The sequence below is a fragment of the Vulpes lagopus genome, chromosome X (genome assembly GCF_018345385.1).
Source record: "Vulpes lagopus strain Blue_001 chromosome X, ASM1834538v1, whole genome shotgun sequence".
In the NCBI taxonomy this organism is placed as follows: Eukaryota; Metazoa; Chordata; class Mammalia; order Carnivora; family Canidae; genus Vulpes; species Vulpes lagopus.
Genome location: NC_054848.1, coordinates 87,694,688 through 87,983,045, shown reverse-complemented (window position 1 = coordinate 87,983,045; position 288,358 = coordinate 87,694,688). Strand labels below are relative to the sequence as shown.

The 288,358-nt window shown below is 38.2% G+C and overlaps 2 protein-coding genes, 2 non-coding genes and 2 pseudogenes across 16 annotated transcripts; 3 read left to right on the top strand and 3 right to left on the bottom strand.

The window, feature by feature from the left end:
• Positions 1-16,974: 16,974 nt before the first annotated feature.
• Positions 16,975-18,495, bottom strand: LOC121482624 (annotated as a pseudogene).
• A 35,551-nt stretch (positions 18,496-54,046) lies between these two features.
• LRCH2 (leucine rich repeats and calponin homology domain containing 2) lies at positions 54,047-157,555 on the top strand. Of its 4 annotated transcripts, XR_005985590.1 has the most exons (23): positions 54,047-54,398; positions 84,667-84,811; positions 89,212-89,338; positions 94,487-94,592; positions 94,676-94,812; positions 98,647-98,780; positions 103,250-103,337; positions 103,834-103,945; positions 104,122-104,219; positions 104,338-104,396; positions 107,368-107,475; positions 114,313-114,378; positions 123,036-123,084; positions 123,166-123,282; positions 130,344-130,388; positions 132,471-132,521; positions 135,545-135,602; positions 136,373-136,485; positions 136,667-136,804; positions 136,997-137,074; positions 153,654-155,504; positions 156,463-156,526; positions 157,514-157,555. XR_005985590.1 is itself a non-coding variant. In XM_041740196.1 (21 exons), the coding sequence occupies exons 1-21, from the start codon at positions 54,050-54,052 to the stop codon at positions 153,771-153,773; spliced, it is 2,298 nt and encodes a 765-aa protein (XP_041596130.1). In that variant the 5' UTR covers positions 54,047-54,049; the 3' UTR covers positions 153,774-156,397. The 4 variants fall into 4 exon arrangements, 3 of the variants coding, with proteins under 3 accessions (XP_041596130.1, XP_041596132.1, XP_041596131.1); XM_041740196.1 differs by lacking the exons at positions 156,463-156,526; positions 157,514-157,555 and having other exon boundaries at positions 153,654-156,397; XM_041740198.1 differs by lacking the exons at positions 114,313-114,378; positions 156,463-156,526; positions 157,514-157,555 and having other exon boundaries at positions 153,654-156,397.
• Positions 132,860-132,988, top strand: LOC121483721. The gene has a single exon (XR_005985830.1). It is a non-coding gene; the product is annotated as a small nucleolar RNA SNORA35 (small nucleolar RNA).
• Positions 151,046-151,775, bottom strand: LOC121482316 (annotated as a pseudogene).
• A 39,558-nt stretch (positions 157,556-197,113) lies between the features above and the next one.
• IL13RA2 (interleukin 13 receptor subunit alpha 2) lies at positions 197,114-283,885 on the top strand. 10 transcript variants are annotated; one of them, XM_041741377.1, is made up of 11 exons: positions 197,114-197,132; positions 254,923-255,054; positions 258,463-258,586; positions 260,615-260,766; positions 261,952-262,105; positions 262,621-262,741; positions 265,969-266,153; positions 267,451-267,596; positions 268,940-269,084; positions 282,842-282,957; positions 283,739-283,885. In XM_041741377.1, exons 3-11 carry the CDS (start codon positions 258,496-258,498, stop codon positions 283,787-283,789), a joined length of 1,161 nt encoding a protein of 386 aa, XP_041597311.1. In that variant the 5' UTR covers positions 197,114-197,132; positions 254,923-255,054; positions 258,463-258,495; the 3' UTR covers positions 283,790-283,885. The 10 variants fall into 10 exon arrangements, with proteins under 10 accessions (XP_041597311.1, XP_041597316.1, XP_041597307.1 ...); XM_041741373.1 differs by lacking the exon at positions 197,114-197,132 and adding an exon at positions 234,968-235,033; XM_041741375.1 differs by lacking the exon at positions 197,114-197,132 and adding an exon at positions 235,621-235,682.
• Positions 243,985-244,088, bottom strand: LOC121483635. The gene has a single exon (XR_005985766.1). It is a non-coding gene; the product is annotated as a U6 spliceosomal RNA (small nuclear RNA).
• Positions 283,886-288,358: the final 4,473 nt, after the last annotated feature.

The window sequence follows — 288,358 nt, the reverse complement described above, 5'->3', positions numbered from 1 at the left end:
TTTTATAGCTATCTATAGCTTCTGGAACCATAGCTCTTAGATATATTTTATGTCTAGGAACTATGCTGATGGCCTTCAGGAGGCATGCTGGAAGGTTGTGTACTTAATTCTTTCTAAAATCTCGTTTTTTTGGCTAAGCTTTTGGGTCTCTTGGAGCCAAACTAGTACCCAAGAGGGATGTGCCACTGGGTTGGGAATTGTATGGTATTTTACAATGTACCACTGTTGTATGGAAATTCTCTCGTTTGGCAGGTGACCTACTGTCCACCTAACCTGTTTTGTAATCAACTTACCCCAACATGGGAGTCTTCAAGTTAGGTGGCAGGCAAGTGCTCTATCAGCTTATAAGTGCTCGATCCATGCTCACCAATTGTATGGCTTTTTTTTTTTTTTTCCTCCAAGTTTCCCATTAGCAATAGCCTTTACTTAAAACAAGCTGGTATTCACCTGTGGCCTCTCACTAGACTCTGTCTAGTTTAAATTGAACCTAGTCTTATCCAAACCCATTCTGTTTTTTTTTTTAATTTTTTAAAAAAGATTTTATTTATTTATTCATGAGAGACACAGAGCACGAGAGAGAGGCAGAGACACAGTCAGAGGGAAAAGCAGGCTCCATGCAGGGAACCCGATGTAGGACTTGATCCTGGGTCTTCAGGATCACGCCCTGGGCTGAAGGCGGTGCTAAACCTCTGAGCCCCCCGGGCTGCTCTCCCATTCTGGTTTTTAAGTTGGACCCAGTCTGATCCTGAACAAAATCCAGGTTTTAAGTTGGGCCTAGTTCAACTCAAGACCTGATCTGGGGGATGCCTGGGTGGCTCAGCAATTGAACGTCTGCCTTTGGTTCAGGGTGTGATCCCCAGATCCTGGTATCGAGGCCCACATCGGGCTCCCTGCATGGAGCCTGCTTTTCCCTCCGCCTATGTCTCTGCCTCTCTGTGTGTGTGTCTATCATGATAAATAAATAAAAATCTTAAAAAAAAAAAAAAAGACCTGATCTGGTAACCACCATCAGTTTCCAGTGTGAAATTTGGGAGATTGGGGAGAGAATTCAGGGAGGGATTCCAATCAAATAAGGAACTGTGGAAAGTCACTTAGATCGGGAGCTCCAAGCAAAGAGAACTGAGCTCAGAACTGAGAGGAACTTACCTATCTATGGCCCTTAGAAATAGCAAGAAAGAGAACCCAAAAGGGTGTTTTTTTTTTAAAGATTTTATTTATTTATGTATTTTTAAAGATTTTATTTATTTATTCATAGAGACACAGAGAGAGGCAGAGACACAGGCAGAGGGAAAAGCAGGCACCATGCAGGGAGCCCGATGTGGGACTCAATCCAGGGTCTCCAGGATCATGCCCTGGGCTGTGGGCGGCGCTAAACCGCTGCCCACCAGGGCTGCCCAAGATTTTATTAATTTATTCATGAGAGACACACACATACACACACACACACATACAGAGGCAGAGACACAGGCAAAAGGAGAAGCAGGCTCCCCACGGGGAGCCCAATGTGGGACTCCATCCCAGGACCCTGGGATCACAACCTGGACTGAAGGCAGACGTTCAACCACCGAGCCATCCAGGCACCCCTCAAAAGGGTTTTTGGGTGCCATACCTGTGATTCTCTTGTCCCTGAAGCTGTTAGAAATCTCCTTCAGGTCTACACTGCCACCAGATCTATTAAACAGCAAAAGTTAACTAAGTAAATCTAAGGATTAAATGTGCTATATTCAACAACTCATGAATCAGGCAGTATCCACCTAGCAAGTAGGAGCTCTGAAGAGCTATAGGAAACAAGGTTTCTAAAGACAGAAAGGGGAAAACAATGGAAGTTTATTGGCAACAAGTGCATTGTTTCAGGCAAGGTTGCCTTCCAAAGAGTGATGGAAAGGTTCTATCAGGCAGATTTATTCACTAGCACTCACTAGTAATTGCAGACTGATTGGTTAAAGATTATATTACCAAGAGAGGCTGAAGCTGTAATTCGATTAGGTATTACGTTTTGGTTTGCTGACATGAGGCTTAGCATCAGTGACTATGTTTTGGATTGGTTATCTTGTAGCCAGGACACAGAGGTGCAAGAGCACCTGTCTTCGGGGACCCTAAACAGACTGACTTTGGCCACTTGCCACTGACAAAATCCAGAGGCAGAGACGAGTGGTGCTGAAACAAGAAAGGAATTTATTTTAGAGAGGCCAACTCTGGGAAGATAGTGGACTAACCTCTCAAAGACTGTCTCCTAAGTGCTGAAAATGCTTTTAGGTTTATATAAAGAAAATGTGGGACAACGGGGCACCTGGATGGCTTAGTTGTTTAAACGGTTGCCTTTGGCTGGGGTCTTGATATTGGGGTCCTGGCATTGAGCCCCGTGTGGGGTTCCCTGTTCAGCAGGGAGCCTGCTTCTCCCTCTCCCTCTGCCTGCCACTGTCCCTACTTGTGTTTTTTTTTTTTTCTCTCTCAAATAAATAAATAAATAAAATCTTTAAAAAGAAAAGAAAAAAATGCGGGACAAAGGCTGGTGGGTAATTGAAGGTGGGCATTAAAGGTCAGGTCAGTCATTGTATTGGGGTCAATCATGGGTGGGATCTTGCTAGCTCAGGGCAGTCCTTATTGCTTAAAGGGTTAGTTTTCATTCCTATCATGGGATGCATTACCAGCAGGGTCTTTTGTGTGCATTAGAGATAAGCCAGAAAGAAGAACCTAATCAGAAAGTTTGAGGAGGAAATGGAGGTAATCCTCTGTCAATCCTTTTTTTAACACTAGGTTTTATCTTTTCGAATATAGTGTAATTTTTTGTTTGGTAGGTAATTAGTTGATCCTTGAGTAACTGAATATATGTTCCAGAAAAATGGCAGGGTTAAGTTTCTCCTTTTTAAAAAAACTAACTTTTTTTTTTTTAAGAGTTTATTTATTCATGAGAGACACACACAGAAAGGTAGAGACATAGGCAGAGGCAGAAGACATAGAGAAGCAGGCTCCCTGCAGAGATCCCAATGCAAGATTCCATCCCAGGACCCTGGGATCATGCTCTGAACTGAAGGCAGATGCTCAACCACTGAACCACCCAGGGGCTCCTGAAAAAACAAAGTTTAAAAATTGTTCATTTAGGGGGACGCCTGGGTGGCTCAGTGGCTGAGCGTCTGCCTTCTGCTCAGGACACGTTCCCGGTCCGGGGATCTAGTCCCTCATTGGGCTCCCTGTGAGGAGCCTGCTTCTCCCTCTGCCTATGTCTCTACCTTCTCTCTGTGTCTCTCTTGAATATATAAATCTTTTAAAAAAAAATTGTTCATTTAGGAGCACCTGGCTGGCTCTGTTCGTAAAACATGAGACTTGATCTCAGGGACGTGAGTTCAAGTCCCATGTTGGGTGTAGAGATTACTTGAAAAAATAAAATCTTAAAAAATTTTGTTCATTTAAATTATCAATTTCATTCATATATTTGTACTGTTGTGCTCAAGATTGCAAATCCGAGAAACCACCAAGGAGCCAACACCCGATGCAAACACACGAGGGTTTATTTACAAGCTCGAGCTTGGGCTCTGTTCTCATTCTAATATGGGGTTATCTAGGGTGTTAAACTGTAAACTGGTGGGGTTTTTTTGTGTTTTGTTTTTGTTTTTGTTTTTGTTTTTTTGTAACTGAAGTAATGTAAATTTCAGCTCTTATTCACAGGGGCCTGGGATGGCTGTAACTTGTGCTAATGCTGAACTTAAAGTGGAATGGCCTTAATTTTCTCGGCTCCACATTTCCCCCTCTCAGAGGAACCTAAGGAAGGACCCAATCATGAGTCCAGGTTGCTCTCAGAGTAAGCCAGGGGGAATGATTAAACCAGGATTCGAACCAACCTTGTTGCTGTTCTTGCTCCTGTTTACATCCCAGGGAAGAAGCAACATCCTACCTTTAAGGCAGGACATAACCCCCCATACATATACCCTTTGTTGTAAGAAGACTGTCTAATCTCCTTCTATTTAGAAGGACAACCTCAGACTAGGGAGTCTTGGAGGTGGGAAATAAGTGAGAACAGCGCAGTCTTAGCTTAGGGGATTGTCCTTGTCTGGTTGGTCTTTCCATTCTGGAACAAAGTCCCTGAGAACGGCATGTGGGTCAGCTGGCTGGACGTGGGTGTAGTGGACCCAGGGAGTAATCCCGTCGACCTTGAGAGCGGTGGGAGTGGTCAGGATCACGATGTAGGGTCCCTTCCAGCGAGGCTGAAGTGTCTGGTGTTGGTATCTCCGCACGTACACCCAGTCACCTGGCCGGTATCGATGGGGGTCCGGGGGTGGCCCAGTCTCAGAGGGCCCTCAGCTTAGGCCACACCTGTTCATGGGTTCGTTGTAACATTTGGAGGGAGAAAAGGAGTTGGTGATCATCAAATTCAGCAGCACCTCAGGTTTTAAATTGGGGATAATAGGTGGAGGAAGACCGAACATGATCTCGTAGGGGGTCAGTCCCATCTTATATGGGGAGGTCCTCACCCTATATAGGGCGAAGAGGAGGAGAGTCACCCAGTCCCCGCCAGTCTCCAGGGCTAATTTAGTTAAGGTCTCCTTTAATGTTCTGTTCATCCTCTCTACCTGTCCTGAGCTCTGGGGCCTATATGCACAATGTAATTTCCAATCTGCCCCAAGTACTAGTGCTACTCCCTGTGTGACCTTAGAGATAAATCCTGGTCCATTGTCTGACCCAATCTTAACAGGAAAACCATGCCTCGGTAAGATGTCTTCCAGCAGTTTCTGTGTCATGGTCTGTGCTGTTTCATGTTTGGTGGGAAATGCCTCTGTCCATCCTGAAAAGGTATCTACAAACACTAGTAAATACTTGTACCCGTATTTCCCAGGTTTTACCTCAGTGGGCTCCTGGGCGGTCCCCTTGGAGCCGGGTGCCCGGGTTAGATCCATGGACGGTGGCATTAGTTAACTGGCATGCGTGGCAGCCTGCCACAATCTGCTCCATCTTTGCTCGAGAGTCTTTAATAGTGATCTTTGCATGTCGTCTGAGGTCTTCCATCTTCCTTGTTCCCATGTGAGTGCTCCGACGCATTGGACAGACAGGCCACGCCGTCCTAGTTCCTCTGGCAGGATGATGCTGGAGTCTGCGGCCCTCCACCAGCCACGCAAGCACTGGGTCAGAGGCAAGCGTTTGATCCAGTGTAAGTCAGTGTCAGTATAGTCGGGGGTGTCGGGCAGGGTTGGTGCCCCCGGATCAGGCAGTGTGGTTGTTAAAGCCTGGGTCACCGTAAGGGCCGCCTCCTTAGCTTCTGAGTCGGCTCGCCAGGTTCCCCCGCTACTGGTGTGTCTGCTCTCTGGTGCCCGGACAGTGGATGATGGCTAGGGCCTTGGGCAGCCAGAGGGCCCTCAGGAGTTCAAGGATCTGTTTTGCTTTTAACAGTCTTTCCCTCTGCTGTCAGGAGCCCTGTCTCCCTGTAAAGGGCTCCGTGGATGCGAGCGGTGGCGAAGGCGCACCTGCTGTCGGCGTAGATGTTGATTCGTTCACCTTCCCCCATGGTCAGCGCCTTGGTCAGGGCATCAGTTCTGCCCTTTGAGCCGCCGGTCCAGCTGCCAATGGCCCTGCCCAGACGGTCCACGTCTCCGTGGTTACGGCTGCCCCCGCGTACCTGACTCCTTCTTGGACAAAACTGCTGCTCTTATCAAGAGCAAACCAACAAATCAAGGAAACTTTTGAACAGAAAGTAGACTTTTAATTTTATACTCTTGTACTTTAAAATCCATTTACTTTGATCTTAGTCTGTCCTGAACACATCTAAAATTCCTTTCCAAGGATTTCCCTTCACAACCCTTTTACACCTTCCTCTGCATTCAGAATTTGTCCCAAGCCATTTCTTTCCAGTCAGTCTCCTCTGGGACAAAATTACTTTCTTTTACCTTGAACAAAAATATATTCCCATTCCTTACATTTTTCTTACATATCTCCTTTTCTACATACAGAGTTGCTTTCTTTATCAGTCATCAGTCTTATTTTAGCAGAGTTTTTCCATTCTTAGGAACCTTAGTCTCCAGTGAAAACTAAGGAGTAACCGATTTTTGAACACCAGAACTCTTTAGACAGCAAATTTATGAAACAGTTAAGTACAAAGCATGTTCACCAACAGATTCAAATCAGCGTTTCAGCACTTTTTCCCGTTTGGAAAATACCTAGATGTCTGATGAATTTAATTCCATTTATCATCAAAGTGTAACTAAGATTTCAGGTTACCAAGGACTTTGAAAGGTATCTTAATAATTACTTACGAAAACTTGGAAACAGACAATTAACCATCAATTTAGCCAATTTTTTACTAACAAATTGCAGAAAGATAACAGAACTTATGTGACCTTCAGGAAACCTCAATAGAATAAAAGTTTCAGGCTTAGTAGTGATAATTTTCAAGACCTATTTGCTATGTCCCATCTGGATCCATTTAAAGTCAATCAATTTGCTCCCCATCGTCAATTTTTATCTGAGACACTGGTGGGGGAATCTGGAGGGGGCAGTGTTAAGTAATTGGTGGTCTTCTTGCTATTCGTCTTCTAAACTCAGGACAAGCACCTGAATTGGGTGCCCTTCCTTGTTTAGGACTTTTGCCCCTTCGGGGTGGAAGCAAATTTGTGCCCCCATCTTGGTGAGCAAGTCCCGACCTAACAACGGGTAGGGACACTCAGGGATGACCATGAAGGAATGGGATACCCGGCCCATGCCAAGATCCACAGTTCTTCGGGTAGTCCATGAGTACTGTCTGGTGCCCGTGGCCCCTTGCACCCATGAAGTCTTGCTTGCCAATTTCCTTTGGGTCTGTAATAAAACCGAGTGTTGTGCCCCAGTGTCCACTAGGAATTCAACAGGTTGCTCCTCCACTCTGAGAGTTACCCTGGGCTCGGGGAGGGGTGCCGAACCCCGACTCCCCTAGTCATCCAGGTCCTCCATCTCTAAGATCTTGGCAGGGGCCTTAGGTCTTTTGTCTTTCACCCAGTGGCCCTCTTCCTTGCAATGGCACATTGGTTTTTGTTCAGTTTAGGGCGCTCCCGATGGGGACCAGGGCCACCCTCCTTACCTGTCCCTGAAGCCAGCTTCTTGAGGTGCCTCCGTCTTTCCCGTGGGTCGTCCATGATTATGGCCAGCAGGATCTTGGCCAGGTTTCGGGTCTGCTGGTCACTTAGTTTGGTTTGTTGTTCTTCCGGACTTTCTCTATTATTATAGACTTGTTCTGCTACTATTACTAAGTCCTGCAAGCTCTTCTCTCCTAGTCTCTCTACTCTTTGCGATTTCTTTTTAATGTCCAGAGCGGCCCCGTTAACAAAAGCCATGATAATTGCGGCCTTTGTTTCCGCAGCTTCTGGGTTCATAGGGTGTACTGCCTAAAAGCCCCCATGATTCTCTCTAAGAAGGCCACTGGACTCTCATCCTTACCCTGTCTCACACCATAGACCTTGGCCAGATTGGGAGGCTTGCCTGCAGGAGCCTGGAGACCTGCCACTAGAGTCTGGTGGTGGACCCGGAGTCTCTCCTTACCTTCAGCCGAGTTGTGCACTTTGAGGGGTAAAAATGGTTTTAGCCAAGGAGGGGAATTCTTGGTCATGTCCTGCCAGACCAGGATGTAGGGTGGCCATCCGGTTTGTCCCTGAAGATCACGGCCTTAACCTGTAAGATAATAGGTAGGTGGAAAGTTCCTTCTCGGGGCCATCCCACATCAAAGGTCGGCCATTCTGATATGCAATAAATTTGAAATCTCTCTCTCTGTATGTCTGTGCTCAGATTACGAGCTCTTTCCCTAACATCCGAGAAGAGACATAAGAGACAGGGGAGTGTTTTGTGTCTCCCCCATTATGTCCCCAATCCACACCAAGACACAGACAGTAAAGACAAATAACAAGGACCCAACAATACAGAAAAACATTCCAATGCGGCCACAGAGACAAAACAGAAAGTAACCGGAAGGGCTGGCAGTCAGCCCTCCTTACAGACTCCTGTCCTCCTTACAGATGAGGACCCTGTCCTCCTGGCGGGGGCAAGGGATGTCTCCTCAAGACACCCCCAGTCGACGGCCCACCAGTGCATCTGCCTAAGCCGATGTTGACCCAATCCAGATTGGAATTCCTACAGGTAAAAGTACGGTTTAGAGCTCTCAGAGAATATGCGCGCAAAAGGTGGAAAAAGTTGAGTGCACTCACTACACGTGGGACCCTCCGGATGGGGTATGGGGGTCTCTCGGATCCTGGACGAGCCCCCAATGTTGTGCCCAAGATTGCGAATCCGAGAAACCACCAAGGAGCCGACACTGATGCAAGTACACGAGGGTTTATTTACAAGCTCAAGCTTGGGCTCTGTTCTCATTCTAATATGGGGCTTTCTAGGGCGTTAAACTGTAAGCTGTTTTTGTTTTGTTTTGTTTTGTTTTTTTCCTGTAACTGAAGTAATGTAAATTTCAGCTCTTACTCACAGGGGCCTGGGATGGTTGCAACTTGTGCTAACGCTGAACTTAAAGTGGAATGGCCTTAATTTTCTCGGCCTCCACAGTACACAATTTGGAAAACACAGAAAAGGAAAGAAAAGGGAAGGAGAAGAAAAATAACCAAATATTTAAAAATCACTTTAAACATTTTGTATACTTTTTCAAGCTATATTTTCTATGTGAAATTATTTATTTTTTTAAAAGATTTTATTTATTTGTTCATGAGCAACAGAGAGAGAGAGAGAGAGAGAGAGAGAGAGAGAGAGAGAGGCAGAGACACAGGCAGAGGGAGAAGCAGGCCCCACGCAGGGAGCCTGATGTGGGACTTGATCCCTTGATCCCGGACTCCAGGATCATGCCCTGGGCCCAAGGCAGGCACCAAACCGCTGTGCCACCCAGGGATCCCTGTAAAAACTTTTATGTAGTTAAAAGTTACATATAGTGTGTAGGGCCAAGGGCAGGCAACCTAAAAATGGGCTACTTTGGCATGAAGATTATTTTGAGTTAAGAGCAATCAAAACCCAGCAGATTCAGGAAAAGCTCTTTACCACCCCCTCAACTGCCTAAATTTACACGGGAAAGGAGAGTGGGTTACAGGAAGAGAGCTATTAACAGAGATTCATCTTTACCTAAGGCACTTATTTGCATAAAAGAGCATTCTTTGTTTTTCAAAGATCTCCTCTCACCTTACTGCTAAGGTCTACTTCCCTTTTGTATCCCCAGGCCCCCAACCCTCATCTTAGCTCAGGATGTCATATAAGTCTCATGTTGTCTGACAGTCTTTGGAATTTCATGTTCATATGGGTACCCTGTACATATAAAACGAAATTTGATTTTCTTCTATTAATCTGCCTCATGTCAACTGAATTCTTAGTCCAGCTACAAGGATCTTGAGCAGAGAAATTTTTTCTCCCTAACAATAGTTATATTTCTATAATATATATAATTATATATATAATTATCAGGTGCATATGATTATTATCATAGTTATATATATAATTATATACTACATGGTTGTTATATATAAAATTATCATTTATGTTTATTATATTTTATCATGTACATAAGTGTCAAAAGTAAGGTTTCAGAGGAGACTTTCTTTTTTAAAACCATTTATTTATTTATTTTAAGTAACCTCTATGCCAAGCATGGGGCTTGAACTCACGACCCTGAGATCAAGAGCTGCTTGCTCTACCAACTGAGCCAGCCTCTCTGAGGAGACTTTCATTAAAAGTTAATATTACTAACATTATTACTAATTACACTGTTATATTATTTTAAAAACACTTTCTCTTAAGTACTTTTTTGCATGGCTTAGGTAGCCAAATACATTTCCAAATGTTTAGCAGTGTGACTATACAATCATATAAGGAGTAGATTAGTTAACTTTTAAATAAAATAATAGCATTTTTACAACAAACTGAACTTTCATCCAAGCTTATGTTCACATTTTTCAAAATTGCTCCGTGAGTATTTTTATAGAAAGTAAATAATCTAGTATTTCCTGCTATGTGGCAGTTCCAGGCTATAAACCAGGTTAATGGAAGATAGCAAATAGAATAGCAATAATTGAGGAAAACATTTAATACCCTGTACTTTGTTTTTTTTCTGTTCCAGTTTCTTACTTTTTCTAACATCCCCCTAATGGCATTAATGGTGGGGAAATTTATTTATTTATTTTTAAAGATTTTATTTATTTATTCTTGAGAGACACACACAGAGAGAGGCAGAGACATAGGCAGAGAGAAGCAGGCTCCATGCAGGGAGACCGATGGGGGACTCAATCCCAGGACTCCTGGATCATGCCCTGGGCCAAAGGCAGAGGCTCAATCGCTGAGTCACCCAGGTGTCCCAATAGTGGGGAAATTTAAACTCTAAAATACAAGAGAAAAATGAAGCAATATATATAAAAGTGCTGTAAATATATATTAGTAGATGTTACAAAGGTACAGAACTCATCCTTTGCAGCTAGGCTAATTTTTTCACACAATTAAGTTGAATATAACATATTCTGAAATTTGCAAAGGAAATTGGGATGGGGGATTTTATCCAAATTCAGCTTGACATTTTCAAATGTCAGTTGAACTTTTTGGAACTGCATTTGAGGATGTTGTGTATCACTATCTAGAAGCAAAAATAATTAAGGATGGCAGGAATGTCTTTGAGGCTAAATACAAAACAAGGGATTCATTCATTCATTCATTCATTCATTTAACATTTACTAGCTATTCTTATGTCCCTTGTACTTGATTAGATTCTGTTGTGCAGGAGATTCCTGGGTGGCTCAACGGTTTAGGGCTTGCCTTCGGTCCCACATTGGGCTCCCTGCATGGAGCCTGCTTCTCCCTCTGCCTGTGTTTCTGCCTATGTCTCTCTCTGTGTCTCATGAATAAATAAATAAAATCTTAAAAAAAAATTCCGCTGTGCAAAGATAATTGAGGCACAGTAGGGCAAGAGACAGGTACAAAATCATAAAAATGACAGTGAATTGTGAAACAAGATGTAATATACTAATGAACAATGCGCTGTGCCATCACGGAGGATAGAATAATAATTCTCTCTTATGGTATAACAGTGTAAAGAAACAGGTAGAAACACAGTAACGTAACAACAGAGCCCCCAATTGCATGAAACAAAATCTGATGGAACTGAAATAAGAAATAGACAATTCAACAATAATAGTTGGAGACTTCATCTTTTTTGTTGTTGTTGTTAAAGATTTTATTTATTTATTCATGAGAGACACAGAGAGAGAGAGAGAGAGAGAGAGAGAGACAGGCAGAAGGAGAAGCAGGGTCCCTGCAGGGACCCTGATGTGGGACTGGATCTAGTACTCTGGGATCACGCCCTGAGCAGAAGCCAGACACTCAACCACTGAGCCACCCAGGCATCCCAGTTGGAGATGTCAATATCATGCTTTCAATAATCAATATAATGTGTACTTTAAATGAATGAGTTGTATGGTATGTTAATTATATCTTAACATATCTGTTGTTTTTTTTTTTTTTACAAAAATAGAAGAGCTTTGGTAATAAGTCTTCATAGGGCAAATGGGCATCTAAAAATAACTCAGCTTTTCTGATTTCCTAAAGGATTATTATCCCCCCAATTTAAAAATGACAAAAGTAACATATATTTATATGAGAGCAGTGTATTATATATAATTTTTTAAAACCATCCCTTCTACCACCTAATGATATATATATTTTTAGCACTTGTTAACATTTAACATTCTTTGTCTTTCCATGCACATATTATATTTTTGTTTTAAAATAGATAATGCTTTAAAGTAGCATTAAATATATAATTTGCATCCTTTCTAAATCTAAACATCTTGATAATTTCTTAAGCTATTACAATTCTTTTAAAGCTGTGTAGCATTTCATTGTATATTATTTAGTCATTCCTTTTTTATGGAACATTTAGGTTCATTCCAATTTTATGCTACACAAGATGTAATGCTGTGATGAATGCAAGTATGCAAGAATTTTTTGCACTTCTAAAAATTGGGGCAACCAGCTCAAAAGATATACAATATTGTTAAGGTCCTTCAGAATACTTTTACCAAAATAGAATAAATTTTTTTTTAAAAAAGATTTTATTTGGGATGCCTAGATGGCTCAGAAGTTAAGCTCTGCTTTCTGCTCAGGGCCTGATTCTGGAGTTCAGGGACTGAGTCTCACATAGGGCTCCCTGAGGGGAGCCTGCTTCTCCCTCTGCCTGTGTCTCTGCCTCTCTCTCTCTCTCTGTGTCTCTTATGAATAAATAAATAAATAAAATTTAAAAAAAATTATTTATTTATTTGAGAGAGAGAGAGAGCATGAGTGGGGGAAGGGGCAGTGGGAAAGGGAGAGATAATCACAAGCAGATCCTCCATCTTGCCTAGCTGAGCATGAGGCAGACATTGGGTTCAATCTCACAACCCTAAGATCATGACCTAAGCCAAAATGAAGCAGGCCCCTTAACAGACTGAGCTATATAGGTACTCCAAGAGGAAGAATTTTATAGTAAATTTCAGTTAACATGACAAATAAAGCTGAAGTAATATTTGCATAAAATCATATTTTATTTTGGGGGCACCTGGCTGGCTCATTCAGTAAAGCATGGGACTCTTGATCTCAGGGCTATGAGTTCAAGCCCCACATTGGGCATAGGGACTACTTAAAAAAATCATTTTATTTTCCAATTGCTATTGAGGCTAACTTTTCAGTTCATGTCTACTGATTATTTGCTACTTTTCCTTTGCAAAGTACATTTCGTTGGCCATGCCTGTTTTTCAATGGGGATGTTTATATATTTTTGACTGAGTAGCTCTCTAAATGTTACGGATATTGACATTTGGTCTATCATACTACTGAGATCCTTTTATATTCACTTACTTGCCTCTAAATCTCTGGAAACTAATATGTTTGTTATTCCTTATCCATTTCCTTCAGTATCCCCTTCTTACATAAATACCTATTAACCTGTGAAGTGGTGAAAATATGGATAATCTATGATTTTTCTGATACACATTAGAAATTACTTGGATTTGGGCAGCCCAGGTGGCTAAGCGGTTTAGCGCTGCCTTTGGCCCAGGGCCTGATTCTGGAGACCCGGGATCGAGTCCCACATCAGGCTCCCTGCGGAGCCTGCTTCTGTCTCTGCCTCTCTCTCTCTCTCATGAATGAATAAAAAAATCTTAAAAAAAAAGAAATTACTTGGATTTAAATTAATCTTTACCTTTATTACATCATCTTTTACAGTATCCAAAGTGAAAATCACAGCTATTGTCCTACCAAATCATCAGATCTTTATCAATTTTCACTTGTTTATCTTCCAAAAGGCAACATTATTGTGTTTATATGTCTTCAGGGGAATATACTCATCAATTTAAATGTGTGATGTTTTCTTCTTAAGTAGAATAATTGTTTAAATATTGACATAATGGCATATTCTTTAGACAGAAAAACAATGATTTTAGTGATCATCTTGCATTTCATTTTTTTAATAAAAAAGGTTATAAAAACATTAATTGACTTAGAAATGTAAATGATCTATCTTGTAGAAAAACACTTAACATAAAATTTACCATCTTAATCATTTATAGTATTCAGTTGAGCAGTGTTAAGCATATTCACATTGTTGTGCAAGAAATCTCCATAAGTTTTTCATCTTGGAAATATGAAACACAATGCCTGTTTAAAGACTCCTCTTTTCCCTCTACCCCTCCTTATCGCCATTCCACTTTCTCTATGAATTTGACTCATATGAGTGGAATCATACATTATTTGTCTTTTTGTGATTGGTTTATTTCCTTTGGTATAATGTCCTTAAGTTTCATCCATGTTGTAGCATGTGGCAGGATCTCCTTTCTGTGGGATGCCTGGGTGGCTCAGTGGTTGAGTGTCTGCCTTGGGCTTAGGGCTGGATCCCAGGATCTGGGATAGAGTCCCACATCGGTCTCCCTGCAGGGAGCCTTCTTCTCTCTCTGCCTATATCTCTGCTTCTCTCTCTCTCTGTGTGTCTCATAAATAAGTAAATAAATCTTTAAAAAGGAAAAAAAAAAGATTTCCTTTCTATTTAAGACAGAATGATATTCTATTGCATGTACATACTACATTTTTAAAATCCATTTATCCATTGACTAAGATTTGGGTTGCATTCACCTCTCAGCTCTTACAAATCATGCTGCTAGAACATGGGTATGCAAATATTTCTTTGAGACTTCATTTTTAATTATTTTGGATATATACCCTTAAGTAGGATTGCTAGATCATATGATCGTTCTATTTTTAATTTTTTGAGGAGGGACGCCTGGGTGGCTTAGCGGTTGAGTGCCTGCCTTCTGCCCAGGGAGTGATCCTGGAGTCCCAGGATTGAGTCTCACATAGGGCTCCCTGCATGGAGCCTGCTTCTCTCTGCCTATGTCTCTGCCTTTCTCTCTCTCTGTGTCTGTCGTGAATAAATAAATAAAATCTTTTTTAAAAACTTTAAAAAAATAAATAAAAAATATTTTTAAAATACTTTTTTAAAAAAAGATTTTATTTATTTATTCACAAGAGACAGAGAGAGAGAGAGAGAGGCAGAGACATAGGCAGAGGGAGAAGCAGGCTCCATGCAGGGAGCCCTATGCAGGACCCCATCCAAGAACTCTGGGATCACGCCTTGAGCCAAGGCAGCTGCTTAACCACTGATCTACCAGGCATCCCCATTTTTAAAAAAATATTTTATTCATTTATTTGAGAGAAAGAGAGAGAGAGAGAATGAGTAGGGCAGGGGAGGGGCAGGGGGATAGGGGGAGAAGGGAGAGGGAGAAGCAGGACTCCCATTGAGCACTGAGCCCAAAACAGGTCTTGATCCCAGGACCCCAAGATCATAACCTGAGCAGAAGTGTCAGACACTTAACCAACCAAGTCGCTCAGGCAATCTTCAGCCCCTTTATTTTTAACTCCTCATTTTCCAATCCAATAGGGTTATTTTAATTTAATGTCTTTGGCAAAACAATTAATGGCTTTTTTTTTTTTTTAATGCAGTAGAACTGCAAGGTTCTTTACTGGTATGCACATTTCAGTAGTTCATTTAAAGATGGAATATTTGGAGGCACCTGGGTGGCTCAGCCAGTTAAGCATCTACTCAGGTCATGATCCCAGGGTCCTAGAATCAAGCCCCATGCCAGCCCCATGCAGGGCTCCACACTCATGGGACAGCCTATGTCTCCCTCCCCCTCTGCCCCTCCCCCCACTCATGCTCTCTCTCTCAAATGAATAAATAAAATATTTTAAAAAATAAATAAAGATTGGAAATCCCTGGGTGGCTCAGTGGTTCAGCGCCTGCCTTCGGCCCAGGGCATGATCCTGGAGTCCCGGGATCGAGTCCTGCATCAGGCTCCCTCCATGGAGTCTGCTTCTCTCTCTGCTTCTCTCCCTGCCTCTCTCTTTCTCTCTACATCTCTCATGAATAAATAAATTTAAAAAAATAATAAAAATTAAAAAAATAAATAAATAAAGATTGGGATCTCTGGGTGGCTCAGCAGTTTAGTGCCTGCCTTCAGCCAGGGGCGTGATCCTGGGGTCCCAGGATCGAGTCCTGCATCGGGCTCAGTGCATGGAGCCTGCTTCTTCCTCTGCCTGTGTCTCTGCCTTTCTCTCTCTCTGTGTCTCTCATGAATAAATAAAATCTTAAAAAAAAAAGATGAAATATTTTTTGCATATCTAGTTTTAAAATTTATTTTGTTTAACCTAAAAATTTTGATTGTTATCAAAATATAAATCCTTTAGAAGTAAACAATCTTTCACACTAGAAAATACATGTAAAATATATGGCATATTGTCTAGCATATAAAAGAAATGCAATAAAAATTATTTCCTACTAATTAATATTTAAAATTTCTCTTATTCTTAGACAATTTAAAAAAATATAACTAATTTGCCAGTGAGTATTTTCCATGGTTGAAAACTTAAAACAGAAAAAGAAAGATTCTTTTTTTTGTTTGTTTGTTTTCACCACAGCTTTACTGAGAAAAGGAAGTATTGAGCACCTACTCTGTGCCAGGCATTCTTCACTCATGATATTTAAACACTGAACTTTAATCCCCATGACAACCCCTAGAAAGAATACAGCTTCACTTTTTAAAAAAGATTGATTGATTGATTGATTGATTGATTTTAGAGAGATTGAGAGAGTCTGAGCTCACAAGCACGTGCATGAGGGGAGGGAGGGGCAGAGGGAAAGGATCTGAATCCAACTCCCTGCTAAGTGGGGAGCCCAAGGCAGGGTTGCATCTCAGGACCCCGAGATCATGAATTCAGCCAAATCAAGAGTCCAAATCAAGTGACTGAGCCACCTAGGTGCCCCCACAGCCTCACTTTTAAGTTGAATGCAGGCACAGAACTGTTGAGCCATTTGCTAGAAGTCACACAGTCTTTAGAAAGCATTTGAGGGTCGCATGGGTGGCTCAGTGGTTGAGCATCTGCCTTTGGCTCAGGTCATGATCCTGGAGTACTGGGATTGAGTCCCCCATCCGGCTCAAGGCAGGGAGCCTGCTTCTCCCTCTGCTTATGTCTCTGCCTCTCTGTCTTTAATGAATAAATAAAATCTTTTTTAAAAAAGAAGAAGAAGAAGAAGAAGAAGAAGAAGAAGAAGAAGAAGAAGAAGAAGAAGAAGAAGAAGAAGAAGAAAGAAGAAGAAGAAGAAGAAGAAGAAACATTTGAACTCTGGCTTCTGAGTAAGAGATCTGCAAGTTCTCTTTCCATTAAAAGCCTTATATTCACCATTTGTAGGATATGTTTGGGGAGGTTGGGTCAGGTAGGACATCCAGAGTCTCTAGAAACCTGGATATCCTAATGTGGGGGAGGAAGCCATCCCTCACCCAAAGATCCACGTACATTTTTAGGGAGCAGGATGGGGTTTTGCAAATCTGCTCCCCCTTTTGTGGGGCAGAATGTGGGTTCCCACCTCGATTGGCTGTGTGAGCAGCGCAGGGCGACTTCCTTGGTGTCAGCTGGGTTTGCCAAAGCTTGGGTGTTGTAGTATGAAAAAGAAGGTCTGTACTTTCAATCCTCTGTCTCCAGGCACTGTGAAAGGACGCTGAGGACGCGCTGGAACTCCTCAAGAGGTGCAGCTTGTGGCGCCCCCACACCTCAGCTTCCCCAGAGCAGCCTTTCTCAGGAGCCCCGACGCTGCTTCGCGGAACTTGGGTGCACAGCGGCTCCTCGTGACTCCGACTAGCGGCCCAGAAGTTCCCTGCTCAACAGCAGGGCACCGCGGGCACCACATGCGGCAGCGCCCCCTCGCTGGGCTCACAGGGTCAGCTGCCCACGTCCAGCTTCCGCCTCAGCGGCTTCAGCTCCTGCTCCAAGGCCAGCGCAGCCTCTGTGGCTCCTTCGGAGCTGGCACCAGGTGCATCCCAGCCGGGACACTGGGGACGTGAGCAGAGCGCTCTTGACCGATGTCTATCCAGGCAGATCCCCTGCTGCCCCTGCCTGCAGCACCAGTGCCAGCGCCACCAGGCTCCTCAAGGTGCCCGCGGGCTCCTCCAGCTGCCCCGTGCAGCCCAGCACTGCCGGCACCAGCACCTCGTGTGTCTCCAGAAGTTTCCACCTTAAGCGATGCCTATGGGGAAGCGTGAGTAGCTCCAGGCCAGAGGCGACCCCCATGGCACACCTATGAGTCTTGGTCACTCTTAGAAGGAGTGTAGCTTGACAGCCCACCAGTAATAGGTGTAGGTCGGTGCTCTCCAGGGTACTCCAGGAACAGGTCTTTGGGTTCAGCCTATTCTGGGAGCCCAGCAGACAAAAGGAGCTGTTAGGGGGGCAGAAAGAGACTTCAGCCTGTGGTTCTGCAAAACGTCTGTATTCCTTTTCCTCTTTTCCATAGACTTCCCACCATTAAGCCTCTGTTTCTGGGCTACTGTGGCCAGGGGGCATTACTTGGGCATTGGGCAATCTGGACTTTGGCCACCAGCTGATAGTAGGTTGGGGGTGTCCTAATGCATTACATAGCACCACTGAGTGGGATCTCCAACAATATGGGATCACTACCCATTCCAGGGAAGGCATATGTGGGCACATCTGGGACTCCTGGTCCACAGTGGTCTTCTGTTGATTACCCCCATGTGCTTCAAACCTGAGGGCTACCTGCCACTCCACTTCCTAGTCCTGGGCAACTCTATCTGAGCTGAGCTGTCTGGGAGGGTGTCCTCACTAAAGCTGGGTCAAACAGGTCCTTGCTGTATCTCGGGCCTGGAGGCCACAGCCCCTCTGCCTAGGACAGTGGATGCTGCCTGGCCACATAGCTGGGAGCCAGGAGGGCAGACTTGGGAAACACTCATCCTCTAGCTGAAAGAGGGCTGTGGGCTGGCTTGTTCAGGGATGCAGGGCCATATATGGAGCATGTTAAAGTGTAGGACTGAGGCCTGCCAGCAGCAGGAGATCACTGGGTGGCCCCCATGGGACCAGGGGTACAACCACGAAGTCCTCATCTTGCTGAAGGAAGACCTCAGCCTTCTGACGGGACAGGGGGCACTGGTACCAAGTTTGGCTGGTAAAATTCTCTCCATCCTGTGGCATCTGCATGGAGTTCTTGGGCCTAGAGGGTCCAAGGTTTGAATTCTGTACTTTCAACAGTCCTAAGTCTTCCACATCTGGGCTAGGACCCACGGAGCTGCCAAGAGGCTGCCCCCTCCCCCCAGCCCGCCACCCCTAGTTGGACTCCAAGCTAAGTCAGAGTTGGCTTGAGATTCTCTCCTTCTCCCTCTGCCCCTCTTCCCACTCTCTTGCTCTTTCTCTCTCAAAGAAATAAATAAGATCTTTAAAAAAATAATATTTTAATAACTGGGTGGCGACAGATGGTAACTACACTTATCATAATGTACATGTCAAATCACTATGTTGTACTTCTGAAACTAATATATGTCAAGTATATTTCAATTAAAAAGTAAAACAAATTAAAAAAAAGACAAATTTTTTAAGTTTAATTTTTATTATTTATTTTTTAAAAGCTTAATTTTTAGAAAATGACACTCCCTAAGGAGATACTTACAAGTTGTTTTTCTTAAAAATTCATTAAAATCGGGATACCTGGGTGGCTCAGTGGTTGGGCATCTGCCTTCACCTCAGGACATGTTCCCAGTCTGGGGATTGAGTCCTGCATTGCGCTCCTTGCAAGGAGCCTGCTTCTCTCTCTTCCTATGTCTCTGCCTCTCTCTCTGTATCTCATGAATAAATAAATAAAATCTTTTTAAAAAATTCATTAAAATCTTGAAGACAATTTAATTAAGTTACCATTATTTCAAACAGATGTTATTATCTTCGATCTTGTGTTAGAAAAAATAATTTAGGGATCCCTGGGTGGCGCAGCGGTTTGGCGCCTGCCTTTGGCCCAGGGCACGATCCTGGAGACCCGGGATTGAATCCCATATCAGGCTCCCGGTGCATGGAGCCTGCTTCTCCCTCCGCCTGTGTCTCTGCCTCTCTCTCTCTCTCTCTGTGACTATCATAAATAAATAAAAAATTAAAAAATAAATAAAAAATAATTTATTCAATTTATTGCTTTTGACATTACCATTTTTATAAATGTAAAAGAGTGTTTACTTTTAAACCCTGGAATTCAAGTGACATAAAGCATCAACTTGTCTTTAGATGTCATAATGTCTTTTATACTGAGACACTAAAAAAAATGTGTCCCATGAGGGCATCTGGGTGGCTCAGTCTGTTGAGTGTCTGTCTGTAGCTCAGGTTGTTGTCTGGAGGTCCTGTGATCAAGCCCCATGTTGGGCTCTCTGCTCATGGGGGAGTCTGCATCTCCCTCTCCCTCTGTGCTCATGCTCTCTTTCACTCTCTCAAATAAATAAATAAAATCTTTAAAACAAGCAAACAAAAAAATGTACTCCATGATAATAACTAGATATCAAAACTGAAGAGTTTGAAGCTTTCTTTTCTCTTTAACAACTTATTTATTTAGAGAGAGCACAAGTGTGTGGGAGAGAGGCAGAGGGAGAGGGAGAGAGTCTTAAGCTGACTCTGAGCTGATCTTGGAGCCTGACTTGGCTGGATCTCATGCCCCTGAGATCAGGACCTGGGCCAAAATCAAGAGTTGGATACTTAGTTGACTGCACGGCCCAGTATGAAATTTTCTTAACATGTGACCTCAAAAAAAAATGTGACCTCAAAAATGCCCTTTTGCTAGTGTAACTTAATTAGCCGTTGAGTTCACTTCTTGATGAGTCACAGATAGAAACTACACCAGGTGAGATGTCACACAAAGGAAACTTTATTTGCAGCAAATAAGGAGATCACAGGGAATAACTTCCAAAGCTGTGGCTTCCTACACAAAAGTGTTTAAGTTCCTTCTATTTAGGATAAGGATGATTATTTTTAAAAAGAAATCCTTGAGAGCAACTGTCTGGCTCAGTTGGTAGAGTATGCAACTCTTGATCTTGAGGTGCAAGTTCAAGCCCCACATTCAGTGTAGAGCTTACCTAAAAAAGGGGGATCCTCATATGATATGAGGCACGGGCATAAGGTCACACATGCTCCTTAAGGAAATGTGCCTACCCATACATTGTATGTTACATAAACGAAGCTTGTGCTCCTCCTTGGGTGGATTTTGGTCATTCTAGAGGTCACTTCATGGTCCATCTGTGCAGGCTCAAGTCACGGGGGTTGGGGGACTTATGTTCATACTGGTCTGGGCCAGCTAGAGTTCTGGTCGGGGCAGTTGCTATGTTTGAGATTGGGTTTAGATTTCCGTTTGTCTGAGTTAAGAGATAAACTGACAAGAAGATCTTAAGAAAAATGTGGGACAAAGGTCAGTGAGTCCAAACAGGTGGGCAGTAAAAGTTAGGTCTTGGGGTCTGGCTGGTGACACTAGGGACATGGAAAAGCAATTCTGCCTCAAGTGTTGCCACTGATAAGCATCACATTTGCCATCCAAGTGTTTTAAACAGTGTTTTGTGCTTGTAGAAGAAGTAAAAAAAAAAAAATAATAATCTTCCTCAAAATGGAGGCATTCTGAATATTATTAATTACATTCCAAAATAATGTTACCATACACTACAAAGTGAAGGGAAGTTTAAGAAATTATGTCTTTTGTGTGTATTTGTATTTGGATAATTCAAGACTGACATTTTTTTTCTTGGCCTAAATTGTTGATTTTTAACTCTTTTTTCTTCTGGATCTCTCTTTTGCTCTACACTAAGCAGGCCCAGCTCAAAATGAGAAATAATAGGGCACCTGGGTGGCTCAGTGGTTGAGTGTCTGCCTTTGGCTTAGGTGGTGATCCCAGAGTCCTGGGCTGGAGTCCCACATCAGGCTCCCTGCAGGCAGCCTGCTTCTCCCTCTGCCTGTGTCTCTGCTTCTCTCATGAGTAAATAAATAAAATCTTAAAAAACAGAAATAATTCTTAACAGGAATAGAATTTTACAGTGGAAAAAGAGCCCTGAGTATGGCCCAGTCCAATCCTGTTATTTCTGAGATAAAGACACTTAGCTCCAGTGAGGCTAGCTTTTTTTCCTCACAACACACAGCTAGGAGTTGGCAGAGGAAAACTAGAGAATTAGTTTTCTGAGTCACATTACATTGCCTATCAGGGAAATCATGGCAGAAGAAGGTGGTAGGATATTTTATTTTTAGTTTTTTTTTTTTTCTACTTTATTTATGATAGTCATAGAGAGAGAGAGAGAGAGAGGCAGAGACACAGGCGGAGGGAGAAGCAGGATCCATGCACCGGGAGCCCGACGTGGGATTCGATCCCGGGTCTCCAGGATCGCGCCCTGGGCCAAAGGCAGGCGCCAAACCGCTGCGCCACCCAGGGATCCCTATTTTTAGTTTTTAATTGTAAAGACCAACCTAGAACATCTTAAAACTTAGTTAAGAAGCTTAGTTAAGAGGTTTAAACTGGGGATAATTCTGCTACCATTTCGAAATACCTACCCTCCTATAAATGGGAGGTGAAGAGAAATGTATCCAAAAAGTGAAATTGGGCAAATAACCAACTAAGCTTGTTGTTTATCTTCTCCCTCATATTTTATTCTGTGGCATTAAAAATATACTTCTCATAATTATATTTGCTAGATCAATTCACAAAGTCATGATAAGGTTTTCCATGAGCAGCATGTTTCCCGTGTTCTCATCTGTTTAAACCTATTGTCTTTGCTTCTTTTCTCTTTCTACTATGTTGGACATGGTGCCTCTCCCCTCCCCCCCACCAGCTTTTTTTTCTCATTAGGATTGCAGGTTTGCGAGTTCCATTATTGAAGCTCATAAGGAGAGAAGAGATGTAATTTAGGTCTTTCTTAGAGTGGAGCCCAGAAAAATATGCCTTCCTTTTTTTGGCCCCTTATCCTTCCCATGCAATGAATAGGAATAGTTTATGGCAGATCCCCTTGCACTCACACATTCTGATACACAGCTGGTGAATTGTTTAGCACTCTGCATGTAGCCTGACCTACACCAACAACCAAAGCTGGGGCCAGGGCACATAGCTTCTGTCATAGCTGCATGCAGAAAATGCACAAAGCTGAGTTTGGAAAGTGAGAAAAAGGATAAAAATGTTTAAGTACCCAATATTCAAACTCTTCTGTGTCAATCCACTTTGTATGGGGAAACTCTTAACGTTTCCTGTTAAGAAAATTGGATTTTCTAAAAATGGATTGATCCATTAGAGACAACTTCCAATTGATTAATCAGGGGATCTTGCTGTCTTCCATTCAGAATAAAAAAAATGAACCGCCACAATAAGCCTGTTATCAGAGATTTTTATTTCTGTTTATTATCAATACAAGTAAGCATTAATTCATCTTCTGTACCTGGACTACTGGAGAGTGATTGTTGTTCAAAATGATAATCCAAAAATGTACCGCATGTTCAAGCATGACAAAAGCTCTTTTTGTTTTTTATTAATCTAATGCAATTGAATTTGGTTTTACTAATTAAACAAAGAGAAACAATACTCTTTAGAATGTTTTCATTAGCAAAGACTTGAGCAAAAATAAATTCACCTGCATTTCATCAGAAAATTGATTTGGTCGGGATCCCGGGTGGCTCAGCGGTTTAGTGCCTGCCTGCATTCAGCCCAGGGCGTGATCCTGGAGACCCGGGATCAAGTCCCACATCAGGCTCCCTGCATGGGGCCTGCTTCTCCCTCTGCCTGTATCTCTGCCTCTCTCTCTCTCTCTCTCTCTCTCTCTCTCTCTCTCTCTGTGTGCCATGAATAAATAAATAAAATCTTAAAAAAAAAAAAAGAAAATTGATTTGGTCAAGACATCCTATTTCCTGAACATTTTGGTTCAGGCCTCATAATTTAGTACCTATCCCTGAAGCCACTTTTGAGACACAGTATTTTAAAAATATTGTTCCCCCCAAATTAATTTTTTTTAATTAATTTTTATTGGTGTTCAATTTACCAACATACAGAAAAACACCCAGTGCTCATCCCGTCAAGTGTCCACCTCAGTGCCCGTCATCCATTCCCCTCCAACACCCACCCTCCTCCCCTTCCACCACCCCTAGTTCGTTTCCCCGAGTTAGGAGTCTTTATGTTCTGTCTCCCTTCCTGATATTTCCCAACATTTCTTTTTCCTTCCTTTATATTCCCTTTCACTATTATTCACATTCCCCAAATGAATGAGAACATACACTGTTTGTCCTTCTCCGATTGACTTATTTCACTCAGCATAATACCCTCCAGTTCCATCCACGTTGAAGCAAATGGTGGGTATTTGTCGTTTCTAATTGCTGAGTAATATTCCATTGTATACATAAACCACATCTTCTTTATCCATTCATCTTTCCATGGACACCGAGGCTCCTTCCACAGTTTGGCTATTGTGGCCATTGCTGCTAGAAACATCGGGGCGCAGGTGTCCCGACATTTCATTGCATCTGAATCTTTGGGGTAAATCCCCAACAGTGCAATTGCTGGGTCGTAGGGCAGGTCTATTTTTAACTCTTTGAGGAACCTCCACACAGTTTTCCAGAGTGGCTGCACCAGTTCACATTCCCACCAACAGTGTCAGAGGGTTCCCTTTTCTCCGCATCCTCTCCAACATTTGTTGTTTCCTGCCTTGTTAATTTTCCCCATTCTCACTGGTGTGAGGTGGTATCTCATTGTGGTTTTGATTTGTATTTCCCTGATGGCAAGTGATGCAGAGCATTTTCTCATGTGCTTGTTGGCCATGTCCATGTCTTCCTCTGTGAGATTTCTCTTCATGTCTTTTGCCCATTTCAGGATTGGATTGTTTGTTTCTTTGGTGTTGAGTTTAATAAGTTCTTTATAGATTTTGGAAACTAGCCCTTTATCTGATACGTCATTTGCAAATATCTTCTCCCATTCTGTAGGTTGTCTTTTAGTTTTGTTGACTGTATCCTTTGCTGTGCAAAAGCTTCTTATCTTGATGAAGTCCCAATAGTTCATTTTTGCTTTTGTTTCTTTTGCCTTTGTGGATGTATCTTGCAAGAAGTTACTGTGGCCGAGTTCAAAGAGGGTGTTGCCTGTGTTCTCTTCTATGATTTTGATGGACTCTTGTCTCACATTTAGATCTCTCATCCATTTTGAGTTTATCTTTGTGTATGGTGAAAGAGAGTGGTCCAGTTTCATTCTTCTGCATGTGGATGTCCAATTTCACCAGCACCATTTATTGAAGAGACTGTCTTTCTTCCAATGGATAGTCTTTCCTCCTTTATCGAATATTAGATGACCATACATTTCAGGATCCACTTCTTCCCCCCAAATTCAAAGAAACATACATATATTTTTTAAACATATATTTTTTTAATAGGGAAAACATTTTTCAATTCTGCCATTTTTTTTGGCTGTGATATCAAATACCTTGTTTTTTTGGACAAAATAATGCATTCTGTAAGAGATCCACACCCCTCATTAAGGACCACTTCATTTTCTGGCCTGAATTCCGTTTGTTGCTTCCCTGCATTCAGATATTCAGATAAATTATCTACTTTCACTGAAGCATTACTAGCTATATACTTAGGCATAATTAAAAACTGAAGTTTTCTTAGGAATACATGAGTTCTTTGTTAAGAACCTTCCACAAATGAATAGAAGGGAACATTTTGTAGTCTTTCTACTATTATACAAAATACCCCAGAATAATGATCACAATTATCTTTTCTTTCATTAAATATTCCACTGAAAATCTATTCATGTTAAGTAACATTCACCATTTGTTCTCATTTTTAACGCAAAAAGGGTTTGCCATAATTGCAGCCTTGCATACCAAACTTGTGTTTTTAAAAAGATGCAGCATCTTCTGGTTTTCATATTTTGGAACATGGGACAAGTTAAAAATTAAGGGAACTGCAATGCCTTTAAAAAAATCAAATCAACACCTTCACCTCCAGCTTTTGAGTATAGCTTTAAGGTCCCCTGGGCTTATTACTTTGGTTTTGATAAAAGCTACTGCTTGCTTTTCAGATGCAGCTATTGCTTAACTTTGGTGACTCACTGTTCTGCAGGAGCAAGTATAAGGCTCTTTGTGTACATGCTTTGGTAACAGTACTTCTTAGCTGGTAAGTGACGATATTGTCACTAGAACATAGCAAAATATCAGCAACTCCTCTCACCTGCAAAGACTTCAGACAGGCTTCCCCTTTTCCCTAAAAATTGGTGGATTATTTACAGCTACTGTAGGGGGAGGACAAAGAATTTTCCCTTCACCCTTCTAAGTTCTTGGCTGAAACACTCTGTAATAAAAGACGGATAAACATGAAAAAAACGGGGACGCCTGGGTGGCTCAGTGGTTGGTTGGGCATCTGCCTTCGCATGGGCATGATCCTGGGGGGAGTTGGTCCCGCATCACGGTCCTTGTAGGGAGCCTGCTTCTCTGCCTGTGTCTCTGCCTGCGTCTCTTTCTCTCTCTCTCTCTGTCTCTCATGAATAAATAAATAAAATCTCTTTAAAAAAAATGAAAAAAAAAACCGAGCAGAACTTTATCAACATGTATACTTCATGTACACCTGGATATACCCAGAAAAACTGAGCAACTTCATAAAGTGGTTCAAGTCACCACCTTAAATACCCTTGTCAGAGACAGACAAAAGAAAAATGTTGGGGGTGGGGAGGAACCAGTTATGGGAGGTTACCACGGAAAAAAACCCCAGTAAACAAAGGTAGATTTTATTATGCAGATTTAAGTCAGAGCCCTCTCCACTACTAGATTCTCTTGTGACTTAGTCATTCTTCACTTCCTGGTACAGAGAGGAAGACACCCTTGCCAATGGAGATTTTCTTTAAAAGTGTAAATTTCCCAGGGCAACCCGGGTGGCTCAGCGGTTTAGCGCTTGCCTTCAGCCCAGGGCGTGATTGGGGAGATCCGGGATTGAGTCCCATGTTGGGCTCCCTGCATGGAGCCCCTTCTCCCCTCTGCCTGTGTGTGTCTCTGCCTCACTCTGTGTGTGTCTCTCATGAAAAAATAAAGTCTTTTAAAAAAATGTAAATTTCCCTTACAAAAAGGCAACTTCTACTCTGCTTTTGGAGTTTCTCCTGTGTCAGCTCTTTCTCAAAGTAATCAGGTCAAAATAATCCTTAGGCCAAAAAGAGGCAGATTTTGGGGCGATATATTCTGCAATGCTTCACCTCTTTAGTTCAATTTGTGTGGGAGAATGTGGAGTACTAAGTAGGGGATTATGTATGGCTGTGAAAGAGCCATCATAACATTTTTGTTTTGTTTATGTGACTAGGTTGGGAAATCATTTGTAGGGTTTTGAATGAAGAGTGAGGTGGGGATTTGACTTTTTTTTTTTTTTTAAAGATTTATTTATTTATTCATGAGAGACACAGACTGAGAGAGAGAGGCAGAGACACAGGCAGAGGGAGAAGCAGGCTCCGTGCAGGGAGCCCGACATGGGACTCGATCGATCCTTCGTCTCCAGGATCACGCCCTGGGCTGCAGGCGGCCCTAAACCGCTGAGCTACCCAGGCTGCCCAGATTTGTATCTTAAACAGACCTCGCGTGAGTACTGAGCTCGACATGGGACTCCATCTCAGGGCCCTGAGATCACTACCTGAACTACCTAAATAGAAATCATGAGTCAGATGCTTAACAGACTGTGCCACCCAGGTACCCCCCAAAAAGACTTTAAATAATTTATTCATTCCTTAATTTCTGTTTTTGGTGTTATTGTTTATATATGTCATTGAGGAGGCTCCTGTCTGGCTCAGTCAGTGGAGCTTGTGCTTCACGATCTCAGGGTTGTGAGTTTGAGTCTCACCTTGGGAGTAGAGGTTAGTTACTAAAAAGAAAAAGAAGATAGATAGATAGATAGATAGATAGATAGATAGATAGATAGATATGTATGTCATTGAGTTTTCTAAAATCAGGATACTCCTGATTTTTCATGAAGTGTAAATTCCATTTTTTAATTTCATTTTTTCTAGCTTAATTGAGGTATTATTGACAAAAATTGTATACATTTAGGTTGTACAATATGATTTTTAAAAAGATATACAACATAATAATTTAATATACATATACATTGTGAAACGATTACCAAAATGATGTTAATTGATACATCCATCACCTCATATGGTTATCATTTTTTTTTGTCTGTGGGATGAGAATACTTATTTAAGATCTATTTGCTTATCAGATTTCCAGTATATAATGTAATATAATTAACTATAGTCACCATACTGTACATTAGATCTCAAAGTTACTCATCTCATAATTGGAAATCTTCCTATATCCCCTAGCCCCCAGACTCTGGCAACCACTGTTTAAATCTCTGGTACTATGAGTTGAGTTTTTAAGAATTCCACATATAAGATCATAAAGTATTTACTTTCTGTGTCCCTTATTTCACTTAGCATACTATGTCCTACAGGTTCATCCATGTGGTCACAAATGCCAGAATTTCCTTTTTTTATGGTTGACACATTACATACATAATACATGCACATTATATACATATAGTATGATATATATAATCACATTTTCTTTATGTATTCATCCATTGACAGACATTTAGGTTCTTTCCATGTATTTGCTATTGTGAATAATTCCTCAATGAACATGGGTGTGTAAGATATTTAGATGATGATTTCATTTCCTTTTTAAAAAATGATTTATTTATTTATTTATTTATTTGAGAGAGGGGGGAGAGAGCCAGGGAGTGGGAGTGGGGGAGGGACAGAAGGAGAGTAAGAGAATCCTCAAGCAGACTCCCTGCTGAACGCAGAGCCTGATTGCAGGGCTCACTTCCAGGACCCTAATATCATGACCTAAGCAGAAACCAAGAGCTCGACACTCAACCAAGTGAACCACCTCATGCCCCCCATTTCCTTTGGATATCAACCAACCCAGATGGGAGATTGCTGGATCATATGGTCATTTTATTTTCTGGTTTTTGAGGAACTTCCTTACTGCTTTCATAATGGCTGTACCAATCAATGTAAGATACTTTTAATTTCTTCAATAATTTTTGAAAACAAGGAATACTTTTCTTGAATAGAGTTGATAGAAGTATATTCTCAACAGCAGAGCATCAATTCAAGCACATCTATGTTTTATATAAGATGGCACAGAAAGAGTCTAGCTGTCTGCTTAAGCTGTATCTTATAGCATGTCTATATATTTTGTGGGGAGGAGAGAGAATCACAATACATTACAAAATCTACTTAGTAGGGGCTTGAGAGGCAAGGTTCACAATGAAATATATGGTAGATAAAAGTCTCTTTTGGTATAAAGGAAGCATAAAGGATTGAATTATCTTAATGGCTAGTGTAATCCAGTTATGATAATCAGATGCATCCATTACTTTTATAGGAATAGAGCTGTAAAGAAAAGTTCAATCCTCCTATGGCACTGCAGAAATGGACAAATTGCTATACCTTGAATCTCTTGTTTTATTATATTTCTTTATCAATCATCAAAATGTTTTTTCATTTAAATTTTCCTCCTGAGGGATGCCTGGGTAGCTTTGTGGTGGAGCGTCTGCCTTTGGCTCAAGGCGTGATCCGGGAATTCTGGGATCAAGTCCCACATCGGGCTCCCCACAGGGAGCCTGCTTCTCCCTCTGCCTATGTCTCTTCCTTCTCTGTGTCTCTCATAATAAATAAATAAAATCTTAAAAATAAATAAATACATAAATTTTCCTCATGAAATAGTATTTACATGGTCTTGATTATAGTTCATTGTTTTATTTTATTTTTATTTTTAAAAAAGATTTATTTATATTAGAAAGAGAGGGGGCAGGAGGAGGGGGCAGAAGGAGAGGGAGAGAGAGGGAGAGAAGCAGACTCCCTACAGAGTGTGGAGCCTGATGTAGGGCTCCATCTCATGACCCTGAGGTGAGGGCCTGAGCCAAAATCAAGATGCTCAACCAACTGAGCTACCTGGTGCCCTTGTTATATTTTAAATCAACACCTTTTTTTTAAAAGATTTTATTTATTTATTCATGAGAGACACAGAGAGAGAGAGAGAGAGGCAGAGACACAGGCAGAGGGAGAAGCAGGCTCCATGCAGGGGGCCTGATGTGGACTCGATCCCGGGTCTCCAGGATCAGGCCCTGGGCTGAAGGCGGCGCTAAACCGCTGAGCCACCAGGGTGGCCCCAACACTTTTTTTTTTTTTTTTTAATGGGCTGCTCCTAACTTAAGAAATCCCTAGTCTAATTGTCATCATACTCAGAAATCACCTCTTACATGGGTTATTTTCCTGAAAATATTTTTTCTGGGTGATTAATTTCATCCATTTGATTTTGAGTCTTTTAGTTTTTGCATTCAAACCACAACATTCCTGACCTCATCTAAAAATTCTGGAGGTGAATGTTTATAGCAGCAATGTCCACAATAGCCAAACTGTGGAAGGAGCCTCGGTGTCCATGGAAAGATGAATGGATAAAGAAGATGTGGTCTATATATACAATGGAATATTACTCAGCCATTAGAAACCACAAATACCCACCATTTGCTTCAACATGGATGGAACTGGAAGGTATTATGCTGAGTGAAGTAAGTCAATCGGAGGACAAACATTATATGGTCTCATTCATTTGGGGAATATAAAAAATAGTGAGGGACGCCTGGGTGGCTCAGCGGTTTAGCGCCTGCTTTCAGCCCAGGGCCATGATCCTGGAGACCCGGGATCAAGTCCCACATCAGGCTTCCTGCATGGAGCCTGCTTCTCCCTCTGCCTATGTCTCTGCCTCTCTCTCTCTTTCTCTGTGTTCTCTCATGAATAAATAAATAAAATCTTTAAAAAAATAGTGAAAGGGAATAAAGGAGAAAGGAGAGAAAATGAGTGGGAAATACCATGAGGGTGACAGAGCATGAGAGACACCTAACTCTGGGAAAGAACAAGGAGTGGTGGAGGGGGAGGTGGGTAGGGGTCTGGGGTGACTGGGTGACAGGCACTGAGGGGGGCACCTGATAGGATGAGCACTGGGTGTTATGTTATATGTTGGCAAATCAAACTCCAATAAAAAATATACAAAAAAAATTCTAGAGGTGTATTGTATTTGGAGCCTATAGTTTTGTTGACTGAGGACTTTCACATGGAGATAATCTATTTTTTAAAAATATATATAATGCATTTCAAACCACTGAAAAATTAACATTTTTATATTTGTAATTTCAGCTGAATACATACATCCCAAGTTTCTGCCAGGTCTTACACACACTAAGGTATAGTCAAAAGCTGTTTTTCTAGGGTTAGTCACATCTCACTGACTTCACTCACTGATTAACAAGCCAAGTAAAGTTCAATTGTTTTCAAGCAGGCAAATGAAGTATTTCCATGCATTTAACCAATTTCTCAAATTGTAGTATGAAACCTGTCAAGGAAGGATTATACGTGGGAACTGAGACAGATTTATTTAGTTTCAACACACTACATTAAATTTTGCCTTACCTTAAATTTGTTAGCTTCTTAATGTTGAAAGGATAACCAAAAAATGTTAGGATTTTTGAAGTTAAAAATATAGCCACTTTAGAGGTAGACTGGCTGGTTCAATCGATACAGCATGTGACTCTTGATCTTGGGGTTGGGAGTTCGAGCCCCACCTTGGGTGTAGAGATCACTTTAAGGAAAAATTAAAAATTAAAAAAAATACAGCCACTTTATATTCCTCTAAAATAAAGAACACCAAACAAAAAGCCAACTGAAGACATCAATAGAAGTGCTCATATTTGTTTTAACATTTCTATGATTACAACTTGTATATACTAGTTATATTTTGTGAGACTACTTTAGATTTTCAAATACTCTCATGTTTTTACCCTTTCTATACTATAACCACAAACTAATACTTTGTATTTGTACTACTTGAAAAATCACATTGCTGTGGATGAAAAAATTGGCTAGTTGTTATATATGGATTTCTCTGGTAATATGTTCCTAAAGCTATTAGAACGGTTTAAACTTGTTTTAAGACCAGAAACCAAAAGTTACCGAGGTACTGTGGCTGACCCATTTTATATATATTTAAAGATTTTATTTATTTATTCATGAGACACAGAGAGAGAAAGAGAGAGAGAGAGAGAGAGAGAGAGAGAGAGGCAGAGACACAGGCAGAGGGAGAAGCAGGCTCCATGCAGGGAGCCCAACGTGGGACTCAATCCGGGTCTCCAGGACCATGCCCTGGGCTGAAGGAGGTGCTAAACCACTGAGCCACCCGGGCTGCCCTAACCCATTATATTTTAATGTACAAGCATTTAATGATGAATTTCCAAACCACTCTGTGGAGTTTCTATGGACACTAAGAGGCATTCCACTGCCAAATCAGATGGATAGGAAAATGGTTCTTTTAATACATTTCAGGTATCTGTAGATTTCCAGAACTGGTTCTGTCACAAACAAATGGGACTTTGCCTTAATTTATCAGAGATTTTCTGACGGCATTTCAGCTATACATTTTTGTTTCATTTTCTTCTGCCCTCTGCCTCAGTCTGTATTTTATCTTTGTGAAAGACCTTACAGTGAAGACACAAGATAATTTCCTAAATGTTATTTGGCTTTGACAATAAGGCCTGTTGTTCAGGGTTGGACTGGCAGATAAGAAAAGGAGAGATTTGCTTAGCATGTCTCCTCCACATTTGGTAGCATGACACCAACCAAATCTTAGGGAGACTTACATGCATTCTTGTTGTATTTTTGTGATTGTTGCTATACATGCCCTAAAATAATGAATTTAAAATCTCTTTATGTTTTTGGGAGGATCTTCTTTGATAGGGATTCATTATGTAATCCAGTTGATAGACCTATGAAGCCTATTCTACTAGGGAAGGGTTTGCTATATTGAGGGAATATCATTATGCTATTATTTTTACCATAATATGTATTTTGCTTCCTAAAAATATCTTTTAATTAAATGTTTGGGGCAAAATAGGGTTGGCTTTCTCCTTCTTACACAATATTTAGACCTTTTTATATATCATCAAATATTTCTCAAATATTTAAATAAATTTACATTCGTGTATTACAGTTTTGCTTCTTTAATAGTGTTCTAAAGCTGATCTATGATGTTGAGCTAACCAAGGTACTGTCAAAACTTCATGTGTTTTCCTCATCCTAGTCATCTATTTTTACCTTTATACAAACTAAATTTTTTCTTAATTTTTATTATTATTAGGCCTACACAAATTTAAATCCATTTCTATAAACTGCTCTATGTCTCTTTTTAGAGATTAAGCCATTAAATATGCTTAATTCAGCAAAGTGTTATACAACATTATTCTTTGTCTTACTATATTAATTACCTTTATTTAGGCCACTTGTTCAGAATCTCACCTATATTGGCAAGACTTTTGTTGTTTTCATCTCTACAGCAAATGCCCAACAGATACATTAGGAAAGTAGGCAGACAGCTGGTAAACAGACCCAATCCCTGCCTCAGGGCTGATGAAGCAATTTGCCAAATCTATCTTTCCCTAGTTTGTTTCACATCATCACTATTTCCAAATTTTCTGCTTTTGTTCTCTAAGGATTTGAGCATGTCTAGTACATATAAGTAGCTGAAATCAAATTTGTACTTCACCAGTTTTGATTAGTTGACAGGGCTTTCTTTTACTAAATTCTGTAGCATGTGTTCTTGTTTTTGGTTGGTTCATCTTCCTTTAATTTTATTAATTTTATTTATTTTTTAGAGGGAGAGAGAAGGGGGAGGGGCAGAGGAAGAGGGAGAGAATCTTTTTTTTTTTTAAAAAGATTTTATTTATTTATTCATGACAGACACACAGAGAGAGGCAGAGACATAGGCAGAGGGAGGGAGAAACAAATTCCTCGCAGGGGGTCCCATGTGGGACTTGATCCCAGATCCCAGGATCACACCCTGAGCAGAAGGCTGATGCTCAACCACTAAGCCACCCAGATGTCCCCCTAGTTATCCTTTTTAATACTAACAACAAAAATACAAGTAGCTGAAACCAGTGGGGCAGGTATGTGCCAAAATCCACATTTTATTGATTTATTATTCAATCAACAAATATTATCTGAGTAATAATAATGTACCAGGCCCTAGAGATAGCATAGTAAACAAGACTCTTGTCCTCATGGAGCTTATGATCTAGTGGCCATAAGCCACTAAACTGAGTCTAGGAAACTCAAGATCAGTCTTAGTGGATCCCCAGCCACATAGTTAGCTTCTACTTCACATTAATGAGGGTTGTGAGGTAGTAATCAGAAAGCAGGTAATATTTACAGGAAAAATTGTGCCAGAAATCACAGCCAGTTGGACACTAGGTAAGCTAGTAGGGTTCCAGAATATTGTTAATGAAAGTCAGAGCAAGAGACTGTTCTGTGTACCAAGGAAATTATCAGAAAACCAAGTAGTGAAATGGGCCAATGAATACATTTTAATGTATACTCTGCCATTATTAGAGTTCAGCGATTCATGATAGGAGATATAAAACATCACAAACACATGAATAAAAAAATCTGGACATTGTCAGTGTTCCTTGTAGGTTCTTCTTTCTCTTCTGGTAGCTTAGTAGTTTTCACAGAGATTTCTCTTAGATCCTCTTCTCACTTAATATACTTTCCTTGGATGATTCTGTCTATTTACGTAGTTTCAAAAGCTGATGACTTTCAAATCTAATCTCTGGCTTAACTCCTTCTCCTGCTACAACATATCCAACTGCCTATTGTTTATCTTTATGTGGATACTTCATAGGCTTCTCAAATTCCCCAAGTTCCAAGTTGACCTCATCATGTCCATCTTCTCTGCATAAAAGCTACAGCCTCTGTTTTCCCTGTCCCAGGCCATAAACCTGAGAATTGTCCTGGGTTCCCGCCCCTCTTGAACTCTTTCATCCAATCTATCATCAACTCCTATCAATGAATTTGAAATTATTTCTCAAATAATTTATTTCTCTTCATCTTCAATACCCTTTCACTAGTCTAAGCAATGCTGTCTTTCTTCTGAACTACTGAAGGAAGCCTTTTGTACCTGGTCTCTCGGTCTTCAGTCTTGACTCCTTTCCAATATTTTCCATGCACTAAAAAAATGTTTTGTAGTAGACTGAAAATTTGACCATCTCATTTTCCTTCTTAAAACCCTTCAGTGGTTCCACGTTGCCTTTGGATAAAATCCAAAGTCTTTATTATGATCTATGGCCCAGAGAGATGTGGACCCCATACACCATTTCATTCTCACTTTGGGTCTCCTGGCACTTCTGCTCTAAGCCATTCTGAACTGCCTTCATTTCCTTGAATGAACATGCTATCCTCTTGCCTCCTGCCCTTTGCACAAGCTCTCCTCTGTCTCTTTGCCTTGCTAACTCCTCCCAACTGTTGAGTTTTCAGCTTAGGTATTATCTCCTCCAGAAAGCGTTCCTGACTCCCAAATCCAGTTAGGTGCACCTTCTTTATGTTCCCTCAGCACCTTCTATTTCCTTCAACCACAGCACTTACCATTCTATAATTGTACCTCTACCCTTTTCTCTCACTACACTATACATTCCATGAAGACAGGAACACTGCTGCCTATTGACCATTGTATCCCTACAAACTAACACAGTGTTCAGTACATAGTAGTTGCTCACAAGCAAATGTTAAATAAAGGAAAGATCAAAGAAATCAGGATGACCAACTTTGGAGGCCATGGCATAATCTTATTAGTTTGAAGCTTTTTGCATAAACTTATCAAATGTGTGAGCTAGAAGGGATTCAAGAAATCATTGTGTTTAACTTCCCACCCAATGTAAAAACCCTACTCCATCATGCTTTAAAGACAGTCCTTTATCCTCTCTACATGAACACTTCCAGAGGTGGAGAATACACTGATCTGCAAGAAGGTTACCTTTACTGATGGCTATGTCTAATTTTTAAGATATTTTATTTATTTATTTTAGAGAGAGCACAAGCAAAGGGAGGGGAGAGGAAGAGAGAGAATCCCAAGCAGACTGCCCACCAAGCACAGAGCTCAACTTGGGGCTGGATTCCTCGACACCAAGATCATGACCTCAGCTGAAACCAGGAGTTGGATGCTTAACTGACTGAGCCACCCAATAGCCCCTATGTCTAATTGTTTTCTTAAGAATCTTCCACATTTTGAACACTTTCCTTTTATAGCTTTTATCCATAGTTTAAGGTCTGCCTTCTTGAGCAGCACAAAACTAATCTTTTCCTTTCTTGAGCAACTCAAAATTAATCTTTTCCTTTTTCCATTTAAGAACCTTTCCAAATAGCTGAAGGTCATTAGTATGTGCTTTCTAAACCATTAATTCTCAAAGTTTAATGTGCAACAGAATTGCCTAGGGAGCATATTAAAAATGTAGATCTTCTGGTCCTAGCTCCAGAGACTGATTCAATAGGTCTGGGATTGAACTCAGGAACCTAAAATTTTAATAAGCATACCAGATAACTTTGATATGGGTAGTCCATAGACTACTTGTTAAGAAACCCTGCCTGGGGATATATATTTTAAAGATTTTATTTATTTATCCATGAGAGACACACAGAGAGAAAGGCAGAAACACAGGCAGAAGGAGAAATAGACTCCATGTAGGGAGCCCAATGTGGGACTCGATCCCGGGACCCCAGGATCACGCCCCGGGCCGAAGGCAGGAGCTAAACCGCTGAGCCACCCAGGTGTCCAAGAGATATATTTTTTAAATTTCCCAATAAATGATGTTTATATAAGACTTGATCTTCAAAGTCACTAGCTATTTGTGTCTATTCTCTTCCAGTGTAGTCCCTATGCTGGAACCAAATATTCAGGTATATTCTGACTAATAAAAAATAGAGTGAAGATATTATCTCCTTTAACCTGATTTATATACTTATCTTGAAACTGTATCCAGTTGTGTCACCAATTTTAGTAGATGTGTCACATTATTGACTGTGATTTTGTTTTTAGCTAACACTTGTTAGGTCAGTAATGAATTACAGGGCATGAATGACCCATAAGTCACAGATAAGAAAGAAAGAAGGAATAGAGATGCCTGGGTGGCTCAGTGGTTGAGCGTCTGTCTTTGGCTCAGGGCATGATGCCGGGGTCCCTGGATCGAACCCCACATTGGGCTACCTGCATGGAGCCTGCTTCTCCCTCTGCCTGTGTCTGTCTCTCTCTATATCTCTTGTGAATAAATAAAATCTTTAAAAGAAAGAAAGAAAGAAAGAAGGAATAGGATGACAGTAGATAAAGGCATCTCCTGAAGAGGGGTAGCAATATACAGTATTCCCATTAAAGATGGCACACGCACTTCTCAATAACTCCAGTTGCCCTCTCCCACAGCCCCTGCGATTTCCCACTGCCAGCCACTTGCAAGAACTGCTGCTCCTGTCATCTACTGATCCTCTCTCCGTAGTCAGCAGATTAACAATCTGCTTTGCCTCTTATTAGAAAGCTGGTAGACCTGCTGCCCATCCTCTTAACCCACAGTAAGAATCAGCATTTTGTAATCAGCCCTGCCACATCAGAAGGAGTTGGAACCTTGGCACACTTCTTTGGAAACATTTTTGATCTCTAACAGACTACTGAGGGTACCTTGGCATATTTGTAAAAGATGATCTAAAACTCTAAAAATAGCTATGAGCATAATTCTCCCACATGCATACAATTTGAATAGGTCTGGCAAGATGCTTTTAAACTCATAAAAATGTCATAGAATGTTATGAATTGGCTTTACATGCTTCAATACACCCGGTGTACAGATTAGCACTTTCTGTTATGACACCCAGGCTCTATGCCCTCTACTCCAAACAGCAGGAAAAATTTATGAGCCAGAAAACCTTTCTTGGATTTGGCCTTAGGGCAGTAAGCAGTGGAATTTAGTTGCTCACAAGGCTGGAGTCTGAGGCTCTCAGAAATCAGGGGGGAACAGTCACATTGAGTGAAATTAGTTGCTAGTGTTTTCAGAGGGAACAGTAAGTCTGAAGGGGATTTAGGGTTGCAAGTATCAAAACTTTGAAACATGGCTATTTTGTGTTGAATGCAAGGATAGAGAGGATCCCAACTGTGATGTGGAGAGAGCAAGTTTAGAATGTGAGCCTGAGGAAAAAAGGATCATTCTGTTGCAGATGTTAGGATTAAATGATTTCAATTCTCACCAGGCCTATATGTATATCTCAAAAGGGGTTGGGACCAGACTTTTTAAAGTGGTACCCAGGAGCCAAATGTAAGGTGGTGATCATGAGGCTTCTGTGATAGTCGCCTTTGTATTCCTTTATTCATGAAACAAATATTTTTGAGCATATACTATGTGCCAAAACACAAATATGAATTTGACATGGTCCCTGCCTTTTAGGAGTTCACATCTGAAGGAGAGGTCACAAGACAAAAAGGTGATAATATATTGTAACAACTAATATAATAGAGATCATAGAGTGTTCTGAGAACAAAGTGAACTGGAGGGAAGCCAGGTGATGAGAAGTTGAAGAAAGGTTTTGTGGAAAAGTGATGCCTGAATTGAATCCTAAAAGATGAGTAAGAGTGGGGATCCCTGGGTGGCTCAGTGGTTTAGTGCCTGCCTTTAGCCCACTGCGTGGTCCCGGAGTCTCGGGATCGAGTCCCACATCGGGCTCCCTGCATGGAGCCTGCTTCTTCCTCTGCCTGTGTCTCTGCCTTTCTCTCTCTCTCTCTGTGTCTCTCATGAATAAATAAATAAAATCTTAAGAAAAAAGATGAGTAGGAGTTACCCAGAGGAGAGTTTGGGGAGTTCATTTTGGTCATGAAGAACAGCATGGTATGGGGAGGGAAATGTAAGTGATTTAGAATGACTAGAATAGAGCGTCCAAAGCATGTGAGGGATGAGAAACAAAACTGGAGAAAAAGGTAGGATTCAAATCATGAAAGGTGTTGTATGCTATGCTAAGGCCGCTGTACTTTTTTATGTAAGCAACAGGAGAGCTGGTAAGTGGCCATTTTCTCTGCTGCTCTGGCAGCAGCATGGAGAATAGAAAGGATTAGAGAGAGGTAAGACTGAAAGGAGGGGAACTAGGCCGCTGTCCAGGAGATGACTAGGGTCTGAATAAAGAGGACACACTGGGGATGGTAGGAAGGGAATGGGTTTGAGTTTGAGACTGTTGAGGTAGAGTTTTGTTGTTCTTGTTTCATTTTGTTTTGATACAAGACTTAGTTTGACCCTGAGGTCAAAGTGGTTGATGTGGTGGCAGTAGAGAGAGGGTAATGTGATGGTGTGCAGCAACATCATAAAAGCTTATATTAGATATTTGTATAAAAATCATTCTAAAAATGCTTTTTAAAAAATACTATTTTCTCCTCAGCTTGCAAGAGTAACCATTTGCTGGAGATTGGTTGCTTAGCCTATTGTTGAAGGGTAAATAACTAATGTTCAGGCTGCTCTGGGCAATTGTACAATGGGAATGAAGCAAGCTACAGTCAGAGCAAAGGAGAAAGGCTCCGTCAGCTGTCTCCTTTCCTCTCTCCAAAAGCACAAATACCCTCTAAGCAATCCCACACACACAAAAAACTTTCTGTGCCAGAAATCTGCTTATTTTACAAAGGAAGAGTCCAGAAGATCATGTGGAACGCAATTGGCAATGATACTCACTTCAGAATATACAAGACCAGTAAGAAAAAATAACTAGAATAAATGTTAAATTATTAGGACTTAATGCTGAATCATAGAAATTAAGTTTAAAATACTAAAGAAAAGGATGCCTGGGTGGCTCAGCGGTTGAGTGTCTGCCTTTGGCTCAGCGTGATCCCGGAGTCCCACATTGGGCTTCTGGCATGGAGCCTGCTTCTCCCTCTGCCTGTGTCTCTGCCTCTCTTTCTGTGTCTTTCATGAATAAATAAATAAAATCCTAAAAAAAAAAAAAAAAACTAAAAGTTTTATGGGTGCCTGGCTGGCTCAGTCGGTAGAGCATGTGACTCTTGATCTCAAGGTTGTGAGTTCAAGCCCCATGTTGTGTGTGGAGCCTACTTTAAAAAAAAATACTACAAGAAAGTTTTATTTTTTTAAAGATTTTATTTATTTATTTGACAGAGAGATAGAGTCAGAGAGCACTAATGGGGGAAATGGCAGAGGGAGAGGGAGAAGCAGGCTTCCTGTCAAGCAGGGAGCCCGATGCACGGCTCAATCCCAGGACTTCAGGATCATGACTGGAGTCATGCCCCATGAAAGAAAGTTTTAAAAATTATAGTTCAATATATTCATTTAAAAATGAATCTTGGGATGCCCGGGTGACTCAGCAGTTGGATGCCTGCCTTCAGCTCAGGTGGTGATCCTAGGATCCGGGATCAAGTCCCACATCAGGCTCCCTACAAGGAACCTGCTTCTCCCTCTGCCTGTGTCTCTGCCTCTCTCTCTCTCAGTCTGTGGCTCTCATGAATAAATAAATCTTAAGAAAAAAAATGAATCTTGCGGGGATCCCTGGGTGACTCAGTGGTTTAGTGCCTGCCTTCAGCCCAGGACATGATCCCGGAGTCCTGGGATGGAATCCCACATCAGGCTCCCTGCATGGAGCCTGCTTCTCCCTCTGCCTGTGACTCTGCCTCTCTCTCTTTGTGTCTCTCATGAATAAATAAATAAAATCTTAAAAAAATGAATCTTGGGGTGCCTGGGTGGCTCAGTGGGTTAAGTGTCTGCGTTGTAATCTCAGGGTCCTGAAATTGAGCCCCATGTCTGGCTCCCTGCTCCACGGAGAGCCTGCTTCTCCCTCACCTCCCCTTTCATGTTATTTCTGTGCCTCTCAAATAAATAAATAAAATCTTTAAAAATTAAAAAATAAAAATGAATCTTGTGGGATGCCTACCTGGCTTAGTTGGTAGAGCATATGACTGTTGATCTCTGGAGTACAAAGTTTGAGCTCCATGTTGGATGTAGAACTTACTTTAAAAATAAAGAAATAAGAAAATAAAAATGAATGTTGTGTAAAAAACAGAATAACCAGTGTATCAGATTATGAAACGAGGTTATAATAAAACAATTATACCAAAGATGTTAATGAAAGTGAACTCAGAATGCTTCATACTGAATAAATTAATCAGGAGGAATTAGGACATATTATGTTTGAATAACAATAGAAAAGATCCCAGGCTTAGAGTATATAACTGTGACTATGTAATTCTTCTTAAATATGGATGTGAAAGGAGACTTAAATGTGAAATTAACACTAGGTATCAATCAAATATCAAGGAAACAAGGAATAGAACTTATGATGTTATGGAAATAAATGTCTAATTTGTCTCTAAATCTTGTTGTGTCCTCCTATAAAATCTCTTAAATTTATCTCCTAAACATTTCTAAACTACTAACTCAGTCTTCCATAATAGTGAATCTCCCCACTCCAGTATTTCCCTGCTTAAACTCATCAAGTATAATGATATCATATCCTCTCTGAGAAATCTGTCTAATGAATCCAATCAAAATATTTCTTTCTAACCTGAAGACCTTTTATTTTATTTTTTTTAAAGATTTTATTTATTCATGAGAGAGAGAGAGAGAGAGAGAGAGAGGCAGAGAGACACAGGTAGAGGAAGAAGCAGGCTCCATGCAGGGAGCCCAATGTGGGACTCGATCCCGGGACTCCAGGATCACGCCCTGGGCCAAAGGCGGGCACTAAACTGCTGAACCACCCAGGGATTCCCCCCTGAAGACCTTTTATAATCTAGTTCCATCCTACCTCTGTAAGCTTATCTTTCTTTCCTTCCAATGTGCCCCCTATGCTCTGGTCAGGCCATGGTGCATACTGTCCCTAAAACATTACATGTTCATTTCTGTCTCTGTTCCTTCTTGAGGTGTAATATTCTATCTGCTCTGTCTGTCTCATTGTCCTTTGAGGCTCAGATCAAATTCCAACCCTGCCATGAAGATTTCCTTAACCTTCTTAGTTCTTTGATTTCCCATTACAATTATAAATGGAAACATACACCCTATAGATAATTTAACTATTATTTAATTGTTTATTATATGCAAGTCTTACTTCTCCAACTGCATTGTAAATTCATCAAGGGGGATATAATTTTTTTTAAAAGACTTTATTTATTCATGAGAGAGTCCCCCTGCGGGACTCCATCCCAGAACCCTGGAATCACAACCTGAGCCAAAGGCAGACGCTCAATCACTTAGCCATTCAGGTGTCCCAAGGGGGATATAATTCAGTATTACTTCAATTATCCCAATTGGGTCTAGGACATTTTTACTCTAACATTTTGACCCATGTTGATAAAGTATATATTTGAACTCCAAGAGCCTATTGATGTCTTTCTCTCTCTGTTTTTTTAAAGATTTTATTTATTTATTCATGAGAGGCACAAAGAGAGAGAGGCAGAGACAGAGGCAGAGGGAGAAGCAAGCTCCATGCAGGGAGCCTGATGCGGGACTCGATCCTGAGACTGTGAGATCACATCCTGAGCTAAAGGTGGACGCTCAACTGCTGAGCCACCCAGGGGTCCCCCCCCCCCCGCCTCTCTCTCTCTCTCTCTCTCTTTTTGGTTAAGCAGGCTCTAGGCCCAACATGGGGCTTGAACTCATGAGCCAGCCAGGTGTCCTGAACATGTTGATTTCTCACTTATATGTACAAACATTTGATTCAGAATGACATTTCACTGACTCTTTCATTGAGAAAGCATATTAAGAGTGAATTCAATTTAAATCTTTGATCAACTTTCTATTACATGGTCTTAAAACATTTTAATATTTTTTATATTTTTATTTTACTGAAATTTTAATCCTAATCTTTTCCATGTTCATTTTATAATGAATATTTACCAATTTTAACCTTGTTATGGAGGTATAATTGACATACAATGAACTACACATATTGAAAGAACAATTTGATAAGTTTGAGCATATGGTATACACCCACGCAACCATCACCATGATTAACATAGTGAATATACCAATCTCTCATTCTGTGGTTTGTCTTTTCATTTCCTTAACAACAAGAAGAAGAAATCTCTGTCTTTCAAAGAGCAGAGATTTATAATTTTGATAAAGCCAAATTTATCAATTTTTTTATGTGTTGTGTTGTTGATATCACATTTAAGAAATCTTTGACTAAAATCAAGGCCACAAACATTTCTTCCTATGTTTTTATTTAAGGGTTTAGGTTTTACATTTAGGTCTATGATACACTGTTGGTTTGTGTTTGTATGTGACATGAGGTATGGATCTATTTTGTCCTTTTTAAATATGAAAATTTACTTATTTATTTAGAAGATTCTATTTATTTATTTCATAGAGAGAGAGAGGAAGAGAGCACAAGCAGTGGGGAGCAGCAGAGGGAGAGGGAGAAGTAGGCTTCTCACAGAGCAGGGAGCCTGACATGGGGCTTGGTCCTAGGACCTTGAGATCATGACCTGAGCTAAAGGCAGGCACTTAACCCACTGAGCCACCCAGGCGCCCCTGCATATATTTAATTGTGCTAGCAGCAGCATTTATTGAAACTTTTTTCTACTTATTTGCCTTTATTTTTCCTTTTTAAAAAAGATTTATTTATTTATTTTTACAGAGAAAGAGACAGTTCGAGAGCACAGCAGGGAGGGGCAGAGGGAAAGGGAGAGAGAGAATCTTGAGCAGATTTCCCGCCGAGTGTGGAGCTCAACATGGGGCTCCATTTCATGACCCTGAGATCATGGCCTGAGCTGAGATCATGACTTGAGTCAAAATCAAGAGTCAAACACCTAACTGACTGAGCCACCCAGGTGCCCCTTATTTGCCTTTATACATTTGTCAAATGTCATTTGTCCATATGTATGGGTTTATTTCTAGACTTTCTATTCTGTGCTATTGATCTATTTCTCTATTTTTAAACTAGTATTGTTTTGGTTAGTGTAGCTTTGTCTTGAATTTCAGTAATCTTAGTCTTACAACTTTTTTTTAAAGATTTTATTTATTTAGTCATGAGAGACAGAGAGAGAGAGAGAGGCAGAGACATAGGCAGGCAGAGAAGCAGGCTTTCCTCAGGGAGCCCAATGTGGGACTTGATATCAGGACCCTGGGATCATGACCTGAGCCAAAGACAGATGCTGAACCACTGAGCCATCCAGATGCCCCTAGTCTTACAACTTTGTTCTTCTTTTTCTGAATTGTGTTCACTATTCTAGATACTTTGCATTTTCATATGAATTTGAGAATTAGCTTGCCATTTTCTTTCTTCTTCTTCTTCTTCTTTTTTTAGATTTTAAAAATTGATTTATTCGTGAGAGACAGGGAGAGAGAGAGAGAGGCAGAGGGAGAAGCAGGCTCCATGCAGGGAGCCCAATGCAGGACTCGATCCTGGGTCTCCAGATCAGGCCCTGGGCTGAAGGCGGCACTAAACCGCTGAGCCACCCGGGCTGCCCTTTCTGGAAACTTTAGGACAGGGGCACCTGGGTGGCTTAGTGGTTAAGCATCTGCCTTTGGCTCAGGTCAGGATCCTGGGGTCCCGGGATCGAGTTTCATGTCAGGCTCTCTGCAGGGAGCCTGCTTCTCCCTCTGTCTGTGTCTCTGCTTCTCTCTGTGTGTCTCTCATGAATAAATAAATAAAATCTTTAAAAAAAAGAAAAAAGAAAAGAAACTTTAGTATAATGTTCAACGAGTTGGTGAGAGTGGGCATCCTTGTCTGGCTCCTGGTCTTAGAGAGAAAGCAGTCTTTCTTTTTCTTTTTCTTTTTTTTAATATTTTAAAAAAGATTTTATTTATTTATTCATGAGAGACAGAGAGAGAGAGAGAGAGAGGCAGAGACACAGGCAGAGGGAGAAGCAGGCTCCATGCAGGGATCCTGACGTGGGACTCGATCCCAGGTCTTCAGGATCATGCCCTGGGCCAAAGGCAGCACTAAACCACTGAGCCACCCGGGCTGCCTGAAAACAGTCTTTCATCATCAAGTTTATCAAGTCTACATCAAGTTGTACATATTTCATAGATCTTCTTTATTCCAGTTGAGGAAGTTTCTGGAAATTCTCTCAGAGCAATAAAAATGAGCATTTGCAGGTCTCACTTCATTTGTGTCTCATACGTCATGTATTACTATTTTGTTGACTGATATTCAGTGTCTTGAAAACCATAGTTTCATATACATTGTCCAAGTTTTTGGTTATTTCAGGTAGGACAATAAATCTGGTCCCCTTAGGGTATGTTGGCCTAAAGCAGAATAACTAACTCTCTCTCTCTCTCTTTTTCCCATATATAATAAAGATGTTTAAAATCTGAACATTCCCAGTACTAGGAAAATATTCTTACTTATGTTGTTATTGACAATGTAAATAGGTTAAAATCTTTTGGGAAACAACTTAGCAATATTTATTAAGAGACTTAAAATATTTCTACCTTATGATTGAGTAACTGAATTTCTTGAGATTTAGTGTAAGGAAACAATAAATAAGAAAAGTGTTTGGGGTGCCTGGGTGGCTCAGTCAGTTAAGTGAATGCTTTCGGCTCAGGTTGTGATCTCAGGGTCCTGAGATCAAGCGCCCTGTCAGGCTCCCTGCTCAGCAGGAAGTCTGCTTTTCCCTCGCCCTTGTCCCTCTTCCCTGCTTATGCTCTCTCTCTTTCTCAAAAATAAATAAATAAAATATTTTTAAAAAGGGCTCTATTAATAATAATCTTAAAAGCAAGATTATGCATAATAAAGGAATATTGCTAAGAACCTAAATATGCAACAACAGATGTACAGATCAAGTAGTATACGGTTATTTAACACAGAGAAATATATGCTATGCAGTATATAGTTATAACATCCTTTTTTAAAAAAAGATTTTATTTATTCATTCATGAGAGACACACACTGAGAGAGAGAGAGAGAGAGAGGCAGAGACACAGGCAGAGGGAGAAGCAGGCTCCATGCAGGGAGTCTGATGTGGGACTCAATGCCCCGTTTCCAGGAGGCCCTGGGCTGAAGGGGGCGCTAAACCACTGAGCCACCCAGGCTGCTCAGTTACAATACCCTTCAAGAGGGTCAGTCTCTGGCTGGATCAGTCAGAAGAGCATGCAAGTCTCAATTTCAAGGTCATGAGTTTTCAGCCCCACAGTGGGTGTGGAGATTACTTAAAAAAATAAATAAGTAAACTTTAAAAATTGTAAAAAGTATGTAATAAAGAAAAAAGCTTATATGAATTTATAAAATAAATTATAAATATTTATATATATCATAAAAATAAAACAAAATAAAACTTTATGCCACAGGAAAACCTGGAAGCAAATCTATAAAAATATTATCACCAAATACACTCCTTTGGTTGTCTTTGTGAACTCTGACTATGGGTAAATTTTCACAATAATAATAATAAAACCCTTATGAAAGCCATTGTGATAATCTTGGGTTTATGGTATATCAAAAAAGAAACAAGTCAATATTATGTCCATATAAAAAAGTAGGTTGATTTGAAATATGATGGAAGCTGTTAATGAGTAAACTTAATGATTTTTTAAAAAGATTTTATTTGTTGTGATGCCTGCGTGCCTCAGTGGTTGAGTGCCTGCCTTCTACCCAGGGCATGATTCTGGAGTCCCAGGATCGAGTCCCACATTGGGCTCCCTGCTTCTTTCTCTGCCTGTCTCTGTCTCTCTCTCTGTGTCTGTCATGAATGAATAAATAATATCTTTAAAAAATATAAAGATTTTATTTGAGAGAGAAAGAGCATGAGAGAGAGAGCATGAACAAGGGATTAGGTCGGGGAGGCAAAGGGAGAGGCAGACTCCATGCAGGGAGCCTGATGTGGAACTCGATCCTGGGACTCCAGGATCACGCCCTGAGCCAAAGGTTCAACCGCTGAGCCACCCAGGCATCCCAACCATGCTTCTGCTCAAATTTTTGCTTTTCCACTTTTCAACTGAGACCTTGGACAAGTTCTTAAATCTAAGTAGAGATATTTAAGGTGAAGATTTTATTAAGGAGTGTTTAAGATGTAAAAAATGGAAGAAGTCGATGAAGTCATCAAGGATAACCTAGTTGTTTAGTAATTAATACCTTAGAATTACCTACTCCATTAATGAATGAATGTTTAGCTATTTCAACAAAGAGACTTTTAGAGACGCTTGGTTGGCTCAGCGGTTGGGTGCCTGCTTTCGGCTCAGGTTGTGATCCTGGGGTCTGGGATCAAGTCCCAGATCAGGCTCCCTGGAAGGGGCCTGCTTCTCCCTCTGCCTATGTCTCTGCCTCTCTCTCTCAGTTTATGTCTCTCATGAATAAATCAATAAATCTTTTTTAAAAAAAGAGTTTTAAAACCACAAAAGTGGGAAAGTATGTTAGTTTCCTACATTAACGGCATATGTTAAAGCCAGGAAGTGTAAATATGAGGTCATCGCAACCAATATATTTTCTCCTACTTTGTGGAATCATATCATAATTGTAGACAAAGTACTTAAGCAGGAATAAATTGCTTTTAAGGGTTAGCATTGCTAAACTGAAACCTATAATGTAAGTGAAAACTAAAATTTCTGACTGCCTCACCAAAACAGAACACATCTCAAATACCCTGCAAAGTTGATCACATACTCTCTTGTTTTTTTTTTTTTTTTAAAGATTTTATTTATTTATTCGTGAGAGACACAGAGAGAGGGGCAGAGACACAGGCAGAGGAAGAAGCAGGCTCCATGCAGGGAGCCTGATGTGGGACTCGATCCCGGGTCTCCAGGATCACACCCTGGGCCAAAGGTGGCACCAAACCGCTGAGCCACCGGGCTGCCCCAACCTTCTATTTTTTTTTTTTAATAGTCTCCATGCTCAATGTGGTGCTCAAACTCACAACCCAGAGATCAAGAGTCACATGCTCCACCGCCTGAGTCAGACAGGCACCCCACAACCTTCATTTTATACACAGATTTTGAGCCATGTGTTTCTATCTCATTCTATGAAAGTGAATAAAGAATCTAAACCCTTCTGGGATTTATATTTTCTCCTGAGGTTTTAGTCTGGCTTGATATCATAATTCTTTTAATGTGTTTTACTGAAATGCCAGTAATGTCTGTTTTTTTCTATCAGAGGTATAGCCTGCTTATAGGTGTATAATTGTTGCCTAAGTTTTCCTATTAGGAATTTGGATTTTGCTTAAAAAGGCCCTACTTCATCATTCTCTCTCACATTCTGCAAGAAGAGGAAGATAATTTTACAAGACAAGATTTCCCAAAAGGCATTTGGCATGTTTTTGTGTTTAATATATAAAAAGGAGACTTTCCAATGTAATACTAAAGAAGACTAAAAAAAAATCTTCCTCAACCTCATGTTTTCTGATTGGACATTACAGTTTTCATAGTCTAATGTGATGTTTTATTTACTTTCTTTTGGCCAAGCTAAACTAGCAAAATTCTGCACTCTGTATCTTTTATGTGCTTCTCTAATAAGAGAGTTCTTCAGGATGTTTAACAGACTTGTGTCACTTACATGAAATAATATATATATTGTTTTTAAGTAAACTCTACCCCCCATGTGGGGCTCAAACTCACAACCTCAGGATCAAGATCAAGAGTCACATTTTCTACTCACTGAGCCAGCCAGGTGCTCCATTTTAAGATATATATATATATATATATATATATATATATATATATATATATATATAAAATTTTTATTTATTTATGATAGTCACACACAGAGAGAGAGAGAGGCAGAGACACAGGCAGAGGGAGAAACAGGCTCCATGCACCGGGAGCCTGACGTGGGATTCGATCCTGGGTCTCCAGGATCGCGCCCTGGGCCAAAGGCAGGCGCCAAACCGCTGCGCCACCCAGGGATCCCTTAAGATATATTTTTAAGGAGGATTTGGAACAGATATTTAAATGGATTTCATGATATCAGGTTAACATATGAGAAACACAAAGGTCAAAATCTGGAATTGCATTAGAGACATTAAAGAGGAATTGGAATCAGGTTATGGAATCATAGGGATAACACAAAAGTTAGGAGAGGTGGAAGTTTGAGGTGAGTTAACAAGGATGTAACTTCAACAGCAGCAGAAGGAAAATGTTTTGTTAGCACTGGTGGCACAATAGTACAAAAGAATTTAAGAAGTGCCATGCTGATAATTCATGGTTCACTCAGATCAGTGTTCTCCTGACAAAGTGAACCTAGAAAAACAATAATAATAACCTTTATAATATGGTAGGTGTTTTATGTAATTATCTCATGTAATCCTCACTACAATCCTATGAAATGGCTAATAATGTTATGATTTCTAGTCTAAAGGTGAGGAATCGAAACTTTGAGAGGTAAAACTTGTCTATCTCACATCTTGTAAGTGTCATAGCAGGGATTCTAACCAAGATGGAATCAAATAGTGCTTACTGGCATCAACAATTAAGATTAGGTATGTAATCACTTCTTTTAAGTAATAGTGATCATTGATACATTTGTCCAAATCTCTCTCTCTTTTAAGGATTTTATTTATTTATTCATGAGAGATACAGAGAGGCTGAGACATAGGCAGAGAGAGAAGTGGGCTTCTCACCGGGAGCCTGATGTGGGACTTGATTCCAGGATCCAGGGGTCACGCCTTGAGCTGAAGGCAGAGACTCAACCACTGAGCCACTCAGGCGTCCCTGTCCAAATCTCTTTTGAGTTAATAATTATTAACTTTGAGATTAGTGAATTTGTTAAGATTGGTTAAAGCAGTCCAAGGGGTTATCTGCAAGGGTAGAAGCAAAGAGAGACAGGCAAAGGAGGATTCAGGGATGTTGTAAATAGTGTGCCATAAATTATGCTAAAATAAGTTAATGTATCGTCCTCTGTAGTTCCCATACCAGAACAGGGATTTTAGAAGGGACTGAAGATCAAGTTACTAGAGAGAGGAGGGCCAAGTGAGTTTTCTCTTTCCTCACTTCTCTTATCATTTAGGTGGACTTCTCAGGGGTTTATCTAATTCAGGAGTTGTGCTGAGATTGGAGCAAACAGAACTACACATCTCATTCTAGCTGCAGCTGTGAAATAGTTCAGTATGGAGTTACATGAGTAGGTTTTGCAGGGGCGCCTGGCTAGTTTAGTCAGTAGAGCATGTGACTTGATCTTGGGGCTATAAGTTCAAGCCCCATGTTGGGTGTAGAGATTACTTAAAAATAAAATTTTTAAAATATTTTATTTATTTATTTGAAGGGGGGTAGTGAGAGAGAGCACAAGCAGGGGGCAGAGGGACAAGGAGAAGCATGCTTCCTGCTGAGCAGAGAACCCAACTCAGGGCTCAATCCCAGGACACTGGAATCACAACCCAAGTGGAAGGCAGATGCCCAATTGACTGAGCCATCCAGGTGCCCCCAACATAAAAAAAATATCCTTGTTGATTTAAAAAATAGTTTTTTTAGGGTTTCTGATACACATCTTGATGATACCCACCATTTCTTATTTTTCCCCCTGAACTCACGACTCTGAGATCAAGAGTAGCATGATCTACTGACTGAACTCCCTGCCCCCAACCCTGGACTTAGTATTTAATTGAGCTGACAGGGACGCCTGGGTGGCTCAGTGGTTGAGTGTCTGTCTTTAGCTCAGGGTGTGATCCCGGGGTTCCAGGATCGAGTTCTGCATCAGGCTCCGTGTGATGAGCCTGCTTTTCCTTCTGCCTATGTCTCTGCTTCTCTCTGTCTATCATGAATAAATAAATACAATCTTAAAAAAATGGAGCTGATGTTTTCAGGGAACAAACTGCAGAGACTCCCATGGCTCTTTCCTGGATTCTGATCAAGATGAAAAAAAAAATCAAACTATAGTTTGATCTATTTAATCCTCAGGTTCATTGACTTGTTCTAGATCCTGAGATAAAACATATTTCACTTTTGATTTATTTACAGACTGGTAAGAACATCCTGCAGTCTATCCCAATAATCTTGCTGTCTAATAGAAGATTTTGGAACTTTGGATCGTGCCTTTCCTCCTCTATATTATTTAGAAATGTTGGTTGACTATGAATTTGCTTGGAAGAGCAGTGACTATAAACTGGCCTGGAATTTCAGAAGTCCCCTACAGAATTTTTTTAAAAAAGATTTTATTTATTTATTCATGAGAGACACAGAGAGAGAGGCAGAGACACAGGCAGAGGGAGAAGCAGGCTCCATGCAGGGAGCCCAACGTGGGACTCGATCCTGGGTCTCCAGGATCATGCTCTGGGCTGAAGGCAGCGCTAAACCGCTGGGCCACCAGGGCTGCCCCAGAATTCTTTTGAGTACAAATCACCTTTGTCATTTGTCAGTGCTTTATTTAATGCAGGCTCCATAATTTCAAAACCCCTTGTTTTCCTTCTGTAATCTTTGATATATGTCATTTAGTCCTGATGATTTATCAACATTTGTTTTCTAAATTTGGCCTGGATAATGCTGAGTATTGACTAATTTAACCAATTACCAAATGTCCAGATCAGAAATACTATTGAAATGTTAATCATTGTAAAATATTCTCTAGTATAAACTGATGCAAAAAATTCATGCAATTTATCAAATACCTCTTTGCCCACAATTATCAAGAAATTAACTGATTAAAAAAAAAAAGAAATTAACTGATTTCTCCCTTGATTTCCTCTATTTGTATATTTCTTATTATTTAGTTTTCTTTCATGAGAGGGGAAAGGGTATAATAAAGAGACTAACATTTATTGAGTACCTAATGCTATACTATTACTTGGAGACAATAGTTCTTGGCACACAATAATAGCTCATATGTGATCTTATTTATTCTTAGAACAATCTTATGTGAATTATATACTATTTTTCCTCATCTATAAATGGAAGAATAGGACTTATTTTACAGGATTGTTATGAGGATTGAATGATTTAGTATATATAAAGCAATTAGAACAGTTCCTGGTAAAGAGTAAACACTATTTAAAATATTCTCCTTCTTCTTGTTATTTTCTTTTTCTTTTTTTAAAATATTTTATTTATTTATTCCTGAGAGACACAGAGAGAGAGAGAGAGAGAGGCAGAGACACAGGCAGAGGTAGAAGCAAGCTCCACGCAGGGAGCCGGACATGGGATTCGATCCCGGGTCTCCAGGATCAGGCCCCAGGCTGAAGGCGGCACTAAATCGCTGAGCCACTTGGGCTGCCCCTTCTTGTTATTTTCTAGTATTACTTCTGATGAGACTGAAATAGATATATATTTTTTTAAGATTTTATTTATTTATTCATGAGAGACACAGAGAGACAGAGGCAGAGACACAGGCAGAGGGAGAAGCAGGCTCCCTGCAGGGAGCGCCACCTGGGACTCCATCCCAGGTCTCCAGGATCACACCTTGGGCCGAAGGTGGCACTAAACCGCTGGGCCACCGGGGCTGCCCCAGAGATTTTAAGTAACCTGAGTATTACACAGGCAGTTAAGTGGTTGGAACAAATTTCTGAATTTCATATTGCTTCTTTTAAACCTTTTACCTCCTGTTAAATTAGTGAAACCAAGGAGGCCATCAGGCTGAGGTGGCTTTATTGCTAAGGCAACTTGCTTAAGCAAAACAAAATCTAAAACTATAAATGCCTCAAGGTTATAAAATCAAAATGCTAAGGACAACCAATCATAAACAGGTAACCAGGTTTTAAGTTATAGCCAGTTAGATAATTTCCTTCCTTTGCTGCCTCATTTTTTGTATATGTCTTTCCTTTGGTTCCTGTTGGCAGAGCACTCCTAGCCACATCTAGTTTGGCACTGCCTAAATTAAAATCAATAAATGCTCAAATTAACTCTTATATTTTTAAAATATGCCTCAGTTTATCTTTTATTTGTTTATTTATTTTTTAGATTTATTTGAGAGAGAGAGAAAATGACTAGTGGGGAGGAGCAGAGGGAGAGGAGAAGCAGGCTCCCTGCTGAGCAAGGAGCCCAAGGAGCCCCACGTGGGGCTCCATTCCAGGACCCTGAGATCATGACCTGAGCCAAAGGAAAACACTTAACCAACTGAGCCACCCAGGCGCTCCTCAGGGTATCTTTTAATACTCCTTAAGGCTTTGGTGTTTTGTGAAAGAGCTAGAATGTGTTATTCTGTCTGATTTTCATGTATACTTAGGCTACTTTGCAAGGTTTCTGTTTTTTGCATTAGATTATCTTTTAATTCTTTGAAAGATTACTTCTTAAATTTGGTTATACATGGCCTTTTTTACTTGTTTTAAATAATGTCAAAATTCATATTGGCTAATTATTAAAATAGTTCCATTCCTAATCTTTTCTCTAATGAATTTATTTATTTATTTACTTACTTATGAGAGACACAGAGAGAGAGGCAGAGACATAGACAAGAGAGAGAAGCAGGATCCATATAGGAAGTCCAATGTGGGACTCGATCCCAGGACTCAGGGATCAGTCCCTGAGCCAAAGGCAGACGCTCAACCGCTGAGCCATCCAGGCTTCCCTCTAACTAATGAATTTAGTTTCTCTTCTCACCCTTCTTGCCTTCTTGGTTCTGGAAGTTCTCAATTCTTGATTTGATTTGTGATATAAAGATGAGATATAAGTTACAGCATTTCTTTTTAACACCAGTGGGCTTAAATAATTTGATTTCACTAATTCATTGTAGAGTCTGATTCTCAGTTCTGTTCCTTCTGTGGGGCATACATATAGCAAATGTAATTTCTTGCAATATAATCATTTTAATTAACCTGTATGGATGGCCACAAAGCAATTTAGACAAGTTGTTAATTTTTTCCTGCATTTTTTCCTAAAGTAGAGCCAATGGCAGACAAACTTTTCTGGAGATTGTCTAAGAAAATGAGACTGTTGGCAGATTGCTCAAATTGAAATGGATGTAAAAGAGATATATTGGATATTCAAATTAATGATAACTGAATATGCCCAAACATTTTGATAGTTTTTCGGGGGAGGGTCAGTGATTCTACTGTCAGTGAAAAAGTTTTGAATATTGAGTGGCAGTAGGAGGGTAACAGCGGCCTGAATAGTTTAGTTGGGTTCAGGTTCTAAAAACGACCTCCTAAAAATCCAAGATTGATTAGTTTATTATCCCCAGTGTTAAACCTGCAGAATTCCACCTGAAACGCAAACCTCTATTTCAAAAATAAACTTTAAGGTTGTTTAATGATCAGAGTTTTCCATCAGCCATACTGACATGATGAAAAGAAACCTGAGATATTTTGGAGATCTTGGCACAACTTCAAAGAGTGACAGAACAGAATGTAGATAACTTTTCCAAGTTTTGGAAGGCAGCAGTTTGGCTGAGACCCACACATACTGAAACGAAAGGCTTCCTTGAAAACATTTAAAAAGTCTTTTCCTATTTTGGAACTCTAAACTATGGCAAAATTCATATATGCTTAAAACTCAATTCTGCACTAGTTTCCCTCCCCAAATGACCCTCCACTGTTTCTCTCCGCGGCAACCCTGGTAAACAATTCCTGAGGCATTGGCGGTAAGCGTTTCAATGAGGTGGTAGTCCTTATTGAAAGTCCTGATAGTCCTTCTAAATGCCGTTTCAATATATTCTGGAACGAACCCCTTTTACCCCTACCTAATATATTTGTCTTTGTTTTGCAGAGCGGAGAAAGGTGAAGCAATTTACAGATCTGGGGACCTACCGCTAAATGACCTGTAGTTAAGCTGGCGTCGCTTCGGAGGATTTTGGTACCCAAAGCAGCGGAACCGAGATTTAGCATCCTTCCTCTGACCACACATTTCTGAAAGCGAGCGTTCTGCACGTTTGAACACCGTCTCTTCCCTACCAACACCTCCTCCCAGCCCGTCCCCGGTTCCTTCCCACCATCTACCTCGCCCCCCTCCGCCCCCCAGTCTGCGCATGCGTCCTGAGAAACCCCTACACTCGCGGCACAAGCTGAGAGTATTGTCGGGGGCTATTCTCTCTCCCAGGAACATGGCGGCGAGTCAGGGAGGTGGTGTTAACAGTGGGGGTGGCGGTTGTGGTGGAGGTGGAAGTAGCAGTGGCGGTAGCGCAGCCGGAGGGGGAGGTGGCGGAGCCGGAGGGGGAGGCGGCGGCGGCGGCGGGACCCTGGTGGTGCCCATCCCGGTACCGACTCTTTTCGGTCAGCCGTTCCCCAACGGGCCGCAGTGGAACCCGGCGAGCCTGCAGCCTCAACACACGGTGAGGAGCCTGGACCGGGCCCTGGAGGAGGCGGGCAACTCTGGCATCCTGAGCCTCAGCGGTAGGAAACTCCGAGACTTCCCCGGCAGCGGCTACGACCTGACGGACACCACCCAAGCAGGTGACAGGACGGGGTTGGGGTGGAGGGGAAGCTGGGCTCCGAAGGAGGAGGTGGGGGGTGTGGGTGGCTGCGTGGCTGCGTTGTTGGACTCCGCTGGTCTGGGCGGGTTCGCGGGGGCGGCGAGACCGACAAAGTCGGAGCAGCCTGTTCTCGTGAATGTGAGGGGGAGGGAAGGGAATGGTGGTGGTGGTGGTGGTGGTGGTGGTGGTGGTGGGAGCGGGGGGGGGGGGGGGTGGGGGGGTGGGGTGGCGGGTTGCCGACCGAAGGATGTATGGAAACCCGGCGGGATGTGAGGGTGAAAGAGCATTATTGTTAAAGGGAGTTTCCCCAGTAAGGAATAGGGAGGGAGGTATTGACACCTTCCTTAACGCACTTCTTCCAACTCTCCTGGATGTTCTCCTCTTTCCGAGAGGGAGGGAAAAAAAAAAAAAAAAGACAATACCTAAAATCACAATCTACACATATTCTTTAAAGACATACGTGGCTCTAAGAATGGCATATTCCTTTTTCATCGTATAGCAGCAGCATTGCCACGGTTTTTATGTGTTCTTATTTTGTGTGTGTGTGTTTTCATCATCCTAGAATATTCCTGCCTTCTTGTCACGTATGCCTTTAGAGGCTGAAATTTTTCATTTTCCTGGTGTTGAGAAGGTAGTGGTGGTTAAATTAGTATTTGCTGTAGTGGCAAATGAAATCATCAATCACTAACATGTCTGGTTGCCAGGGGAAAGGATCCTTGTTTTGAGTTAGGTTAGACTCTTAATTTTTATACCAGAAACAGCCAAAAAATTTGAGGGCATTTCTGAGAAGCAGAATTAGCCCTATTCTTTAGGGAGTTGTGGGCTAATGGCTTATCATTTTGGTTAAAAAATTGGCTATTGTAGTGTTCTTCATATATTCTCTGATACTCTTTGTTGTGGATGGCATTTTTTTTGTTATGAACATACTCCCTTTCCCCTCTGCCTTATAAACCAGTGCTGATTATTTTAAATATGTTTTGGTTTGATGAAATGATTTTTTGCTTTTCATAATCTTTGCATTTGTTATCTTTTTTATTTGCTTTGCTGAAAGAAATCATGGACAAAATTATTTTGATAGGTGTAGTAATTTTGAAACAGTACAGTAAGTAAATTCACCCATAATGAGAAGTAATAAAAGGCCTCTTATTTTCAGAATGACACTATTTCAGTGTATTCAGTTTCTGGATATTAAATTTAGGTATGTGTTTGGAGGAGAGTGGGGTGAGGAGGAAAACCTAAAATTGAAGCAGTCTATCCAATTATTCTCTTAGGAATTATCCTAAGAACTATGAATGCGTAATCGATCACTGGTTTTGTATTTTGGAAAGCATGTTTGAGTATTTACTCCTTCACTCTGAACAGATTTCCTAAACAATATGTTCACATATTTATGAATATATTGGCAAAATATTATAGGACTTGGTATGTTCTTCAGAGGCTTCAAGAAAAATGGTTTCAGACTGCATCATTATGGGATATATTGTTTTGCTTTTTGTGCTTTATGACCTGTAAAGGATCTGTCTGTAGCACAGAGTTTGAGCATCCTGGCTTGGCATTCAGGGCTTTCACTGTCCAGCTCCAATTTATTATTGCAACCTCACTGCCCCAGACACTCCTACATAGAACCTTCTGTTCCAACTAGGTCAACTCCCTGTCCCTCAAATATATTTAATGAATTTCTGCCTCATCTGTATAGAAGCTCACTCACATGCTTGGGATTTTTTTTCTTTACTCCACCTATTTAATTTTGTTCAAGCCCTAGCTTTTCCAGGAAGCTGTGTCTGACTCCCTTAGTCCATAGCAGTCTCCTGTTTTTCAGTTCTTTTTTTTTTTTAATATTTTATTTATTTATTCATGAGAAACAGAGAGAGGCGAGACACAGGCAGAAGGAGAAGCAGGCTCCATGCAGGGAGCCTGACCTGGGGACTTGATCCCAGGTCTCCAGGATCATGCCCTGGCCAAAGGCGACGCTAAACCACTGAGCCACCCAGGCTGCCCTGTTTTTGAGTTCTTATGGTACTATCTTGATCACTTACTTGCTAGTGCTGGCTTTATTTTCTTTTTACGTTTGTGTCATGCTGTTCCTGAGAAGCTGGAGAGCTCCTTAAGGGTAGGGGATAAGTCATATACTTGTTCAGTCTTTTCATTATATATTACTTGTATTATACTTGATAATATTTTTCATAAACATAAATATCATCTTATATGGTTATAACCTTTGGCTTTTAAGCCTTCAGTTGGTTTTCTGAGGCAAGCTTTAACATAAAGCATAGCCATATTTGTTCTTGATAAGCATTCATTTGTCATAAACTTTATCAGTATCTGTGGTAACACAGGATTTTTGAGGTAATTCCACCTCATTTTACTTTCTTTTTTTCTCAGTTTAATGTGTGTCCCTTGTGAAAACCCTTCAAAATTTAAATGACAGATTTGTTTTTTAAAATATTTTGTTTATTTATTCAGAGAAACAGAGAGAGAGGAGGGAGGCAGAGACATAGGCAGAGGGAGAAGCAGGCTCCTCACAGGGAGCCCTAATGTGGGTCTTTCGATCCCGGGACTCCGACCTGAGCCGAAGGCAGGTGCCCAACCGCTAAGCCACCCAGACTTCCTTAAGTGACAGATTTGTGAGTGACTCATTTGCCATTCTTTTTTTTTTTGTATATTTTTTTATTGGAGTTCGATTTGCCAACATATAGCATAACACGCAGTGCTCATCCTGTCACGTGCCCCCCTCAGAGCCTGTCACCTGCCATTCATTTTTGACAAAATTCAGTCATGAACTATTCAGGGACAATATTTTTATATGTAAAGATACTAGTATTTATTATGTATAAATAGAGGTGGGTACACTTGAGCTGAAGAAAAATAGGGCATATTTGAGATCATACACACATGTACACACACACACACATACATACATATCTGTGTACATACAGTATCCTGTGATGAAAACAGTTCTGTTTGTTGGTATTGTTATACTTAACATGACTCTCAGTTGGATAATGTTTCAGAACCAAACTGATTAGTTAGGGAAGCATGTAATGGTTTATTGGATTGGGAAGAGACTGGTGGAAGTGAAAATAGGAAGGTATTCTGTTAATCTAGGTGTGAGATGGTGAGAACCTGGGGTAAACCTAAGGTTAAGAAGGGAAAGTTGATAAATTTGAATGGAAGCAGGGAGGGCTTTTTGCATTATTTTGCTGTTCTTCACATATGCATGAAACAGAATAGACCTGTGGTTTTTTCACCTGGGCTGCACATTAAAATTGCAAGGGAATGTTTTTAAAAAACCTATGCTTGGGCCCCACCTCAGACCAATTAAATCTGAATCTCAGGGGTGGAGAGACTTTTTTTTTTAAAGCCTTCCCAGGTGATTCTAAAGTGCAGCCAGGGCTGAGAAACTCTAAAACCGCTCAATTTTTTTGGTGCTCTGTGAGTCTATCATGAATAATTTATTATTATTTATTATTATTATTTATTTATTAATTCACGAGAGACACAGAGAGAGAGAGGCAGAGACACAGGCAGAGGGAGAAGCAGGCTCCATGCAGGGGGCCCAACCTGGGACTCGATCCCGGGTCTCCAGAATCAGGCCCTGGGCCAAAGGCAGTCGCGGTTAACCACTGAGCCACCCGGGCTGCCCAAATAAACAAAATCTTAAAAAAAAATTTAGTGACTGGACTAAAGTCACTTGTCAAGAGGGTCAAAACCAAAACTAGGAACTATGTATTTAAGATCTAGTTCAATATTCTTTTTAATAGACTTGGTGAAGCAGAAGCTCATTTTTTTTTTCATTATATCATGTCTGTAGAGAATAGAAAATTGCCAGGAAGCTATAGTTTCCTCAGTTACCATGAGTAACCCTTGTTTACATTTAATACTGTTGGATAACTGCACTAAGAAAATAGTGCCCTCCCAAAAAAATGTAGCAGCAAAATCTTGTTTTCTTCATTAGTAGTCTTGTTCTGAGGGAAGATGGATAGTTGGTAGCTGTTGGCAAAGTGTATTTTTTTACCTTTTTTTTTTGCATTTTTGGTATGTGATCTTCACCTGCCCTTGTCCTCCTGCTCTCTTCATTTCTTTCCCCCTCTTCAGCTCACTCTCCTTCTTTTGTAGCTCAAAGCTAACTAATTATGGCAGCCTTTTGAGGAGATTAATATTGAAAAGGGAGCGTTTGCTAATTTATTTGAATCTTCAGTTGGTGGTTTTTGCTCATGACCTTTTTGAATATATCTGCCTTCCAGATTTTTCTTGATTAAAATCCTCATCTGTATAAAGACACAAAAGCAGGGACGGATCTGCTTCTTCTTCTCCCTCAGACCCTCCCCTGCCCTCCCTGTTCATGCTCTGTCCTTCATTTTCTCTCTCTCTCTCTTTCTCTCTCAAATAAATAAAATCTGAAAAAACAAAACAAGGATGAGAAAGTTCATAATCCATTTCAGGAAAGTAGCTGACTCTTGTAATGTCGTCTTAGATGGTCTATAGGTAGACTTGGCAGGGCAAAGGGAAATTGCCTAGAGCTTTTTAGTCTTTCTGATACTGTGATAATTTGTTGACCTTAAGAGAGCTTGAAAATGATTTTAATAGCTGCCCAAACAAATCCTGAAACTTTTCACATTTGACTTTGTCACCATTGCTACAAATCAGTCTCAGCCTACTTGCAGCTGCTCCCTCTGTGTCTTTGTACCTCTTTATATCCATAAACAATGGGTCTGTGAAACAGATTTAGGAATTCTTACATGCATCAGATGGTGTCCTGGTTAATCACATATTTTCCTGTAAACCTGAAGTCAACTTTAGTATTTCCTACATGTGCTGGTTCACCCCTTCAACTGTGGGACATGGTGCATTTTATCAGATTGTAAAATGGAGCCACATATACTTTGCAGACTCTGTGTTGTGTAGGTGAAGGCCCTCTTAGTGCATACAATGGAATGAACTTGTGATTGTGATTTTGTGGACGGATTCAAATATCTACCTTGCTTTGTCTAATAAATGTCTTCCTAAAAAATTGAATGTGAAACACATTTTTTACAGTTGATGCATATTATAATTGCTCTAGATTGAATTTGAGTTGCTGGACCTTGCAGTGATTTATTTTATACTCAGTGATGAATTCTTCTACAGCATAAGTAGTTGCCCCTTAATTTCTTCTTTTTTTTTTGTAAGTTCACATTTTAAAATAGAATGTTATCTTAAATTGGAGGGTATGGTCATCATTAAAATATTACCATTTATATAGCTCTTTATAAATTTCTAAGCACTTTCATGTATATTATGTTATTGTATCCTAAGAATAACCCTTGTGAGCTTGGCACAGTACATAGTAATTGCTCATTGTTGTGAGAGGTTAAGTGATTTGCCCAAAGTTAAATGGCTAGCGTATGACAGAGTGTGGGTCAGAGCCTAGGTTTTCCAGCTCTTAGCACTCACTATTCCAGTGTTATTTCCATTCTAATTCAATCTAAATAATAAAGCTATTATTAAACTATACACTATGCTAATATATTATTTATTCTGAAAACGAAATGCTTATTTAGCTTCATATGTTATATATTTTTTGTGTGCAGTGTGTTTTGTTTTGTGTATAGTAGTTGCATGGCTTGTCTTCATGCCTGTCTTTCTGATGGTTTTTAGAATAGATTCATTAAGCAAGCATTTATTGAATTCCAACTTTGGAAACATGATTATAGCCAATATAAAATAAGAGAAATGGTTATTGTCCTTGAAGAGTTTTTAAAATAGTTGAATGTGTACAGGAATATGTGTAACAATTAGAAAAGAATTATAGGGGTGCCTGACTGGTTCAGTTGGAAAGAGCATGTGACTCTTTTTTTTTTTTCAGCTCAAAAGTGAGCAGTGGGGAGGGGCAGAGGGAGAGAGAGAATCTCAAGCAGACTCCTTACTGAGCATGGTTTTGGGGCCGGGTTGGGTCAGAACCCAATCTAGGGTTAGTGTTAGAGCCAGGAGCTTGGATGATTGGCACATCACTAGAGTAGGAGAAATCTGAGCGACCTCCTGAGACAAGCCCCACGTTCATTGGCCCTGTGAACACCAACCCAGCTTGATCCCATGACCCTGAGATCATGACCTGAGCCTAAATCAGGAGCCTGATGCTTAATGGACTGAGCTACCCAGGTACCCCAAGAGCATGCGACTCGATCTCGAGGTCATGAGTTTGAGCCCCATGTTGAGTGTAGAGATTACTAAAAAAATAAATAATTATTTATTATCTAAAAAATTACTAAAACAATTCATAAAAAGAATTATATATTCAAAATTGTATACATTTATAAAATGTACAAATAAGTGATGTGAAACTATGGCATAAGGCTTAATTTTATTGGGGGTTAAGTTAGTTTGAGAAAGCTTCCTTTAAAATTAGATATTTGCTGAATCTTGAGGTAAACAATCAGTATGGGATCAAGTTATGATTATGCAGGAGAGACAGTTGCAGAATTTCAGGGGAGAAATTGTTTGAATACAGAGTTGAGAATGATACTGTGTGTTAAGAGTGGTTGTTAACCGAAGCTTTACTGTGTTTTCGGAAACATACTAAGAGACTGAGAGAAGGGAACCAGTGGAGAGCTCAGTGTTCAAATGCAAGAGGAAGAGGAGAGGGAACCTTTCTTGAAGGCATGGGAAGTGAGGACAGGGTGGGAGCTGTTCGCCATGGAAGGGAAAAGTAACCTGCCTTACATTAAGGTGAAAGTGAAGGTAGATATCTGGGAAACATTAATGTCTTACATTTTAATCTTAAAAAAATGCAGCAGTGTCATCAGGGAAAAGGTGATGAACATAGAAAAAGGTACTCAAAAGAGCATAATGCTTTAAGGAATCAATTTGAAGAATAAGCTACAGTTCAGAATTAGGACTGTGTGGTTAGCAGCTGAATTAGTAGCTTTTGGAAAATATGAGCTTATCATCTTTTATGAAAAAAAATTATATATACTACATGATGGGTAAAAAACCAGAGGTGGTTGATTGGGATATTTTAGAATTGAGCTTATAGGGACACTTTGCTTAAAGCCTAAAATTTAATATTTTGATTTAGATTATTTGTAATTCAAACTCTGAAGCATTTGTCATCAAAAGTATAAAGTTGGACAAGATCCAGATCCTCATTGACAAAATAAGAAATGATGCTAGGAACACTTTTCACAAATAAAAATATTTCTCACAAATATAAATAATTGAAGACTTGCAGCTTATTGATTCCCTGGAAGGTCGTATTTGTTTAATTTCCAAAGCACTCTGTGACACTTTGCAGAGGGGTATGTTATTCTACTAGCCCATCCCAGCAGCCCCACTCTAAGGCATGCTTAAACTGTGTAATGCATGCTTAAACTGTGTAATGCCCACCCTCATTCTATAGAGCTTTTCATCATGACCTAAAGGGGAAATCTTGGTTTCCTTTTCTCTTTCTCAGTGTACTTTGGGTGTTTTGGGAGTACTTCTTGAAGTACTGTAATACTGTGAAAAGTTTCAGAAAGTTTTGTCTCCTTCCCTTTTATAGAAAGGGACACCTTCCACTCCAAGGAGCTATTTAATGTAATAAGAGGAAACTGTACAAGTAAGTTTTATAACAAAAATTTAAGTTTATGTTCAGTCTCACTTAAAGCTAGTACACTCAAGTCTGCTAAAGGTCAAGTTTGAAATTTTAATCTTTACATTTCTCTTGTTTCAAGTCAATTATAAATTGATAGCATTCCACTTATGGAATATCAGTGAATGTACTGTAATGGATAATTAAACAATGGCTGTTTTCTAATGTATTTGATATGAAAAATTCTATTTTATTTTATTTTTTAAAGATTTTATTTATTTATTTATGAGAGACGCAGAGACAGAGAGAGGCAGAAAGAGATACAGGCGGAGGGGGAAGCGAGCTCCCCGGGAGCCCGAAGCGGGACTCGATCCCAGACCGTGGGATCCCAGGATCGCATCCTGAGCTGAAGGCAGACACTCAACCACTGAGCCACCCAGGCGTACCAATATGAAAAATTTTAAAGAAAAGTTGTTTATTCCAAATGGGGTAGAAAGTCTTTTCCTATTTGTGTACATTGCTAATTCTGTGTACTCTTTTATGATTTGTGACAGAGATTGTTGTCACTTTACTTTTAAATTAATTACTTTAATCTTTTTCAGTATGATTTTATGTATAATATTAGGGATTTAAGGTGACAAAAGACAGAAATAAAATAATTGCAGCATAAACTTTTATTTGAACCCTACAGAGACTAACCAGTTTTAGAACTTTTGTGAATTTGGATTTCATCCAAATATCATTTCGTTAAATGATTATGCCCCAAAGAGACTCTAGAATGTGCAGCCTAGAATTCTTCCTCTCTTAAAAATGGTAATTACAATAAGTAGATCCTTAATGCTTTGCACGTACAATATGTCTGCTGGCCATAGGTGTTTTTTCTTTTTTTTTCAAGATTTTATTTATTGATTCATGAAAGACACACACACACACACGCAGAGACATAGGCAGAAGGAGAAGCAGACTCCATGCAGGAAGCCCGATGTGTGGGACTCCATCCCTTATGCCCTGAGCCAAACGCAGACGCTCAACTGCTGAGCCACCCAGGTGTTTTTTTCGTGTACTGTGAAACTTTTCATTTGTTTTGGCCAAATTCTGTTGGTTGTTTGTCCTTTTCTTATAGAATTCTGTGAGTTAAAAAAGTATTCCTTACAGTACTCATTTGTCAGTTTTGTATACTGTGAATATTTTCTCCTAATTTATCTTTTTTTTGCTTTTTAAGAAGTCTTTCAATGAGCAAATGTTCAAAATTTTAATACAGTCAGATTTGTCAGTGCTTTATAGTTACTGCTTTTTGTGTCTTGTTTAAGAATACGCAAAATACATTCACCTACTTAAAAAAATATTTTATTTATTCGTGAGAGACACAGAAACAGGCAGAGGAAGAAGCAGGCTCCACATAGGGAGCCTGACATGGGACTTGATCCCCGGTCTCCAGGATCACGCCCTGGGCCAAAGGCAGCGCTAAACCACTGAGCCACCCAGGCTGCCCACCTACATTTTTTACTAAGAATTTTAAAGGTCTGTTTGGGGTGTTTTTAAGTTCCTAATCAATATGGAATTGATTTTTATATAATAGTCTGGGGTCCAGTTTCGTATTTTAAGACCCAGATCATCTTTTTCCAGATCTATCCCTGCCTATTCCTTTTCTTTTTAACATTTTATTGAGATTATAATTCAGATACCAAAAATTCACCCATTTAGAGTGTTTATTGGTTGTTAGTTTTGTATATATCACTCCAGTGTAATTTTGGAATGTTTTCATCATCGCCCCCCTCCGAAACCCCATACTTATTAGTAGTCCCTCCCCATTCCCCTTTATTCCCCACCCCCACCCCTGTCTTGACTCTGTCTCTATACAATTTGCCTATTATGGACATTTCATTTGGCCTTTTGTGACAGGTTTCCTTTACCATAATGTTTTCAAAGTTCATTTATGTTGTAGCATGTATCATTACTTCATTCCTTTTTATATCTGAATGATATTGTACATTTTGTTTATCCATTCATCAGTTAATGGAAAATTGGGTTTCCACTCTAGCTATTATTAAATAATATCACTATGAACATTGATGGATAAGTTTTTGTGTAGATGTATGTTTTCATTTGTCTTGTGTGTATTTGTAAGAGTGGAATTGCTGAATCACATGCTAGTTCTGTGTTTAACAATTTGAGGAAATGTTAAATTGTTTCCAAAGTGGTTGCACTATCTTACATTCTCAGTAGCAATGTATGAAGATTCCAATTTCTCCATATCCTGGACAACTCTTGTTGTTATCTGTATTTTTGTTTATAGTCATCTTAGTGTGTGAAGTGTAATCTCATTATGGTTTTGATTTGCGTTTCCCTAATAACTAATGATGTTAAGCATCTTTTCATGTGTGTATCTTCCTAATTGAAATATCTGTTCAGACTCTTTGGCCATTTTCTAATAGGGTTGTCTTTTCATTAGTGAGTTAGAAGAGTTTTTAGTTTTTAAATTCTGTATGTAAATCCCTTATCAGATACATGGTTTGCAAACATTTCTTTTCTATTCTGTGGGTTCTCTACTTTGAAACACAAAATTTTGAAATTTTCATAGAGCCCATTTTATCTATTTTCTCTTATGTTGCTTGTGGTTTTTGTGCCTTATCTAAGAAATTGTTGCCTAACCCAGGGTTATGAAGATTTACCTTTATGTTTTGGGTTTGAATTTTACAGTTTTAGCTTTTACATTTAGGTGTATTGTCCATTTTTAGTTTAGATCAGGGTCCCACTTTATCCTTTTGCGTGTGGATATTCACTTGTCTCAGTGCCATTTCTTGAAAATATCATTTCTTTCCTCATCCACTTGTGACCCTTGTCGAAAATCACTTGACCATAAACATAAATGTTTATTTCTGGACTTTCAGTTCTGTTTCATTGATCTATATTTTATCATATATATATTTCTATTCTTATGCTAGTACCATTCTCTTGATTTCTGTAGCCGTGTAGTAAGCTGTGTATAAAGTTTTACAGCCAGGAGATGTGACTCTTTTAACATTGGTCTTTTTCGAGATTGCTTTGGCTATTCTGATACCCTTGCATTCTTGTATGAAATTTAAGATGAGCCTGTCAATTTCTTTTCTTTTTCTTTTTTTTAAGATTTTTTTAAAAAAGATTTTATTTATTTATTCATGAGAGACAGAAAGAGAGAGAGAGAGGGAGAGAGGCAGAGACACAGGCAGAGGGAGAAGCAGGCTCCGTGCAGGGAACTTGATGTGGGACTCGATCCTGGGACTCCAGGATCACGCCCTGGGCTGAAGGCAGGCGCCAAACCGCTGAGCCACCCATCATAAATAATTTTTTTTTTAAAGATTTTATTTATTTATTCAAGAGAGACACAGAGAGAGGCAGAGACACAGGCAGAGGGAGAAGCAGGCTCCATATAGGGAGCCCAATGTGGGACTCGATCCCGGGACTCCAGGATCATGCCCTGGGCCGAAGGCAGGCGCTAAACCGCTGGGCCACCCAGGGATCCTCCAGCCTGTCAATTTCTTCAGAAGATGCAAATTGCTAGGGATTTTGCTAGGGATTTTGTTGAATTTGTATATCAGTTTGGGGAAGTTTTACCATTTTAACAATATTAAGTTGTTCAACCTATGACTATGGATGTCTTTTGTTTTTGTTTTTGTTTTTTTTTTTTAAGATTTTTAATTTTTTTATTCATGAAAGACACAGAGAGAAAGGCAGAGACGTAGGCAGAGGGAGAAGCAGGCTCCAGGCAGGGAGCCCAATGTGGGACTCGATCCTGAGACCATGGATCACGCCCTGAGCCAGGGGCAGGTGCTCAACCACTGAGCCACCCAGCCGTCCCTATGGATGTCTTTTGATTTGTTTATAGCTTTAATTTCTTTTAACATTTTGTAGTTTTCCTAAATTTTAATTTTTGATAGTATTGTAAGTGGAATTTTTCTTTTTTAAAGTATAGTAAATGTACAATATTAGTTTCAATTGTATAGTGTACTATTTGACATTCATATACATTACAAAATGATTACCATGATGTCTAGTTATCATCTGTCAGCAAAGTTATCACAGTACTATTGACTGTATTCCCTATGCTATACTTTACATCCCTGTGACTTACATATTTTATAACTGGAAGTTTGTACCTCATAATCCTCTTCACCTATTTTGCACATCCCTCTCCAAACCACCAGTTTGTTCTCTGTATTTATGAATCTGTTTGTTTTCTTTGTTCCTTTGTTTTTTAGATTCCAAATATAAGTGAAATCACAAGATATTTATTTTTTTTTTCTGATTTATTTCACTTAGCATAATACCTTCTAGGCCCATCCATATTATTTCATTTTTTTTAAAGATTTTATTTATTTATTCATGAGAGACACACACAGAGAGAGGCAGAGACACAGGCAGAGAGAGAAGCAGGCTCCATGCAGGGAGCCCGACGTGGGACTTGATCCTGGGACTCCAGAACCATGCCCTGGGCCAAAGGCAGGTGCCAAACCGCTGAGCCACCCTCATCCATATTATTTCAAATGGCAAGATACTTTTTTTAAATAGCTGAGTAATATGGGAATATTTTCTGAATTTTATTTTAGGAATGTTTATTACTAGTGTGTAGAATTGTAGTTGATTTTTTTTTTTTATATCGACCTTTTTATCTTGCAACTTTGCCTGAACTAGTGTCTTCCTTCTTTTTTTTTTTTTTAATTTTTATTTATTTATGATAGGAACACAGTGAGAGAGAGAGGCAGAGACACAGGCAGAGGGAGAAGCAGGCTCCATGCACCGGGAGCCCGACGTGGGATTCGATCCCGGATCTCCAGGATCGCCCCCTGGGCCAAAGGCAGCCGCCAAACCGCTGCGCCACCCAGGGATCCCTAGTGTCTTCCTTCTAATAGTTTTTTAACCATTCATTAGGATTTTCTGCATGTAAGATCATGTCATCCTCAAATAAGATGCTTTGCTTCTTTCTTTTGAATGGATGCCTTTCTTTTTAAAAATATTTTATTTATTTATTCATGAGAGACCCAGAGAGAGAGAGAGAGAGAGAGAGGTAGAGACACAGGCAGAGGAAGAAGCAGGCTCCATGCAGGGAGCCCGATGTGGGACTAGATCCCGGACTCCAGGATCATGCCCTGGGCTGAAGGCAGGTGCTCAACCACTGAGCCACCCAGGCATCCCATGAAAAATTCTTTTGTCACAGGTGGGTGTTGGATTTTGTCAGATGCTTTTTCTGGTTGTTGAGATGGTCACATGGGTTTTGTCCTTTATTGCATTAATATGGTACATTTACATCGATTGTTGTTTCAGTATTATATCCCCCTTGCATTCCTGGCCTATACGCTCTTCAAATTAGGTTTATACTCCCTCCAAACTCTACATTCCAGCCTACCAAACTGCATGCTGTTCCTTGATCTATCATGTGCTTCCTTGTCTCCATGTTCTTACCCCCAACTGTTAATGTCCTTCTCTTTCTTTTCTGCCTTGTAAATTCCTATTCGTCTTTTGTATACCAGATCAGGTCTTTGTTTCCCTGTCCTCTTATTTACACATATAGTGATTACTCTGTATTGCTATTTTGGCAGGTGTGATTCTTTATTGCAATTAATATATTTCCTCTGTTGTAGCATTCACCATCAATTTAATAACTTTTATGGAAAAAATACACAAGAAGCACATACATGGATTTCAGGAATGTTAACATTAGAATAAAATGTGCATTGTAAAATCAAAGAAATATGGTATTTGTTCGCCTTCCACATTTTATAAATTTTGGGGTTATTTGAATGTAGTTACTTTGTTCCCACTCCAGCACTTAGTAGAGAGTGGTAGGTGTTTTACACATTTGTTCACTTAAGCCTGCTTCTTATCCTGGGGACATTTTCAGGTCTCTCCACAATTTGTCTCTTTCCTTTTCCTGTGTATTACCCACTACTCACTTATGTACCCTGTTCTCCAGTCAGATTGGACTTCTCATTGTCTCCCTGATTTTGTCTTTATTGCTGTATTATTTTTAAAAAGGAAAAGCTATTAGAAAAAAGAAATGTTTATTGCTTCATAAGCAGAGGTATGATTATTGAACTGTTTGCAGATTAGCAATAGTTTTTAAGTTTATTTATCTTTTTAAAAATAGTAATCTCTATATCCAATGTGGGGCTTGAACTCATAACCCTGCAATCAAGAGTCATGCTCTTCTGACTGAGCCAACCAGGCACCCACCCCTCCCTTTTTTAAAGCTTTTTTTTTTTTTTATAAGACTTTATTTATTTATTCATGAGGGATACAGAGAGACAGAGAGGCAAAGACCCAGGCAGAGGAAGAAGCAGGCCCCATTGCAGGGAGCCTGATGTGGGACTCGATCCCAGGATTCCATGATTACACCCTGGGCCAAAGGCAGGTGTTAAACCGCTGAGCCACCTAGGGATCCACTAAAGCATTTTTTTTCCCACTAAAGCATTTTTTAAAAAACGATTTATTTACTTATTCATGAAAGACACAGAGAGAGAGGCAGAGACATAGGCAGAGGGAGAATCAGGCTCCCTGCGTGGAGCCCGATGTGGGGCTTGATCTGGGTCTCCAGGATCACATCCTGGGCTGAAGGTGTCGCTAATCTGCCGAGCTACCTGGGCTGCCCCTTAAAGCATTTTTTTAAAAGATTTTATTTATTTATTTATTTATTTATTTATTTATTTATTTATTTGAGACACAGAGAGAGAGAGAGGCAGAGACACAGGCAGAAGGAGAAGCAGGCTTCCTGCGGGGAGCCCCATGTGGAACTTGATCCCTGGATCCCGGAATCAGTACCTGAGCCACTGCTGAGTCACCCAAGCATCCTTAAAGCATTTTTATTTTTATTTTTTTTTGAGATTTTATTTATTTATTCATGAGAGACACACACACAGAGAGAGAGAGAGAGAGAGAGGCAGGGACACAGGCAGAGGGAGAAGCAGGCTCCATGCAGGGAGCTGGATGTGGGACTTGATCTGGGTCTCCAGGATCACACCCTGGGCTGAAGGCAGCGCTAATCTGCTGAGCCACCTGGGCTGCCCCTTAAAGCATTTTTTAAAAAAGATTTTATTTATTTATTCATGAGACACACACACACACACACACACACAGAGAGAGAGAGAGAGAGAGAGAGAGAAACAGAGACACAGGCAGAGGGAGCCTGATGCGGGACTCGATCCCGAGACTCCAGGATCATGCTCCGAGCCAATGGCAGGCGCTAAACTGCTGAGCCACCCAGGGATCCCCCCGCTTAAAGCATTTTTATTTATTTATTTATTTATTTTATTATTTTTTTTAAAGTGTTACTTCCTGAAAGTATATGATAGTTTATTTATTTTTTTTTTAATTTATGATAGTCACACACACACACAGAGAGAGAGAGAGAGAGACAGGCAGAGACACAGGCAGAGGGAGAAGCAGGCTCCATGCACCGGGAGCCCGACGTGGGACTCGATCCCGGGTCTCCAGGATCGCGCCCTGGGCCAAAGGCAGGCGCCAAACCGCTGCGCCACCCAGGGATCCCCCCGCTTAAAGCATTTTTAAAGAAGATTTTATTTATTTGAGAGAGAGAAAGAGAGCATGAGTAGGGGGAGGGGCAGAGGGAGAGGGAGAAGCAGACTCCCCACTGAACAGGGAATCAGATGCAGGACTCTCCATCTCAGGACCCTGAGATCATGACCTTAGTTAAAGGCAGTTGCTTAACTGACTGAGCCACCCAGGCATCCACCCACCCACCTTTTTAAAGTTTATTTACTTGGGCAGCCCAGGTGGCTCAGTGGTTTAGCGCCACCTTCAGCCCAGGGCCTGATCCTGGAGACCCAGAATCAAGTCCCACATCGGGCTTCCTGCATGGAGCCTGCTTCACCCTCTGCCTGTGTCTCTGCCTCTCTCTCTGTTTCTTTCATGAATAAATAAGTAAAATCTTTTAAAAAGTTTACTTTATTTTTTATTTTAATTTTTTAAAGATTTTATTTATTTATTTGACGGGGTGAGAAAGAGTGCAGTAGCACTAGCAGAGAGGCTAGGGAGAGCAGGCTTCCTCCTGAGCAGAGAGGCTGATACAGCTTGATCCTAGGACCCTGGGATCATGACCTGAGCCGAAAGCAGGGCTTAGCCTACTGAACCACCCAGGAGTCCTAAAGTTTATTTATTTTAGCTATGGTTTTTGTATACTGTTATATTGTACCATAGGATATGTTTTTATTTTAGAGTAGTTAACTGCTTTTATTTATTTATTTATTTATTTTGTAGGCTACATGCCCAACACAGGGCTTGAACTCACAACTCTGAGATCAGAAGTTTCATGTTCTACTGACTGAGCAGCCAGGTGCCCTGCAGAATAGTTGACTGCTTTTAAATATTTAGGTTAACTAATAAAATTGAGTTTTGAGTCATGTTTATAACATTAAATAATATTTTTGGCATTGAAAATATTAAATTATAAAATGTTTTGAGGATTAGTACGTTCAGTTAACAAGTTCTATTTTGCAAATTATATTTGGAAGTCCAAGAAAAATTGGGAGATAAATGTACATTTTGTGATTAGGTTTAGCAGTTTTCTTGGTAGTATAGCTCTAAATTGTTTAAAATTGTATTTTTGCATTTCTTGTCTAGTTTTCTCTTTTTGTATTAGTTTGCTATCTTCCATTTGCTTTAGGCAGATCTAAGATCTACTTCTGAGTTGCAAAGTTTGTCATCCTCAGTAGATCAGAACTTAAAGGTCCTCATAAACAACTCTTTATATGTTCACTGCTTCTCTTATATAAAAGCCTCATCTCCTCATGGCTGAGTTTTCTCAACATTTATCTGTTTAATGTTGCCATAAAAGTCTTCCCATTATAGTCTATTATATAGCCTTCTTCCAAATTGTAATTCCTTTTTTTAAAAAGATTTTATTTATCTATTCATGACATATTGAGAGAGAGAGAGAGAGAGAGAGAGAGAGAGAGAAGCAGAGACATAGGCAGAGGGAAAAGCAGGCTCCACACGATGAGCCTGATGGGGACTCGATCCCAGATTCCGGGATCACACCCTGAGCCAAAGGCAGACGTTCAACCACTGAGCCACCCAAGCCTCCCACCAAATTGTTCTTCCTGTGTCTTCCTTATGCCACTGTTCCATTGAAGAAAAATATTTTATAACATGGTTTTTTAGGATTGCCTAATAGTCTATTATATAAATGAACCATATTTTATTTAACCATTCTATTGTTAGCTATTTACATTACTGTTTAATGAGTATACAGCCAGGTGCAATTGTATTTTTGGCTTTAAATTGATTTCCCCCTTAAATTGATTCCCCAGGGCTCTTGGGTGACTCAGTCAGTTAAGCCTTGACTCTTGATTTCAGCTCAGGCCATGGTCTTAGAATCGCGAGAGTGAGCCCCGTGTTGGGCTTTGAGCTAGGTGTGGAGGCTGCTTCATATTCTCTCTCTCCTGCTCCCACCCATAAGCACTCTCTCTTTCTCTCAATAAAACAAAAACAAAAACAAAAACAAAAACAAAAACAAAAACAAAATGCTTCTCTCAAGAGGAATTTAAACTCTTTGAGGGCAGATAAAAAAATTCCCTGTAATATTTGCTTCAATGTTGTGCCTCTCTGTCATGGTTGATAGTGAATGCTTGTTAAATTTCTGAACTTAAAATTATGGGAAGAAGCATGGCATGGTATATTCTTTTATACACTGACTTTTTGTTCTTTTTGACTATAAACTAGTGGAATAGCTCTGCCATGGTATCTTGGTGATCTTGCACATTTCCACATAGTATGCATAGGTCAGGCTTAACCACAATCTGACCCAAATCTTGGGGGAAGACTCTATGATCCTCCCTGATACATGGTAAAATAGATAGATGACATGAGTTTATTTCTTACCTACCTTCCTATCTTGTGGGAGGCTGATGCAAGACAGTTTATTACTTTATTCTTTCATCTTGGGAAGACATGGAACATTCAAATTTAGCTGTGAGTATAAAATTGCAAAGCTGCAATTTAGATTTGACTCCTCAAAAACAGAGCAATGCATGGTGCATGTCATCTTCATTTGGTCCCTCCCTCCAGTTTGATTCTGTCCTGTAGGATTGGAGACACAGGGAACTGATACCATACTAATCATGCTTTCTTTGTTAGTAATGAACTGTCTGAATCCGTTTGGTCTTACTGGTAGCTGCCAGTGTGCTGCTCTACAGGGGCTGCTTAACACAAATTGATGGAGTTTTCTTTGGCCTGATTTGTGGAATTTGTCATTACTTTGTAATTAGTTTACTATAACTTGCTTTTAATTTCAGCATGTAACATTTAGTGCTTTGTTGTTAAACAGCTCAAATAAGGATGATCCTTGCTCTCTAAATAACAGTTTTTTTAAGGAGCACAGTTTTTTTAAGGAGCACAATTCATCATGATCTGGATTTATCAAAGATGAAGCATTAATTTTATTTAGCATGGTAGCTTGCTCTCAGGTTTTTTTAACCCTCCTCAAAGACAACTTTTTTAGAGTAAGCTCTGTGCCCAATGTGGGGCTCAAACTCAAGACCCCAAGGTCGAGAGTTGCATGTTCTACCTACTGAGCCAGCCAGGCAGCCCCCCCCCCCTGCCTTTTTAAGGACTACTTTTGTTTTGGAGTTCACTGCCTACTAGAATTATGCTGGGCAGTCAATTTGATGCAGAGTCTTCTCATACTACATCAGATTTTCTTTTCTCATGCAATAGGAAGCTACTAAGGTATCTTAATGAAGGCAAATAAAAAGTATACTGTATAAAGAGATCCACTTGATTTTCAGTTGCTAGTTGATCTTGACCTAGGCAGGGAGCATCAATGTCATATTAATTTCATATTAATTATGTATCAGTTCATATGTCTTGGAGATGGTGAAGATGATATTTTTCCATTACTGACTTCACTAATCAGACTTAAAACAATTCAGATTTTATAGTTTTTGGGTTTTGCTTTAAGGGAATAATTTACATAAAAGCATGACTTTGACATTAAAAGTTGCATACTTTCCTGGTAATTTACATTTAAAAAATTATGATATGTAAGTTGAGTGTCAATATAACATGGCTCAGTGTGTTAATAGATGCTTAGTAGCAGACTGTGGTAGCAGGACCAAGTTGTGCCCCTTGAAACAGAAAATGATTATGTTTAATACCAACTTACCAAGCCAGTAATTGTCTGCACATACCGTTTTTATGAGTGGAATGTATATGGTTAGAATTCAGTTTACCTTGTGAAATGAAATATAATACCTTTAAAATAGTATATAGTATTGTGTTTTTCTTATAACAGAAGCAATGCTTGCTATTGTAAAAAATTTGGAAATAAAAGCATACAGAAGAAAATACAAAAATATTCCTCATTCTACAACCTTGAATAAATAATAACATTTTGGTATATTTCCTTCATACTCTCATACTCATCACCTTCATATATGTGTATGGTTGAATGTATAAATAAAGTGTACTTTCTAAAAATTTACATTTTAAACGGAAACAGTTGGTTCATACCATGTATATAGTTTGACATTTAAAATGTTGTAGTTGGGACGCCTGGGTGGCTCATCAGTTGAGCGTCTGCCTTTGGCTCAGGGCATGATCCCTGGATTCCGGGATCGAGTCCCACATCGGGCTTCCTGCATGGAGCCTGCTTCTCCCTCTGCCTCTGTCTCTGCCTCTCTCTCTGTGTCTCTCATGAATAAATAAATAACATCTTTAAAAAAAATAAAAAAAAATGTTCTAGTTATTTTGGGACAGTTGGTTGAGTGTCTAATTCTTGATTTCACCTCAGGTCTTGACCTCAGGGTCGTGAGGTCAAGCCCTGTGTTGGACTCTGTGCTGGGTGTGTAGCCTCCTTAAAAAAAAGTTGTAGTTATTATCCTGTGAGCATTCTGATTTTCATATTAAGGATTCAAATCTATAATAACATTTTTTTTTTAAAGGCTGCAAGATACTCCATTTTAAAGATATACCATATTTAGCCTTTATCTGTTGTTGGGCATTTAAATTGTTTCTAATTTTATACTGTTTTAAATAATCCTGAAATGCACATAATTTCTTCTGTATCTTTATTTGGTTTCAAAAATTGCTAGAGATTGATTTCTTGAATCAGTGGGTATGAACATTTTTCAGGAGCTTGATTCCTATTGTCAAATTGCTTTCTAGACAGATTACCTCATTTTGAAATCCCATCAGTGTATATAGAAGTGTCTTGCCAACACTGAACAATATCTTTAGAAACCTTTGGGTTTAATGAGCAAGTTGTGGGATCTTATTCTTTGCATGTCTTCTGATGGACAGTGAGGTAGAACGTATTTTCATGTGCATATTGATCATTGATAATTTTCATTTTTGAATCTGTTTATGTCCTTGGCCCAGGTTTTACCTATGAGCTATTGATATCACTTTTGCTTTTTGACAGACTATAGTTTTCCTTTCTTTTTATGTTGCTAAATCTAGAAATTTTCATTGGTGAATTATTTCTTTATTGACTGCTTTGAAAGTCCTTCCCCATTCTAATATTAAGTGGCTATTCACTAAAATATTTTTCTAGCTTTTTTATGTTTCATTTTTATCATTTTCCTCCATCTGGAATTTATTTTAGTAGAAGTTATGTGATGAGGCTATCACATTTGCCTTTTGAAAATAAAAGTTTTCCAAGAACCATGTAATAAATAATACTGCATGGATTCATAATGCCAAATTTACAGTATAATAAGTCTTATACGAGTTGAAGGATAGTGTCATTACTTCAATGTTTGAATGTCATTGCACGGTTAATTAGTCATTATTTCTTGGTGAAACTAAAATACTTTGCAGAATTTCCTACAGATAACTGCATAAAGCCACTCCTTCCTTTTTTTTTAAATTTTTATTTATTTATGATAGTCACACACACAGAGAGAGAGAGGCAGAGACATAGGCAGAGGGAGAAGCAGGCTCCATGCACCGGGAGCCCGACGTGGGATTCGATACCCGGTCTCCAGGATCGTGCCCTGGGCCAAAGGCAGGCGCCAAACTGCTGCGCCACCCAGGGATCCCATCTTTTTTTTTTTTTTTTTTTAAATAAAGTCCTATCCTTCCACGTGGCTTATAGTTGTTATGACTCACAGTCCTTTTCTCACTGAGCATGCATGTAATCTGCCCTCTGGTTAGCAGCTGTGGTTTCTTTCTCCTTTCAGTATCTGTTTTTGTTTGCACCCTTGCTTCTCAAAGTGCCTGCGCTCAAAAAGAGCTTTCCAGTATTGGTTGCTGTAGGCCAGTGAAGTCTGCTTGTTATTGTATCTCATAATAGTTGGCTTTGAAGTATTTTTCCTTCATTTTTTTTTCAAATATCTATCGACCCTTTTTTCATTCCACTGTACTTATGATTAATATTTTATTTTATTTTTATTTTTTTATTTTTTATTTTTTTATTTTTTATTTTTTTATGATTAATATTTTAACTCACCATGGCATAGCTCAGAAATTCTCTCACCCTTACATCTTATTCATGCAAAAAGGCTTCAGAGTTGTACATGGACTTTTCATTATCTTGTCCGGAATGACAGCATAATACCCTTCTAGGGAATACCGAATCAAGAAATCACCTGTCTTTGTAGAGGGCATCTGTTGAAAGCAGATGCCAGAGCCATGAGGTTGTCATTTCCCATCAGGCTCCAACATCAGAGTCTCTGATACTTCAAAGACACTCTCCATTCTTGTATCAACAAACAGCTGTGGTGCCTCCTGTTTTCTTGTTTTTGTTTCTAGTCGTGACATTTCTTTTAGATGGAAAAATAGATAAGGAAGCATTTATATTTGAGAGCATATTAATGAGATCTTACATACTGTAAATGCTTACATTTGAGTAATATCAGTTACTAAAGAGCATAGAAAATTTAATTTTTAAAATTTTAATATTAGGAAATATGATTTTGAGTTGGTTGATTTTATCCACTCTCTAAAGACATATAATTCTGGTATATATTTTCCATGTCATGAGAGCTGAATATAATAATCAATTTCTATCATTTTATTTTATATCTTTGTGAACATATTATATTAATGTGCAAGTTGGTAATTTTCCCTTCATTTCTATTGCTTACTTTTAGGGATTTGAGGTTGTAGTAGAATATTTACTCATTCCTAAAAGCTCTGAGAGTGAGGAATAGTAATTGATTCTGGTAGTGTTTCATAGGTAGTAATCAGTAGAATCAGAATACAGTTCAGATGGGCAGCCCAGGTGGCTCAGTGGTTTGGCACCGCCTTTAACCCAGGGTGTGATCCTGGAGACCTGGGATCGAGTCCCGCGTCGGGCTCCCTGCGTGGAGCGTGCTTCTCCCTCTGCCTGTGTCTGTTCCTCTCTTTCTCTCTGTGTCTCTCATGAATAAATAAACAAAATCTTTAAAAAAAAAAGAATACAGTTCAGATCTAGTTTAATGCTCATCTGGTAAAGAACAGTTACCCTTCCTTTTTTATTCCATCAGTCTTTGTGTGAACTTTGAGCTATACCCCAAGGATAATGCAGCATTGGTCCCACCACAACAGCTTTGTAATAATTTTAGTAGAACTAAGTGGGGGTGATTCTATTTGCATAGTTTCTTTTGCTGAAGTGTTACTATCTAAGCAGATTGTATTTGGTGTGAGATTGAAACAATAATTAGGATTGCTTAGGGTTGGTGTCTCAGTGGGCTTTTTATCTACCTTAATACCTACTACCTACTTCATAGTGCTTTATAGAATTTTGTTTGAATAAATGAGTCCAGTCAGAATGCTGCCCAGAAAACAAGGAGAATGGGGCTTGGAAGGTGAAGATCAGGATTTGCCTGTCTCTATCACAGGCAATAAGTGCAGGACTACAGAGAAGTAGGTAATTATTTTATCTGTGTATTCTCTGTGGTAAGGCTGCAACTTCTAATCCCTGCTTGGTAAGGAATGTACATGGTACTATTGGTAGATAATTTTTCATAGGCTTCATGTTTCTACACATCTTGTGAATGAGGCACTAACTGCTCTTTGTTCAGGACTGAATTTTGGAAGAATGAAAGTTACTCTCTGTAGAGCAAAGGACAGTAGAATACAGATAATGTTTTCCTTTGAATGAAGTACATGCTGGCTTATTGTCCATTATAAAAGATTTGGGTTCCCCTAGCTTAGAGTTTGTGTCCTATGCAGTGTACTATGTGGGTAAGCTTTCATCTGTACTCATGTATGTTGCCTCTGTGGGATTTGGGAGGCAAGAGGAAGTGATAAAAATATGCTGCTTATGCCACTCCCTATGCTATAAGTAAAAAAGTCCTTTGTCTCTCACACAGGAGTCTCATGCCTTCTGCCAGCATCCATATAAGTATGTTAGGCTAACTTGTTGGCTTAGAAGTAGGAAAGTCTCAGATATTTCAGAGTTTTTGACGGGTACTCAGGATAGTGGTTTTGCCTAGAAGATGTTACTTCCCTTTTGAAGAAACTTGTTTAGTTTTCTTTAATCCTTATTTATTGAATTGATTAAAAATACTGAAAAATTAATAATGGTCCACTCTTTTAAAGATTTTTTACTTATTGAATTGATTAAAAATACTGAAAAATTAATAATGGTCCACTCTTTTAAAGATTTTTTACTTATTTATTTATTCATGAGAGACACACAGAGACAGAGACAGAGACAGAGGTAGAAGCAGGCTCCTCCCAGGGAATCCGATGTTGGACTCTGTCTTGGACCCTGGGATCAGAAGGCAGATGCTCAGCTGCTGAGCCACCCAGACATCCCAATGGTCCACTCTCTAGGGAGCCAAGAAAGCTATGTGTTGGCCCAGACCAGTTCTGAATTAGTAAATTAGGAACAGCTGAGAGCTTTATAATGGAGTTCATTATTTTCTTAATTAAAAATTGGACTTGGAGTGAAATTTATGTTGTTTCTTATTGCAAGAAGCAACTTAAGTTATTATTATTATTATTTTTTTAGCAACTTAAGTTATGAATGTGGCTAGGAGATTAAGAATCTCTCTGACCCTGATTTGTGATTCCAGTGGAACAGAATATTTGAAATCTGGGACAGAGGTCACAGTAGCGTGTTGCGGGAGTGGAAAAGCACACATAGAACATGGGCTTTGAAATAACATCTCAGTTTGGAACCCTTGTGCTGTCAGTTATTACTAGTTTTTAAACATTGGGCATGCTCTTCAATCTGTCTTTGATTCATGTATATAATGTGGAATAATAGCTACTTTATAAGGCTGTTATGAGGATTAGATATAATTATGCAAAGTCTATAGCATTGTGATCTAACATATGTGGGGTGTGTGTGTGTGTGTGAGAGAGAGAGAGAGGCAGAGAGAGAGAGAAATGTAAATAGTCATCCCAGTTCAACTTAGGTTATTGTTGGTGTGAATTTAGAGTTCTCATTTCAGATTATGCACTTAACCCTCATGTTTCTTAAAAAAAATTTTTTTATTAAGTAAACTCTGCCCCCAACGTGGAGCTCGAACTCATGACTCTGAGATGAAGAGCCCTATGCTCTACAGACTGAACCTTCCATCTGCCACCCTCCCTCATGTTTCCTTAAGCAGAAATTCTATGACAATATCTGTTACTGATGAGGATGTGTTCCAGTAACACACTTCATTATTAGAAATTTTTCCAGAGGTAGTAGAAATGTGTCAGAATTTCAAACATTAGCTAGGATTTTCTTTAGTAAGAGGGACTATAGCAACCTACATCATTAAATATCACCTAAAGAAGACCCATGCATCTTAGTTTAAGTTTCAACAATTTGTAACAAAAACTGAATGCTGTTTTGTATGTGGAATAAGATAAAACCATAATTAGTATAATTTTTAAAAAAGATTTTATTTATTTATTCATGATAGACACACAGAGAGATGTGGGGGGGCAGTGGGAGAAGCAGGCTCCATGCAGGGAGCCTGACACGGGACTCGATCCCGGGACTCCAGGATCATGCCCTGGGCCAAAGGCAGGTGCTAAACTGCTGAGCCATCCAGGGATCCCCAGTAATTAGTATAATTAATATAATGTAATAGTGTAATTTCTGAAAGTCATTTTCTATATCTACCTTGGCAGAAATGTTAGCCAGTGGGCCAGGAATTGCACTGGGTGGCATATGGACCCGTTTGTGGCTCTTGTGGCTGCAGCTTGGGAGGCAGCAACATTTCCATTCCATCTGACTCCTCTCTTTCCTTCCCCTGGCTTTCCTTGACCTCTGAAGCTCACGAACGTAATTTAGAGCAGATTATTTAAAGTGATCTATTAACATCTTTAAAAGGCTTCTAGCAGTTTCACAAGGAGAGTTTTGAAGGAAGGCAGGAAACAGCATACAGCAATCTGTCTGCTGTTGAGTTGTTGTCAATACTGCTTGATATGATTTTTGATTAAAACCAAGACAAGAGAGGACAGCCCGGATGGCTCAGTGGTTTAGCGCCATCTTCAGTCCAGGGCCTGATCCTGGAGACCTGGGGTCGAGTCCCACGTCGGGTTCCCTGCATGCAGCCTGCTTCTCCCTCTGCCTGTGTCTCTGTCTCTCTCTCTCTCTGTGTCTCTCATGAATAAATAAATAAATCTAAAAAAAAAAAAACCAAGACAAAAGAAGGATAATTCAGTGGTATAAAGGTGCTTATCGTCAAGGATGCTAATTAACTGAGATATAACCTTACTGCTTAAGAGAAAAAATAGATAGCAATACAATTTAAAAAAATTTGCAGGCATTCTCTCGTTAATTCTGATAAACTATTTTTATGAGAAGTGTGTTAGTTTCCTGTGTCTGCTGTAACAAATTACCACAAACTTGGTGGTTTAAAACAACAGTTCATTTTTTTTATAGTTCTGGAGACAGAATATGAAAGGAGTCTTATGGAGCTAAAATCCAGTTTCAGCAGTGCTGTTTGCCCTACAGAGTCTCTACAGGAGAATTCTTTCCTTGCCTCTTGTGACTACTGGCATTCTTGGCTACATCACACTCCAGTGTCTCCTTCCTCTTCACCATGGCTTTCTCAGGGCATCTGTCTAATCTCCCCCTGACTTCCTCTTGTAAAGATACATGTGATAGCAGTTAGGGCCCACCTGGGTCATCCAGGATAATCTCCTCAGTGCAACATTTTTAGTTATATTTGTACAGTTTTACAGTATAAACCAACATTCATGTAATTAGGACCTGATATCTTTGAGGGCCACCATTCAACTCACTTCAAAAAGATAAGCAACAAATTTTAGTTTTCTTTTTTTGTGGGTGTGTCTGTGTGGGAAAGGTGAAGAAACATCTTTATAATTAATTGTCTTTTCCCAAGTCCTACTTGTCCCCAGAGAAGACAGGCTTTAAGACTGTTGTGAAATGAATGCTCCAATAAGGAATAAATTAACAGTTTGTTTTCTCATCTTTAGATGGAACTGTATTAAATACAGTACCAATTTTGCATGTTTTTCTTGAGAATGTTTGTTACCAAATTATTCTAGTTACCCTAGTGAACATATTAGTTACATGATTTTTAATATTATAAAAATTCCTTTATGGTTTAATTGTACATCACAAGATAAAAATTTAAAAGTTTAATTTGTATCCATTATATCTATATAGAAGTTAATTTTCACTTTTTTTGAAGGAAAATATTAGATGTTGTTAATGTGAGATACTTCAGGAAATTAAGATACATGTTGTTCTGTGTTATTCCCTTTCTTTCTTTCCATGGTTGTATTTTTCTTTTGGCATTGTTATTCTGTTTACCCAATTCTTAGAAAGGATATTTATACAGATTTAAAATCTGAAAAACCCTAGAACAAACTTTCCTTAATCAAGGGCTTTATAAATAGCTTGAGTTTTAATTTTGAGTTTATTATGCTTTATTTTATTTTACTCAATTAAATTAGAATAATAATTGTACTTTAAAAAAATATTTTATTTATTTATTCATGAGAGACACAGAGAGAGAGAGGCAGAAACACAGGCAGAGGGAGAAGCAGGTTCCATGCAGGGAGCCTGATGTGGGACTCGATCCCTGGTCTCCAGGATCAGGCCCTGGGCTGAAGGCAGCACTAAACCGCTGAGCCACCCGGGCTGCCCAATTAATTGTAATTTTAAGTGATGTTTACTAAGTAAATATATTAGATCATCCAGAAAATAGTTTATTATTGCAAATTTAATTAAATTCCTTAAGGAAACTTATAATATTACTTGGTAATTTACTAAATAATCTTTTATTTAGAGGGGAAAGAACATAAAGCCTCACACAATAACATGTAAGTCATTAATATAATGTGTCATAGTATTTAAGTTATTTTACTAAAATCACTGTTATTAATACTGATATTTTGGCTTTTTCTGGATTGTCCAGAAATAAATTGTACACTCATTTTATTTTTGTTGGGCTGTGGTTATGCATCAGACCAACAATGAGCTTGTCTGCTGATACAACAAATCAGGAATAGGATTATGATTGCTTTTACCTCGTAGCTGAGGTAATATTGATTTTTTTTTTCCTGTCACTGTTTTAAACATTCTTTATATGGTTATTGTGCTTTCTCTTGACCATTATTTTCAGTCTTCTCTGCTTGCTTTTTTCCCCCCTCTATTCAGCTTGTAAAAATAGGCTGTCCTGATAGCCCATTCTCGAACTCTTTCCAACTCCATACTCTGATGTTAGGTGATGTCTTCCATTTCTATGATTTTATATTACTAACCATATTCCCACAACTTTCAGTTTTATATATCTATCCCAGATCTCATTTTGAGGTCTATAATCATCTGACTAAACCCCCTCCATTGGATCTCTTTCAGATATCTCACATTATACAAATATAAAATTGAATCTTTGATTCTAACCTCTGCTTCAAAAAACAAAACCCCCACGAGCAACAGCAACAAAAATCCCGTTATACCCTCAATCTTTTTTTAAGAATTTATTTATTTATTCATGAGAGACAGGGGGGGGGGGGGAGAGAGAGAGAGAGAGAGAGAGAGAGAGAGAGAGAGAGAGAGAGAGAGAGAAGGCAGAGATACAGACAAAGGGAGAAAGAAGCAGGCTCCATGCAGGAAACCCGATGTGGGACTCCATCCCGGACCTCTGGGATCCCGCCCAGAGCCAAAGGCAGATGCTCAACTGCTGAGCCACCCAGGCATCCCAATACCCTCACATCTTTTTAATTAAATAGCCTTTTACTTATCCCACAGTCACTTGCCCAATCCCTAAGTATTAATACCAAAATATATTTCAAACTCTATCTAAATTTCTTATCCTTATTCTTGCAATCTTAATTTAAGCTACCATCATTTATCTCTAGGACCACTATATTATTTATGGGTGTATAATACTAGGTATTATACAGAATAATGAACTGGGCATAATTTTGATTTTAGAATTTCAGATTTTTTTTTTTAGAAAGTTTTTTTTTTATATATATATTTATTTATGATAGTCACAGAGAGAGAGAGAGAGGCAGAGACACAGGCGGAGGGAGAAGCAGGCTCCATACACCGGGAGCCCGATGTGGGATTCGATCCCGGGTCTCCAGGATCGTGCCCTGGGCCAAAGGCAGGCGCCAAACCGCTGCGCCACCCAGGGATCCCTAGAATTTCAGATTAATTGTAAACAGTAATTTTCAACTTCTAGGATTCTGAAATTACAAGAGTAAGATAATGTAAAAGAAACATCCTAAACTTAAAAAAATAATGATTTAAATTTTCCTCCTCAATAGAACTGAATGATGCTTGGGTGTCAGAGGAAGCAAGCCAGGATATAGAGAAACTTCTGTTTCAAGCTCAGATTTTGATTTCTAGTAACTCTGTCTATCCTTTTATTTAGTCATTCAGAATCTTATGGTGGTAGGAAGAAGAATCCAAATTAATTCCCAAATAATTATAACTAATGATTTCTTTTGCCTATCATGCAATTTTACATTAGGTTAGTGTGTGTTTGCAGACACAAAAACATATTAATATGTATATTAATATTCTGAAAAGGGAATTTACTGTATTGCTAAGTACATAGGTCTCATTCCTCAGGGTGAGAAAGTTAAGCATTGGTAGGAGACTGTTCTTATGAGGGAAGATCACATGCTGAATGATGTATGGTGAGTTAAAGTACACCATAGATGTTCTGCCTGACAGAGATAAATAATATTCTTATTTTTTTAACCAAATAAGTATAATGAATTAATGTAAGCAAAGTTATATTTCTATGATGATGTAGCAGTGATTCTCAACAGGTGTAGGGGGGTTTGAGCCCCAGGGGACCTTTTTTGGCTGCCATTATTAGAGGGTTTTAATGGCATTTGGTGGGTAAATGCCAGGGATGCTTCTAAATATCAATAAATGGGAGTATATTTGTGTGTGTTTGGAATAATTTAGGAGAGGAAGGAATAAAGAATAAATGCCAGGTTTCTGGCTTGCACAACTCAACAGGAGGATGTTGCTGACATTATTTGAAATACAAGAAACATGTGTGTGAGATGATCTTCAGTTCAGATTTTACAGAATTTGTATAGATTTTGTAGAATTTGACGTGCCTGAGAAGTATCAAGAAAGTTCTGAAGATCAGAATGTAGGTGTTCAGACATAGCTTTAGTTTGAAATCTGTCAGTATATAAATATAATTTAGCCCTGGGATTGGATGAAATCACCCACTAAAGTGTATATCTTAAGAAGGAAAGAGTACTTGGTCACAGCTTTTTGGAACATCGACAGTCACAATACAGGTAGGGGAAAATCTAGCAAGAGACTAAGAAGTAGCAAGAGAGATGATAAGAAGTGATGCATAAGTGTAGTCTTTCAAACCAAGAGAAGGGAAATGTTTCAATGTAGCTGAGTTGTTATCGACATGGAGGCTGTTAGTGACTTTGGTGGGCATGAAAGTGAATAGAAACCAAGGGTGGGTTGAGAAGTCCATGGTAAGAGATTTAGTTGTGTTGTAGATTTATGTAAGTTTGGCTGTGAAGGAGGAAGAGGTAGTGGGGGATGTGGGATCTGGGGAGGATTTTTTGAAAAAAAAGATTAAATTAGAAAAGATTAGAGAGAATTCCTCATTGATGTTTTAAAAGATAAATTTTAAAGATATCAAGTACAATTTAATAAACAGGCTTTAAATGAATATATTTCAATATGATTAATTTTGCCTTTGTGGTGGATAATATTTTATAATATATATTTTTTAAAAGATTTTATTTGGGGGCACCTGGGTGGCTCAGTGGTTGAGTGTCTGCTTTTGGCTCAGGTTGTGATCCTGGGGTCCTGGGATCAAGTCTCTCCACAGGAAGCCTGCTTTTCCCTCTGCCTATGTCTCTGCCCTCTCTGTCTCTCATGAATAAATAAATAAAATCTTTAAAAAAAATAAAAGATTTTATTTGTTAGAGAGAGAGAGAGAGAAAGAGCAGGAGAAGGAGCAGAGGGAGGATAAGCAGATTCTGGCCATATCTCAGGACCCTGAGAATATGACATGAGGCAAAGTTAAGAGTCAGATGCTTAACCGGCTGAGCCACCCAGGTGCCCCCATGTTTTATAATATTTTATGTATATTTGTATGTAAGCTTTGTGCCCAATGTGGGGCTTGAACTCACAATCCTGAGATGAAGAGTCCTGTGCTCTACCAACTAAGCCTGCCAGGTGCCCCATATTTTATAATATTTTAAGTAGTTGCTTAGATTCTAAGTGATTCAGCAAACATGAAAATAGTTCTGTTGATTATAATAGATGCAGGTGTATGTTTGGCACTCAAATATTACTTTTCTTTTTCAGATCTTTCAAGAAATCGTTTTACAGAAATTCCTTCTGATGTCTGGTTATTTGCACCTCTTGAGACATTAAATTTATATCATAATTGCATCAAAACCATTCCTGAAGCCATTAAAAACCTGCAGATGTTAACATATCTTAACATTAGGTAAGGAAAAATTTTTTTGGTAGATTTTGTTTTTTATTATAGTTCTAATCCTTTTTAGTAACAAAGGAATGTGTTTGGTTTGGCTATGTAACCTATATTTATCTCAAAAGTATCTTATTTGGGTATTTGTTATATGTTCACATTACTTTATAGGTGTTTGGTCTTGTTCTTGACAGCAGTGCTTCTCATCTCAGCCTTTAATCTGCAGAAGATTCACATGGGGATTAAAACATCTGATTACATAGGTCTGCAGTGGGGTCTGCATTTCTAAGAAGCCCCCTGGTAATGCCAGTACTTATTTGTCCTTATCACTTTAAGTAGCAAGGCTTTATTTAGAATAGAAATATTTCCCTGAAATCATAGCACCACAATGCCAATTTATTTATTTTAAAGATTTTTAATTTTATTAGAGACACACACACACAGAAAGAGAGAGAGAGAGAGAGAGAGAGGCAGAGGGAGAAGCAGGCTCCGTGCTGGGAGCCTGACATGGGACTTGATATCGTGTCTTCAGGATCACACCCTTGGCTGAAGGCAGCGCTAAACCACTAAGCCACCGGGGCTGCCCAATGCCAATTTATTTATATGCATTCTTGGTTAAAGTGAAACTTTATGAAGAAACACTTGAGCTATATTGTTCACTCTTGTGAGTTCTCCTTGCTACTCTAAGGATGGATAGATTGGGATGGGAGTGTTGGTGTGTTAAGAAGTAGATGTGACAGTTGAGGTCAATACTTAATAGATGCTTACTGGGCAGCCCGGGTGGCTCAGTGGTTTAGGGCCGCCTTCAGCCCAGGGCATGATCCTGGAGACCCAGGATCGAGTTCCACATCAGGCTCCCTGCATGGAGCCTGCTTCTCCCTCTGCCTGTGTCTCTGCCTCTCTCTCTCTCTCTCTCTGTGTCTCTCATGAATAAATAAAATCTTAAAAAAAATAGATGCCTACTTACTACGTGCCAGACAATGTTACAAATATGAAGTAATCCATATTACTTCATCTCCTCTTCACAACAGCATTTTGAGAGAGGCACTGTTGTTTTGTTTTAAAGATTTTATTTATTTGAGAGAGAGAGAGCGCATGCCTGTGAGCATGAGCAAGGGGAGGGGCAGAGGGAGAGGAGAAGCAGATTCCCCACTGAGCAGGGATCTTGATACATGGCTCAGATCCCAGGACCCTGGGATCAGGACCTGAGCTGAAGGCAGATGCTTAGGTGACTGAGCCACCCAGGTGCCCTGAGAGAGGTACTGTTATTAACCTTGAATTACAAATGAGGAAACAGTGAAGCATAAATATATATATGGCCAAAGTCATATGCATGTGTGTACACACACACACACACACACAATCAAGTGGTAGAGCCAAGATTCAGATCAAAGCAGTATTAGAACTCTCATTCTTAGCTATTACTCTCTATTTATAATAGAGTCAACATTTGATAAGTATAAGAGAAAGATGGTTCTGTCAGATGACTGACATTGAATGGAAATTGGTAAATTGTGACTTACTTAGAATCATTTTCAGGGCATCTGGTTGACTCAGTTGGTGGAATGTGTGATTCTTGATCTCCGGGTTGTGGGTTTGAGCCCCACATTGGGTGTAGAGTCCTTAAAAAATGTTAAAAAAAAGAATCATTTTTTAAAAAGATTTTTATTTATTTATTCATGAGAGACAGAGACAGAGAGAGAGGCAGAGACACAGGCAGAGGGAGAAGTAGGCTCCATGCAGGGAGCCTGATGTGGGACCCAATCCCAGGACTCCAGGATCATGCCCTGAGTCGAAGGTAGACACCCAAATGCTGAGCCACCCGGGCGTCCCAGTTTGTTTTATTTTGTTTTTAAAATATTTTATTTATTTATTCATGAGAGACACACAGAGAGAGGCAGAGACATAGGCAGAGCGGGAAGCAGGCTCCTTGCAGGGAGCCTGATGCGGAACTCGATTCCAGGACTCCAGGACTCTAGGATCACACCCTGGGCTGAAAGCAGGCTCTAAACCGCTGAGTCACCCAGGTGCCCCCCCTACCCCAGCTTTTTAAAAATTTTTTTAATTTTTAAATTTTTAAAAAAATTTTTAAAAATTTATTTATGATAGTCACAGAGAGAGAGAGAGAGAGAGAGAGAGGCAGAGACACAGGCAGAGGGAGAAGCAGGCTCCATGCACCGGAAGCCCGACGTGGGATTCGATCCTGGGTCTCCAGGATCGCGCCCTGGGCCAAAAGCAGGTGCTAAACCGCTGCGCCACCCAGGGATCCCACCGGCTTTTTTTTTAAAAGTAAACTCTAGGCTCAACGTGGACTTGAACTCACAACCCCCAGATCAAAAGTCACATGCTCTACTAACTGAGCTAGCTATGTGCCCCTCAAAATAGGCCAATTTTTATACGTTTATTTGTCTGAGAGAGATTAGAAAGAGTTTGAATGTGCCATATTTTTCCCACTTACGTTGTTTTTTATTTTGGTGAAAAAATTTTGAGAAACTTGTAAGATGGTTTTTCAGTTCTCTTTTCCTACATAACACTCCTTTTTTCAGTAGAATTCTGCAGGAAGATCCTTGTGTGCTCCATACTGGCCCCTTTTCCAAGGAATCTGTTTGATCCTAAAAGTGTCAAGAGTTATAACAAGGCCCTGGCATATTTGACATTCCAGCAGCCTGGCCATGATTGCTGGTCTAGGGGCATTTTTTTTTTTTAAGTGTGTGCCTTATGAATAAAGCCCATCTAGTGTTTCTGGATGTCCTCTGCAGGCATAACTTCGGGAGTTGAAAGGTCTTCATGTTCTTCCTTGGGGCAACACTAGGTTTTTGTGGCTGTGCATGTTACTCAAAATGCTAGCTAGATACAGGTCTATAAATGCCTCTTTGAAAAATAGGAAAAATAATAACTTATTTTTATGAATACTTGGCAGTATGTTAAGTGTAATGGTATACTTTATATTTTTTGGTAGAGGGGTTGTCTTAGTCTGTTTGGGCTACTATGATAGAATACCATGTATTGGGTGCCTTATAAATAACAGAAACTTATTTTTCACATTTCTGGCGGCTGAGAAATCCGAGATCAAGTCACTGGAAGATTTGGTGGTTTGTAGGCAGCCATCTTCTAGCTGTCCTCACTTGGTAGAGGGAGGAAGGCAGGTCTCTAAGGTTTTTTTTTTTTTTTTAAAAATAAGGGGTCTAAACCCGTTCATGAGGGCTTCTCTCTTATGACCTAATCATCTCTCAAAGGCCCCACTTCCAAATATCATCACATTGGGGATTAGGTTCCAGCATTATAATTTTGTGGGGGACACAAACATTGTGTCTACAGCGGGGATCATTTGGATCAGTCTAAATTGGTATATAAATTTGATCCTCAGTAGGTTGAGGTTACCCCAGAGCCATATTGCCCAGATTTGAATCCTGGCATTCTCTCTCTCTCTCTCTCTCTCCATGAGAGACACACAGATAGAGAGGCAGAGACATAGGCAGAGGGAGAAGCAGGCTTCCTGTGGGGAGCCTGATGTGAGTCTCGTTCCTGGGACCCTGGGATCATGCCCTGAGCTGAAGATAGACCATCAACTTCTGAGCCACCAGGCGTCCCTGAATCCTGTGTCTCTTACCAGCTATGTGACTTTGAGCAGTTTGCTTAATATCTTTTTGACTGATTCTTTCTCTGTAAAATGGGCAGCATGAGATGCTCTATTTTCCCAGTCAGTTGTTATGACGTTAGTGAAGTTAATTCATGTGAGGTACTCTGAACATGGCCTGACACACAGTAAGCACTCAATAAATGTTAATTGTTGTTATATTTAAGTTTATCCACAGAGATAGGAGTGTTTTATCAACTTTGAACTGAGATGAAGGTGTTAGTGGGCTGTTCTGCTGTAAACCCATAAGAAAAGGGAATGGGTTAGGGTTACTACATGTTTTTGAAGATGTAATTCTATTAATTCTTTCATAAATTTGAATTTAGTGCATGCAAACTTATCCATGGAACCTGTCCTTTGTTAGAGGCATGGAAGTATTGAGTGCAGTGAAATAATACTAGAGAACAAGGTTCTGGCATTTTCTAGTTGAGAAGAATGATTCTGGGTTTTGAAAACTGATGATATGTAAGACAATATCATAGGTAACAACACAGGCTTTACGATCTTTTGTGACTGGGCAAGTCACTTAGCCAGTTTTAACCTTTGTTTTCTAATTCATGTAATGGAGATAAATAGTACTACCTGTCTCATGGGTTAATGTGAGTATTAAATGACATAGTGCATTTAAGGATTTTAGTGTGATACAAAGTAAGCACTCATTAAATGATAATCATAATTTGATGAAAGCTTTTTATTTACTTTTGAGGTGATTTGTTCTTTTTCAACATAACGTGAGAGATTTCAGACTTATCCCGTAATGAGACTTTCTTATTCTTTTCAGTCGAAATCTTTTATCAACTTTGCCAAAATACCTATTTGATCTTCCCCTTAAAGTTTTGGTCGTCAGTAATAATAAACTAGTGTCCATCCCAGAAGAAATTGGGAAGTTAAAAGATTTAATGGAATTGGTGAGTAAAATAGTTGCATTGACTGTGTATGATATATAATGTACATAACACATAACCTTTATATTTTGGACGATTGTTCTTTATGAAATTTCAGTATAATTTTTTTAAAAGAATAATTTGGTATATGCTTATGTTCACCTTAGTAAAATTTCAGATACTGTTGCTTATGTCTAATTTTAGCTCACAGCCACAATAAAAACCTGGTTGGTCCTTAGTCCTAGTGAAGTCAGAAGGTTTGTTTATATGTCTTAAGAAATGCTTTTCAAACCAATAAGCATTTATCTGTTCATTTTGGGGACAGTAAAGTTCGTAGACTAGGAAAAGATACCTTTTTTTAAAAGGTTTTACATGGCTACTATGAAAGCCTTGGAGAAAGGGGATAAGAGGAAGAGAGTACAATGCCTGCAAACAATAGAATGAACAAAATAACTCTGCTTATCCTATATTCCCATGTGATTTTATAACACTTTTGGGACCGAGATGGAGAGGTCATTATATACAATTGGCTGTGGAAATATAGGAATGATTTAATTACCTTGAACAGAACATTTTAGGTATTAAAGGACATTGAACTTTGAGGGGAACATAGGTATATCCTTAAAGTATTGACCTATTTTCTCATTTTTCTGTTACTTCTGTAGGGGGCTAAGGGCAGGTGGTCTCAAGGTGGGTTACTTTGGCATGATTATTTTGAGTTGAAAGTAATAAAAAAATTGGTTTAAGAAAATCTCTTTACCTCCCCCTCAACATCCTAAATTTACATTGGAAAGAAGAGCCTATTAAAAGAGATTCATCTTCACCTAAGGCACTTACTTGAATCAAGGAGCACTTTGTTTTCCAAACATCTCTCACTGTCCTGCTAATGATGGTCTTCCTCCCCTTTGTGTCTCCAGACTCCTACCTCTCTGCTTAGCTTTGGATGTCACATAGGCCTCTTGCTGCCTGTCTTTGGAATTTCATGTTTATATGGATTCTCCATATTTATGAATCTAAATGTGATTTTCTCTTGTTAATTTGTTTCATGTTAATTTGATTCTTAGTCCAGCTTGAAGGACTTGGAAGGCAGAAGACATTTCTTTCTTCCCAGCACTTCCATGTCCTACAATGTGCCTTGCTCTTTATTTTTTGTTTTATCTTGAGTAATGTATTCTTAAGTATGACTTTATTACGTGTGGAAGGCCAAAAGTTTTCTTGGGAATTTATCCATGATTATTTATAGTGGCAAATTAATGTGCAAATAGGATGTAATGAACAGAAATTTCAGGAATGTCATCTTTTTACTTCTTTTATTCATTAATGCATGTGCAATTACAATACAAGGAGACTACCTTGAACTTAGTCTTACACTGTTTTAGAATCATAGGATTTTAGCCACTTGCTAATACAGGATCCCTGACACATCTAGTTATATAGCTTCAGTGGTGGATAAATCTCTTTGTGTGTGTCACTGAGGCATACCTTACTCTTTTGCAAAGCTCTGTTATCTTTATTATTTTGAACAAAAATACATGCCCCTATCACTTTTATCTATTGGTCCTGGGACTGCCATGTGAAAAAGTATAGATAATGACAACTTTTCTTCCCTTCAGATATTTGTAATCTGTTATATATTTACTCTCCATTTTACCAAACTCTAAGGTCTGTTTTTCTGTAGCTTAAACATAATTGTTACTTTTATTCCTTTCTATATTTTCTGTATTTCTATTCTTTGTTACTTTTTATTTTTAGCTTTTTGTTTATTTATTTTTATTTTATTTAAATCCAATTTGCCAACATATAGTATAACACCCAGTGCTCATCCCATCACCGTGCCCTCCTTAGTATCCATCACCCAGTCACCCCATCCCCCAATCTCCTCCCTTTCCACATATTTTTAGCTATTTCTATCCTGAAAATGTTTCTTTTTATTAAAGTCCTTTTTAACATTATATTTACAAATGAACAGAAGATTCTGGAGGTGATTTAACAAATTCATAATAAAAGGGGACCGATATCTTCTTTGACTTGGACACTGTTACACTTTATTCTATGGCTGTAAAAGTTCTTTTTCTTTTATTTCATTCAGTTTTTGGCCCTGTGTTCTAAATTGCATTACAAGAGATAGTTTTTAAATAAAATTTAAAAAATATTTAGGACTTTTAGATTTATTCTAGTATTTTTAGCTACATAGAATGTTTTTAAACTATTAAATACCATATTTCACTAGGCACTATAAAATTATTGTGCTTTTATTTAAATTTTTGAAATAAGTAACAGTGGATAGATAGCATTAGGATGGCTAATTGACCGTTGTAAAGCACATAAGGAATTTATGGGTATTACCTGTTGACAGTCTTCCACAAGAATGTGGTAGCCAACTACAGTGAAATTCTGTCATTAGAAACCTAGGAAATATACTTAGGTTCCAATATCCAGTAGAGTATTTTGTAGAGTATCCATTGGTGAGTAGGCCAGTTTTTTTGTGCTTGGGTTTATTTCTTCTGGGCAGCTATCAAATTTCTATGAATTTTTTGTATGGAAATCTCCAGTATTAGAAACTTTTTTTTTTTAAGATTTTATTTATTTATTCACAAGAGACACACACACACACAGAGGCAGAGACAACAGGCAGAGGGAGAAGCAGGCTCCATGCAGGGAGCCCCACGTGGGACTCTATCCCGGGTCTCCAGGATCACACCCTGGGCTGATGGCGGCTCTAAACCTCTGAGCCACCCGGGCTGCCCATAGAAACTTTTTTTTTTTTTAAATTTTTATTTATTTATGATAGTCACAGAGAGAGAGAGAGAGAGAGAGAGAGAGGCAGAGACACAGGCAGAGGGAGAAGCAGGCTCCATGCACCGGGAGCCCGACGTGGGATTCAATCCCGGGTCTCCAGGATTGCGCCCTGGGCCAAAGGCAGGTGCCAAACCGCTGGGCCACCCAGGGATCCCCCCATAGAAACTTTTTTATAGGAAGAGGTCGTTTTAATTTTTTAAAAGATTTTATTTATTCATTTGACAGAGAGAGAGAGCGCAACAGGGGGTAGCAGCAGGCAGAAGGAGAGGGAGAGCAGGAGAAGCCTGATGTGGGGCTCCATCTCAGGACCCCAGGATCATGACCTGAGCCTAAGGCAGGCTTTACTGACTAAGTCACCCAGGTACCTTGCAGTAGTAGTAATTTAAAGGCCATTTTCCCCAAATTTTATTATCTTTCATTTGGATAATAGTCTATTCTCAACATGGCAGTTAAGGTGATCCTGTCAAAACATAAATCAGATCATGTCATATCTCTGTTTAAAAGTTTTTGGTTCCTGGACACCTGGGTTGCTGAGCGGTTGGGCGTTTGCCTTCGGCTCAGGGCATGATCCTGGAGTTCCAGCATCCAGTCCTGCATTGGGCTCCTGGCAGGGAGCCTTCTTCTCCCTCTGCCTATGTCTCTGCCTCTCTCTCCGTGTCTCTCATGAATAATTAAATAAAGTCTTAAAAAGTTTCTGGTTCCTGTTCAGATCTCTCCGAGTAAAAGCCTAAGTTGTACCCCTCTCCCCAGTTTAGTCTCCTTCCTTGCCCACTTCCTTCTAGTTACACTGGATTTCTTGCTGTTCTTTAGTTCATGTCAGGCATGTTTTGCCTAAGAGTCTTTTTACAGTTATTGTTCCTTATGTTCCTTTCTTAAATATTGGCATGGCTCTGTTAATACTGCTCAAACATCAGCTTCTCCATGAGGCAATCTTTAAAAAATTTTTTTAAAAAAAGATTTTATTTATTTGAGAGAGAGAGAGAATGAGGAAAAAAGCACAAGCAGGGAAGGGGCAGAGGGAGAGGGAGAAACAGTCACCCGGCAGGGAGCCCAACATAGGGCTTGATCCCAGGACTCCCAAGATCAGGATCCTAGCCAATCAGAGCAGATGCTTAACCTACCAAACCACCGAGGCACCCCTCTGTGAGGCAATCTAAATTGCTAATATCCCTCCTCATTGCTATTAGACTGCCATTTTCCTTTATCTTGCTGTTTTTCTTATTCACAGCACTTATCATGTTATATAATATATAATAATGGCAGCACTTGTCATATTATATAATCTACTCTCTTTGCTAGAATATAAGCTCCACAAAGAGCTGTGAGGGTAGGAATTTTGGTTGGCTTTATTTCTTGGTGTGTCCCCAGCACCTAAAACTGGGCCTAGCAAATAATTGGTATTTGATGATAAGTGTTTGTCACTGAATGAAGATGCCTTAGATACAATTTGAAAGAAGTATGTAGGATACATTTTCTTATCATCTTAGTTGTATTGGATTTTCCCTACACGGCTTTAATATTCTTTTGAATTTACCCTCCTGCTTTTTTTATTTTTGGTAAAACTGAATGTATGTGCCACTCTTCTCCCTCCACGCTAACTAATATCATTTCCAGTGAAAGTTGGAAATTAAGGGCAGTTGCAGTCGAATGTGAATTTCATTTGCAATGTGTCTGGAATGACTGCCCTATGAGATCTTGTTGCCGATTATTCTTCAAGGGAAGGAAGAGGAGAGCACAATTAAGCTGTTTCTTATTACGGAAAACTGGTGTCATTTACCTTTGAATCAGGACGTGGATTTTCATTTAACCTTGAGATATTTCAGATTCGGTGCTAGAAAGTCATTGGGTTATGATGTGAACCACAGAATTTTGAGATTGTAACTCCTCATATTTTGTATCCCTTTGAGAAAGAGGTCCATACATAGTCTTTGATTCTCTAGCTCAAGTCTGTAAATCCTTGACTCTCAGTTTCTGCCCAACAGAGTAACTCAAAACTACTGTAATTGACAGATTATCATAGTGATTGATAGTTGTTTTTTATTTTACCTCTGAATGAAGAGTACCTGGATTATCCTTATTTCTGGTTTTGGTTGGTGAGAACGGTCTTCAGTTGAGATTTCCAAAAGGCTGAATCATGTAGTACTAAATTATAACTTCACAATGTTGCACAGAAACATTTGTTAACTGTGCTAGATTGACTTCATGATGTAATATAAATAGAAATCTGCCAGATAATCCATTTTTAGAGAAACAATATTTGAGGTAACTTTGCACTGTAGGTAATAGGTAACAGCTATTAGCTGTGTGCTTTAATTTTAAAATGGAAATAGGTCTGTATTTCTCAGTTTGTTATAATTTTCTTATTTTCCTTAGGATATTAGCTGCAATGAGATTCAAGTCCTTCCCCAACAAATGGGAAAATTACATTCACTTAGAGAGCTAAATATAAGAAGAAATAATCTTCATGTGTTGCCAGATGGTAAGATGCTCATTATTTTTACTGAAATGAATAAGAGAGGAACTGTGTCAAATTTAACTTAATTATTTTTCATTTCTAAACAGAATTAGGAGATCTTCCCTTAGTCAAGTTGGATTTCTCTTGTAATAAAGTGACCGAAATCCCAGTTTGTTACAGGAAGCTGCATCATTTACAAGTAATGATTTTGGATAACAATCCATTGCAAGTACCACCAGCACAGGTTTGTAATAAAAATATGATACTTATTTCTTCTATTTTTATTCATAATTATACATCAAATTGATAAATCAAAAAACATCAGAATTAGGAGTCACTTTGTTGTTGAGGCTTTATTGTCTAAAGGAGTTTTTCTGAGAAGTAACTTTTGCACTTTGGTAGGAATTTTAGCTTAGCTTCTAGAGAAGAGGATTTAGAAAACCCATATCTGTAATTCTGTTTGTCAGTGTTCTTTTAAAAACATAGACTGTGGAGTCTTTTTGCATCTCTCCTACTCAAGTATGTATCTACTTGACATTTGTTGTATGATTGATTGGAACAGATTCTTAGCACTGATAGATGGAATCCTAACGGAAAGTACAAGATACGAGTGGAAAAGTAATGATTCAGCCTTTTAGTTGGAGGATTAAATCCACATGGAATCTACTGAAATGATAGTAAAGGATCATACTAAGATATAAACCCATAAAGCCAAAGAATGAGAGAGAAGAGGGTAGTAGAGGAGAGATGGCAACAGAATTTTGGAAAATGGAGGATGGATGAAATAGCAGAAACTAGGGTCTTTACTTACACTGGCATGAGAGAATCTGGCCAAGGAGGCACATGGCAGTGAAATGCCAATCCCTAATCTACTTCCAAGCTATGGTCCCTGGATCATGGTTTGCATCCATCCAGCAGAAGGGTTGCCTTTTTCTTGCTGCTTGCCACTTGTGGCTATTGAGTAGTTGAATTATGGTTGGCTCGACTAAAGAACCCAAATTTAAATGTAATCTTATTTTGATTAATTAAAATTTTGATTAAAGTTAAATAGCTTTATGTGACTAGTGGCCACTGTATTGGACACCACAGGACTAAGACTTACACTCTCAGATTCTTATCCTTAGCTTTGCAGCTAAGTGATAGGCCCTCACTTGCCTTAGCAGAAGCCTGGGTTTTTTTCAGTAGTAGAATATGTAGGTAGATTCTCTCAGATTCTCTACCTTGTGTCAGTGGCCAGATGTCTATTGTTCCTGGACTCAGCAGAATGTTTTCTTGCTCATAATACTGTAAATACTAGATTTTGATTTAATGAGAAATTGTGATATAGTTATAAAATAGCAGAGATATACCTAGTGCCTACTGTGTTCCAGGTACTTTACATGCATTAATTTATTTAATTCTTGTAGTAACCCTATAGAACAGGTATTGTCATTATACCTCATTTTATATATGAGGAGGCAAAGACATAGAATTTAAGGAATTTATTCAGTGCCACATAGCTAGCATGAGGTATAGCTGGTTTCAAACCTAGGCAGTCTGACTCGAGTCCATGGTCTAACCAGTATGCTATGCTTCTGAAGAAGGAGGAAGTAAGGTGAGTGTGGTGAGTTAGGTATGGTGGTGTTGATGATATTTGATAGTGGTGGGTAGTGGTAGTGTAAGAAATCTAAGTCCTTGTTTTCCATAGGAAAACCTCAATAAATAAGATCTATAAGTAGAAAATAAAATAGTAGAACCATGTTACTGATAAATATAAAAATAAATAGCAGAAAACCAACTAAGAGTTGATATGTGGGGACTAGGTTTTAGAGACTGAAAGGAGTGGAATGGGGGTTTAATGTTTTGTTATCAGTTTTATAATTCTCTTTGATTTTAAAACTATGTACACGAATTACTACAATAAAAAATTTATGGGGGATCCCTGGGTGGCTCAGCGGTTTAGCGCCTGCCTTCGGCCCAGGGCGTGATCTTGGAGTCCCGGGATCTAGTCCCACATCAGGCTCCCTGCATGGGGCCTGCTTCTCTCTCTGCCTGTGTCTCTGCCTCTCTCTCTCTCTCTCTCTCTGTCTGTCTCTCATGAATAAATAGATAGAATCTTTAAAAAAAAATTTATGAAAGGTGGTGCCTGGGTGGCTCAGTCGGTTAAGCATGTGACTTCAGCTCAGGTCATGATCTCAGGGTCCTGGGATTGAGCTCTGTATAGAGCTCCTTGCTCAGCGAGGAGTCTGCTTGTCCCTCTCCCTTGGACCCTCTCCCTGCTCATGCTCTCTTTCTCAGATAAATCAATCAATCAATCAATAAAATCTTTTAAAAAATTTATGAAACAAAATAATTCACCAGTATTTAATTTGGTAATGAAAGATAATTAGGTTTTGGTTTATCCAGATGATGTTTTAATTGGTAATGTATTTGTATTCTAATAGCTCAGCAGTTTTTCCTTTTTTTTTTTTTAAGATTTTATTTATTTATTCATGAGAGAGAGAGAGAGAGAGAGAGAGAGAGAGAGAGGCAGAGACACAGAGTTGGAGAAGCGGGCTCCAAGCAGGAAGCCCGACATGGGACTCGATCCCAGGTCTCCAGGATCACACCCTGGGCCGAAGGCAGTGCCAAACCACTGAGACACCTGGGCTGCCCAGTTTTTCCTTTGAAATGAAATTTTTCAGTGGTCAGGTCAGATTTGGTATCTGTTATCTAAGAAACATTCTTCCTTTATCCCAGGGATGATAATTACTTTAAATGTACTTTTCTTACTCTTTTGTTTCTTACTGTTTTCTTTGTTGATTATTTTTGCATATATTTATAGGTTATGTGGGCCCATAAAACATTATTGATTATAGTTTTCTTAACTTTTTTCTTTAAAGTACTACACCGAGGGTGGGGCTTGAACTCTTGACCTCACAAAATCAAGAGTTGTATGTTCTTCCAACTGAGCCAGCCAGGTGCCCCTTGATTATAGTTTTTCAGAAATACTTATTTGATATTACTTACGGTGACTGAAGTTAACATTTGTAAAACTGACTTAGTGTTTTCTTACTGTTCATTGTCTTTTTTATATAGAATACTTTCTTTCACATAGTATTTTATCCCTTATTATTCTTTTTCTTCATCTCCGATGAAAATAACTTTTCACAATATTATCTTAGTTGAATTGGCCATTTAAAAATTTAGTTTATTCTAATTGGCCTACTAATGCACCTTTCAACAAATTCATTTTTCCTATATTTACATTCTTTAGATTTTACCTTTCTTCCAGTGTTTAGGCCAAACAATTTAGTGGTTCTGATAAGAATTTAAAGAATTTAAAGAATTACATGGTTATTTTTTTTTCTGTTCTCATCACTGCAATGAATATATTTCTTTTCATTTTTTCCTAATAAAAACAACTTTCATGAATTGTTGATTTTATATATTTAGTAGTTTGTATTTTGTACTTTTAACGAGAAAACTTTAGTGATATACAGAAAAAATAACTTTTTTCTAGTAAGAATAGAAAGCAATAGAATTTTAGTTGGTATCATTGTCAGATGTTTTCATAAAATGTAAGCAGTACAAATTATTAAAATATGTAAAGTACCTATTATGATTGTGATGTCTTAGCATAATTTAAGATTATTAAAATATATAAATAGCTAGGTGACATTTATTTTTGTGTTTTTTATTTAAAATTTTTTTTTAAAGATCTTACTTATTTATTCATGAGAGAGAGAGAGAGAGGCAGAGACACAGGCAGAGGGAGAAGCAGGCTCCATGCACAGAGCCTGACGTGGGACTCCATCCCGGGTCTCTAGGATCACACCCTGGGCTGATGGCGGCGCTAAACCGCTGAGCCACCCAATCTGCCCTGTTTTTTTTTTTTAAAGGTTTTATTTATTTATTTGTGAGAGACACACAGAGAGAGGCAGAAACATAGGCAGATGGAGAAGCAAGCTCCCTGCAGGGAGCCTGATGTCGGACTTGATCCCAGGACCCTGGGATCCTGACCTGAGCCATAGGCAGATGCTCAACCACTGAGCCCCCCGGGCGCCTCTATATTTGGACGTACATAATTAAATCTACTTTCTCAATTATTTATTGACAGATATGTTTAAAGGGTAAAGTACACATATTTAAATACTTAAATATCCAAGCATGTTGCAGAATGGATAAGAAGCCAGATTCTCTGGATCTTCCATCACTGAGTAAAAGAATGCCATCCCAGCCTCTCACAGACAGGTAATGTAATATTATTATAGACTCATTTCATGATTGGTGTCTTCTCCATATGTAAAAGATATTTATTCATCTTGAGAGTACTGAATATACTTAGGTTGATTGGCCCAGTGTTAAAATCAATAATTGACTGAAGTGAATATCACCATCATAGAAGGAACCTCTGTGATACTAGAATAAATTTGGGATTTTCTCAGAATACTATTACTAATATTTTAGTAGTAAAATGTAAATGTTTGATATTACAGAACAGAAACACTAATTTCTCAGCACTTGACAACTGTTAACTTACTACTATAATCACTCTTGTACTAACCAGCATTGTAATAAGTAGTAGAATTTGACTTTGAACTGGTTAGTGGAAGAACAAGACATTTTGAGGTACCTTTCTTCTTTTCTTCATATACTTTATTCTTTATGTCTGGATCAGAGATGATTTATCATTGATATTCTGTATGATATTGGTCTTTTTCTCCTCATGAGATTTTGAAATGTAGATTTGATTATCTTTTTAATTCATCCTTTTGGGATGTAGGTTGGTCTGAAAGATTTTGTGAAAACAATTCCATCCAGTAGTATGGAAAATAATTTGGAATGGGGTAAGACTACAGAAAGGGAGACTATATTCTTTTTTTTGTTTAAAAGATTTTATTTATTTATTCATGAGAGACACAGAGAGAGGCAGAGACACAGGCAGAGGGAGAAGTAGGCTCCATGCAGGTAGCCTGACATAGGACTCGATCCCAGGTCTCCAGGATCAGGCCCTGGGCTGAAGGTGGCGCTAAACCATTGAGCCACCCTGGGAGACTACATTCTTGCCTGAAATGTTAAACGTTTGTCATTTTATTTGTGAAGTTTAGACTGATTGAAATGGCAGTATTTTAAGTATCATTCTTGAATGCCCAAATGGGGCATTTTCTTGAATATTTCTGTTGCCTAAGTAGAATTAAGTATGTAAACATTATATTCAATTCCTAAGGATTATTTTGTTTCATATTATGGATGATAATAGTCCAAACAATTCTATAAAAATTACACCTTATTCATACTTTAATCTCTATCAGTTTGCTTTATATTTATTTAAAAATGAATTTACTTTAGTAATGGCATACATTATACTAGTCATTTATTTATTTTACAAATATCAGTTGAAAAAAACCCCAAGTATCAGTTGAATTCATGTTGTCAGATTCAGGGTATGTTTTGTTGAATGATACATACCTTGGTGTTGGCCCTCATGGAGTCTACAGTATAGTGGAGGAGATAGCAAACAAAGGAAAGAAATAGAATACACATACACGCATGCCATTTCAAACTGTGGCAAGTACTATGAAGAACATATTTCAGGAGTGTGGTCAGGAAATGTCACTTTGAGAAGGTGAGGTTTTAAGTCAAGACCTGAAAGGAGAAAAGCTACCTGTGTAAAGACCAGGAGGAAGAGCATTCCAAACAAAAAGAATGACATGTGATAAGGCCTTAAGTTAGGAAGAAACTTGGTGTGTTAATGAAACTGAAAGGCTAGCATGATTGGAGCAGAGAGGCTGAAGGGTACAGATGTACAAGTTGATTTTGGAGAAGTAGCCAGGGCTCAAGTCATGTGGGTGCTTTGAAGGCTGTGATAAGGAGTTTGAATTTTACTTACAGTTCAGTGGGAAGTCAGTGGACAGTTACAAGCAGGGGGTAGCATGATCTGATTTATGTTAAAAAAAAAGAAAAGCTATTTTGGCTCTTCTAAGGAGAATAGATTGGAAATAAAAGCAGAATCACAGGGACTAGTTAGGTTGTTGAAGTACTTCCAAGAGATCAAAAGGTCTTGAATAGGGTGATTGCAGTAGAATTAAAAAGGAGTGAAAAAAAATAAAAAGAAAAATAAAAAGAAAAAAAGGAAAAGGAGTGGACAGAATTGAGATATATTTGGAGATGGTCTCTAGCAATGATGTCCAATAGAAATGTAATATGAGCTACATACATAGTTTTGCATTTTCTTGTAATCCATTAAAAAAATTAAAAATGAAACAGGTGAAATTAATTTTAATAATGTTACTTTACCCAGTATATCTAAAATATAATTTCAACATGTATTTCATGTGAAAATGTTAGTAAGATATTTCATGTTCTTTTTCTTTATATTACATCATTTAAATCTGGTGTGCATTTTTCATTTATAGCACATTTCAATTTAGACTACCCACATTTCAAGTGCTCAATAGCCATATAATGGCTAGTGGCTACTATACAGGATAGTGCAGGTTAATAGAGTTTACTTAATGAGGTGACTCTTAGGTGTGCAATTTCTTACTCACAGCCTGTATTGAACTATGTGGAAAATTCTTGTATGCACTTTCTACTTTTACACTCATGCCTTTGACTCTGTGGTTCTTACTACCTAGAATAATAACCTTCCATGCCTTGACTATTTTTTAAACTCTTAATTCTACATAGATAAGCATTATTGTAGTTAAGTATATCAGCTTTTGGAGTCAGACATATATGCTCATGAAGCCCTTCTCCGACTCTTGATAACTTTATGTCCTTGTGTCGTAACATCTCTAGTCCTTAGTTTTCTTATATATAAAAGGAAAATAATTATACAGATGCTGTCAGGATTAGATTAAATAATGTATGTAGAGTAGTTAACATAGTGCCTTACCCAAACAATTCTTCAACAATTAGCTTATTACTATCATTGTCAACTATTACAAATACACATATATTTTAGTAGAGTCCACGTGTATAATACTGTGCAGTGGTGTCAGATGGATTTTGCTTCTAATCATGGTTTAACCTCTTAATTCCTCTGTAGCCTGTGTAAGCTATTTAATCTCTCTGAGCCTGTTTATTTAAAATGTTAGTAATACCCATTTCATAAGCTTGTTGTGAGAATTAAATAAGTACTTGGCAACTAGTTCAAGAAATGATAATTAGTAAATTTACATTTTCCCCCCAGGAAGTTAACTTTTCTAAGCTTTATTATCCTAATTTTTAGAAAGAAATAATGTGTAAATTGCAGAATGTAAGGATTATAAAGAAAATATGATGAGTACCTGGCACAGTAGCTAATACAGTGTAGACACCCAATAAATGCTAGCAAGTATTGCCTCTCTTCATCCTTCATGACTAAGCTCAAATGCCAGTTTTTTGGCTGAGGCCTTTCCTAACCTTACCAAGAATTAATTGATTTCTCTTTTCTCATAGTACCTTGTATTTACCTTTCTCATAGTTTTCAAAATATATAAACATATTTTCCCTCTGGCTGGAAGGTTTTGAAGCCAAACATTTTTTAATTCATCTCATTTCATTTCAATCATTCAGCATAGTGTCTGCCACTTACTTGTAATTGCTTACCTAAGTTTATTGATACACTCATGAAAAGCATACAAATAAGTATTTAAGAAAGAAATATAGCATGGTGATTAAGATCAGGGACTTTAGTATTAGATAATTTGGGATCAAATTTAAACTGCCATTTGCAAGTTGCATGTCATTGGGTAACTTGTTCAATCTGTTCTGGCCTGTTTCCTCATCTGCAAAATCAGAAAATACTACCAACCTGCTAGAATTTTCATAAGGCTTGTTTGAGTTATCATCTTTAAAGCACTTAGCATAATTCCTGGCACATAAAAATTGGTCTGTATAGAGCAATGCAAATTTGCATATATGTAAATTTGGAAATTAAAGTGAAAAATATTTTGCAACCTGGGTGGCATACTGGTGGGTAATTCAGAAATTTGTAAGGACAGCTCTATCCTCATACTAAAACAATTACTTATTTAATGCTTTGCACACTTTTTTTTTGCATTTTTCCTTAATTTTCATATGGGTGTTATTTATAAAGCTAAAGCATATTCTTAGAGCTAATGAAGAAACTGAATTGAAGTTAAAAAATTTTTCAATGTTCTATGATGAAATTTGTTAAACCAGAAAAATAGAAAGTTCTTTCATAAGGGTTATTTTCTAGCAGGACTCTCTGCTTTTTTGAATCTCTCAGGAGAAGTAATAGGTTAACAATGGACACTTTAAAGATTTTATTTATTTACTTTTTAGAGATAGAGCAAGAGAGAGTGCACATGTGCACAGGAGCTGGTGAGGGGAAGGAACAGAGAGAGAGGGGAAGGGAGGGCAAAAGAATCTTAAGCAGACTCTGTGCTGAGTGTGGTACCCAACCTGGGGCTTGATCCCACAACGCTGAGATCATAACCTGAATGGAAACCAAGAGTTTGATGCCTAATTGACTGAGCCACCCAGGTGCCCCAACAGTTGACACTTTACAACAGTAAATGCATGGAAAATATTACATGAGGGATATTAGTAAAATATTTATAGGAAGATTTCTGATATTTTCCCTTCATGTCTTTAAGGATCTTAGACATCAGGAGTATATGTTCTGTATTATCTAGGGAAATTTTATTTATGTATTTATTTATGTATTAAGAAGGAAACCCTAATTGCCCTTAGAATTTCTATTTTCATAGTATGGAAGATTTTTATCCAAATAAAAATCATGGCCCTGACTCTGGAATTGGAAGTGATAATGGAGAGAAACGATTATCTACAACAGAAGTGAGTCTTTTCTTTTGTTGATCTATTTTATTTTAAGAAATAAAATACCTATTTTGAAATAGGTAGACACTTGCACACACTTGATTAATTTTACTTAAAAAATGATCATTATTGGATTTTATGACTTCAGATGACAAAGGACATGTACATTTTTAGAAGCAGAACAGTAAATTTTAGCATATTAATTTTTGGTTTGAGAACTGGAGCTATAAAGCAGATATTCTACATATCCCATGTGAAATTAAAGCAACTTAATTATTGTTTTTTAAAAGATATATTTATTTATTCATGAGAGACACAGAGAGAGAGAGGCAGAGACATAGGCGGAGGGAGAAGCAGGCTCCCTATGGGGAACCTGATGTGGGACTTGATCCCAGGACCCCCGGATCATGCTCTGAGCCGAAGGCAGACGCTCAACCACTGAGCCACCCAAAGCAACTTAATTTTATTCTATGTTTCAAATGCCTCATTTGTGCTTTGTATTTACTCCTTTCAGCCATCAGATGATGACACAATCAGCCTTCACTCTCAAGTCTCAGAATCAAATAGAGAGCAGACATCAAGAAATGACAGTCACTCAATAGGAAGTAAACCTGATTCTCAGAAAGGTAATTCATGTGGTGCCTATTTGTATTTCATGTATATTGCCCTTATTAAAAATGCATTTTCAAAAATACAGTATCTTTGACCAGTTCTTTTATTGAGAAAATCTATTGTTCTAAACACTTATGAAAGCACACTGTTTACAATTTATATTTTCTAATAAATACCTTTCTATACTTAGACCAGGAGGGGTATGATTTTATTGACCCCAACACAGAAGATGTAGCAGTTCCTGAACAAGGAGATGCACATATTGGTTCATATGTCTCTTTCCTTAAGGTAAAGAAAACTTTGAACAAATATTAATAACATAATAACATATTTTCCTTGATCTCACAGAAGTACACCACACAGATTTAAAATTTAACTTTCTTTTATTTTTCCAATATTATATAAGGGGAAAGAAAAAGGTCCTGAGAAATCTCAGAAAAATGAAGAATTGGGAGATGAAAAAAGGTAAATACACATGAATTCTCAAATTGAAATGTTACTTAAAATTAAATATTTGTTAGATATTCCTATTCAAAAGAGTACTTTGAAAGAATATGATTTTTGGTTCATTTACCTGTTATGTTCAGATAGTTAATTTGTAAGTACTTCATTTATCTGCTCAATTAAGCTGACAATTATAGTAAGCAATTAAGCTGAGTGTAGTATATACATTTCCCCTACCCCCTAGAAGTATAATTCTATTATTATTACTGAGGAGAGCTGTACCTTCACATACATTGCTTCATTTGAGCTCTTTAGCAACTCTTTAAAATAGATGATTTTTTGCATCATTTGGCCAATAAGGAGCAGACCTGGAGTTTCAAATGTCTGGAACTCAGGTGTTCCAGCACTTGGTTTAATGCATTTCCATTTCATCAGGTTGGTTATAGTAATTTTAAGGGCATTTATTTCTGTATTTTATTAAAATCATTGCACTTTAAATCTTTTCTCTATCATTTATCTTATGAAATGATGGAATATGACTTGCCGTGTTCAGTTACACCTTAAAGTTGCTTTGTAGCTACAGGATGGAAGGAAGGAAGGAATATTTGTTGAATACCTACCATGTGCTAGAATCTGTGCTATGTGCTTTCCCATGTTTCTTATTTATTTATCTTTATTAAATTTTTTTTTTCAGTTTAAAATTTTTTTCGCAGCCTCTACACTCAACATGGGGCTGCAACTCATGACCCCAAGATCAAGAGTAGCATGCTTTTCCAAATGAGACAGCCAGGTGCCCCAAAGATTTTTTTTTTAAATAAATTAATTTTTTATTGGTGTTCAATTTACCAACATACAGAATAACATCCAGTGCTCATCCCGTCAAGTGTCCCCCTCAGTGCCCGTCACCCATTCACCCCCACCCCCCGCCCTCCTCCCCTTCCACCACCCCTAGTTCGTTTCTCCGAGTTAGGAGTCTTTTTCTTCTCCTTTCCCTTATATTCCCTTTCACTGTTATTTATATTCCCCAAATGAATGAGAACATACACTGTTTGTCCTTCTCCGATTGACTTACTTCACTCAGCATAATAACCTCCAGTTCCATCCACGTTGAAGCAAATGGTGGGTATTTGTCATTTCTAATGGCTGAGTAATATTCCATTTTATACATAAACCACATCTTCTTTATCCATTCATCTTTCGATGGACACCAAGGCTCCTTCCACAGTTTGGCTATTGTGGACATTGCTGCTAGAAACATCGGGGTGCAGGTGTCCCGGCGTTTCATTGCATCTGAATCTTTGGGGTAAATCCCCAACAATGCAATTGCTGGGTCGTAGGGTAGGTCTATTTTTAACTCTTTGAGGAACCTCCACACAGTTTTGCAGAGTGGCTGCACCAGTTCACATTCCCACCAACAGTGTAAGAGGGTTCCCTTTTCTCTGCATCCTCTCCAACATTTGTTGTTTCCTGCCTCCAAAGATTTTTTTAAAAATTTTATTTACGTAATCTCTGCACCCAATATGGGGCCCGAACTCATGACCCCACGATCAAGAGTCATGTGCTCTTCTGGTTGAGCCAGCCAGGTGCCTTTCATGTTTCTTATTTAATCTTCATTAAATCCTGTAGCATTGATACCATCCCTATTATTACAGATGAGGAAGGGGAAGCTTGGAGACTCAGCAGTTTCTTGCCTAGAATCACTTTGTGTCTACTAGAATCTAGGGTGTAAACCTCGCTCTCTGTGATCCCTAGGTTTTTCTCTTTTCTCTACATTGTGCTTCCTACAAATGACCTAATTTGTAACTTTTTAATCAGTTATGAATTAGTCATGTCTGGTTCCCCATAAGGAGGTACATTGCTTTGTCTTGTACTCTTTATATTTCATTGTTCTCTTACTTTCTCACATTATGTCATGAAGATAGTTGTATAAACTTGAATGTCACAGTGGCATACAAGATAGAGTCAAGATACAAAGTCTTAGGATTTTTTAAAAAAGATTTATTTATTTATTCATGAGAGACACAGAAAGAGAGAGGCAGAGACATAGGCGGAGGGAGAAGCAGGCTCCCCGCAGGGAGCCAGATGTGAGACTCCATCCTGGATCATGCCTTGAGCTGAAGGCAGATGCTTAACCGCTTTGCCACCCAAGGGTCCCAAAGCCTTAGGATTTGATACTGTGTTTTATTTTTTTCCAATTTATTTATTTATTTTTAAAGATTTTATTTATTTAATCATGCGAGACACAGAGAGAGAGATGGAGGCAGAGACACAGGTAGAGGGAGAGGCAGGCTCCATACAGGGAGCCCGATGTGGGATTTGATCCTGGAACTCCAGGATCATGCCCTGAGCCAAAGGCAGACTCTCAACTGCTGAGCCACCCAGGCGTCTCTGATACTGTGTTTTAAATGAAATACCTTTGGATAAAGTTACTAGAGTTTGGAGAACAACTTATTTAAAAATTCTTTTGCTCTCTTTGAATGATTAAAAATTATGTATTTTAATGAACATTTTCCTGCAAATTGCCAATCTTACTTGGACCTATTTTACATTTCTTCTACTTAAACATTTTACATGGAGATTTTTAGTATCATGATGAATAAACTGATTAAAGGAGGGTGGTTTAGTAACATTTTCATAACATTTGATATTTGTAAAGACAGGCATACAGAACTTTGCAGTTCTTATTACACTCAGGACTGGGAAGTATGGCATTGTTAAATGACACATTTCAGAAATTATAAAATGGTAATACAATTCACTTTGTTAACCATTAGTTATATTAATATAACCAGTATGATACTATTTCCTATTGAATAGAAGATAGATATGTTTTTATATTCCTTACATACTCCTTATTTTAATGTTTGATTACAAGGACATTAGGATTTTAGCTTTTACATGATATTAAAAATGAACAAATGGTTTGTTTCTGGAAGCTGGCATAAAATATCTGCCTTACCTTTTGGATAACCGTGTTTGTGTCGCCTTTCAGACTTGGGAAAGAACAGTTACTTGCAGAGGAAGAGGATGATGATTTGAAGGAAGTAACTGATTTGAGGAAAATAGCCGCTCAATTATTGCAGCAAGAGCAGAAGAACAGGTATTTTTTCAGTAATGAGATTTAAATAGGCAGACTTTATAATCATTAAATGATCATTTAAAACTTATCAAAGGAAGATTCCAGTAAACAATAGGACCATCTTAAGATCTATGCCAAGGAACTAACTACTAAAAGATAATAGGAAATACTTAGGAGAGAAATGTAAAGTTATATACCCAATTGACAAATACTTCATACTCACATAGTCATTTTATTTAATTATTGTGTAGGTGGGTGTCTCCTTTTTATTCCTGTGTGCTAAATAATAATAACTGATTTGTTTTTTGATACTCATTTTAGCTCACAATAGCATTAGATACATTATAAGTGTTTTCCCCCAAGTACATGTCATGTGTCTGTAGTGCACTTTTTTATTATATTCCAGATTACTTGGGATATGTGTAAACTCCTTAGAATTTAATGGAATTACATAATGGTTGATGAAATCAACATGATGATTTGAAGGTCACAGGTTCACTTTGGTCTGTTACTTGGTCAATGACGATTTCTCCCTCTGGCTGGGCTTTCTCCAAATATATAGCATTGGCAATAAGGAAGACATTGTATGAATGAGTATAAAATCAATGCATTTTAATTATTTTATTTTATTATTATTATTTATTTTATTTTATTTTTGAGCTTTTATTTATTTATTCATGAGAGACACAGAGAGAGAGGCAGAGACACAGGCAGAGGGAGAAGCAGGCTCCATGCAGGGAGCCCAACGTGGGATTCGATCCTGGGTCTCCAGGATTGCGCCCTGGGCCAAAGGCAGGCGCCAAACCGCTGCGCCACCCAGGGATCCCAGTATTTTACTTTTTTTTAAGATTTTATTTATTCATTCATGAGAGGCACAGACAGAAAGAGAGAGGCAGAGACACAGGCAGAGGGAGAAGCAGGCTCCATGCAGGGAGCTTGATGTGGGACTCTATCCCGGGACTGCAGGACCACGCCCTGGGCCAAAGGCAGGTGCCAAACTGCTGAGCCACCCAGGGATCCCCGTATTTTAGTTTCCTTAACCAAAACAATAAATGTTTGTGGGTCACATGACCATCTTTTGTAACATTTAACATTTAAGTACACTGGCATTTGCTTTTATTTATTTTTTTTAAAAAGGTTTTATTTATTTTTTCATGAGAGACATAGAGAGTGGCAGAGACATAGGCAGAGGGAGAAGCAGGCTTTATGCAGGGACCCTGATGCAGGACTCAATCCCAGGATCCCAGGATCATGACCTGAGCCAAAGGCAGATGCTCAACCACTGAGCCATCCAGGTGTTCCTGGCATTTGCTTTTATATATGGTTCGAAAAATAATTACTATTGAAACTCATCAGATTGCAAGTGTCTGGTTTTAAGGGCCACTATTTTTAAAAAATAATTACTAAACATCCTTTTTGGTGAAGCTACTGCATTTATAGAATGAAAAACCATACTAGAAAATAGCAATCTTTTTTATCCTTTCTATATCTGATGTATCCTCATAACCAGCTTATGGTTTTCTTCTGTTATTGTCACCCTTTTCTGTGAAATTTATTTTCTAATCTTTTCCTGTGATTCATTTCTAATGGGCTTTTTAAAATATTGGTTACTTGTGGGGTTATGAATGTTTTCCCCCCTCCAATATAATCAAGGTATTGATCACCCCCATAGTTTAAGTAAGAGGTTTGATGAAGCAAGCCACCACCTACTCTTTGTAGCTTACAAAATAGTTGAGTTTGTCTCTTCTACCCAACAGGTGAAATAATTGTATTTATCATTATGAGCAGAGAATACTGATTTTAAAAGAACCCACAACATTATTTATTTCTCTGATTCTGTTAAGAATAGCATTTGAGTGCATAATTATAGATTTTAATGATGTCATATATATCATTTCTATATATTTTTCTACTATTCATCTATTTCTGTAACTGGAATTATTCTTTTAGCTTAGAAACAATATCAAATGATATTTCATAGGTTATATTTTTGTGATGGTATTATAATCTTTACAAAATAGTGCCTAGCATTCTGCCTTGTACATGGTAGGTTCTCAGTAATACTCAGTGAATTGATTGCTTGAAAGTGAGATTAACAAATTTAAAACTAATAGGAACCATTAATTTAGTTGTGTTCTTTCTAAATAACTTATTTTTTTAGATGTATGAAAGAGTCATTTCTTTAACTCTGATGTTTCTCTTCATCTGCCTTTTCAGATGTTAGCACAGACGAATATGAAAATTTATTTATTTATTTATTTTTAAAGATTTTATTTATTTATTCATAGACACAGAGAGAGAGAGGCAGAGACACAGGCAGAGGGAGAGGGAGAAGCAGGCTCCATGCAGGGAGCCCGACGTGGGACCCGATCCTGGGTCTCCAGGATCACACCCCAGGCTGTAGGCGGCGCCAAGCCGCTGCGCCACCGGGGCTGCCCCGAATATGAAATTTTTAAGATAAATATTAATATGCAGTGATATTAATGTAATAATTTTGTCTTATTTTGGAAGGCATTAAAATATTTATATGTGGTCATACTATAAAGAGCACATTTAACTTTCAAAATCAATAATTTATAGACAATTTAAATAAGATACTTGGCCTCTTTTGTTAATGGCTGACTTAAACTGATCTTAGAATTTTTTAATGCTAAATCTAGTATTTTCTTCACTGAATAATCTCTCATTTCTTCTAAAATATGTTACTGTCGCTCACATCTCTCAGAAGTAGATAATTAAAATTCTTGTTTGCTATTACAGTTCTTGATTTGAGTAAAAAAAAATCAAAAGTAATCTTCCATCCCTTAGAGGATTTGATGTTAATTATACCTTCTCTGGTTGTAGATTTTCTCTTTCACACTGTATTGTGTTTTAGATTTCCACTTTATTAATGAAGAGTCTGAAATGCTATTTAAAATGCAAGTCAGGGATGCCTGGGTGGCTCAGGCAGTTAAGCACTTGACTCTCGACTTCGGCTTAGATCATGATCGAGCCCTCCGTCAGGCTCTGTGCTCATTGCAGAGTCTGCTCGAGATTCTTTTTCCCTCTCCCTCTGCCCCTCTTGCTGCTTGCTTGTGTTTTTTGTCCTCTCTCTCTAAATAATAAATCAATAAAATCTTAAACAAGATAAAATAAAATTGTAAGTCAATCAGGAGTTACATTTCATTTTAGGCTTTAACACAGTCTTGTAATGCTTTTGTTGTTGTTTGTCTTGATTTAAAATGATTTATGTGGAGTAAGATTACCCTCGCATATCAGAAAGTACCACCTAGAACTCCTACACCATATGCTACTTAACTCTTTTTTAGCTAGCTACTAGTTGAAGGTAAATGTAGTGTTAGTTCTCTGCGAAAAGAAGCCATGCATGTACTCTCAAATTAAAGGCAATTAAAAAACTGCTTAGGTTGACTTCAGTGGTGATTTTCTGAAAGCAACTTTGCCAATTGTTTAGTTCATACTGTTCTTAAAAGTGTCTTTTATTCTTTATGCAAGTTTATACTAGTACCTGGTTGATGAAACTACTCTAGGAAAATTAACGAGGATAATGCACAGAATTAATAGTGAAAAAGAACAGGAAAGGAGATGAAATAAACTATCAAGTAGATTATTTTATCATAAGTGTTCAAAGTCTGAAGGCTAGTTTTTAGAAGACTGCTCCCTTGTTGAGATGCATAGATTAAGCTACTTTGTTTTGACAGTTTATTGTTGGTTTTTTTAGAAGCTAATCTTTATTCCTCTTATTAAAATACTGAATTTTTTCTACTTGTATTTGAGTGTATTGAAGTCCCTCTGAATCAGTGAAGCTCCCTATATTAAAATAGCTATTCTGGGACAGCCTCGGTGGCCCAGCAGTTTAGTGCTGCCTTCAGCCCGGGGTGTGATTCTGGAGACCCGGGATTGAGTCCCACGTCAGGCTCCCTGCATGGAGCCTGCTTCTCCCTCTGCCTGTGTCTCTGCCTCTCTCTCTCTCTCTCTCTGTCTGTCATGAATAAATAAATAAAATCTTAAAAAAAATAGCTATTCTGTAAGTTTTTAATCTTCACTATAATTTGGGGAATTAAAAAAAACTATCATCTTAAAAAATTATTGTAATGTTCTTCTCTAAATTATTTAGCTAACTCTTCAAATTTCCACCAACCCTCTTATCTATTTTATCGTTAGAGAAATAGTTACTATTCTCTATTTTTTTAAAAAGATTTTATTTATTTTGGGGGATTGAGGGGCTGAGGGGGGGGGAGAGAGAGAGAGAGTGAGTGTGTCTCAAGTAGACTCTGTGCTGAGCATGGAGCCCAACATGGGGCTCAATCTCATGACCCTGAGATCATGACCTGAGCCAAAATCAAGAGTTGGACGCTTAACTGACTGAGCCACCCAGATGCCCCCTGTTCATTTTCTTATATAGATATTCTTATTATGTGGCTGAATAAGTTGATGTTTAGCTGGCTTCTTAAAATTTGTGTGGTTATCACCATAAAGAAAGGATTACTATATGTGGGCTTTTGCAGTGAATAGCTTTAATTGAATGATTCCCATTGCATGTTCATTCCTGGTAACTTGTATAGTATTTTCTTTTATGTCTTTCTTTTTAATAATTATTTTATTTACAGCTAAGTGTGTCCTGAGAGTTTTCACATATTGTGGAAAGATGTGCTTCTTAGTACTATGTAATATGGCTAAATAAAAAAAAGTAGTTTTGAAAAGTTATATTGAAGTATAATTAAGGATAATGGAAAAGGAAAATCACATTTTGAGAAGTTTCTTATTTTGGTTTAGAATTAGAGAAATTATAAACATAACTTATTTCATGTGATTTTTTTTTCCTGATCATATATATGAATATTCCAGTTCAAGGAGCATCACGTTGACCTCTAGCTTGTTATTACTAATTAGGTCGTTTTCTCAACCCTTGAAATCTATCCATTTTTTCTTTTCTGCTTGCTTTACTAATGACTTCCCTGTCCTCTCCCATAACATCTTACTTCTCCCACCTCTTGGTTTGGTTCATGTACGGGAAATGTCAATACAGATGGAGGCCTTTGTGTAATAGAGCATCATTCAGTGAAAAACTCTTCCAGAGGACCAGAGCAGCAGGACATGCATCAAGGTATCTAGAGTTTGTGGAAGCCTTAAGTATTAAGGGGCCAGGTTGGTGCAGCTGAATTTTATAGTCATTTACTTAAAATACAGTACTAGTGACTGGATTAAGGAAATGTGTTTATTATCTAGAACAGATATTTAGATACAACACATGTTTATTTTGACTTTGAGTATCAGAGTAAAACATTAAATATCCACATACAAACAAACAGACTTTTACATAGGAAAATTCTCATGTATATTTTATTGGTAAATGGGTCTCAACTTTTTTTCATCTTTCTGCTTCAGTATGACTCCTATACATCAGTAATCACAATGCTAGTGTGGTTTGAGGAGAATTCAGAATTTACTACAGTAAGGGCACTGTAGTTTGATCCTTCTACCTCCCTCTACTGCAATAATTCTGACATTCACTCCTCAGGACAATTCTCACTGTTATATCTCGTTTTTAAAAATCACTCTTTAAAGATGTATTTCTTAATAGTCCTAGATATTTTTTACCTTAATTCTTTTGCATTTCAGGATTAAGTGCAATTTTAGTATATGTCCATACTAAGCAAAATAAAGGTGTTATTAATCTCAAAGTTGTTCGGTGCAAAGCTACATTGCATTGCCTGTGATACTTGTCCTTTGCTCCTCACTGTGATTTCCTCCTAAAGAGGCTTTAATCCATCCAAGCTAGTGAGGAAGCTGGGGTAATGAAAATTGGTTTCTTTATGTTAACCATCTTTCTGTAATTACCAACTTATCTTTAGGTTATGATATCTTTTAGTAGTAAATATGTAGTTTTATTTTTATTTTTTTAAAAGATTTTATTTATTTATTTATGAGAGACAGAGAGAGAGGCAGAGACATAGGCAGAGGGAGAAGCAGGCTCTTTGCAGGGAGCCCGATGTGGGACTTGATCCCAGGACTCCAGGATCATGCCCCAAGCCAAAGGCAGTTGCTCAACTGCTGAGCCACCCAGGCATCCCTGTAGTTTAATTTTAAATTATTTTCTCCTTTTTATTTTGATAGTTGACATCCAAAGTTTCTTGAATAAGACATATTTTATTCCTTATAAGACTAAACTTTAAAATTGAAAAGCAAGTTACATTTAAATCTATAGTAAATAGATAAATATTAAGAACTCTTAAATATGTTAGTGACTTATGCTAAAGGAAGTTATTCATTACTTTGGACTTTGAGATTAATACTTAGAATTCTATAAAATTATGGACAAATAGTTCTCTCATGATCCTTTATCGTTTTTTTCTTTTTTGTTTTCTTCAAATATCATCTTATTTGGGTATTAAAAGTTTAATAAACTTGTGAGATTTTTTTAAAGAATTGAACTTTAATATTGGCTTTACATTTAGAATTAAGATTTGTTATTTGGCTCTTGGCAAAATGATCATCTGTTACGTCAGCATAACTTGTGTTATTTGCTGTGTTGGGAAAATGAAATCAGTCATGATGGCACCTAAACAATCTGCATCTATTTATCTTCTGTCTCAGCCAAAAGTTAGATACACACAGGGCAATAGCATGCTTAGAAGATACCCAGACCTCAAGAAAAGGTTTATAGAAGAAGATGTGTGGAAAAGTTGGTGGGCTTCGTTCCTTCATGATAGCCATAGGAATTATATCTAAATGATATTTAAACATTGTTTTCTAGCAGAGATCTTCATGGACCAGATGCAGTTTATTATGGAGATCTTTTATATCATGCGTTAACACTTTTTAATGTATTTTGGAATTAATGTGCTAATTTACTTCTAGGATTCTTAATCATTCAACTTCTGTCCCAAGAAACAAGCCAAAACAAACTGTGGAATGCGAAAAGAGGTATAAAAATATCTTAGTCCTTATGTTTAATATTTTAAAATGAAGCTTGATTCTCTAACAGTGATGTTCCCATATGTGGGCTTTAATTGAATAAATGATACAGATTTACTACTATAATTTAATTTAATGAAGAAATGTGTTATAGCACCAGATAAATTTACTTTTGATATAAACAGATCCAAAAATACTGATTTTGATCTTTTTGTGCTCATACCTGCATTTTTTCTTAATGACAGAATCATTTGTTCATTTATTAACTCAGTAAACCATTTATTGTAGGAGTATTACTGCCAGAATGTGTTTCTTCATCATTGTGTTTTCTTATCGTTCACTTTTTAATTTCATTTCAATTGGGTTTTACTAAGTTTTTCTATGTGAATACAGGGTCTAAGTTAATATGTATGAATTCCAGAGAACTAGAAGACCTTGAAAGTTTCTATTTATCTTTTTGGCAGTTTGAAAATTTGCATCAGGTTCAACTCCTGGGTCATTTCTACGGGAGTATAAAGGTCCAAGGCTGGAGGTAGGGTGGCTGTAGAAGTAAACACAGAGAGAATTAACATTTCTTAAATGCTTGTTATATGCAAACTGTTCTCAATGGGTTAGATGTCTTGTCCTCATAACAACTATGAAGTTGTTACTGTTACCCCATTTTGTTAGGGAAAAAACAGAGGTTCAGAAATTACCATAATTTGCTCAAGGTCACACAGCTTATAAGTGATACAGTGAAGATTCAAGCCCAGGTTGTCTGGTTCCAGAACCTCATGTCTTAACATATGGAAAAAAGAACGTTTTGCTTCCTTGAGATTCACACATACCACTGATATCTTTTCCTGAGTAACTCAGTCTAAACTGAACTTATGTTTTTCCAAACTTACTTCTTCTCCTATATAGTTTGCCTGAGTGAATGTCCCACTACTCAGTCACCTGTCAGCAACTTTGAAATCATAGGAAACTTCTCTCTCTCTCTCTCTTTTTTTTTAAGATTGTATTTATTTATTCATGAGAGACAGAGAGAGAGAGGCAGAGACATAGTCAGAGGGAGAAGCAGACTTCATGCAGGAAGCCTGATGTGGGACTCAATCCCTGCACTCAGGGATCACACCCTGAGCCAAAGGCAGGCGCTTATCAGCTGAGCCACCCAAGCGGCCCAGAAACTTCTCTTATGCACCCTTCCCAATCTAGTCAATAACAGAAAATTACAGCTTCTTTTTTCTTGAAATATTTATTATTTTTTAAAGATTTTATTTATTTATTCATGAGAGACACACACAGAGAGAGAGAGAGAGAGAGAGGCAGAGACACAGGCAGAGGGAGAAGCAGGCTCCATGCAGGGAGCCCGATGTGGGACTCGATCCCAGGTCTCCAGGATCATGCCCCCTGGTGAAGGTGACGCTAAACCGCTGGGCCACCGGGGCTGCCCAGAAAATTACAGCTTCTTAACATTACTTACATCTGTCTCAACCTCTCCATTCCTAGCACAATCGTATTGGCATAGGCCCCATCCTTTTCCTCCTGGATTATTGTAACAGTCCCTAGATGTATCTCCTTTCTTCACTTTTGCTTACCTTTAAACTTGTCTTCTGCACTGTTATAAGAGTGATGGTTCTAAAATAGTCTGTTTGACTTCCATTTATTATCTTCTACTGGTTCTTTATCACTTTCAGGATAAAGCTGAAAATGTTTGACTTAACTGTAAGATTGAAGTGAATTTCTGCCTATCTTAAGCCTTATGTGCTCTTCCAGTGGCAATTTTTGCTGTTAGGAACAGTACTTTTTCCCTTATTCTAGCATGGTTTCCCATCTCTGTGTTCTGTATATCCTGATTTCTCTCCTGGGACTGCCCTTTCTTCTTTTTTTCCACTTTGGCGTTCAGAATTGAGTTCAAGTATAAAGATGAGTTTTTATACTCAAGTCTAGAAACATTACTCAAATTTCAGTAATTGAATTTAATCCACTCCCTCCATTTTTGAATACTGATTCTGTTATCTTGTATGTTCTCTTTCCTTAAAGTTTGTGTTATTACTTCCCCCCTACCTTCTTTCATTCCCATGCTAAGCTTCCTCCCCAGGTTCCTAATATTCTCTTGAGAAAATCCCAATTGCCCAAACCTCAACACTGTGATATCTAATCCTGGCCTCTCCTTCATATAACTATTACTTCTACTTTTCTCATTTTCAAAATAGTCACTCAATTTTTTCTTAAAAACAAAATAAAAAATTTCCTAGTATAAGATTAATGTAGCTTTATTCTTGAAAAATTGTAAGATTTAGCAAACACAAAGAAAAAAACCCAAATAAATATCAACTATTATCCCACTCTTCAGAGATGACAAGTCATAGTATTTTGGTATTTTTCTCTTTAGACCCTTTTTCTATCTGTGTGCATGAATATTTGCATGTTCGTGTGTGTACACACACGCGCACGCACCACAGAGTTGTATAACCTGTTGCCTATTTAACATCTCCACTTGGATGTATAATAGTCACGAAACTTAACTTTCCAAAACTATACTCTTGTTTTTTTTAAGATTTTATTTATTTATTTGAGAGAGAGCACTAGCAGGGGACAGAGGCAGAAGGAGAGGGAGAAAAAGACTCCCAGCTGAAGAGGGTGCCCCATGTGGGGCTCTATCCCTGGACACTGGGACCATGACCTGAGCTGAGGGTAGATGTTTAACCCATTGAGCCACCTAGGTGCCCCTCTAAAACTATAGTCTTAATCCCTCCTCGTACCTCTTGAACTTGTTTTTCCTGTATTTTTTCCCATTTCAGAAAATGTAAACTCATCCTTCTAGTTGCTCAGCTCAAAAGCCTCAGTCAACCTTAACATGTCACTTTACTTTCAAGTGCCATATCTAATCCACTAGCAGATCTCGTTGACTCTGCCTTCAAAATATAACCTGAATCTGATCACATCTTACCACCTCCACACCTACCACCCTAGCTTTAGCCATATCTTTTAAAAATTTTATTTTATTTTTATTTATTTTATTTATTAATTTATCTTTATGATTTTTATGTTTTTTCTTTCAAGTTTTTCTTTAAATTCAAGTTACTTAACATATAGTGTAGTATTGATTTCAGGAGCGATTCATCAACACCCAGTGCTCAACACAAGTGCCCTCCTTAATACCCAACACGCAGTTACCCCTTCCCCCAATCCACCTCCCCTCCAGCAACCCTCAGTTTGGTCTCCGTAGTTAACAGTTCTTATGGTTGCCTCCCTCTCTCTGATTCCTCTTACTTTATTTTTCCTTTCCTTCGCCTATGTTCATCTGTTTTGTTTCTTAAATTCCACTGTGAGTGAAATCATATATTTGTCTTTCCCTGACTGATGTATTTCCACCCTAGCCATCTCTTAGTTCAGTTATTAAAATAGCCTTTTTTTTTTAAAGATTTTATTTATTCATTCATGAGGGACAGAGAGAATGAGAGGCAGAGACACAGGCAGAGAGAGAAGCAGGCTCCACGCAGGGAGCCGGACGTGGAACTCGATCCTGGGTCTCCAGGATTACACCCTGGGCTGAAGGCTAAACTGCTGAGCCACCCGGGCTGCCCTAAAATAGCCTTCTGGCCCGTTTCCTGCCCTTGGTTTCCTTTAGTCTGTTTTTCAAAAAAGCATCAGATTGGTATTTTTTTGTGATGTAAGTCAGATCGTGTCACTCTTCAGAATTCTCTAATGACTTCCCATCTCATTTGGAATAAAAGCTAGAGTCCTTTAGGGACTTAGAAACCTCTGCATTATTTGGCGCCCTCCTGCCTTGCTCTCTTGCCTGGGTCTTCCTGGTTGGTTAGCTCCTCTCTAGATATACTGACCTCCTTGTTGAGTCTTAATTCACCAGGCATTTCCTGGTCCCTCAAGGCTTTTGCCTCTGCTTAGGATGATTCCCCCCAGATAACCATAAAGTTTATTCCCTTGGTGTCAGGTTTCTGCTCAAATTTCACGTCATCAGCAAGGAGTTCCCTGGATAACTTCTATAAAAGAGAATGCCTCCCCCCCCCCAACTTCCTTGTCCCTTTTCCCATACCTTTTTTTATTTTTCTCCAAAGATCTTAATACCCTCTGACATTCTAAATTTATACTTTTTTTTTTTTACCATCTGACATTCTGAATATATACTTCTTTATTTGTTTACTGTTTGTCTTTATCACCACATCACTCCCTTGGCACACTACAATGTCAGTTTTATCAGTTATTAAGAGAAGACTGTTGAAATCTCCAGCACTAATTGGGGATTTCTTTGAAGTTCTATCATTTTTCCTTCATGTATTCTGAAGCTGTTATTAAATACATAAATGTTTAGGATTGTCGTGTCCTCTTGGTGAATTTATACCTTTGTTGTTATGAAATAATATTTTTTATATTTCTGGTAATATTCTTTGCTCTGAAGTCTACTTTTCTGATATTGTATAGTCATCTCAGCTTTCTTTTGATTATTGTTAACATGATACATCTTTCTCCATCCTTTTATTTTTAATCTACTTGTGTTTTTGTGGAGAAAGTTTGTTTCTTATATTTAGAATATAGTAGCACCTTTTTTATTTAATCTGACAATCTTTTAATGGCAGTGTTAATATTGTTTATATTTAATGGAATTATTGCTATTAATAGATGTAAATCTATCATCTTCTTGTGTGTTTGTGTCTTATCTATTCTTTATAGCCATCATCCTTCTTTTTAAATTTTTTTTTAAAGATTTTATTTATGAGAGAGAGAGAGAGAGAGAGAGAGAGGCAGAGACACAGGCAGAGGGAGAAGCAAGCTCCATGCAGAGAGCCCGACGTGGGACTCGATCCCGGGTCTTCAGGATCATGCCCTGGGCTGAAGGCAGTGCTAAACCGCTGAGCTACCCGGGCTGCCCCCTCTTTTTAATTTTATTTTAAGACTCTTATTTATCTCCTTCATGGACTTATTAGCTGTAATTTTTTGTTACTAATTATTTTAGGGTTTAAAGTATAGTGTTTAACTTATCACAGTCTACCTTCAAGTGTTGGTATGCCATTTCATATATAACTCTACCACAGTATACATCTGTTTCTTCCCTTCTGGCCTCTGTGGTGTTGTTGCTATACATTTTACTTATATATATATTAAAACCTCGTAATACATTGTTATTATTTTTGCTTTAAATAGTTGATTATTTCTTTACAGAGATTAAAATAATCAGAATAATGTCTTTAATCTTTACTCCCTTAGTTACCATCTCTAATAGCTCTGAATTCCTTTGTGTAGCTCTATATTTCCATGTAGTATAATTTTCTTCCTACCTGAAAGGAACTTTAATGCTGCTGGTGCTGAATCCTTTCAGCTTCTGTATGACAGAGTCTTTGTTTCACCTTCATTTTTCAATCTTTGCTGGTACAAAATTTTAGGTTGACATTTTTGTTTTCTTTCAGTACCTTAAAGAGTTTTCTACTGTCCTCTGGATTGTGTTGTTTCCTATGAAAATTCTGTTGTCAGCATTTGTTTCATAGAACCTAATGTGTCTTTTTTCTCTGGCTGCTGTTTCCATTTTCTATTTATCATTTATTTGTTTTTAAGTAATTTGATTACGATGTATCTTGTAGTTCTCTTCATTTTTCTTTTGTTTGGAGTTCTTTGAGCTTCTCAAATTTATGGGTTTATTGTTTTCATGAAATGTGAAAATTGGGCCCTTATTTCTTCAAATATCCTTTCTGTCCCCTGACCTATTCTGGAATTCCAGTTATATGTATATTAGGCTACTTGGGGTTTCCCACTGATTGCTGAGGTTCTGATCAGCCCTGTTCAGTATTTTTCTTTCTTTGTTTGATTTTTGATAGTTCTTTTACTAAGTCTTTATGTTCACCAATCATTTCTTCTTTAAAGATTTTATTTTTAAGTAATCATCATACCCAGCATGGTGCTCAGACTTACAGCCCTGAGATCATGAGTTTTATGCTGTCCCAGCTAAGCTAGCCGGGCACCCCTCTAATCATTTCTTATTAAATGTCCAGTCTACAGTTAATCCCATCCAGTTTATTTTCCATTTCGGATGTTGTACTTTTCATCTCTTGAACTTTGATTTTTATCTATTTTATGTCTATTGTGTCTGTACTTAACATGCTTAGTCTTTTTCTCTAGCTTCCTCAACATTCCTGATTGAATTGTTAAAAAAGATTTTATTTATTTGAGAGACAGAGAGAGCTAGCAAGCAAGCGCACAAGCAGGGAGAGCAGTAGAGGGAGAGAGAGGAGCAGGCTCCCCGCTGAACAGGGAGCAGTACTCTGTTGAAAATTTGAAGAATGCTTCTGTAGAGTAAAAGCTCTTCAAATCCTTTCTCTGTGCATTGCTTAATCTCTATTACTTTGTCCTGTTAATTCCATCTACCTTTTTTACTCTGGCTCCCAGCTCTGTCTCTTCAATTCAGGGAGCCCCCTGGGCCTTACTTTGGTTCCTCCTCTCTGGGCTAGGAGCCTGGAAACTCTCTTTCTGCAGCAACCTGATGCAATTATGGGGTTTGCCTTCTTTGTTACCCATCTGTAAGGGATAAATGTCTTTTTTTCTTTCTTTCTTGCCTGATACTCAGTGTCTTGGAAAGCAGAATTTAATATATTTTGTCTGTTCTTTTAGTGTTTTTAGTCAGGGTATAAATCTGATCACTGTTACTCTATCTTGGCCAGATACAGAGTCTAATTCTTACATTTTGTGTGTTTTGTCAGTATTTAGTTTGTTTCTTCCATATACTCCCTCTGCCTCAACATTTAAAAGCTTACTGCCCGTATTTTTCATATACTTATGCAATTTCTTTTTTTTTTTTTTGCAATTTCATCTTTATTTATATTTGAATCTTTTAGTCATGAATTTTGGTTTTTGATATGAGGTGAGGTATTTAATTTTTTCTTCTTTTCTTGCTCCCTCTCTCCTTTTTCGTATCCAACTCCCCGTTTTTCTTTCTTTCTGTATTTTGTAATTGGTTAACCAGTTGTCTCAACACTATTTGCTGCATAACCTATCATTTCTATAACAATTGTAAATTTCATTTTTTAAATCACAAGTTGTTATATTTGTGGTTCTGTACTTGTCTTCCACTGGAAAATCTATAAATTCTGGGTCTAATGGTATTTAATTAATTTAGTAGAATATATGTAATTTCCTAGCAAGGAAGTCCCCTTTATTATAGAACTTTTCTTTATCATCTCTACTTCCAAATCAACTTTGAAATTCTTTTATCAAATTTCTAATACATTCTTTCTGTTTTTTATTATAGTTTATTTCAGCTGCCAATTAATTTGAAGAAGTTATAATATTTTGTCTTTCTAAGAACTTTCCAGTTATTCAATTTTCTTACTAGACATTTGTAGTTATGTTTCTTTTTTTTAGAGAGAGAGAGCACAAACAGGGAACAGGGTCAGGTGGGGGCAGAGAGAGAGAGAGAATCCCAAGCAGGCTCCATGTGCTGAGAATGGAGCCCAATTCAGGGCTCCATCTCACAACCCCAAGATCATGACTTGAGCACTAGACTAGAGCACTAGACTAGACTACAAATATCTAGTAAGAAAATTGAATAACTGGAAAGTTCTTAGAAAGACAAAATACTATAACTTCTTCAAATTAATTGACAGCTGAAATAAACTATAATAAAAAACAGGAAGGATGTATTAGAAATTTGATAAAAGAATTTCAAAGTTGATTTGGAAGTACAGATGAAAATCAAGAGTCAGATGCTTAATTGATTGAGCCATTCAGGTGCCCTGACTTGGGTAGTTTTTGATGTAGATCTTATGCATGTCTAAGTTAAGTTTGTTCTAGTATTTTTGCTTTTCCTTCCTTTTATGAATATTTTCTTCCTGATATATTTTATAGCTTGTTATCAATATATTGATATATGAGAAAGCTATTAAGTTTTGTATATTTTTTATAACTGGTAACCTTCTTTTAATAATAATAGATTTTTTCCCCCTTGGACAATCATGTCTTCTCTAAATTTTGAAAATTTGTTTCTTTCTCTCTAATATTTAAATGTTTTTTTCTTCCTGTATAATAGAGAAGTTCTTACAATAGTGTTGAATAATAATAGCTCTAGTGGGCATTTTGTCTGTGTATTTTTTCCAAAGGAACTTCTTGTTCAAATTGGCCACTTAACAACATGTGCAGTCTACTTTTCCTGACAAAAATAGATGAAAAGAATTTCTACCATAGACCCTGTGTGTCAGAATAAAGGGTTAGAGGTTCATAATCAGTAATTCAATAGTCAGAGAAGAATTACTCCCCTAATCTCTTTGGCATTTAAACAAAATAAATCTGTATAAAGAAATTATTAGGTTTTTGTTTGTTTTTAGTAGTGATTTAATTTAATTATTAAAAACATCTGGTTTTTCATTGTATGTCTAGGTATAACATTTCTTTTGGCCTCTAAAAAGTCCTTAGTGTAGTCCTTTGCATAGGAATGATATTAAAAAAAAACTTATTTAATGTTTTTTTTTTTAAAGGAATAGAAGTGATTGGGAACTTAATATATTTTTGTCAACTTTTAAGTATTATGTAGTTTAAACCATAGACATGGATAAAGTCTTTTAGATTTCTGGTAAAAAAAAAAGAGAGAGAAAGCGAGAGACAACAGTATATTGTTCATAATAAATACCTAAGAATAATTCTAAATTTTTTAACATATGAAGACATCTTTAATTTTGTAGTGTCTCAGCAGATGAAGTTAATTCACCATTATCACCCCTCACGTGGCAGGTAAGAGAAAAATGAATTACTGTTATATCTAATATTTTATTTATGTCATTTATTTAGTTAAAAGAAATTGTCTCATTATAGCCCCTAGAAAATCAGAAGGATCAAATAGATGAACAGCAGTGGCCAGAATCTCAGCCTATAATCTGGCAGAGTGAAGAAAGAAGGCGGAGCAAACAGATTAGAAAAGAATATTTCAAGGTACTTTATATTAAATTGCAAAATTTACGTTGTAATTATTACTTTTAGCTTTATCAGTTTCATGTTAATAAGGTAGACTGTAACTCTAGTTACATATAATAAATGTATTATTTTATCTTGGTTTCCCACATGCATGGATATAGATAATATTATCCAGTTAAATACATAAAATTTCAATAATTCAGAATAATTAAGAATGACATTGCAGATCAATCTGAATTGTGATTTACCAGATACTTGACATGAAGGATGAATGTTTGCTATACTGCTAGTTGTAGCAATATGTAGTTATGTTTTAAAAGAATTGCCTAGAATAGGTCTTTTGTTAGATTTGTTTCAGTATATAGTTCACATGTATTTGCAATTAGTATTTAACTGTTTCTGTCTAAATAAATGCTATTTACATGGCTCTAAAAATGCTTGAAAGTGTTTGTACCCCATTTTTTCTTCTTGCTACCTTAGTAGATTTCTTAAGATGATCTTTCAGCTAAATTAAAAGTTTAGACTATTTGAATCATCCCAAATTTCTAGGTAGCAGGGTTTTAATGAAATTTTACTGTGTACACCTTTGTAAGTATTGTATTATTCATTTGTGGTTAAAGTCTGCTACGTTTGTAGATGTCAGTGGAATTAGCTTAATCTACAGTACTAGTCAGAATCCATTATTGGACAGTGCAGATAAGCTTCCTGCCCCATGAATGGCAAATTCTGTTGTCTTTGTGCCCTTTGTTTCCCAAAGCCTAATTTTTATGTAATAATAACAATTTTATGTAAATACATAGTTCTATGACAAATTATAGGTAGTTTGAAGTTTATATCTCTAGTGGATAGGATTATATTTTATGTTTTTCTCTGGTAAAAGTGGTTATCTGTACACATTGATCTATTTCCTTTTATGGGAATATAACATATTTGGAAGTAGGGAGTATCATATGAGCAAAACAAAAAAGTTCTGTGTCTTAACAAGTCTGTGATAAGTTTCATCCTTGTACAAGTAATTACTGAATCCTTTTATTGAGCTTCATGGTACCTGGTCAGTATGAGAGATAATGAAGAAATAAAAAGGAAAAAAAACAAGGACCTTCTAAGCAGAACCCTGGTCAGTAATGGCGAAAGTCTGTTTATCCCAAGTCTTTACAGATCTGCAGTTATATTCTGACATTTGTTTTAAAATCTCCTCTTTCAATTTATAGGACGTTGAACAAAGGCACATAGTAAAATTTGTTAGTAGATAAAACCTGATGAATGAGAGATTTTAGTTTTTCTGACTAATGGAAGAGATTTTGATATTTACTTGATCTACTAGTAAAGTAAAAGCATATAAATTTTGATAATTTATCAAAAACACTTGCATAGCAATTATTAAGTACCAGGCACTCTGTTATAAGGACTTGACAAATATCAACTCGTTTAATATTCATAGCAACCCTATGAAGTAAGTACAATTATCATTCCTATTTTACAGATGGGTAAATTAAGGCACAGAGAGGCTAACTAATATGCGTCATGTCACTTAGGTTATAAACAGCCAAGTCAAGATTTGAACCTAGAGCCTATGCTGCGCTGCCTGTTTACCTACTGTGGATAGTCTAATATCAAACGAAACTTTCAAATCAATACAATTTATTGTTTTTAAAAATACTTTACAGTAACCCAAGTGAAGATCTCAGTAAAGCCTTGACAGAAGCCTTTAAAAAATAGTTCTTTGATTTAATAGTATCATTTGTTGATAAGTATTTTATTTTTTAAGGCTTAAACATATGTCCTATAATATTTCTATTTTGTAAGTTCCTAAGAGATCAAATGAGATCCTCTTTGAAATGTCCATTATGTTATCCATCATTCAAGAAATGTTAATTTCTTCCATACTTTTAATAAAGTGGGTACAAAGATAAGCTTAGTCACTGGGAAAGATTTTAAGGAGATATGTAGTTCTCCTCAATAGTCAGAAGATGTCAGTGTTAGGACACTGCAAAAAAATTGAATGTCAACAAATTTTTCCTAAGACGTAAAAAAAAAAAAAAAGATAAAAACCTGAGATACTACTCTCTGAGTCAAAACCATTATTCATGGGACGCCTGGGTGGCTCAGTGGTTTAGCACCTGCCTTTGGCCCAGGGTGTGATCCTGGAGTCTGGGGATCAAGTCCCACATCAGGGTTCCTGCAGGGAGTCTGCTTCTCTCTCTGCCTATGTCTCTGCCTCTCTCTCTGTGTCTCTCATGAATAAATAAATAAAATCTTAAAAAAAATATTCAGAATTGCCAGTATTTTCTTGCTTAAGACGTCATTGATTTCTATAAAATATCTTTATTTCAAAAATAAAATTTCTCTTAATTACCCATCTTCCAAGAATCAAAAGGGTTATTCATAGGATATATTATGAACTTAATTTGGATTTATAGTTCATTAAACACTAAAATATACTACTTTAGAAATTTATATCCAAATATCACCACGCTCATTCAGCGATAGCCCTTAGCTTTGTGGTGTTGAGGAACATACAGAGCTTTTGTGCAGCTTTATCCTAATACATATAAATGACTGAGCCACAAGATTTCTTTGTGTTCCATGGTACATATTTAATGGTGGTGTTGTTATTCAGTATATTTATTGAAAGTGTGCATATGTTTGTGTATGTGGGTCTCTTCATTAATTATTTCTCAGTTGCCAAGACTGATTTTGGATAGTAATGTTTTTCAGGTAAGCCCCAGAAACTAAGTAAAAAATGTTTCAGTATATTGGCCAGATTATGTGAGCAAGATGATAAATTGGGTCAGATTATACGAGTCAGTAAATCATTGTAGGAGAGTTACACTAACTCTTCTAGACTTCCAGACCACTTCTGTGTAGATTACTACTCTACTAAATAAAATTTAATGTCCTCGTTGCCAAAATAAAGTCACTGCATCTTTCAAAGTAAAGGTATTTCAGGAAATACGTTACTTTATTAAAAATCTTTTATAGAAAGGCAAGTGTATTTTACATTTTACGGAAATGTGTTAATGCTTTTAATAAGATTTACAACAAAATATGAACATCTAATTTTTTGATAAATTATGTTTAATATAAATTAGCTTTAATTTCTTCTAAGAATAATAACATCATGGATTTCTAAATGGATTAGATGATTGATTTCTAAACAAAAAAGTTTAAAAGCATTAGATTAAATACTCTATTAGTCTTAAGAATTATTTGCTTTATTGAAATGCCCTGTATATTTGTCTTCAAATCTATCTTAATTACTGCTGTGATAAAACATTATAATGACCCTTAAAATACATACCTGATTTCATAAATACAGCATTTTTTCATTTAGAGGCTAATGCCCAGAAAAATATTTTTATATATTTTATCTGATCATGGTTAATTTTATACTGGAATAGGGAAGCCAACTGGGTTTGTGAAATAACCTGATTTGTGTTGTTAGGAGTCAGAATTTGTACACAAGTTACTGTCTCTCCTGTGAAATTAACATAAGATACAGAAGTGATCTGACCTTTTTGTTTCTCTGGTTTGTAAACAGGTCTTTATTATTTGAATTCCGATATAATAAATTTCAGTTATTCAGACTAATGCTAATTGAGGACAGTGGACAGCTGAGTTGATTGAATAAAAGTTGAGCTTATGGAATATCTTCAGATCTATGTATATATTAGGTTTTGAGTGTTAGGACTTTTAAATCTGTGTGGTAATACAAACAAAGTAGTACCTTTCTGAGTTTTCAAATGTGATAAATATTTTAAATTAGAAGTGTAGTTGAGTAACAATAACACAAATCTCATGATCTATGTTCTTAACCTCATTTATGCTCTGTTTCTTTCCTTTATCAGTTATTCACTTACTCTTCTACATCCTTTCCATCTCTTTACTTTCCATCTGATACATGCTCTCAGACCTCTACAATTATTCCCGAGTCCCCTTGCAGCTGTTGCCTTGTCTCTTTTTCTTTAGGCCAAATTTATATTTTTACATCCTAGTTTCTGATTACTCCTTAACCCACCACAGTCTGGCTTCCACATCCATTTCTCCATTGACATAGCCCCTTAACCTAGAGCTTAACATGTACCTAAGAATTTGACAGTGATGGCCACATCTCTTTTCTTGAAACTCCTTTCTTGGTTTCTAAATAATTTTTCTTTCTTGGTTCTTCTGGGTTTTTTTGGATGTTCTTGTCTAACTTCTGACTTTTCTTCTGCTTGCTCTTAGGGGCTCATTCTCTTTTCATTACCCTAAAAACTCCCTCTGAAGCTTTTATGACTCCAGATGTCTCATATTCTGGTGGGTCTAAATTTACATCGTAGTTTTGTTTTCTGGTTTCCAGACCTGTGTTTCTAATTGTCTGGATGCTTTACATGTATTTCAAGGTCAATCTGTCTCTGCCTCCTACCCTTCTCCCCCATGGAACTTGCTCCTCCTCCCTATTCTTTATTCACGTTAATAGCAGCAGTGTCTGTCCAGTTGTCTCAGCTCTACACCTCAGTCCTCTTTGATCTTTCCCTCTCTCATTCCTCCAATCATCACTAAGATATTAATTATATGCCCTCTTTCTCTAATTTGCCACCTCTTCTGCATCTTCACTGCCCTTGCTTTTGTTGGAACCCTCATTCTTGTCTAGGCAATTGTAATAACTTCTTAATTTGTTCCCTTTCTGTAGCTTCACAGTCCATTGAGAAAACCCTGGCTTAAATTTGTTTCTTTCCTGTCTATTATCAATAACACAAAATTTAGACTTTTAAAAAACTTCAGATGCCATGATCCCCTAATCTCTAAGGTTTATTACCTGCCACAATTCACTCTCCTCACTAGCCATACTGCTACTTTTTTTTTAAAGGCTTATTTATTTATTATTTTTTTAGAGAGAAAGTGTGGCGGGAGGGAGGGTGGGAGAGGGAGGGAGAAATCTCAAGCCTACTCCCAGCTGAGCTTGGAGCCCAACAGGGTTCTCGATCTCACAACTTCGAGATCACGACCCGAGCCAAAACCAAGAGTTTGATGCTTAACTGACTGTGCCACGCAGGCGCTCTGCCATCTGGCTATTCTTTGTTTTCTGCATAGGCTGAGCTTTTTTTTTTTTTTTTATTAGTTTGTGCTTTCCTTCTTCTGAGAATGCCCACTAGCCCTTTTTATTCCTGGCAAACTTCTACTAATCATTCAGGATTTAGAGATAGTGGTTAAGAGCCTTGGCTTCTAGAATATATGTGCTGCTGAAGTGAGCACAAGCCTTGGCTTCTAGAATCAAACCACGTTGGTTCCAGTTTTTAACTTAGATATTGACTGTGTGATTTTGACAAATTACCTAACCTTGCTGAGCTTAATTTTTTCTATCCCCAAATGACTCTAATAGTATCTTTTTTACAAGATTATAACTGCTGAATTACTTAATAATGTAAAATGGCTATGAGAATAGCACTTGCCCCAAGGTATACATTTAATAAATACTAGCTTATTATTCACTCAAATGTCATTCTTTTGTTTGGTTTTTTGTTTTTGTACCAATCATCTTTTATCTGGTATTAATTCTCAATTAAAATATGAAAGGATTCAGCAAATATCAGGGATTTTTGCTCTACAAAAATCTACCCTACAAAGGTCATGGCCAGGAATATAGACTGTGCCCTCTTCAGTGGTACTTGTGAGCTGTTCATGTTTGAGTTCCTTGTATGAAAGGCAGTGGTTGAAAAGCATGTAATATTCCAGCAACATTGAAACCCCGATGATGTTCCCTTTCTTCACATTGACATGCTTGTAATACTGGTAGTAACTTCTTTGAAACACTCCAACCAGTATCTTTAGAGGCGAGATCCTGCAACAGTATTCAGTTTGGCAACTCCTCTGTTTTGACATCCATGAGTTTCTTTTCCTTTACTTGGATGACTGATGGCCATCTCCAGGTCCTGGGGTCTGCTGTGCAAATGTCATTCTTTTGTTGAAGTAGAATAGAACCAAGACAATGTATTGTCAGCAAACATCATGCTTAGGGTAGTTGTCATAAATCACTGGAGAGACAATGGAGGAATTTAGGTCTGGTGTTTGTAATCCCTAATATACTGCTTGCCTTCCAATCTGCGGTTGAGCTATCAGATAGATCTAGTTTTCCAAGAGTTATGGAATATAAAGCTGCATAAGCTTTATAAGCTTATAAGAAAGGGGGCCATTAAATAGAACTTTGAATGCCAGGCAAGGAAAGTTGAACATAATTTGAAAGTAGGTTTTTCAGTAGGGGAATCATGAGATGCAAATAGTGTTTTGAATGTTTTAACCTACCATTAATTTGCAGGATTATTTGTGGTGGGGAGGAGTTAGAAATAAGAACTTTGGTGGTTGTCATTCTGTATTTCTGTAATTCCTGATTGTAAAAAAAAGCTTTTTGGCATAGTAGCATTTTTTATTTTAAGCATATGATCTTGGTGCCTCAGTATAAAATGCAGATAATAATATTTACTTTAGCGTTGTTAGGACAATCAAATGGGTTGATATGTGTAACATACTTTTGTCAGTGCCTGGTACATAGTAATCACTAATATAAGTATTAGCTATTATCACTATTACTGTTATTGTATGGTCAATATATATACCTAACGTAATGGTTTTTCTTACCTGAAATCAGTTTCTTAACAATAGATAGCATTTTTGAATGGGGCGATTACCATCTAGGTGGGAGGTAATGGGGTCCTAGGATAAATTGGTAGTTTTAAGAATTCAAAAGAAGCAAGTCAGAGAGATTACAAAAAGAATTGACAATGATGTTTTGAATATAGTGGATTAAGAAAACTGAAGAGTTTAAGACAACCTTCAGATAGGAAACCTGAGTTGAATGGGAAGTGGATCGGCTCAGGAAGGAAATGTTGCTAGATATATAGAACGATGCCTTGCACATGAAAGCCCTGTATGTATTAGCTATTAATAAGTGGTAGGATTGTTTAAACTGGTTATATAATTAATGTTAGTATCAGATAATTTAATAAAAGTGCCAAAATATGAATAAACCTCACATATAATTTACTGGTAGAGAATTCATATGTTCAAAGAAAAATAAAGTGTATGTTTTAAATATTTTTCAGTATAAATCATCAAGGAAGAGTTCAAGTGGCAATGAAAACGATGAGGTGAGAAAAGAGGGTGATAGTAGCAATTATTTAAAATGTTTACTTTTCATATGTAGTTGGTTCATCAGAGTAAAATGTAATACCTCTGTCAGTTTCTTGGTTAGTGATTTAATGCATGTTTTTTTTCTAATAATAAAAACTGAGTATCATCATGCAGTTATTAATTTAGTTGTATAGTTTCCATATATCCTTTATTTTGAACAGAATTTCTGATAGTTCAGTTTTAGAATTCTATTAACATTTGTCTTTTACATTTTCTCATCTTCTGTCTTACTAAATCAACTTCGTAGTCAGTTGAGATTCTTTTGACATTTATTAATCTTTTTCTGTAAATTCTGTGTACTGTTTTAACATTTTTAAAAATTAGATTGCTACAGTTTGTGCATTATTATAAATTTTTCTACCTTACCATTTAAAATTATGCAGCAGCCTAGCAGTTTTGAAATGACACTGTGTCATCACCATAAATACTTAAGCTTTGTGTATTTTTGATTGGAGGGATTGGTAGTTAATTTGATATTGAGTATTTGGCAGGGCTTCTGAAAACTTTAATTTTAGGAAATGGAATCACACAGAAAATGTTCGCTGAACCCTGAGCTAGAGGTTCAGCTTGGCTATTGTCTCTGTCCCTTTGTGTTTTATATCCACTATGATCTTGCCTGCTTTAATATCTAATATTACCAAAGAGCTAACTTTTCTTTTTGATACTGAAGTATTTTGAATACATTTTCCACCTGTATTTCTGCTATTTCTGCCCTTAGCATTTTTTGCCTGTACCACCACAATAGCATCCTTGCTCTTTTCCCTTTCTCCAGTCCATTGTCCTCTCTGCAAGCCACAATGAATACTCCGAAGAACACAAAAACGGGATGAGGTCATCCCCTTGCTTAGAAACCTTCACTATGTCCTGTCACTTAGAAGATAAATTCTTGATCCTTCCTGATCAGGCCCCTTCTTAGCACATCAGCCTCAGCTCATGATCTGTTCTGTTTTTTTTTCTTGCTTTTCAGTACTCTCCAGCAATATGGACTGCTCAAAGGTTTTCTGCATCATCGTTTCATTTTTGCTTCTGTGCCTTTGTCCTTGTCCTCTCATCTTGGAATGTTGTTCCCTTCCTTCTCTTTCTGGTAAACACACTACTCAGTTTTTCACTTTTTCAGGAAATTTGCCCTTTCACTCCTACCATTTCTCCAGGTGCCCCTTACCTGTGCCTCATCATATACCATGCATACATAGCTCTAACACTGTACTGAGAAGGTTGTATTATCTGTACAAATGAATCTGTGTTCCCCCTAGACTGAGAGATCCTTGAGTGGATGATATTTTACTCAATTTGAATACTCCACTGTTGTCTAGCACAGTGTCGACATATAGTAAGCAATCATCTTTTATTGAATGTTGGATGAATGTCCTATGTGGCATGCATATTCAAGGTTAAATGTGAAGATTTTTGTATTTGGTTGGTAGTAGTCATTCAAAAAACATGGATCGTTTAATATTATTTTATGCAGTTAAGTTCTCTAATTATTTCTAAGCCTATATTAGATACACATAATTTCCCAGGTAAAATGTTCTTACTTGGAGGGATGGAATTTTTGCATGCTTCCATGTATCTCTCTCAATGGGATTGTACCATCCCATTGGCATTTCCCATCAGGAATTAATCCTAACATGTGAATCTCTCCTAAGAAATATGGAAAGAAAAAAAAAAGAAATATGGAAAGATTTTTTTCATTTGTGTTCTTTAAAGGAAATAGATTTATAGGAATATTTGATGTGAATAGATAGTGCTTCTAATACCTTAAAGTGCTTATGAATCAATCACCTGGGGACCTTACTGAAGTATAGAGTCTGGTTTAGCAGGTGTAGGGTTGGCCTGAGATTCTGCATTTCTCACCAACTCCAAAGGGTGCTGAAGCTGTTGGTTCACAGACCACACTTTGAGTGGCAAGGTGGTTGATAGTATTTTCCAGATTCTTCCTTTAGCAGTTGATCAAAACAGTTTTTGGTTTTTCTTTTATATGTCTAAATCATCATTTGTATTTTAATTTCATCTTTCATCTTTTTATTTTTTTATTTTAGCAAGACAGTGATAATGCTAGTATGTCACCACAATCTCCAGTATCATCTGAGGTACAAGTTCTGTTTTTATGTGTTTACATAGGTTTCTTCCTTGTCTCTTCTCTCTAGCTTCATCTTTCTTTTTCTTTTAAACAATATAATTTATTCACCCATGTTAAAAAATCCACAGTAGGTTAATTTGTACAAATCTAGCCTATAAAAAATTCTAAGAACACCATCTTTTGTACAAATATTCATAATAATAATATCACCTGAATTACTTAGTGGAAAATTCCTATAGAGCATAGAGAAGACTTCACTTTATAAAATTCTTTTGTTTTATAATTCATCTATATTTTGAAATAAATGATAAGAACGACTTTGCAATTTTAAATTTGAAAGAAGTACTTCAGCATTGTGCAATGGCCTTTGGTTTTTCTCATAGCCAATTAGGTCTGAAAGCAATGCAAGAGAAACTTCCTTTTTCCACGAGAAACTTCCCTGTGGTGGGTTGTTCCTATCGACAGAAGGGTACACATTTACTGGCATCTTAGACCTAAGGGAGAACATGGGGAGAAGGGGTGGGTGAAAGTTCGCATTTGTGAGATCTCACCCAAATACTCTGGTGATTGATTCTTCTAATTTAGTTAGATGGATTACTTTACAACAAGAGATAAATTTTAAAAATTCGAAACAGCATCTTTTCTATTTTATATTACCTTCTTTAGTGTTCTAAAAGTGTGTTGGCATTAGTAATAAATAATTCTGTATTCATTTGGTGAATTCAGAACTTTGTCTAAATGTTTGGATCATCCATATTCACCATATAACTTTAGTTAATTACATAGATAGGTATTTCATTTTATATAGGCAGTGTTAATTTTTTTAAAAGCCAGGATCATTTGTTTATTGTTTTGGATGAGTTGCATTATGAAAGTTTTAAATGGATTTGGATATTAGCTTTATAAACATGTTCCTAAATTATTTATATGAGAAGTAAAATTGTTTGCATTCTTTTAGAAAGCAATATAAATTAAGATATCCTAAAATTAGTCTTTGTTGCATGCTCTTGTTAATCCTTTCTTTTACTTTCAGTTATAATAAATGTAAGCATATAAGTGACTAGTTCCCTGGTTGCCTTATGATTTTATGATCTGTGCTCATGGGGAGAGTATTAGTGCCAGTTTTCTCAAATAATACATTTTGCTTACATTTGGATAAGTGAAGTTTTGGGGAATTCATGACGCTTTAACCAATATAATGAAGACAAACTGTGAGCTTGTGGATGGATAGGGTGATGAACAAGTGTTTTGGTGGCTCAGCTAACATTCAACTGGAACTGCATATAACATGTTAATCAGCAGAAGATTTAGAGAATCAACGAAATTCTGATTACTTCCATCTCGTCTGTGAAAGAAAATGGTAAAAATCAATTAGTAAAAAAAAAAAAAGGTAAAAGAATCAATTAGTATAGGGACACCTCGATGGCTCAGTGGTGAAGCGTTTACCTTCAGCTCGCGGTGTGATCTCAGTGTCCCCGGATAGAGTTCTGCATTGGGCTCCCTATGGGGAGCCTGCTTCTCCCTTTGCCTATGTCTCTGCCTCTCTCTGTGTCTCTTATGAATAAATAAGTAAAATCTTAAAAAAAAAAACAGTATAGTAGTATACTATTTTTTAAATTTAAATTTAATTAAAAAATTTTTTTCAGTAGGCTCCATGCACAACATGGGGCTTGAACTCACAACCCTGACTGAGATCAAGAGTCTCATGCTCCACTGACTAAGCCAGTCAGGCACCCCTAGTATAGTACTATACTGTTTTTTAATTTAAAAAAAATTTAAAAATATTTTATTTGTTTACTTGAGAGAAAGAGAGAGATGACAAGTAGAAGGGAAGGGCAGAAGGAGAAGCAGACTCCCTGCTCTGCAGGGAGCCCTATGCAGGACTTGGTCCCAGGACCTGGGGTCATGACCTGAACTGAAGGCAGATGCTTAACTGACTGAGCCACTCTTTTTTTTTGAAGTAGTCTGTATGCCCAGCATGGAACCCAACACGAGGCCTGAACTCAAAACCGTGAGATCAAGACCTGACCTTAAATCAAGAGACACTTAACTAACTGAGCCACCCTATTCCTAGTACTATACTATTAACAAAGTGCTTGTCTATACACTTGAACCTAAAGTAGTCCCCTGAGCTAGGTATTATCCTCATGATTTTGTAGCTAAAGAGATTGGTAACCTTTACCAAGCTAAAGAGATTGGAACATTTCCCAATCAGTAAATCTCAATCATTTATTGACTCCAGTCAGTGAATGGTAGACAAGTGACTGAAGCCAGCTGCTTCACAGCTATTGCAAATGTTAAATAAGGTACTGCTGAAATTATGAAAGGGATCTTTTCGCCTTTGGCAAGCCCAATTTCCAAAGTGCTTTTAGTTATCTCAGTTACTTCACAACAAACATCCCATTTTAAGTATGAAGAAATAGTCACAGAAATTAAATGTTTTGCTCAAGAGTTAGCCTAAGCTTTCTAACTCCAAGCTCAGATTTTTAAAATATACCATTTCTTTCAGCAGCACACCACTGTGTGAAAGCACTTCGAAACAATGTATATTCAAATAGAAGAGATGATAATTTATAATTTATTAGTATCAGCTATCATCCTCTATTAGTGTGAATATGCAGATTTGTCTCAGATTATCTACTAAATGTCAAGTCATTAGTAGATACTGAGTAAATATTGCTAACCATTTATTTTTCATTGAAGCTTATTTAATTTTTGTGGAGGCTTTAATCTGCTTCTTCATTCAAAAAATAATACCTATTTATTTTATGTAATTCAGTAATTTTTATTTTTCCTTACACTAGGAGAGGGAAGTATTTGCAAGCTTATGTAGTCAGATCAATTAGCAAATATTTGTAGACTTTTTAAAAGTGAAATGTATCAATTTGAATTGAAATACAGTTTGCCTTTCTGTATTCCACCAATCATGGAAACAAATAAATACATCTAAAGTTGGAATGTATATAAATAACTGTCTTGACTATTTTGAAAGAAAAGTGGTTTTATTTCTTTTCTTTTCTTTTTTTTTTTTAGGAATATGATAGAACTGATGGTTTTTCACATGGTCCTTTTGGCTTGAAGCCTAGATCAGGTAAGTGCATATTCTGCAAGTAAATTTTTTTGGTTATATATGAAACTAGCGTTTTCCAGCTTAAGTGGGGATTGATTCCGTAGTTTTAAGTACACATAGATTCTTTCCCCTCTCTTAAAAGTAATTTTCTCTTAACCTTATTTGTCTTTCCAATTCCCGTTCCCCATTTCTTTCTTCCTCTTTACCTTCAAGCTCCTGAAACCTCAGCTTTTTGCCTTAGATATACTGCAGTCTTATTTCCACTCTACTGTGACTGCTATTAGAATGACCACTCTGCCAGCAGACCAAACACTGTTTGAAATTGTAGCACTCCATTATATTGTGGTTTTAAAAAGGGATCTTTTCGCATTTGGCAAGCCCAAAAGAAAATGGATCCATGTTACTTGGCAAGGTATTGAATTATAGTTTTTATTCCTGAATAACTGTATTGACCTTCAAGAATAATTTCCTTTTTCTTTAAATATAATAAAGGCAGATTTATGTTCAATAATAATTTTTAACCTGGATCATAAGTTTTTAATAACTAGTATGTTTAAATAAGAACATGTGTAGGTGGTAGAAATCGTTACACTTGTCTTCCCTGTTGCTTTCAATTGTGCAGATAAGTAGATTTCAATTATAATCTATGAAAAAATATTTAGAATGTATTAATAAGTAATAGTGTTTTATGTAGTTTTGTACTGATTCTTCATTATCATGCCTCTTTTCCCACCACTGGTTGAGTCTTCCTATTAGCCTTGTGATAAGCTAGGAACTTTCTCTTTTTATAGCTTTTAGCCGCTCATCTCGTCAGGAATATGGGGCAGCAGATCCTGGATTTACAATGAGAAGAAAGATGGAACATCTACGGGAAGAACGAGAACAAATACGACAACTTCGGAATGTAAGTGAGCTTGACCTTACAGATCTGCTTTGTGAAATGGGTTTAACTTGGAAAATTAGCAAAGTATCTGCATTTTATTTCCAAAGCTTTTTAAAAGTTTGAATTATATAATGATTAGTAATATAAATATGTAGCATATCTATTTATAGGATATCTGTGATTTATATCCATTTCTTTATAGAATCTTGAATCCAGGTTAAAAGTAATTTTGCCTGATGACATTGGAGCTGCGCTGATGGATGGAGTTGTTCTTTGCCATTTAGCCAATCACATAAGGCCACGCTCTGTAGCTAGTATTCATGTGCCATCACCAGCAGTGGTAAGTTTTGTCTACAATTTGTTAGTTTTCTTTTCTTTCTTTTTTTTTTTTTTAATTTGTTAGTTTTCTAAAGGGAGGTAGAGCTTCTTGGAACTGTCTTTAAATAATATACCTCAATAAATTTAATTTTTAGTATTGATAAATTTCTGTATAAATATGCCTGAAAAATGCCTTTTCCCCCTTACTTTACAGCCTAAACTGAGCATGGCAAAATGTCGAAGAAATGTAGAAAATTTTCTTGATGCCTGTAAAAAGTTGGGTGTATCACAGGTAACTGTTATTTTTCTAACAAAATGATCATTTAAATATTAATTTATTATGTGCATACTGGGGTTCCTCTTCATAATCAGAATGAATAATGCTTTCTGAACATGAAAATCAATACCTTCCCTTAGTACCTTTTACTGAGTTCTAGCTTTAGTCATAGCAGTTGTCTAATGAATGTTTGCAAGCTGCTTTTAAAGTGATTTATAAAATAGGTACATATATGGAAAAATTCCATAATCATACTGAATAAACTGTATTCATTCATTCATTCCATATCACTGAATAAACATGACCTAATGGCTATATTAAAACCTTATCATGATGCAGTTGCTACTTTCATTTTTTCCTGCTGAAATACATTTGGACTCCTTTGTAAATTCATGGGTAGACTCAGATTGAAGATTTGCATTCAGTGTTAATTATATTTTAAACTTTATTTAAAATGTCAAATTGGAAATCTTAGGAACATATTATGGTAATATCTCAAGAGACAAACTTTGTCTAAAACTTGTAGGAATTGGCTTATGTTTCACATAATAATTACAGTACTGGAAAACTAACAAAGCAACATTATAAATGTGTAAGAATACGAATAATTAAAATATTGCTTTTTTAAGAAAACATAATAGGCCTAACATCAAGATGATTGACTATTGAGAGGTTGTAGTGTTGTTAGGAGATCACAATATAGTTGTGCTTTTTTCCTCTTTTATTTTTAAAAATTTATTTTTATTGAGATATAATTAACACGTAACGTGTAAGTTTGGTGTACAGTGTGTTGATTTGATACTTTTATTATAGAATTGTGCTTGATTAGCTCTTTTTACCTGTGTCATCATAATCTGATCTACAGATTCCACTTTGACCTCTTTCCTCAAGTGAATAAATACAATATATAGAGAGAGAATCAGTTGAATTATAGTGTAATTTATAAACTACACGCTATTTTTTTCTAACTACATCTCTATACTTGACATGGTGTTTTAAAATTTTAACTCTTAAACATTTTTATATTAGTTTTTTCTTTTTTTGTCCTCTTAATCTCTTACTGAGAAAACAAAAATTAGGAAGGTTTGTTTTCTAGTTGTGATTGTATTATATACATTTTTCTCACTGAAAATGTTCTTGCATATATAAATAGGTCATTACTTTTTATTGCTGAGTAGTATTTCATTGTATGAATATATCACAATTTGTGGTCTATTGACCTCTTGACCATTTTTAAGAGTTTTTGGGGGGGCATTTTCAATAAACATTCATTGAATGAATGCACATTTTACAAATGAGGAAACTGAGGCACAAAGAAAGTAGGGAATTTGTCCAAGGTCACATCTTTAATAAACGGTGCAGCCAAGCTGTGAACTCCTGTGGTCTAACTTCAGAACATTTCCTCTAACTTGGATATTCTCTATTTCTGTTTGTTTACATGGAAAAAAAAAGGCATTGTAGCATACTCCAGACCTTCTTTGTACAGTAGGCATGGAGGATTAATGAGGAAGGTCTTCCGAAAACTATCCTACTTAGTATACTCTAATCTCTCCTTAGCTTGTTTTAGAGAAGGATTAGTGCCCCACCATGCTTATCATGAAAGGAACTATGGAAGGACCAGTTATCGACTCCCATTTTCAAAACTCTCCAGCTGCTGCCAGTGGTGGAAGAGTTTAATTGTTAGTTTCAGTTTGTTTTTTCCCTGACTTAGAAATGGTAAATAGGGTCAATTTTTTCATTTTAAGATTTTTTTGTATTTAATAGTTTTTTGAGGTATAATTGACATTCAGTAAAGTCCATATAGATAAGGTGTTTTTTGACATGCATACACTATGAAATCATCACCATAGTCAAGATAATCTGCATGTTCTTTACCGTCAAAACTTTCCTTGTGTCCCTTGGCAATCTTTTCTTCCCAAGATAACCATTAATCTGCTTTCTGTTAATATAGTTTAGTTTGTATTTTCTATCTAGAGTTGTATATAAATGGAATGATAGAATATGTATGATTATTTTCTGCCTTTTTACACTCAGTATAATTTTTTTTTAAGATTTATTTATTTATTCATTCAGAGAGAGAGAGAGAGAGAGAGAGGCAGAGACACAGGCAGGAGAAGCAGGCTCCATGCAGGGAGCCTGATGTGGGACTCGATCCTCGGTCTCCAGGATCACACCCTGGGCTGCAGGTGGCGCTAAACCGCTGCGCCACCGGGGCTGCCCAGTATAAATTATTTTAAAGACTCACTGAAAATGTTCTTGCATATATAAATAGGTCATTACTTTTTATTGCTGAGTAGTATTTCATTGTATGAATATACCACAATTTGTGGTCTATTGAACTCTTATTGGCCATTTGGATTATTTCCAGTTTTAGGGATCACTTAAACAAATAAGACAACTATGAACATTTATATAAAAGTCTTCAGATATATACATTCTTTAATTTGGAGTAGATATCCAGGAGAGGAGTGACTGGAACATATGGTAGGTGTGTACTTAACATTATAAGAAAGTACAAAACTTTCCCAAAGTGATTGTACCATTTCATATCCTATCAGCAGTGTATGAGAGTTCTAATTTCTCTACATTCTCAACAACATTTAATATAGTCAGTGCTTTTAAAAAAAAATTTTGCCATTCTAATAGGTATGTACTGGTTTGTCAGTGTGGTTTTAATTTGCATTTCCCTGAAGACTAATGATGTATATTGTCTTTTCAAGGGCTTATTTGCTATTTGTATGACTTCTTTATGAAATGTTCTAATAATTTGTCTATTTTTTAATTGGGTTGTTTTCTTGTCAGTGAGTTTGAGATTTCTTTACAAAGAATGGATACAAAGTCCTTTATCAGATGTGTGAATTATGAATATTGTAGCATAAGTCTTTGGCTTGTTTTTTCATTCTCATTAGAGTACTCAACAACACAAGTTTTATATTTTTTGAAGTAAAATTTATCATTTTTAAAGATTGTGCTTTTGGTGTCAAACCAAAGAAATTCTTGCATGACTCAAGGTCACAAAATTTTTTTTCTAAGATTTTATTTATTAATTCATGAGAGACACACAGAGGCAGAGACAGAGACAGAGGGAGAAGCAGGCTCCCCACAGGAAGCCTGATGCTGGATTTGATTCCAGGCCCCCAGGATCGCCACCTGGGCCAAAGTCAGACACTCAACCACTGAGCCATCCAGATGCCCCTCAGGTGTAGGATTTAATGATTCATCACTTATATACAACACCCAATGCTTATTACAACATGTGCCTTCCTTAATACCCATCTGCCTACCCACCTCCTCTCCAGCAACCCTCGGTATGTTCTTTATAATTAAGAGTCTGTTTTATGTTTTGCCTCTCTTTTTCCCCCTATGTTCATCTGTTAACATTTCTTAAATTCCATATATGAATGAAATTACATGGTATTTATCTTTCTCTAACTGACTTATTTTGTTTACCATAATTCTCCCTAGCTCCATCCATGTCCTTGCAAATGGCAAGATTTCATTCTTTTTTATGGGTAATATTCCTTTGTGTATATATAACACTTCTTTATCCATTCATTAGTGGATGGACATTTGGGTTCTTTCCATAATTTGTCTATAGTTGATAATGCTGCTATAAACATTGCATGTATACCTTCAAATCAGTATTTTTGTATCCTTTGGAGTAAATACCTGTAGTTCAGTTGCTGGTTTGCAGGATAGTACTATTTTTAACTTTTTGAGGAATCTCCATAGTGTTTTCCAGAGTAGCTGCACCAGTTTACATTCCCACTAACAGTGTAAGAGGATTCCCCTTTCTCTGTGTCCTCACCAACATCTCTTGTCTCCTGTGCTATTAATCTTAGCCATTCTGACAGGTGTGAGCTGTTATCTTATTGTACTTTTGATTTGTGTTTCTCTGATGATGAGTGATGTTGAGCATCTTTTCATGTGTCTGTTAGCCATCTCGATGTCTTCTTTGGAGAAATGCCTCTTCATGTCTGTTGCCCATTTTTTAACTGAATTCCTTGTTTTTTTTTATGTTGAGTTCTATAAGTTTTTTTTTTTTTTTTAGATTTTATTTATGAGAGACATAGAGAGAGGTAGAGACACAGACAGAGGGAGAAGCAGGCCCCTCACAGGGAGCCTGATGTGGGATTCAATCCCCGAATGGGGATTACACCCTGAGTGAAGGCAGACACCCAACTGCTGAACCACCCAGGTATCCCGAGTTCTATAAGTTCTTTTATAGATTTTGTATACTAGCCCTTTATCAGATATGCCATTTGTAAATATCTTCTCCCATTCTGAAGGTTGCCTTTTAGTTTTGTTGATTGTTTCCTTCACTGTGCAGAAGCTTTTTATATTGATGAAGTCCCAATAGTTTACTTTTGTTTTTGTTTTCCCTTGCTTCAGGACACATACCTGGTAAGAAGTTGCTACAGCCAATGCCAGAGAGGTTACTGCCAGTGTTCTCCTCTAGGATTTTGATGGTTTCCCGTCTCACATTTAGGTCTTTATTACATTTTGAATTTCTTTTTGTGTAAGGTGTAAAAAAGTCCCATTTCATTCTTTTTATGCATGTTGCAGTCCAGTTTTCACAATACCATTTGTTGAAGAGACTATTTTCCATTGGATATTTTTTCCTGCTTTGTCAAAGATTACTTGACCATATAATTGTGGGTCCATTTTCCCATTTCTTTTTTTTTTTAAGATTTTATTTATTCATGAGAGACAGAGAGAGAGGCAGAGACACAGGCACAGGGAGAAACAGGGTCCATGCAAGGAGCCCGATGCGGGACCCAATCCCAGAGCTCTGGGATCCCCCTCTGAGCCGAAGGCAGATGCTCAACCACTGAGCCACTCAGGTGTCCCAATTTCTGCATTTTCTATTTTGTTCCATTGATTTATGTGTCTGTTTTTGTGCCAGTACTATACTGTTTTGATCACTATAGGTTTGTAATATAACTTCAAGTCTGGAATTGTGATGCTTCCAGCTTTACTTTTCCTTTATAAGATTGCTTTGGCTATTTGGGGTCTTTTCTGATTCAGTACAAATTTTTGGATTATTTGTTCTAGCTCTGAAAATTACTGGTGGTATTTTGATAGGGATTGCATTCAATGTGTAGATCACTTTGGGTAGGATAGACATCTTAACAGTATTTGTTCTTCCAATCCATGGGCATGGAATGTTTTCCCATTTCTTTGTGTTGTCTTCAATTTCTTTCATCAGTGTTTCATAGTTTTCAGAGTACAGATCTTTACCTCTTCGGTTAGATTTATTCCTAGGTATCTTATGGTTCTTGGTGCATTTGTAAATGGGATTGATTCCTTGCTTTCTCTTTCTGTTGCTTCATTAATGGTATATAGAATTGCAGCAGATTTTTGTACATTGGTTTTATATCCTGCAACTTTACTGAATTAATGTATCAAATCTAGCAATTTTTTGGTAGATTCCATCGGGTTTTCTATATATACTATCATGTCATCTGCACATTGTGAAAGTTTAACTTCTGCCGTGATGATTTGGATGCCTTTTATTTCTTTTTGCTGTCTGATTGCTGAGGCTAGGACTCCTAGTATTTTTTTAAAAAATTTTTTTTTTATTGTTTATTTATGATAGTCATACAGAGAGAGAGAGGCAGAGACAAGGCAGAGACATAGGCAGAGGGAGAAGCAGGCTCCATGCACCAGGAGCCTGACGTGGGGTTCGATCCCGGGTCTCCAAGATCACGCCCTGGGCCAAAGGCAGGCGCCAAACCGCTGCGCCACCCAGGGATCCCCTAGGATTCCTAGTATTAACAGTGATGAGAGTGGACAGACATCCTTGTCTTTTTTCTTACTGTAGAGGAAAAGTTCTCAGTTCTTCCCCATTGAGGATGATATTCAATGTGGGTTTTCAGTAGATGGCCTTTATGATGTTTACAGATGTTCATTCTATCCCTCTTTGTTGAGGGTTTTTCATGAAAGGATGTGATACTTTGTCAAGTGTTTTTTCTGCATCTAGTGACAGGGTAATATGGTTCTTTTTTTTTAAGATTTTATTTATTTATTCATGAGAGACACACAGAGAATGAGGTAGAGACACAGGCAGAGGGAGAAGCAGGCTCCATGCAGGGAGCCCGACATGGAACTTGATCCCGGGACTCCAGGATCACGCTCTGGTCCGAAGGCAGGCGCTAAACTGCTGAGCCACCAAGGGATCCCCGGGTAATATGGTTCTTATCCTTTCTTTTATTTATGTGGTGCATCACATCGATTGATTTGCTACTATTGAACCACTCTTGGAACCCAGGAATAAATCCCACTTGATCATGGTGAATGATTCTTTTAATGTACTGTTGGATTTGATTTGCTAGTATTTTGGTGAGGATTTCTCATCAGAGATATTGGCCTGGAGTTCCCCCTTTTCTGTGAGGTCTTAATCTAGTTTTGGAATCAAGGTAATGCTGGCTTTGTAGAATGATTTTGAAAGTTTTCCTTCCATTTCTATTTTTTTTTGAATAGTTTGAAAAGAATAGGTATTAAGTCTTTAAATGTTTGTTAGAATTCACCTGTGGAGCTATCTGGCCCTGGATTTTTGTTTGTTGGGAGATTTTTGGTCATTGATTCAATTTCTTTGCTGGTCATGGTTCAAGTTTTCTATTCTGTTTCAGTTTTGGCAGTTTATATGTTCTAAGAATATATCACTTCTTCCAAATTACTTGTTTTGTTGGTATATAATTTTTGATAATATTATCTTATAATTTTCTTTCCGTGGTGTTGTGATTTCTTCTCTCTTATTCATGATCTTACTTATTTGGGTCTTTTTTCTTTTTGATAAGTCTGGCTAAGGAATGAACCAGCTCCTGGTTGCACTCATCTCTTCTATTTATTGTTTTTTTTTAGTTTCTGTATCATTTATTTCTGCCTTAATCTTTGATATTTCCCATCTGTTTCCTTTAGGCTTCATTTATTGCTCTTTTTCTAGCTCCTTTAGGTGGAGCCTTAGATTGCATATTTGAGATTTTTCTTTCTTCTTAAAAAGGCCTATATTGCTATATACTTCCCTCTTATGACCACTTTTGCTGCATCCTAAGGGTATTGGACCATTCTATTTGCATTTTCATTTGTTTCCATGTGTTTTATTAATTTCTTTTTAAATTTTCTGGTTGACCCATTCATTGAAGAATGAGGTAGGTTTTTCTTTACCCTCCATGTATTTGTGCTCTCTCCAAATTTTTTCTTGTGGTTCACTTCAAGTTTCAAAGTGTTGTGGTCTAAAAGTATGCATGGTATGATGTTAATCTTTTTGTACTTCGTGAGGCCTGATTTGTGACCTAATATGTGATCTGTTCTGGAGAATGTCCCATGTGCACTCGATCTGTTATGCCCATCTGTTCCAGTGTGTAATTCAAAGGCAGTTTCCTTGTTGAGTTTCTTTTTAGATTATGTGTCCATTGCTGTAAGTGGGGTGTTAAAGTCCCCTACTATTATTATATTATTTATTAATGAGTTCCTTAATCAGTTTACATATTTAGGTGCTCCCAAGTTGAAGACATAGATATTTACAGTTGCTAGATCTTGTTGGATAGATCCCTTTATTATGACATAGTGCCCTTCTTCATCTCTTATTACAGTCTTTGGTTTGGAATCTAGTTATTTTGATATAAGTATTGCTACTCTGGCTTTCTTTTGGCATCCGTTTCCATGGTCAGTATTTCTCCATCCCCTCACTTTCAATCTGTTGGTGTCTTTAGGTCTAAAATGAGTCTTTTGTAAGTAGGATACAGATGGGTGTTGTTTTTTATCCATTCTGACACCCTCTGTCTTTTGATTGAAGCATTTAGTCCATTTACATTCAGAGTAATTATTGATAGATATGAATTTAGTGTCATTTTATTACTTATTTTTTCATTGTTTCTGGAGATTGTTCTTTTTTTTTGAGATTGTTCTTTTCTTGTTGCTTTTTGTCTTTCTTTCCCACTCAGAGAACCCCCTTTAATATTTCTTGAAGGGCTGGTTTGGTGGTCACAAACTCCTATTTTTTGTTTTTCTAGGAAACTCTTTGTATCTCCTTCTATTCTAATTGATAGCCTTGTTGGATAGAGTATTCTTTGCTCCAGCTATTTCCCATTCAGCACTTTGAATATATCATGCCACCTTTCTCTGGCTGCCAAATTTCTATGGATGGATCTGTTGCTAACTTTATTAGTCTTCCCTTATAAGTTAGAGACTTCTTTTGTCTTCCTGCTTTTAGGATTTTTTTCTTTATCTCTGTATTTTTGCAAATTTAACTGTGATATGAGAAGATGTTGGCTTGCTTTTGTTGATATTTTTAAAAGCATTTATTTATTTATTTGAGCAGAGAGGTGGAGTAGAGGGGGAGGTAGTCGGAGAGGGAGAGAACTTCCAGCAGACTCTGTGCTGAGCATTGCACCCAGCGTGGTGCTCAATCTCCTGACCCTGAGATCATGACCTGAGCCAAAACCAACAGTTGGACACTTAACTGACTGAGCCACCTGGGCACCCCTGCTTTTGTTGATTTTGATAGGAGTTCTCTGTGCCTCCTGGGACTGTTATCTTCTCTAGCTTAGGGACATTTTCAGCTATAATTTTCTAATAAACTTTGTACCCCTTTTTCTCTGTCTTCTTCTTCTGGGACTCTCTGATATGAATGTTATTACATTTTATGGAGTCACTGAGTTTCCCTCATATACTTTCATGATCCAAGATCTTTCTTACCTTATTTTCATTGGCTTCATTATTTTTCACTGTCATGTATCACTTGTTTGTTCTTCTGCTTCTTCCATCCTTGTGGTCATTACACCAGTTGGTTTTGAATCTATTATTTCAGTTTTCATTTTGGCCTGACTGGTTTTAAGCTCTTTCATCTCCATGGTAAGGGCCTCCCTGATACCTTCTTTGCTATTCTCAAGCCCAGCTAGTATTCTTATGATTATCACTTTATATTCTGGATCAGGCATATTACTTAATATCTATTTCAATTCGATCCCTGGCTCTGACGTTTTCTTGTTCATTCTTTTAGGATGAATTCTTCCATCTTGGCATTTTGTCTAGATCTTTTGTCTTTTTTTCTGTGTTAGGAAAGCCTGTTATCCTTTCTGCTTCTTGAGATTAATAGCTTTATGAAGAAGAGTTCATATAATGTACAGGGCCTGGTTCTTCAGGAAGTGTCTCTGGTGTATGCTGCATGCACTCTGCTGCTGTGTTATGGCCGCTCTGTCAGATCAGACCTCTGCAGTTTCTTCTCCTGTGTAGTGTTCTGGTCCACTTGGTAAGAGACCTGATGCTATTTCCACTAAAGCTAAAGCTTTGTACAAGTTGATGGTCAGTATATATAGTGCATGTGGGGGTTTGTGCTGGTTTTCTTGCTGAGAACCTTCTGCTCTGGTTCTCAGGCACAGTTGTCCTAGAAAAGCAGTACCAGAAGTGCACGTGGCAACAGGGCTTGGTGTCAGCAGTTTAGGCAGCCATTGTTGGCATTGTGGTGTTTATTGAAGTTAGTTTATGCTGAGGGGTAGGGGCAGGAAATGGTACTAGTCAGCTCCGTTTTCCCCAGAGAAGGGAGTTCTTGATTGCTGCTGTCAGAGAAGCTCTCCCAGAAGAGTATAGTTTCTCCTCCTGTGTCCTAGGTATTTTTCAGATTGCTTTTTTCACATTGTGTCTAGGTTGCTTGTCCTCCTGGCGCAGCAGTGTACTTTGGACTCCATCCCAGACACGTCAGCTGATTTTTAAACCTCCAAACTGTAGGAACCGGGCGTGGAGGGGACCTGTGCTGGTCGTCTGGGGGAAGGTCTCGCCAGGCTGGGATTGATGCAGGTTTGACCCAGAAGGGCACTCGCACCAGAGTGCAGGTGTGTGGGGTTTGAAGCAAGATGCACTAAAGAGCCAGTGTCCTGGTTAGTTGCCCTTATCAAGGTGTCTTAGCACCTAGGCTGAGAGAGGGTCAAGGGAGGGAAATGATGCTTGTCTGCCCCTTTGTCCCTGGAGGGGCAATGGCAGTTGTCTCAGATATACTCCAAGAAGAGGAACCACAGATTATAAAGTCTGCCCCCAGGTTAGTTGCTTGTGTTCTCTACCGTAGCACTGTAGTGCCACCAAGGCTTTATATCAGCCATGCCACAGACCTCTAGAACTCCAGTATTTGAGCCCCACTGATTGCAAAATGTCCTGAAAATCAGCCCCTCTCCTTTTCCCTGTCAGTGGCTTTGGGGAAGTGTTTTCTTTGTGTGATCCCCTGTGCATTCCACTCTCTCTCTCACCTCTCTCTGTGACCAGGGTTCCCTCCATTCTGTAGCACTCAAGATCCTTTTCTCCCCCAAACCACATATCCACACCTTCAACCTTCCATGATGTGGTCTCCTCTCTCCCTTTGGTTGTGCAGTTTGTTCTGTCAGTCCTCAGATCTATTTCTTGGATATTCAGAATGATTTGATATTTATCTCGCTGTGTTTTAGCAGTGAGGCAAGCCTAAGGTCCTCCTCATACTCTGCCATCTTTGCTCCTCCCCTAGAATATTTTTATTACCCCAGAAACCTCTTACCCATTAGTAGTCTCCCTTCCCATTCCCCCTGCTGTTTTGTTTTTATGGATTTGCTTATTCTAGACGTTGCATATAAGTTAAGTCATACAGTATGGGATCTTTTGTGTCTGCTTTTTTCATTTTGTGTAATGTTTTCAAGGTTCATCCATGTTGTAGCATAAAGTAGCACTTCAATTCTATTTATGTCTGAATATTTTATTGTATGTATATACCTCATTTTATTTATAATTCATAAGTTGATGGACATTTGGGGTGTTTTCACTCATTGTTTAGTATCAAAAATGCTGCTATGAACACTCATGAATACATTTTTTTTGAACACTTGTTTCAGCTTTCTTTGTTACATACCTAGGAATGGAATTGCTAAGTGGTTATATGGTCACTCTATGTTTATCTTTGAGGAACTGCCAAATTATTTGACAATTTACATTTCCACCAGCAGTGGTTGAGGATTCTAATTTGTCCACATTCTCATCAACAATAATTCTTGTTGGGACGCCTGGGTGGCACAGCAATTGAGCATCTGCCTTCGGCTCAGGGCATGATCCCAGGCCCAGGGATTGAGTCTCACATCAGGCTCTCCCTGGAGGGAGCCCACTTCTCCCTCCGCCTGTCTGCCCTTCTCTCTGTGCCTCTCGTGAATAAATAAAATCTTTTTTAAAACCCGTAATTATTGTTTTCCTTTTTTGATTCTAGCCAACCTAGTGGTATGACGTGGTAGGTATCTCATTGTGGTTTTAATTAGCATTTCCCTAATGGCTAATGATGTTGGACATATTTTCATGTGCTTATTGACTATTTATATATATTCTTTGGAGAAATGTCTTTTCAAATCCTGTGTCCATTTGTTAATTGAATTATTCACTTTTTTATTATTGAATTATAAGTGTTTTTAATATAATCCAGATAGAAGTACTTTATGAGATACATGATTTGCAAATGTTAGCTGTTGTGTTTTTTAGTGATGAACTATATCAGCTTGAGAAAATTTCTCTCTATTCCTAGTTGCTAAGTGTTCTTATCAGCAGTGGATGCTGAATTTTGTCAAATGATTTTTCTACAACTACTACATATTTTTTCTTTTACAATATTGTGATTTACCTTGGTTGATTTTCAGATATTAACTCAAACTTGGATTCATGGGATAAACCTTGGTCATCATAGATTTTGTTGTTTTTATATTGTTGAAATCAGTCTGCTAAACTTTTGTTTAGACTTTTTGCATCTATGTTCATGGGGATACTGGTCTTTAGTTTTATTTTAACATCTTTGCCTGGCTTTTAGTGTCAAGGTAACCTTGACCTCATGGAAAAGGTTAAGAATTATTCCCTGCTCTTCACTTAACTCGATTTTGTGTAGAATTAATATTATTTCCTTTTAAAATATTTAGTCAAATTCTTTAATGAATCCATTTGGGCCAGGAGTTTTAATTGTGGGAAGGTTTTTTTTCTTTTATTCTTTTTAAAGATTTTATTTATTTATTCATGAGAGACACAGAGAGAGTCAGAGACATAGGCAGAAGGAGGGAGCCTGATGTGGAACTTGATCCCAGGATCCCAGGATCACAACCTAAGCTAAAGGCAGACACTCAACCGCTGAGCCACCTAGGTGCCCCTGTGGAGAGGTTAATTTTAACTACAATTTTAATTTCTTTAATAGATATAGGTCTATTCCGGTTTTCTATTTCTTCTTACATGAACTTTGGTGTACTATTTTTCAAAGAATTTGTCTATTTCACATAGTTTGTCGAAATTATTCCTATAAAGTTTAAATGTCCCATTCTTACCACCCTAGTATTTGTAGACTCTCTAGTGATGTTATTTCTCCTATTCCTAATATTGGTAATTTGTATATTTTCTCTTTTTTTTCCTGATTAACCTAGCTAGAGGTTTATGAATTTTTAGTAATTTTCTCAATGAACTAATGCTTCATTTCACTGGTATTTTTTCTGTTTTTTTCTTGTTTTTATTTTATTGTTTTCCTCTTTCAACTATATTTGTTCTTTCTTTCTGCTTCCCATTGGTTTAATTTTTCTTTTTTTGGTTTCTAAGGTGGAAGCTGAGGTCATTGATTTGAAACCCTTTTTTTTTTCTAACATTTTAGTGGTTATATGAATAAATAAAACAGTAGGAGGGCAACAAATGTTGTGAAAATACAGATAAGATAGTTTTTTGAGAATGCTTCTGATTAATGGGATATTATCAGTAATATTTGGTGAATGGTTTATCAGAATCATGAAGAAAAAAAGATTATTGAAGGATGCCTGGGTGGCTCAGTGGTTGAGCGTCTGCCTTTGGTCCAGGGTGTGATCCTGGAGTCCGGGATCGAGTCCCATGTCGGGTTTCCTGCATGGAGCCTGCTTCTCTCTCTGCCTATGTCTCTGCCTCTCTCTCTCTATGTCTCTCATGAATAAATAAATAAAATCTTTAAAAAAAGGATTATTGATTCTCAGGTTTATGTTGAAAGAGATTGAATAGTGTATTACCGACTGAGGTATAGAATATAAAAGGAAAAGTTAATATAGTGATGGAGTAATTCTGTTTTGGATATATTGATTTTGGTATTTTTGTTAGACATCCATTTGGTTATATCACATTCTTTTTTGTATTCATAGCAGAGTAAAGAGATCACGGCAGGAAATAAAGATTCAAAAGTTATCAGGATGAGAATATAGTTGTTAGTGTTTGGGAATAGGAGCCCAGTCTTGCCAAACCTTCCCATATTTCTAGAAACAGTGGATTTAAAAATACATATATAATCTTTGGGACACCTGGGCGGTTCAGTCAAACATCTGATTCTTAATTTCAGCTCAGGTCATGATCTCAGGGTCATGAAATCTAGTCCTGCATGGGGCTCCCCACTCAGCGGGAGAATCTGCTTGGGATTCTTTCTCTGCCTTTCCCTCTGCTTCCCCCTCACCCCCTACTCTCTCTTTCAAATAAATAAAATCTTAAGAAAAAATGTAATGTTTCTAGATTTGTAAAATACTGTGCTAACCAAGTATAATACAGTTAAAAAACAGGACCTATAGGTGGCCTGTTTGCTATTCACTTTATCCATTAGTAGCTTATTTTCCTAAGATGAATGGGTGTCCCAACTGAAGCAGTGGATTGCATCACTTCTTCAGAAATAGCTACCAAATTTATTTGATGATATGCACATGTATGCAAACTTTCATGTTTTGATAAAGCTTTGAGAATACCAAAGAGAATATACAGTATACAAGAGAAGAGGGTGAAGAAAGAACCCTTGAAAACATTAAGAATATTAGGAAATGGACATCTGGCTAGCTTAGTTGGTAGAGCATGTGACACTGGATCTTGGTGTTGTGAGTTCAAGCCCCATGTTAGGAGTAGAGATTACTTACAAAAAAAGAAGAAAAAAGGAAAGAATGTTAGAGTAGGATCAGTGAAGGCTAATGAAACCTAATGCAGAGTTGCTTTCATTTATTTATTTTTTTTAAACTTTATTAACCTTATTTCAAACTTTATTCCCAGGCTTCTTCAGCTTAATTAGCTGCTAAGAATGAATTGTGTATAAGCAAAAACTGAAAAGAGCTGCAGTGTCCAAGGGGCTTGGGCTTAAAAATACTAGAGATCTAGATTTTATCAGACCCACGAACAAAATTTTAAAAAGCAGTCATAATATAAAATAGCAGCTCCCAGTAACTTCTTCAAGTTTTATCTTCTTCAGAAGTTGACTCCATTCAGTTTGCTTCATTCTTGGAAGCTTCATCAAAATTCTCCACAAGATCTGGAACTTCATCATCATCATCCTCTCCAGTAGCCAGTGGTGCTTTTCCATCCACGGATTGTTTGGGCAGAGCTTCAGCCAGTCTTTTTAAACTAGTCAGACTGTCCGCACCAAGCTGGTTTAAGATACTGGGTAGCATTTCTGTCAGCTGCTTTGTCTCAGCATGGCCTGTAATGGTGAAAGTGTTCGCTGCCAGCGATGCCTGAACTTTAGAGTTGTTAAAATGGATCACTGTTCTTGGTTTGTGAACATATTCACTTCTTCAATACCAGAGATGTTGTTTACCCCTAACTTCTTTAAGGAAAACTCAAGTTTTTTATCATCTGCTGTAGCTGTTCTGTGAACCACCTTCTTCTTTCAGCGAGCAGTTCCTTTCCCACCAATGCGCACTTGTGCTTGCAGTTTGGCAAGTTTCTCCTGGTTCATAATAGTTTCTTTCATCTTGTTGGAGCACAAATGGGACTGCACGGGGGACTAGGGTTGGCACTCAGAGGGTCTCGGGCGGACCAGCTGAGGTTAGGCGCACACATGCGGGGATGCAAGATGGCAGCTAGAGGCCAGAGTTGCTTTTAAACTTTTATTTTCTTTTTAAAGATATTATTTACTCATGAGAGACAACAGAGAGAGGCAGAGACACAGGCAGAGGGAGAATCAGGCTCTCCATAGGGAACCCGATGCAGGACTTGATCCCTAGACCCTGGATCAGGCCCTGAGCTGAAGGCAGATGCTCAACCGCTAAGCCACCCAGGTGTCCCTGCTTTTAAACTTTTTATAGAATTGTGAAGCTCAAATGACACGTGATGTTCTTGTAAGGGGAGGTGTTGTTATTTATGAAATTCTAGATCCCTGGAACTACAAGCAAAAAAGCATCACTAGAAGCTGGAGAGAAGTAAACTAAAGACAAAAAAAGTAGTGAATCTCTTCATATATCAGAGACTATGGATCCTGAGAACTGGTAGAATGAACAAACCAGAGCAGACAATTTTGTACAGGACTGAAGAGTTTACAAAGCACTTCTACCTCTTGACTATTCACTTTGTTTCTCACACAGTCGTGTTCAGGATAAAGAAACTGAATCTCAGGGAATTTTAGTACCTTTAGTACTTCATATTGCATGGCCCTTAGATGTCCTGGCTGGAAATGTAGTGCTCTTTCTACTTCAACACAAGAGCCCAGGGAACATCTAGCAGGACTGTCTCACTTTAAAATATTTGCTTATTATATGGATTAGATCAACCTCAGATGAAAACACAGCTTGTAAAATAGAATCCCATACCATAAAAATTTATTGAAACAGACATTTTAGAAGTAGAATTTACACAATGAGATATCACTTCACATCTGTTAGAATGGCTATCATCAAAAAGACAAAATATTGGTGAGGGTGTGGAGAAAAGGGAACCCTCATGCCTTGTTGGTGGGAATGTAAATTGGTACAGCCATTATCTAAAACAGTATGTGGGTTGCTCAAAAAATTAAAGATAGAAATATCATAAGATGTAGCAATTCTACTTCTGAGTGTTTATCCAAAGAAAATAAAAATACCCATTCAAAGGGACATTTGCATCCCTATGTTCATTGTGGCATTATTTACAGTAGCCAGGATATTGAAGCAACCTAAGTGTCTCATCAACTGATGAATGGATACAGATGTGGTATATATACAATGGAATACTACTCAGCCATAAAAAGAATGAAACCTTACCATTTGTGACATGGATGGACCTTAAGGAAATTATGATAAGCAAATTAAGTCAGACAGAGAGAAAGAAATCTTGTATGTTTTCACTTACATATGCAGTCTTAAAAAACTCCAAATGAACAAACAAAATAAAATGTACATCATAGATACAGAGAACAGAATGGTGTTTGCCAGAGGAGAGTAGGTGAAATCAGGTGATGGGGGCTGATGAGGTACAAACTTTCAATTATAAAATAAATAAGTCACAGAGATATAATGTCCCACAGAGTGACTATAGTCAGTAATATTGTAGAATATACTTAGAGTTGCCAAGAGAATAAATCTTAAAAGTTAACTTTGTATGGTGATGGTACTATGATTTACTGTGGTGGTCATTTTGCATTATACTGTATACATATTCCAAATCATTACGTTTTACATCTCAAACCAATATAATGTTATATGTCAATTACACCTCAATAAAAGAATAAAAAAGTTAGAATTTAATTTAATTAGAATCATACAGTTTTTGCTTGAAGTTTTACAAGAAATGTTTTAAAAATCCAGTTCTGGTTTGTCTTAGCTTTACTGCACTATTAAAAAACAAATGTTCTGATATCATTTATTTTGTTTTTCAGGAAAGACTTTGTTTGCCTCATCATATTTTGGAAGAGAGAGGTCTTGTGAAAGTCGGTGTCACAGTTCAGGCTCTTCTTGAATTACCTACAACCAAGGCATCTCAGCTTTCTACAGCTTGATGTAACATTTCAAAATTATAAGTGTGTAGTTGCTTTTATTTGAAGTGATTTCAAATATCTCAAATTCATGATAATGTCTAATCAAAAATAATTTTGTTAGGTCAAACCTTAGGTTTTAAAAAAATTATGTTAAAACATCAAAATTAAATTAAGAATTGCCCAAACTTCTTTTTGGGGTAAACTGGATTAACTTAAGACTTTTCAATTAAATTCAAATTCTCTTTTTACTAAGTCAGTTGATAACCTTGATTATTTTTCAAAAACCAGATTGATACTAAATTTAAAATGTGGTTTCAATTTAATAATCACATTAGGTTTAATTTTTTATATCATAGCATACTAGTAAGCACCTGGATGAGGTAATCATTTTTTTACCGATTTAAAACTATTCTATATTTGAGTTATTTAATACACTTCTAATTCTAGTTTATACACAGTTTCTTCAATCTTTGGTCTTAGTTTTCTAGAAAAAAAATGAGTAGAAAATGCAGAACTCTGGCTTTATATTAAATTCTTTTAGTATTATAGGTTGGTGCCAAAATATTTTCAGTTGTACTGTAGATTGTTTACATGTGAAGTGCCTGTGTAATTGATGACTCTTATATAGTCTTAAGCATTTTTGCAATTTCTTTTTATGTATTAATGGAATCAATGGAACTTTAAAATATTTTAGTAGATTTTGTAAGGTCAGTAATATGTGAGGATTTAAATGTACCTCACATTGTGACATTTGTGATTTTTTATTTAGTCCATTGCAGTTTTCCTTAAATTGGTTATGTCATGTTGTCAAAAAAACTCCAATGTTAATATGCTTAATTTATGCTATTTAATTTTGCAAAACATAATCATCTTTTAAAATGTATTATTTGAAGAGTATTTTATTTCTGTATTGAAAATGTTACACAAAGCAGTAAGGTTTTTGAGAAGTAGCAAAGTACTAATTATCAAGGACATTTTGATTAAACTGCCAAAGTTTGGGTTTATGTCTTGATTTTCAGTAACATTATGTCAGTGTGCTGCCATTAGTTTTATTGAGATTAAGACAGCAGCAATTGAAGAGTAGGTTTTTATTTGAAATTTGGCCATCTGTGGATCCTGTAAATCTTATGATCCTTAATTAACAATATGTTGAATTAAACAGACCATTCTATAAATATTTTCATAAGTATACTATGTTACCAAGTCCTTGTTTAATTTGGAGAGGGATAAATTTATGTTGGTAGTAGTGCAGGAATTTTTCAAAAACATTACTGTAATGAATAACTCAGTTTGCTATAGAAGAACCTTAGTATAATTACTTTTGTAGTAGCCAAGCAAGTACCATATCTTAAATATGTGATTATTTGCACTTGTTACCTCTTAATATGGATGCAACTTATTAACAGTGTTGGCCTGGGAATTTCAAAGGGTATATATAAAAGGTAAAAACTAGTGTGCCAAATGGTAGTAAGGTTTGGTTTAGGAGCATCTCAACTTTTTTTGATCAGTTGGCCTGAAGCCATATTATTACATTTTGGCATTAGAATACAGATGTGTTCTTTATATTCCCCAAGTGTGAATTTGGAGCTTTTAAAGAATTAAAGCTTCTTATGACTATAAGGTTTAAAAATTAAATTATTAGTAATTTATTACTTTAAATATTTGAGCTAATTAGTTACTATTTTTCAGTTGGATCTAAAAAAAACTTCATTGGCATAATCAGTCTCCCTAGTGAAAACTTGGGTAATAAAGGTAAGAAATGGCAAATAAATATCTTAAGTTGTTAGTTTTTATTGTAGAAATTTGACAATGTTACAAATAAAGTGACCAGTAAAAGCTACAGCAATCATTCATATTGCTTTCATAGTTATCATGCTGTGGGAGTCCTCTTATTAATCAAGCTAGGTGTTAATTATTTTACAAGTATTTTCCTGTTTCATATCATTGAAATATTAGTGAAATTATAGGCCATTTCCTTATTGCATTTCACTTACTTGTCAGTTATTATTTTAAAGGGTAAATACAGCAGAATCTTACTATAGCATTCTTACTGCAAAAAAAAATTCGACTTAAGATGGGTTCATCTGAAGTCCATATCATGTCAGTTTATTTACTGTAATGCCAGAAGGCAATACCACTTCTAAGTCAGTTTCTTTTATCAAGGCTCTGATGTATTTCTTTTAGTAGTTTTTAAATAAGTGTAAGTTTTATTCTAAATGGTTTTTATGGTTATTTTATATTTGCTTCATCAATTATTGAATTAAGAATTATTATAATTATTTGAATTGGATTTGTGATTTGAAGAGGGTTAAGTAATTAAACTGAAATATTTTATTAGGCCCTAAAGGATGTAGTAGATAGCTAAAATCTGCTAAATTTTATTATTGTATGGCACAAGAAAGAAGTGTTGTTGGATATGTTAGAATTGAAATAAGGAGTAAAAATGCATTACCATTTGTTTAATAATTATCTCTACAGAATGCTAGTTTATTGACTTTTCTAAGTGAGTTTTTTGAAGAATTCAGAAATCTTTGTATTGGTCACAGATCTATCATAATTGATTTTCTGATGCATTTAAAAATAAATGGAACACTAAATGTATATTACCGATGCAAACTGTGGATAAAGTTGAATGAAAAAATTAAAGTCTGAGATTTCTTTTCTCCCTCTCTACCTCTTCTCTCAACATCACAGCATCCATCTTTTCTAGGTATTTGATAGCTTGTGTCTATATTCTCTACTATGGAAAAATAGACTTCAAGAGGATATTCCACGTAAGTTGTTTGAGTCCAGATTCTCTTTACATCATATTATTTGCAGTAGATAACGTTTTCTTTAAAAAAAAAAACACATAATTTCCTAAGATATCTTCACAAAAGAAATCACCTTTGTGTAAGTTAGACTTTTTGTAAATGTGTCAGATAAGCCTTTACATAAAATAAAAGATAGGATAGGTCAAATTGTGATTATTTGTATTGTAGATTTTAGTGTGAGGTATAGTATTGAAATACCCTTAAGCAATTTGATTAAAAAATAATCTTACATTTTCAAGCAATTCTAGTTTTTAAAAATTTCATATATTTTATTAAAATGTCATTTATTCATAATTGTTATGCATCCTAAAAGTGGAAGGTTTATTCAGGTAAATATTATTAAAGATTATATTGCCCCTGTTTTATAGTTACTCACCCTAAAGTCTCAGATTTAAAGAAATACGTAAGTAAATATTTGGCATAAGTTGTTTGAAAAGTACTCTAAGTTTATCACAGAATTTTGAATTTTTATTTGCTTTAGTAAATTTTGATGTTGTACATGGAATGGTTCTAAAGTTGTCAGGAATCTATCTCAGTGTCCATAGTGCTCTAAGACCCTGGGTTCCCTTTGATACATTACCATATATTAAATTAATTTGGAAATGCCTAGATCTCTTCTGTTCCTTAAAGCATAATCTCTTCTATTTCTGCATTTTAAAACATGAAAAAAAATCCCTATATTTATGGTGCTTAAATAGCTTAGAATTTCCACAAAATGTGTGTGTGTGTGTGTGTGTGTGTTTTATGCAAGGCTTCAGCTGTTCTAGCAAAGGAGAGTGCTAACTGCATTGGAAAATTTAGAGTTTTTAGAAGTTATGAGAATTCTGACATCAGTAGATTTGGATGGGAAGTTGCTGATTGAATCATTTGAAGTTACCGTAATTTGTAAAAAGAGAAAATTCTTTTTTTTTTTAAAGAAAATAATAAATTTATTTATTAATTTGACAGAGAAAGAATATAAGCAGGGGGAGTGGCAGGCAGAGGGAAAAGGAGAAGCAGGCTGCTCGTGGAGCTGGGAGCCTGATGCAGGCAGCCTGATGGAGGTTTGATCCCAGTATCCTGGGATCATGATCTGAGTGGAAGGCAGACACTTAACAGATCGAGCCACCCAGGCGCCCTGAGAAGATTATTTAAAATGTGATCTTTTAAAAAATTTGAAGAAACTATTGTAAACTATTTTCTTTGATTCTCAAATACATAATTTTTATTACCCTGCCACTTTAGGAAAAATTATTTTTATTGTATGCCATTAATATCCATCAAGTGTCTACCTAAATAAGTGAGAAATATATTTGATACATACAGATGCAAATATATAAATAGAAATAGATTTTTCACATAGCAAATTGAATTTTCTAGAACTTTGTTCAGATATCTCAGTCACCTCTGATGCAAAGAAATAAAAAAGTAATGCTGTATAATTTATGAAGTAAAAATTATACTATAGACAGTGATTCTTAAACATTTTTTTAAAGATTTTATTTATTTATGAGAGACACAGGCAGAAGGAGAAGCAGGCTCCATGGAGGGAGCCCGATCTGGGACTAGATCCCAAGACCCCGGCATCACACCTTGAGCCAAAGGCAGACGCTCAACAGCTGAAGCCACCCAGGCACATCCGATTCTTAAACTTTAATATGCATATGGATCACCTAGATGACCTTATTGACCAGTAAGTTCCAGACCCCAGTTGATTCAACAGTTCAAGGATGGGCTTTGAGATTCTGCATTTCTAAGAAACTCCCAAGTGATGCTGATCTACTGGTTGAGTGACCAACCAACCAGTAGAAATAAGAAATAAGGCTTTATGGTTGTTCAAGCTTTATATTGATATCAGTTTATTATCCAATAATAGTTTGATATTTTAAGTGATGCTTCAAGGTCTTTATAACAGGTACTTAACATTTTTAAATAGGTCTCTATTCTGAATTGTATTCTACCTTATTAAGTTCTTTTGGATTTTCTTCTATGGTTTTACTTATTTTTTTATGTTATTGTTTTAATTCCAGTTAGTTAACATACAGTGCTATATTAGTTTCAGGTGTACAATGTAGTGATTCAGCAATTCTGTAAATCACCTGGTGCTTATCATAAAAAATGTACTCCTTAATTCCCATCACCTATTTGGCCCATTCCCCTAAACCCCCCTTCTTTTGTGGTTTTAAAACATGTTAAGTTTTTGTATATGTGTCAGATAAGCCTTTACATAAAATAAAAGATAGGATAGGTCAAATTGTGATTTGTAATGATTTTAATTATCTTAAGCTAGGACGCCTGGGTGGCTCAGCGGTTTAGCGCCTGCCTTCAGCCCAGGGCATGATTCTGGAGTCCCTGGATCGAGTCCCACATCAGGCTCCATGCATGGAGCCTGCTTCTCCCTCTGCTTGTGTCTCTGCCTCTCTCTGTGTCTTTCATGAATAAATAAATAAAATCTTAAAAAAATAAACGCCCCTCTTGGGTCTGAACTTCTTCCTTCAAACAAATTAGTATAATGTTAAATTAGCAAATATTAATGCATAACACCTTCCTCTTTTGGAATGCTTAGAAAACTACACTTACTTTTCATGGTGTCGATGTTAATTCATTCTCCTCTTAGTAGGCAGCAACTCTCCTTTTGTTTTTAAGCTCAAAGCATACTCACTTTTTCAAGCTACCAGGATGAATGGAAAATTTGAGCCACATACAAATGCATATTTTATTTTAAATATTTTTGATTTTTTATCAGAGTTAAGATTTTCAATTACAGATTACATCCCTTCCAAACAAATGGAAAAAGGTATTTATTTATTTTATTCCTTTTTTATGGTAAATCGTATTGACTTAAAACATTTGGAATTACTTTACTTATTTTAATGCCTTCCAAAGCATGTGGTATCATCCATTAAAAAACAGATTAAAATCCAAGTTAGCTTGAATTACCAAGGGCAACTGAATATCTTCTGTGGGAAGATGATTCATTTACTCTGAAGAAAATATGTGAAGGTTAATAATTAAATACAAAGAAGGGAGGGAGAGCAGAATCATGTGAAGCATTGAACTAGATGCTTTTTAATAATTGAATTATAGATAATGCAATTTATGTATTTTTACTTATGTTTATCTCTCATTCATAATCTTTAAAATTTAAGATCAATCTCATATTAGGAGAAATTAGTATATTGCTGTAACTGATATTATAAAATTGCACTTAATTATATATAATTGTGCTTATTAGTGAAGAAACAACATGTATAAAATGTACATTTTTTACAAAATGTACAAATATGCCAAATGGACAAATGTACCAGTATATAAAATACTGTTATAATTTCTTGTTATTTTGTACCACCAAAATTTCCAGATTTTTTTATATATAAAATAAGGAATAGTTCACAATATACTCTTAAGTATAATCATAAAAAATTTAATGCCATAAAAGGTTTTAGGATTTGTGTACTGCTGTCTTCCATTCTTTAGACCAGGAATCTGAGTATTAGAATTATAGGATTGAGAGGCCAAAAAGAAACCCATACCTATATGGTCAATTAATCTATGACAAGGAGAAAGTATAGTGGGGAAAGGCAGTCTTTTCAATAAACAAACAAACAAAAACACCTCAAAATAGATTAAAGACCTAAATGTGTTAGACATGAAACTATAAAACTCTGAAAAGAAGAAATAGTAATTTTTTGGACATTGGTCTTAGCAGTGTATTTATCGATGTGTCTCCTCAGGCAAGGAAAACAAAAGTAAAAATAAACTGTTGGGATGGCACCAAAATAAAAGGCTTTTCCACAGTGAAGAAAATCATGAAGCAGAAAAGCAGCCACTGACTGGAAAAGATATTTGCAAATGATATATCTAATAAGGGATTAATATCCAGAATATAAGAAATTACACAACCCAACACACACACACACACACACACAAAACCCCCAGACAATCCAATTAACAAATGAGCAGAGGTTGATAAGTTCTTTATATATTTTGGATACTAACCCTTATCTGGTATTTCAGGTGCAAATATCTTCTCCCATTCCGATAGTTGCCTTTTGGTGTTGTTGATTGTTTCCTTCAGTGTGCAGAAGTTGTTTATCTTGGTGAAGTCCCAGTGGTTCATTTTTGCTTTTGTTTCCCTTGCCTCAGGAAATGTATCTAGTAAGAAGTTGCTATGGCCAATGTCAAAGAGGTTACTGCCTGTGTTCTCCTCTCGGATTTTGATGTTTTCCTGTCTCACATGTAGGTTTTTAATCCATTTATAATTTCTTTTTGTGTATGATGTAAGAAAGTAGTCCAGTTTCATTCTGCATGTTGCTGTCCAGTTTTCCCAAGACCCATTTGTTGAAGAGACTTTTTTCCATTGGATATTCTTTCCTCCTGCAAAATCTATAAAGAATATCAAACAACACTCAAAAAACAAATAATCCTGTTAAGAAATGGGTAGAAAACATAATTAGACATTTTTCCAAAGAAGACATTCAGATGGCTAATAGACACATGAAAAAATGCTCAGCATGACTCATCATTAGGGAAATACAAATCAAAACTACAATGAGATACCACTTCACACCTGTCAGAATGGCTAAAATTAACACGTAGGAAACAGGTGTTGGCAAGGATGCAGAGATAGGGGAACCCACTTACACTGTTGGTGGAAATGTAAACTGGTATAGTCACTCTGGAAACAGAATGGACGTTCCTCAAAAAGTTAAAAATAGAACTACCCTGGGATACCTGGGTGGCTCATTACGTTCAGCATCTGCTTTGGGCTCAGGTCATAATCCCAGGGTCCTGATCAAGTCCCTCATCAGGCTCCTTGCCCAATGGGGAGCCTGCTTCTCCCTCACCCTGCTGCTCTCCCTGCTTGTACGCTCTCTTTCTGACAAATAAAAAAAAATCAACAGGTGTTATACAATAAATAAATAAAACTACCCTATAACCCAGGAGTTGAGCTATAGGTATTTACCATAGGTTACAAAAATGCTGATTTATAGGGGCACATACACCCCGATATTTATAGCAGCATTATCAACAATAGCCAAATTATGGAAGGAGCCATCAAATGCTGGATGGATAAAGACAATGTGGAACATTACTCAGCCATAACAAAGAATGAAATCTTGCCATTTGCAGTGTCATGGATGGAACCAGAGAGGATTATGCTAAGCAAAATAAGTCAGTCAGAGGAAGACAAATACCATATGATTTCCCTCATGTGGAATTTAACAAACAAAACAGATGAATGTAGGGGGTAGGAACAAAAAAGAGAGTGAGGCAAACTCTAAGAGAGACTCTTGAGAACAAACTGAGGGTTGATGGAGGGAGGTGGGCAGGTGGATGTGTTAAATGGGTGATGGGTATTAAGGGAGGGCACTTGTGATGAGCATTTGGTGTTGTATGTAAGTGATGAATCACTAAATTCTGCTCCTGAAACTAATATTGCACTATATGTTAACTAACTAGAAGTTAATCTTCTTAAAAGATTTATTTATTTATTTTAGAGAGAGAGAAAGAGAGCATGGGGAAGAGGGACAGAGGGAGAGGGAGAGAGAAACAATCTCAAGCTGACTCTGCTGAGCATGGAGCTCATTGCATGGCTCAGTCCTATAAACTCCAAGACCATGACTTGAACCCAAATCAAGAGTTGGATGCTCAACCAACTCAGCCACCCAGGAGCCCCACTAACTAGAATTTAAATGAAAATTTGAAACATTACAAAAAATGAACAGAAGACCTAAACAGACATTTTTCCAAAAAAGGACATACAGATGTCCAACAGACACATGAAAAGATGCTAAGCATCACTCATCATCAGGGAAATGCAAAACCACAATGAGATATCACCTCATATCAGTCAGAATGGCTAGAATGAGAAAGATAAGAAATAGTAAATGTTGGCAAGGATGTGGAGACACAAAAGCCTCTTATGCACTATTGGTGGGAATGTAAATTGGTGTAGCCACTGTGGAAAACACTATGCAGGTTCATCAAAAAATCAAAAAAATAAAAATTCTTTATGATCCAGTAATTCCGCTTTTGTGTATTTACCAAAAGAAAACAAAAATGCTAATTCGAAAAGATAATCCATCTCTGTGTTTATTGTATTGTCAAGATATGGAAGCAACCTAAATATCCATTGATAGATGAATGGATAAAGGTGTGTATGTGTGTGTGTGTGTGAGAGAGTGATGGAATATTTGCCATAAAGAAGAATGGGATCTTTTCTTTTGTGACAATATGGATGGACCTTGAGGGTATTATGGTAAGTGAAATAAGTCAGAGAAAGACAAATAAAAGATTTCGCTTGTATGTGGAATTCAATAAACAAATGAACAAACATAAAAACAGACTCTTAAATACAGAAATCAAACTGATGGTGGCTGCCAGAGGGAAGATAGGTTTGGGGATGGGTGAAATAAAGGCGACTAAGGGGTACAAACTTCCAGTTATAAATAAGTCACAGAGATGAGAAGTACAGCCTAGGGAATATAGTCAGTAATATTGTATGGTGGCAGATGGTCACTATACTTATCATGGTGAGCATTGTGCACTGTACAGAAATGATGAATCAATATATTTTACACCCGAAACTAACACAGCATTGTAATTCTACTTCAGTAAATAAAACCCCCCCACTTTTCAAGAATTTACTACATACCAGGTGTTGATGTTGTAGACATTAGTTAATGGAGATGATGAAGACATGGTCTTTTTGTTCAGAACTTTACAAAGTAAATCTGTTGCCGGTTTCTGGCTATTGCATTAAAATAGATATTTAATATATGTTTATAATATTAAATTTTGCTGTTGAGATATATCATTCTTCATGGTCATGTTTGTAAGCTAAGTTTTAATGTTTACCTTCTGGTATTAAAGTTGTCATTGAAAATTCATTTCTGCTAGTTGAAATAATTTATTTTAAAAACAATCATTTTTGGAATCTTTCTCAGCGTGAAGTTTTAGAATATTTCTCATTAGTTTAAATGTAATGCTTTTGTTTTTACAGTTTGATTTATTTTAGATTAATATAACTCTAAAGCTCTGGTAGTTTTTTTTTTTTTCCCTAAGAGAGTGAGAGAGGGCTCGAGGGCTTTGAGGGGCAGAAGGAGAGGGAGATAGAGAACCTTAAGCAGGCTCCATGCTTAGCAGGAGCCCACCTCCTCCATCTCATGACCCTGAGATCATGACCTGAGCCCAAATCAAGAGTGGAATGCTTAACCAACTGAGCCATCCTGGTGCCCCTGAAGCTCTAATAGTTTTTGTCCTATGGAAATGTTAACCAAAAGTATTTGTTAAAGATTTATTTATTTACTTGAGAGAGCAGGAAAGAGAGAGCATGTGAGTGGGGTGAGGATCAGAGGGAGAGAATTTCCAAGCAGATTCTACACTGAGCACTGAGCCTGACTCAATCTCACTACCCGTGAGGTCATAACTGGAGCTGAAACCAAGAGTCATATGCTCAATGGATTGAGCCATCCAGGCTCCTCCCAAATGTATTTTTTTAACAGACAGTATGGTTAAAAAAACAAAACAAAACAGTATGGTACAAAGATAAATTTCATTATTTTTCATATTTGTTTTTAGGTGCTGTTGATATTATTTGAAAATTATATTGGTAAGATTTATGTCAGTAGGATCTCATTCTTTAATTGCTTTTTTATTTATTTGACCTATTACTTCCAAATTGTCTTCTCTACCAGCAGCCAAGTGGTGCTGATAAATACAAAGGGAAATGTTTTTCTTTCTCCTAGATCTTTTTATAAACCAAGGGGGCTCTTTAAAGTTACATCTATACTTTTCAGTCTGGTTAATTAATGAATGAAAGAAGGAAACACCACAAGTAATCTGGTTTTGCTTTGTGGCACAGACCCAAGTGTTTTTCAGCCAGACCTAGTAAAATGAGGTCTTGTTGATAGAGGCTTGAAGTGGAACTACTAAAAAATAAGATCTAATATTTTAGTGAGTTGTTAGTATGTGCATAACATTGTACTGTAATGATTTTCAAGCATTATCAGATATAATCCTCAGAGTATCCCTGTGAGATAGGTACTGTAATTATTTTACTTTTATAGATGAGGAAAACTAGTCTGGAGATTAAGTAATCTACCCAAATTTACCCATGTTGTAGGTGGAAATCTAGGAGTCTGAATGTATCCAACATCAAAAAATGTTTATTTAATCAAATCACCTCTTGGAAATAATGTTATGTGTTTCTCCTAAGGAATTGTTAGGCTTCCTTCACTTGCTTAGTTTTTTATTTTAAACTATATTTGTTCTATGGCATATGCATATATTTACTTTCTGTGTATATCTAAACAGTACATAATTAGCTCATATATATTTGCATTTTAATTACGTTTCTTATATGGAGAAATTTACTGAAAAATTTGAAATAATAAACATTAGGCACCATGACATTTCTAAATACTTGATTTGTAAATCATTTAGAAAATACTCAATATCTATTACATGCCAAACATTGTGTCCTGAGTACCAGTTATGCACTGGTGAATAAGACAGATATTGATATTCATACCCTCATGGGGCTCACAGTCATGGCACTCTTTCAATATTGAGTATCTTAAGAGTTCTGCTTTGTAAGTCTTGTATGATTCTTAAATGTAAATACTTTACAGTTTATGACTTACTATTTGATTTATACCTCACTCTTAGAAATAATATGATGGTTTGCAATAAAAGTAATCAATAAAAAACCCCTCAAATATCCAGTTAATAGAAGAACACAAGCCATATAATGGGTCTGGTAGGGGAACAATTAAGCAGAAAACTCAGACTCAAGTCAATTGCTATAGTTTATTAAAAATTTAGGTCTCAGCCTCTTGCCAGATAAGGAATGTATTTGTACAAGAAGATTGCTGTTTCCCTAGGCTTTGGAGATCATTCAATATTGCATTAATTGAACCTTGAGTGTAATACGCTCTGTTTGGGGATCCCTGGGTGGCGCAGCGGTTTGGCGCCTGCCTTTGGCCCAGGGCGCGATCCTGGAGACCCGGGATCGAATCCCACATCGGGCTCCCGGTGCATGGAGCCTGCTTCTCCCTCTGCCTGTGTCTCTGCCTCTCTCTCTCTCTCTGTGTGTGACTATCATAAATAAATAAAAATTAAAAAAAAATACGCTCTGTTATGTATTGTGCACAGAGCATAAACTTTGTAGGACAGACCCTTTAATCCCCAATTCCTTTACTAGCTGTGGAACTTTGTGCTAATTTAACCTGTCTATATGGCTACTACATAGAGTAGAGTAGATAAAATGAGAATTGTGTATATTGCCCAGCATAGCTCCTCATGTGAAGTAGGTTTCCTTCATTTGGTTATTAAACATGTAGATGGCCAAAGATACTTTGTTGTGAAAATTATATCCTAATTCATATAGAAGCCTTGTATTGGTCAGCCACAGGATTATCTGTAGGTAGGTAGCAAACTTCCTTTATGAAAGAGTATCATCTATTTAAAAGTCTAACAGTTGCTCAGTTGAAATTCCAGATTCCTATTGTAATACAGAGGAGACTGCTTTAAACCACAGGGTACTAATTATCTCCTTAGCAACAAAATAACTTTAGTATGATTCCTATCATATTAAACACTTCAGTTTTTTGCAGGAATACTCTCTCAATGGTCTAATCAGAGGTAATTTATACACATTATAAATTTTTCAAGTCTTCAAATTCATCTCCACATTTTCTTAGTTGGTGAATTTCCTTTACAGTTCATTTAGTAAACAGAAATTATCAATTGGGAACTTCCTAATCTTTCCACTTACAAACTTAACTACCCTTAAAACTATTGGATCATTCAGGGCTCTTACAAGAAGATGTGTCTTTCCACTTATCAAAGGCCACCTATTCTCTGAAGGAAAAAAAAATGTACTTTTTTTTGTTAATTAATTTTCTTGCTTACACCTTGTACCATCAACATAAAAGTATATGCTAGTGTTTACTATTTGAAAACAATCAAAACTCCCACAGTACTCCCAGCAGTTGACTGCTTTTTCTGCTTGCCTACAAACCAAAATCTCTTAGGGGACTACTTAATGCTGTCTTGCCTTCCTCACCTTCCTTTAATCCTTCAAACCCCCATTCTAGCTTCCTGTCTCATCTCCTCATTCACATTGCTCTTTACCAAAATCACCATGATCTCAGTGTTTCCAGATATGGTCAGTTCTTCCTTAACATTATCTATTTGACCTCTGTTAACTGAGCCACCAAGGTGCTCTGGGTGCAGAGTTTTATAAGTTCTTTATATATTCTGTTTTTAAAAGGATTGTTTTGGGCAGCCCAGGTGGCTCAATGGTTTAGCGCCGCCTTCAGCCCAGGACATGATCCTGGAGAGCCAGGATCGAGTCCCATGTTAGGCCTCCTGCATAGAGCTTATTTCTCCCTCTGCCTGTGTCTCTGCCTCTCTCTCTCTCTGTCTCTCTCTCTCTCTCTCTCTGTGTGTGTGTCTCTCTTCAATCAATAAATAAAATCTTAAAAATAAATAAATAAAAAATAAAAGGATTGTTTTGGCCTTCTGAATTTTTTTAAAAAATGATTTATTTATGTATTTATTCATTTATTTAAGTGATCTCTACACCCACTGTGGGGCTTGAATTCATGATCCTGAGATCAAAAGTCACTTTGCTCTTCTGACTGAGCCAGCCAGGTGACTCAGTTTTTTATATATTTTGAATGCTGACTCTGTATCTGGTAAGTCATTTGCAAATATCTTCTTCCATTCCGAAGATTGCCTTATAATTTTGTTGATTGTCTCCTTTGCTTTGTAGAAACTTTTTATCCTCATAAATTCCAATAGTTCATTTTTGCTTTTGTTTCCCTTGCCTCGGGGTACGTATTTAGAAAAAAGTTCCTCGGCAGCCTGGGTGGCTCAGCGGTTTAGCACCACCTTTAGCCCAGAGCCTGATCCTGGAGACCCATAATCAAGCCCCACGTCAGGCTCTCTGCATGGAGCCTGCTTCTCCCTCTGCCTGTGTCTCTGCCTCTCTCTCTCTCTCTCTCTCTCTCTGTGTGTGTGTCTCTCGTGAATAAATAAAATCTTAAAAAAAAAAAAAGAATAAAGTTCCTACAGCCGATGTCAAAGAGGTTGCTACTTGTGTTCTCTAAGATATTTATGTTTCAGATCTTCCACTTAGGTCTTTATTATGTCTTGAATTTCTTTTTGTGTATTGTGTAGGAAGTTGTCCAGTCTCATTCTTTTGCATGTTGCTGTCCAGTTTTCTCAATACCATTTGTTGGAAATCCTTTTTCCCATTGGATATTCTTTCCTGCTTTGTCCAAGATTGACTGTTTAATTTTGGGTTCATTTCTGGGTTTTCTGTACTGTTCTGTTGGCCTGTGTGTCTCTTGTGCCATTACCATACTGTTTTGATCACTACAGATTTGTAATATAACGAAGTCTGGAATTTGATGCCTCCAACTTTGCTTTTCTTTTTCAAGCCTACTTTTGCTATTTAGGGAATTTTGTGGTTCCATACAAATTTTAAGATAGTTCTCCTTCTGTGTAAAATTCTGGTGGTAATTTCATAGGTATTGCATTATTGCTTTGGGTAGTATAGATGATATAATAAAACAATATTTGTTTTTCCAATCCATGAGCATGGAATATCTTTCCATTTTTTGTGTCATCTTCAATTTCTTTCATCAGTGTTTTATAGTTTTCGGAGTACAGACCTTTTACCTCTTTGGTTAGGCTTATTCCTAGGTATCTTATGCTTTTTGGTGCATTTATAAATAGGATTGATTCCTTGCTTTCTACTTCTTCTTCTTTTTTTAAAAAAGATTTATTTATTTATTCATGAGAGACACAGACTGAGAGAGAGAAGCAGAGACATAGGCAGGAGGAGAAGCAGGCTCCTCACAGGGAGCCTGATGTGGGACTTGATCCTGGATCCCAGGATCACGACCTGAGCCAATGAAGGCAGGTGCCCAACTGCTGAGCCACCCAGGCATCCCTCTACTTCTTTTTTTAAAAAGATTTTTTTTTCTTTATTCATGAGAGACACACAGAGAGAGGCAGAGACATAGGCAGAGAGAGAAGCTGACTCCCTGCAGGGAGCCCTAGGGTCATGACCTGAGCCAAAGGCAGCGGATTAACCACTGAGTCACCTAGGTGCCCCCTTGTTTTCTCCTTCTGTTGCTTCATTATTCTTGTATAGAAATGCAACAGATTTATGTACATTTATTTTATATCCTTCAGGTCAGTTTCTGTGGTATTTAGGATGATTTGATAGTTATCAGTTGTGTTTGTGGGGCAATATGTTCATCCCATTCCACTGCCATCTTCCTTCTCTCATATACTATGTTAAATGTTATTTCCCTATTATTTTTCAATCAATGCATGACTTATAAAAATATTCTAAGACTATATCAGGTTATTTAGAAATGTTAGGAATTATGCCATCATCACTTATTACAATTTCAACATAGTGTTGCAGTATAGGCTGTGAAAAAATAGTGAATCTTGGGAAGTATACCTAGATCATTTATCATACTTCATAGGTGGATCCACTCAGTATATTCACAACTCAAAAATTTTTCATTAAGTTCTGTTAAATTCTTATGTAGTTATTAACTTCTTGTGTGAAAATTGAACTGTGTCATAGTCCAAAGGAGACGATTCATGTTTATAAGAGAGCATTTTTGAGGGGCATGAAGGAAGAAAAGAGGGAGAATGGGAAAGAACAGGGGGAGATGACAGAATTCTGAGGAGACATTTAGAAAACCAAAGAATTGTAATCTTCGAGAAAGAATATTAAGAAATAAAATGAACTGTTCTTTGTTCCCATCCTGCCTAAATTTTGAACAAAATGTTTTCTGAGGAATGGCATTTGCAATTCTTTAAAAATATACGACAGCAGATTTTGTTGATTTTGTAAAGTATTTTAATTTTTAAAAAAGATTTTGTTTATTTGAGAGAGAGAGAGTGCAAGTGACTGATACAAACAGGGTGGATGAAAAAAAAAAACAAAAAACAAACAGGGTGGATGGACAGAGGGCGAGGAAGAAGCAGACTCCCTGCTGAGCAGGGAGCCAAATGTGAGGTACCATCCCAGGACCCTGGGATTATGACTTGAGCCAAAGGCAGACACTTAACCGACTGAGCCATCTTTCTTGATTATTTTTTTTAACATGTTATTTATTTATTCATGAGAGACAGAGAGAGAGGCAGAGACACAGGCAGAAGGAGGAAAAATAAGTTCCATGCTGGGAGCCCGACGTGGGACCAATCCTGGGACTTGGATCAGGCCCTAAGCCAAAGGTGCTGAGCCACCCAGGTGTCCCCTTTCTTGATTTTTTAATTATTATTTTACTTTTTCTTTCTTTCTTGATTTTTAAAAACAGCACAAAGTTGTAAAGTTTGTCTGCTTTAAACTTAAAATAGTTAATAAAGTAAACTGTAACTGGTGGAATTTGTTTTCTGGTAGAGAGAATTCTGGAATCTGTAAAACATGGGGTTATAATGTCAAGTTAAATAGCTCCAAGCTCCCAATGAACACTGATGTCTGTCACTGAGTGAAATGAAGAAAAATATGGGCAGCCCAGGTGGCTCAGTGGTTTAGCGCCGCCTTTGGCCCAGGGCCTGATCCTGGAGACCCAGGATTGAGTCCCGTGTCGGGCTCCCTGTATGGGGCCTGCTTCTCCCTCTGCCTGTGTCTGTGCCTCTCTCTCTCTCATGAATAAATAAATAAAATATTAAAAAAAGAAAAATACAATAACAGAATGATAAGTAGAGAAGAACTAATTGCTAATATTTTTTGCCATTTGATTAAAAATGTAAGTTTTTTCTTGACCTATTTGACATTATCATTTAACAAAATTAAGTTGTGATTAAATTGATATGGTTAAGCATGTGTCTGTATTTGATTTTAACATGGAGGTATCAAAGAAGTTGTGTTTTTTCCATATCCTCTTCATTAAAATAGAACATAGATATTTTATTTAAAAATATTAACCAATGGTAATATTGTTTGAAGGTTATGTGATAAAAGTTGTCAGATTGCAAGTGGTTTATTTTCTTACTGCAAAATAGTGGTGCCAGAGCAGAGATATTACTTGGCTTTGTCCTGCAGTTATGTTTAAAATGCCTTATATTTATCATTTTTAAAAATGTATTACAATAGGGAAATATTATTGTGTTTTTATAAAGACAAATTCTTTCTTTGTATCTTTCTTAAGGATTTTTTTATTTACTTGAGAGAGAAACAGCAGGGTGGAAAGGCAGAGGGAGAGAGGAATTTAAGTAGACTCTTCATTGAGCACACAGCCCAATGCGGGGCTTCATCTTATGATCCTGAGATCAGAACCTGAGCTGAAACCAAGAATCAGATGCTTAACTGACTGTGCCACCCAGATGCTGCAAGCCAAATTCTTTAGAAAAGGAAGGACTATTTGTCAAAATGGAATTCTCAGACCTGCTTTTGATTACAGGGATATTAAATTTCCATATAAAGGTGTGTCTATCTCTGAGCTATTTTTTTTATATGGGTTTCTTTGACTGTTGCAACAATATTGGTTTTTTAAACAGTAAAAAAGTTATTGTGTAATTTTCTTCATCTTAAGTTTGACATGGTGATTTGTGGATTTATTAAAATGTGTACGTTTTTAGTACATTTACTTACTTTCTTAAAAAATAAACTACCATTTTAGTTGAGGTTACATGGAATCTTAATATTAGAATGGTATTTTTTAAATTCTATTTTTTCTTGGTTATTGCTGACATGGTAAGATGCTATTCATTTTGTATCTGGAAATCTTGTGTAAATCTTCTTAGTCTCAATCACTTGCTTATTCTACTGATTCTCTTATGTAAATGATCATATCATTTTCAAATAATGATAGTTTTAACATCTGTGTTTCTAATCCTTAATCCTCTCATTTCTTTATAACATTGGCCAGGATCTGCAATACTATGGTGATAGCTGGTTGCTCTGTCCTTATTTTGGTTTTACCAGAAATGAATTAATGTTATTCCATTAAGTATAATATTTTCTATAAGGGTTTGAACATTTATCAAGTATTACAGTTTTCTAGAATTTAAAAAATTATCTTAAATAGATGTCAGACACGAAATATTTTTGCATCGATTGTAATTTAATCTAATAGTTTATTATATGGCAGTTTACACTAATAGATTTTCTGATGTTGACTCAATCTTGTATTGATGTGATAATTCCTTTTTGGTAATGATTATTTTAATACCTTATATTTCATTTGGTTGCCCTGATATTAGCCCTATGTTCATATATACCTGCTCTCATTACTTTAGTAGTATTGTCTCAAGGAGATGCAGAGTAGAGGCAAAACCAAAACATAAACCTTGTTTTTCCCCTAACTATTCCTTTTACTGATGCGTCCGAATAACTTTTGTATTAGACTTCAACTCCATGTCCCCTCACACATGCATTAGTTTGTTTCTTCACAGGGGGTTTTCAAGGATTTTTTTTTTTTTTAAGATTTTATTTCTTTATTCATGAGAGACACAGAGAAAGAGAGGCAGAGACAGGCAGAGGGAGGAGAAGCAGGCTCCATACAGGGAGCCCGATGTGGGACTCCATCCTGGGACTCCAGGATCACTCCCTGAGCCAAAGACAGATGATCAACCACTGAGCCACTCAGGCATCCCATAAGGATTTTTATATTAGTTTTTTTAGGCCTGTGTTTTCCTCTAGAATTAATTTCAGAGAAGAAGTTTAGTAATTGTGCTACTTTTCCATCATTGACAAAATCTTTAGAAGTCTTGCTTAGGTATTTATATATAAACTTCTGTTTGGGGCAGCCCGGGTGGCTCAGGGGTTTAGCGCCACCTTCAGCCCACGGAATGATCCTGGAGATCCGGGATGAATAAATAAATAAATGAATAAATAATATGAATAAATGAAATCTTTAAAAAAATTTTTAAAAATAAACTTATGTTTTTTTTTAAGATTTTATTTATATTTTATTTATTTATTTATTTATTTATTTATTTATTTATTTATTTATTCCTGAGAGACACAGAGAGAGAGGGGCAGAGACATAGGCAGAGAGAGAAGCAGGCTCCATGCAGGGAGCCTGACACGGGACTCAATCCCGGGACTCCAGGAGTACACCCTGGGCCGAAGGCAGATGCTTAACCACTGAGCCATCCAGGGATCCCCTATATAAATTTCTGTTGAGCCAGATTCTCTTTCTCTGCATTTGTACAATTTAGTTTTTTTTTTTTTAAAGATTTTATTTATTTATTAGAGACACACAGAGAGAGAGAAAGAGGCAGAGACACAGGCTGAGGGAGAAGCAGGCTCCATGCAGGGAGCCCAACGTGGGACTCGATCCTGGGTCTCTAAGATCACTGTACTGAAGGCGGTGGTAAACCACTGAGCCACCTGGGCTACCCTATAATTTAGTTTTTGAACCTTTATAAATTTTCTCAACATATTTAATCTTCTTTATTGTTCGACATTTCCAAAATATTTTTGATTCTTGATTCTGCAATCTGGCATATTAGCAATCATCCCTTCCAAATTTCATAAGCATACCATTTATGTCTCCATTTAAGTCTTTACTCTAAAGATTGTGTTTTTCAGTGTTTTATCAACGTATTCTAGTGAGACCTTATTCACTTGATAATAGCACTAGAAAAGTAGTTTGTGAACTAGCTATAAACAATCCCAAAATTATCAAGGTCAGTGCTTCTCAAACTGTAATGTGCATACAGACTACCTAGGAATCTTGATAAAATGCAGATTCTGATTTAGTATGTCTGGGGAGGAGCTTGAAATTTTGCTTTTTCTAACAATCTTTTCTGTGAAGTTGATGGTGGTGGTCCACAGAACACGCTCTGAACAATAAGGATCTAGGCACATTTCTCAATCTCAATGAAAATAATCAAAAACAAGACTATAAATAACTTTTTCAAGAATAAGATATGAGTAAAGTTTTTTCCTGATTTCCCTATTTGGTAAGACCAATAAAAATTAATTTTCCGTAAACACCAGAACAAGCTGCCTACTAGTATCTGTATGTTGCCTAGGCTCCTGAAAGCATTTTTGAAGATGCAACTTTTGGTAACAATGATAGTAGTAATGAGTCTTATTTTGGACCAGCAAGGTTTCTGCCTGGTTTTCAACACACCAACAAATTAGACCAAAATAACTTTGAAACTCTCTTTCACTTCTTTGCATCTATTTACTTGCACGTTTCTAGGTTTCTGGTTATGATGTAAATGTGGAGGAGTGCTTGATAATACAGATAAGATTGATTTAAAAAATCTAGATAATGGTAAGTAGCTGCTTCTGAAGTGTTTTAGGGTACTTGTAAACAGTTTCCACATATTATAGAAATTCCATGCAGGGTTATTTTTACTTAGCTTAATTTATTTCAATTATTTATCAAAAAATACTTCTAAGAAAATAATAGAATAAGCAAAATTTTGTCTTCCATGTCAGTATCCGTGTGATCCAAATATCTGATTAAGATTTAAATGTTAGGGGCAGGGATCCCTGGGTGGCACAGTGGTTTGGCGCCTGCCTTTGGCCCAGGGCACGATCCTGGAGACCCTAGATCGAATCCCACGTCGGGCTCCCAGTGCATGGAGGCTGCTTCTCCCTCTGCCTATGTCTCTGCCCCTCTCTCTCTCTCTCTGTGACTATCATAAATAAATAAAAAATTAAAAAAAAAAGTTAAGGGCAGCCCGGGTGGCTCAACAGTTTAGTGCTGCCTTCAGCCCAGGGTATGATCCTGGAGACCTGGGATCGAGTCCCATGTCGGGCTCCCTGCATAGGGCCTGCTTCTCCCTCTGCCTGTGTCTTTCCCTCTCTCTATTTGTGTCTCTCATGAATAAATAAATAAAATCCTAAAAAAAAAAAAAAAGATTTAAATGTTTAGAACAGTTCTTCAAGATATCTGTTTCTGGGGCACCTGGGTGGCTCAGTTGGTTAAGCATCCCATTCTTAATATTGGCTCAGGTCATGATCTCAGGGTTGTGAGAATGAGCTCCGTGTGAGTGGGAAATATCAGAAAGGGAGACAGAACATGAGAGACTCCTTACTCTGAGAAACGAACAAGGGGTGGTGGAATGGGAGGTGGGCAGGGGGTGGGGGTGACTGGGTGACGGGCACTGAGGGGGGCACTTGATGGGATGAGCACTGGGTGTTATGCTATACGTTGGCAAATTGAACTCCAATAAAAAAAAAATAAAAATAAATAAATGAATGAAATGACATGACAAGACAGCTACCTGCCTCCTGAAAGTAATTAATAGTGCTGGGTTAAAAGATACATATTGCTAAAGGCATTACTAAGATGATAATTAGGAAGCCATAGGTACTAACCAGCCTGAGGGTTTCTGACAAAATTGTTTTGACAGTTGCTTAGGACTTGGGGGCAAGAGATAAAACCTGTGATTTTTTCCAGTATTGGCATTCAAAAAAGATAATGTGACAAAATGTTGCCTGGGTGGCTTAGTTGGGTATCTCCCTTTGGCTCAGGTCATGATCTTGGGAGCCTCAGATTGAACCCCATCTCGGGCTCCCTGCTCAGTGGGGTGTCTGCTTTTCCTCCTCCCTCCTCATGCTCATGCTCTCTCTTTCAAATAAATAAATAAATAAAATATTTTAAAATAAGATAATGTGACATGAAGCTAGGACATCAGAGGGTTTTGTGATATACAAAAAAGTACAAGGAAACTTGCCTTGTTTGACTTTGACATTAAGTGAAAAGCAAAAAAACAAAAACAAACAAACAAAAAACATAAAGCACTCCCCTAGGTAAAACCTCACATTAACCATCTCCAGCCTGGGCTTAATTATTTATTACATATTTTTTGTGTGTATTTTATAAACCTTACACATAGAATTCAATGAATGTATAACCAGATTGGTAGTGTTTCCAGCTGACTGAAAGGAGCAAAAGTATTCCTCTGGAAGAGTGCATCTTCAACTTCAAATTCCCATGTTCTGTAGAATATGAGCTCACCATTAAATTTCAAAACATCCCACACAAAATCCTACAAAAAAATGAAGGCTCAACAGAGATAATAGAGAACAGACTAAGAGATGACATTTTTAAAGATATATTTTAAAATAAAATCTTTTTGTTCATTTATTTTAGATAGGGGTGAGGAGGGGCTGAGGGAGAGAGAAAAAGAGAATCTCAAGCAGACACTCTTCTGAGCATTGAGTCCCACATAGGGCTTGATCGCATAACCCTGAGATCATGTCTTGAACTGAAACCAAGGGTCATATGCTCAACTGACAGCCACCGAGGCACCCCAAGAACACAAAAAGACTTTAGACATAGACTAAAAATAACACTTTTGGTAATGTTTAAAAATTAAAAATGAAATGTCTTGAGTAAAGGACTATAAAGAGGCTATAAAAAGGATGAAGCATACTTTTAAAAATAAAATTATCTAGAAGTTAGTTTATAATGACTAAATTTAAAAACTTAGTGATCAGACTTTTGAACATATTGGAGGCAGCTGAAAGAGAATTAATTAATGAAGAAATTACCTGAAATTCAGCATAGTAAGACAAAGAGAAATTAAGAAAAGGAAGGTAAAACACAGAAGGTCTGATGTTAGTGTAATGGCATTTCTGAAAGAGGTGAAAGAAAGTGGGTGAAAGGAGGAAACATTTGAATACATGAAACCTGAAGTTTTGCAAAATGGAAGAAAGACAACAATTCTTAAAGAGCCCAGCACTTTTCAATTAAAATAAAAAGAGATATACACTTAAACCTTGTGGTGATGCATTGAACATCATAGGAAAAGCAAAAGAGAAAACACCTGGAGTAAAAAGAGGTACAAAACATCAGTGATTAGATTTATTGCTTATTTCAGTAATACATCAATGGAAGCTAGAAGGTAGTAGACCAATATCTTCAGTATCTGATTTAAAAAAAATCATCATCAGCTAAGAACTGTATAGTCAATAAAACTATTTTTTAAAAGGCTAGGACAAGATAATATGTATAGACACAACAACTAAGATTATTACCATCCATTGAGTCATGTTAATGAAAATTTTAAAGGGAATACTTTGGTCAGAGGGAAAATGATCTGAAGTTATCTGAGATTTGAGAACAGATGGAAAGGGTAGAAGTACTATCTGGTTAAAATCAAAACAATTATTAACTATATTATGTGCAAAGCTAGTTTAAAGAAAATATAATAAAATTAAAATACCAGACTATATTGCCATAACTTACAAGGAAGTTGTGATCTGAGTTAATATTCTATGATGCTTGTCTTTTCAGGAGGAAGTAAGATGCTTACCTTTAGATTGTAAGCATATATGATAAAATGTCTAAGGAAACCACTAAAAGATTAAAGAAAAGTATTCTAAAATAAGGGGAAAAGCCATGAGGGAAAAGTCCATCAAAATGGATGGATGATAAAGGAAGCATTTACACATTGGTAGAGTAAGGACCTCTGAAGAACAACTCCATACAAGAAATGAGAATACTAGAAAAATTGCCAAACTTAACTTTTTCACAAGTTTGAAAATTGACAAAAGTCTTGCAACAATTTGAGGAGCATTTATTTAAGAAAAATGGCTGAATTTCAACAAAACAGCATTATGAAATTTCAACTTGTCTTATTCCTGTTATACACTCTGGCATATCCTTGACAACCAACAGCTTCATGACCATGTGTAGATGTAAATAACTACAACCTAGCATACATAGAAGGGTACGGAATAGGTTTGGAGCCCCAAAAGAACCTCATTCTCAGAGAAATGTCACTGTTTGACCTTTTCAGCAGCTCTCTGTAAAATTCGCATTATGATCTTTATTTGGCCTGACTCATGGCTAGCTCACTGAAGAGAATCCTATCCTAGGGAATTTTTTATTTCATTAAAAAAATTATAGACAATTGTTCAGCACCACTTTATGAAGTGGCAATAATAGTTGTGGCAAAGAAGCCACAGATCAAAAACTTAAAATTATGGGTAATAAAATGTCCATAGGCATCTTTGAAAAGTTTTGACATATTTTTTCTTTTTATAAAGATTTTATATACTCATGAGAGACTCAGAGAGGCAGAAACACAGGCAGAGGGAGGAGAAGCAGGTCCATGCAAGGAGCCCAATGTAGGACTTGATCCCGGGAATCTGGGATCAGGCCCTGAGCCAAAGGCAGATACTCAACTGCTGAGCCACCCAGGTGTCCCAAGTTTTGACATATTTATGTGGATCTAGATGGCCATGAACCTGTGCATGGCAGAGTGCATACCCAGGAAAGAGCTGAGAAGACCCTAGTCTCTTATCTCTGGCTGACTTTGAAGCTCTACACAAGCAGGAAAGGAAGGCTAAGGTAGAGTTGTAAACTACCAGAGCATTGAAGACATTCCTCTATAAACAAAATACCTTAGCAAAGAATGGAGGCTTATTTGAGGCATTTGAAGTAACTTATGTCAGTCATTAGTGGACTGCTAAGCTATCTGAGCAGACTTCAATGGCCACAAAAGGCAAAAAATATAGACTCCATTTAATTTAGGGAAATTCCTGAACAAACCAATAGTAACAACAATAAACAATGACACTAACACACCCTGGGGAGGGGAAATCTCATTTTGAGAGTTGCCACATATATATTCTTTCTTTCTTTTTTTTTTTTTAAGGATTTATTTATTTATTTATTTATTTATTTATTTATTTATTTATTTATTCATAGAGACAGAGAGAGAGATTGGCAGAGACACAGGCAGAGGGAGAAGCAGGCTCCACACAGGTAGCCCTACATGGGACTCGATCCCGGGTCTCCAGGATCACACCCTGGGCTGCAGGCAGCACCAAACCACTGTGCCACCGGGGCTGCCCTATATATTCTTTCAAACATCCAGTTTTCAACAAAAAAAATTACAAGATGCACAGAGAAACAGAAGAGTATCATGCATCCACAGCAACAAAAATGTAGTCAGCGGAAACTATCCCTGAGGATGTCTTGATGTTTGATATACTACACAGTGACTATAAATTAGGAATTATAAACATATTCAAGAACTAAAATCCTATTTCAAGTTTTAAAAGAAGTATGAGGGCAGCCCAGGTGGCTCAGAGGTTTAGTGCCGCCTTCAACCCGGGGCATGATCCTGGAGACCCTGGATCGAGTCCCATGTCGGGCTCCCTGCATGTAGCCTGCTTCTCCCTCTGCCTTTGTCTCTGCCTCTCTCTCTCTCTTTCTCTGTGTTTCTCATGAATAAATAAATAAAATCTTAAAAAAATAAAGAAGTATGAGAATGGTTTTCACCAACTAGAGAATATCAATAAAAGGATAGATGTGTAATACAGAACCAAATAGTTTTGCAATTGTAAAGTGCAATTCATTAGGGAGAGGCTCAAAAGCAGATTCGAGCTGGCAGAAGAAATAATCAGTGAACTTAAAAGTAAGACAATTGAAATTACCTTGTCTGAGGAATAGAAGAAAGTAAAAAACAAATAGATGCCTGTAGCACACCATCAAGCATACTGATTTATACACATAAGGTAAGCACCAGAGAAAAAGTAGGAAATAGCAAGCAATTTTGAAGAGATAATGGTTGAAAATTTCCCAAATTTGATGTTATCACCAGTCTACACATCCAAGAATCTCAATAAACTCCAAATTGATTAAACTCAAAAGAGAACTACTCCAAGACAAATCATAGTCAAAGTGTCAAAAGAAGAGAAAGGTGAAAAGAAGAGAAAAATGATTATGTACAAGGCATTCTTAATAAAATTAACACCTACCAAAAGAAAAAAAAAAGATTAACACCTGATTTCTCATCAAAAGAGTGGAAGCCAAGGGCAATGACAAAATACTGAAAGAAATATTCAGCTGAAAACTCTATAAATAACAAAATTATTCTTCCAGAATGAAGGAGAAATTAAGATTTTCTGAGATAAATGCAGAATTTTTCATCATCTGACCTGCTGTATCAGAACTAATAAAACTCAGATGCCTGGGTGGCTTTTTTTTTTTTTTAAAGGAACTTGAAAAACCTGAAATGATGGGACATTAGACAAGTGCTTGAATCCATGTGAAAAGTACTCTTAAAGGTAACTACATAGATATGTAAATGTTAATGTAAATCAATTTTGTTTGTAACTCTTCTATCTGATTTTAAAGACTGGTGAAGAAAGCAATATATAAATATATATAAACCTACATCGATGGGCTTATAATGTATATAGATGTAATTTGTATTGGAACAAAGGATGGGGGGGAAGACAGAATATTGGAACAAAGTTTTGAATACTATTGAAATTAAGTGGTATTAATCTGAACTGGCTTGGTTAAAGGTTTGATGTGAATTGTTAACTCCCATGCCAACCACTAATAAAATAACTAAAATAGATGAATAGAAACAATTTTTAAAATATTTTATTCATGAGAGATACAGAGAGAGGCAGAGTCATAGGCAGAGGGATAAGCAGGCTCCTCACTGGGAGCCTGATGTGGGACCTGGTCCCCCTACTGGGATCACACCCTGGGCCAAAGCCAGATGCTCAACCGCTGAGCCACCCAGGTGTCCCAAAACAAGAGAATTAAAATGATACACTAGAAAATATGTAATAGGGGAAAAAAAGTATTTGAGAAATAGAGGAACCAAGAAGACATAAGGCATGGAAAGCATTTCATTTATATTCATAAATACAAAAGCACAGTAAGATTGCTTCATACCCACTAGAATGGCTATAATCTAAAGAACAGACCATAACAAGTGTTGGTATAGAAGTGAAGAAATTGGAACCCTTGTATATTGCAGGGGGGAATGTAAAGAAGTGCAGATGCCTTGGAAAACATTCTGACACTTCTTCAAATGGTTATACATATAATTACTATATGACCCTGAAATTCTACCCTTATGTATATACCCAAGAAAAATTAAAACATGTCCATACAAAACCTCGCACATGGATGTTTATAGCAGCATTATTTATGATAACCCCAAAGAAGAAGCAATCCATAGGTCCATTCAAAGATGAATGATTGAGCAAAAGATTGTATATTCATACAATGGAATGTTATTAGGCAATGAAAAGAAATGAACTGATATATCCCAGCATGGATAAATCTTGAAAACATGACAAGGCAATCAAAAGGGGTTCCTGGGCGGCTCAGGTGGTTAAGCATCTGCCTTGTGCTCAGGTCATGATCCTAGCATCCTGGGATCAAGCCCCATATTGGGCTCCCTGCTCATCAGGGAATATGCTTTTCCCTCTCCCACTGCCCCTCCCCCTGCTTTTGCTCTCTCTGTCTCTCTCTCAAATAAATAAATAAAATCTTTTAAGATAATAAAGGCAGTCACAAAAGGTCAAACCTATGATTCCAGTTATATGAAATGCACAGAATAGGCAAGTATTTTTTTTCTCCAAGTTTTTTATATTTGTTAGTTAATATACAGTGTAATGTTTGTTTCAGGTGTAGGTTTAGTGATTCATCACTTAACATAAAACACTCAGTACTCATCACAACAAGCACTGTCCTTAGTCCTGATCACCTATTTAACCTATCACCCCTACCTCCCCTCCAATAACCCTCAGTTTGTTCTTTCTAGTTTAGTCTGTTAACTGGTTTGCCTCTCTTTTTTCCCCCATGTGTTCATATTTTATTTCTTAAATTCCATATATGAGTAAAATATTATGGTATTTGTCTTCCTCAGTTTCACTTATTTTCCTTAGCATTATGGTTTCTTGCTCCATCTATGTTGTTAAGGGCAATGTTTCATTCTTTCTGATGACTAATATTCCATCGTGTATATATACCACATCTTTATCCATTCAACAGTTGATGGACATTTGGACTCTTTTCATAATTTGGCTATTGTTGATAATGCTTCTATAAACATTGGGGTACATGTATCCCTTCTAATCAGTATTTTTGTAACCTTTGTTTAAATACCTTGTAGTGCAATTGCTGGATCATAGGGTAGTTCTATTTTTAACTTTTTTTTTTAGGATGTATTTATTTATTCATGAGAGACACAGAGAGAGAGGCAGAGACATAGGAAAAGGGAGAAGCAGGCTCTTCACAGGAGCCCGTTGCGGGACTCGATCCTGGATCCCAGGATCATGACCTGAGCCAAAGGCAGCTGCTCAACTGCTGAGCCACCCAGGCATCCTTATTTTTAACTTTTTGAAGAACCCCCATACTGTTTTCCAGAGTGGCTGCATCAGTTTTTATGCTCACCAACATTTATAAGAGGGTTCCCCTTCCTCCACATCCTCAGCAAAACCTTTTGATTTTGTATTGTTGATTTTATCCATTCTGACAGATGTGAGGTATTTTTGTAGGTTTTTTTTTTTAATCTCATTGTAGTTTTGATTTCTGTTTCCCTGATAATGAGTGATGTTGAACATCTTTTCATGTGTGTCTGTTAGCCATCTGGATGTCTTCTTTGGACAAATGTCTAATCATGTCTTCTACCGATTTTTAAACTAAATTATATGTTTTTGGGGTGTTGAGTTGTATCAGTTCTTTATATTTTTGGATACTAACTCTTTATCAGATATGTCATTTGCAAATATCTTCTCCCATTCTGTAGGTTGCCTTTTAGTTGTGTTGATTGTTTCTTTCACTGTGTAGAAGCTTTTTATCTTGATGAAGTCCCAATAGGTTTCTTTCTTTTTTTTTTTTTTTTTGCTTTTATTTCCCTTGCCTCAGGAGACCTATCTAGTAAAAAGTTGTTACAGCCGATGTTAAATAGGTTACTGCCTGTGTTCTCTAGGATTTTGATGGTTTCTCATCTCACGTTTAGGTCTTTAATCCATTTTGAATTTCTTTTTTGTGTATGATTAAGAAAGTGGTCTGATTTTCCCTACACTATTTGTTAAAGGGAACTTTCTTCCCCATTGTCCTGCTTTAAGATTAGTTCACCATGGGATGCCTGGGTGGCTCACCCATTGAACGTCTGTCTTCCGCTCAGGACATGATCCTGGGGTCCGGGATCGAGTCCTGCATCGGGCTCTTTGCAGGGAGCCTACTTCTGTCTCTGTCTCTCTCTCTCTCTCCTCTCTGTGTCTCTCATTAATAACTGAATAAAATCTTTAAAAAAAGAAGATTAGTTGACCATATAGTTGTGGGTTCGTTTCTGAGTTTTCTCTTCTGTTTCATTGATCTACATGTCTGTTTTTGTGTCAGTACCATAATGTCTTAATCACTATAGGTTTGTAATATAACTTGAAGTCTGGAATTGTGATGCCTCCAGCTTGTTTTTTTTTTTTTTTCCAAGAGAAAAAAAAGCTTTGTTTATTCAGGGTCTTTTGTGGTTCCATACAAATTTTAGGATTGTTTGTTTTAGCTCTGTGAAAAAATGGTGGTATTTTGATAGGGCTTGCATTCAATGTATAGATTGCTTTGAGTAATCTAGACATTTTATTAATATTTGTTCTTCCAATATGAGTACAGAATGTTTTTCAATTTCTTTATGTCATATTCAGTTTCTTCCATCAGTGTTTTATAGTTTTCAGAGTACAGCTCTTTTACTTCTTTGGTGAGTTTTATTCCTAGTTATCTTATGGCTTTTGGTGCAATTGTAAGTTGGATTGTTACCGTAATTTCTCTTTCTGCTGCTTCATTATTGTTATATAGAAATTCAACAGATTTCTGTATGTTGATTTTATATCCTGCACTTACAGAATTCATTTATCAGTCCTAGCAGTTTTTTGGTGGAGTCTTTTGTGTTTTCTAATTCAGAGTATCATGTGGTTTACATGTAGTGAAAACAACATTTGCCTTCTTCGTTGCTAATTTGGATGCCTTTTATTTCTTTTGATTTTCTGATTGCTGAGGCTAGGACTTCCAGTACAATGTTAAATAACAGTGGTGAGAGTAAGTCCCTGTCTCTCAGTTTTTCCCTATTGAGGATTTTAGCTGGGGGTTTTTCATAGATGACCTTTATGATGTTTAGGTATGTTCCCTCTATCCCTACTTTTTTGAGGGTTTTTATCATGAATGGATATTGTACTTTGTCAAATGTGTTTTCTTTGGTTTTTAAAAAGATTTTATTTATTTATTTGAGAGAGAGAGAGACAGTGCACATGCACCCAAGAGAGAGCACAAGTAGGGGGAGCTTCAGGTGGAGGGGTAGAAACAGGCTCCAGGCTAAGCAGAGATCCCGCAGGACCCTGGGATCATAACCCAAGCTGAAGGCAGATGTTTAACTGACTGAACCAGCCAGGTGCCTCACAAACGTAGATTGTCAGACTGAATTAATATATAAAAAACAAAAATATACAAATATGTGCTGTTTAAAAGATATCTTGAATGGTAGAATGTAAAACCATGGTGAAGTTAGTAGCTAAATTATAACAATAGAGAGCTTATATATTTATACTGAGGCAAAATAGACAATAAGCATGACACATTCCTAGAAACAGTTACCACATAATAAGTTTCAACTTATTGTGAAGATATAATTCCAAACTTGCATATAGCCAGTATCCTCTCCTTAATATACATAAAGCGATATCCATCTGATATCTTGAGATTAGTAGAATGAGAATTCTGAAAACATCAAATGGCATCATGACCAAATATATAGTTAGTTAAGAGGTAATTGGTCCTGTGTGACTACAAGGTTCAGAGTGTTGGGCAGTCCGCGTGGCTCAGCAGTTTAGTGCCACCTTCAGCCCAGGGCGTGATCCTGGAAACCTAGGATCGAGTACCATGTCAGGCTCCCTGCATGGAGCCTGCTTCCTCCCTCTGCCTGTGTCTCTGCCTCTCTCTCTGTGTCTCTCGTGAATAAAAACAAAACAAAACAAAACGAAAAAACCCCACCAGGTTCAGAGTGTTGCCATGGAAGTGTCTGGCTAAAATGAGGTAGAAGTCATGGGAGATGGAGATTAAGGTACTCAAAGTCCAGAATGATTGATAGGTTTGAAATACCTTAGGATATCAGGACATGAGTGGAAAAGAATACTGAACTGAACCATGAGGCAAATATTGAATGCAGGAACATTAGTAGGAATTGGAAGTTCCATAACCAAAGAAGGTATGGTTACAGCTGCATGGCATAAACCAAAGTTTTCATAGGCAATAAACCAAGGTTTTTATAGATGGGTGAGGCTCTAAAAGAGTATGAAATGAAGAGGACACTGATCCCATTACTTGATGCAAAGCTACATTTAATGTGGGAGAAATAGCAGCTTCAATCTGATGGCTGGGCAAGAGAAGTGTTATCCAGAGATAAACCTGTTTAAATTAAGGTTAGAGAAAGTTACAGTCAGTAAAAGGAGGTTAAATTGTAACACAAATTGTTAAAATATAATGGAAGTTTAAAAGATATAAAGGAGAAGTAAGAGATGAGATCAGTGGTAGATTTAGTCAGGGGAAAAGAAACAATAGTTAGAAGGAAATCAGACAGCTGAATGAATTTACATTCTGGTACCTGATCAAGGATGTGTGGATTAAGCTGCTTGACAGTTACAAGAAATCCTGGTTTTCCTTTTGTGGATGGCAGTGAACAGGTATAGGTCCATTACACCTTTGAGAGGATTTGAGTCTTTGCTGGATTGAAGGGAGGAAGTTATTATCTGCCTTGAATTGCTGGATTGAAGGGAAGAAATTATCTGGCTTGAATTCTTGGGGATCTGGCTCATAGCTCTAAAGATTCACAGAGTAGATATAAGGTTCCTGTTACCAACCTAGTCTTCATTTCATTGAGTCTTTTGAAGAGTCAAGACTAGATGTTCTACAGAGTGGGTCACATTTTGGATTTATTTGAATGTTTCCTTATGATTAGTTTCAGATAAAATATCTAGCAAGAAGATCACATGAATGGTGTGTGTAATTCCCACAGCATCACATCAGGGGGCACATCATATCAAGCCCTGTTGTGCTCGTACTTGACTAACTGGTTAATGTGGTAGCTACCAGATCTCCATTGCAAAGTACTGTTTCTTCTTGGTCCAATCAGCCATAGCTGGAGGGTGAACAGGGTCATATAGTATTAGACCTTGGTGATACATACTCAGCAAAGATGTGAAAAATAGATAATTAGCAAGGACTAGTATACACATACAATCCATGTATGATATTAATTGGTAAGAGCTGTAAGAGAACTGCTTATAGGAACATAAATGAGGGAGCACTTATTTCTGTGTTTCTAGAGTGGGGATGGTGGTTGTGGAGGAGATGAAGGGAAAGCTGTGGAGCAAAGGTGATATTTGAGAGTTGGATCTTTAAAGATGAGTCAGTTGGTGGTTGAAGGTGGTGAGGGCATCCCAGACAGACAGAATAAGAATGAGGGGGAAAAACCCTGAAAATCAGGGTTTGAAATTACATGGTTCAGCTGGGAGAAAAGTAAATAAAATACAATATCTGTCAATAAAATTAATTCATCCACCCATCCATTCAGATTGGTAGCATATAAGATGTATGGAAACGAGTGGCCAGAGATGAGGCTAGCAAGGTAGAACAGAATAGGTTGTGAAAGACTATGTACTCCATGTTAAGGAATTTAGCTATAATTCCTTAAGTGGTGAATGTTAATGAAGGTTTCTAAGCAAAGGAATATTCAGATTGGCCTTTTAGAGGTATGTGTGGATGACTGTGGCAGCTAAGAGGGAAGATTGGCCGGGATGCCTGGGTGGCTCAGCGGCTGAGCATCTGCCTTTGGCTCAGAGTGTGATCCTGGAGTTCCGGGATTGAGTCCCACATAGGGCTCCCTGCATGTTGCCTGCTTCTCCCTTTGCCTGTGTCTCTGCCTCTCTCTCTCTCTTTCTCTCTCTTTCTCTCTGTGTGTCTCTCATGAATAAATAAATAAAATCTTTAAAAAAAATAAGAGGGAAGATTGGCAAGCAGTCTTGAGAGACAGGTTTTTGTGAAAAATGATGAGGACACAGACTAGGTCAGTAGCAGTGGAGTAGTAGAAGAAGGGACTGATAGGAGAGATTTTTAGGGGTGAAACTAACAAGTTGAGTGGCTACATGTGGGCATTGAATAAAGACTATTGTAGGATTTCTGGCTTGCATGATATTGATGGTGATGCCATTACCAGTTTTAAAAAAGATAGTAGGAGAAACAGATTTAGAATAGGAAAGATAAATTCTACATATATTGAATTTCAGTTACCTAAAGTCTACTGTTTATTACTGTAATTTCATTTGGCTTTTTTTCTTTCTTTTGTGAAGCTTTTTTTTTTTCATTTTAATTCCATACTCCTACTTGGGTCATAGAGAGTAAACTGGAGTGAAATGAACAACACACATTCCAGGTAGGCATGACAGAGCAAAGTATGTCCTTTGATATAAAGGTAACCAGTAAGGAATCAATCAGTTGTTCCCTGGGCTATACAATGGCAGTCTGACTTTGTGATATCTGAACAAATTTGGATTGAAACACAAGGGAAGGACCTGTTCTCAGGATTTATGTACCTGTTCATTGATATGCTTTATGAAGTAATTTAAGCCATTTAATTTTTTAGCCAAATGAGAAAAATCAACCCACAGATAGACTCTTAACTTTAAAGATTTGTAAGGATTAAATAAAATGTTTCTTAAAAATAATAAAATAATAAAATGTTTCTCTTTCCTTAAAAGCCAAGGATATGTTATACTAGTCTCAACCAAGATAAATCAAGTATTTTCTTTTTCTTGAATTTCTTTGTTTTCCTGACAAAGCTGTTTTTATTTATTATATCCAATTCCACTGAAATCTCTAATTTCAATAGATGCTAAAAATAATTCCCTAGAGGAGGAAAAATACTGAACAAAGAGAGAAAATAGGCCAACAACATGACATGGAGCTGCATGCACAGCTGGCTGTGTACTAATAAACAACATCCAAGAAGACTGGGTTCTTATGAATATTTCCCTCATTATGGTCATGGTCTGTGCCTTCCAAGAATAATATGTGCAGTGTTTTAACAAGGGTAGATAAGACATTGGTAACATGATCTCTATTTTTATTAGTTTTTAGGTCATGACATGTAAACAAAGATGTTTGTCTTATATATTCCAAGCAAAGTATGATAAAAATCTTTAAACCCCTATCAAAAAGTTGATAATTTTGAAAATATTTTTAAACAAAAATGATAAATTTATGACACTTCAAATAAGATTTAAACCTCAAGATTTCTAGAATACTCAGGAGTTTCAAGGCATGGATGTTGTTTTCCCCTCTAATCCAAAGCAAGTTCTTTCTTTTGGAAATAACACTGCCAATTTCCTCTTTGTTTAATTTAGGTTATATTGTGTAATGGTCAGGGTTTATAACTTCCTCTTCCCAGATGTATTTTGTTTCAGTGTTCTCTCACTGGACTATCTATCTCCTCATTTTTTTTTTTTTTTTGGTGTATAGATTGTCTAATATAATTTTGATGCTGAATGTTACTTGAGGTGAGAAAACAAATATTAAATCACTCTGATGGGAAAAAGAGAAAGCCATATACCTGTTTGCCTGTACATCATATTTTCTTGCTTACTGCTTGGTTTTCTACTTTTATGTGAATTTCAGGAATTTCACACTGATTCTTGATCTTCCAATCTGCTAGATCAACTCTGTCTGGATTAGCAATTAAAGAGCAGAGATTAGGAAATGAAGTATGGGGACGCCTGGGTGGCTCAGGGGTTGGGCATATGTTAAAAAAAAAGGAAATGAAGTATGAAATAGAATGAGGAATCTGCAGGAAAAGAAAAAGGGAACCAGAATAAAATTTATGAAGCAGACACTTTCTATTATTCTTGTTCAGCCTTTCTCCCCATCGCCATCTTTCATCCTCTTCCTGCCTAGTCTGATTTTCCTTTCTATAGTGCATTGCCCTTTGCCACCTTGTCAGTTATTTCCTCAAAGCTTAATGGACACATCTAAAATTATTCTCACAGGCATTTGCATTTTACTAAAAGACTGTTACAAACTAATTAATTCTAGACCCAAGAATGAATTCCTAATGGTTTAATGGAATTTGTTTCACCATTTGTATAAATGTGTTCTTTGTGGGCCTACTTCCATACTTCTCACTTATATCTGCTTCCTTCCTGAACCTCATTCTCCCAGCTACCTCCACTCCGACTAGGCTTTTTACATGTTCAGTTCCCAGAAAATACTAGTACTTTCACCAGGATAGTGTGATGGATGTGTGTATGAGGAGGAGAGTGGACAATAAATATACACACACATATAAATATATGTAGGCATAGGTTTGGAAACTTGACTGAGAGCTATAATTCTAGACTGTAGGAATGAAGGCTGTCAGTGCAAACAACAACATAAGTACTTCTCTCACGGGGGACATCTGCTTGATCACTGTATTCAGGAAAAGTGTTTTTTTTTTTTTTAAATTCATGAGAGATAAAGAGAGAGGCAGAGTCATAGGCAGAGAGAGAAGCAGGCTCCCTGTGGGGAGCCTGATGCAGGACCCCAGGATAACGACCCAAGCCAAAGGCTCGACCACTGAGCCACCCAGTTCCCCATCAGGAAAAGAGGATTTTATCTGTTTCAGGAAACTTTTCCACCTATGATTGCTTAGTTGCTACCGTATTGCATTGTCCTCCAGTGAAATATGCTTATTAGATCTGTGATACAGGCTTGAAAATAAGCTTTTCTTTTAGTTATTCAGAAACTAGTTGGGATCCCTGGGTGGTGCAGCGGTTTAGCGCCTGCCTTTGGCCCAGGGCATGATCCTGGAGACCCGGGATCGAATCCCACGTCGGGCTCCCAGTGCATGGAGCCTGCTTCTCTCTCTGCCTCTCTCTCTCTCTCTGTGTGACCATCATAAATAAATAAAAATTAAAAAAAAAAAAGAAACTAGTTAAGTCTCCATTTCTCTCTTTCTCTTTATATTTGGGTGTGTGTATGTGTGTATTCCCTTTGATTTGGCTCTTCTCTTTCTGGGTAGCAGTATGTGCAGGGGCAGATACTTATATTTTGTTACTCTAGGGAACTGTAAGAGGCAGCCAATATGGTCTTGGTAAATATGGAAGGGAAAAGAGAACACATAGAGGCTTAGTTCTTTTTAAGACCACCCTGATCTTAAATATGGACTGGACAAAAAGGGAAAAAGAAAGTATAAACCTTGCCAATTCATGAGGAAATCATCTGTTTTAGTATGATACTCTACAGTCCCTTTGGAAAAGAACAGTTTGTGTTATAAAAAGTACAGATGGGACTATAATAAATTGGAAGATATGTAAACACAGTGATCTGGTAGTGAAACTTTTCTCTAACAGCAGGAGTATGAATATGTTCCCTCAGCCTTTCTTAAACTTGATTCCTTATGCATTCAGATATTGTTGTCTTTCGTATGTCTCTCTCTCTCTCTCTCTTTTATTTTACTTATTTGACAGAGTGTGAACAAGCAAGTAGGGGTAGAGGTAGGCAGAGGGAGAGAGAAGCAGGCTCCCCCCAGAGCAGGGAGCCTGATACTGGGCTCGATCCCAGGACCCAGGGATCATGACCTAAGCCAAAGGCAGATGCTTAAGCAACTGAGCCACGCAGGCGCCCCTTCTTATGTCTCTTTAAAAATCAACTGCAGACTAATAGCTGTTTACCAATCTCTGATCTCCTCTTTCTTCCAGTGCACATAGCTAGATTACATTTTCTAGTTTTTCTTATAGTTAGATTAGGCCATCTGACTTAAGTTCTCTCCACTGGAATGGAAACAAGTTACAGATGTCAGTTCCAGGACTTCTCCATGGAATCTCCACATATGTACTTCCAAGCTTTATTTGAATCACCATAAGAAGGAATGATGGTAACCAAAGCAACATTGGAATCCACATATTGAAAATGAAAAGGCTATCTGATGACCTGAATACCCACTCTGTATTGTTATATGAACAAGAATTAAGTCTTTGTTGCATTTGAACCATTACATGTATATGTTTATATTTAATCAACCCTACTGCATTGTAGGAGAGTACTGTATCTCCCCAAAATCTGGCACAATGCTGAGTAGGTACTCAATAAATAATGGTTGAATGAATGAGCCCCTACACTAGCCCATTTATGAGAGATGTCCCAGAAGGTATACTTACCATGGAAAACTAAGCTGTAAGATTGCCCCATCTGTACATAATTTCACCATTTTAAGTGATAATTGATATTCAGCTATTAAGCACTTACTGCATGCCATATTTTAACTCATAAAGCATCCTGATGATAGGGGCAGCCCAGGTGGCTCAGTGGTCTAGCACTGCCTTCAGCCCAGGGTGTGATCCTGGGGACCCGAAGTCAAGTCCCACATTGGGCTCCCTGCATGGAGCCTGCTTCTTCCTCTGCCTGTGTCTCTGCCTCTCTCTCTCTCTCTCTGTGTCTCCCATAAATAAATAAAATATAAAAAAAAATAAAGCATCCTGATGACATGATGTTACTTCCATTTAGCACATGAGAAAACAAGTTCAGAAAATTAAACCACTTTCTCAAGACCATACGGGTCCTAAATGGCTGAACTGGAATTCAAATTCAAGCCTATTTGACTTCGAAGCTCTTTCTATTACATCATGGTTCCTTAAATATGTTTGGCTTAATACACCATGTTTGTTGTTTATATTTGTATTCTTGAGAATATAGTATGATTCAAAGCCAAGTGTAATCACTTTGGGATTTATTATATCCCTGAATAAAATAATAACACATGAGCTATGTAAGCTTAGCCATTTAATAGAACCATTTGATTAGTCTGGTAATCAGCTTATGACTACCTCATACTCTTTCTCCCTAAGTGATCTTTAAAATTATGGAGTAAATATAATAAAAGCTCAGCTAGAAGAAATGAAGATTGAATTTGAGACACCATGTTTAAATATTTTCTGGCTAGGGATCAGAAAGCAACAGAAAACATTTTTCATTTTAGTCCTTTCTGGAAAATCTTTCTTAAATTCAGAAATTCAGTCTGTTGAACAGATTGGTGCAGTGGTATCCCAAACTAGAGAGGAGTACTCTAAGTATCATTTTAGATGGATATTGGGGTTGAGTATACATATAAGAATGTTTATGTTTTATTAATCAAAAATAATAGAGGTGCCTGGGTGGCTCAGTCTTTTGAGTATCTGACTCTTGATTTCAGCTCAGGTTGTAATATTGCAGCTGTGGGATAGAGCCCCAAATTGAGCACTGTGCTTGGTGGGGAGTCTGCTTGGGATTCTGTCCTCCTACTGCCCCTCCCCACCCCCCCCTGCTCTTTGTCTTTCTCTAAAAAAATGAATAAAACCTTAATTAAAAAAGAAAGCTATTTCTTTTTTTTCTTTTTAAGATTTTATTTATTTATTCATGAGAGGCACAGACACAGGCAGAGGGAGAAGCAGGCTCCATTCCATGCAGGGAGCCCGACGTGGGACTCGATTCTGGGTCTCCAGGATTAGGCCCTGGGCTGAAGGTGCCGCTAAACCGCTGAGCCACCCGGGCTGCCCAAAGAAAGCTATTTCTTTAAAAAAAAATAATCTGTTTTGGTGTGCCTGGGTGGCTTAGTCGGTTATGTGGCTGCCTTCATCTCAGATCATGATCTCAGGGTCCTGGGAGCTGCATCAGTCTCCCTGCTGAGCAAGAAGTCTGCTTCTCCCTCTCCACCTGTTTGCATGTGCTTTCTTTCAAATAAATAAATAAAATCTTTAAAAATATATTAAATATAATCTGTTTTATTATAGAAAATAATTATATAAAATATAATGAAATAAATATAATTACACACAAACACTCCTACACACAGGTAAAAACAATGTTATCAGTGTGTTTGACAACAGAGGGTTATATGTAATGTCATATATTTGTGAGTTGTCTGGGGCCAGAGTGTGGAGCAGTAGACAGAAAAACTCATGTATTAGTTTAATTTCATCATCTTGCAAAGATGTTGCAGTTTATATGTTCCCAGTTAAATTTCTCAATCAGATTATCAGGTTTGTTTTTAATAAACTAACCATCATTTTGTGAGATTCCTGCAAAGAATATTGATATTACTAATAATGTAAACACAAGTGAACAAGAAATTGACAGCGTTCTTTTCAACTCACTATTAGTTTAAATACATAAAAAGAAAATAAATACAAACAAAACAAATTCCAAAATCATGATAATCTAATTAAACTTGTTTTAAAATGTCCTACAAAGTTCAAAATTAACAAGACTTTGGTATATCAATTTATATCCTCTACAGTAGCAGTAAACTTCATGCTAAGTATGTTCTGTGTCTTAAAATATTAGCTAATTAGGACACTACACATATATAATTTATAAATAAACACTTATAATGAGAGAGTACCTTCAAATTAAGAAAACAGCATAGAATTTATTATCTACAAAGTTGGGAAGCCAATGTCTTAATATAATCCCATATCTTACTATCTTTGCAATATTTATTTGCATATCTATTTTCTATATTAAATACTAATTTCCTTGAGGGAGGGAGGGTTGTGTATTATGTTTATATCTACAGTATATAGTTCTTGGTTTTGCAGTAGTAGGTGCCCAACATCTGGTAAATGGAAATAGAAATTTGTAGCCTACATTAAATGACAGCAAGGACTAAAACAACATGAGTTCCTTTACTAAATACATAGATAGTTTTGGTCACATGATCTTGAAATATGCACTTTTATTTTTCTCCCCTAGAAAATGGGGTGAATACTTCCTGTTCTACCTATTTCATTGGTTTTTTACAAGACTCACATGCAAAAATAAAGATAAATTTTAAAGCCATGTACAGCTCTGATGTATTCATACTGTTATTTTTCAAATCTAAATTACTCTGGAAGCTTAGTATTATGAAAAAACTAAGAAAAGTAAATGACAGCAGAAAAACGTTAACAAGGTCTTGAAAATGAAAACAAATACCTTTTAATGTGTTTAGTCCTTGGTATGCTGTCGAAATGAAAAGTTTCAGTGAACATGCTGTAAAAGTTACAGAAGTTTCTGAAAGGAGAGAAGGAGATAACAGACATTGCCTACTGTTTCCAAATGCCTCTTATAGTTGAAGTGTTGTTAGCATTCCCTTTGTTCTTGTTTTAGTTACTTCTACTTAAAAATAAGTCATTTAGAGATAAGAAATAAAAGTGGAAAGCACAAAATAGAAATCAGTGGGGCAACTTCTCTGTTCTGTTTGAGAACTCATTTCCTGAGAATGTGAAGGTTTACAGTCACATGGGAAGGCAAGTCTAAGACTTCACTTCTATTTTGTTAAAGTAACCAAATACCTTTTTGTGCATGTGTGAGAAAATGCACTAGAACTATTTAATGAAACCAAGGAGATATGTCACTTTGGGAGAAAGGAGCTTGCTATTAAAATCTCGTGTTTTTAATAAGTGGGGATCCCAGAAACAAGAATAAAAGGAGTGAGGCTTATATGGAGTGAGGCTGACTTATCCTGTCTGATCAAAGTTAAGGTTGATTAGAGATCTGGTTGAGATATTTATTAATTATGCTCTGGCATCAGCTTTTGATTGTTTTTTCCTGAACGTTTTTTGTGTTCTCTTCAGTTCTGCACAAACCACTTGCTGTCTTACTACCTCGCCAATCAGTCCATGGTTGACTCTGTTTTGTTTTCACATTCATTCTGCTTTTCTCCTTTACTCCTTTTGCTTGCATGTGTGCCCTTGTCTAAGTGTTTATAAACAATACATGTGATTGTGTATATGAATATATATGATGATAAAGTACAACTTCTGAGCATTGAATAAATGTTTTGAAATGAGTAAACAAAAGCAACATCCAATAATAATTTGCAGTTGGATGAATTATACTGGCTATTTTCAACTTTGTGATTTAGCCGATGATTGATGCTTTCATTACTATATTAAAATAGCGTGTCAGAGTGTCAATCTGTATACTAGTTATCCCTCATATAGACTATTCAGCGCATTCATTCATTTACAACATATTTATTAAGCATTTAATGAGTGTCAGGTGCTGTTTCAGGTACTTGGGTGTCATTAGTGAATAAAATAGACAAAAATATATTCTATAAGGAGCTTACTGTCTAGAGGAGGGAGACAAGCAATAAATGACAAAATAACCAACTATGTAACTAAATAGGTACATGATAGGCTGGAGACCTAGGGAAGAGGTGACACTGCAGTTCAAGTCCAAAGGCCACCTGCTGGCAGATTTCCCTCTTTAAGGGGGGGGGTCAGTCTTTTTCTATTAAGGCATTCAACTGATTGGGTGAGGCCCACCCACATGATGAAGAATAATCTGCTTTATTCAAGGTTTACTGATTTAAATGTTGATTTCATCTTTAAAATATAAACATCTAGAATAATCTTTAACCAAATATCTGGATCCTGTGCCCTAACCAGGTTGTCCAGATTAACCATCACAAGTCCACTCTCAGTAGCTATCTATATAAGTGGCTTCTCAATGAAGCCTCCACATTTACCCTGTGTCTGCCCAGCCCAACCCACTGAAAGCAGGACAGGGAAAATGTGAATGGGGCAATCTTGTAAGAATTTAATTTGTTTGTGTACCTTGATTAATTTTAGGAGTTTGAAATCACAAGAATTTTTAGTTTGTTTTCAAAATTATTTCTCTAAAAATGTTCCATTAGAGAAGGAGGGGAATAAAGACATTTGGAGTTAAGTGCTATGTGTTCATAACTGTGCAGGGCCACCTGTTGTATTTTGTCAATAAAGAGAGAAATGAGTGTGAAAAAAAATTGTAAAATACAGAAATAGTAGGTTTACTGGGGGTGTGGATTGGTACTGGTTGAAATTCTAAATAGACTGGTCATAGTATAGGTCTTATTGAGGACACATTTGAGAACCTAAAAGTGCAAGTCACATACTGAACCAGACTAATTTTTTAGGTTCCTCAAACCGTATTACAAATAAATATTCTGCCTATGTGTCAGGTTGGTCTCAATTCTAAGCCACACCAGGATTATATTCAGAAGGCACCATTCTCTTCTCTTGTCAGGAATCTGATTTGGTAATAGAAGACAGAAACCTTACAGAGGCATTAGTTCTCATGCTATTGTGTAATATATAGAAAGGCAGCTTTTATATTGGCAATACCTTCATACATTCCAAGAGTTCAAGTTTCAGATATATAGAATATGGCAATTAGACCATAAAGATGCACCTTGGGATGCACTATGTAATTCTCCAAAAATCTAACTTCACAAAATGAAGTGGTCTGGAAATGAGGATGAGTCTCTAGTGCTCAGCCAAAATATTTCTCTGGTGACATAAGAATTGGGGAGCCAAGAACCGCATCACCCACTCCAGATTTCTGGCTTCCTCCCAGGAGTCTAAACATTTGTTTCCTGAGAAATACCACTTGAATAATTTCTTGGCTTCTGGACAGGAGTACCACAAAGCTAAAATTGCATTGCCCTTATTTTATTTTGTGAGCTAGAGTCAGAACTTTTAAATTTTTAAAAAATTTGTATTGCACTGTGATAACAAAGCTATATTTTGGATGATATGGGTAATATTGCTTAATATTATTCTGGGAGATAAAAATTTTAGGGAGCAAGCAGATTCCATAGGTCCCATGGGAATTCTGAATATGTTCTAAAGAGTTTCAGAGTGCAGAACATAAAAAGAGAAACTCAGGGGCAGTGGGTGGCTCAGCCAGTTGAGCATCTGCCTTTGGCTTGGATCTGGTCCCTGGTCTTGGGATCGAGCACCCACAGAGCAGAATGCTTGCTTCTCCCTTTCCTCTGCTCATGCTCTATCTCACTATCTCTCTGTCTCTCTGTCTCTTTCTCTCAAATAAATAAATAAAATCCTAAAAAGAGAGAGAGAGAGAAACTCAAATCCAGGCAGACCTTACCAGAATCCTGAAGAAATAAATAGGTCACAGGATATAAGAAATGTGCTCTAAGGGGAATGTTGAAAGAATAATATCCATTAATAATATCCATTAACCCAGAAGCCTTGTGGATAATTGAATAATTGTCTTAAAATTAAAATGTCAATGACTCAGAGGCAGAGGATACTCAATAAGTATTCTCTTTATTCTTAGATGACTAAGTAGACTTAGGCAAGGCCATGGGAGATTTTGGTTAGACTTAAGGAGGAATCTTGATTGTGAAACACTGGAAATAGTTCCTAAGGAAAGTTGTGGAATCTTCTCTCTAGAGAGGTTTATAAATAGGAAAAAAAAAAGTCTCATCTGTCTGATGATTTGAGTGTAGCAGCAAGACGTAGTGATCCTAAGGTTTCTTTTGTAGTATTACATTTGGTACACCAGCTTTATTGGAATCGTGTTGTCTTTATGCAATGTTGGAGTATACTGGCATGGTTTCATTTAAACTATTGATTAAATAATATTAAAGATATATATCTTCTGTAAGCAAATTAAAACCTTTAAAAGTTTCCTCTCCTTTCCAAATATTATATCATGATAGTCTGAGCAATATCTCAGTCTCTTTCTTTACCCTGTTAGTAATAATTATTTCATTGTTGATGATTAGTATTAATATTACCCATCCTTCCTGAAAATAGGGAAAATAATGTGAACTATGCCAGTCTACTCGAGTTCTGTTACCTTAAACATTTTGTAAAGAATACAGTATTTATTTGAATAATTTCCTTTCCACAGGTGTCATCAGGAGGTTACCACATTTAATGTTCTTTTCCTATAAGTTCATTTGTTTTTAACCCATATTATTCTCCTTACATAGGGCTTATAGAGACAAATTAACAAGAAGTGGCTGGATCTCACACACATTTGGAAAGGTAAGTTTAAATTTTCTTAAAACTTGTTTAAAAACATTGTATAAAATAAATGTAATGAAGCAAAATTTATTTTAAACTATTTTTCAGACTACTTAGAGCTGGATATAACTTTGAAGGTCATCAAGCTCATTTTGTTGTTAAGGAAACAAATCCTGAGAAAAGGAATTTTATACCCAATGTAACAGTGATAGCATCAAGGCCAAAACTCAGGTTCCCTAACTCACAATCCAGTAATTTTTGCAAGACACATCACTAAATCTTTCTGTTTTGGTGGTTATTTGTCTGTTGGTTATTTGGTGGAATGAGTATGTGTATGTCTGTTAGAGTTAAGAATCTGTTGGTCCATAGAAGTTTGACAGCCATATGACAGTGTATGAGCAGAAAAAATTTCCCCTCTCCCATTCTAGGTTTTTTGGCTGGTCTAATAATCAAATTGACATAAGGCAGATTAAGAGGAGAAAAACAAATTTCATTTGTACAGGAGCCCCATAAAAATCTGCAGCCCAAAAGGTAATGAGGTTATTGAGGCTTCTATAACATGCTGACCTAAGGAAAGGGGCAGGAGTCTGGCAACACAAAGGTAAGGTCTTTCACAGGAAGGCAAATGAGATGTTTGGAAAACAAAGGTTGGCCTGTTACACAGTTTCTTGGGTAAAAAGGGATCTATGTTAATAGCTGCCTTCCTGGTATAAGCCCCCTTTCCTTTTTTTTGGTTAAAGATTTTATGTATTTATTCATGAGAGAGAGAGAGAGAGAGTGGCAGAGACACAGACAGAGGGAGAAGCAGCCTCCACGCAGGGAGCCGGACGTGGTACTACGATCTCAGGCCCCCAGGATCAGGCCCTAGGCTTAAGGCAGCACTAAACCGCTGAGCCACCTGGGCTGCCCATAAACCCCCTTTCCAGTGTAAATTAAGGCAGTTGATGGGGGAGGTGAGAGCTTCCTCTGAATCTGCGGGGTTTTGATTGCCTTCAGCTGAAAATAATCCTCATGCCAAAGTGACATATTTTGGGGTGATAAATTCTGTTCCCTTTCAGTCTAGTCTTTGAAACTTCAAATAAGAAATTTCACAGTCTAGAAGTTCAGTTGATAGATTGTTGCGTATCTCATTATACCAGTCTCAGTCTTGAGAATAGGTCAGTTCAGTTAAACATTTGGTTTTGTCTCATTTTAGGAGGTTGTCTTGCAGGTGGGCTCTCAAAGTTAGGCTTATATTGTACAAGCAGTTGGGTAATTAATAAGAGGAATTTCTATGGAAGGAAAAGAAAAACAAAGGTTAATGGTTGGAGCCAATTATAAACTCAGTCCTGTCAGTCCTGAAAGCTGCCAGTCAAGATTTCTAGATGTCCGGACTCAAAGCATCTTCAGAATGAGTGAAGGCAGGCAGTGGCAATCTGACAGATTTTCCTGATGTGCAGTTTGAATGTCTTTAATGATGTCATAAGGTAAACTTTCTGAGTTGTGCACACAGCAACAGGCACAAGGAAGATTGTCTAAACACGAGCTATTGTGATTTCTGTGAAGTTTATAGCAAGTTATCTAGTTTCAGTTGAAAGGTGTTAAGGAAAAGGAACCAGTTTTAGTTCTGGTTACATACTTGGGAGATGGGGGAGGCAAGGAAAAGGGAGGTTTCCAAAAGGACTTTAATATGCTAAAGAAGACCTAGGAGATACTGGAGGCTTTGCCATTGTCAAGTGAAGGTTGTTTTTCCCTCTAGCAAGGCATTAATTTTAAGACAGTTGGGAACATCCTGGAGGAATGTCACACATATCCCACCCAGGAGCTGGGGTGGGGGCGGGTTGCAGGGTGTCAGCTTGTGCTTTGTCCTTAGCTAGCCTTCTGTTCCCTCATCATCACTAAGAGTTTCCAAATTCTGGAGGGACCAGGTAGGAAGAAAAAGTAACTGTTTCATTTTTGTTTGTAAAGGTACATTTTACTAAGTTGCTCTAAGGCTTAGGTACCTTAGGAGAAAAAGTTTTCTTAAATCTGGAAAAACAAAACATTAAAGGACCAGTAATATTTCAAATAAAAAGTCATAAAAATTATAATCATCGTCAGTTCATTTTGTCCCATGTAATTAATTCTTGTTCTGCTTGAATTTACCTTTTTTCCATTAGTTTTGGAAAAATCTTACCCAGTTCACTTTTATGATCTAAAAATTATCAGAAACATGTACTTGCCAGAGTTCTTTCCATAAATTTCCTTGAAAATGAAGCACTTAAGCTGATGTCTAGGGGATGTGAATTCTTTGTGGTGGATGTCCAGGATGCATTCATAAAGGACATTGCATGGGAAGGCCTAAATCTGGCAGCACCTGATTCCAGAGCTCTGGAAAGTAGGAGGAATTATAAGGAGCAACAAAGCAAGTCTTATCTTCTGTCTCAAGTGCTTCTGCTAGATTCATTTCCTGGCTTTTAGTATATACATGAGTGATCTTTGTACTCTGTGCCTGGAGATCAGGTTGGAGTGCTTGTAAATCTTACAAAGAGAAGGAAGTCAACAGGCAGCTGGGAGTTTAAGGGATTTTCTGGGAAAACTTTAGGAATTTTGGGATTTAAGGGAATTTGCTGAGGCAATCCGGCTGGATTTTGAGAGGAGGGATTTTAGATCGGGGTGCAGAGATACAAAGTCTTCTGGAGCATCACGGATAGGGAGTAGAGGATTTTAAAAGTGTACATAAGAGTACAGAGGAAGAATTTACATTAGATGTGGACTTTAATTTTTAAGTCCAATTTATGTTCTTTTCATCTTATTAAAGGAGTCCCTAAGGCTAACTACTACTTTATATCCACTTTTCAACATGGTTTTTTGATATGGATCAATATGACATTTGTTTGGGATGATAGCTCTCTATTTTTTTCTTTTTTTTTTTAAAGATTTTATTTATTTATTCATGAGAGACACAGAGAGAGAGTGGCAGAGACACAGGCAGAGGGAGAAGCAGGCTCCATGCAGGGAGCCCGACGTGGGACTCGATCCCTGGTCTCCAGGGTCAGGCCCTGGACCGAAGGTGGTGCTAAACCGCTGAACCACCCGGGCCACCCCTATTTTTTTTTCTTTTAAATCTGGCTAATTCAAAGGGTCCATTGACAAGTATGACTTTATGACCTTACCTTAATCTCAATTGTGGATCAAACCAATAAATCTTTATGAAAGAGACATTTCCAAAGGAGAGTGTAAAAGATGTAGTTCTCATAATCCAAAAACTTTAGTTCCAAAGATAACCAAAAAGAAAAAAAAAAAGAAAGAAAGACAAAGACATATATCTGGCCACAAGTGGGATACAACCCACATTACTGTCTGGCCAAATTTTACAACAGAGAAAAAAGAAAACAGTGACCATCACTGGGAGGAAAGGCATTGATGGTAAACAAGTGTCCTCATAACAAACTTTTACCAAAGTGGCTATACCAAAGAAACTAGTTCACCCAACTATTTTCTTCTGCTAATCTAAATTTAGAAAAAGAAAAGGATTCTGATTACTCTCATATCCATCAGACTCTGCAGGCAGAGATCTGGGAGACTAAGAAAGTAAGAATTCTTAACTTCTGCTGGCCTTTGTCTTGGATCTCAGGATCTCACAGCTGCAGTAGCCCCAGAGAGAGCAGTGTCTAGCCACTGAGGATTCCTTTGTTGTTGCTGTTGGACCCTGGCTCACGGGTGCCAACGTGTCCCGGTGGACGCCCCAGAGACTCAGACCCCAGACAGGCAGATGCAATTAGCAAGAGGGTTTATTGGACGTTTGCGCAAACGGGCTCTCCGCCTCCGAGGAGGAAGAGAGCCCCGATTAGCAATTACAGGTATCTTTTAAAGGCAAAAGAAAAAAACCGCTTAAAGACAAAAGAACTGCGGGAGTCGCATAGCATTCAGGTTATGGATTTCTCAGGTCAACATGAACCTATTCAGGGATATTCCAATCAGGGAGTGGGGAGAAAAGGTTTTCTTATCATAAACAGAATGGTTTTCTTATCACAAACAGTTTTTTGTTGCTAAAACTTCAGGAAGGCACCTGGATGGGCTGCCTCTGGATTAGGGCTGATCCTACTTACAGGGGGGAGTTTCTTCATTCCCTCCTCTTTGTTTGGGCTGATTTTAACCTTAAAATCTTAGGGAACATTTATTTTTTCAGTTTGGAGGGCCCGACATTGTTGAGTTAATACCAGAGCTTGGGTAATAGACAATCTTTCTCAGACGAACTGGAGCAGGCGGTTGAGGATGCAGGGGCTGAAAGTTAGCAGCAGGAGCAGGATAACTAGAGGGCCCATAATGGTAGAGATTAGGGTGGTCATCCAGGGAGACTGGTTAAACCAGCTTTCAAACCAGCCCTGCTGGGCCTCCCGGTCCCTTTGTCTTTTATTTAGCCTATCCCTGAGTTTGGCCATGGAGTCCCTGATGACTCCAGAATGGGCTGCATAGAAACAACATTCTTCTCCTAGGGCCGTACACAGTCCTCCCTCTTTCAGGAATAGTAAATCCAAGCCTCTCCTGTTTTGAAGTACTACTTCTGAAAGTGAGGTGAGGGACTGTTCTAACTTAGAAACGGACTGCTCTAGTGCCTGTAGATCCTCATCTACAGCTCCTGGAGTTCTATATAACGTCGTGAGCCCTGGATCAGAGCAGCTGCGCTAGTACCCACCCCAGTAGTGACCCCTAGTCCCAACATAACGGCTCGGGTTAGGGAGACAGGTTCGCGCCGAAAACGGGTGGGATGTTCATCATACTGATTTTCTAGAGTTTCAGCAGGGTGATAGAACACCCTGGGTATGATCTGCACCATGACACAGAAGTCATTTGAGCTATTTAGAACCTTAGCTGACACACAGGGGGTGAGGCCTTTGTTGCATGCCCACCAAGTTCCTGGCTGGGGCACCAGGTAAGAGTCAGTCCCTAAAATCGGGGCCGTAGTATTGCAGAGTTCCTGGTAACCCCGGGTGAGTATAGTTAGCCTTGACAGTGATGTAATCCCAGGAGGAGGAGGGCCTCCCATCCTGTGTCTCCCGTAGTCTCGCACCCCCAATTTTTACAATAGAAGTGTTCCCCCCCTCCACAGGTGGGATTTAGCCTGCGATCTCTGTGGTACTCCGGACAGACATAAAAGGGAAGAGTGCTTAGCATGGCCCTTCTGTCAGGCGTGCCACATCCTCCCCATGGGTCTAATCCCAGTCGCCCTGGGGGGCTTTCTCGGTTGGGGGCCCTAGAGTTGTCGAAGTATCCCTCTAGGTCCCATGGGCTGGGGGCCCTTATGGTTAGCTTACATAAGTCAGGATATAGGTTAGGCCACCAGGTTCCCACGGGAGCAGTCTTAGTTATGGACCAGACCTCGTCACCCCCAGACGTTAGTACCTGCCAGGTTAACCTTTTGGGGGCATGAGGGTCACCTTTGGCGGGGGTGAAGAGCGCTAGGAGAGGTAGGAATATAACAACTCTCATTGAACAATTTTTGAAAGTCTTATCTTGAGCGGGTTTTGGGTGCGGTGGAGCTTCCATTGGGGTGGCTCACCCGGTCCGTCCTGGCTGGCGTCAGCGGTGCTCGTTGATGGGGCGCGCTTGACGTGTGAGGCGTGGACCCAAGCAGCAATACCGTCTACTTTTAGGGCGGTTGGGGTGGTTAGTAGTACAGTGTATGGGCCCTTCCAGCGGGGCTCAAGGGTCCTGGACTGACGTCTCCTGAGGTAGACGGAGTCACCGATCTGGAACAGGTTGTGTCTCCGGGGCGGTAAACAGCTGCAAGGGGTTTCCAGACCTGGCGCTGGATAATCTGGAGCGCCTTTAGCCTGTCCTGTAAACCGGGAGTGTTAGCAAGAGGGTCAATAGCAGAATCTAGTAAGTCCATTACTGGTGGGGGACCTCCATAGAGAATCTCGTAAGGAGTTAGCCCATAGCGCGCGGGAGTGTTCTGGACTCGGAACAGAACCATAGGGAGGAGTTGGACCCAGTCTCTAGTGCCAGTCTCCAATGTCAATTTGGTTAGGGTCTCTTTAATTGTTCTATTTATTCTTTCTACCTGCCCTGAGCTCTGGGGTCTGTATGTGCAATGTAATTTTTAATTTATCCCCAGTAATCTGGCCACCAACTGACTTACCTGGGAGACGAAGGCGGGGCCGTTGTCCGACCCTATTACCTTGGGCAGTCCAAACCAGGGGAAAATTTCTTCTAGGATTTTCTTGACAACCACCTGGGCAGGTTCTCGTTTGGTGGGGAAGGCTTCTGTCCATCCTCCTGTGGGCCTAGCGCAGCGGCTCGTGCTGTTTCATCGGCCATCCTGTTCCCCTCTGCTACTGGGTCGTTGCCTCGCTGATGCCCCGGACAGTGAATTTATCTACCACGGCCGCCCGGGCTTTACGTTCACCATTTCGTAGAAAGCTACTCCCCTCGGTGTACCAGGTTGCTTCAGCATCTGGCAAAGGCTGGTCCGTCAAGTCCCCTCTGGTGCCATGGACCTCGGCTAGGATCTGGTGGCAATCATGCATTACCAGGGAGGGGGACTCGGTTTCTGGAAGCAAGGTGGCCGGGGTTAGGGATGTAGCCATTCTGAACCGTATCCGCTCGGAATTCAGTAACATGGCCTGATAATGGGTGACCCGAGCGTTTGAGAGCCATCGATCAGGGGGCTGGCGGATGACTGTCTCTATGGCATGGGGGGAGGGGGCCACCACAGTGAGGGGTTGGCTGAAGGCCAATTTATCTGAATCTTTTACCAGGACTGCCACAGCCGCTATTATTCGGAGACATGGGGGCCATCCTGCAGCTGTCTAATTTTTTGAAAAGTATGCCACGGGCCTTTTCCAGGGTCCCAGTTTCTGAGTTAGGACCCCTTTTGGCTATTCCTCAGTGTTCATCAGCATATAGCGCAAATGGCTTGGTTACATCTGGGAGGCTCAGGGCAGGGGCGGTCAATAAGGCCCTTTTTATTTTGTCAAAAGCCAATTGTTGCTCCTTTCCCCAGTGGTAGGGGGTGTTGGATTTCGTGAGAGGATATAGGGGAGCCTCCAGCTCTGCAAACCCGGGTACCCAGAGGCGGCAGAACCCGGCACTGCCGAGGAACTCTGGTAGCCCTCTGGCATCAGTGGGTGCTGGGATCAGGGCTACAGCCTTTTTGCGGCCCTCTGTCAGCCACCTCTGGCCTCCTTCCAGGAGATATCCCAGATAGGTCACTCGTCTCTGGCCTATTTGGGCCTATACCCCAGTCCTCCCAGTCTCTTGAGCAGGGCCCCCGTACCTTTTACACAATCCTGTTCTGTCTTAGCTGCTATGAGCAAATCATCCACGTACTGCAGGAGAACGAGGTCCGGATGGCCAACTCCGAATTCTGCCAAGTCCTGATGCAAGGCTTCGTTGAACAAGGTGGGGGAGTTTTTGAATCCCTGTGGTAGCCTTGTCCAAGTGAGTTGTCCTAAGAATCCCGTCTCAGGATCTTTCCATTTAAAGGCAAAAATAGGCTGGCTTTGAGAGCTTAACTTTAGGCAAAAGAATGCATCTTTTAGATAGAGGTCAAGGGTCCTTCTGCCTCAGTTAAAACTGAATGTTGAGCTCCCGTAGCAACCAGGAAGGTCACTGGTTGACCCCCCCACTTTAAGGGTTATCTGAGGCTCGGGGGGGGGGGGGCTCCTGGCCCTGACACCCCTAATCTTCATCCTCTAGGGACAGAACGGGAATGGGCTTCTTCTTAGGTCCCTGCGTTTGGCCCTTTTTTTGGACAATCTTTAACCCAATGTCCTTTTTCCTTGCAGTAGGCACACTGGTCTCGTTCAACCCATGGTTTTCTTTTGTCTCCCAGGTCCTTACTCTGTCCTGACTTACTCTGCCCTGAGCCCTGTACTATGGTGGCCAGTATCCCAGTCAGTTCTTTACTGCGTTTCCTCTCTCTCTCTCTCTTTAAGTATACATACGGTAGCCTTCCATTAATCTTTCCAGAAAACCTGCCGGCGTCTCATCTTTTCCCTGCACTATAGCACGTACCTTTGCCAAATTGGTGGGGCGTCGCCCTGCCCCTTTGAGCCCCGCTACGAGTACCTGGCGATAGAGATGGAGCCGCTCCCACCCAGCAGCAGTGTCGTAGTCCCAGGTCGGGCGAACCAAGGGGAAAACATCCTCGATTTCATTAGGCAACTGGATCGGCCTCCCATCCGCCCTGGGGACGTTTTTCTGTAGACGCGCTGTCTCCTCCGTGGTGAGGAGAGTCTGCAGGAGCTGATCAGGGTGCCCATTGGGTCCTGGCTGAAAGACTAGGGCCTTCACCTGCAAGATAATATCAATATTAAAAGTTCCATTCCTGGGCCACCCGACGTTGAAAGCCAGCCACTCTGAGGAGCAGAAGGTGACCCATTTTCATCTTCTGACTTCGACAGAAAGATTGTGTGCCCGGCTGGCGACTTCTTTCCAGTGATCTAGAGTGAGGCTTAAAGGGGTGGTTACAGTTTGCCCCGCGGGTGTAGAAAAGAGGTGAGTGGTGAGGAAGAGGACAGGAAAGGAAGAAAGACACAGAACAAACAGATGCACACAGATGACAGGGCCGGCGCAGCAGATTCAGATGGGAGCGGTCGCCAACAACGACCCTCCCCGAAGAGGAGGGAGTGCCGGGGCTCCATTCCTCTTCCAGACCACTCTGGAGTCCGACTCCGGAGGGGGACCAGGGGTCTCAGGGCACGTCTGCCTCCCCCGCTGGCCCAAATACAGAGTACAGCGTCCTGCAGGCACAATACAGACCCAGCACAATACAGACCCGGCCAGTCAGACAAACGGACGAGACAGATATGACATTTAGCGAGCTCGGTCTTACCTCCTACCGGTCTTAGGATTGAGCCTGGGGCGTCTCGGATCCCGGACGAGCCCCCAAATGTTGGACCCTGGCTCACGGGTGCCAACGTGTCCCGGTGGACGCCCCAGAGACTCAGACCCCAGACAGGCAGATGCAATTAGCAAGAGGGTTTATTGGACGTTTGCGCAAACGGGCTCTCCGCCTCCGAGGAGGAAGAGAGCCCCGATTAGCAATTACAGGTATCTTTTAAAGGCAAAAGAAAAAAACCGCTTAAAGACAAAAGAACTGCGGGAGTCGCATAGCATTCAGGTTATGGATTTCTCAGGTCAACATGAACCTATTCAGGGATATTCCAATCAGGGAGTGGGGAGAAAAGGTTTTCTTATCATAAACAGAATGGTTTTCTTATCACAAACAGTTTTTTGTTGCTAAAACTTCAGGAAGGCACCTGGATGGGCTGCCTCTGGATTAGGGCTGATCCTACTTACAGGGGGGAGTTTCTTCATTCCCTCCTCTTTGTTTGGGCTGATTTTAACCTTAAAATCTTAGGGAACATTTATTTTTTCAGTTTGGAGGGCCCGACATTGTTGAGTTAATACCAGAGCTTGGGTAATAGACAATCTTTCTCAGACGAACTGGAGCAGGCGGTTGAGGATGCAGGGGCTGAAAGTTAGCAGCAGGAGCAGGATAACTAGAGGGCCCATAATGGTAGAGATTAGGGTGGTCATCCAGGGAGACTGGTTAAACCAGCTTTCAAACCAGCCCTGCTGGGCCTCCCGGTCCCTTTGTCTTTTATTTAGCCTATCCCTGAGTTTGGCCATGGAGTCCCTGATGACTCCAGAATGGGCTGCATAGAAACAACATTCTTCTCCTAGGGCCGTACACAGTCCTCCCTCTTTCAGGAATAGTAAATCCAAGCCTCTCCTGTTTTGAAGTACTACTTCTGAAAGTGAGGTGAGGGACTGTTCTAACTTAGAAACGGACTGCTCTAGTGCCCGTAGATCCTCATCTACAGCTGCCTGGAGTTCTATATAACGTCGTGAGCCCTGGATCAGAGCAGCTGCGCTAGTACCCACCCCAGTAGTGACCCCTAGTCCCAACATAACGGCTCGGGTTAGGGAGACAGGTTCGCGCCGAAAACGGGTGGGATGTTCATCATACTGATTTTCTAGAGTTTCAGCAGGGTGATAGAACACCCTGGGTATGATCTGCACCATGACACAGAAGTCATTTGAGCTATTTAGAACCTTAGCTGACACACAGGGGGTGAGGCCTTTGTTGCATGCCCACCAAGTTCCTGGCTGGGGCACCAGGTAAGAGTCAGTCCCTAAAATCGGGGCCGTAGTATTGCAGAGTTCCTGGTAACCCCGGGTGAGTATAGTTAGCCTTGACAGTGATGTAATCCCAGGAGGAGGAGGGCCTCCCATCCTGTGTCTCCCGTAGTCTCGCACCCCCAATTTTTACAATAGAAGTGTTCCCCCCCTCCACAGGTGGGATTTAGCCTGCGATCTCTGTGGTACTCCGGACAGACATAAAAGGGAAGAGTGCTTAGCATGGCCCTTCTGTCAGGCGTGCCACATCCTCCCCATGGGTCTAATCCCAGTCGCCCTGGGGGGCTTTCTCGGTTGGGGGCCCTAGAGTTGTCGAAGTATCCCTCTAGGTCCCATGGGCTGGGGGCCCTTATGGTTAGCTTACATAAGTCAGGATATAGGTTAGGCCACCAGGTTCCCACGGGAGCAGTCTTAGTTATGGACCAGACCTCGTCACCCCCAGACGTTAGTACCTGCCAGGTTAACCTTTTGGGGGCATGAGGGTCACCTTTGGCGGGGGTGAAGAGCGCTAGGAGAGGTAGGAATATAACAACTCTCATTGAACAATTTTTGAAAGTCTTATCTTGAGCGGGTTTTGGGTGCGGTGGAGCTTCCATTGGGGTGGCTCACCCGGTCCGTCCTGGCTGGCGTCAGCGGTGCTCGTTGATGGGGCGCGCTTGACGTGTGAGGCGTGGACCCAAGCAGCAATACCGTCTACTTTTAGGGCGGTTGGGGTGGTTAGTAGTACAGTGTATGGGCCCTTCCAGCGGGGCTCAAGGGTCCTGGACTGACGTCTCCTGAGGTAGACGGAGTCACCGATCTGGAACAGGTTGTGTCTCCGGGGCGGTAAACAGCTGCAAGGGGTTTCCAGACCTGGCGCTGGATAATCTGGAGCGCCTTTAGCCTGTCCTGTAAACCGGGAGTGTTAGCAAGAGGGTCAATAGCAGAATCTAGTAAGTCCATTACTGGTGGGGGACCTCCATAGAGAATCTCGTAAGGAGTTAGCCCATAGCGCGCGGGAGTGTTCTGGACTCGGAACAGAACCATAGGGAGGAGTTGGACCCAGTCTCTAGTGCCAGTCTCCAATGTCAATTTGGTTAGGGTCTCTTTAATTGTTCTATTTATTCTTTCTACCTGCCCTGAGCTCTGGGGTCTGTATGTGCAATGTAATTTTTAATTTATCCCCAGTAATCTGGCCACCAACTGACTTACCTGGGAGACGAAGGCGGGGCCGTTGTCCGACCCTATTACCTTGGGCAGTCCAAACCAGGGGAAAATTTCTTCTAGGATTTTCTTGACAACCACCTGGGCAGGTTCTCGTTTGGTGGGGGATGCTTCTGTCCATCCTCCTGTGGGCCTAGCGCAGCGGCTCGTGCTGTTTCATCGGCCATCCTGTTCCCCTCTGCTACTGGGTCGTTGCCTCGCTGATGCCCCGGACAGTGAATTTATCTACCACGGCCGCCCGGGCTTTACGTTCACCATTTCGTAGAAAGCTACTCCCCTCGGTGTACCAGGTTGCTTCAGCATCTGGCAAAGGCTGGTCCGTCAAGTCCCCTCTGGTGCCATGGACCTCGGCTAGGATCTGGTGGCAATCATGCATTACCAGGGAGGGGGACTCGGTTTCTGGAAGCAAGGTGGCCGGGGTTAGGGATGTAGCCATTCTGAACCGTATCCGCTCGGAATTCAGTAACATGGCCTGATAATGGGTGACCCGAGCGTTTGAGAGCCATCGATCAGGGGGCTGGCGGATGACTGTCTCTATGGCATGGGGGGAGGGGGCCACCACAGTGAGGGGTTGGCTGAAGGCCAATTTATCTGAATCTTTTACCAGGACTGCCACAGCCGCTATTATTCGGAGACATGGGGGCCATCCTGCAGCTGTCTAATTTTTTGAAAAGTATGCCACGGGCCTTTTCCAGGGTCCCAGTTTCTGAGTTAGGACCCCTTTTGGCTATTCCTCAGTGTTCATCAGCATATAGCGCAAATGGCTTGGTTACATCTGGGAGGCTCAGGGCAGGGGCGGTCAATAAGGCCCTTTTTATTTTGTCAAAAGCCAATTGTTGCTCCTTTCCCCAGTGGTAGGGGGTGTTGGATTTCGTGAGAGGATATAGGGGAGCCTCCAGCTCTGCAAACCCGGGTACCCAGAGGCGGCAGAACCCGGCACTGCCGAGGAACTCTGGTAGCCCTCTGGCATCAGTGGGTGCTGGGATCAGGGCTACAGCCTTTTTGCGGCCCTCTGTCAGCCACCTCTGGCCTCCTTCCAGGAGATATCCCAGATAGGTCACTCGTCTCTGGCCTATTTGGGCCTATACCCCAGTCCTCCCAGTCTCTTGAGCAGGGCCCCCGTACCTTTTACACAATCCTGTTCTGTCTTAGCTGCTATGAGCAAATCATCCACGTACTGCAGGAGAACGAGGTCCGGATGGCCAACTCCGAATTCTGCCAAGTCCTGATGCAAGGCTTCGTTGAACAAGGTGGGGGAGTTTTTGAATCCCTGTGGTAGCCTTGTCCAAGTGAGTTGTCCTAAGAATCCCGTCTCAGGATCTTTCCATTTAAAGGCAAAAATAGGCTGGCTTTGAGAGCTTAACTTTAGGCAAAAGAATGCATCTTTTAGATAGAGGTCAAGGGTCCTTCTGCCTCAGTTAAAACTGAATGTTGAGCTCCCGTAGCAACCAGGAAGGTCACTGGTTGACCCCCCCACTTTAAGGGTTATCTGAGGCTCGGGGGGGGGGGGCTCCTGGCCCTGACACCCCTAATCTTCATCCTCTAGGGACAGAACGGGAATGGGCTTCTTCTTAGGTCCCTGCGTTTGGCCCTTTTTTTGGACAATCTTTAACCCAATATCCTTTTTCCTTGCAGTAGGCACACTGGTCTCATTCAACCCATGGTTTTCTTTTGTCTCCCAGGTCCTTACTCTGTCCTGACTTACTCTGCCCTGAGCCCTGTACTATGGTGGCCAGTATCCCAGTCAGTTCTTTACTGCGTTTCCTTTATCTCTTTCTCTTTAAGTATACATACGGTAGCCTTCCATTAATCTTTCCAGAAAACCTGCCGGCGTCTCATCTTTTCCCTGCACTATAGCACGTACCTTTGCCAAATTGGTGGGGCGTCGCCCTGCCCCTTTGAGCCCCGCTACGAGTACCTGGCGATAGAGATGGAGCCGCTCCCACCCAGCAGCAGTGTCGTAGTCCCAGGTCGGGCGAACCAAGGGGAAAACATCCTCGATTTCATTAGGCAACTGGATCGGCCTCCCATCCGCCCTGGGGACGTTTTTCTGTAGACGCGCTGTCTCCTCCGTGGTGAGGAGAGTCTGCAGGAGCTGATCAGGGTGCCCATTGGGTCCTGGCTGAAAGACTAGGGCCTTCACCTGCAAGATAATATCAATATTAAAAGTTCCATTCCTGGGCCACCCGACGTTGAAAGCCAGCCACTCTGAGGAGCAGAAGGTGACCCATTTTCATCTTCTGACTTCGACAGAAAGATTGTGTGCCCGGCTGGCGACTTCTTTCCAGTGATCTAGAGTGAGGCTTAAAGGGGTGGTTACAGTTTGCCCCGCGGGTGTAGAAAAGAGGTGAGTGGTGAGGAAGAGGACAGGAAAGGAAGAAAGACACAGAACAAACAGATGCACACAGATGACAGGGCCGGCGCAGCAGATTCAGATGGGAGCGGTCGCCAACAACGACCCTCCCCGAAGAGGAGGGAGTGCCGGGGCTCCGTTCCTCTTCCAGACCACTCTGGAGTCCGACTCCGGAGGGGGACCAGGGGTCTCAGGGCACGTCTGCCTCCCCCGCTGGCCCAAATACAGAGTACAGCGTCCTGCAGGCACAATACAGACCCAGCACAATACAGACCCGGCCAGTCAGACAAACGGACGAGACAGATATGACATTTAGCGAGCTCGGTCTTACCTCCTACCGGTCTTAGGATTGAGCCTGGGGCGTCTCGGATCCCGGACGAGCCCCCAAATGTTGGACCCTGGCTCACGGGTGCCAACGTGTCCCGGTGGACGCCCTAGAGACTAGAGACTCAGACCCCAGACAGGCAGATGCAATTAGCAAGAGGGTTTATTGGACGTTTGCGCAAATGGGCTCCCCACCTCCGAGGAGGAAGAGAGCCCCGATTAGCAATTACAGGTATCTTTTAAAGGTAAAAGACCCCCCCCCCCCCCCCGCCCCCGCTTAAAGACAAAAGAACCGCGGGAGTCGCATAGCATTCAGGTTATCGATTTCTCAGGTCAACATGAACCTATTCAGGGACATTCCAATCAGGGAGTGGGGGGAAATGGTTTTCTTATCACAAACAGAATGCTTTTTGTTGCTAAAACTTCAGGAAGGCACCTGGATGGGCTGCCTCTGGATTAGGGCTGATCCTACTTACAGGGGGGAGTTTCTTCAGTTGCCAGCTCAAGGGGTGGAATAATTTTCCTTTCATCCCTTCTGGGTTCTTTGACTGGTATAATAATCAAATTGACAAAAGATTAACAGAAGAGGGGGGCCTGAGTGACTCAGTCAGTTTAACCTCTGCCTTCAGCTCAGGTCATGATCCTCAAATCCTGTGATCCAGCCCCCACCCCCATCATGCTCCCTGCTCAGCAGGCAGTCTGCTTTTCCTTCTGCCCCTCCCCTCACTCAGGCTCTTTCTCTCACGCTTTCAAATAAATAAATAAAATATAAAACAGCAAAAGAAAAAAAAGATTAACAGGAGAAAAACAAATTTCATATGTATGGGAGCCCCATAAAAATGTAAGACCTAAGGGGCAGCCAGGTAATTGAAGCTTATAAGACATCCTGAGCCAAGGAAAGGGATGGGGATCTGGAACTACAAGTTGAAGGAAGGCCATTCAAAAGAAGGTGAGAGATTTTTGGAAAACAAAGGTTGTCCTGTTACACAGATAAGTTTCTTAGGTAAAAGTATCTCTGTTAATAGTTCTCTTCCTGGTTCAGGCTCCCTTTCAACAAATGTAAATTTAGGCAGTTAAGAGTCTGTTTCCTGGTTTGCCTTTTCTTTCTCTTTTTTCACCCCATTGTTCATTTGTTTTGTTTCTTAAATTCCACATATGAGTGACATCATATGGTATTTGCCTTTCTTTGACTGACTTATTTCACTTGGCATTATACTGTCTAGCACTATTTATGTCCTTGCAAATGACAAGATTTCATGCTTTTTTATGGCTGAGTAATGTTCCATTGTATATATACCACATCTTATTTATCCTTTGATCAATTGATGGGCACTTGGGCTGTTTCCGTGATGTGGCTATTGTTAATAATGCTATTATAAAATTGGGGTGCATGTATCCCCTTGAATTAATATTTTTGTATTCTTTGGATAAATAATTAGGGCTATTGGTAGAATATAGAGTAGTTCCGTTTCTAACCTTCATACTGTTTTCCACACTGGCTGCACCAGTTTGCATTCCCAACAATGCAAGAGAGTTCCCCTTTCTCTACATTCTTGCCAACACCTCTTGTTTCTTACATTGTTGATTTTAGCCATTCTGGCAGGTGTGAAGTGATATCTCATTGTAGTTTTGATTTGCATTTCCCTGATATTGATGAGCATCTTTTCATGTGTCTGTTGGCCATCTATATATCTCCTTTGGAGAAATGTATGTTCTTCTGCCCATTTTTAAATTGGATTATTGGTTTTTTGGGTGTTGAGTTGTATCAGTTCTTTTTTTCTTTTCTTTTCTTTTCTTTTCTTTTCTTTTCTTTTCTTTTCTTTAAAAAAGATTTTATTTATTTATTTATTCATAGAGAGAGAGAGGCAGAGACACAGGCAGAGGGAGAAGCAGGCTCCATGCAGGAAGCCCGACGTGGGACTCGATCCAGGGTCTCCAGGATCATGCACCGGGCTGCAGGCGGCGCCAAACCACTGCGCCACCAGGGCTGCCCTCTTTTTCTTTTCTTTAAAGATTCTATTTATTTCAGAAAGAGCAAGTGGACATGAGTGGCAGAGGGAGAAGGGGAGGGAGAAGCAGACTCCCCGCTGAGCAGAGAGCCCAACATGGGGCTTTAATTCTGGATACCAAGTTCCTGACCTGAACCAACATCAGCCAATAAACCAACTGAGCCACCCAGCCACCTCTCAGTTCTTTATATATTTTGGATACTAACCCTTTATCATATATGTCCCTTGCAAATATCTTCTCCCATTCTGTAGGTTGCCTCTTAGTTTTGTTCATTACATCCTTCACTATGCAAAAGCTTTTATTTTGATGTAGTCCCAAAAGTTCGTTTTTGGTTTTTGCTTTTGTTTCCCTTGCCTCAGGAGACATATCTAGAAAGAAGTTGCTATGGCCAATGGCAAAGAAGTTAATTAATGCCTGTGTTCTCTTCTAGGATTTTTAGGATTTCAGGTCTCACATTTAGGTCTTTAATCCATTTTTTAAGGGTTCTATTTATTTAGTCATGAGAGATACAGAGAAAGAAGTAGAGACATAGGCAGAGAGAGAATCAGGCTCCCTGCAGGAAGCCCGATGTGGAACTCGATCCCAGGACCCTGGGATCATGACCTGAGCCAAAGGCAAACGCTCAACCACTGAGCCACCCAGGCATCCTGTTTTGTACCAGTACCATACTGTTTTGTTTATGACAGCTTTGTGATATAACTTGAAGTCCAGAATTATGATGCCTCCATCTTTGCTTTTCTTTTTTAGGATTACTTTGGCTATTTGGAATCTTTGGCTGTTTAGTGAACCATAATTGCATACAAATTTTAGAATTGTTTGTTCTAGTTCTGTGAAAAACACTGTTGGTATTTTTATAAAGATCATATTAAATGTGCAGATCACTTTAAGTAGTATAGACATTTTAACAATATTTTTTCTTCCAATCCATGAATATGGAATATCTTGCCATTTCTTTGTGTCATTTTCAGTTTTTTCATTAGTGTTTTACAGTTTTTGGACTTTAGGTTTTTCACCTCTTTGTTATGTTTGGATTTCTTTGTCTTTATTCTTTGCATGTTTATTAGCAGTTTTAATATATGGTTACCGTTGGGTTTGTATGTAACCTGTTCTGTGTTCTGCAGTCTGTCTTAAATTGATGGTTTTTCAGCTTGAACCCATTCTTTACTCCTCTTCTCCCCATGTTTTAGATATATGTTTTTTGTATGTTCTTTGACTGATTTTTTTAACAAAAATATTCATTTTTACTGCTTTTTTGTTTCCTGCCTTTATACTGTCACTTTTGATCTCTCTTTTCTACTCCAGGAGTCCTTTTTAATATTTCTTGTAGGATTGGTTTAGTGGTCATGAACTCCTTTAGTTCTTGTTTTTCTGGGAACTCTCTCCTTCTATCCTGAGTGATAGTCTTGCTGGATAGATTATTCTTGGCTGCAGATTTTTTTCATTTAGCACATTGAATACATCATGCCACTCCCTTTGGGCTTGGAAAGTTCCTGTTTAAAAATGTCCTGCTAGCTTTATGGATTTTCTCTTGTAATTTAAGGACTTCTTTTGTCTTGCTGCTTTCGAGATTTTTTTTTTTTAAGATTTTATTTATTCATGAGAAAGACACAAAGAGAGAGACAGAGAGGCAGAGACACAGGCAGAGGGAGAAGCAGGCTCCATGCAGGGAGCCTGATGTGGGACTCGATTCTGGGTCTCCAGGATCAGGCCCTGGGCTGAAGGTGGTGCTAAACTGCTGAGCCACCAGGGCTGCCCCGGGATTTTTTTCTTTATCACTGTATTTTGCAAACTTAATTGTAGTTCATCTTGTTGTAGGCCTGCTTTTTTTAAATTTTTGATGGGAGTTCTCTGTGCCTCCTGGATCTGAAAGTATGTTTCCTTCCTCAGATTAGGCAAGTTTTCAGCTCTTATTTCTTCAAATAAACTTTCTGCCCTCCTTTCTCTCTTTTCTTCTTTTGGGATTCCTATATATCAATGTTATTACATTTGATGGAGTCAGAGTTCCCCAAGTCTGTTTTAATTTTGCATGATTCTTTTCACTATCTTTTGTTCATCTTCATTGTTTTCCATTACTTTGTCCTCTTGGTCATTAATTTGTTCCTCTGCTTCTTCCAGCTTGCTTTTCATGAAATCAAGCCTATTTTAATCTCATTTATTGCACTTTTCATCTCTGATTGATTCTTTTTAAACTTTTTTTTATCTTTGTGGAACAGGTCTCATTGATGTCTTCTATTCTTTTCTCGAGTCCAGTTAGTATCTTTATGATACTTGCTTTAAATTCTCCATCAGTCATGTTACTTATATCTGTTTTGCTTAGATCTCTGGCTGTGACCTTACTTTGTTCTTTCATTTGGTATAAATTTCTTTGTTTTCCATTTTTGAATAAGTATTTGCCTTCTTCTCTGTGTTACAAAAGCCAGTTATGGGCAGCCCCAGTGGCGCAGCAGTTTAGTGCCGCCTACAGCCCAGGGTGTGATTCTGGGGACCCGGGATCGAGTCCCATGTCAGGCTCTCTGTATGGTGCCTGCTTCTCCCTCTGCTTGTGTCTCTGCCTCTCTCTCTCTCTCTCTCTCTGTGTGTCTCTATGAATAAATAAATAAAATCTTTAAAAAAAAAAAAAAAGAAAAGCCAGTTATGTCTCTTGTTCCTGTAAGTAATGGCCTTATGGAGAAGAGGTAATGTAGTGCCCAGGGCCTGGCACTTCAGGAATTATCTCTAGTGTGTCTGCATGAGCTCTGCTGTTGTGTTCTGGCTGGTCTACCCTTCAGACCAGTCGTCTACAGAGGCTTTCCTTACCTGGCATGGGGAGTGTTTGTTCCCAGGCCTGCATGTGGCAAGTTTTAAGTAAGTGTGCTCTGGTCTGCATTTGAAATGAACCTGTTACCATCTCCACTGGAACTGAGGCCCTACTCTACTCTCTGGTTGGGAGATATGGTGTTGCAGGAATTTGTGCTGGTCTTCTGGGTGAGGGGTCTGTCCTGCGGGACTGTGTGAATGTGAGAAAGGCAGTTGCCCTGGAGCATAAGAAGGTGGGACCTACTGTAAGCAAGTTAGGTAGCCAGTGTTTGTGCTGCTTCCCACAGGTAGCTCTGTATTTACTCTGAAGGGCAGGGGAGGGAAGTGGCACTGGCCAGCTCCTTTATTCTGAGAGAGGTGTTTCAGTGAATGCTGCCCATCAGAGACATGTTCAGGGAAGAGCAAATATTCTCCCCACTGTGTTCCCGACACTTCACAGATCACTGTTTCCACAGTGTATGCCCCGGGTTGTTTGCCTGCCTTCTCTGAGAGCAGCACTCTGCCCTCTGGGTTCTATCCAAGTCAACCCCACTGAACTTTAAAATTCCAGGCTTTAAGCCCTGCTGGTTGGAAGAACTCATGAAATTCAGCCCCTCTCATTTTCCAAGCCAATACCTATGTGGAAACATTCTTTTTGTACATTCCCCTGTGTGCTCCTCTCTCTATTGCCCTTCTCTGCAACCATGTCTCCCTCCTTTCCACAGCAGCCAGAATCCATTTCTCCCCTAAACCACCTCTCTGCTTTTCCTACTGTGTTTGGTGTGGCCTTTTCTCTCCTATTAGTTGTGGATTTTGTTCTGTCAGTCTTCAGGTTGATTTCTGAGGTATTTAGGATGATTTGATATCTAGTTCTATTGATAGGACAAGGTTCTCCTCCTCCACTGCCATCTGCCTCTTCCCAAAAGAGTATGTATGTTCTTTAAAGAGGAGGAGGGACACAGCAAGGGTACCATGGTAGAGGGAGACTCATACAGAAGATATGTCTTGTATTTTAGAGATGTTTTTCTTTTTCAGCTCTTCCAGAATAAAGGGTAAGGAGAAGGGAGAGGTACTAATTTGCCATGTATGGAAATAGAAACAAATAATTGGTATTATGGGAATTTTCCTCAAATTAAATATCATGGATGATAGATAGTTAAGAAATTAAATGTGGCATGTATTGATCAAAACAAAATCCCACTAGCCCCTTATGTAATAGAATGTTCATAGCTATCAACTTTTTTTCCTAAGATGTCCATAGTAAGCAGTATCTATGTAGCTTGGAATTAGATTCTGTGTCATTAAGTATTTGAGTGACAGGGCAAATAATTGTCAAGCAATATGGCAATGGAAAAGACTCATTGCAATGTGGAAGGCTCGTATCACTGATCCATTAAATGAAGGAAAAAAGCAGCCCCAGTTTATATAGAATCAAGCTTCTGTCCTAAATAAAAACTGTGTTTGCTGGACCCACATCAAGTTTTGCTTTCCTAGACAATTCAAGTCTTCCCTCATAGTTTTTCTCCCTATGGCCCATCTCTCTGGCCCTACCAGATATTCACTCTACCTTAGATTCCAAAAACTCAGAGATAAATAAAAATATATTTCATTTCCTCAAGAAGCTCACAGTCCAGCTCACAGAGGTAGAGAAATAAAGAGACCATTATGATGCATTCTACTTAATACTATGCTAGCAGGAAGGATTTTTCCTTATGTGTCTATGGAAACTCAGGCTATGTGTTTTAGTGAAGGGATGATGTCTGAGTGGAGTTTTGAATGATAAATAGGAAGATCTCATTATCTTCTCTTTGGATTATTGAAAGTTCCCTAACTGAACTTCTTGCCAACATGCTTGCCCTACCACATTTTGATGGAGCTCCCAGTTCAGAGGCAGCAAAACAGAAGAAATTCATGGTGTATTTGGGGAAATGTCAAATGTTTGGTTTGGTTTTACTGAGAGGTGAAAGGATCCAAGTCAAAAAGATAAGCAGAGGCTCAGTCATGAGGTGCCTTGTATACCATGAACCCTGTAGTGTTGAAATTGAAGAGCAGCAGCATTTATCACAAGTGGAAAAATAACCCAGTCCAATCTGCATTTTGATCTTGTGACTACTAAATAAAGAATGAGTTGGAGAGAGGGTAAGCATGGTGGCAGGAACTCCAGTTCAGAGGCATCATGAAGAAGATGATGACATCCTCAGCTAGGGCAGTGGTGGTGGGAATAGAGTGAGACGGACAGATTTGAGAAGTAGTTAGGAATTACTATTGGCAGAATTTGGTGTTAGATTGATTGTGGTTGATGAAATGAGAGGAGAGAACTAGGAATATCTTATCTGGCTTGAGCAACTAGATAGCAGTGTGGTTCTCTGAAATCTGAAATAGAGGAGGAAGATCAGTTCTGGGTGGGGGAGAAAGATGATCAATTCAGACTTGGACATGTTGAGCTTGACTCACTTGACTCACTTGACTCATTTTTATCCAGGTAAAAATTTCTACTACACAATTTTTTTGAAGATTTTATTTATTCATGAAAGACATAGAAAGAGAGGCAGAGACAAGCAGAGGGAGAAACAGGCTTCCTGCAGGGAGCCCAATGTAGGACTCAGTCGCAGGACTCCGGAATCATGCCCTGAGCCAAAGGCAGATGCTCAACCACTGAGTCACCCAGGCATCCCTCTACTAAGCAATTTGATATGATGGTCTGGAGCTCCAGAGAGTAGTTTGTATTCACCCTTTCTGCCTCTTCTGAATGCCCTTTGAATCCATCATCCATAACTTACCCCTTGATTCCATACTGTCCTGAACCAGTCCTTTATTTTCTCTCATTTTCTTGTACTTCCCAGAGGCAGGTATTGTATACCCATCTGTATCTTTTGCAATGCTCCTGACTTTTGGGCATCAGTGAGGACTTTGTAAAGGCTTCTGAATATTTGCATGGCTACCTCATCACTGAGATTATTTAGGAAAAAAAAAAGACACTTTAGTGATTATTGAAAGGTGCAAAGGATATTTAAGCCTTTATAAATAGCTATAAATATCACAAATCAAATTTACATGTATGACCATTTTTACTTAAAAGATTTGTAAGAGGGATCCCTGGGTGGCGCAGCGGTTTGGCGTCTGCCTTTGGCCCAGGGCGTGATCCTGGAAACTCAGGATCGAATCCCACGTCAGGCTCCCGGTGCATGGAGCCTGCTTCTCCCTCTGCCTGTGTCTCTGCCTCTCTCTCTCTCTCTCTGTGTGTGACTATCATAAATAAATAAAAATTTAAAAAAAATTAAAAGATTTGTAAGATATTTTCCATTACTCCTTTCTGCTAATTTAAGTTTTCCAACCTTTAGGAAGAAGTAAAATGATAACAGCTTTTCTACACTGGCTTCCTTAAATTTAAATCCTTTATTCTATCATGTGAGTCCCTGAGATTCTGTAACCCACTTTGGCATATGGAATTGATAAACCAAGGAAGGGATCTTGTCATTGTTATTTTATGTTTGGGCATTTACAATTATTTGTGGATATTGTATCCTGAGACACTCTGTACTTCATTTTTTTCCAAAGGAAAGGCCTTTTTTCTATCAACAGTGGAACTTAAGGGATTTCTGTTAAGCATTTACAGAAAATGGTTCCTCTTAAAAAAATTCAGGAGGCTTAGGAACAGTTGCCAAGTGGGGAATGAGATCTTTGGTGGCTTAGCAGTTTTTGCTTTCCTATTTCCTTCCCTTTTGATACTTTTTCATTGTGTTTGTCCTCCCTCTTCAAGAACTCTTTATTTCATTTATGCATGTATCCACATATTCACATATTCATTCCTTATATATCACTGAAGTTTACCAATCCTAGTCTTTGTACTTTGCAAACTACTCAAGATAAGAATTAGTCATGCAGTACAAATGTGAAAGACTAACACTGCTTCTTTCCCACACAGACCTGTTGAGTACTTTATGTAAATATCAATGGGATTTTTAGAGAAAAATAATTCCTGCTTGGGGAGCTTGTCTTAGAGGAGTGATGCAAGGAGAAATATTGGCTAGTAAATGACAGTTGGAGCTTTACCCTTCTGATCAAAATCTTCCATTACCTAATTCACACATAGGCTTACTCGTGTGTGTATGTTTGTGTGTGTGTGTGTGTGGCACATAGTAGGTGCTTTATACATATAAATTCATTTAATTCTCACTATAATCCTATGATGTAAGCCCCATTACTATCCTCCATTTTATTTATTTATTTATTAGAGATTTTTAAAAAGATTTTTATTCATGAGAGACACACACAGAGAGAGGCAGAGACACAGGCTGAGGGAGAAGCAGGTTCCATGCAGGATGCCCAATGTGGGACTTGATCCCGGAACTCCAGGATCATGCCCTGAGCCGAAGGCAGACGCTCAACCACTGAGCCACTCAGGCATCCCACTATCCTCCATTTTAAAGGTGAGGAAACTGAGGCATAGAGATGTTTAGTACATTTTCCAGGGTCACACAGCTAGTAAATGATAGTTCTGAGATCTATCCAGGCAATCTGACTCCAGATTTTATTTTTTATTTTTTATTTTATTTTCAGTTAACACATAGCATTATACTAGTTTCAGGTGTACAATATAGTGATTCAACAATTGTATGCATCACCAGGTGCTCATCACAAGTGTACTCCTTAATTCCCATCACATATTTCCCCTATCCCCCCCATTAACATTCAGTTTTTCCTCTCTATATTTATGGTCTGACCTCCAGAAATATATAGTTAACCAATAAACTAGTAACAATATTTTTAATATTCTGAAATTATGAAAAAATTCAAAAAGTTTATTATTTTTAAAATTTGTCATGAATATGTGTATCTATATATATGTGTATATATCCCCATATGTATAGATAGGCAGAAAGAAATAATAAGGATTAATTATTGCCTTTAGGTCTTCTGACTCCAGATTTAATGCTCTTAGACACTCTATTCAGATATGGAACTAGTATGATCAATTTAGTATGTATATGTTCATTTTCTCTTAGTTCTTCTGTGTCTTCTTCTTACTCTGTGTCATATGTGCTTGCTAGAGAGTAGCTCTGAACCAAGGAAAATGGTATGTAACTTTCCTCTCAACATTTAAACAAAGCACATAACAAGGGGAATGTACCAAAAAGATCAACTGAAGCTACCAGTAACTGGAAATCAGTGCAATAATTTGGTGACACAAGAAAGGAGAATTAATAGAAACAACCCACATTATTTTCTTTCTTTCTTTCTTTCTTTCTTTCTTTCTTTCTTTCTTTCTTCTTTCTTTCTTTCTTCCTTTCTTTCTTTCTTTCTCCTTTTTCTCTTTCTCTTTCTCCTTTTCTTTTCTCTTTTCTTTTTTTTTTTTTTCTTTTCTTTTTTTCTCTTGTAATATCTCTGTCTAAGGTGGGGCCTGGGCTAAGAGCCAGAGGCACATACACTACCGACTAAGCCAGCCAGGTGCTTCAAATTTCTTTTTTATTTGAGTATAGTTATATAAGTTTCACGTGTATAACATAGTGATTCAGGATCTCTGTACCTTACACTATGCTCACCACCAGTGTAGCTCCCATCTGTCACCATACAATCCTATTATAATATCATTGGCTATATTCCTTATACTGTGCCTTTTATTCCCATGCCTTATTCATTCCATAACTGAAAGACTATCTCCCACTCATATTCACCCACTTTGTCCATCCCCCTATTCCCCTTCCCATTGGCAACCATCAGTTCTCTGTATTTATAGATCTGATTCTACTATTTGTTTATTTATTCATTTGTTTTCTTTTTTAGATTCCACATATGAGTGAAATCATATGGTATTTGTCTTTCTCAATCTGACTTATTTTACTTAGCATTATACCCTTAAGCTCCCTCCATGTTGCTACAAATGGCAAGATCTCACATCTTCTTTATCCATTCATCTATCAAAAGATACTCAGGTTGCTTCCATATCTTGGCTATTGTAAATAATGTTACAATAACATAGGAGTGCATATATCTTTTTGAATTAATGGTTTGATTTTCTTTGGGTAAATACCCACTAGCAGAATTATTAGATCATATGGTTTTCTATTTTTATTTTATTTTTATTTTTATTTTTTTTAATTTTTATTCATTTATGATAGTCACACAGAGAGCGAGAGAGAGAGGCAGAGACACAGGCAGAGGGAGAAGCAGGCTCCATGCACCGGGAGCCCGATGTGGGATTCGATCCTGGGTCTCCAGGATCGCGCCCTGGGCCAAAGGCAGGCGCCAAACCGCTGCGCCACCCAGGGATCCCTGGTTTTCTATTTTTAATTTTATGAGGAACTTCCTGCTGTTTTCCACAGCAGCTGCACCAATTTGGTGTTGGCCAACAGTGCATGAGAGTTCGTTTTCCTCCACATCCTTGCCAATTCTTGATATTTCCTGTCATTTGTGATTTTGATTTGCATTTCCCTGATAAGTAGTGTAGTGATGTTGAGCATCTTTTCATGTGTCTGTTGGCCATCTGTATGTCTTCTTTTAAAATATCTGTTGAGGTCCTCTGCTCATTTTTTAATTGAATTGCTTATTTGGGGGTGTTCAGTTGTATAAGTTCCTTTTTTTTTTTTTTTTTTTTAAGAGAGAGAGTATGTATGCATGGGCGGTGAGGAGAGACAAAGGGAAGGAGAGAATCTTAAGCAGACTCCACAGTCAGCTTGGAGCCTGATGTAAGGCTCAATCTCACAACCCTGAAATCATGACCTGAGCCGAAATTAAGAATAAGATGCTTAACTGATTGAGCCACTCAGGTACCCTGAGTTGTGCAAGTTCTTTATGTATTTTGGATATTAACTTCTTATCAGATATAAACTATATATCAAAATAAAAAGGTTTTGCACAGCAAAGGAAACCATCAACAAAAGAAAGAGGCAACGTACTGAATAAAAAATTATTTTTAACAGCTAATGAGATACTTATTGCCATACCAAAAACTAAACATATTTAAAGTGTACAAGTTGCTGAGTTTAAAGGATTTTTTAATTGTGTCATTTAAGTACTGAAATTATGAGTCTTTGAACAGCTTTGTCTTAAGAGAAATATTCAGTTATTGTCACATGAGCACAACGTTTTAAAATTGCTCTTCAAATTCCTTTATTTTAATATTTTATTTATTTATTCATGAGAGACACAGAGAGAGGCAGAGACATAGATAGAGGGAGAAGCAGGCTCCCTGCAGGTAGCCTGATGCGAGACCCCAGATCACACCCTGAGCCAACAGCAGATGCTAAACCATTGAGCCACCTAGGCGTTCCTCAAATTCCTTTTATTTTTTTTAATATTTTATTGATTTATTCATGAGAGAGAGAGAGAGAGAGAGAGGCAGGGACATAGGCAGAGGGAGAAGCAGGCTCCATGCAGGGACCTGGACATGGGACTTCATCCCAGGTCTCCAGGATTAAACCCTAAGCCGAAGGCGGCGCTAAACCACTGAGCCACCCTGGCTGCCCCTCAAATTCCTTTTAAAAGAAATGAAATGTGTTATCTAAAAGTAGGAAAGTTTCATATTTTAATGTGGTAATGCCATCAGCCAGGCAATGAAAGTTTTTAGAAAAGTAAGAGATTTTGTAAAAATGAGTTTTATAAGAGAATAAAAGACTATGTGGCTTTTAGAAACTCAGTGATAGCAACGTAGTTTTAGCATTGCTGAAACTTTGACTATTTAAAACAACTCAGAATAGTTTAAAGAAAGATATTGAATTAGTTCTAACAGGTTACCATGTGAGAGAATATACTTTTGTAATTGAGAATAAAGGACAAAAAGGTTCAAACCAAATAACATCCTTTGGTTTTGTGATGTCTGATCATTGTCTCAGTCAGCAAATGTTCATCTTTCTTTAATGGTATTGTAATTCTCTAGAATTCCTAATTTTTGAGTTTTAGAACTGCCCATCCTCTAACTTGTTACACAACTCATATAAATGGTCACCAGGCAATCTCATTCAGTCTCAGGGAGTTCAGTACCATTTATATACCATTAACTCTCAAATTTTATCTTTAGCTGTCCCCTAAGTTCCAGACTAATGTATCCAGCTGTCTACTCTGTGTTTCAATTTGGAAGTTGAATGAGCAGCTCAAACTTGTCATGTCCAAAACTGAATTCTTTTTTTTTTTTTTTTATGATAGAGAGAGAGAGAGAGAGAGGCAGAGACACAGGCAGAGGGAGAAGCAGGCTCCATGCACCGGGAGCCTGATGTGGGATTCGATCCCGGGTCTGCAGGATCGCGCCCTGGGCCAAAGGCAGGCGCCAAACCGCTGCGCCACCCAGGGATCCCTGCAAAACTGAATTCTTAATTCCCATACCAACACTGCTCCTCCCCCAGTGTGCCTCCTTTCAATAAGTGTCATCACTGTTTACCTAGTTGTTTAGATTAGAATCCTTGACATCATTTTTGATTGCCCTCTCTTGTGCATAACCCATGTCCAATCCTTAGAAAATTATACCAGCCCTACTTTCACAATCATGCTATATTCAGAATATGATGCTTCTCACCATCATCACACATGCCGCCATCATCTCTTGGTTAGACAATTACAAGAGCTTCCCAAGTCATCTCCCTGCTATCATTTTGTGTCCACGCATTTGATTATTTACTCAGCAACCAGAGTTATCTTTATTTTTTTAAAGATTTTATTTATTTATTCATGAGAGACAGAGAGAGAGAGAGAGAGAGAGAGAGAGAGAGACAGGCAGAGGGAGAAGCAGGGGAGCCTGATGTGGGACTTGATCCTGGGACTCCAGGATCATGCCCTGGGCCGAAGGCAGACGCTTAACCACTGAGCAACCCAGGCATCCCCGGAGTTATTTTAAAACAGAACTAAAATAAATAAATAAATAAATAAATAATAAAACAGAACTAATTCTATATGCTTCCCTGATCAAAACCTTCAAGTGGTTCCCTATCTCACTCAGAACGAAAGTCAAAGTATACTAGCCTATGAGGCACCACACAAACTGTCCCCTCTACCTCTCTTATTTTTCCTCCTCTTTTCTTCCTTCCTTACTCTGCTCCAGCAACACAGGCCTCCTAGCAGCACTCACCAGACATGGTCCCTCTTCAGGGCCGTGGCATTTGCTATTCTGTCTACCTGAAACACTCTCGGTCATCTTCATGACTCCCTCCATCCTTTATTCACATTCTGTCTATAGAGGCCTTTCTCATCTTCCTTTCTAAAATAGCCTCTTTGTGACGCCCTGGTGGCTCAGCGGTTTAGTGCCGCCTTCAGCCCAGGGCGTGATCCCGGAGTCCTATGTCCGGCTCCCTGCATGGAGCCTGCTTCTCCCTCTGCCTGTGTCTCTGCCTCCGTGTGTGTGTGTGTGTGTGTGTGTGTGTGTGTCTCAGGAATAAATAAATAAAATCTTAAAAAAAGATTTTATTTATTTATTCATGAGAGACAGACAGAGAGGCAGAGACACAGGCAGAGGGAGAAGCAGGGTCCATGCAGGGAGCCGGACATGGGACTCTATCCCAGGACTCCGGGATCACGCCCTGGACTGAAGGCGGCGCTAAATCGCTGAGCCACCCGGGCTGCCCAAATAAAATCTTTAAAAAAAAATAAATATAATAGCCTCTTTCCCTCATTTCACTCATCACTAATATCTTACCCTGCTCTTTTTAAATGGCATTTATCATTACCTAATGTATTTTTGCTTGTTTATTTGTCTATGGTCTATCTCCATTACTGGAAGGTCAATTCAATGAGGGCAGGAATTTGTTCACTCATTGCTGTATCCCCCATCACCTGGCACAAACTCAATAACTATTTGTTGAAGAAATAACTGACTGACTAAACCGATGAATCACTAAATGGCAGTAGCCTAGGGAGAAAGTGGGTCATGGTCTGAGGGAAAGAAAGAAAACATTTCTTCAAAGATGTGCTGCCAATCTGAAATGCCACTCACAAGATCATCTCAATATTAGTGTAAAAGATCTAGCTGTTCTCTTTTCAGTCAGTATAATCACTTTAAAGTCATATGTTAATATGCAGTGAATATGACCCATAAAATCTGTGGTTTTCTTCTAAATCAAATGTAAAGAATAGTAGATACGATGGTTTTGAGACCCTGTTTAATAGCCTCCTTAAGCATTTGAAAACCCATATGCCTGCCACTAATAGAGTGACAACATGAAAAAATTAATATGTGTTGTTGATCTTTATTTTTCCTGAAAGTATGATGTGCTCTGGCTGTTAGGAATTTTCTGCCGGTTGTCTGGTCTCCAGCTGGAACTTAACTTCCTAATTTTACTAAGCCTCAATCTAAGGACACACATGTGTACACTCTGGTTTCCTGTTAATAGTTCATTAACAAGTTCATCATGTGTTTGTTCCTGTCTCAGCATTATCAAGAGACATATCGGGAAAGATCATGATGTTACGGTAAAATTCTATATGATTGTTTCTCTGAATTCTTTTGATTGAAGAACTGTTTATTTTATAATTCATTTGTACCCTTTTTAAAAAAGATTTTTATTTATTTATTTATTCATGAGAGACACAGAGAGAGGCAGAGACACAGGCAGAGGAAGAAAGCAGGCTCCATGCAGGGAGCCTGACGACTCTATCCCGGGACTCCAGGATCATGCCCTGGGCCGAAGGGAGGCTATCCACCACTGAGCCACCCAGGTGTTCCTAATTCATTTATACCTTAAAAGGCATAAATGGGAGAGTTGTTTTGTAATCTGTGTTCTTGGAAAAAATGTAGGTCGAAAAGACATATTTGGAGAACAGCCTAGTCTGTTTTAATGGGTTTATAGAGAAAAGGCTTTTATTGCATTTCATTAATTGTTTTCAAAGGAGTCAAGTAAATTAAAGAGTGTTTATCACTGAATAGCAATAAGAATCAGAAAACTGATTCTTACATAGGCTTATAAATGACCTTGATTAGATCATCTCTTCATTTAGGTCCTTTATTTTCTTGACTATTAAAAGAGAGAGACCAGAATTTTTAGATTTGTTTCAGCATTACCAGTTTGAGTTTCTGTGAACATACTTACTGATGTCTGAGAATAGGAGTATCAGTTCTCATTAGATAATTAATAAATATGTTATCTTGGTAGTTGTTGAATCTGAATAATGGGTACATTTGATATCATTTAGCTATTTCTGCTTTTATGTAGGCTTGAATATTCTTACTCAATAGCAAATTTAGAAATATATCTGATTAACAAAATACTTGATAGCAGATACTACATGCAAACTGTTCTTATGAAGTCTATTTTCTGTCTATGCTGTTTCTTCCATTGTTCTCTGAAATATTTTTACACAAAACAGCAATCCTTATGAACATTCCAGGGCAGTTTTCTTCAGTTTTTAGATAACTGTGCCAAGGATCAGACCAGTTTAAATAATTTCCCCATGAATAGATTTTCAAGTTAAAGATACTCATTGATCTGGAAACTAGCAAAAGTTTTTTACAAGCATAATATAATTTATATTGATTTGGCTTTCTCATACCACATAGTTTAGATTAGCTTTATTATCTGTAACTCATTCATTTTTTTAAAGATTTTATTTATTCATGAGAGACACAGGCAGAGGGAGAAACAGGCTCCATGCAGGGAGCCTGACGTGGGACTCAATCCTGGGTCTCCAGGATCACACCCTGGGCCGAAGGCGGTGCTAAACCACTGAGCCACCCGGGCTACCCTCTGTAACTCATTCTTTTTTTTTTTTTTTTCTGTAACTCATTCTTAAACCAGGCTGATTATTTTTCCCTTGCCACCCTACACATTACCAGGCCATTTCTGGAGGATCATATGGTAGACTATATTGTAGCTAAGAAAGTATCTTTTAATGTTAAGCAGTCCTGGGTTCAAATCCCTATTTAAGCTGTTTCCTAAATGTGAGTTATTGAGAAAGGTTTTTGTTTTGTTTTGTTACTTCTTTGAGCCTCAGTTATCTTTTCTGTAATATGGGGATGTCAATGGTAGTATATACATCATGGGTTCATCATGATGACTAAAGACCATGGGTAATCATTAAACATATGGCCTGACAAGTTTCAATCAACAATATCAGCTTATTCTGTAATTATTATTTTGGTCATTTAGTTATTTGCATTATTAGAATAAAAGTTCTTTGTGGAAGAGTTTTTAAAAAGAGAGGAAATGTGGCTGTTTTGATTACCTTCACTGGAAGCATTTGATACATATTTATTGAACATATGCTATATTCAGGAAGTAGTTTTATAGAGGCAAGTAATGCACACTTCCTGCTCTTAAGGGAGTCACATACTAAGGAGAGAAACAGACATGTCAGAGCTTAGAGTCAGGGCCAAATTAAAGGAGTGAGGGAGTAGACAATTACTTGTATGCTGAGATTCAAAGGCGAGGGAAATACAAACCAAAACCCAAACTAAAAACTTTTGGTCTGTCACTAGGTCTGAAACATCACTAGGATATTTTTCCTTTGGACTTTATACATTCTTTGATTTTTGGATTCCAGATACAAATGACTTTGGGAAGGATGACACATTAAGTAATATCACTTCCACTTTAATGAAGATTTATTTTTGTATTATTTAGGGTACAAGGTAAGTTGCTGAAATCAAGAGACCTCAAAAGATTATGGCTCAAGCAACAGATCAGAGGTGGGCAGCCAGCACTGCTGCAGGTCATCAAGGCTCAGAATCCTTCTACCTTGTAGCTTTGCCATCTCCTAGTATGTTGACTTTGTCTCTGTGGTCAAATGTGGTTCCTACTATCCCATCTGTGCAATAGCCTGCTAGTTCAGTGAGGGGAGAGAAGGAAGAGGACAAGAGATTTTCTTGTTAAAACAGGATCCAAAGGTGGTGCATATCACTTCTACTTGCATATCATCCTCTAAATTTCTGTCATATCTTCATACCAAACTGCAAAGGAGTCTGGAAAATATAGTCTTTGATTGGGAGGCTGTGTACACAGGTAAAGTTTATGAGTTTCAATTAATAAAAGGAAGAGTGGAAGGATACTGGATAACATTAGCTATGGATACTGAAAAACATTAGCCAACTCTGCCACAGTTCATCAGGCAACTTTATCTTGATAAACTTCCTGAAAAGACCTAGGTCTTTCCAAATATTTGATGCATAAACGGTTATAAAGAAGATTGATGGGCCACCTGGGTGGCTCGATGGTTGAGCATCTGCCTTTGGCTCAGGGCGTAATCCCAGGGTCCTGGGATCAAGGCCTGCATCAGGCTCTGTGCAGGGAGCCTGCTTTTCCCTCTGCCTATGTCTCTGCCTCTCTTGCTGTGTCTCTCATGCATAAATAAATAAAATCTTAAAAAAAAGAAGATTGACTTGTCAGGGATGTTTTCTGACATCAAGCAATTATCCAGTCTCAGATTCTGTGACACCAACTGAGTATCCTACCATTCATTCAAATTCTGACATTTTACATGTAATTATATAACACATGCTATACTATATTACACATGTAGTTAGCAAAGACTCCACAGGATAAGGGCCCGGTCCCATAAGACTATCCCTACTTCAGATGCCAACTGAAAGTTCCGGTATTTCTAACTAGCTGGTGATAAATTCAGGAGTTCCCATGACCCCTCTCAGGTTTGATAATTCACTAGAAAAACCCAGGAAAATACTTTGCTTACTCTTTCATGTTTATTATAGAGGATACAACTCAGGCACAGCCAAATGGAAAAGATGCTTAGGGCAAGGTGTATATGTAAGTGTGTGTGTGTGTGTGTGTGTGTGTGTGTGTGTGTGTGTTGTGTGTTTGTAGGGGTGATGCATCTTGAGAAGCTTCCATTCTCTTTCCAAGCAAGTCACCTTCCTGGTACCTCCATGTGTTCTTCAATGTGGAAGCTCTGTGCACTTGGCTGTTTAGGTGGGGTTTTTAAGATTTTATTTATTTGTGAGAGACACACAGAGAGAGGCAGAGACATAGGCAGAGGGAGAAGCAGCCTCCCGGTGGGGAGCCTGATGCAGGACTTGATCCCAAGACCCTGCGATCACGACCTGAACCAAAGGTGGATGCTCAACCACTGAACCACCCAGGTGCCCCTGTTTAGGTGTTTTATGGAAGCTTCATTACTAAGCCATGGACCAATCCAGGGCCACCTAGATTTTATTTCTCTTGAATTTTTGACTTCTGGAAAGTAACTTAACCTATTGAGACTTGAATGATATCCACTTGTAAAACTGAAATAGTATCTTCTTAGCTATCTCAGGGAGATAAATGGATAAAATAAAGTAATACCTATATTCCTGCTAGAATGGCCAATGATAGTATATTCCTGCTAGAATGGCTACCTTAGGTCCATCCTAGCTGATTAAGTCGTTTGCCATTGGTGATTGAACTCAACTTCTAGTTCTTCTTCCCTCTCAGAAGTTCAGGTGTGGGGATGGAAGTGGGGGATTGGGAGATGGGGCTGATAGTTCCTACCCTCTAATCACGTGGTTGATTCCTCTGGCAACTGACCTTCATCCTGAAGTTATCTAGGGGCTCACCAATAGTCACCTCATTAGCATAAGCTCAGGTAGGGATGAAAGGGGCTCATTATGAATAACAAAAGACACCTCTGTCATCTAGGAATTTCTAAGGGTTTTAGGAGCTCTGTGCCAGGAACTGAAGACAAAGACCAAATATGTTTATTTATTATATCACAATTTGACATCAGGAGCAAGAATGACCGACCACCAAAGCGATTTCTGCCAGAAGATACCCTTTTCATCACAAAGCAGGTAGAATGAGTTCTCTTGTCTGAGCTCCTTAGCTGCCAATGATTCTATGGATTCTGTTATAGTATGCTGTTCTTATCACACTGTACTGTAATTATTCAGTAGTTTCTATAGTTTTTCCCACTCTAACTAGCATTGAGCTACATGAGATAGTATTTAACTAATCTTTGTACCCTCAGCATCTAGCACAGTGTTTGGCACATCGTTGCTGTATAAAGGTTGAATGAATGTGAGTGAATAGAAAGTAGAGTTTGGTGCTGCTGACCTCTGTGGTCTGTGGGTCTGTGTTTAAGTCTATTTGGTGTTAATGTGGGTACTAGATCATGATGTTGCTAACTGTATTTCTCAACTCATGTGGGTTTCCTGAGAATCTAAACTCTGGTATTCTGTTGAATCTATGGTAGTGTGGAGGGGAATTCAGGATTCATAAATTAGTTGGCTTCAGTATAAAAAGACTGGAATTCAGGGAAAGCAGGCAGTCTAGATGCCTTCTGTCTCAGAGTGTGTTCTTTATAAGACACTGCTTTTCTGTACAATATGCCAAGTCTACCAAATAACTTTTCAGGTCAGGTTTTTGGGGGTGATATGTGAAAAAAGCCTCTCAGAAGTTTGACATTTGCCTGAATGTTTAAAAACTGTCCTCAAATCTAGTAATTTTGTTAAGAGCTCTGTGTGTATGTGCACCTGTACCTATAAACCAAATAGTCAGCAGTTATTTTTATTTTTTTAATATTTATTTTTCTTGTTTTTGCTTATTTAGTATCCTTGAAACTTACAAAGGAAATAACACTTTGAGGCACTAAATACTGACTTTGCTGATTACTTCGTTTGAGCAGCAGTTCAGGAATACGCATTTCCTGTTTTGATGGTCAACAGAATAGGAGCTATAGCTTTGCATAGTGAAAGAGGTATCATGATTCCTGCTAGTCAACTAGTTCAGCTACTGAGATATCAAAGAGAATTCTAGCAGTAGTATGACTCTGCAGGAAGAGCATAAGCACTGGGCTAGGTATCGGGCCCAGCTAGATTTTATTTCTCTTGAATTTTTGACTTTTGGAAAGTAACAACCTATTGAAACTTGAGTGATATCCATTTGTAAAACTGAAATAGTTATCTATTTAGCTATCTCAGGAGGATAATAAAGTACTATATGTTCCTGCTGGAAAGTCCAGGAATTGTACTTGTGTACCTTGGTATGTGTCCTAGTTTCACTTCATGGTGTCAGCCTAGGAAGTCTCAATGCCTACATAGCTCTGCCCTAGTGAGAGCTATTCTCTTTTAGCAGGTAGAAATCTGGAAATAGCCTAGTGTGTGCTGTGCCTCTGGAATTGATTTGGGTCCCTGGGAAACTTTGTAAGCATCAGACTTAAGCCTTTGTTTCTTACCCCACCATCTGCTGTTGGCTGTTTCATTGGATTTTGGCTCCCATATGGAAACTCAGTTCTCTGTCTCTGCTGAAATTACGGCCCAGGCCTAAATCATTTTCCCTAGTTTCTGTTGGTCCCTTTCCAGAACTGACTGTTGATTACTTGCAGAACCAATTCTCCCAGAAGAGTGACTTGATCCCAACTATCCTGAAGAACTTCCCTACCCTGAGGCTTTGATGTACCTCTTCACTACGCCCTAGGTGACACTGACCCTGACCTGCATCAAATGTTGGTTTACACTCTTGATTTGGGACTAACTTCCAGCTAGGGAGGGACTGCTCCAATTAGTTTTATCTAGCCTCCTTTCTCTGTGCCAATAAGGTTTACTCCCAAATTCTCTTTATTAGGGGTTGCAACATGCCTTATATTTGGGGCAGAGTAATGAGTGCTAAGGTACAAGCACACAATTACCATTGGCGACTTCTATTGATATCAGTAGAAAGCCATCAAATAGGATTTTTGGTATATTAAAATGCATTCTTTTTTTAAAAGAGAGTATTTATATTACAAAAGAGAGAACGTGGCAAGCAGGGAGTGAGGGGTAAGGGGGAGCGAGAGGGACAAGCAGATTTCTCACTGAGCTCTGAGCCTGATGTGGGACTCAATCTCAAGACTCTGAGATCATGACCTGAACTAAAATTAAGAGGCAGACTCTTAACCAATTGAGCCACCCAGGCACCCGAAATTATCTTTTAATGTCTTTTTCTTCACACCATGAAGCAAAGCTTAGCCATGCTTTTACTGATTAAGCTATAAAATCAGGGTGGAAGTTCCTATTTAATGAAACTTAGTATCTGAGGCATGGTGCACTATTGCTTCCAACTGTATTTTATTTTATTTTTAAAAACTTTTCCCAATTGTATTAACTATATTTAGCTTATGGTTTGCAAGCCTATAAATAAATGCACTGTATCATTCCAATATATGATTATATATGTATTTCTTTTAATTGTAACTCTCTGTTAAAACTATAAAATATAGTATAATGAAATGTTTGCAAGAGCCAGGAGATTTGGGGAAAACAGGAAGCTTGAAGAAAACTTCATGGAGAATTTTTTGAATAGAAGAAGATAAATAAGTTAATTGAAATTGCAATCACAGGAAAAGGAAAGAAGATTTTGAATCTCAGTATTTTTCTTACCATCATGTCAGCAAATTCTGATTAGAATATTTCTCATGTAGGTCTGATAAATAATTTTTGAAAAAGTAATTGTGAAACAAACCAACTAGCTCACATCTGAAAAGCAGATACCAAACTCTCTAAACAATGCTCAATTTCTTCCCACCTGAGGATTTCAATTTAGGGTAGAGGATCAACTATGCAGTGAATAAAAAATTTTTAAAAATCTTAGAATTAAAGATAAAGTTAGTAATGAAGAGAAGCCTGGGGATGCCTGGGTGGCTCAGTAGTTTGGCACCTGCCTTGGGCCCAGGGTGTGATCCTGGGGTCCCAGGATCAAGTCCCGCATTGGGCTCCCTGTGTGGAGCCTGCTTCTCCCTTTGCCTGTGTCTCTGCCTCTCTCTCTCTCTCTCTGTGTCTCTCATGAATAAATAAATAAAATCTTTAGAAAAAAGAATAGAAGGCTGTATCCACGGTCTTCTCTTCATTTAGACCCCTTGCCTTTTATTTGTTTGTTCACATATTAATTGTAAAATGTATCTTTGGTATCTGAGAGAATTTATCAAGTCTGTACCTGTGTTTTGAACTGAGGAAAATGCTTTTTAACCAGTGGAATATTAGGTGATATATAGACTGGATTCAATCTCAATTTACTTGTATTTTGGAATAAGTACCTGACACCATGTCATATACTTTAGAAAAGCATCCAAAGTGTTCCAGCTTCTTATGGCTTTGCATGGTTCCTGGACATGGAGATTACCCTGCAGAGACTTGAATATTGAGGGGCAATTTGATGGTGATTTAAATTTCTTTATTTACTTTTACCTGGGCTGAAATAAAATCTTGTTTCATTATGTAATGATATATTTGATAAACTGTCAACGGGAAAAAAAACTCCACATACATGACAATGACTGAATTTTAATTACAACACTAAGTATTTTGTTTTATTATTATTATTATTTTTTGCCGACCCTCCCAACACTAAAGATTTTATTTATTTATTTTTAAAAAAGATTTTATTTATTTATTCATGAGAGAGAGAGGCAGGCAGAGACACAGGCAGAGGGAGAAGCAGGCCCTGTGCAGGGAGCCTGATTCAGGCCTCGATCCCCGGACTCCAGGATCAAGCTTTGAGCAGAAGGCAGACACCCAATCACCCGAACCACCCAGGTATTCCAACACTAAGGATTTTAGAAATTAGAAACTTAAGACATCATTTAGTTCTAGCTGCTAATTTTACATATGAGAAACTGACCATCTATTAGGTGAAATGCAGAGGCAATTTTTGCTTAGAATTGAAGGTTAGACTAGATGACTTCTGAAGTTCCATTTAATAAATGTTTTGAAACTGAGGCCTAAAGAATTTAAGGAAATTGCCCAAGGCCACCTAGCTGATTGTGGGAGGGAAAATCTAAAGTAGAACCCAGGTTTCCAGATTCCCTATCCATTTATGACTCTTTTTCATACTTAAGGTATTTGAAACTCAAAACAGTGAAATACTTTGGATATTACACTCTGAAGAAACAGCATAGACCTGGCAATCACATACTTACCTTTGGATTATCTTTTAATTCCCAGTGTGGTGAGTCACATAGTAAAATAACATTGGCATACTGAAAATGCCATATCAGGAACTAATTAAAAGGGAAAGAAAATCACTCAGATGAACTTGTGATTTCCTCTGAATCTTTTGACAAATATAACCTTGAATGCTGACCTGCTTTGAATGCAAATTTTCTCATGACAGTACATTCCATGGATAAACCAGAGCTCCTCCTACATAAAGACTTCATTTCTTAGGTCATTTAAAATACATTAAGCTAAGAAGCTGTTCATTGAGACAGATTTCAGTAGTATTTCAGAAGAATTTGATTGTAACTGGGTACATATTCACTCACAGTAAGTCTGGAACTGAAGTTTGGGGGAGGAAGTGTGGGGATGAGAGGTAATTTATTTTAAAAAGAAATAGTTAAAATTTTCTAAATAGAAAATGGGCTCATAAATGTCATGGAAAAATGTTTGACTTGATATATACTAATTTGAGGAAATACTGCATTTTTTGTATGCAACCAATTAATAGGTGCTGGGTAATCAGTATGAATAACATTATTGCTTTTAATTTCTAGTTTTTTTTTTTTTTCTAGTTGTTTTCTTATTGGCCTTTATTTCCTCTAAAAGTATTACCTCTTATAAGCAAAACTGGTCCTTTGGAAATAAGGATAATTGCATTTTAGAGTTAAGAAGTTGTCTGAAATTCTTTTCTTTTAAAAACTTTTCCTCTTTTATTATTTTAATTAAGTTAATTAACATAATGTATTAGCTTCAGAGGTAGAGGTCAGTGATTCATCAGTCTTATATAATATACCTAGTGTATATTACATTATTTTCTATGTGGCTTTTTCCTATAAATGAGAATTCTCTTTCTCTCTCTTTTTAAAATATTTTATTTATTCATGAGAGACACAGGCAGAGGGAGAAGCAGGCTCCATGCAAGGAGCCTGATGTGGGACTCGAACCCCGGAATCTGGGATCATGCCCTGAGCCAAAGGTAGGCGCTCAACTGTTGAACCACTCAGGCATTCCAAAAGAGAATTCTCTACTTTGCAGCAACTTTTATCTCCTAATCTCAGAAATAACCATAGAACTCCTCTAAAATGAATGACTTGCTATGTTTTATATGATATTAGATCTGATTTATGAAACATGCATATCTTCTGTATGTGATCATTTTCATTTATTTGTATATTATGATTATTTACGTATACAGTAGAGTCATTAAAATACAAATTCTAATTTTCATTGCTTTTGCTCTGAAATGAACTAGCATCTTATACATTTGATGCTTGTTTTCTTCTGGAAAAAATACATAGTTAACACTTAAATCTGACGATCACTTTTACACACTGCAGTCACTTTGGATATTTCCAGATTCACTTTCTTTGTTTAATACGTATGAGGGTATATGAAACTGTGACATGAATAGAGGGGATTTACCAGCTGTTTTTTATGCAAATTTTATTAACTTCAGAGAGTTTAATACTTAGGTAAATTGCATAAAATTATGATGATGATTATTTTGAGCAGAGAATAATAAACTAAGGACTAAACAATCTTGCTTTTAGTTTCTTTATCTGTAAAATGAGCCAAATGTCTTGATCACTACTAATGTTGTGAAAGGCAATAGAAATGTTAAAAATGAGGGCACCCAGGTGGCTCAGTTGGTTAAGTTGGAATAGAAATTAACTTGATAATCCCACAAGTTAGTATAAGGTTAAAACCATTACAGGTCTTTAATGGAAATATAGTGCTCATAAAGCACATAACAGGGGCCTCATTTAAACTTTTCTCAGCAAGCAACATCTGAGCTGAAATCTGAAGAATGAATAGGTACTAACCAGAGCATCCTTCTATATGTCTTTACTCCGAGTCATCTGGATTTCCCTCAGTTCTTTTACACCCTCTTTGGTGCAAACTTTCTGCTCTCCATCTGAGCCTTCTATTCAGCTACTACATATTTAATTTCAGGAGGTAAGCTTGTCTCCTACCTCCTGTTTTCTGTGAAAACACAGAAAATAAATGCCATCACGTGCACCCAAACCTCTTATGCACCCACCTCACTATCTTTTATAGACATATCAATTTTTGTCTTCATCCATGCTTTTTTCTTGTCTCTGTCCAAATTCAGTGTTTCCACTTTAGTTTTAGATTACATGCTGACCTCTTGCTTTTTCAGGGATCTCTTTATGTCATTATTCCCTTTCTCTTCTGTCTTTTAGTCTCTTCCTCTGTATGGGTTCTTTTCTCAGCAAAGAAAAAAAAGATACATTTTCTTAACCCTTCTCTGTACAACCAAGACTAGCACAACCCATACAACTAAGCTCCAATAAAAAGTGGTCCATACATATAGCCACCTTTACCAAAATCACTAATTCTTTTTTTTAAAGATTTATTTATTTATTTATTTATTCATGAGAGACACAGAGAGAGTGAGAAGGAGAGGCAGAGACACAGACAGAGAGAGAGGCAGAGACACAGGCAGAGGGAGAAGCAGGCTCCATGCAGGGATCCCAGGTCTCCAGGATCAGGCCCTGGGCTGAAGGCAGTGCTAAACCGCTGAGCCACCTGGGCTGCCCTTTTTTAAGTTTTCTTAAGACTTTTTTTTATTTATTCATGAGAGCCACAGAGAGAGAGGCAGAGACATAGGCAGCGGGAGAAGCAGGCTCCCTGCTGGGAGCCGGATGTGGGACTTAAACCCAGGACCCTGGGATCACGACCTGAGCCAAAGGCAGATGCTCAACCACTGAGCCACTCAATTGATTACTGATTACTCCTTATTTCCAAGTACAGCAGACACATTGCAGTTCTTGTCTTACTTTCCCCCATGCCATGTCTGTTGGCATCTGAGGCACTTGACTTTTTAATACCTTTTCCTTGAAATCTTCTACTTCAGTACTTTTCCTCAATACTGTTTCCTGTCAGTTCCACTTACTACCATCAGTATTAAGTCCAGAGTTTTTTAATATGGCTCAGAAAGCACACCTAGTACCTCTTACACTGCAGCCAAACCAAGCTTCTTGTAGATGTGCTTCTAAGTGCTTTCCTCTGTGCTTCTAAGTGCTTTCCTCTCTCCTAGAATTTACCACACCTTATTATAACTGAAGTTAATATGAAATTAGTCTGCAACTTTGGTATGCAAGAAATTTCACATTTTAATATGTCCTGTAAGCTACCCTGTATTCAGCATTCTGTCAAGAAAGTAAGATATGCAATTTCAGTTAATACTTGAGCCTCCTGGGGATCCCTGGGTGGCTTAGCGGTTTAGCGCCTGCCTTTGGCCCAGGGCGGGATCCTGGAGACCAGGGATCGAGTCCCATGCCGGGCTCCCTGCATGGAGCCTGCTTCTGCCTATGTCTCTGCCTCTCATGAATAAATAAATAAAATCTTAAAAAAAAAAATACTTGAGCCTCCTACCAGGTTATGCAAATATACTGAGACCAAAATACTAGAGAGGCCCTTTTTGTCTCAGCCAGGGATGGCCCTTTCAGGTTTGCTGCTGCTGCTTCTATGCAATGCTTGGGGGACTGAATCATTGCTATGATTGGGTCCCCTGTGTCTAAGGCCCAGCACACTCATTAAAATTCCTCTGAACTTTCGCCTGTTCCTAGGCTGCTACCATCAAATGTTGAGCTGTTCTCCCTGCTGCCTCTAACCCCTACCTAACCCCTGACTTCTTTCCTTTTGTTTAAAGCTTATGTTCCTTTCCCTCCTGAATACCCTAAAAGAAATTTCATCTGTCTTCTTGAGACCTGCATTGGCACTCCTAAGCATAATCTCACCTATGAGCTTGAGTTTTGACAATACAAAAGCTAGGAAGGTATGTCTGTGTGCAGAACTGCTTTTAGTCTTGGCAACAGGGGAGGAGGAGCCCTCTTGGGAGAGATAAGGAAAATAAAAAAGCCTGGTTATCTTCTTGAAATGGGAGGGAGAAGCAAAAATCTTTGAGCAAAACACACATAATTATCTCAAAATATGTTGCCATATATATGTCTATTTATGAATCTCTTCCCTTCATTAAATTGTGAGTGCTTTTTAATCTATTGTGGAATTTCATTTCCTAATATTTCAGTAGAGAGTGCAGATGTAACTCTCAGTGTAGTCTGGGAGAAGGTGTATTCAGAAAATATGTAGAGGGAAGTGCTGCTACCTGAGCTGAATCTCAGTGACTAGGAGTAATCCATGACTAGCCTGGTTAAAACAATATTAGTATCAGGGGACCTACATGGACAAAAGTTTAGAGATAAAACAAGACCCCACTTTTTAAGATCTACATGTAGGAAATGAGACTGAAAGTGTTGGTAAGGTCCAGATAATGAAAAGTGTTGATTGCCATGCTAAAGAGGTGTACTTTATTTTTTTCCTATTTTTTTATTAAAAATTTTTTTCATTTAAATTCAATTTACCAACATATAGTATAACACCCAGTACTCATCCCATCAAGTGCCCTCCTCAGTGCCTGTCACCCAGTTACCCCATCCCCCCACCCACCTCCCTTTCCACAATCCTTTATTTGTTTCCCAGAGTTAGGGGTCTCTCATGGTTTGTCTTCCTCTCTAATTTTTCCCCACTCAGTTTCCCTCCTTCCCCTTATAATCCCTTTCAGTATTTCTTATATTCCATATATGAATGAAACCATATGATAATTATCCTCCAATTGACTTGTTTCACTCAGCATAATACCCTCTAGTTCCATCCATGTCGAAGCAAATGGTGGGTATTCGTCCTTTCTGATAGCTGAGTAATATTCCATTGTGTGTGTGTGTGTGTGTATATATATATATATATATATATATATATATATATATATATAATATAGCATATATATAATATAGTATATATAATATAATATAATATAATATGTTTTATATACATATATATATATATCACATCTTCTTTATCCATTCATCTGTTGAAGGACATCGTGGCTCCTTCTATAGTTTGGCTATTGTGGATATGGCTGCTATAAACATTGGGGTGCAAGTGTCCTGGTGTTTCACTACATCAGTATCTTTGGGGTAAATACCCAGTAGTGCAATTGCTGTGTCATAGGGTATATCTATTTAACTTCTTGAGGAAACTCCACACTGTTTTCCAGAGTGGTTGTACCAGTTTGCATTCTCACCAACAGTGCAAGAGGGTTCCCTTTTCTCCACATCCTCTCCAACATTTGTTGTTTCCTGTCTTATTAATTTTAGCCATTCTCACTTGTGTGACGTGGTATTTCATTGTGGTTTTGATTTGTATCTCCCTGATGGCAAGTGATGTGGAGCATTTTGTTATGTGCTTGTTGGCCATGTGTAAGTCTTCTTTGGAGAAATGTCTGTTCATGTCTTCCGCTTATTTCATGACTGGATTGTTTGTTTTTTGGTTGTTGAGTTTGGTAAGTTCTTTATAGATCTTGGATACTAGCCCTTTATCTGATAGGTCATTTGCAAATAACTTTTCCCATTCTGTAGGTTGTCTTGTAGTTTTGTTGATTGTTTCCTTCACTGTGCAGAAGCTTTTTATCTTGATGAAGTCCCAATAGTTCATTTTTGCTTTTGTTTCCCTGGCCTTCAGAGATGTATCTTGCAAGAAGTTGCTGTGGCCAAGTTCAAAAAGGGTGTTGCTTGTGTTCTCCTCTAGTATTTTGATGGATTCTTGTCTCACATTTAGATCTTTCAACCATTTTGAGTTTATCTTTGTGTATGGTATAAGAGATTGGTCCAGTATCATTCTGCATGGGGCTGCCCAGTTTTCCCAACAAAAGAGGTGTACTTTATAAGAGGCAATACAGCATAGAGGTTAGGGCCCAAATTCTGGAATGACACTTGCCTGGCTTTAAATCTGCTTCTATCACTTACCAGCTATGAGGTCATGCGATAATCATTTAGCTTCTCTGTGCTTCACTTTCCTTATTGGTAAAACGGGATGACATCAATACCTATCTCATAATGCTGTGATGAGGATTAAATGAATTAATGCCATAAAATGCTTTCGGAAGCACTGGCACAGTATGAGCACATTGAATTATGAGCTATTACTATAAATCATTCTGTAGGGTTATGGGAAGGTAGTGAAAGTGTTTGAATGGACATATTTGTGTTTTGAAAAGGTCACACTGACTACAGCATGGAAAATGACATGAATCTCACTTATTAGAAGGAAATGCATCAGGAGGTTATTGCAGTTGATCAGTCAAGAGATGTTAAGGGCTAGGATTAGGGTTGTGGTAGTGAAGATGGAGTGATATGGATGGACCCCTAAGGTATTTAGAGAATGGAATCTTTATGATATTGTGTATGTGTATGAAATGGTGATTGAAGATAAATGAGTAAAAGGAATCTAGGATGACTCCTATGTTTCCATTTTTTTTTAATTTTTTAAGATTTTATTTATTTATTCATGAGCAACACAGCAGAGAGGAGAGAGAGAAAGAGTCAGAGACACAGGCAGAGGGAGAAGCAGGCTCCATGCAGGGAGCCTGACGTGGGACTCGATCCCAGGTCTCCAGGATCAGGCCCTGGGCTGAAGGTGGTGCTAAACCCCTGAGCCACCTGGGCTGCCCCCATGTTTCCATTTAAGGACACTAAAATTTGTTAAGTTATGCTACTATTTGGTACTGGAAATAGAGGAAAGGAAAGTGATGATAGGTTACATTAATGTTTTGAGTATTCATAATCCCCATGTGTATTCATGTTCTTTTTTTTTTTTTTTTTTTTAAATTTTTTTTTAAAATTTATTTATGATAGTCACAGAGAGAGAGAGAGAGAGGCAGAGACACAGGCAGAGGGAGAAGCAGGCTCCATGCACCGGGAGCCCGACGTGGGACTCGATCCCGGGTCTCCAGGATCGCGCCCTGGGCCAAAGGCAGGCGCCAAACCGCTGCGCCACCCAGGGATCCCCTATTCATGTTCTTTGAAACAGAGAAAACTATTTCAAAACTATTACATTGTCTATCAGTGTTTTTAAATCATGTATGGAAGGATTACCTGGATATTTTAAGATGATCTGCATAAGTGGAATTTATCATTGTCCTAGGGAAGATAGACTTTCTTCTTCAGCTGTTTTTTGACAAGTACTGGTTTGTTATTTGCATAGCTCAAAAATGTTATTGAGAAGAATCCTTTGGTGACTAATGTGGAACTATCAAGGTACCATGATAAAGCACTGATAAATTTGTTTTGGATCAGGAGTCTGTCAGCTTTCCAAAATAAGATGACCTTTGGAAATAACTAGTTTATAGTCTTAAACCCATATCAGTTCATTCATTCATTCACCAAATATTTATGCCTACTTTGTAATATGCATTATGCTAATATAAAAGCAGAAGCAGCAGTTCCTACTCTCATGGGCCTTACAGTTAACCATAAGTGATAGAGAGAGAGATAAATATTCTAGGCAGATGGAGGAGCATGTGCACAGGTCCTGTGGTAATAGTACAGAGTGCAAAATAGAAGAGTGTGTAAAAAGTGTCTCTAGAAGTAGTCAGATGCTACAATATTTAGGACCTTGAGGACTAAGTAAACAATTTTTATTTTTATCCCAAGATAAAGAGGAAGCCATGAAGAATTTTTAGCGGGGCAGTTGTATAATCAGATTTTCACTTGCAAAACAGAAGAAAGGCACTCTACCTATAATGTAGAAATAGAGTGGGGCCAAAGTAAATTCAAGGAGATGTATTAAAAAGCTATTTTAGGGGCCCCTGAATGGCTCAGTCTGTACAGCATGTGACTCTTGATCTTGAGGTCATGAGTTCAAGCCCCAGGCTGGGCATAGAGATTACTTAAAAAAAAAAAAAAATGTTTGTTAGTGCGCAGTAGTGATGGTTAAAAGCTGAATACAGATTTTTTTTTTTTTTTATAAAATAAGCTATTGTAATAGTCCAGGCAAATTATCATGGTGATTTGGACTAGTATGAGAGTGATAAAAGGACTGGCATGGGAGGGAGATAGATGGATATAAGTAGTTTCGAGGGATGTTTGAAAACAATTTGATTATGGATTGGACATGGGAGATGTAATGTCAGGTGTCTAGGGTGACTGGTTTCTGGCTTGTACTGTTGAATGTACACTGCTGCTAACTAGTCAGATGGAACTACTGCACCTTACAGCTACTACACCTCTGACAAGAGGACCCACTTTCAGATGGAAGATTATGATTTTGGTATTTGACATTTTGCATTGGAGGTGTTTTTGAGACTTCCAAGTGATTATCTTAAGAAAGCAATTAGATACACAAGTCTGGAGCTTAACACACTAGGTTGGATGAGAGATATATGTTTGAAAGTCATTGTCATATTGATGGTAATGGAAGGTGTGAGAGTGTTCTACCTAGGGAGAACATAGAGTCAGAAGAAATGAGGGCCTCAAAGAACTCTGATGTAGAATATTAGGATAAGTAAAGAATAAGCCTAAAATGAAATGAAAAGAGTAGCCAGAGAGATGGAAGGAAAACTGGGATGCTGTTGTCAGAAAAGCCAAGAGACTAGTGTTTCAAGGATGGTGGTAAACAGGCAAACACCACTAAAAGAAACAAAATTGGAATAAAAAATATTGATTCAGTAACATGAAGGTCTTTAGTTACTCTAGTCGGACCTGTTTTAAGAGAGTCATGAATTGGTGGTGGGATGAAGGAAAAAAAACTAGAAGAAAATGGAGTTATAAAGAGTGAGTAGGGGCATCTGGAGAAAATAGCAACTACAGATAACTCTAGAAGTTTGGCTGTGAAGAAGTTTTGGAGCAGTAGCTGGAGGCAAATATGGGGGCAAGAGAGTTTAAATCTTTTAAATTTAGGGAGAGGTAAGTATGTTTGAATGCTAATGGGATATATCTGGCTGAGACATATATCCGTACATACATCTTATGTATGTTGAAGATATTGAAGAGAAGAAAAAAATTAAATTGTAAGATTCCTAATAATCTGAGCAGGGTGAGAATCCAAAAACACAGAAGAGGTATTTTATCTTAGATAGTAGGAAATATACTTCCTTTATGATAGCAGGAGGGAAGGAGGAGAGGATATAGGGAAAATGTGGAATCAGGAAGATGAGGGAATTTCCATCCGATGTCTTAATTTTGGTTTTAAAGAGGCAAGGTCATGTACTGAGGTTGGAGGAGAGGGGATGTGAAAGAATTGAAGATATCAGAAAAATGTTTTAATTGTTCTCAATAATGAAATAAAATTGAACCGAGACAGTTAATAGTGTTCTTTTTTAAAAAAGATTTTATTTCTTAAAAAAAGATTTTATTTATTTATTCATGAGAGACACGGTGAGGGGGGGAGACACAGGCAGAGGGAGAAGCAGGTTCCATAAAAATATGGAATGCTTCACGAATTTGCGTGTCATCCTTGCGCAGGGCCCATGCTAATCTCTGTATTGTTCCAATTTTAGTATATGTGCTGCTGAAGTGAGCACAATACTGTTTTTGATAGTACTGTGGATTTATATAAAATGGAATGTTAGAAATTTATCATGGAACTAATCTGTTGTGGGACTTGTTGCATCAGCACTTACCTGTGCAGTGACAGGCACAGGGGAGCCCTGAGAGTTGGGATTTTGTTAGGAAGTATGATAAAAAAGAGGCAAGTTTAGTTTGGGGTATGGAAGCTAATCTAGATGGCATAAAGAAAGGAAACAAGGTCAAATCTGATGGAAAAAGGTCAAATTTGGAAAAAACAGTCAAGTCTTTGCAAAGCAGAAAAATTAAAAATTAAAAATTAAAGCAGCAAAGATCTAAACTGGAATGAAATGAGATTATGGGAAAAATCATTGAATTTCTCTGGTCTCTGTTTTCTCATTTATTTTTAAGCCATAGTGATTTATGGTAGAAGCCAAGTACGTGTTTTTGTGTGTAAATTTGTACACATATCTTGTTTTTTGGCAGTAAGTATCAATAGAATCAAGTGAGCCTAGGAGCTCCTGAAGAGCAGCCCACCTACTACTAAGGAATGTAGTGGAGTTGGGGGGTAGGAGGTATTAGTCATTCTAATTTTCCCCTGGAAGCTAAGGCAAAGGAAGACAAAGCCATATTCTAAAGGCATGATCCTATTACAAGTAGTGTTCCTTTCCCTGGGTATGTTTGACTTTGCTCATCCAGCAGTGATTAATTACTAATTATGGAATCAGCCATCTGCTTTATCAAGCACTTTTGCAGGAAAGACTGCACATTTTTGACAGAATTAGTACTGATTTATTGAGAGGAAACTTGAACTTCAGGGTATCCTACAAATAACCAAAATCATGTGGGGCAAACTGTCGATATCTGGAAAAGGAGAAGTTACATATGATTAGAGATATGTGAGTGCATCATCACAGTATCATTCAGAACATTGAGGGGCTTGTGGTAGTGGGAAGTGCTGTGGTTCACAAGAGCAGTTATTATGAGCAGAACCTCCAGAGGGCCATAGAGAGTCCTACAGCCCTTGGATCCTCTTGTTTACCACTGTAAGGACTTCTAAGGCCTCAGAGGGGGAAATCGAAATGATTTTTTGGTCACTGTAAAAGTTTCAACTTCAGCATTTTGTGATTATAATATTTGCAAATGGAATGGTTCAGTATATCCTCCCCTCCCATCCTCTCTGTGTGTCTCTCATGAATAAATAAATAAAATCTTAAAAAAATAAATAACATTTTAATATACAATGCTAAATACTCCTCTAATTAGGTTATAGGTTCTGCTTAAATAACAAAGTGGTTTATTTTGCTCTCACATGACTGTCTCAAGGTAGCTAATCCAGGTCTCAGGAAGAAAATGCAGCTTTATTGCATGAGGTCAAGAGCCCTGGGCTACTCCAAACTCGTTGTTCTGCCACACCTAGGATGTTTCCCTCATCTATTTGATCAAAAGTGGCTCACTACCAAAACCATATTTTTTTTTGTTAATATTTCATTTATTTATTCATGAGAGACACAGAGAGAGAGAGAGAGAGAGAGAGAGAGAGAGAGGCAGAGACACAGGTAGAGGGAGAAGCAGGCTCCATGCAGGGAGCCCGAAGTGGGACTCAATCCCAGGTCTCCAGGATCACACCCTGGGCTGAGGGGGCGCTAAACCTCTGAGCCACCCGGGCTGCCCAGGAGACCATATTCTTTTTAAAAATATTTTTAAAAAGATTTTATTTAGTTATTTGAGAGAGAGAGAGAAAGCACAGAAGCAGGGGGAGGGACAGAGGGAGGAGCAGACATCCTACTGAGCACAGAGGCTGACACGGGGCTCAGTCCCAGGACCTGAGCCAAGGTCCTTAACCAACCGAGCCACCCAGGTGCCTCTACCAAAACCATATTCTAAACAGCAAGTTAGAGAAAGGAGGAAAGGGAAGGGGAGAAAATGTCCATTCTTTTAAAAGGTATGACCCAAAGAGGTGAGTGGGGGGAATGGGGTAACTGGGTGATAGGCATTAAGGAGGGCATGTGATGTAAGGAGCACTGGATGTTATATGCAACTGATGATTCACTAAATCTACCCCTGAAGCTAATTATACACTATATTGAATTTAAATTAAAAAAAAAAAAGAAAGGTGTGACCTAGAGATTAGAGATAACACTCCATTTATATCTCTTGGGCTAGAACTTAAGCATATGTCACATGTACCTGAAAGGTGTTCAGAAATGTAGTCTTCATTTTGTGTGGCCATGTGTCCTGCTAAACCCTGGGGGCTCCATTACTACTGAAGGAGATGAATATTATGAGACAGCTAGTAATCTTAGCTGTACCACCTCCAAAATAAGATTGTACCATTTTATGTTTCTACCAGTATCCTGAGAGAAGACTCACACTTTATTAATTTTGCTTGTATTATATATAATTTATTTAACTCTAAGTTTATATAATTTGATTTTTAAAAGACTAATTTTTGAGGTTCATAGGAAAATAAAGAGGAAGGTACAGAAATTTCCCATCTATCCTCTACTCCCACATATGGATAGCCTCTCCAGTTTTCAATATCCCACACAAGAATGGTACATTTGTTAAAATTGATGAACCTACATTAACACATCCTTATCACTCAAAGTCCATAGTTTACATTAGGGTTTACTCTTGATGTTGTACATTCTATGTGTTTGACCACATGTATAATGACACGTATACACTCTTTATACTATTATATACTATACTAGTATTATATACTATACTATAATAGTATCATACAGAGTGTTTTCACTGCCTTAAATATCCTCTGTGCTCTGCCTATTCATCCCTATCTCTCACTCCAACCCCTGGGAACCACTGATCTTTTTATTGTCTTCATACTTTTGGCTTTGCAGAATGTCATATAGTTGGAGTCATATAATATGTTGCCCTTTCAGATTGGCTTCTTTAAGTGATAGGCATTTAAGGTTTCTCCATGGAAAGATATGGGTTGATAACCCATTTCTTTTTAGCACTGAATAATATTCCATTGTCTGGATGTACCATAGTTTGTTTATCTGTTTACCTACTTGAAAGACAGTTTGGGTTGCTTCCAAGTTTTGACAGTTATGAATGAAACTGTTATGAACATCCATGCTCAGATTTTTGTGTAGACCTACGTTTTTTACTTCTTTGGGTCAATACCAGCAAGCATGATTGTTGATTGGCATAGTAAGAATGTTTAGCTTTTAAAAAATCACCAAACTGTCTTCCAAAGTGGTGGTACCACTTTGTGCTCCCACCAGCAACGAATGATTGTTTCTGTTGCTCCAACATCCTCTTTATAATTTGTTGTTGTCAGTGTTCCACATTTTGGCCATTCTAATAGGTCTGTAGTGAGTAACTGTTTTTTTTTTTTTTTTTTTGACTATTCCTTCAGTAGACTTTAGGGTAAGGAACACTGTGTCTTGCTTGTTTTCATAACTGTAGCCTTGGGTGCAAAATGGATGCTCAGGAAATGTCTGTGAAATGAAGATCTGGATGGATGCCTATGACTGTATCAACAATCAAAGGACAGGTTGGAAAAATAGAGACTCTGAAGTTGTATTTTGATTAGAGGACTCTAAAGTCGCTTAGGAAATATTGTCTCACCCAGGCTCAAAAGCAACTATCAAAAACAGTGAGAAAGTGGGGTAGATAGGCAGATCTGTCACTTAGGATTATGAAATGGATTTAGAACTTTTTAAGCAGATAGGATTATAAAAACCAGTTCTTTTAAAGGAGGAAATTCATTTTTATAAAGGGCAGTAAGTCCACCAAAGAACAATAAATGGTTGCTCACATACAAGTAAAAAAAAAAAAAAACCCAGCTCTTTTTTTGGTGACTTTAGAAAAACACTTTTCTAAAAAAGATTATCTTGAGGCGGGACAGGGCAGAAGGAGAGAGAGAATCTCAAGCAGATTCCCCAATGAGCATGGAGCCAAACGCTGGGCTCGATCTCATGACCCTGAGATCACGACCTGAACCAAAACCAAGAATCAGACACCTGACTGACTGAGCCACCCAGGCACCCCTGTCATAAGCACTTTTAGAATGTAAGCTTACAAAGTTACAAAACTGGTTTAATCTTCAAGTGGTCATGGAGAGTATTATTCTGAAGCCAAAGAACTAAGGAAAATGTATTGAGAAAATAGAATGCTCTGGTGTTTTAAAAAGGAGGACATCCAGTGATCCAAAAATATGTTAGTTTCTACTTCTTTTTTAAAGATTTTATTTATTTATTCATGAGAGATACAGAGAGAAGCAGAGACATAGGCAGAGAGAGAAGCAGGCTCCCAGTGGGGAGCCCGATGCAGGACTCATCCCTGGACCCCGGGATCACGACCTGAGCAAAGGCAGATGCTCAATTACTGAGCCACCCAGACACCCCTATTAGTTTCTACTTAATGGAAAAGAGAAACATCAGTAAGAAAGAAGAAAAGAGGGAGAAAACAGAAACAAAAAAAGCAAGAAAGTGAGGGCAGGAAGGAGAGGGGCTTGAGAGAGAAGCAGCAAACAGCGAGAGCCTGAAATGTTGGAATAGCTACTCTTTATGATCTGAGTCTCAGATATTCTGAAAGCCAGAATACAAAACCTCTTGCCTAGAGAGATGCACTTACTGGAACTCTGGGAGTATGTCCAGTTGTATTGTTTGATCCCTCAGTTTTAAAGCATCCTTTTGGCATTTTGAAATCAGGACCAGAACTGGAATCTCTGATATTCCTCAATTCAGATCTTCAATTATGTTTCTAGACTAAAGGCTGAATTTTTTTATATGCCTTATAAAATAAAGTTGTTTCTGGGTGCCTGGGTGGCTCAGTGGTTGCGCGTCTGCCTTTGGCCCAGGTTGTGATCTAAGGGTTCTGGGATCAAGTTCTGCATTGGGATCCCCACAGGGAGACTGCTACTCCCTATGCCTGTGTCTCTGCCTCTCATGAATAAATAAACAAAATCTTAATAAAAAAAACTGATTTCTGATGACTTTTGCTGCAGAAGACAAATTTAGAAGGAAAAACATATCTCAGATTGCCCATAGAAAGTAAAGATGTTCTATAGTTTGGAGAAATGGTAAGTTTTTAACAATATTATTTCATTAGAAATGCAAGAAGTTGGAGATTGATTCGAAAAACAATTTGAGCAGATGGAAAGTATTTGTTTAAGTAATCACTAGTGAAACTAAACTTTGATAGTTTCTAGTTGTCCTAGAAAGAATGTTCTGCTTTGGTATGGTACCCTTTCATAAGTATAATTCTAAAATATTTTGGCCTTGTGTCCCTCAAATAACAACACCTGCTGTTACTGAACAGGTATGGCAAAAATCCAAGGAGGTGCACCTGGGTGGTGCAGCTGGTTGAGTGTCTGACTCTTGGTTTTGGCTCAGATTGTGATCTCCGTGTTGTGGGATGGAGCCCCAAGTTGGGCTCTGTGCTTAGCATGGAGCCTGCTTAAGGATTCTCTCTCCCTAGGGGTGCCTAGGTGGCTCAGTCACTTGAGTGTCTGACTCTTGGTTTCTGCTCAGGTTGTGATCTCAGGGTCCAGAGATCCAGCCAGGCCTGCCTTAGGCTCCTCACTCAGTGGGGAGTCTGCTCCCCTTCTCCCTCTGTCCATACTCCCAGCTTGCACACACACTCTCTCTGAAATAAAGTTTGTTTTTTTTTTAAAAAAAGGATTCTTTCCCTCTGCCCCTACCCTCTGTGCATGCATGCTCTGTCTCTCTTTAATATAAATAAATAAACCAGGGATCCCTGGGTGGCTCAGAGGTTTGGCGCCTGCCTTCGGCCCAGGGTGTGATCCTGGAGTCCCAGGATTGAGTCCCACATCGGGCTCCTTGTATGGAGCCTGCTTCTCCCTCTGCCTATGTCTCTGCCTCTCTCTCTCTCTATGTCTTTCATGAATGAATAAATAAATAAAATCTTTAAAAATATATGTAAATAAATAAACCTTTAAAAAAAAACAAGGAAAAGTAGGATCAGACCTTCATATAAGATGTTCTCCATTTATGTTTTCTTGAGGGAAAAAATGAGTGATTTTCTCCCAGCAGGAGCACCTGTGATCACATAGGTCCCTTTATAGCAAACTTCTCAGCAGAGTTATCTGTGCTCGTTGTCTCCATTGGCCCATCCATTCTTTCCTGAACCCACTTTAATCTGAGTTTTGCTTCAGATATTCCACCTGGTCCCTTATCAATGTCACCAATTATTTCCCATTGGCCAAATCCATTAGATCTTTTTTTTAAATTTTATTTATTCATGAAAGACACACACACACACACACAGAGAGGCAGAGACACAGGCAGAGGGAGAAGCAGGCTCCATGCAGAGAGCCCGACGTGGGACTCCATCCAGGGTCTCCGGGATCACGCCCTGGGCTGCAGGTGGCGCTAAACCGCTGCGCCACCGGCACTGCCCTATTTTATTTTATTTTTTAAAAGATTTTATTAATTTATTCATGAGAGACACACAGAGAGAGAGATAGAGCAGAGACACAGGCAGAGGGAGAAGCAGGCTCCATGCAGGGAGCCAGATGCGGGACCCGATCCTGGGTCTCCAGGATCACACCTGGGGCTGAAGGTGGTGCTAAACCACTGAGCCACCTGGGCTACTAGTTAGGCAGTTTAAACTGAACCATAGAAAGCTGAACTCTTGTCTATCATCCCCAGGGCACATTAATAATTATCCAGTTGCCCGTGAGAAAAATAGAGGCATCATCCTCTGATACTCTGCACTCAGTCTATCAGTAGATCCTATTAGCATCTCCACTTGCTATCTGCTTGATCCCTGTCACCATCAGCTTTAGCCTGCATAATTGCTTCTGCCCTTTCCCCATACATATTATGTAATAGTTATGTAATACATCGTGTTACTATACTTACAACTGTCCAGTTGCCTCCCATTTTACTAAAATAAATGAGAGATTTATTACCGTGGTCTGTAGTCTGCCTATCTTTATGGGATCTTATGACCTTTTCTCTTTCCTGTCCTGCTGGTCTTGCTATTTCTAGAACTACTAAGCTGATTCCCTCATCAGGGCATTTGAATGTGCTGTTCCTTCTACCTGGAAGATTCTTCTCTTGTGTCTTTACCTGATTTATTTCCTTACTTCTTGAGGTCCTTAATGCCACTCTTTCAGAGAGGCATTCCCTGGCTACCCCATCTAAAAAGAGCCCTTATTACTCTCTTTCATATTATCTTGCTTTATTTTTCTTTATAAAAATTATAATTAGCAATTATAATTATTTGATATGTTTATGGGCTGTCTCCCACACCAGAAAGTACTAGGAGGGCATGTTTTTTGCTTGTTCACTGTTGTATCTCTTATGCCTGGAAAAGGGCCTGGCATGTAGTAGGCTCCCAGAACTGATTGTTAAATAATGAATACATGATAGAAATATTGATATGTTTTTGTTAGCATTCTTTTCTATAATGGATGGTACTATGTATGATATAATACCATATTTTCATATATTTACAGTTTATACCTCATGGACATGAAGGAACATACTGGTAGAATAACCTTGAAGTCATATAAAACCTGCTATGGGGGATCCCTGGGTGGCTCAGCAGTTTAGCGCCTGCATTTGGCCCAGTGTGTGATCCTGGAGTCCCGGGATCAAGTCCCACATCGGGCTCCCTGCATGGAGCCTGCTTCTCCCTCTGCCTGTGTATCTGCCTCTGTGTGTGTGTGTGTCTCTCATGAATAAATAAATAAAATCTAAAAAAAAAAAAAAAAGACCTGCTGTGGTACAATTTGTATTCTGTTTTTACTTAATTGGAGGGGGTGGGGCACACTCTATTATTTACTTTTGAAGTTATTATGTGCAAAGTGAATGTTTTGAGTACACAGTGTTTGCTTGCTGACAAGTATTTGGGAGCATCTGGTAGTGGGGAGAAGGGTGTTGAACAAAAGAGATTGTTTTGCTAGTTCCAGAGAAGTGGTGCCTTTCAAGATACTGCATTGCTGTACAGCTGTGACTTCACTTGAATAGAATGTAAGGTATATTTCATAATAACAATTTGACCTGTTCTAAGAAGTAGATGAAGTGGGAGGTTTTTTTTTTTTTTAAGCGGTTGTAAAAGCCTGTTGGTGGTTTTCTGGGTGGCATTATAAACTAATAAAGCCCTGATCAGCTCAGATTAGGGACTGATTCTGAAATGTATAAACTGCTTCATGAATTAATACTGTAAATCTGGCAGTTGCTATTGTAGCTCAAAACTGAATTCACTGGCTATGTGAATGCTTTAGGAAACTTGTTAGCTGGATGATCTCAGGATGTCATGCAGGAAAGCATCTACAAAAAGAATTAGGGAATAAAATGACTACCTGTGTTTCACAAGATTTTTTTTAACATATTGCATAAGTATCAATATACAATGTTAGAGTATAATGTTGTCAAGGACACAAATACAATCATGTTATAGATAACCAGTTGTTAAAGTGGTATTTGTTGAAGAGATCCTAGCTATATTTCATTGGTCTACAGTGATTTTTATCGTTCAGCATGTACTTAACGTTTTTGTGTATTTTTGTGGGAGGTGACTTGGAGTTGACTAGTGGCAAGCATGATGTATCTGTCTGATTCAAAGGTTTTTTTTATAAAATCATCTTCAGCATTCTTTATGAATGACAAATTATTAATTCTTTCATAATTTGTTCTAATTATTTGCTAGTTATTATATAAATTAAATTTGACTCACCACCAGTCATATGCTGATTAAGTCACGTATTGATCTCAGCATGTTGTCAGAACTCAGGATCTGGCAGGTTCTAGGGGTGCTGATTATGATGCTGAGTCATGGCCATACACCAGAAGCTATGAATAGACGTTTGTGCATGTTGGATGGTCTCCTTAAAACGAGATTAGTTATTCAGGAAGCTAGTGCTTTTGAGTCACATCCTGAAACCATGCATGGATACACAGCAGATTAACTGGTGAAACAGTGATATCCCAGGGATAACTTGTATGAGAGGAAATTGAGCTTCACTGAAGTGGGATAAGTTGAAAGACAGTATCATATGTTAAAAGGAACATAGTCTTTTAAGAAATCAGGTATACACATCTTCTCTTAAGTTATATAACCTTGAGTAATTGACTTAACTTTTCTGAGCCTCAAATGACTCATTTGTAATATTGGGATAATAATATAGTAACTCTCAATGTTCGTGAGACTTGGACAGCCCCGGTGGCTCAGGGCAGCCCCTGTGGCTCAGCGGTTTAGCACCGCCTTCAGTCCAGGGCGTGATCCTGGAGACCCCGGATCGAGTCCCACATCAGGCTCCCTGCATGGAGCCTGCTTCTCCCTCTGCCTGTGTCTCTGCCTCTCTGTGTGTGTCTCTCATGAATAAATAAATTTAAAAAAATGTTTGTGAGACTCAAGTGAGCTAGTCCCTATCAAGTATCTGGCACAGAGCTTGACACTTGAAAAGAGCTTAAAAAACTCTAGTCTCTAGTATTATTATTTTCTAAATCCTGTGGCAAAGTTGGTGCTAGAGCCCAGATCTCCTAGTTAGTATGCTTTCTCACGTAAGACCCATAAATTAATTGTTTCACCCACTGATGACATTTAACTTTGCAATTCCTCTACTTTTCCATTTTTCTCTCCCTAAACTCTACTTCTCTGTTTTTCCATTTTCTCTTTCTTATTGCTTTGGCTGACTTTATACTTTAAATAATATGAATGGAAAGTATCAGATTTTTTAACATTGTTTTTTTTTTCCAGTCTAATGGCAAAAAATAACATGGCCATGCTTTATGTGTTTTTTAAGAAGTTACTTGAAGTGGCATTGTAAAACTCCATTATTTTCTTTTTTTTTTTTTAAGATTTTATTTATTCATCATAGACATAGAGAGAGGCAGAGATACAGGCAGAGGGAGAAGCAGGCTCCATGCCGGGAGCCCGACGTGGGGCTTGCTCCCAGGTCTCCAGGATCGTGCCCTGGGCCAAAGGCAGGCGCTAAACCGCTGAGCCACCCAGGGATCCCCATTCATTATTTTCTAAAAAATAATTATTTGTTTCTGCAACTTGCTCACTGCCTTTATAAACAAAACAAGAACCTGTAATCATTTTAGATACGTTGGAATTGTCTTTTTGTATTTCTTTGTCAAGGCAGAAAAGGCACTTTTTACCCCCACAAATCCGTATTATGTAAGTGACTGCATTCTTTGGCTTGCAGCATTTTTTCTGTTTCTTCTTTTACCTTGCCTTTCCATACAGATTGTACCAGCTGTGAGATATTGTGCAAGTCACATCACTTCAAGCCACAATGTTACTGATTGTAAATATGTAATACCAACCTTATACACCTGTGAATTTGTTAAAATAATTCAATAAGTTCTTTGTAAACTGTAAAAAATAAGCAAAATGCATGAAGTTATTGTTATTGAGACAAATATCAGTAAAGACAACTAATGGATCAACAAAAATTGACCTGTCTAGAGTTGATAAGTAGACAAACTCCTCCTAAGCACACAGAGCAATTTACTCTTCTTGTAGTACTTTCAGATGCATTGTCTTATTTAATCTACAGCACAAATCTGCCAGGCTGGTGTCATTACCTCCATTTTATAGATGGAAATTGAATTATAATTTGCTTCCAGGAACATTAAGTGGTTGAGGCAGGGTTGAAATCCAGGTTGATACTTACAACATTGTGTCTTTTATTATAACAAGTTTCTCAGCTATGTATCTATTTGTTTATCCAAAGATTAATTAGTCCTGTCAGCTTTTACATACCTTGCTGTAATTCTAAATTTGCTTTAGATGCTTTTAGCCCCACCCATAACCTCCCACCCCTGTCTTGTGACTTATAGAATCTCTATCCTGGCCTGCTGGCTATTTCAGGAACATCTATATATTTTTTTTCAGTGTGCTTGATTATCAGACAGGAAGGGAAGTATTAGAGATTCTAATTAATGTCTCCAAAGTGAAGAGGAGAAAAAAAAGAGGACCTGTGATAATTGCCTATGATAATTCATTTCTTGAGAAACCATATTATTGGTAAGTACCTGGAGTTTTTCCAATCATGCAAAGATTATCTCCTGCCACCTCATAGAACAAGGGGATTATGTAGCATGGCTTTGAAGAGGTGGGGAAGTGAGGTTGAAAACAGGAAATAGTTTAGGCTTGCCATTCTAAAGGAGATTCTCAGTGGGAAACTGTTTAAGCAATAGTGTTGTGTGAAACTTAGTGGGTAGAAACAGGAAGCTGCCCTCCACATTGATCTTAGCAGTGGAAAATGCCTAGCCTAGTGGTTATCATCAAGGACTCTGGTACTAGACTGTCTGGATTCAAATCCAAGCTTCACTATTTATGGTCTGCGTGACTTGCAGGAAGTTGTTTAATTTCTCTGTGCCTCAGCTTCTGGTCTTTAAAATGGGAATGAAAATAGTACATACATCAGAGACTGACTATAAATATTATATGATATAATGTATGTAGAGTGCTTAGTACAGGGTAGTGTCTGGAATGCTGTAAATGCTAAATAAATAGTAGGAAGATTGCTACTATTACAGACCTTATGACTCGTCACTTGTACCTTTTATCTTGGACAAGATTTACCTGGAATAGAATTTGGCAAAAAAAAAAAAAAAAGGTGCTCAGTGAAAGCTTATTATTATTCTGCCAAAATGTCATGATGGTAAAACTGTGGTGGGTTGATGGTTTCGGTGGTGAGAGTAGGTTGACCAAGGTTCAGGGGATTCTGGTAAAATAGATGCAGGACAAGACTCCTTATAACAAGAGAACTTATTGTCTACTCAGTGGAAAGGGCTTATGAGAGCTAGTTTTCAGTCCTAGCTCTGCCACCAGTAAGTTGTGTGAGTTTGGACAATTCATCTTCCATCCTTGGTATTTCCTCATTTTTAAAAATAAGGAGTTAAGACCAGATGAGTGGTTAACTGTGGGCTGGGGGTGGAGAGTATATCAGAAACTCTTAAGTGTATGTGTATGTCTGTGTTTTCATCACCATCTTCCCTTTGTCTTCAGGTTCCTTCCCCTTTGTGAAGAATTCTGTCTTTCCTAGTAACCATTTAGTGTGTAAAGCACCTCATTGCACAAGTGACAATCTTGTAACCCAGAAGCCAAGGAAAGAGTTGTCTTCACATTCATTTGTGTGAGAAAGTCTAGATGGGATCCTAAGTGTATTGTAATTCAGGGAACTCTTTTCATAGGTTTGTAGACAAGTGACTCAGGACACCAGCTATTCCATTTCCTACCTTTGCATTAATGTGTTGGGCTGATCTAGGAAATATGCTATTTGATAGCCTGAATCACATTTCAGTAGCCTATAAAAGGAGTAGAATCAAGGGATTTTTAACTCTTACGATTTGTGCTGCACATGGCACAGGGCTATGAAAATATATAAGGGCAGATTGATACGGGAGAGAGAACTTTAAAGATTTCTCTGGGAGCAGTTTAAGGGAGCTCTAATTGTCTTCATCCTTATTAGTAATATGAAAGGATTTCTCTTTGTCAGACCTATTTGCTGCCTTAGATCCCAAAGGAACCAGTGTGTTCATCTCAATCCATGAGAGCAGCTCTGTGGAAGATCTGTTGATAGACCTACCTACCACTTACAGATGCTTGGGAGGACAATAGTAGGTTTGCATGTGCCCAGGGAGGAATTGAAGAGAGAGATTTATTGAACCTCAGTAAGAAAAATGCTTTTCTCTTATGATTTTATGAGACATAGAAAAAAATAGCATGGTGTTGATTCAGTCGGGCTAATTGAAGGAAGACTTAAATGCTGGAGTCCCAGAGGAAGAGCTTTCATAATCCTCAAACCTGTGGGATCCAGCATAATAGGGTGGAAGTACACTGGATTAAGAATCATATTTCTGTCCTACTCCCAAATCTCTTACTAACTGGCTGTGTAATCTTGGGCAAATCTGTGTTTTATTTCCCAGTATATAAATGAAGCTGGGCTAACATAGTCTCTGAAATACATGCTGGCTTTAATAGTTTGATCTCAAGATTCTATGATGTCATAATTGAAACTTACCAACATTAGAACATTACATATGGACCAGGTAGGTTGAAGAGGGTGGTGCAGGGAGAGAGAGTCTCCTCTGTTTAATGAATTTATGTAGGAGAAAAGAAAGGTAATTTCTGAATGTTGGAATAGTGACCTTTACTCATTAGCTTCCTGTGAAATTGTTGGTTCCAGGAATATAGGCTCAAAGAGAAGTATAGAACTGGGAGTAGTGGTTTTTCTTTGAAAAGAGAGTAATTTTTGGTTAAGTAGGTATGTGGAGACATGAATTCTTTAAATTTTGATCATACAACCCGATATTCTTCAAGAATGTAAAGACTGTTAAGTTGTATTCTATTATAATGAAGTGTTGTTTTAAAACATGGGTGAAAAGTAAGATTTACCCTTTAGAGAGGTCATTCTTGCTGTGTTGTGACATGGAGAACGGTTTGGAGGCAGGAAAGACTGGCTAATGAGATCCTGATGATAAGTTCTTCATCTTGGAAGAGGTAGTGATAATGGAGAGGTTGTATGGGAGAGGGAGAAGTTGAGGAAAACTCTCTGGTTTTTTGGTTTGGACAACTAGGAAGATGATGGATGGTACTATTTCCTTTTTTTTTTTTTAAGATTTTATTTATCTTTTTTTTTTTAAGATTTTATTTATCATGAGAGATACAGAGAGAGAGAGGCAGAGACACAGGCAGAGAGAGAAGCAGGCTCTGTGCAGGGAGTCCGATGCGGGACTCGATCCCAGGATCTGGGATCACGACCGGAGCCAAAGGCAGACCTCAACCCCTGAGCCACACAGGCGTCTCAGTGCTATTTACTGATACAGGAAGCAGGGAAGGGTGGAACAGATAAAGAGTAGAGGATGGTGGTTTAATATTTATGAAGAAATGGAGCAAAGTTTTGAGGTATCTGAGGCTTGGGTGTAGGTTCTATGCTTTCTTAGTAGTCAGATAACTTTCAAATACTTTTTAATCTCAGAAAAGAATATACGTATCAGCGTATTTACTTTGTTGCTGGGGGAGAGGGTTGCTATGGAGATTAATGATATCATAACTCCCACTGTGAACCAATAAGGACACTCTGGTGGGTCTGGCTCAGTCTTCAGGCTGAAGGCTATTTGAAGTCATCCTATCCTGGGTGTAGCATGTAATGTATGGAAAAGTCTCTCTGTGTGGGGTGGGTATGAAGAGTTTTCTTGTAAGTTTGTTTTGCTTTTCTTTTTTTACTCTTATAGAAAAATGAGCCTAGAATCCTCTCTTTCCATTTTATTGGTTCTAAATCTGATTTTTCCCCCCATGGTTCGAAGGGGCACAGTTTTCCCCAATTCCTGGTAGAAAGAACATAGAGTTTCTAAATGTGTTAAACACATTTAATCATTTGGTTATTTTGAAGTAAGATAAAGTTAAAATGTTGTTTTTCCTTTTTAGAGTGGAAACTTCAAAGTATTGAATCTTGGAGGAATGGCTTTCATTCATTTGGATGTCGGATTCCTCTATACCCTGCTTGTTTGCACAGCATTTGGCTCTATGCTTTCAAATGCTGAGATAAAAGGTAAGCTAATAATGGAGTAGTTTTAAAATTTGGGATATTAATTGTCTTTTCAACCTACCGTGTGGAAGTATATAACAAGTAGATGGATTGTTACTAGAAATATTTCAGGAAGTCCATACACACAAGATATGTTCTTATTAGTCAGCCTCACATATAAGGTTAACTAATGATAACAAACATTTTGCAGGATAAAAGCCAAACTAAAAGACACTTTTCCATACCTTTTTGTATGGTCTTCTAAGAAATAGGTTAATTATATGAAACCTCATTGCCTGGTACTCAACTAACTGGAAACTCCTTATTTACCATCCTTAACCTTTAAGATAAATATGGAAAAATATACAGAGATTTAAGGTAAAATTTAAGAATAACTACAGAATTATTAAATCATGTTTAATGAATTTTTTTCTTGGAGAAGGTAATCAGAACAACACATTTCACAAAGATTTGTAACCCTAAGAGTTGAAACAATAAGACTGTCATTTTATCCTCAGTAGAGACTTTCTTTATTGATACATGGTGGGGGTCCCATGTCAAATCATAATTTGTGCCACAGTTTCTTTTTGTGGGTTCTTTTCTTCACCTCAATAAGTATTATGAGATTAGGTATTAAGATGAATAACTGGGCAGAAACGAAAGGAAATTATTAGCAGAAAGGCAACGTGAAGGCAGAACTATAGTACTATTAGATTTGCTAGTAGGGAAGTTTATAGAATTATTTATTTGTTTGTTTTTTAAACCAGCCATTGGGGGAGCCATTTCCACACACTACTCCCTCTTCCCAAATAATATGGGTTTTTTTCTGATGCTACTCTGCTCAGCTGCCTGACACTTTTTCTTAAGTTCTTCCAAAGAGTGGCCCTGGTTTGCCATACTCTAGGGAATAGCTTTGGACTTTTTTTTTTATAATAAATTTATTTTTTATTGTGTTCAATTTACCAACATACAGAATAACACCCAGTGCTCATCCCATCAAGTGCCCCCCTAGCTTTGGACTTTAATTAGAGGATTCAGATTGGAACAAGATCTGCTTGTTCTAACTCTTTTTTTTTTCCCTGCTTGTTCTAACTCTTAAGGCATTTAGTTATAGTGGTCATATTTTACATTTTCTATCCCATTTGTGTGTGTATGTGTGCCATGATGTTATATGCATATAGTAAACACTGAATTAATACTGATTGGTTCTTGCAATTAGAGAGATTTATGTAATAAAGCGTTCCCATCCTAGGCCAAATTCTGATCTATATAACCAGAGAGGTAACTGCATGTTGAATTGCCTGTTTCTGTGAAAACTTAGTACCTAGATAGGCAAAGTCATATTTGCATGTAGCAGTATTCTAGACTTTTTTTTTTTTTAAATTCATGAGAGACACACAGAGAGAGGCAGAGACATAAGCAGAGGGAGAAGCAAGCTCCCTGCAGGGGGAGCCCGATGTGGGACTTGATCCCAGGACCTGGGAATCACGCCCTGAGCGGAAGGCAGACTCTCAACTCCTGAGCCACCCAGGCATCCCTGTTCTAGACTTTTTAACAGCTTTATTGATATGATTTCTATAACATAAAACCTAGCCTTTTAAAGTGTACTGTTCAGTGGTCTATAGTATCTTAACAGTGTACTTGTGTAACACCCTTAACTACTTAATTCCAGAATATTTACAGACCCCCCAAAAAGGATATTGAATATTTATTCAGTGTTCATGTTATTCTTCCCTTCCTCCAGCCCCTGGCAGCCACTTTTGTCTCTATGGATTTGCCTATTCTGGATATTTCATATAAATTGGTCTTATGTAACTTTTCTGACTGGCTTCTTTCAAATTAACTTAATGTTTTCAGGACTCTTGCATGTTGTAGCATAAGTCGGTACTTCATTCTTTCTTATGGCTGAATAATATTCCATTGTATAGATGATGTACTGCAGTTTATTTATCCATTTGCCAGCTCTTGGACATATGAAAGTAAACTAGATTTAGCAAGTTTTGTCACAAGATATAGGAAAAAAGTAAAAATGTTTTATTCATTTTATTTCAGTTAATCCTCCTCAGGATTTTGAGATAGTGGACCCTGGATATTTAGGTTATCTCTCTTTGCAATGGCAACCTCCACTGTTTCCGGATAATTTTAAGGAATGCACAATAGAATATGAATTAAAATACCGAAACATTGATAGTGAAAACTGGAAGGTAAGTCAAGCATGCACTTGCAATATTGGTATGATTATTAGGACCTTTCTTGTAATTTTGATGTCAGTGTCCACTCTGATTCCTGTATCTCAATAGCCATTATTAAGAAATAACAAGCTGCCATGCCTGCTGTTATCTCCTGTGCATCCTGTTACATCTATTTTCACCCCACTCAATATTAAGACTACCATGAGAAGTACAGGAAAAAAATACATGGTCCCATGGAATATGGACTTGAAGAATACTTAGACATTGTACTGTATTTTACACTTAAATACCTGTATAAGGGTCTTATATAAGGGTTTTATATATGGACCATAAGATTTTCTTTGTAGGAATTAAGTCTTATTTATCTTTGTACTTGCCCCACAGAACACAGCATAGTTGTTTGCATATATTATAATAAATGTTCAATGAAAGTTTACTGACTTATTAACTACATAAAGAAGCATGTTTGTTCAAAGATTTCTGTTGTATGAGGCATACTGTTACCTTCCTAATTTAGCTTAGGTAGTTTCAAGAGACAATTCAAATCCAACATTTATTGAGCAATTTTTTGTGCCAGATATCAGGAATATAAGGATAATGACATGATCATAGTCCACTGGAAGCTTGCAATTTGTCTGACTTTCTCCAGTTACCTCCAAGATTTTACTGTATATGATTACTGAAGAGTTCAAGTGATATTTGAAATGTGATTAGATCATTTGTCATGTAATATGCATATGGTATCTGAAAATTATCTATTTAAAGTTCATTACAGCTCAAGTTCCTGCCACAGAGACTCTTCTTCTCCAGAATGTTTTAGAGTTATTTTTTATTTTGTTTGTTGTTGTTGTCATCATTGTTTATTTGCTTGTTTGTTTGTTTTTAAGTAGGCTCTACACCCAACATGGGCTGAACTCAACCCCAAGATCCAGTTGCATGCTCTACTAGCTAAACTATCCAGGCACCCCTGGGGTTATTTTGAATAAGGTGTTAAGATTCAGATGATCTCATCAAATGATATAATACGCAGAAATGAGCTCTGCCAGGAATATATCTAGGACATTGTATCAGATATAATCATTAGGAGTTTCTTAGGTATTGGAAACATTTCAGGGTGACTTCTTAGTCCTAATAATGTGGCTCATGATGCTGTCACTGTTTATAAGTTTGACTTTGTCTTATCTTCTTATAAAACAGACCATCATTACCAAGAATCTACATTACAAAGATGGGTTTGATCTTAACAAAGGTATTGAAGCAAAGATAAACACACTTCTGCCAGCACAATGCACAAATGGATCAGAAGTTAGAAGTTCATGGGCAGAAACTACTTATTGGACATCACCACAAGGTTAAAATAAAGCTCTCTCATGTTTAATACTGTCAGAACAATCCATAGGCCCTTAACTCTTATATACCAGATTGTACATATAGGTGAAAGTGTGGCAACAGATAGAATTCTTCTTAGGAGTGGGTGACTGGCCTTTTTGAATCCTTTAAATCAGCAAACACATTTGGCAAAACCTGCATCTTATTAGGTTAATATAGTCCCCAGTTTTGAGATCATATTAGTAAATATGTATGTGAGTGCTCAGAGCATCCTAGAATTATTAATTAGTACCTTTGCATATGCTTACACTAGTACCATTAAATGAACCCTTTAATTTTTTATTTTTACATGCCGCATTTTTTTTTTAATTTTTACATGCCCCATTCCAGTGAAGTGGTTTCTAACAATTTCCTTTTGGAATATTACTGATTATATTGATTGCTAAATGAAATGGAGAGGTTAAAAGAAATGAATTAAAATTGCATAGTGATTTCCCAAATGATTCATCAAGCATTCACAGTTCATTCATTCTTTAGGAAATCGGGAAACTAAAATTCAAGATATGGACTGTGTATATTACAACTGGCAATATTTAGTCTGCTCTTGGAAACCTGGCATGGGTGTCCATTTTGATACCAATTACCAGTTGTTTTACTGGTAAGTATTTTTATAATAAGAATTCCTTATTAAGAAAAAAATTTATAAAAGTTAGTTTACAGTATAAGTAACTGTATTTTCACTAAATTAAACTTATTGTTTTTCAGGATTGTATTTAGTATGAAGGTTGTTTACAAGTATTTGGGGTTTTCAATGAGAGTAATTAGGTTTAGGCTGTAGCTACTGGATGGCATTCTCTGGGTTATATAAGCAATGAAACATTGGATTAAATTTTGTATCCTTTAGATATATAGGATTATAACTTTAAAAGTTTTGGCATGTTTTATACTCTTGCCTTTTAAAAAACAGGTTCCTATTAACACTGGGTCCTTTTCCTGGTTTCCCTATCCTTTTTTTTTATATAAGATTTTATTTATTTATCGATGAGACACACAGAGAGAAAGAGAGGCAGAGACACAGGTAGAGGGAGAAGCAGGCTCCATGCAGGAAGCCTGATGTGGGACTCGATCCTGGGTCTCCAAGATCAGGCCCTGGGCTGAAGGCAGCGCTAAACTGCTGAGCCACCCCGGCTCCCCTCCCTATCCTTTTTTAACCATCACTGAGGCTTTTAAACTTACAGCCATTTGAATCTTCTATCTCGATTCCTTCATTGTTTCATGGTAACATTGATCACTGCATTCTGACACTCTTTTGCAAGGTTGCACATCTGTTTTTTACTTCCCATCTGTACTACAAGAACTCTACTGTACTCTCACCTCATTCCACACCTGGATAACTGCCTGGCATAATCTCCCAAATGATGGTCTCTCCTTCCAGTATCTTCCCTTCCTAGTCATTCTGCACACTGTAACCAGATTTATCTTCCTATGTTGCTATTTTCTCTTTTTTTAAAGCTTTTATTTATTTATTCATAAGAGACACAGAGAGAGTCAGAGACATAGGCAGAGAGAGAAGCAGGCTCCCTGTGGGGACCCTGATGTGGGACTCAATCCCAGGACCCCAGGATCATGACCTGAGCCAAAGGCAGATGTTCAACCACTGAGCCACCCAGGTGTCCCACAATTTTCATATATCAAAGACTTCCAGTGGCTATTCATTACCTCCAGGATAAAATATAGTTTGGCATTTAAATTTCTGCCTCACAGTATCACTGCTTTTCCAACATTACCTTCTACTATCACCAGTGGCAATGTTCCACTTCATTTAGACCCATCACTACATTTTTTTCTCACCCATGTTATGATTTTTTATGCCTTTGTGTGCATTATTATCTGGAATGCCCTCTGGCCTTCTCACCAATGCTTACCCACCTTTCAAGGCCCATCTGGTATTCAATTTCATTAGCTCTTTACTGATCACATCAACTTATCTTCAGTTTTTTTTCTGAACTATGACTTATTATAGCTCTTAATTCCTTCTCTGGATGGCATTTAAATTTTTGTCATATATATGTGCTTTGTCTGCTCCCTTAAATTTTTAAGAGAGTTGTGGGTGTGAACTGTTTCTTACATTTCTCTTAACTATCTACGCTGTGCTATGTCCATAGTAGATTATCACAAAATATTCATTAAATTAATGAAACAAATGAAAGTATTGGTACATTGATAAATATGTATCAGAATTTAAACATAAAAAAAGCAAGAGAGAACAAAGTGTTACTCTTTGTGTTTCAGGTCCGAATTATCATGGCTATTTTTTTTTTTAGAAAAATCATAAGATATAAGTGATAAGGTATAAGCTATTAAGAATCCTGAGAAAAAGGATCCAGTGTTAACAGGTACCTGTTTTTTAAAAGGCGAGATTATAAAACATGCCAATTGGGTTCTAATTGCTTCTCTGGCATCATTGAGTTTAGTGGTCTTGGGCAAGCAGTTTTCCTTTCTGGAGTCTCAGTTTCTTCATCTGGCATTGGCTGGGTCTATTTCTATGGTCTGATTTATTTGTTCAATAATTACACAAATATTAAGCAATTATTAACTGCCAGACACTGTTCTAGATAAAAAAGCCAAAAGTATGAATAAGACAAAGTCTCTGCCCTCTTATACATTGTAGTTCATATTTAACATAGCTTTATCCTCATCTTAGTAGTGAGAGATAAATATTGACATCTTAGAAACTGGAAAATAAGGGTACTATGAGGCTTCCCACTGGCACAAAGTAAATCTGGATGAAGTCAAGCCTAGAACTCAAGTCTCCCAAACTCTAATCAGGTGAACTAACCAAGAGACTATAACTTTGCAAACTCTGCCCAAAATAAATACTTGGCTACCTGAAAAGGCCAATTAAAGCTTTTTATAGAATACTTGGGTTTTCTTCTCTCTCTCTAGAAGCAGTATACTGCTGGCAGCTATTGAATTTTTTAAAAAGTATATTTTCACTATCATAAAAGTCTCTTTTATCACCCCCTTCATGCAATAAATAACAACTTGAGGTGAAAAAAAACAAACGACAAATGAAATACTTGGCATAAAGTGAATTCAGTAGAGTCTGGCTATTTGTATCAGCACCTGATCAGCTGCTAGATTGGCCTAATTTCAAAAGGGATTTTGTCTGCTTTTATAGATGTCACGTTTTGCATTGCAAGCTATAATTTAGGAGAATAAACTAGGCATTTTGTTTTGAAAATCAGTAGAGAAATCCACCCTAATTCCCACTAACTTTATTACTGGAAAGAGCTTAACTTTTGATGATATGACAACATTTCTTGTCTAGGAGAATGGGAAATTAGATATTTACTTGCCAGACAGCTCTTTTTCTTTTTGGCCCCTCTGTTAGCTTTTCTGAGGCTTATCTCTTGATGTGTGTTGTATTTTCAGAGGACTTTGATTCATTTTATTAAACATAACAATATTTTGTAAGTCTGCTTCTAGTTCTGCTTTCTTATAAGTTCTCCAGTACAATATAAAAAATGCAGTATCACCGAGCATAATCTATACAAACCCCTACTTTTCTTAATAGAAATCTTATTCTTTGATTCACAAATCCTGTGAGCAAGTAAACATAACCTAAGTACATGCTCTGTCTTTGATATTTTGTAAAGACTCCTACCAAGTCGTAATCTCCTTGAAATTATGGACTATGTCTGCTTTCTTAACTGTTGTATCCCTAGCACATAACATAGGATTTGGCACAGAGTTGGTGCTCAATAAATGTTGCATGTTATTAATTTTTTTTAATCACTTGGTATCTTAAGATAATTGAAAATTGAATACAACCATACTTTAAGATATTGGTAAGCACAATTCTTACAATACCTCTTTTTACAGGTATGAGGGCTTGGACCATTCAGCAGAGTGTACTGATTACATCAAGGTTAATGGAAAAAATATGGGATGCAGGTTTCCCTATTTGGAGTCATCAGACTATAAAGATTTCTACATCTGTGTTAATGGGTCATCAGAATCCCAGCCTATCAGACCCAGCTATTTTATTTTTCAGCTTCAAAATATAGGTGAGTTCAACAACTTCAAGATGTTTCTAGTTTAGGCCATTCACAACCACATGGAAGAGAAGATATGGAGACAGAGATATAGAAAAATTTGTGGAAATGCAAAGCCAGAAAAATGAGGGCCAATAGAGCATATGAAGAAACTCTTATTAAAAATAAAAGTACAGGGATCCCTGGGTGGCTCAGTGGTTTGGCGCCTGCCTTTGGCCCAGGGCAGGGTCCTGGAGACCCGGGATCGAGTCCCACGTCGGGCTTCCGGCATGGAGCCTGCCTCTCCCCCCTCTCCTGTGTCTCTGCCTTTCTCTATACATATATATCTATCATGAATAAATAAATAAATAAATCTTAAAAAAAATAAAAACAAAAGTACAGAGGGATGCCTGGGTGACTCAGTGGTTGAGCGTCTGCATTTGGCTTGGGGCATGATCCTGGAGTTCTGGTATCAAGTCCCAGGTCAGGCTCCCTACATGGAGCCTGCTTCTCCCTCTGCCTGTGTCTCTGCCTCTCTCTCGGTGTCTCTCATGATTAAAAAATAAAATCTTTAAAAAAAATAAAAAATAAAAGTACAGGAATAAGGAATTGAATGAAGAATAAGTCTTTTTAGAATTTTTATTTAGAATTTACAATTTATTCCACAGCTTCAAAGAGTTGGTCTGCTATAAAGTATTTTTGTCTAGCGTTAATGTTGGAGTAATTATAGAATCACTTATCTCGATATCTCAATAAGCAAATGGTTGGATATTCTGAGTCTGAGTTCCTAGTTCTAACAGTTATAATAATGACAAATTTCAGAGTCTGCTATACCTGGATTTGAATGTTGGATTTACCACTTTCTAGCTGTATGATTTTGGGCAAGTTATGTTTCATGTCTGTTTCAATGTCCTTATCAGTAAAATGAGGATAATAGAGGATACGTCATAGGTTTCTTGTGAGACATGAGTGAGTTTATGTGACATCCCTGGTTTGGTGCCTGACACATCATAAGCTTTAAATGAGAGTTAGCTATTGATAAAATAGTAGTAGTAATGGTTGTGACAGTTGTTCCTAATGCAAGCAAGTGGAAAAATGACCGTAATGATTTGGATCTCCTAACTTTTCTCTTGGACTTAAATATTTGTGAATATGTAACTTATCAAAATTTAATTTCCAAAATAACCAAGTTTCTCAATAAACTAATCTTGGTTTTGAACCACTCTATTTATCTTAGAGGCTTCTCTTACTAGGTGTTCCTAGCTTTTTATAATAGCTACTGCTAAACTTAATAACTTCCATGTTGAAATGGCTTCTTTTTGCTTTTTAGTTAAACCTTTGCCACCAGACTACCTTAGTCTTACTGTGAATAATTCGGAGGAAATTAACCTGAAATGGAACATGCCTAAAGGACCCATTCCAGCCAAATGTTTAATTTATGAAATTGAATTCACAGAAGATGATACTACTTGGGTGGTATGAACATTGCATTTATTTGGAGAAATCATAAACATAACCTTTTTTAAATTTATTTTTTAAACATAGCCTTTTTAATAAAATAAGCAAACATGAGAACCAAAATCAGTTTCTATCTATATGAGGAATAGAATGACATGTATCTTAGTTTAATTTCCAGAAAACCATATAATTTAGGAGACAAAAGAAAGATTCTTGCTTATAGTCTGAAGGCATAATTAATGATACCAATTTTAAAGCTACATTAGGACTTCAGAGATAATATTGTCATTTGTTTCTAATAATGTGCCAATAAATTAAAGTTGCCAACTGCAAGTATGAGATGGATTATGATGAAACCTTAGGTGAGAAGAAAAGAAAAGAAAAAGGAAAACCACTTCTTGAGGAACAAGCATCAGGTCAGAATTAGGCTCTGACAGGGCTACTTGCATTGCTTATAATGCAGAAGAGGGGCTGGTGGTGGGGGGTAGGTAATGATTAAAGACTCATTACCACCCAGCGACAACACTGTGATGATGCCTTTAGCCCCACATTGCTTTTGTTAATTTTATTCACTGATTTCCAACTTAGGAAGTGGTGGAGACATGTAGGTGAGCCATTAGTTCTAATTAATTTCATATACAGATGAGGAAACTGGGAGCTGAATTGATTTACAAATTACCCAGTTATTCCCGGTCCACTATATTATGCTGGTTCCAAAGAAGTTACAACAAAAGAGAAGCTGTTATTTTGGATGAGAATCACTGTTCAGTTCTTTGAAAAGCAAAACTGAAGCAATTTTTTTTTTCTCCATTGAGATCATCCAGCCTTGTGTGTTCTCATATCTGAAGAAGTTTCATGCTAAGCCCTGAGCACTATTACACAGCTTTTGTGGCAGTACACCAAAATAAGAATAAAGAGGAAAAAAGGCTTTATGTGTATGAACTCTATAGTTTCCATAGAAATAACATTCACATGATGGCTCTTTTTGCTAACAGTATATGTGGCATTTTCCAGTTTATGGAATCTGAGAAATTTAACACTAATGCAAATACTGGTATTATTAACACTAAAGACATCTAGGCATTTTGCCCTGTCACACATGCCCTTTACTACAGGTGATCCATTATCCATTATAATAGAAAAAATTTATAATATAGATAAGGAAGGGAAGAAAAAACTGAAAAAAAAACCCCCACCATACAGAGAGATAATCACTGTCAAGATTTTGGTATATACCTTTCTAGTCATTTGATATGTATATTTTATGCAACAAAATTCACTATGAAGTGACAAATCAAATGGGATCTATCTAGCTACAATTAGATCAAATGATGGCATCTTATTTTTCACTTGGCTTTCAGACTACCACAGTTGAGAATGAGATACAAATCACAAGAACATCAAATGAAAGCCAAAAATTATGCTTTATGGTAAGAAGTAAAGTGAATATTTATTGCTCAGATGATGGAATCTGGAGTGAGTGGAGTGATGAACAATGCTGGAAAGGTATGAGTTAAGAACAGTAACTAAATAGCTATTTGCTAGCAAATTTATTTTCTTTCAGTATATTTTGTAATTGTGGAAATCAAATGCTCTTGCATATAGTCTATAAATAGAAAATAAATTAGCAAGCACCTCGAAAATAGATTTATAGAAAATCTAATATTCAGTTTTAACTAGGAGTAAACGAGTTTATGTAAGAATCTTATAGAGGCCTCGTTGCGCAACAGTAGTGCATCTGACTCCAAGAGTCTTTTTTTTAAATAATAAATTTATTTTTTATTGGTGTTCAATTTGCCAACATACAGAATAACACCCAGTGCTCATCCCATCAAGTGCCCCCGTCAGTGCCCGCCACCCAGTCACCCCCACCCCCCCGCCCTCCTCCCCTTCCACCACCCCTAGTTCGTTTCCCAGAGTTAGGTGACTCCAAGAATCTTATAGTTGTTTCATGAACATTCTTGTTTTTCTGGCTGTTGGTAAAGAGAATATGCTAGTTCTTTTTTGGGAAGCACATTTTATTCAATATTTTTCTAGGCTCTGAATTCTCAAGAGAACAGAAATCTTAAAGCAAGGATAGGGTCATCATAAACTTGTTTTTGAATGTGTCGTACTGTGCGTTTTTAAAATTAACATACCATCATTAGTAAAAACATATTCCATTCACTTCCAATTCTGATTTAAAGTGACTTATGATGGGGTGCCTGGATGGCTCAGTTGGTTAAGCATCTGCCTTCAGCTCAAGTCATGATCCCAGGGTCCTTGGATCCAGCCTTATGTTAGGCCCACTACTCAGTGGGGAGTCTGCTTCTCCCTCTGCTGCTCCCCTTGCTCATGCTCGCTCTCTCTCATATAAATAAAATCTTTAAGAAAATAAAATTAAAAAATAGTGACTTATGATAAAAAAGATATATTTAAATTAAATAATAATATAAACTAAAAAAGCCTTGAGAGTGATGCAAAATATTATTATGCTTTATAGCATACTAACTTTATCAACAGAAATTACTTTTTTTTTTTAAGATTTATTTATTTACTCAGAGAGAGAGAGAGAGAGAGAGAGAGAAAGGCAGAGACACAGGCAGAGGGAGAACCAGGCTCCATGCAGGAAGCCCGACGTGGGACTCGATCCCGGGTCTCCAGGATCACACCCCAGGCTGCAGGAGGCGCCAAACCGCTGCGCCACCGGGGCTGCCCTCAACAGAAATTACTAATAATTGTTCAAAAGTGAAGGAAATTAACTCAGCATCGCTCTTTCAGGTATATAGATATGTAAATACATATATGGATATAGATACAGATAGATACTAGTGTCTGTCAATCATTCATCTCTTTTCCTATTGTTCCATTATAATAGAATCCCTGTTTGTTACCCTCCTATTATATCGATATAATATATTGTTCTCTTTCATTCATCAAATATTTATAAAACACCTAATATGTGTCAGATTTTTTCAGGCATTGGAGACTCTGGAACTGACACTGAAAAAATCATGCCCTGAATTGTATCTTATCATTAGTCAGTGCATAGTTTAAAGTGGATACGGTTTTTTGCCACATGCTCAAAATAATACATCCTTTAGTGTATATTACATACAATCTTAACTGCAATATTGATGAATGAGATTTCTTTTGCCCTGAGGGATATCTCTTGGTAGAATCTTAATCATTGAGATTAGGAACAAAGAATTTCCTGAGACACATGGAGTTCTTAGCTCTTTAGGAGATTTCCTTATTGATGTTTCAAGCAATAGAAATATAGGACAATACTTTTTTATGGAAATGAAAATAGATCCTTTTTAGGATTGACTCTGCATGTAGGGAAAGCAACTTGAACCTCCAGAAAGAAGCCTGCTTTCCCACTGCTAATTTTGTATGCCAGAAAGCTTACATTATTAGTCATTTCTCTGGATTATATCCTTGCATATCTTAGTTGAACATATGAATTTGTTAAGTTTTTAGTAGAAAATAAGATCCTGGGCAGCCCCGGTGGTTCAGTGGTTTAGTGCTGCCTGTAGCCCGGGGTGTGATCCTGGAGTTCCGGGATCGAGTCCCACATTGGGCTCCCTGCATGGAGCCTGCTTCTCCCTCTGCCTGTGTCTCTGCCTCTCTCTCTCTCTCTCTCTGTCATGAATAAATAAATAAAATCTTAAAAAAAAAAAGAAAAAGAAAAAGAAAAGAAGAACCTAAGGGAACAGGACAAAGGAAAAGGTGGACTTGAGAGTAGGTTTGAGTGTAGGTAATGGACCTAGGACTCAAGATGCTCTGTAGTCCTTCAAAATGAATGGAAGATACTGGTTTTGGAAGGACAAGGTTTGTCTAATTTTTAAGTTTGTCTAATGATTGCTCATTTCTTGCAATGCAAAAGAACCATTAATGCTTTATGCTAAAAGAAAAGAAAAACAACCTCATCTCATTTAGTTTCTAAAATGTTAGACAACTTTAAAAACATGACTTTTAGGGGAACCTGAGTGGCTCAGTTGGTTAAGTGTCTGCCTTCTGCTCATGTCATGATCCTGGGGTCCTGGAATGAAGCCCTGTATCAAGCTCCTTGTTTAGCAGGGAGCCTGCTACCCCCACTGCTAGTGCTCTCTTGCTCCCTATCTCTGTGTCAAATAAATAAATAAAATCTTAAAAAAAAAAAAAAAGACCTTTAGGGCAGCCCGGGTGGCTCAGCGGTTTAGTGCCGCCTTCAGTCCAGGGCCTGATCTTGGAGACCCAGGATCGAGTCCCACATCAGGCTCCCTGTATGGAGCCTGCTTCTCCCTCTGCCTGTGTCTGCGTCTCTCTCTCTCTCTCTGTCTCTCATAAATAAATAAATACAATCTTTAAAAAAAAAATGACCTTTAAAGACCAACTCCATTGGGACACCTGGGTGGCTTAGTGGTTGAGCATCTGCCTTCGGCTCATGGGCTGATCCCAGGGTTTTGGGATGGAGTCCCACATCGGGCTCCTTGCAGAGAGCCTGCTTCTGCTTTTCCCTCTGCCTGTGTCTCAGCCTCTCTGTGTATCTCTCATGAATAAACAAAATCTTTAAAAAATAAATAAATAAAGACTAGCTCCATTATTCACACAGGGACTTTTATAAAGACCAGTGTAGGGAAGGAAATATTTTACTTCTACCCTTGTAGGTTCTTTGGCTGGTCTAATAATTAACTTGACACAAGACAGACCAACAGAAGAAAAACTAATTTTGTGTACAGCAACCCGTAAAAATATGAGACTCAAGGGTAAGTAGAGCAGTCACTGCTTACTATATGCCATCATGAACTAAGGAATGGGATAGGGGCCTGGAGTTTCAAAGGGGAATAGAGCTCACAGGACAATAAGAAAAGCAGCTGTTTGGTAATTAGATATTTGCCCTACCATGAAGATGGGTCATTGAGATGAATGTTTCTTTGGTAATAGACCAAAGTGACTCTCTGAGTCAGGCCCACTATCTAAATTCTTTAGGTAGTTAAGAGAGAGGTAAATGTTTTTTCTAAAGACTGCTGGGTCTTGAATGTCTTCAGCTCAAAATAATCCACATGCCAAAGTGGCACATTTTGGTTCATGTATTCTGCTGCTTTTCTTTCTTTCTTTTTTTTTTTTGAAAATTCTTTTTTTTTAATGTTTATTTTTTTATTTTTTTATTTATGATAGTCACAGAGAGAGAGAGAGAGAGAGAGAGAGAGAGAGAGACAGGCAGAGACACAGGCAGAGGGAGAAGCAGGCTCCATGCACCGGAAGCCCGACGTGGGATTCGATCCCAGGTCTCCAGGATCGCGCCCTGGGCCAAAGGCAGGCGCCAAACCGCTGCGCCACCCAGGGATCCCACTTATTCTGCTCCTTTTCAGTCTTGCCTTTGAAACTTCCCTAAGAAGTTTCTCAGCCCAGAGACAGTTTAGTTAAGCAGTTGTGTCTCACTTCAAGAGTTGGTGATGTGGGCAGGCTCCAGAAGTTAGGTTTATAATGCAAGCAATCAGGTATTTAAGAAGAGGCACTTCTGTGGAAACAAACAAAAAATGGTTAGTAATAGGGGCAGATTATGATTTCAGTTTCTGACTTCTTTGTTTTTTAAGATTTTATTTATTAATTTGAGAGAGCAGGGGGGAGGGAGAGGCAGAGGGAGCCACAGACTCCCCGCTGAGCAGGGAGTCTGTTGGGATGTGGGGCTTGATCCCAGGACCCTGACTTCTGAAGGCAACCAACCAGTCAAGAAGTTTTCTAGATGTACTGTTTAACTCATCTTTAGATGGACCAAGAGCAGGAAGGGGCAGTCTGATAGATTTTCCTAGTTTTCAGTTTGAATGTCTCTAGTGATCTTTCTCAGTAGCCCACACTGTTATAGGCACAAAGATTGTCTATAAAGGAGCTGTTGTGGTGATTTCTTTGAAGTTTATATGAAGTTGTTTAGCTTTAGCTTGCATGGCTTCCAGAAAGGGGATTTTTTACTTCTCATTGATTCCATGTCAGAAGAGTGGAAGAACTTTGGAAATCTTAGTTTGGAGGGTTGTAACTATATATGGAAGGAAACTAGAAGAGTTCAGTATATAGCCCATTTTATAGATAGAAAAGAAAACCTCAGAGGTAATTAACAGTACAATAATTGGATATCCACAAAGGTGTATTACTAAAACAGTTTCCTTTCTATAGTCAACTCCAGTTTATAAAGAGAACCATGGTAAGAAAAATGTGTTTGCAAAATCTAGTTTCAATAAACTTGGCCTGATTATTTACATAAGTGCAACAAGAATAGTGATTGATGATATAGGCTCCTAAATCTGCTTTGCTGGAACTTTTCATAGGGAATCTCAGATTGGATTTTTAAAAGCCTTTGAAGGCTAAGAAGCCAAGCTGAATTCTTGTCGTTAGACTTGGCTTACACTACCTATAGATTTGGGTGAATTCCTCTCTTCTTGAGGTTCCTCAGATTTTCTCAGTTCCCGATCCTGCCAGGAAGCGACCTGACAAGAAGGCACCAGGCTGATTTTTTCCAAGGGCTTAATTATTGCCCCCATAAAGCTCACCTTAGTTCCTGAAGACTGGTGATATCTGGTTGAGTCTATGTAGATGTCTCTCAAATATGACATTCCAGTCAAAGCCCTAGTAATATAACCAATGTTTTCAGTAGTGTCTTGTTAACAAGGAGAACAGCTTCTTATTAAACTTAAACAAATATTGCCATGAAATAAGAATACTCACTCCAAATTCTGGAGGGATCAGGTAGGGAGGAAAGTTGTTCCATCTTTGTTCACAAAGATGCACTTTACCAAGTTGCTCTAGGATGTAGGAACTTAAGAGAAAAAAGTTTCCTTGAATCTGGAAAAAGAAACCATTAAAAAAAAAAAAGCAAAGTTTCAAACAAAATATTTTAGAAATTATAATTACCCTCATCAGTTTCACTGAGTGCCATGTGATTAATTCTTATTCTGCTTTAATCCAGGGTTTTCAGTAGTTCTGGAAATTCTTACTCTGTTCAATTTTATGATCTTAAAGTTGTCAGAAACTTGTGCTTGTCAAAAGTGCTTTCTTTAAATCTTTTTGAAGATATAGTACTTTTCAAATACTTTTGAACACTTTTTCAAAAGTGTATGGGTAAAACAATAACTGTAAATAAAAAAGTTTTAAAAAATACTTATTATTAAAGATCTGATGAAAATTCATTTCAATGGAAGTGACAAGGAAATTTGGTTATTTATGTAACATACAACATTTTAAGACAGTAACTGGAATTATGTCTAACAATCATTATACCAAACATGCTACATTTCTAGGAATTTCACATAATTTTGAAACACTTATATTACTACTATATCCACACAAATATAATCTAAGAAGCTTTAGTATCACTTGACAATGCTTCCCATGTAATTTAACATAGCAAACAAGCCTAATTAGTTTGATATCTCACTTTTTGTAAGGAGAGAGAACATAACTTTTGAGATGTTCCAGGGACTCTCTAGAAAATACCCAAGTTCTAAATCAAAAGGACTTCATTTGGAATTTGATTATAGGAAATTTGTCAAAAATATAAAAAAGTTTGGACATGACTAAAAAAGGATCACATATCACTATGAAACAATATTTATTTATTTGACCAAAGTGACAAAAGATTTCAAAGGCAAGTACAGAAGGTTACATGGTTATAAGTAAAACTTTGCTCTTTCAGTATTGAGGAGATTCGGTTTTCTTAACTGTCAAAGACCAGACATGAAGCTCAGGAAATTACTTTGATAAAACAGAAAATCTTTACTTTCTAGGCAGACTACTTAAAAGTTAAGGAAAAACCTTTGACAATCTCTTATCAATAGCAGACCAATAGTCCAAGAAAATTTTGTCCTTTTAACAGATAAAAGAAAATTAAGTTCCAGTTTTATTAAGTACATGACTGATTTTAAAGCTTCATTTTATAACTCTTATAATAAATTAATTCTATTTTAGCTAACTTGAGCACAAAAAGTAGGATTCTTTTTCTCTTTCTTTCTTCCCAATTTTCTATATAATTTGTCCTTTATTTTCTTCTTTCTTCTTCTGAAACAACCAGTTTCACTTTAGGATAAAACTACTTTCTTTTTCCTAAACAAAAAATACATCTCCATTCCTCATAACCTCTCTTACCAAAAATATATATTGTACTTTCCTTATATACAGAGATATTTTCCTTATTATTTCTAGCAGCTCTATTTTTTATTTAAAGATTTTATTTATTTATGAGATAACACAGAGAGAAAGGCAAAGACATAGGCAGAGGGAGAAGCAGGCACCCTGCAGGGAGACTGATGCGGGACTCGATCCCAGGACCCCAGGATCATGACTTGAGCCAAAGGCAAATGCTCAACCACTGATCCGTGCAGGTGCCCCTCTAGCAGCTTTAATTACATTAATTAATTAGAATTCTTAACCTTTAGAAATCTTAATTTATAGTGAAACTAAGAAGTAAGCAATTGTAAACTGCTATGCCAGTATTCTTTAGATTGGAAAATTTATGAATACATTTCATAATTTCTAGAAACATGTTTCTTCACAATATAGTCTTTCAGTATGACACAAGACATGTTTACCAACAGACCCAAATATCTTAGTTTCTTTTTAATAGTATGTTTTTTAATTAATTTTTTTAAAGATTTTATTTATTTATTCATGAGAGACACAGAGAGAGAGGCAGAGACACAGGCAGAAGGAGAAGCAGACTCCATGCAGGGAGCCGGATGTGGGACTCGATCCCGGATCTGCAGGATCACAGCCCAGGCTGAAGGTGGCGCTAAACCACTGAGCCACCAGGGCTGCCCTGTAATAGTGTGTGTTTTTTTTTTTTAATTTTATTTATTTATTATTTATTTATTTATGAGAGATACACACAGAGAGAGAGGCAGAGACACAGGCAGAGGGAGAAGCAGGCTCCACGCAGGGAGCCTGATGTGGGACTCGATCCCGGGACTCCAGGATCATGCTCTGGGCCAAAGGTAGGCACTAAACTGCTGAGCCACCCAGGGATCCCCCTCTAATAGTGTTTTTTTTTTTTTTTAAAGATTTTATTTATTTATTCATGAGACAGAGAGAGAGAGAGGGAGGCAGAGACACAGGCAGAGGGAGAAGCAGGCTTCATGCAGGAAGCCCGATATGGGACTTGATCCTGGGTCTCCAGGATCACACCCTAGGCTGAAGGCGGTGCTAAACCACTGAGCCACCCGGGCTGCCCTGTAATAGTGTTTTAAATAGAAATTCAACTGTGTAAATTTGAAGATCTAATTGGCTTTATGTAAGATTTATAAATTGAGCAGCATCCCACTTAGCAAATAGGAAGGAGCTCTGAGGGACTGTATGAAATGGAAGGCTTTTATAGGCAGAATGGGGAAAATCATGGATTATTTTAGGCAAGGTCACCTTCCTTTATGGAATGAAAGGGGTCAAGGGTTTACCAATCACTTACCTTACTAGTGCTGATCAGGTGGTGCCAGACTGAATGTATAAAGGTCATGTCCCTGACAGAATGCTAAAATTGCAATTAAGTTATAGATTAAGTCTTAGTTTGCTGGTGCAGGGCTTAGCACAAGTGACTCCACTTTAAGCCTATTGTCTTTTTTTTTTTTTTTAACAAAAGGAAGAAAGAAGTATATAAGCCTATGTTCAGTAATTAATGTTTTAGCATTTTATCTTATTTAAAAATTATCTTTATGACTGTATTATGGTCATTTAACTTAGCAAAACTTTAAGGTTTTAGATTACCAAAAGATTTAGGGAAACTAAAATTTCACCTAAAATCTCTTATTTCATAAATATCTAATTCACTTGTTCTCAATAATTATGTTTAGATTACTCACAAAAACTTTTTTTTTTTGATTACTCACAAAAACTTGATGAGACATTGAACAAAGTCAGACATCATCCCAAGCTATTTTTTCTTGCTGACAAATTTTGTAAGAGATAACATAAACTCTTTTGAGGTTTAATAAGCCTTGGTAGAATAAAGGCATTATGTTTAATCCTTGTAACTCTAAAGACATGCCTGTTTTAATTAAACCAACAAATTTATTTATTTATTTTTAATTTATTATTATTTTTTTTTATGATAGTCACAGAGAGAGAGAGAGAGGCAGAGACACAGGCAGAGGGAGAAGCAGGCTCCATGCACCGGGAGCCTGACATGGGATTCGATTCTGGGTCTCCAGGATCGTGCCCTGGGCCAAAGGCAGGCGCTAAACCGCTGCGCCACCCAGGGATCCCAAACCAACAAATTTAAAGTAGCTTTAATACCAAGTATTTTCCCAGATCATGTAAACCTGAAATTCATTTGGGTTAGTTTCTATTATATTTCTGAGACTTCATTATATATAAATGTTTAATTTTCTTTATGTCAGTTAAATAGAATTCTTTTACAAAGTAATTTTGGCAGCACTATTCAAAGGCAGACAAATACCATACAATACGTATATATAAACACATATAAACAGAGGCACCTGGGTGGCTCAGTCAGTTAAGCATCTGACCTGTGCAGGTCATGAGCTCAGGGGCCTGGGATCAAACCCTGGTAGAGCTCCACGTTCAGCAGGAAGTCTGCTTCTGCTTCTTCTACCCCTCCCCCCACTTGTGAGTTCAGGCTCTCTCCCCTTAAAATAAATAAATCTTCAAAAAAATAAACACACATAAGCATACAGACATAAACTGAGAACTTCTAGCTTCTATTTAAAAAATCACTGCCATTGAGTCAAGTACAATAATACAAATTAATATTTGTGAGAAGCATTCATCTAAGTTTCAAATGACCTTACCCTTTTTGTGTTCTTCTGATAAGAATTACTTCTCCCTAAAGTTTGTGCTTTAAAGAGATGACCTAGATAAAAGTTAACAATTACATCTCAAAGACACAGGGAAAGAATTCATGTTCCTCCAAGGAGCACTTTGGTTTCCTAAAGCCAGAATTTTTACAATACTTTCAAGCCTTTAGAAATAGAGGAGATTTGGAGAGTGATAAGAAGGAATAAGTGAACTTTAAACTACCTCTGCAGCTGCATTTCTAGTTTTGTAAAGATTTGTAAGGAAAAGACAGTTATTCTCAATTTATCAAAGAATTGGATTGTAGCCTAAGTGACATCATAGATTGGTCCACCCATTCAAGTACCTTTATCTTCAGTCTGCTTTTTTATATCAGGGATCTTTGGAATGTTTTAGTAAATCCTTTTACAAAGGCTTCAGAAGGTTTTTCTTTCTGGGTGCCTAATTTCATTTTAGCTTAGGGAAGAGGCCTAAAAAAATTTATTTCAGGCTCTGTATATCAGCTTTCAATTTCTGACCAACTCCTGATCTACTAAAAAATTCTTTAGAATATCTTGTCAGTTTTCATCTAGGACAAACAGTATTTCTGGCAGTACTTAACCCCCACTTGAGTATAAGAGGAGCCCCAAAGAGGATGCAAAGGTTATTACCTTCCCAAGATCCAGAGTCACTCCCAAAGATAGCCAAAAGAAAGAATCAACCACCTGCATGTCCCAAGCAGGCAGGAATCCAAGCTTGGTTCTTGGAAACAAAACAAGACAAGCAAGAAAGCATATAGCTATCTCCGGGAGATAAAGGATCAATAATCAATGGGTCTGGATTTGGAAAGGAAGAGACAATGTGAAATTTCATCTTCCTCTCTTGATTGAGCACTATGGACAGATTTGTGAGAGCTAACTCTGGTAAAGAATTCTCACCCTTTGCTGGCTTCTGCCAGTTTTCCCAGGATGCCCTTTGCAGGCTCCAGTATTTGGCAAGGTTTTTAATTAATTTTAGTTTTCATTTCCCTTGGCTGTTTAAGGGAATAACGTAGCAGTTTACCAGAAAATCCCTCAGAGTCTCAGGAACTTTGGGAGGGGCCCATACGGGAACTCTCCTTCAAGGACAGATGTGAGGGCATTTGAGTTGATGTTGAAGAATTTGCATAAGGCCTTTGTAAAGTCTGTATAAAGCTTTCAAGCAAAGGCCTTTCTGACTGTACTATTTAAACTTGGAACAATTCAACTTTGTTGTGGGGTTGGAGGGAAGCATCTCCTGTTGCTTCTATCAGCCCCTGAACATTGGCCTTCAGCTGATCATTTGGAGGGCCTAGGAGAAATTCTGATCTGTTTCTTCTGGAGGGGGGCAGTTTTCTCAGGGAGCCATAGGATTTACCGCTTATTTTTAATTTTTTTAAAAGATTTATTTATTTGAGAAAGAGAGAGAGCAAGTGCATAAGTGGAGGAAGAGGCAGAAGGAGAAGGAGAGGCAGACTGAGCAGAGAGCAGAGAGCTCTCTCCCCACTGAGCAGAGAGCCTGATTTGGGGCAGGATCCCAGGACCCTGAGATCATGACCTGAGCTGAAGGCAGATACCCAACTGACTAAGCCACCTAGGCGCCCCATGATTTGTCTTTTACTGCAATATACCTATAGCTAGGAATAATACCCCTTAGCATCTAATAAGGTCCTTGTGAGTGACAGGTTGAATGACCACTGATCTTTCCAACTCCTCTAAATTGGTATGATCTTCTGAAAGTGGAGATAAAGGGGCTTTATAATTTTTTTTTTTTTAAAGGGGCTTTATAATTTAAAAGATTTGCTGCTGTCCATGAGACATGAATTCTTTGTAATGAGGGTCCAGAATATACCTGGAAAGGAAATTGTATGGAAAGACCTGAAGCTGGTAGAGCCTGATTAAAAATCCCTGAAAAGTAGGGGGGAATTATAAGGAATAGCAAAGGGACCCCCACCACCCTTCTTTGGTGCTTCTGCTAAAATCCCTTCCTATCTTTCAGCATTTACACAAGTAACCCATATACCCTGGTCCTGGAGATCAGGCAAGAGTGTTCTCTGTATATGTTATAAGAAAAGAGAAGCTGAACTAGGCAAATGGAGCCAGATTTTGAAAAGGGGAATTTACACTAGATGTAGACTTTTAATTTTTTTTCTAATTTTTGTTCCTTAATCTTGTTAAGGGAATCCCTAAGGCTAGCCATTATATTTTTTTATGTCCATTTTTAATTGAGTTTTTCCACAGGTGTCAATAGGATGAGTGCTCTCTAAAAATATTTCAATCTAGAAGTCCAATTGAAAATATCCATTGTCTGGCCATTGATAAGTAGGATCTATTAATCTCAAAAGTGGCTCAAACCAGTAAGGTACCCCAAAGGAGAGTGCAAAAGATGCAGCCCTCACAAGATCCAGCCTAAGAAAACAGAGACCTTTATTATCACAATGAGACAATGAAGGTTGAGATGACAAAAGGGCCCTCATGGGCTGAGACCCCTTATGACAAAATTCCCCTGACAGCTGCCAGAGTCAAACAAAGAAACCTCATTCTAGACCTAGTTTAGCCTAAGTTCTGGTTTTTAAGGTGGACCTAGGCCTAACTCCAGTCAGCTCAGATCCACAGCCTGTTCAGCTGTCTACCAAATGCATACTGGTACATACACCCTTTGGTTGGCAGAATATTCTCACTGGCCATAAAGCCAAGCTCTCAAGTTCTAGAAAGGGACAAAGGGAAACAGAGGAAAAGGATCAATAAAAACCAAAAGTACTAATATCAAATCTTTACCAGATGTACTATACCTAAGGAACTTGTTCCATAAATATTTTCTCCTGCTAATCTAAATTTAGAAAAAGAGGGGCACCTGAGTGGCTCAGTGGTTGAGCATCATCTGCCTTTGGCTCAGGTCATGATTCCAGGATCCTGGGATTGAGTCCCATGTCAGTTGTTCTCTACAGGGAGCCTGCTTCTTCCTCTGCTTATGTCTCTGCCTCTCTCTCTGTGTCTCTCATGAATAAATAAATAAAATCTTAAAAAAAATAAATTTAGAAAAAGAAAAGGACTCTCACCACTCTTGCTTTCATGAGACTGTAGGCAGAGATCCGGGAGACTGACATGATAAGAATTCTTACTGGCCAGTTAAAGTTTATCCTGCTGAATACACCACTGTTGTGGAGGAAAAATGTTCCTTTTACTCTTCTAGATTCTTTGGCTGCTCTACTAATTCAAATAACATAAGACAGATTAACAATTAAACAAAATTAATTTCATAGGTACAGGGGCCCCATGGAAATATGAGACCTAAGGGCAAGTAGGGCAGTTGAGGCTTATATTCCATCTGAGCTAAGGAGTAGGATTGGGGCCTGGGACTTCAAAGGGGGAGAAGGATTAATTCACAGAACAATAAGGAGAGATGTTTGGTACAGTAGTCCCCCCTCTTATCTACAGGGGATAAGTTCTAAAACTCCCAGTGGTTGCCTAAAACCATGGAGAGTACTGAACCCTATGTTAATTGTTTTTTCCTATATCGTCTGTGGTAAAGTTTAATTTATAAGTAGGCACAATAAGAAATTAATAGCAATAACTAACAAATAGAACAGTTATAACAACAACTGTGATAAAAGCTATGTGAATGTGGTCTTTTGAAATACCTTATACTCACTCTTCTTTTTGTGATGATGTGAGATGATAAAATGCCTAAGTGATGAGATAAAGTGAGGTGAATGATGTAGGCATTATGACATAGCATTAGGCTACTATTGATCTTCTGATGGTACATCAGAAGGAGAATCATCTGCTTCTGGACTATAGTTGACCACACATAACTGAAACCATGGATGAGGATGTGTGTATGGGGAGGGGGGGGGCTACTATTGTAATTAGATGTTTGCCCTGCCATACAGATAGGTCATTCAAATAAAAGTTGTCTCTGGTAATTCTCTCAGACCGGGTCCCCAAATCTAAATTCTTTTATGTAATTAAGGGAGAGGTAAACATTTTTCTTGAGTTTGCTGGGTCTCGATTGCCCTCAGCTCAAAATAATCCCCACACCAAAGTGTCAAATTTTCTGATCATGTATTCTGCTACCTGTCACCAGCTCTTGCTCACTATATAGCATTATGTGATACAATATAAACCTTTGACTTAGTAAGAGTTAAGAGATACACAAGACCTATTTCTTTAATCACTTAACTAATATTTCATCATTTTGTTATGAAATTTCACAAGGTCAAATTTGAAATAAAATCATATCAGAAAATAAGAATTGAGCTTTGGGGAGTTGTTTTTCTAAGTGAAATGAAGAGATGTTACAGTTTAGTAAAGTAATTGTTTTATATACAAAGTACACAAATGAAAGGAATGCTATAGGCAAACAACTATGGTATCTATGCACTAGCAAATATGGCAGAAGTTACCAAGTCAGCTCTTTACCAGTTACTGGTTTATTTATAAACAAATTCAGTTTCAAAAATAATTGTAAACATCTAACCCTTCCCCCTTTTTTGTGATTTTTAATCCTAGGTGACATATGGAAGGAAACCTTAGTATTTTTCTTGATACCATTTGCTTTTGTCTCAATATTTGTTTTCATAATAACTTGCCTGCTTTTGTATAAGCAAAGGGCTTTACTAAAAACGGTAAGTTGTATAACAGTGTTTAGTTTGAGATAGTAGCTAACAAAAAATGTTCTGCATTTAGAACTGATGGACCTATGTTTTATAATTTTTTTCTGTAAACTGTGGGTGTACAATTGATGTTGAATGGATTTTGATGTCTTCAGAAAATACAGTAATTAAAAAAATTAATCCTATAAAGCTAAATTTGGAGGTGGATTTACGTTTTCTGAAATATAGGAATAACAAATGCTTTAGAATATGAAACACTATTTACTTCTAGATTAGGGAACAATATAAGGAAAGAGTTACAAGAGGAAAGCATGATTGGGAGGAAGAAAAGAGTGGCTTAGACTGGATGTAGACTGAAATATATTACTAGTGTATCACAGGAAAAATTGCAAAAATTGAAAAAGATAGTGCCTGCCCTCTAAGAGCTCATACTCTAGTTGGGGGAGATAGAATCCATAAAAAATATAACCTGCACTGTGAGTTGTTTTTAGAGGATTCCTATTTGAGTTGTACAGATATTATAGAATATCAGAAGATGAAAGTCACTAAGGATTGGTGGGCTTTAAGGAGAAATTGTGAGTTGGTGAAAAATATCTTAATACCAGCTCTTTTAAAGATAGAGAAATTTGAATATGTATGAAATGTTTCACTTTATTTCTCTGCTGAGCGCTTTTTTATTTTTTATTTTTGAATGCTTTTTAAAAATCTATTTCTCTGAGGTACTAATCTGAGTTGAAATAGTTTGTGTTATTAATGACTATTTCTTAATAATGGAGCTCTTTTTTAATTTCAGATCTTTCATACAAAAAAAGAAGTCTTTTCTCATCAAGACACATTCTGTTGACTCAGTAACTTTCAGTCTTATGGCCAGATGTTAAATACAAGTCTTATTAAACCGAAGCTTTTCCTCAAATATTGAATAAATCTTATTTTAAAAGCATTGTTGTATTTAAATAGGCTTTAGAATACTCAGACCCTCAACTAGTAGTACATTTTCTGGATCCTATTAATAGGATTTTTTCCTCATAAACACATGGTCAGAGTGCTACACATAGAGACGTCAAGGGTTGGGTTTGGTTCTATTCACTGATGTATTAATAGAACAATGTGATTTTATAACTTGCACTAAGCCAGAAATATTGTTGAATCTTAGAAGATGAGATTCTTTTTTAAACTGTACTTGGGATGAATGTATTCACCATAAGTAAAGTTGTTTGGCTTTATTTTTATTTTTATTAAGATTTTATTTATTTATTCATGAGAGACACAGAGAGCGAGAGAGGCAGAGACACAGGCAGAAGGGGAGCAGGCCCCATGCAGGGAACCCGATGTGGGACTGGATCCCAGGTCTCCAGATCACGCCCGGGGCTGAAGGTGGCGCTAAACCACTGAGCCACCTGGGCTGCCCAGTTGTTTGGCTTTAAAAGTAACCTGAAGAGAGGATTAATAAAAAGCAAGAAGTTTTCGACACATTCATAGTCTAAATGTGCTTTACATTTCATGAAAAAGATGGAAGAAATACAATGCGTAGAAGGCTGAAAATAATGAAATGACTAAAGAAATCATATTTGAAAAATTCAGATGTCACAAATAAGCAGTAAAAGCTTGGGAGTTTTTACTCCTATACTAGTTGGCAGGCAGCATCTCCTACTTTCTGATGATGTGATTTTTTTTGTTTTTGTTTTTGTTTTTGTTTTTGTTTTTGTTTTTGTTTTAAGTTCAGGGACCAAAAGGCAGAAGCCTTTGAAATTACTAAGAAGCCTTTTAAAAGTACATCCACCTTTCAGACTAATTGACTATTGACTCCTGGGAGAGAATGTGACATCCTAAGTATAGAGAGTTGCTTTAAAACTTCGGGAACAGGGGCAGCCCTGGGCTCAGTGCCGCCTTCAGCCCAGGATGTGATCCTGTGTCAGGCTCCCTGCATGGAGCCTGCTTCTCCCTCTGCCTGTGTCTCTGCCTCTCTCTCTCTGTGTGTCTTTCATGAATAAATAAATAAAATCTTAAAAAAAAATAAAAATAAAACTTAGGAAATAATGACTTCTAGATTACGATCAAGAGCCTGGTTTTAGTTTAAACCAATTTCTGGGGCAGCTCAGGTGGCTCAGCGGTTTAGTGCTACCTTCAGTCCAGGGCCTGGTCCTGGAGACCTGGGATCGAGTCTCATGTCAGGCTCCTTGCATGGAGCCTGCTTCTCCCTCTGTCTGTGTCTCTGCCTCTCTCTCTCTCTCTCTGTTTCTCATGAATGAATAAATAAATAAAATACTAAAAAAAACCCAACCCCAATTTCTGTTTAATATTATACAGGGTGTTTCTTCTCTGTGGTCCACAGACCAATAGAGTAGGGATTTCCTGGGAGTTTATTAGAAATGCAAAATCTCAGACCTCTCCCAAATCTACTCAATTAGCAATCTGTATTTTAAGAACATCCCTGGTGATTCATCTGCATACTCAGTTTGAAAAGCACTGATATATAGGAGCATTTTAGAATGAAAAGGATTAAAATAATATAATGGAGAGATAAGTGCATGAGCAGGGTAACCACAGCTTTGACTATTATTGGTAGTGATCATTTAAAAGGGGGAAAGAGCTAAAACTGAGGTGTAGACCAGAATACCATCCTCTACTGTCACTTGTAATGCACCACTTCCCTAAGTGGATCTATCTTTGTTAAAAATTAAAAATCCCATGGTAATTTATAATATAATTAGCAAATTACTCTCAAACCAGTTTGCTAAAGATGTTTTTGAAATGTTGAGAGGTGTTGGGGAGGAAGGAGGAATGTGGAGGAAAAAGGTCAAGGCTAGACAAGGAAATAAATGGCAATCAACCACATGAGTGGGTCTAGGGAAACTAGTATTTTAATTCCCCTCTTCAGAACATGCATAATAAGCTATACCAATCAAAAGATTTCTGGAATTCCTCCCATAAACCTAGGAGTCCCTACCAGAATTGCCCTAATAAACTGGATATGACAACAAAGTGACAAAAAATCTGGACAAAAGGACAAAAGGTCTTGCAGAAGGACCCCTGGAACTCCTGGCCTGCTAGCTGTGTAGGTTTATTAATCTTTCAATAATGTGAGTCCAAATTTTCTGAAATTGAATTTTTAAAGTCTTTTTTTTTGCATTATGATAGATTATAAGATATCAAATATTTCCCTGGTGCTTGGTATATAGACAATACCCTAAATCACATTCCCCCTCTCTTCCATCTGACTTCTGCCACCTAGGGCTGCCCTGTGCCTTCACTTAGAAGCCTCTCCCCTAGGACCTCCCAGAAACACCTTTAATCACCTTTATTGTTTTTAAAAGATTATTTATTCATGAGAGACACAGAGATGGTAGAGGGACAAGCAGGCTCCCTGCAAGGAGCCTGATGTGGGACTCGATCCCGGACCCCAGGATCATGCCCTGAGCCAAAGGCAGATGCTCATCCACTGAGCCACCCAGGCGTCCCCTTTAATAACCTTTATTTATTTATTTATTTATTTTAATTTATTTATGATAGTCACAGAGAGAGAGAGAGAGAGAGAGAGAGAGAGAGGCAGAGACACAGGCTGAGGAAGAAGCAGGCTCCATGCACCGGGAGCCTGATGTGGGATTCGATCCCGGGTCTCCAGGATCACGCCCTGGGCCAAAGGCAGGCGCCAAACCGTTGCGCCACCCAGGGATCCCTCCTTTAATAACCTTTAAATGACACCTTTCATAGCAGGAGTTCCCCAAGATCCTACTCTAGGGTAAAAATGAGTGAACATGGCTTCATGAGTATATGACCTGTGCAATTACATGGGTCCCTATGCTTGGGGGCTTGGAAGTGCCTCAAACATGATTATTTAGTGATCTACTGTCACCAACTTCAATTTCTTAATGAGTTTTGAAGAAGGAGTCTCATAATTTATTCTTCACTGTTCCTTATTAATGATATATCCACTCCTGCTTACCAGCATCAGTTCTGATTAGACTGCTTAGGCTGTATTACCACAAAAAAAATCCATATCCCAGTTTATGACTATGATTTCTCCCCAGGAGAGGTTGGACACCAGCATTACTTGTCCTTCCCAGTTCTGGGTTGCAGAAGCTCTGTTCCTGGCAAGGGACATTTGAGGCTCCCTCCATCCACCTAGCTCCCATTCCCAGGCACAGCAAGCTGAGAATACTGGACTCCAGTAAACTTCACTCCACCTTCCATGTAGGGCTGAGGTCCTATGCTGGAAGGGATAAAGCAAGAAGACTAGAGATGCCCCTCCCCTTCCTGCCCTCCAGTCCAGCATCTTGCTTATAAGGGGTGATACTGCAAGAGTGAAGGTTTCTGCTGCCATCTCTGGAGCAGTACTGAGAGCTTCAATTAGGAACAGTAAGGCCATGCAAACAGAGAGTTCAGTAGCTCTCCCTGAAGGGGCTGACTATTTTTGGAAAAGAGACTGGAAAAGTTGGTTTATGGATGCTGTCAAAAAAAAAAATACAAAAAAAAAAAATACAAAAAAAAAAAAATACAGATTTTGCTGATGAGCAAACATACAAAAAGGCAGAAGAGGATAGAACTACGTGGAGTAACATTTCCCTATCTCACTGTCCTTAAGTTGGTATAAATTTGAAGTAGATCTGAGCAGTTAAGATATATACTGAAAGTCCTAGTGTAACCAAGAAAATAAATTTTAAAAATAGTGAACAATTATTAATGTAATTGAAATACTACACTAAAAAATATTCACTTACAAATTAAGGCAATAAAGAGGAAAGGAATGAGAAAATAATATGAATCATAGGAAAAGCAAAAAGTAAAATGACAGTTGTAAAACCAGTCATATTGATAACAATAAAACTGTGATTAGCTACGCTATTCAAAAAACACACATTTTGAGACTGGATTTTTTTTTTTTAAGATTTATTTATTCACGAGAGACATACACAGAGAGAGGGGCAGAGACATAGGCAGAGGGAGAAGCAGGCTCCTTGCAGGGAGCCCGATGTGGGAATTGATCCCGGATCCTGGGATCACAACCTGAGCGGAAGGCAGGCGCCCAACCGCTGAGCCACCCAGGCATCCCTGAGACTGGATTTTAAAAAAAGATCCAACTATCTACTATAAATAGGAGACAGATTTTAGATTTAAAGATATAGAGTTTTAAGTAGAATGACTGAAAAATATATACCATGTAAACATCACCCAAAAGTCACTAGGGATTGAGACATTTTATAATGATAAAAGAGTGATTCTATCAGGAAGACATAACAATTATACATTCATGTAACAAGACTGTCTAAAAATTCATGAAGAAAAAACCCGAATAGAATTGGAGAAATAGGGATGCCTGGGTGGCTCAGGGGCTGAACGTCTGCCTTCGGCCCAGGGTGTGATCCTGGAGTCCCGGGATCGAGTCCCATATCGGGCTCCCTGCATGGAGCCTGCT

What these genes read in the sequence shown, in the direction of transcription:
- LRCH2 (XM_041740196.1), top strand. Translation starts at nt 54,050, where the DNA reads ATGGCGGCGAGTCAGGGAGGTGGTGTTAACAGTGGGGGTGGCGGTTGT. An exon ending in TCTTCATGTGTTGCCAGATG is followed by an intron (nt 94,593 to 94,675) that starts GTAAGATGCTCA and finishes ATTTCTAAACAG; the next exon opens with AATTAGGAGATCTTCCCTTA. An exon ending in TATCACCCCTCACGTGGCAG is followed by an intron (nt 123,085 to 123,165) that starts GTAAGAGAAAAA and finishes GTCTCATTATAG; the next exon opens with CCCCTAGAAAATCAGAAGGA.
- IL13RA2 (XM_041741377.1), top strand. Translation starts at nt 258,496, where the DNA reads ATGGCTTTCATTCATTTGGATGTCGGATTCCTCTATACCCTGCTTGTT. An exon ending in AATTACCAGTTGTTTTACTG is followed by an intron (nt 262,742 to 265,968) that starts GTAAGTATTTTT and finishes CTCTTTTTACAG; the next exon opens with GTATGAGGGCTTGGACCATT. An exon ending in TTTTCAGCTTCAAAATATAG is followed by an intron (nt 266,154 to 267,450) that starts GTGAGTTCAACA and finishes TTTGCTTTTTAG; the next exon opens with TTAAACCTTTGCCACCAGAC.